Source organism: Convolutriloba macropyga, chromosome 4, assembly GCF_964194025.1.
Source record: "Convolutriloba macropyga chromosome 4, txConMacr16.3, whole genome shotgun sequence".
Classification (NCBI taxonomy): domain Eukaryota; kingdom Metazoa; phylum Xenacoelomorpha; order Acoela; family Convolutidae; genus Convolutriloba; species Convolutriloba macropyga.
The window spans coordinates 56,670,990-56,937,215 of NC_134471.1; the positions used below are offsets into that span (position 1 = coordinate 56,670,990).

Genomic DNA, 266,226 nt, shown 5'->3' on the forward strand with positions numbered 1-266,226 from the left:
ATGTTTTTTGACAAATTGAAATATTTTAAGGGCTCTGTTATTGGATTTACCCCGCGGCGAGATTCTCATTGCTTGCATCCAAGAATATTGTTCCAACTGATTACTTTAAATTAGTCGCAGAAAAATTGTATTTTAAAAGCTCACTTTCTAACGTTTACAGCGATCGGTCGAATAGCCAGACTCCTTGGTTTAATTTCGGCTGAAAATTGAACGAACCAGATTAAAAAGAGTCAATTTGGGTAGAATATTGTTGCAATTTGGAATTCATGATCTCGGAACAGTCCTTGAATTTTAGTAGCTCTGCTCGTTCTATGAGATTCAGTACTCAGCTGAGAAGCAAAAGTCAATAAACGGCAATAGTCAATAAATTTTGTATTTTGTGGAATGGAGTGATAAAACTCTGTGCCCAGTTTTGACAATTCATTTACCAATTTCAACGATAGATTATAGTTACGCAAATTTTGGAAACAAATTATATTGTAGAAAGGCAAGCTTGTCATAAGCGTTCATGTATAAAGGCTACATTTTTCCACAACTTTGAAAATCGTGTGGACAGTAATATGTGTAATCTTAAAACTAATGAATGTCATCTTAATCCTCAATGTACTCGTAATCCGCAACTAGTATCGAGAAGAAAAATTCTGAATTTAGTCAACAATTGGGCTTTCATCCCGGTTTTATTAACTTTTTCTTTTTGAATTGGAAAAAGTTATAAGTTGGAAACTGGTGATTTATGGCGTGAAATCAGTGATGAATAATTGTCGCAAGATTTCATGCTATTTCCTGAAACACGCTTTATAAAAATTGAGTATATATATATATATATGTCCAATTCTGAAGACAATTTGAACAAAGTTAGCTTAGTGAAACTCGTTTCCACACACGAGTGGAGACTCTTATCTTAAAACATTGTTGGTGAAAATGCCTTACAAAATGGAGTATTCCGAACATAAGCCACGTAATGTGCAATCTTCTATCGATCTTGATTTAATGCTTAACGAAGTGGCCGTTAACTTAATTAATTTTGAGGCGCATAAACTGGCTTCTGAAATAATACATATTCAAATACTAATTTTTCAGCAGGTAATCTGGTTGCTGATTTTTTGAGTTTATTTATGCTGAAGGTCTCGGCAGTCATCCCGATTGAGCAAAGATAACTTATGCTCAGTTTATGGCTTTTGACATAGAAAATTTTCAGGCTCTCTGGCTGCAAAATTTCATAACAAGTAAATAGAACTGTTTCATTTCCGCTGTGAAAAAGGTTTTATAAATTCTTGAGCATGCATAAACAATTTAAAACGAGTTTTTTCCTACAGCCTTCTAACTATCGTTCTTATACCCTTCTAAGAGTTGGAAGTAGCTGGTACCATTTTATTTATTATAAACATGTAAAAAAATTAATTATTGACGGTTTCTCCAGTATACTCTAAAGACTAAAAGAAAAACCATTATGGTCACTTTTTTTGCGCTTAAGTTTGTGGCATTTTACTAGCGGTAAAAGTTTAATTGTTTCATCTTGTAGGACGAATCATCATCGTCTAAGTAATTTTTAGAGTTGTATCAGAGCATTATCTCAAAATCTATTTCATTGCAATAACCGTTGATTTTGAGTGCTCCTTTGGCTTTAAGTTGAGCAGTTTAAGCAAAGTTATGTACAGAATAATTTCCAATATCTGCTTCAAGGATGGTAATATTGAATATTTTCAGTGCTGTTCAGTGCCGTTAGCATTTCAGAGCCTGCACAGTGAATCGAAAATTGTGACGCCTTGATAAGACATGCATGATCTTAGCATCTCTTGTAAAACTTGAAGCATATTGCCAAGAACTTTTAACAACAACATAAGGTTAAACCATAATATCGTGACAAAAATTTCTGTAGTAACTCTTTATAGGGCTTTTCCTTTCCGTTTGACTTATGTCAGTGGATTTACCCCGCGGCGCGATTCTCATTGCTTGCATCTAAGAATATTGTTCCAGCTGTTTACTTTAAATTAGTCGCAAAAAAATTTTAAAAGCTCACTTTCTATTTTTTACAGCAATCTGTCGAATAGCCAGACTCCTTGGTTTAATTTCGGCTGAAAATTGAACGAACCAGATTAAAAAGTGTCAATTTGGGTAGAATATTGTTGCAATTTGGGATTCATGATCTCGGAACAGTCCTTGAATTTTAGTAGCTCTGCTCGTTCTATGAGATTCAGTACTCAGCTGAGAAGCAAAAGTCAATAAACGGCAATAGTCAATAAATTTTGTGTTTTGTGGAATGGAGTGATAAAACTCTGTGCCCAGTTTTGACAATTCATTTACCATTTTCAACGATAGATTATATTTACGCAAATTTTGGAAACAAATTATATTGTAGAAAAGGCAAGCTTGTCATAAGCGTTCATGTATAAAGGCTACATTTTTCCACTACTTTGAAAATCGTGTGGACAGTAATATGTGTAATCTTAAAACTAATGAATATCATCTTAATCCTCAATGTACTCGTAATCCGCAACTAGTATCGAGAAGAAAAATTCTGAATTTAGTCAACAATTGGGCTTTCATTCCGGTTTTATTAACTTTTTCTTTTTGATTTGGAAAAAGTTATTTATAAATTGGAAACTGGTGGCTTATGGCGTAGAAATCATTGATGAATGATTGTCGCAAGATTTAAGCAAAGTTATGTACAGAATTATTTCCAATATCTTCAAGGATGGTAATATTGAATATTTTCAGTGCTGTTTAGTGCCGTTAGCATTTCGGAGCCTGCACAGTGAATCGAAAATTGAGACGCCTTGATAAGACATGCATGATCTTAGCATCTCTTGTAAAACTTGAAGCATATTGCCAAGAACGTTTAACGCCAACATAAGGTTAAACCAAGATATCTTGGCACCAATGAAAAATTTCTGTAGTAAACCTTTATAGCGCTTTTCCTTTCCGTTTTACTTATGTCATTTTAAAAATCCGAAGAATACAGTTCCTTTCCATGATCTTTAGAAAGTGCGAGTAAACAAGATTAGTAATAATTTCAAACCGTATATCCCTGAATATGGTTAATTGATATGAGATGAGCATGGAAATTATATGCTTCTGTATATAGGGACTAGAAAAATAATTCGTTTGCCACGGCGCGTTATCATGCTTGTTCAAGTCAGTCTAGTCTTACTATGTCTTCCATTCGAAAAAACTTAAGATCAATTTGTTCGCATTGTGATCTGCTGGAAGCTCATTTTGATTCATATGTTGAGATTTTGTAAAGGTGGTATTGTAAAGGTTTTTTTAGCTGAAGTCTTGACCTGAACATTTGACTTTTGGTTTCGAAAAATGACGTCTGTTTTAGAACGTTGACTTATGTTTTCGAACAATGACTTTGAAAGTAGCTTAGCTTGTAACTGAATAGTAATTAGGATTTGATGTAAGATTCGAGGTGAAAAAGTCTTCTTTAGATGTTTTTACCTCATATTTGTGATCCCATACAACCTAACTCCCCACCCCCCATTTGGCCACCATCCCAACCCCCCCCCCGACATACCCCTACCCTTGGACTTTAACAAAAGTTTAGTTTGTAATGAATAGTAATTAGGAACTGCTGATAATAATTAAGCCAAACAGGTCATTTTGAAAATTTTTATTCCTATAAAAATAAATTCTACTTATCTAAACTATATGCAGACCTCCGCTACCTGCCCCCACCTAAATACCAGCGCCCCCTCCCATCGCCTTAACCCCCCCCCCCCCATCTACCCCCTCACCTACCCCAGCAACAACCTCTCCCACCTACCCCCGCACCTACCGAACCCTCAAACTTAAAATTGTTTCTGCTTTTTCTAAAGCACTGTTTTAATGGGCGACTTTTTTTGTTTATTTTTCTGGAGTCTTTTTTTTGTTGTTCTGATTTCGGTAAGTCGAGGTTCGATTATAATGCACGATGCGTGGAGTCATTTCCGTTTTTCTAACGCCAATCTTTAGCCGAAGTCGTGACTTGAACTTTTGACTTTTGTTTTTGAACATTGGCTTCGCGATTAGAACGTTTACTCCTGGTTACGAGCAATGACCATCGGAAGTAGCCAATTTTTTACTGAATTTTAAATAAGAGTTGATGGTAATATGCAGTGTGCGAAAAGAATTTGAGAATTTTGATCCCATTTAAGTTCCTCCAACCTATTTAACCTACATACCTCTCCCAACTAGCGCCCTCACACGTACTTCCACACCTACCACCCCCACACAAACATCTACACTCAACACGCACACACACAAACAAACACACACACGAACACAGACACACAAACAGAGACATACGCACACACACACACTCACGCACACATGCTCACGCACACACACTAACACACAAATGCGCGCACACGCACACTCACACACATACGCTTATGCACACACACACACTCTCACACAAACGCGCGCGCACACACACACATACACACGCGCACTCACACACTCACACCCTCACGCACACGTGCGCGCTCACACACAGACGCACGTTCACGCACATACACTCACACACACAAATAAACGCGCGCACACATACAGACACTAACGCACACACACGCGCGTGCGCACACCCACACACACGCACACTTTTGGTTTCAACATTGGCTTCTGTTTTAGAACATTGGCTTATGTTTTCGAACAACGGATTTTAAAAGTACCTTAGCTTGTAATTGAATAGTAATTAGGAACTGATGTAATATTCGAGGTGAAAAAGTCTTCTTCAGATGTTTTGACCCCATATAAATGATGCCATGCAACCTAACACCCACCCCCAGTTAGCAGCCATCCCCAAATCCCCCGACATACCCCTACCCTTGGACTTTAACGGTAGTTTAGTTTGTAAAGTATAGTAATTAGGTACTGCCGATAATAATTAAGCCAAAGAGGTCATTTTGAAACCTTTTTAATCCTATAAAATCAAATTCTACTTATCTAAACTACAGACCTCCGCTACATACGCCCACCTAACTTCCAGCTCCCCTCCCCCACCTTAGTGCCTTAGCTACCCCCCTCATCTAATCCAACCTACCCCAGCAACAACCCCACAACCTCTCCCACGTACCCCCGCACCTACCGACACCCCACACTTAAAGTTGTTTCTGCTTTTTGTAAAGCACTGTGTTCATAGGCTAGTTTTTTGTTTTCTTTCTGGAGTCTTTGTTGATGTTCTGATTTCGGTAAGTTGAGGTTAGGTTATAATGCACGACGCGTCGAGTCATTTCTGTTATTCTAACGCCAATCTTTAGCCGAAGTATTGACTTGAACTTCTGACTTTTGTTTTTGAACATTGGCTTCTCGATTAGAACGTTGACTCCTGGTTACGAGCAATGAACATCGGAAGTAGCCTATTTTGTAATGAATGTTAATTAAGAGATGATGGTAATATGCAATGTGCGAAAAGAATTTTGAGATTTTTTGATCCCATATAAGTTTCTCCAACCTATTTAACCTACATCTACCTGTAACACACACACCCACACAGAGAGAGAGAGAGAGAGACATGCACACACAGAGACACACACATACGCACACACACACACACACACACACACACACATACACACACACACACACACGCACTCATTCTCACACGCGCACACCCACATTGCACACACATACGCACACACACACACGCACGCTCACGCTAAAGCACACACCACACTCACACATACTCTCAATCACACACTCACGCATGCACAAACACTCACACGCACACACACTCACTCAGACACACACACACACATACGCACACACGCACGCACACACACGCGCTTGCGCACACCCACACACACGCACACTTTTGGTTTCAACATTGGCTTCTGTTTTAGAACGTTGACTTATGTTTTCGAACAATGACGTTGAAAGGAGCTCAGCTTGTAACTGAATAGTAATTAGGATCTGATGTAAGATTCGAGGTGAAAAAGTCTTCTTTAGATGTTTTTACCTCATATTAGTGATCGCATACAACCTAACTCCCCACCCCCCATTTGGCCACCATCCCAACCCCCCCCCCCGACATACCCCTACCCGTGGACTTTAACAAAAGGTTAGTTTGTAAAGTATAGTAATTAGGAACTGCTGATAATAAGCCAAACAGGTCATTTTGAAAATTTTTATTCCTTAAAAAATAAATTCTACTTATCTAAACTATATGCAGACCTCCGCTACCTGCCCCCACCTAAATACCAGCGCCCACTCCCTTCACCTTAACCCCCCCCTCATCTAACCCCTCAGCTACCCCAGCAACAACGTCTCCCACCTACCCCCGCACCTACCCAACCCCCAAACTTAAAATTGTTTCTGCTTTTTCTAAAGCACTGTTTTAATGTGGGACTTTTTTTGTTTATTTTTCTGGAGTCTTTTTTTGTTGTTCTGATTTCGGTAAGTCGAGGTTCGATTATGATGCACGACGCTTCGAGTCATTTCCGTTATTCTAACGCCAATCTTTAGCCGAAGTCGTGACTAGAACTTTTGACTTTTGTTTTTGAACATTGGCTTCGTTGACTCCTGGTTACGAGCAATGACCATCGGAAGTAGCCAATTCTGTAATGATTATTAAATAAGAGCTGATGGTAATATGCAGTGTGCAAAAAGATTTTTGATCCCATTTAAGTTCCTCCAACCTATATAACCTACATACCTCCCCCAACTAGCGCCCTCACACGTACTTCCACACCTACCACCCCCACACAAACATCTACACTCAACACGCACACACACACACAAACAAACACACACACACACACACAGAGACACAAACATACGCACACACACACACACACACATGCTCATGCACACATACTAACACACAAACGCGCGCACACGCACACACACACGCTTATGCACATACACACTCTCACACACATTTACTCTCACACAAACGCGCGCGCGCACACACACACACACACACCCTTACACACTCGCACCCGTGCGCGCTCACACACAAACGCACGCTCACGCACATACACTCACACACATACAAACAAACGCGCGCGCGCACACACACACACGCGTGCGCACACCCACACACGCCAGACTTTTGGTTTCAACATTGGCTTCTGTTTTAGAACGTTGACTTATGTTTTCGAACAATGGATTGTAAAACTACCTTAGCTTGTAACTGAATAGTAATTAGGAACTGATGTAATATTCGAGGTGAAAGTCTTCTTCAGATGTTTTGACCCCCATATAAGTGATCCCATGCAACCTAACACCCCACCAATTAGCCACCATCCTCAAATCCCCCGACATACCCCTACCCTTGGACTTTACCAGTAGTTTAGTTTGTAATGTATAGTAATTAGGTACTGCCGATAATAATTAAGCCAAAGTGGTCATTTTGAAACCTTTCAATCCTATAATAGTAAATTCTACTTATCTAAACTACAGACCTCAGCTACATACCCCCACCTAACTACCAGCGCCCCTCCCCTCACATTAGTCCCCCAGCTACCCCCTCACCTATTCCAACCTACCCCAGCAACAACCCCACAACCTCTCCCACGTACCCCCGCACCTACCGACACCCCACACTTAAAGTTGTTTCTGCTTTTTGTAAAGCAGTGTGTTCAAATACGCGCACACACACACACGCACTCACGCACACACACGTAAACACGCTCACACACGCACAGAGACACATCCCCTCACACTCTCAAACGCACACACACACGCACAAACATGCAAATACGCACTCACGCTCACACACTCACAAGCACACACGTGCTCACACAGACACATTTATACACACATACGCACACACACAAACGCAAACACACACAGTCATATATATATATATATATATATATATATATATATATATATATATATATTATATATATATATATATATATATATATATATATATATACTCACTCACACACACACGCAAACACACGCTCACGCACACACGCCCACGCACACACACATATATACTCACACACACACTAACACGCATACGCACACACACCCTCACGCACACACACATACACGCACACACACCACAGACACACATACGCACACACTCGAAAACACTCACGCACACACACGCGCTCACACAGACACACGCACACACACCCGCTCACACACACACACGCAAATACGCACACACACACACACGTTCTAACGCACTCACTCTCACACACACAAGCACACACAAACACATCTATACACACACTTTTTACACACACGCACAGACAAAATCACACACCCACACACGCACACTCCCCCCACCACACACACACACACACACACACACACATCAGCCCCCTCCCCAATCAACCCCGCCCGCGCCTACCTACTCAAATATCTCGCTAAAAATTCGTTTTCTCACTATTTTGAATTTTTGGTTTCTTTTATCATATTTCTGAACAGGTTAGGTTAGATCAAAGTGTTTATTGCACGGCCATCCAATACATTTCCAGCATTGTTTTTTGTTGGGTGTTTTCACTCATCTTTCATTGCCTTCGATCTTTCAAAACGGGGTAAATAGTTAAAGCCTAGTGAGCATTAAGTTTCATTTGGGTCCCAAAGCAAAATTTGGTGGTCTTAAGAGTGCTTAGATTAGTGCAGCTGCTGGGAAGCGTTAATTCGAGGCAAACGGAGCAATTTTCGGGTATTTTGAGCCCAAAATGGTGCAATCGGAGCCCAAAATGATGTAAAAATGGTTCTTTGGGCATATTTGATCCAAAAACTCTAATTTTTTGAGTTTTTCCAGTCTCAGGAGCCGGAAACCTCCTCTAGTATTAGATTTCCGAATAGAATTCTGCATAGTTTAGCGAAAATTAAAATGTTTTCATCATATTAATCTGAAGAATTTCAGTAATTTTTTAATAAGTTTTGCAATTTCAAATGTTTTTTTTAAAATTTTCTTTCATTTATTCTTGTCTCAGTGACGAAGTTCCTCTATTGTCTGCTTGGTATGCTGGCTAAGTTTTTGATAGCACAAATTTTATTTCGTTTTTCGGTAAAATTGGATTTTTGTTTTCAAAAGTTCTGACTTTTTATCTTTGCCATATTCTTAGTTTATCGAATTTCATGAGCAAATTCAGTTTTTGTTAAGGATTGAAATTATGCTGATAAATAGCCTCTGAAGACAATAAAATAGTTCTGAAATAACTAATATCAGTAATTCTAACAAAAATTCATTATTATTCGCAATTTTAACGGTTTTTGAAATTTTTGTTCATTTTTTAGTTTTATCAATCGTTACAGGCCATTAAAGTTTTTTTAGGTCCTGCAGATGGGTAACTGGACATGTTCCAGGGCAAAAAATGGTTCTGAGATTTTACTATTGCGAAATTAAATTGCTGGGGTAATAAAAAGTAATGACAGAAAATGTATTGTGTTTTTGAATCTGAGGATGTAGTTTGTTATGCTATTACAACTATATCGACCTCTGAATGATTAGGTGCGATTTTTGGGAGACATCAAACCATTGTTCAAAAAGTAGTTGCTCACTGAAATGCATAGAGTTAATTAAAGAGTTTTGCTCGATTTTTGAGTCGTTTCCTGTGTTCAACCAACTATGTTTTTATTTAGCTGAAGTACTGACTTGAACATTCGACTTTTGTTCTTGAACATTTATTTCTGTTTTAGAACTTTGACTTCTGTTTTAGTGCAATTAACTTTAAAAATAGCTTAGTTTGCAATGCATATTAAAGAGGAACTGATGGTCATAAATTGTGTTTTTCTTCTCAATGTTTGTTTCTTTTTCGATCTTTTTTCAAATTTCTGAAACACGTAGGGTTAGATAAGCGTTTTTATTCCACGACTTTTTGATTTGTTTCCGGTATTCTACCGGCTATGTTTTTAAAAAAATTTTCCACACATTTTTCAATGACTTTAATCATATAAAACGGGATAAACAGGAAAGTCCCAGTGGGGATTAGGTTTCATTAGAGGCCCAAGGCTAGCTTTATTAGGCCTGCAAGTGCCTAGAGTGGTGAAACCGCTAAGAAGGCTTTAAATGAAAGCTAAAAGAGGATTTTAAGAATTTTTTTAGCACAAATTTGTGCACTTTTTTGTGTTTTTTTGTCAATTTTTTTAAACTCATTATTTTTGAGTTTTTCCAGCTGCAGAGGTCCAAAAGACTCTTATAGGGTCAAACAGTAGGAACCTGCGTAGTTTAGTGGCAATGAAATTTTTTTTGAAGAATTTAATCGCAAGAATTTTGGAAGTTTTCGAAACAATTTTGCAATTTTTATCAAGTTTGTTTTTGAAAATATTTGTTTTTCGTTCTCTTCCTCTTGTCTTTGTGGTGAGGTAACCTCCTCCTGGGTTTGCTGCATATTTGCTAGGGACAGTGAAATGATGTTTAAAATTTTAATATCACGAATTATTTACAATCTTTTGATGAAATTTGAATTTTGTTTTTTAAATTTTTCGTTATGTTCCTAATTTATCGATCTTTATGAGCCATTGCAACTTTTTCAGGTCCTGTAGATGGATTATTGGACAAACTTTGGGGAAAAAGGGATTTGAAATTTTAAAATTGCGAAATTAAGAAACTTTCTTTAGTTTTTGCAATTTTCATTTTCTTAGGTTTTTGTTTTTCTCAATTTTTGCTATCTTTATTGGCCATTAATCCTCTTTCAAGAATTTCGCTTTTGTTAATGCGCATATTTCAATGGATTAACTTTGGACTTCAGGATAAAATCTTTAAGAGTTTTAGCAATGATTAAATTTCTGTTTAGTTTGTTTGCTTTTAGCTTCTCAAATTTTGACTTTTTTAAATGGTGTTGTTCAACTGATCTGCTGGTCAGGCGCAATAGTTTCGTTTTCTTCTTTTTCTTTCAATACTTTGGATTTTATTGCAGGACTTGTTCTGCTATGTTTTCTGTCTTTCTTTTTATATTTTTAATCTGTATTGTTATCTTTTCTTTAGTCTGATCCGCTTTCAGAGACAACGACTGATTTTCAAGAGTTTATTTTGCTGTGTATTGTTCTATAAGCTTGTATGCTTGTTAAATGATAGCTTACAAAGGTGTGGTTTATACCCGCATTTACGATCAAAGTTAAGTGTGGCACGATGAAACTCATGTATGATAGTGAATGAAAAGGTTTGGCATTGAAAGTCATGAAAAATCAAAGTTAGAGATATGACTTTTACAGCGATTATGAATATGAACTCAATAAAATGAAACTAAATAACAAAGGGAAGGATTGGGGGGCTAAATGGTTACGGACCGTTTACACTCCAGCAAGCAACAACAAAACTTAGCAAATAAGTTTATCAGAAAAGAACAAAATAATTGACATCAGAAATTCAAATTTACTGCTTCAAAAGTTTCCGCTTGAAAGAGTTTTATGCATCGGTTTGACATGATTGAAGGAGTATTCATTCCTTCTCCGCGGCCAACCAAGAAGAAGAATCATCGTCAGCTTCAAACACTTTACCCAATCTCACTGCGGGACGTTGCACTATGCCAGTGCTGGTCTTGATGTCGAAGCTTCTTGCCACTCTATCTCTACTCACATGTGCTTTGACGATCTGACCAATGGGCCAAATTCCTGGGATGTAAAACCTTTGTAGAGCCAAACAACATCGTCTTCCTTGAGCTCAGCGTTGGCTGGCTGCCATTTTGTCCGTCTGTTAAGTTTCGGTACAAACTCTTTGAGAAGACGAGACCAATAATGGTCCAACAGGGACTGTGACTCCTTGAAGTCTCTAATTGAAAGTCTCTAATTGAAATCTCTCCTCGTCGATCAAAGTGCTCCCAACATGTGTCAGTGGGCGTGAATTAAGAATTCCTTCTGCCTCCGCTACGACTGTATGGAAGACTGAAATGTTTAGTCGGCGGCTTCAGAGGACAACAAGTAGGCTTCGTTTTTCCGACTGGATAAGTCGTTCCCAAACCACTCCGAAGTGCGGTGCCAGAGGTGGGTTGAACGTCCACTGGATGTTCTGTTGCGCCAGCTGGAGACGCATGTAGTTGTTGTCTGGTTTGTAGTTTTCCGGAAAATTGAGTTTCATTGCCTGGTTAGCTCCAACAAAGTTTTTTCCGTTTTCCGAAACAATGACATCAGGGTATCCTTATCTGGATACAAAACGTCGAATATCCATTAGTAGACAGTCAAAAGAGAGGTCCTCACAAACTTCCAAGTGTACTGCTCGTGTGACCAAGCATGTAAACATGCAGACATAATTGAGTTCTGTCTGGGTTCTGGATTTTTCAATGTGAAAAGGACCGAACATGTCTACTCCAGTATTCACAAATGGGTAGAGTTTGGAGTGCTCCGGAAAGCGAAAATTTGGTAGAGGAGCCATCTTTGGTCTGACATTGTCTGGTCGCCAGCGTCTGCAGATGAAGCAGTACTTCCCTAAAGTTCTTAGAGCTCTGCGGATTCAAACTATCATGAACGGTGCTTGGATAAGTGCACGAACATGTTCAAATCAATGATGCCCGCAGTCGTGATGTGCTTTCTCGATAAGCATGGCAACTCTGCACATGCTGTGGAGTATCAGCGGATGTTTGCTCTGAAAAGGCAATCCAGATTTCTGAATTCGTCCCTCAACCCTAAGGAGTCCGTAGCTATCCAGAAAGGGTGTATATGGTAACATTTTGTCCTTTTTGTCTAGGGGTAGTCCAGTTTGAAGTCGAGAAACTGTGTCCTTGAAGTGTGTGGACTGAGATATCCTCAAGAGAAAGTGACGAGCCTTGTTTTCGTCAGCCGCGAAGTCGTCCAGGTTGCAAGGTACGTCGCGTTTGATCGACCTCATCAGTACGCGTACTGCTCGAAAGACTGTCCTAATTGTGCCAAGGAGTTTAGGCCAGTTTGAAAATCTGTTCGGATCTACCAACGGTTTTTCACTGGTCTTGTCATCAACTTGAGTGGCGTATGTTTGAGCTGTTTTGTCACCGGAGAATGTCCGCTCGCTCTCAGGTTTGATCAAGAAAGAAGGTGCTGCTATCCACAATTTTTGAAGATCGCATGGAGCCAGACCTCTGGTACCATGATCAGCTGGGTTCATTTTTCCTGGTACGTGTCGCCAGTCGTTTTTGTTTGAGTTCTCAGCAATTTTGTTGAGCCTATTTGCGATGTACATCTACTGTCGATCCTTTGATTTGATCCAGCTGAGTACTGCTGTGCTGTCGGTCCAAAATTTTTTGCTCTTGACATCTATTGTCATCTCGATCTCACAGAAGCCTGCTAGTTCTGCTCCCAATGTAGCTGCTTCGAGCTCCAACTTGGGAATGTTCAACTGTTTGATTGGTGCCACCTTGGATTTGCTGATGACAGTAGTAATAGGGTGGATGTATTAATGTATTAAGATAGTAATGTATTAAGATTAGGAATAGAATCTCCATGTATTAAGATTAGGTATAGTCGCCCTGTATTAAGAATTGGGTATAGCCGCCATGTATTAAGATTGGGCAGAGCCGCCATGTATTAAGATTAGCCATAGCCGCCGACATGTATTAACATTAGTTATAGCCGCCGACATGTATTAGGATTAGTGATAGCCGCCGACATGTATTAAGATTAGTTATAGCCGCCGACATGTATTAAAATTAGTTATAGCTGCGGATATGTATTAAGATTACGTATATTCGCCATGTATTAAGATTAGTTATAGCTGCAATGTATTAGGATTATTCATATCCGCTGACATGTATTAAGATTAGGTATAGGATCAGGGGTGTTTTTCAAAAAATTGTTGAGATTTTTGTACAGTTTTACGCTTTTTTTTCAATAACTTCTAAATACTCTCTTCTGATTGGTTAAAAATGACAATTTTTAAAAAAAAAAGAATCAAAATAGTATAAAATTACAGACACAGCATAAATTAAATAGAGAATACTAAAGAATTGTGCTATAGTAAAAGGATTTAAGTTATATGTTGAGTGGTGCTGTATGAATACCGTCAGCTAGAACTACTCATTTGGGATAGAAATAGGACAGTCCTTTCTTTGTCTGCTCATACGTAGCAACATAATGGTTTATTGTTCTGAACCCTCTATTTGTTGAAGTAAGATTGATAGTTTCATCCATCACACGTCGATATTTCTCCATCGGTCCATCTCCAGTCTCCTCCAGATTTCTTTTGTTCAGGCCTTTCCTACTGAATTTGTAATTGTCTGACTTAGCATCGTAGCAACAATAGGTTTTACTGCAGAGACAAATCATTTCGGTGCATCTGAATTCTTCCTTGAAAAGACCTGGTTCCCGTTTATCATGCTTCTTATGCTTAGAACAACATGTTCTAGGGAAAAAGTTGTGTGAAGCATCTGCTCTGAAGGAGTCATCACAGTCCTTTTCTCGCAAAGTCTCCCATTCTTCCTTTTTAGCAGGTCGAATACAATCATACAAGTTCTCGTGCGCTAGCGCTAAATAAAGAGAATCTGTATCCATCTCTAACTCTTCGAATTTATCCACATCGCAAAATCTGTCAAAGAAGTTATAGTAGAGCTCCAACATATGTAATTTAGCGTATTGAAGTATAAAAAACCCAACTATTATAGGTTCTCGATGCTCAATTTTGGATTTTGCAAGCTCAATTTCATAAATTTCTTTTGACACATTGTTCAGACGCTTAAACATTTTCCCATTGATTGCTTTGTGCGTCTTCTCATCATTCAGGTATTTGTTCTCTGTGTCTCTACTTCTGTCCATAATTTGATATCCATAAGAGCTGTTACCCAACAGTTTCATTATCTCAGCCACAACGCTAGAGTCAGGATTTTCATCACCCGCTCTTCTAGCATCTACCACCGACTGAACAAAGTTGTTGAGGCTTTTTTTGGGTGTGTATTGTACAAATCTATATATTTTTGTGCATTTCAGACCAAGACTGAGATAAAAGTTGAGTAAAGGAGTAATGATTGTCCCATTTTCCAACTTGAAGCTCGAAATCAACATTCGTTGAGGTTGTTTGAGCAGGTTGTTTTCAATTGCATACTCTCTCTTATAATCTCCAATATCGGCTCGACTGACATTAAAGTTCTTAAAAATAGGAGGGAAATTAGAGACCTTGTACTTTAATCCGTCTTCGAGATCGCACTGTACATATCCAAACATTTTCCCATCTCTTGTTTTCGCTAACAGAGACTCTTGCTTCATAGGTAGTTTAAAGGGAAAGTTCTTCCTCACGTGATTTTTGACATTTTCCTCTTCTTTAACTCTTTCCCACCATTTACACTCCCAGACTTCAACAATATTGTATCCTTTGTTTCTCAAATAATCTCTTCTCAGTTCATCATGTTCTCTTTTCCTGGTTCCTCTCTGCATTTCCTCCTCCGAGAGGCTTGCTCGAGATTCTTGGCATGGACAAAAATGGAAATAACAACTCATGCCTTCGAATACTGTGTCACAATGAGCACAAAAACCGTCCACGCTAAAACAGTCAATCTTTTTCTGTTTCCCGGTTGTATAATAGCTTTCAATTATGCATTCTGGGCGTTGTGATTGGAGATAAGACAAGACCATATTCTCAAATTTTCGATATTTATTGGTTCGAGCTTTGAATTTTTGAGAATTTGCGTCGATCTCCCATCGTATGTAAAGCCCTGTTGGCATTTCTTGACACATTGAAAAGGGATAGAGTTGACTAGCATCAATAACCACGGTAGATTTACATAAATTGTCTGAATTCCTGATGTAGGTTTGATCAACTACTGCCTTTCTTATGAACACAATAGAAGGTCCACCAGTCATGTTCTCGCGTATTTTATCATGTAAATCCTTGTCAGTTTCAGCAAATGGGAAAAATTTGTGATTTGTTGACTTGTGAAGACAAATGTTTGCTAAATTGTGAAGTGTACATCCGAGTTTTAACATGTCGATTCCGTTGTTGTGATAAACTTCCATCATTTTTTGCATTGCTTCCAGTGTTGGAACAACATCCTTGTTGTTGTACCACTTGACAAAATCTCTAAATGTAGTCATTTGCTCTTCCTCCCAAATCACTTTCAAGTAATTGTAGTTATTGATTCCAGATGGGGGAACTTCTTTCAGTCTCAATTTTCAGAGCTTCTTGTTGAGATAGTCCACTGTTCTGCAACTTATTAAAATCAGTGAATTCTTTCTCCAAAGGGTTGTGATCTTTCAGCTTACTGAAGAAACATTCATAGGGGGGTAGAAAAGGTGCGTCAAGTTTATTTAGAGAATCGAACCATTCATATGGGAAGAAACATTTAGTCTCGCTGGTCTTGTAAACTTTGAGGAATGAATTGAGAGATGTAGCTCCTCCAAGGAGACTTAGAATGTCAAGGAAGAAGGAAACAAAATGATTTTGCTTTTTCATAACTGGAGGTTGGATATCCCGTTCATGAATGATATAAGGTAGAAGATAGGTTTTGGTGAGATTCAAGTCGTACTTTCCACTGTTGAATCCAAATACAGGTAATGTGTTGATATAACGCTCAAAGTGTTGTTGCAAGTCCAAAAGTTGATTTTTCTGCATTTGTAGGAACTGAGTAGACATATCAGCTTCCTCCTCCTCCTCAATACATTCGTCTTCGAAATCAAATGCAGGAGTTGTGCAACCTTTCCTTTCGTTCAATTTTTCAAAGATGGCTTTAACTCGGCTATTGATTATCTCTTGAATTGATGCAAGTTTTTTTTGCATTTCGGTTTTACTCTTGTTAGCTAACTCCTCAAGAGCTTCGACAAAAGAACCAATCAGGTTCTTAGGGTCTTTGTCCCATAGAGACACAGTTATTCAATCAAGTTGGAGGAAATGGAGACAGATATTGGTTCATGTTTTCCAATCCAAGTAGTTGTATTTGCATCTTTTAGCTCTTCAGTAGGAGCGCAGATAGATTCAAAGTCAAAAATAGCCAAGTTTTTGAACAGTTTTTGATCATCGTTGTAGGAAATTCCGAATGCGTCGAGTTTATCAAACAAAGTTTCTCGCAGAGCATACACAATCTTTGGGTAAAAATGCTGTACTCTGTCTTTGCAGGATTTTAAATGACGGTTGAAATGACCTGCATGCTTCATAAATGTATCGCAACTGGGATAACGGAATCGTTTAAAGAATGTGTTAATATCATCCACGTATCATATATGGTTGTTGTATCGCAGTAAATTATTGTTCTTTTCATACATTTCAACACTTCTTCTCGCAAGTTCTCCGACAAATTCTCCTTCCTCTATATCAATATCATAAATAAAGATGTTTTGCTTTATCGCATTTTCAACACACACGAGGTGATCGATTGATACTCCTCTAAAATTGATTGCATCATGTCCAGATTCATGAAGAAAAGCACTAAACAAATTTGCTGCATCCGTTTCCAACTCAGATGATCCGTACAAGTGAACAGCTATAGCTCTGAACAGGCAAAGATAATCTTTGTAAGTTTCGCCGTAACCATTCGATAGAAGACAATTCACATCTGGTCGTCTAAGTAACTGTTCAGGAAGAACAGCATCGATACATCCCATTGGAATGTTTTTTAGGAGAGCGCAGAATATTGTTACGTTAGTAGTCAAAGCAAATCGCCACTTTGTATTTTCCCTCTCCTGTGCACACGTCTCCACTAGATCCATTTTCTCTACTCTGTCTTGAAGAGAGGCCAAGTCTCCTTTTGAGCAGAGCAAATGAGATTTTTCAAAAAAAGTGTTGTTCTCATGCGCATAAAAGTACCGATACTCGTCTGTGTCCACATTGCGCAAGATAAATCCAAGAGCCAGATTCACTTTGGCAGCACAATTTAATTTTTCAAAAACTTCTTTTAATTTCTCGTTGATCTCATTGGGATCGAGCTTGGACAACTTGAAGTTAAACACTCGATGTCTCCCATTCTCCATTTCCGTATCGTCAAAAAAGTGCTGACAAGCACTAAGTTCCTGCTGTAATTGCTCGTTGTATTGGTCTAGCTCCTCTGATTCTAGGACTTCTTTGAGCTTTTCACGCGATTTGGTCCCAATTTTTGTCGAAGTTCCATGCTTTCTCCTCTTGTGTTGTTGAACAGAATAAAAGCTTGGGAACTCTTCCAAGCACACAATACACACAGTACTGAGCTTAACATCTTTTGGGGCATGATGCTTGGCAAGGTGATAATTCAAGTCTTCCTTCTTCTTTGTAAAAAAAGTTAGGACATTTGGGACATGATAAAGTCCCACTATCACAAGATGTTTTGTGTCTGGCCAAGTTATATTTAGCAACCATTTTTTTCACACTTTGTGCACTTCACTGGGAGTTTTCTATCGAAAGCAGGCATTGTTATGTTAGTTCAAGATGAATTTATGAAAAATTCAGGTAAATTGCGGAGCAACTGAATCTGAAAAAACAGAAAGTATAATGATTTAAAGCTGCTATGTAACTTTGAGGTACTCGATGATGACTCATCACTTCCATATATGGAAATGACGTCATTTCGATTTTTAGATTCAGGCGTCATGTCAGAACATTCTAGAAGATTGACATGTTTCCAATTGCGACACTTCTGCATATAATGAACTAACTTTCAGTTTAAATGTATAAATTCATTCCGTGGCGAAAAATTCGAACTTAACATCTTTTTCTCATTTTCCTCTCATTCTTATTTGTTAAACTTTACTTGAATTTTCCCATACAGAAAATTTCATCAAAAAAATTACAACAAGGAAACTATTCTTTAAAAAATCAAGATTGTTACAGTATTTTGAATAGATGCAGTCCAAAATTGTGTATCTCAAATATTGATAAATTTTACTGTCTGAGATCAAATTTAGTTTTATTGAAAATAGAAACTAGCGCATAAATGTGCTTTCAACACAACAAGAGACAGATCAAGAAAAACTTTCCATCTATTATTGAAGAACAAGTTTACGTTGTTCAACTTAATGTTGTTGTAATAGAACCTCCCACCCAATCAGACTTCAGCTTTAGAAATCTAATTCTCAAGATAAACGATTTCATTTTATGCATTGCTTTTTCTATTTTAATTTTCTTTTATATTAACAAGGTTTTACTTGATACCGTATTCATTTGTGAAAAATGTTGATCAAAAATCACTTACAACTTATGGAAAACAATTTACAAAAGAAGGGAAGGAATCATTGATGCTTACAGAGTAGACGAAATTGATGTTGACTCTTATTTCTTTTACAATTTCTTGGACGTTTTTACTCAAAACAACAGAATCGTCCGATTTAGTAAAGGATCTGAATATGCAACCTTTTCTGTAAAAAATTCGATTATGATGACTACATAACAAAACAATCTTTTGATTTATCGTCAGAACTCAACAAGCATGAAATGCTTTTCATATTGAATTCTGTCCCAGAGATAATGGAACAGTACAGAAATTTGTCTCAATCTAATTATTTCCCAATTCCTGAACCGGTAACAATTACTTCATCTCTAAAGAGTGCGCTGTTCTTTCATTATTACAAGGACTACAATGCAGAGGAAGTAAGAGTCCGATTTGGAATGCGACTCCCCAACATTTATATACAAAAATTTAGTTCCAAATTTGGAACGTTTTCCGAGATCAATTTGAGATTCAACGAGATGGAGAGAATTTATCAAAGCTTGACTTTTTTGGTCAATTACGTCATCTCATTTCCTCTAACTTATCCATCTTTGGCTGTTAACTAGGGTAACACGTGTAAAAGTTACCTTTTTTGGTGTTTATTCAGTATTGAGCTTACTTGTTTCGGATAGTAATGTTAGATTTTCTATAAGTTGATTCCTTCTTTGGTAACTTTACAATTAATACATTTCCTTTTCTGGAAAATAACGTCACTTTTTCTACTAAACATTACCCTTTTTGGAAACTTTGTTCTCATTGGTTGGAGTTTAGTATAAATAGAGCTGAAAAATTCACCCAGCATCAATTGCTTTCTCTTCTCTAAAAACAACATCACCTCTGTCTCAACTACCTTTGACTCTAGTCTCACCACATTGAGAAATGGAATTTACAGTGCAGAACAACAGCCTTCTCTACTCAGTTTCTTTCACAGAGGAGTAGCTCTTTCACTGCTCGGATCAGCATCAGAGACTTGTCGAATGGGCTCTACGAGTCCGTTGTAACCCTACCTATCACAGTATGGTACATTATTGAGCACCAGCGACAACAGTTTGACACATATCATCAGGGGCAGGTTCCAATCACGGAGAATCAGCTTGGAACTCACGCAATGGGCCACGAAGTTGCTGTGATCAGTGGGCATCACTATCCTCACGTTAACGGAACAGATTTTCCCGACAACTACGTTGCTGGAAGCATTCAGTACACATTTCCGTGGGAGGAAGGACAGATTCCAAACAACTGGTTTAATTCACCAGAGACAAGTCAAGTATCCAGTCCAGAGCCGCAAAGCAGCCTTCTCCAGATAGTGAGCAATGCTGGCAGCAGCCAACAAAGCGATTTGAGTGTCGATAATAGCACCACGTGGTCATTTAACGATCTGGAAAACTTCGATCCAGCTCAGTATTATGGTTCGCCTGATATGTCGACTACACCGTCAATGACAACCCCCTCCATAGAGGACGGAACAGCTCACAACTCCATTGTGCTGACAGATGATGCTCCCGTAACTCCCATCAGTGTTCGACCTACAGAGCCTCCAGCAATTGTTGAAAGAGTCCGTCCATTTGGCAATGAAATTCAAAACTTGCCAGATCACGTTGTGAGAACTCTTTTTGAATAAATTTGATATTGTAAGTTTTATACTTGAATTCTTTGTGATGTTTTTATGCTTTTGTTTGAATTCATTTCTTTCTAAGTTGAACTTTCTCTTTACTCCAAACACTATGCAGGCTATGTTGAAGCAAAAACACAGCAACTTTTGTCAAAATTTTTTAATTACTTTGATTAAAATTCTGCTTCTTAACAAAAAAGTCGATTTAAAATTTGATTTTTAGGAAAAAAACTGAAATAGTTTTTCGATTTTTAATAAAAATTTTTGTTTTGAAAATTGATATTTGTTGAAAGAAAACAAGTTTGAATGTTGTCATTTTAAAACTAAAAGAAAATTTCTTTTTTTTTGCGCAAAATCATATCGTAAAATGAAGAAAAATGAATAATTTTCTGCGTTTTTAATTGACAGTTTTTGAACAATTTTTCGACATTTAGGAAAATTTTTTATATCCAAAACTCGATATTTAAGAGAAATTGTTGAAAAATTTTTCGATTTTAAAGAGAAAACATTGAAAATTTTTTCGATTTTTAACAAAAAAGTTGTTTGAATTTTCGATTTTGTAGAAAAATTTTTGTAAAATTGATTTTTATCAATACATTCTTTCAAATTATAAACACAGATAAACAACACAAACAAGAAATTATATACTTTGTTTTCTAATTTCAAGAAACAAAAGATGATTATCAATTATAACACGTCCATCTAACAAACAATCAACAATCTTTACAAGTTCACTCTCATACTTTGAATTTCTAAGGGAATGCACCCTATCTAGAAAAGATGATCCAAGGGTTTGAGTGCTCGCATTTCTTTGCTCAGCGCGTAGTAGGTGACGCTTGATTTTCTTTCTGCTCAATCGTTTTGTGGAGATACTGGGTTTCCACGTACTTATTCTCCAAGTTGTGCTCCACCGCTCTGGTTAACTGAGCAAAGACCAGTCCTGACTCTTCTATAATGGAACCGAAGAACTGGTGTTTATGGAGTGTGTACAAGCAATCAACTGTTTCATAAACATAAGACAAATTTTCTACTGTCTCTAATATCTCTTTCACTGAGGATGAAATGAGAATAATGTGGTAGCGACAAGTCTTTAATGGACAAAAACTGTCATTATGAGTAGCAACGGAGTATTTTTTCGTGAGTAGATAAGGTTTATATTCCTTAACTGATACAGAAAGGAATAATGTCTTGTCATTATAATCTCTGTAAAATTGAGGTAAAACCTGACACATTATTGCTGCCATTTCTATATCGGGATAACAGAATAGAACCTATATATGGAAACAAAAAGTACGGTAACGTAATTTTCTATATTTAGAGGTTGCAATTTCTGTTTCCATAAAAAGCTAAAAAATCATTTTCATAATGATGCAGTTCAAGAAACAGAAGACTAAAAGAATTCGTTGTTATACTTGTTCAAAGTTTTTCAAGCACTATTTTTCTTTAATGCAACACAGACGAGCTAAACACCAGGATCCGTTTGAAATTCTAGTTAAAAAATTAGCGAACCTCAAGATTTCCGAATAGGTTACCCTATAAGGAAATAACGTCATTTAGCATACCTTTTATGGGTATACATCACGTCATTACCATTAAAGGAAATTTTAAGTTATTGAGGCGAATTGCGTACAAATACAAATCATTTATTTTCTTTTTCACTCTCAGCTCAAGTTGTTGAAATGTCTCTCTCTAAAGTATCAACTTTTCTTTCGAGTGCTCCTTCAATGTACACTCAATCCTCACCAAAACCATGGATTGATTCGGTTCCTTTTTCTATGGACTTTGGATCCAATTCAAAAACATTTGAGAGATTTACTATGTCCCAGATTTCAAGAAATGGGCAAATTTATACTGAACCAACCTTCCAAGTCTTTAGAAAAGACAATTCTGGGACTTTTGAAAAGTACCAGTAACTGCGAATTGGAGACTATGAGTTTAAGAAATTCTGCTTCCTCAAGGAGGATCTTTTCAATGGAGAACTGGAGATGAGAGAAAACCAACCTCAATTCGACAAAAAAATAGGCATGGAACACGTGTTGGAACACTGTCACAAAGTGAGAGAGATTAGCATTGGACGAAACCGCAGACTCTATGTTGTTTTCCTCCAATACATCAAGGACAACCCAGCTTCAACTTATGTACAAATTCGACTTTTTTGTAGAAAGGAGAACAACGAGTTCAAACAAGTGACTTATGTCAGCTACACTCTGGATGAATTCAAGGAGTTGATACAAAATCTGAAGGACTATTCTAATATTCAACAATGTACATTTCAATAAATGTGTAATTTTATACTGTATTTGTCTTTTTAATTCATATTATTTGAATCATTTTTCTTTTTTTTTTTTCAAACTGAAAATGAGTTGGAATATTGGTTCCTCCAGAAATACTTTTTTGAGTCTAAGAAATAAATCAAAAGTATTCCACTTTAGACTTCACTACGAGCTAAAAAAAGTCTCCTTATACAGTTTTTGAAGCTCTAAATTTTCCCAAAGTTGATAAACTTGACAGTGAGTCCAATTTTTCAGAACTAAAGTGGGTTATTCATAACGGATTACGATGCACTGCTTTAATATATCAATCTGATAAACACGAAATTTCCATTTCACAACATCGTTGGAACGGAGTTCAATAGAGTTCCTTTGACAAAGATTGAACTAAAAAAGAGGAATAGAAAAAATTATTGGAACATCTTCCTGACCTTATTTCTTATGTAGAGATTTTCAAAAAGACTAGTATCACTTTAGTTAAATAAAGAAAAAAATTGATGGATATTGTCACACTTCTAAACAATTTTAATTGTTACAGTAATATTTTTTCAATGTTTCGCAACAACGAAAAACGAAAAAACTGTTTCCTAGCTGCATGTAAAATTTGGGATCAAAACATTAATTTGGAGGAAATTGACCAAATTTTCACCCACTGAGGACTTATTGGTTACGGTAATTCAATTCTGGACTTTTTCCTAGCAAGATCGAAAGTTTTTCGTTTACATGCAATTTTACACAATTCTGGAGCGGTTAAAGCAACTACAAACCAAGGACCGGGTTATTGTTACATGTTACCTCAATTTCCGAGCTCTTGTTTCTTGGGTCACATTACTGGTCTGTTATTTTGTGTCTTTATAAAAATTTGTCATCCACGTATTTTCAAAACGCTACACTATCGATCATTTTTTGAAAAATCATCCCAGAAGAAAGAATGCCTCTCGTTGTACTAGATATTGAATGCTTAGAAGGAAAAATTGTCAAAGAGTTGGGAATCTTTAAGGACCGAATTGTACTTGGATACAGTTTTCTCCCACTTAAAGACTACAAGCCGACTTTTCAAGCAAAATGGAGTACAAAAAATATGCACGGTATAAATTGGAACCATGGTGAGCTCGATTATTCTGAGCTGGCTTTTATTATACATCAACATTGCTCACCAACAACAGAGTACTTTGCTAAAGGACTTGAAAAATGCAAAATTTTATCACCCTACTTGTGTAAAGATGTGGAAAATCTTGATGATCTTGGTTGTCGGAAGGCTTCCAAACTATTAGAAAATGATGATGCTGAATGGAATTGCAGCAACTACCCCTATCGACACAAGAAGGCTCTTCATTGTGCAGAAAAGAAGGCTTACGTTTGTGGGATATGGACTTTAAATTTTTTTGATATTTAATGTTTGTATTTGTGATTATAATTTATCATTTTCATTTGTAATTTTTTTTCCTCTGAAATTAGTTTAAGAGAATGAGTTAGTCAAAAAATATCAAAAAATACTGTGTTCCCATACTTTATTATTCTTTCATAGTCTTGCTCCGAACTTTGGTACTTTTTTCAATTTTGATGCTTTTTCTCACTGATTCCTTTGACGGAACAATATTTAGGTTGTGTGTTATGTTTAGTTCAGTTATCTTTTTATTAATTTTTGGCTTTTTTTTGTTGATTACGTTTCAATTCAGTTGCACAATTCCTTTATCCCTAGGGAAGAAGATAGCGTATAAATGACTGATCACACTGATAAGGGGCTTCATTTAGGTAATTTTGTCTTTGATGACAATAATCAAGAATGTCCGTCAATCTTGGAAATGTTTTGGACAGACGTGTAACCGGTCTTTAGTAGTTTTTTGTCCCAGTTTTTTGTCATACTATTAATTTTAGCTTGTTGTATCGTAAGAATTACATTAGCTGAGACTTGTGAGGAGACAACAGTTTGGATTGCCAGTTTGTCGAGTACAGTTGGATATATTTTACCTTCCCCAAAATTATGAACAAAATATTTTCCACGAAAGAACGAGTTTTTATTTCATTGGTTGGACCAAGTGGAGCTGGGAAATCCCATCTCATCCATGATTAGTTAGTTTTTGGAACTTTTCAACCAGAATTTGACAAAATTTACTATTTTTATCAACACTATCAATCTCTTTACGGACCTTTGTCAAAAAGTATAAAAAACATTGAGTTCGTTCAAGGTGTTGATTTTGAGTTGAAACAAAATTTACCTAATAATGGAACAAAGTATTTACTTATTTTTGATGACTCTTGTGAAGAAATTTCTAGTTCGAAAGAATTTGTGAAAATAGCTACTGCTGCTAGACATAAAGGTTTAAGTACAGTGTACATAAAGCACAATCTCTTTCATCAAAGCCGACTAGGAAAGGATATTGAACTACAGAACACCCATATTGTTTTATTCAAATCACCCAGAGACGTCTTACAAATAAACACGCTCAGTCAACAGTTGGGATTGGGATCTCAAATAAAAGACTAGTATACCACAGCAACTTCAGTTCCCTATGGTCATTTACTTATTGACTTGACTCCAAAAACAGCCGACTCTCTAAGATAGTGTACTAACAGTGGTTCAACACCATCTTTTTTTTTCTACCTCAAAGCAGGCAACAGATTACATTTTTGAACGATGAGCACACAACATCTCTCTACTCTGATCGCGTTCCAGAAATATTCCCAGAGCATCAAAATGACTTTTCTCAAAAATTGTCCCAAAGACATCATCCAGTTTCTAAACGAGTGCATAGTAAACCTTCTAAGAGGAGAGCTAAGAGAAATTCAAAAACAAGAAGTTTTAAAGTTCAGAGAAGAAATTCATCTTCTTATTTTAAAAAGAACAAGTCTCAGTAAAAGAAGAGAGATCCTGAGTTCCAAAAAAGGGATCAGTCTTATATCAATTTTAACTCCGTCAATCATTAATCGTCTCTCTTGAAATGGATCAGTTTTTTCTGATTCCTCAACAACTTTATGATCAGAAAATCAGGTTATCACTTCAAAGATTGGACAAATATAACAAAAAACAGGATTCGGTTCCAAAAAATTTGGAAACTGTTTATAGAAAAGTTAGCGCTAAAACGAAGTCTTCCAGCAACCAATCACTTATCAATGAAATTTTAAATTCACCTCGCATTAAGCTATCCCTATCTGACTCCATTTTGTTAGACGGAAGAGATACAAACGTGGCATTTGTCAATTTCGTATACGCTTTGAAGAGGAAAAACGTCGAATGTCCCGATATTTATTACACAATTCTTGACGCAATTGGCTTAATTCCACATAAAATTATAAACAAAGATGCCAAAAGCAAAGAACGAGGAAGCTGGATCCCTTTCCAAATCTGAAAAAGCTAAGCTACAGAGGTTGTACAGGGAAGGAAAAGCCGCATATAGATCAGTTCAAAACCTTCAGAAAGCCAGCGGGCTCTCAAAGTAGAATGTTACTGATTTTTTATACAGAAAGTATTCTTATACTAAATTTAGACAAGCAATTGGACATTTCGAAAGATTACCTGCTTATGCAAAACGTATCAATGAGATTTGGTGTCTTGATTTGGCTTTTATGGATAAATTGTCTGAATTTAATAACGGTGTGAAATACTTATTGATATGTGTTGACGTCTTTTCTCGCCTGGTCCGTGTTCAATCAATGAAGTCAAAATATGCCCCTGATGCTGTAGCTGCCTTTAAAAAAATGTTAAGGAAGAACACTAAACCTGATAGAGTTTGGGTTGACCAAGGTACTGAGTTCGGGAGAGAATTCAAAAAATTTTGCAAGAGTAGAGACATCAAAATCTACTCTACAAGAAGTGAAACTAAAGCTGCTATAGCAGGAAGAGCAATTAGATCTTTAAAAAACACTTTAAAAAACATCATTTATCGCTACATGGAGGAAAACGGTGATAAATACGTTCACAAAATGTATAGTTTTGTTAACACTATGAACACAAGAAACACAAGAACACGAGTTAACAGATCTATAGGTAAATCCCCCAAAAACATTAAAAATTCAGATTTTTTGTCAGTTTTTTACAAAAACCCTATTTTCGAGTACAAAAAACCACGCTTCAAAATTGGAGACAAAGTTCGAATCTCCAAGTACGATGTCCCATTTAGAAAAGGTTACAAGTCTCAATTCACAAGTGAAATTTTTCAAAATGTTAAAATTGCGACTTTAAAACTACCAACCTATAACCTTCACAAACCTTATGCAAAACGTACCAATGAGATTTGGTGTCTTGATTTGGCTTTTATGGATAAATTGTCTGAATTTAATAACGGTGTGAAATACTTATTGATATGTGTTGACGTCTTTTCTCGCCTGGTCCGTGTTCAATCAATGAAGTCAAAATATGCCCCTGATGCTGTAGCTGCCTTTAAAAAAATGTTAAGGAAGAACACTAAACCTGATAGAGTTTGGGTTGACCAAGGTACTGAGTTCGGGAGAGAATTCAAAAAATTTTGCAAGAGTAGAGACATCAAAATCTACTCTACAAGAAGTGAAACTAAAGCTGCTATAGCAGGAAGAGCAATTAGATCTTTAAAAAACACTTTAAAAAACATCATTTACCGCTACATGGAGGAAAACGGTGATAAATACGTTCACAAAATGGATAGTTTTGTTAACACTATGAACACAAGAAACACAAGAACACGAGTTAACAGATCTATAGGTAAATCCCCCAAAAACATTAAAAATTCAGATTTTTTGTCAGTTTTTTACAAAAACCCTATTTTCGAGTACAAAAAACCACGCTTCAAAATTGGAGACAAAGTTCGAATCTCCAAGTACGATGTCCCATTTAGAAAAGGTTACAAGTCTCAATTCACAAGTGAAATTTTTCAAAATGTTAAAATTGCGACTTTAAAACTACCAACCTATAACCTTCACGGAGAACAAGGTGATGAAATTTTAGGCAAATTTTATGAACAAGAGCTTGCAAAGTGTATCATTTAGAGATGAATTCTTTTACTGTAGAGTTGGTTTTGAATGCTTCCTTTGATTGTTACCCAAATAATACATTAGGTTCTTTTACAAACTTTCTTCTGGAACAAATAAATCTCGAAGGAGAATGGGAGGTTGCAATTACAGAACTATCTTATCCTTCCTTGTACCAAAACATCACGGAAGGAAAATTTTTCTATCTAGACGAAGCAACTCCGAATACAAAACCATCAGACTATTACACACTTGATCCAGGTCTATATCGTTCGATCTCTGATATTGTAAACGAAATGAACAAAAAAGTTCGGGAACGAGAAAAGTATGAAAAAACACCCATCAGCTTACACGTTAACAAAATTACACAGCGAATTTGTTTGAGTCTTCCCCATGAGAATTCTTTTCTTGTTATATTTAGTGCTGATCTTTGCCATATCTTTGGATGTGAAGAGGCTGTTTATGGGATGGGGGTTTTCATGAGCGGTGCTGGTCCACACTTTCCCAAGTTCCCTTATGACATTGTACGAATACATACCTTGATGATATATAGTGATATTGTTGGATACAACATTGTAGGTGATACAAAAGCTGCTCTTTTACGATGTATTCTTTTTATATCAAAGGTCAAGAATGGAGACATCATCTCAACTGGGCAATACATGATTTATCAAAATTTTACGAACCTACAATTTAAAAAGATTCTGAAAAATTCATTCCACAGTATAAAATTAGAGCTCCGAGACTCTTATGGTACCTTTCAACTCTGTTGGAGTAACTAGAGCAGTACTAATGTTTAGAAAAACTTCTGAAAATCTTTTTTAGAATTCAGACTGTAAAAAATGGTTGCTGATAGTGATTTACCCTATTTTCGCGGATATGACAGACAAAGGGGTAGGGGATTTGGAGCTTTAGCGCAAACAATTGGGAGGACTGCAATTCCGTTTTTGAGACGATATGTTGTCCCAGCAGCAAAAAGAGTGGGAGCTGATTTAATTGAAATGGCTGCTCCTGAAATTGGAAATGTTTTGACTGGGAAGAAAAAACTCAAATCTGTTGCTGCTGATGTTGGAAAGAAAATTTTACGTAAACAGCTAGGTGCAGGAAAAACAAGGAAGCGTCGCATTATTTGTAGATCACCTCCGAAAATCAGTCGACGTCGTCGAACAAGAAAAGATATATTTGCTAATCTAAAATGAACTCTAGATCAACAAACGATTCCAATTTTCGATATGGACACTTTACAAACTCTTGCTTGGAGATTTTCGACAAAATTCTTGTTTTGGAAGCAATTGAGTCTTCTCATGTTCAAGAATTTTATCCTAGTACTTCACTGGATGAAAGCAGCATTGAATTTGAATTTGAAACAGATAGAAGCATCTATCTTGATATGAGAGATATCCACCTTCAAATCGATGTTGGACTACAAAAGGGAAGATTGTTTGAAGACTTTATGAAAAAAGATGAGCAAGGAAAACCAGATATGGATATGTCTTTCACAGATGACGATTTACGTTATCTAACTCACGGCAACAATATTTTACACTCACTCTTCTCCAACTGTGAAGTGTATCTGACCAATCAACAAGTGTACAACTCAAATGGTCTCTATGGACACAAGGCTTTAATTTCCAATGAATTTATTGCTTCAACGAAAAATAATGAAGGTATTTTTACTTGTCATGGATACGAATTTGAAAAAGAACCTAGTGATTATGAGAAGAGCCCGTTTATAGACCGAGAGGAAGAACTTCTGCTGAAAAATGGAAGCACTTACTACGGTAAATTAGTTATTGACTTGTTCCAATGTGAAAAATTACTGCTTCCAAATACAAAAGTAAGATTGAAATTGATTCGTGCAAAACCTAATTTTTACATGATTTCCTACAATCCTCACGTTTCCCTTAAGGTTCTTGACTGTTCCTTATTTACACGACGCGTGGTTGTTAACGAAGTGTATCACCAGACTATCAAATACCACTTAACTCATCAACCTGCTTGTTACAACTTTATGGAAACCATTGCACGTACATTTATTATTCCCTCAGGACAGAACCAGTTTATTCAGGAAAATGTTTTTAACAATGCTCCAATCAGAAGAGTAACTATTGCGATGAACACCAATTCGGCATTCACGGGACATTTTCAAGAAAACCCTTTCCATTATCAGAAATTTGGTTTGCGAGAACTTAGATTTGTTCGCGGAGGTAGAGCTATAGTATCACTTGATACAACTAATGACTATAGAGCATACGTAACAACAATGAAAGCAATGAATTTTAACGATGAAATTCCTGCGTTACCACATCATCAGTTTCAGAACCACTATATACTAGTATTCGATCTCAATTCACTTCAAGGTGCTGGCGAAAATATTCATTATCCTGAACTCAGCGGTGAAAGTATTCGATTGGAGATGTTTTTTGATTGTTCGCTAAGAAACGTGACAGAAATCATTGTTCTGGGAGAAAGGATGTCCACTGTTAAAATTGATCAGTTTGGGACTGTTGCTAAAAATGTCTAATAATTTTTCATCATTTTTTTGATTTCATGTACTTTGTTGGAACATTTGTAGGCTTAACCTCTCTATCTAGCTGTTGTTCTCTACATCAATTGTTAATTAACTAATGGATGTGAACTGGGGTAGACTAACTTCAAATATATATATATATATATATATATATATTTATATTCCTTTGCTAAATTTCCTTGGACTTTTTATAATTATTGTTTTGTTTCATCCCAGCACCCAGGACGAAACGGTTGACAAAATCACAAAATCCAAAGATTGTTGCTTCTCTCAACAGAACGAAAGTTTTCAACTTGATTGCTGTGTCAGGAATCCTGGTACAAACGGAGGAGATAAAGAAAAGAAGACTTATTTGTCATGGATAACACCTCACTTCCTGACATTATTGAACGTATTCCAGAGCTTAAATTCCGGTATATTGGATCCTTTCCAGCAGATTTTGTCTCAAATTTGCCCAAATTTACATTTGCAATCATCAACACTTCCCCAAGCAGTGAGTTTGGTGAACATTGGATAATGATTGGTCGCCTCAATAGGAACTATTACTATACGGATTCTCTAGCACGATCAGTCACACATTACAAATTTTTGAATAAAAAGTATCAGAAAACAATACACAGACCACTCCAGAAAATGGAAAACTTGTGTGGGTTCTACACTATTTATGCTGCTTTTCATCTATTTAAATTTTTACAAACAAACTTGAACAATGTTAATGATGTGCATGTACTAAATTTTATTACTATTTATATGTAAATTTGATTACTGGGTATACACTAAGCTGGTGCCCAATAAAGTCGACATTAGTTTTTAACAATTGTACCTTTTACTCAGTTAGCTACGCAAGTTTTTCCTCTTTGTCGACTTTATTGACCCACTCGGCTAAATGTACCTCGGTTTTCACTTGATTTGATAACAATTTATACCTATTTAATGTAAGTGTTGGAGTGATTTTGTAGATAATTTATACTGTGTCTGTTAATTACAACTTTTCCAATTCAATTGTTTTTAAAAAATGTCATTTTTAACCAATCAGAAGAGAGTATTTAGAATTTATTGAAAAAACAGCGTAAAACTGTACAAAAATCTCAACAATTTTTCGAAAAATACACCTGATCCTATACCTATTCTTAATACATGTCAGCGGATATGAATAATCTTGAATAATAAATTGCAGCTATGACTGATCTTAATACATGACCAATATACATAATCTTAATACGTATCCGCGGCTATAACTAATTTTAATACATGTCGGCGGCTTTAACTAATCTTAATACATGTCGACGGCTATAACTAATCTTAATACTTTTCGGCGATTATAGCTAATCTTAATACATGTCTGCGGCTATACCCAATCTTAACACATGGCGGCTATACCCAATCTTAATACATGGAGATTATATTCCTAATCTTAATACATGCACCCTATACCCTGTCCTAATACATGTAGGCGCCCCTAGGTTCTATCCCTAATATTAATACATTAGGGACGACCCTAAGCGGTCAAAGCCGCTATAACCAATCTTGATACATGGGGTCGTCACCCCCCCCCCCCCGGGACTGTCGTCCACCCTAGTACTACTGATGACGTAGCGGCTAGGTATTGAGCCGTCAGCGGAGATTGTCCTCAGGTATACCACTGCTGATACTGCTGAAAGTGAAGCGTCTGTGAAGGTGTGCAACTCGTGAGTCCCATCGACGTTGGGAACTAGACATCTGGGGATTTGAATTGAAAGCATATTCTGGAAGTCTTCCATCCATTGCTGAATTTCGTGGTAATATTCCTCTGATAGTAGCTGGTCCCAATTGTGTCCTTGTTTGATGACTTTTTGAAAGATGCATCTCAGTCGAATTGCAAAAGGCGAGATTATCCCAATGGGATCAAACAAAGAAGCAGTCATTGAGAGAAGCTTTCTCTGTGTGATATTCTCTTTTTCATAGCTCAGTTTGGGTTTCGCAAAAAGAATATGATCGGATTGAGGGTTCCATGTTTGACCAATTATCCTTTGCAACTTTAGAACTCCAGTTCTGTCTTCCTCGGGAATCTTTTCCAGCACAGCAGGGATTTTGATGAGAAACTTGGTGAGGTTGAATCCCCCTGTTTTGAGAACATGTTTCAGCTCAGTCGCTGTATTTGCTGCCTCTTCCTCTGTTGAGAATGAATGAAGTCATCCATGTAGAATTGTTTTGTGATTGAGTCAAATGTTTTTGGATGTTCTTGTCTGTTATCGTTGGCGCACTTTTGCAGAACAAAAATTGCGCAGGCAGGAGAACAAGTTGCTCCAAAAAAAGAGTGGTTGGTATTTGGATGTCCTCTCCTCGTCATTGTTGCTGCACAAAAAACAGAGCATCTTGGTCTTCTTCTCTGATTCCAACTTGCATGAACATAGCCTCTATGTCTGCTCTTACTGCAACCTCGTACTGACGAAACCATAGAAGCAGTCCATGTAGATTGCACAAAAGGTCCGGTCCCGTTAGCAGTGCATCGTTCAAAGAAACCCCTTTGTATTTTGAGGCTGCATTTGTCACTCGTCTTACCTTGTCTGGTTTTTGCTTGTTGATGACGGGATGATGCGGTAGATACCAAACGTTCTTTGCATCCTGGTTCGTAACAGATGCTATGTATCCCTTATCCATATCATCAAAGATAGTGGTCATATATCTCTGTTTCAGTTGGTTGTCTCTCTCTAATCGCTTCTGCAGGGCGTGCCACTGAACCCTTGCCATGAAGTAGTTGTTGGGCTATGTGAAGTTTTCTCGCCGAGGGAGTCCAATCTCATATCTTTCTCCGTTGTGATGTTTGGTCTCTGCCAAAGTCTTTTGTGCCTTCTGGTCCTCTTCATTGTGTCCCTTTGTAGAACCCTGACTAAAGTGGACACCTTCAGAGGTCCAAAAAAGATGTAGAAGGTTTTCGTCCGGGTCGTCACTACCTCGCTTGAGATGGTTGAAAGGAGTGATGTTGTGGTTGCTGCTTCCTTTATTGTTTGGTTGAAAGTACTCTTGTGGCACAGGGCCTGTCAAAGTCCATCCTAACAATGTGTTGACTCCTGTAGGGAGTTCCTGGTTTGCCGGTAGTGAAGTGTATTGGAACAGCAGCCAGAAAAGCATCAGCTCCTATGAGTATTCCAATTTCGTTGTCAAAAATTTGTGGGAAATTGATTTCTGCTAGATGATCATAGTCTCTACAAAGTCTATTCAACATTTCTGCGGGGACAGTTGGCATCTGGAACTGCTCGATAGAGGTTGCGTACACAAGTAGACTTGTCACCGGTTTTGAGCTGCGAAGTGATTCAAATCCAACCATGACATCAGCTTTTTTTCACAGTGTGCTCCCCATGTAGCGAAGCTAGAGGTAGTCCTATACCTTTGGGGACTCGATTTCGAAGAGCATCAGCAATGTTTTTTGTGATCTGCGTATTATCACTTCCACTGTCCAAAAGTGCATAAGTCTCTGTGTTGAAGTCTTTGTAGAAGAGCATGACTGGTATTGTCTGTAGTTGAATAGAAGCTCTGACCCACGTGGGTTCCCGATTTCTGCTGCAAGTGTGGTTTTGCACCCATGGAAGTTTTGATGAATCGTCATTCAGCTCATTTCTGGTCACTGATTGAAAGTGGGTGTTACTTGTTTCATTAGATTGCTGAGGATTGCTGTGCTGCTGATTGGCAGTTTGATGCGAGCTGTTAATTCCATAGCTTGGATTACGGGGGTTGAAATTATTTTGATTGTATCCCCTTCTGTTGTTGGTATTTGGCGTGTTACTGATTGTTGACGAAAGCTGAGGCGTTGTATGGCTGAAGTTTCTACCGTAGTTTGAGTACACTGGGTTGTTCCTGGATTGAAATCCCCCTTTACTCGTTGCTTGGAAATCACTTCTCTGCGAAGTCCTGAAGTCGTCTCGATGGAGAGTTGAATGATGAAACCCATTGCATCTGTTTACAAGACATCGAATTTTTGATTTACAGAATCCACTCTCATGTCTCCTCAAGCAATTGACACACAAGTTGTGATGCCTCACCAATTGCTGACGGTCAGCTACAGATTTGCTCAGGTACTCTTTGCTGCGACCAAGGTTGTGATCCCCAGAGCATAGTTGACATTTTAAGCTGGCTTGAAAAATTATGTTGAAGTGTTTCTGGCCTTGGGAAAGCCGTTCAACCCGGCCTTTTTTGTGGTCTTTGTGGCGAGACATCCTCGCAAGCCTCTGCATATGTGCTTATACAATCTCCAAAGTCAGCCAAATTGGGTTGCTCTCTTCTCATGCTCCTTACATGTTGATTCCAGCGAATCGTCATTGGCGTTGTCAACTTTTCCTTGGCAACTTTAACTACCGCAGAAGCTCTAGGTCCGATTCAAAATGGTGAAGTCCAAAGGTCTGTACCAAACGTCTGAGGGGGGACGCAAAACTTACAAAACTGCTGGGATCATCCATTCTGGTCTTAGGCCATTGTTCAAGTTGTGTGAGGTACGCACTCACAGCATGCTGCGGCTTTCCAAACTTTCTGATAAGTTCCTGAAGTGCCTCCTCATAGAAGTCTCCGTTGTAAGAGCAACCACAGATGAAGTCTTTTGCTTTGTGAGTTACCGAGTTTTGCAATTATGTCATTTTCTGAACAGTTGAAAGAGCTGGATTGTCGTGAATGGTTGACTTGAAAAAGCTGTAACATTGATGCCACATCAAAGGATCGCCTGAGAAATTGTCAAGACTAATCTTTGGTAGTCTGAACGCATTCATCATCACTTGATGATTGGTCCACTCAGCATTGTGGGGTCGTTGTGGGAACTCTTGCTCAGAAAACTGCTGTGGCATGAAATTTAAGTGACGATTAATCTCTTCGTTGGGAGCGTTCATCATTTTGTTTGTCTCTGGGAATGATTCATCCATTTGAATACCGAACAAATGACGTGCCTGTTGCTGATCACGTGGTTAGATTTTGTCTGCAAACGGTTGAGTGAAATTGTCAGGCATTGCTTGAGGTTGAAATCCAGGTGTTGTACCGGAATTCCAGTACACAGTGTCTGATGGTTGACCGCTTGAAATATTGAGGGTAGCCAAACCTTGATTTGGAACATTCACATCAAAGATGGGGCAATTTTGAACCTGTTTCGCATCTTCACTGAGGCTGCGAAGCTCCTGTTTTTCACTTTGCTCTTTTGGCTTCTGCTGCTGTGCGTTGTATTTTGCTACACTTGCTCTCTCTTTTTGAAGATCACGATGACTGTTTTTGGACGGTACACCATAATGGTCATCAGAACTGAACACCTCATCACAGCTCTCAGCGTTTTCACCTCTGGTTCCTGAAACAACAACCTTTCCCCGTAGTTTGTTGGGTTCTTCCGAGGAGGTGTCGGAAGAGATGAACTTTTGATGGTTTGACCCATGAAGCAATCTGATTTTTTGTTTGATTCTCAACCATTTGCAATTTCTCCGTGCAGATTCTTCAACAGTGTCGAACTCTTCTTGTGTCAACTGTTGTTCTATGAGTTCGTTACACATGCGATCAAGCTCCGCTTTTTGCAGTCGAAGTTCGTGAACGAGCTCATGGAGGTCTGCTGCTGCTTCTGTTTGTTGCATTTTTTCGTCGAGTAGGGCTTGTGCTGCTTCCCCCTGAATGACTTCGAACTTCAAGAATTGCATGAGTTGAGCCTTGGAGGTTGACTTTGTTTTGGTTTTGCTTGACATGGCTTTGGCTTGTCTCATTGGTTAATGGTTACTTTATAATGGTTAATAGTTTATGGTTGCACGATGAACTTCACATAAAAAAAATTTATTGCACTATGAGTGTTATGAGTCACTGCACTTGTAGTTAGCAGTTAAAATGTTGTTAGAACGCTTACTAATCGTTTTTTTGTATCTAAAACAACTTGAATGCTAATTATGTTGTTGTTGTGGACAGCTAACAATGGTTTGGTTGTCTTATGTTTTACTAAATCTTGCTTGAATGCTGTTTATTAAAGTATTTTATGTACGCTTTGCGTTGTGGGGAGGGTTTCGTCTAATCACGGTCGCCGAGAAACACCCTAACCTGGGGAGTATAGTGTTTTACCTTTTAGAAAATTTTGCCTAGAAACAAAAACTTTTGCACTTGCGTGTCAGCAGGTGCAAAACTGTAAATCAGAATCAGCTAGAATATCTCTTTGAATGTAAGAAGGGCTTAATCAAACCCTGAATTTTTTAATGCTTTTTCGCTAGACTTAGGGTCAGAGAGTTTTAGCTGAACTAGAAGGTGCTATAATCTAAGAGAGATCACGCTTTGCTACCTATGTATATGTTCGACTATCCCCGTCGCAAGCCTATGCGTTGGTTCAAAAGAGAACCCGCAGCCTCACCCGTTCAGGCCCCAATCAATCTTATCAGCAAATGTGGTACCTCTAGCCGCCTGGACTAGAGAACTGCATTGAGCGGATTGCATCATGAATTTCAGAGTGCAATGAACGATGCAGGGGGAAGTTCATCGAACTGTTACTTACTTAGAATGCCTGACAGCCTATAAATTTGAAGTGTTAAAATTATCAGATGGAAAAATCTACAGCACGTTTAATTCAGCTAGGTGGTGGGATTTTTTAAAGTTTTAGTGAAAAACTACAAGGCAGAAATTTTAAGTTGTCTCAGTATTGTGAGTCGATGGTTCGGTTTTAAAACCTAGGATGCGCCAAACTTTGATATCTTTTCTTTAGTCTGATCCGCTTTCAGAGACAACGACTGATTTTCTAGAGTTTATTTTGCTGTGTATTCTTCTATAAGCTTGTATGCTTGTTAAATAATTGCTTACAAAGGTGTGGTTTATACCCGCATTTACGATCAAAGTTAAGTGTGGCACAATGAAACTCATGTATGATAATGAATGAAAAAGTTTGGCATTGAAAGTCATGAAAAATCAAAGTTAGAGATATGACTTTTACAGCGATTATGAATATGAACTCAATAAATTTGAACTAAATAACAAGGGGAAGGATTGGGGGGCTGAACGGTTACGGACCGTTTACATGTATGTTGTGTAAATACTTTTCATTTTTGCAGAATTTTTCTGCCACAAAAGTAGTTGTGCTGCTGAAACAACTTGGAACTGAAAGAAAAGTGAGCAACTTATGACTCTATAGTTTGCAGAACTTGAGTTGAGTGACTTGCTATCAATTAAAATATGTTTTAAATGAGTTCAATTTTCTTTTTTCAGGCGATCATGATTTGCCTCAACAAATTTTACATCGAGTTCTAAATATCTGGGGCAACATTTACAAGGAGACAACATAAATGGGACTTTTGGCTAAACTAGCATCTAGCTAGTATTCATTCGAACCTCTTATGATAATCAGTCTGCAATTCAAGCATATGCTGAGTAGCTTTTATTGAAATATCAATAGCGTGTTGGTTAACCGCAGTAAAAGGCAGATAGCTGAATAATTATTTCATAATTTTTTTGATCTTTTGGTTGCAACAGTAATATGGTCGTATTTCTGAGGTTGTTGACTAATTATTTTGCAAAACAACATCATAGAGACTAAGCTTATCCGACGGTCAACTTACCTCGCTAGTTTTAATTAATTATATAGATTGTTTGATATTTTATTGCTTTGTTTGGTAGACTACACTTTGTGAACAAAGATCTGAAATATGACCCCCAGGACTTTTTTCAAGCGGTTCTTTAGAAAACAGACCAATACTCAAAATGCCTGTTGTAAAAAATAACATATGCTATTTTTATTAACTGATTATATAACAATTAGTTAATTAATTAGCTTTGATGCTGCTTCTCATTTGAACAGTCGAAGAGGTAATAAAAAATAATGAACAGTTTAAACAGAAAATGTAATGTGTTTATGAATGTGAGGAGATAATTCGATTATTATTACCACTATCATAACCTCCGAAAGACTAATTGCGATTTATGGGAGACATCAAAGTATTTGTTCAAAGAGTAGTTGCTCGCAACAATGGCTAAACTTATTATTTTTGCGCCTGCATGCAAAGTGTTGATCAAATGCGCTTAATCTAGAAGTGAATTTACTTCTGGAAATATTAAACGCAGAAACTGGTCAGAACTTTTTCGGTAACACGACACATGTTTCGATCATAACTTGTCGCCTCACAAGAAATTGTTCTTTTCATTTTTCTGAAAAAATGCTAGTTCAAAACGGCATCGTTTTGTTTGTTGTGGCAACTACCCTTGGTAAGTTTATGTTTCCTCTCTTTGAGCACCTTCTTTTTACATCCATCCACTGATAAATTTCTAAAGCTCAATAAAGCATTAAATCGCAAAAATTACTCAAATTTATCTCAATTTTACACAGCTTGTGAATTAGAAAACATAGCAGGACAAGTCTTGACGTACCATTCAAAGAACTTCCATTGACTAAACAAAAACTAGACCTAGATCGGACTGATAAAGAATTGAGAAAACCGTTTCTGAAAAAAAATCAGATAAAAAAATTAAAAAATAAAAGCAAAATTAATCTCAAAATGCCTCATGTGAACAAAACATCACTAGGGAGAAACTGAAATTTGGTTCAAACAAAAAACGAGGCCTAGAATGACCTACTAAAAGATATGGAAAACTATTTAGAAAGAATGAAAATGATCCAAAAAATTGAAAAACAGCAAAAATCAAAGTGAAATTGCCGCAGTGCACAAAAAACCGCTAGCGAGAAAGCAAATTATTGTTCAAACACCGTTTTCGTACTCCACTTTAACAATTAGAGACAAAAAAATTTTCACGCCGCAAAACAACTCGCTTTTTTCGCTCCACTTCCTGTTTCGGCGTGACCAAAATATCTTTTCGACCTAAAAAATCAACAAAAAACATAGCAGGACAACTCCAGACGTACGGTTCAAAGAATTTTCATTGACTAAATAGAAAAATAGACCTAGAACGGACTATGAACGAATTGGGAAAATCATTTCCAAAAAAAATCTGATCAAAATAAAAAAAAACAGAAAATCAAAGTTAAAATGCCGCATGTGAACAAAAAAATCACTAACGAGAAAAGGAAAATTTGGTTCATACAAAAAACTTAGCCGTAGAATGAACTATGAATAGATTGGGAAAACCATTAAGAAAAAAATTCAATCCAAAAAATTGAAAAAAAACATGCACAAAAAATCAAGAGCCAGAAAGCGAGTTTTTGTTCAAACACCGTTTTCTCACTCTACTTTAAAATTAGAGTGAAAAAACGTCACGCCGCAACACCACTCGCTTTTTTGCTCCACTTCCTGTTTCGGTGTGACCAAAATCACTACTCCAAATTGACTTGAAAAATCATGAAAATGTGTAAACAGATCTTTAAAAAAGGACAGAACACCAATACAATTCAAAAAAAGGAGCGCTATAATAGCCAGCTGAGAAGCTGAGGCGGCTATTAAAAAAGAATTTAAGAAAAAATCGCGAGTATCATAAAAATTGTTCAAAAGCCTTTTTCTTTCCTTGAAATCAGTTTCTTAAAATTTTCACGTCACAAAGTCACTCAAACTTTTGCTTCAGTTCCTGTTAGGGCGAGACAAAATCCCCACTCAAATGCTCAAAATGCCGCATGTGAAGAAAAAACCACTAGCGAGAAATGCAAATTTGGTTTAAACAGAAAACTAGGCTTAGAATGAACTATGAATGTATTGCGAAAACCAGTTAGAAACAAAATCCGATCCAAAAAAAACAACAGTAAACATCCAAGTTAAATTGCCGCATAAAAACAAAAAACCGCTAGCGAGAACGATTTTCTGATCAAACACCGTTTTCTGACTCCACTTTAAAACTAGAGCGAAAAATTTCACGCCACAAAACCACTTTATTTTTTTGCTCCACTTTGCATGACCAAAGTTACTTCTCCATTCTACTTCAAAGATCATGAAAATGTGAACAGATCTTAAAAACAATAAAAAACATAGCCGGAAGAATTCGGGAAACGACTCGAAGTGGAAATCCACTTAAACGCCATCCAACAGAACGTGCTCCCCGTAAATTATGTTTTTCTTGTAAGAAAACCATAAAACAAATAATTAAAAACAAGAAAATCAAATCTGTTAAACTATGATAAGCAACTTGGACTGAAAAACTGGAAGAATTTGATATTTTTTAATAGAAGCACATAAATCCAAACAAAAATTCTTTTCAGCCAATAGGGCATCCAGTCCTCGCAAATCAATAGGCAAGTCATAATAGGCTGGGAAAGTTGTCTCGAAAATAGAAAAAAACTGCAAAAAAATTAGGAAAAGTAGTTTCAATTTTCGCCAATGTCAAATTTCTCAACAAAAAAAATTCTTCATATCAACAAAACTGTAACCACTTGTTATCTAAAATTTGCTCAGGTTATAGGGGTCTTTTCAATACCCATTTGAGGCAGTAAAACAAAACAAAACAATCGTCAAAAATCGCCCTGAGCACAAAAATGATTAAAATACATTAAAAACCTTCGAATTAGCATAAAATTGTTAAGAATTTCCAGAAACCTTCGAAACACAACCAAAACCACAAAACCATAACTAAACCTCTTAACCAAAAAATTGAAAAAACTGCTTTGAAATGCCGGACGTGAACAAAAGATTTCCCTCGCTTACAGAATTTTTTTTCACACCTCAATTTCTCGTCTCCAGAAAACAGCGATATGAACAAAAAATCACTCTCCTTTCGCTCCATTCCTCATTTTGTTCAGAAACAAACAGTCTCAATCCGAATTTTTTCACGTGTTTTATTACCTGTTTGAAAATTCACTCCAATAAAATTGATTTAAAAAGGACTTCTCCAATACACCTTTTCTAGTCGGAAAAAAAAGACAGCGCCCCAATACAATTCAAATTCTTTGAATTGTAATAAGAAAGCTAGTTGGCTTTTATATTCATGATATTCGCTCGCATTGCATATTTCTTAGTGAGAAAACAAAAAGCCAATTAGCAGTTATAGATAAGACGGCTCCATAGGTTTCGGTTTCTTCATTGGATCTCAAGTAATTAATGCAGAAACTGGAGAATTCCAACTCTGGCTATTGAATTTGTTGTCACTGTTGTCGACAAAAGCCGTAAATTGTACATGTTGTGCCGTAAGGTGTTTCCCTATAACGGAATTTTTTAGTGCGATCTTTAACTGTTTTTAAAATTAGAGTGAAAAAACGTCACGCCGCAACACCACTCGCTTTTTTGCTCCACTTCCTGTTTCGGTGTGACCAAAATCACTACTCCAAATTGACTTGAAAAATCATGAAAATGTGTAAACAGATCTTTAAAAAAGGACAGAACACCAATACAATTCAAAAAAAGGAGCGCTATAATAGCCAGCTGAGAAGCTGAGGCGGCTATTAAAAAAGAATTTAAGAAAAAATCGCGAGTATCATAAAAATTTTTCAAAAGCCTTTTTCTTTCCTTGAAATCAGTTTCTTAAAATTTTCACGTCACAAAGTCACTCAAACTTTTGCTTCAGTTCCTGTTAGGGCGAGACAAAATCCCCACTCAAATGCTCAAAATGCCGCATGTGAAGAAAAAACCACTAGCGAGAAATGCAAATTTGGTTTAAACAGAAAACTAGGCTTAGAATGAACTATGAATGTATTGCGAAAACCAGTTAGAAACAAAATCCGATCCAAAAAAACAACAGTAAACATCCAAGTTAAATTGCCGCATAAAAACAAAAAACCGCTAGCGAGAACGATTTTCTGATCAAACACCGTTTTCTCACTCCACTTTAAAACTAGAGCGAAAAATTTCACGCCACAAAACCACTTTATTTTTTTGCTCCACTTTGCATGACCAAAGTTACTTCTCCATTCTACTTCAAAGATCATGAAAATGTGAACAGATCTTAAAAACAATAAAAAACATAGCCGGAAGAATTCGGGAAACGACTCGAAGTGGAAATCCACTTAAACGCCATCCAACAGAACGTGCTCCCCGTAAATTATGTTTTTCTTGTAAGAAAACCATAAAACAAATAATTAAAAACAAGAAAATCAAATCTGTTAAACTATGATAAGCAACTTGGACTGAAAAACTGGAAGAATTTGATATTTTTTAATAGAAGCACATAAATCCAAACAAAAATTCTTTTCAGCCAATAGGGCATCCAGTCCTCGCAAATCAATAGGCAAGTCATAATAGGCTGGGAAAGTTGTCTCGAAAACAGAAAAAAACTGCAAAAAAATTAGGAAAAGTAGTTTCAATTTTCGCCAATGTCAAATTTCTCAACAAAAAAAATCTTCATATCCACAAAACTGTATCCACTTGTTATCTGAAATTTGCTCAGGTTATAGGGGTCTTTTCAATACCCATTTGAGGCAGTAAAACAAAACAAAACAATCGTCAAAAAATCGCCCTGAGCACAAAAATGAGCAAAATACATTAAAAACCTTCGAATTAGCATAAAATTGTTAAGAATTTCCAGAAACCTTTGAAACACAACCAAAACCACAAAATCATAACTAAACCTCTTAACCAAAAAATTGAAAAAACTGCTTTGAAATGCCGGACGTGAACAAAAGATTCCCTCGCTTACAGAATTTTTTTCACACCTCAATTTCTCGTCTCCAGAAAACAGCGATATGAACAAAAAATCACTCTCCTTTCGCTCCATTCCTCATTTTGTTCAGAAACAAACAGTCTCAATCCGAATTTTTTCACGTGTTTTATTACTTGTTTGAAAATTCACTCCAATAAAATTGATTTAAAAAGGACTTCTCCAATACACCTTTTCTAGTCGGAAAAAAAAGACAGCGCCCCAATACAATTCAAATTCTTTGAATTGTAATAAGAAAGCTAGTTGGCTTTCATATTCATGAAATTCGCTCGCATTGCATATTTCTTAGTGAGAAAACAAAAGGCAAATTAGCAGTTATAGATAAGACGGCTCCATGCAGAAACTGGAGAATTCCAACTCTGGCTATTGAATTTGTTGTCACTGTTGTCGACAAAAGCCGTAAATTGTACATGTTGTGCCGTAAGGTGTTTCCCTATAACGGAATTTTTTAGTGCGATCTTTAACTGTTTGCTGAAAATCATAGAATCAAATTAGATCTTTTGTATGATTATTAATTAAAAAATCTACATAGATCACTGTATAACGTTATGTTTGGTTAGAATCAAGCATCCAATATCTTTTGGACCTTTTTTCAAATTCTGCAATAGCAGCAGCAGCAGTAAACTGTAAATCAAGCCCGAAAATTTATCTTCGTGACAGTTATTTGAGACAAGAGAAACTGTCTGGAAAACTAAAAAAAAACTCTTCCCAAGTAAAAAAGTAAAGAAAAATTATTGGCGTTTTGTTTGCGACATTCCCAGATCGTTTTGAAAATTAGGATGAAAAGTAACGCAAAAAATTGTTGTAAATGAAATTAGGTTAGAGGAATTTTTTACCAATAGTTGTGTAGATCTTCAGCCCCAAAGATTAACAATTCTAATTGACCAAAATTTTTCAAAAAGAAGTTTACTTTGTTTTTATTCTCAAAGTTTCCCTTTAAAATTGTTTTTTCCCTATCTCTTTTTTCTGCTGGTTAAAAACTATTGCACAACCCATTTCTTCTATTAACCAGAAAATGGAGATTTCAGGCAATTTAGAGCTCTAAAAAAACAGAAATCCACATTGAAAATTTAAAACTTAAATCAGAAAAAAATATTGTTTTCTAAACTCTAGACTTGTTTTTGCAAACAAATATTTGAATTTCTTCGTGACTAAAAGTTTCTGTATTTTTTGAGTTTATTTGAAAAACTGGTACTTAAAATGGACATCAAACCAAACAGTATCATTATTGAAAAGCCAAGTCGAATTTTCCTTCTGTCTTTTTTATTTGTACTCAAATTTCTTATTGCCAGAGCTGATCGTTTCAACTAATCTACTTAAACATAATACCTTGTAAAAAATTTTGAGAGTTAGATACTTTATGGATGGGCAGATTGAAAAGTTCAAAAGAACTGTTTATAAATTTTTTGAAAAATGGAAGAAAATGTTCTTTTTTTTCAATTTTTCACTTTCCTGTACATTGAAATTGTGCTCTTCTAACTGATCTTTACCAGTATTTGAGTGTTTCTTTTACAAAAACCAAACAGTTTATTGATTGTAAAACTCTTTGTAGGTTTGTGATTGTGTGTGTCGCCGCCTATTTGAGAGTATGTGTGTGCGTGTGTTTAGTGGGTGTGTGTGTGTGTGTGTAAGAGCGCGAGAAGTAGAAAGAAAGGAATTGAGAGGGTTAGGTCCGCTAGAGGATAGACGCAAATATTGCCGAGTGCAAAAACTGTCGGAACTCATAAAAAATTAGGAAAACTCTATATTTGCTATTATTTGCGGCAAAGAGTTTAATACTGGAATTTTTGTGTTTTTGAAGCTCTTTGATTACACGTTTACAAAATTTGAGAAAATTAAGTGTCCTGCTAAGCTCTTGAAACGTCCTGAGCGACAAAATTTTTCAAAAAACTTCAAAATTTCATTTCAAATTTATTCTCCTTCTTGAAATTACTGATACACCTGCCTCAAGAAGTCCATACTAAGTATTGCAGGAAAAAACAAACAAGACTTGAAAGAACGTTAACGAAACTTCCGTAATGATCAGATGCAAAAACGAGAAGTTTAAACATAATAGACGCAAAAAATTACTCGCTACAAATTGCGGTTCTAAATATTTCCTATAAAGAAACTGTGTGCATTTGAAATAGGTGATAACACTTTTGCCAGATTGAATAGAAAAATAAGTGTCAGTTTATGCTCACAAAAAATACAGATGGATAAAGTATTCAGAAAAACTTCATAAAGTTCATTTCAAATGTAGTGCCAGTTACCCATACAATTGCCTCAAAATTCCATGCCTAGTTTTCCAGAAAAACCAAATCGGAACTCAAATGAACGTTAACGAACCTTAATTAAAAATTCGATGCCAAGAGTAAAAATTTAAAAGCGCTTTTTTGTGGTTTTGTTGTTTTTTTATGTGTTTGCGTGAGGGCCTATGTGAGTGAGTGTATGTAGGTTTGTAACGTGTGTGGTTTCTCCTTGTGTGTGTAAGATTGAGAGAGAGAAAGAAAGTGAGAGCAAGAGAGAGAGAGAGAGAGAGAGAGAGAGAGCGAGCGAGCGAGCGAGAGATAGAGAGAGAGAGAGAGAGAAGAGAGTAAGAAATTAAGGCTAGTGTGTGAGTGGAGTATGACGGTGCTTTTTCCTTTATAAGTTGGACATAATTAGAAGCACAGTGCAAATACCGCCAGAAATTTTGACAAAGTTTGAAAAGTTTTTTATAATTTGCCACAAAATGTGGCTTTAAAAAGTCAAAACCAAAACTGAGAGTTGAATAAAAAGTTTTCGAAAACTTATATAGTTTTCTATAAAAAACAAAGAAGAACTGAATGAAGAGCGACGAAACTTTTGACCATTTCCCAAAAATTGTAATTCACTTATCTGTCTCGAATGTGTTGAATGCTTTCCGTAATTGTCTGTGCTAAATGACAACATATTTTTTGATGTAATCAGTAGAGTATATTTCTCCATATAATTTGCTTTCAATTTATCCAAAGGTACTTTGACAGAATTTAAAATTTGTTGTTGCAACCTTATGATGTATGTTGGAAAGTTCTCTGCTACGCACAGAGTCGCACGAGCCGTCCCCCTGTAATTACAGAGAGCAAAGAAGGTGTTTTGGTTAAATACAGTTGTAGGTTACATTAGTCCGATTCTTTCGCAACAAATTATCAACTTAGCTCTACTCTTATCTGTTTTGACATGGATACTGTATCAGCAGTCATTAGTGATAGAGGATGAAGGAATTTGACTTGAGGGCGTTATTTAACTGAGACAAGAGGATGCCGAGGAATTTAATGTTGTTATAAGGTTTGTTTTTTTACATACCTCGCTTCCTGGTCTTTGGGCAATTGACAAACATTTAGTAAAGATCAGATGCCTAAAAAAAATTAAAGAAAATTTTTGTTGTCGAGATGTTTGTGTTTCTGTGTTTGTCTAATTGCTTGTGTGGTTGTATGGATGTGTGTGTAACGTATGGGGTATGTGTGTGTAAGAGATTGAGAGAGAGAGAGAGAGAGAAAAGACAGCGAGAGAGTTAGTGTGTGAGTGGAGTGTGGTTGTTTTATGAGTTGGACATATGAAGATGAGACATCTCTAAGATTTTTAAAATCATAATAATGCCATAATGCTCATGAAATATCAAAGTTGACATTTTTTTCAAAAACTTCAAAAGTTTACGCTTTTACGGAATGTATTATTCCAGAAAATTTTGGTTCGTTCAAACGAACTGTATTTTGGATTAAAATGGTAAATATCAACCCCAAACTTGCGAATGCTTCATTTAAGAGTCTGATATTTAACTGAGGTTATATAATCGACTTTAAGGTCGTTTTTTTTGCTAAAGGATTTTGAGTTTGTCTGAATGTCTAGCTTTTGGCTCTTCGATTTCTTTTTCTCTGCGTTTTTTTAAATATTTTAGTATATTTTGACCGCTTCTTTTTCACCTTTCCTTCTTTAGTTTTTTGCAACCAATTAAAGATTTTTTGAGCTCACCTAATATTTATGTTCAGGCAATGACTCAAAAGCGTAAGACGTCAAAAATGTTATGTCTTTATCAGGTACTACATTTTTCACTCATAACGGTTTATGCTGATAAACAGAAATAGCGGCTATAGCTTAGGACTATGATACAACCGGTAATTGTGTTTATGAGCATAAAAATGTTATGAGCAAAAAAGTAGCGTTTGATTAAGACCATTCTTCTGACTATCAAAGAATTAAGCAATTTTGCAAGGTTTTGTAACCTGGGTCAAGGTTTTTGAGTGAATTTTTCACCGAAGTCGCCACAAAAAGATGTAAGAAATACGCATTTCACCGCGTTTCTTACAAAAATTCACCGCCAAACCTCGACCCGGGAAAGTTTAGCTGTTGTATTGGCTTTTTCAGATATTTTCTAGAGGATTTTTTCACAAACTGATCAGCTTGTCGGTAAAGTGATAAATTGGTAGGAATAAATTTGGATTATTGAAAAAAGATCGAGTCCCTTCATTTCGGATGAGGTCCAATAAATTGATTCTGTTTCAGCGCCTGTAGTTTGGGCGAATGAATGCACATCTACGATTGAGTTGAGTTCCGGACGTCCGAACTCGTCGACTGTGATATATAGAGTTTCCGATGATTCAGGATTACCAGTCAAGGTTGGTGACCAGTTCTTGCCATTTTTGTAACATTCCACCCACAGAAAAAAGGAATGTTCGGTAAAGTTCCGTAAAGTTTTTCAAATTTTTTGAAAACCAAACCCCAGTTCACTGTAAATTACTGCGCCGTATTAAATTATCTAACAGGCCTAGACACTTAGTTTGGAAAACAGATGAAAATAACCCTGAGGGCACAAAAACACCCCACGTCAATCTTAATAGGAAATTTGGGGATCAATAGAATAATTCCATTACGGTAGCAAACCCCCACAATTTAGGGAAAATGAGTACATGCGAAGTTTATGACATGCAGAAATTTGTCCACAGCGAATAAAACGGAAATGCAACCTAAATCAATTTAAGACTGATCTGTTCCGCTATCGCACATTATTTATATGTGCCTGAACAGTATAGATTAATTTGATTTACTTCGTATATATAATTATGATAGACTTTTAGAAAAAAAAATACAAAGTGGAGTATTGAAAAAAACACTTGCATAGCAATAGCGGACTTCAACTTTTCTGCATCTGCAACGATCGGTAAACATGACAGGAAAACTTGTTTCAGCCGTCTTTTTCGGAGCTACAGGAGGCTTCGTAAAGGATTTTTTATTTTTTCATTTTAATTTCTTGAAAAATAATGAAAATATGGCTGTCAGTCTGTTTTACCAGGTACGGAGTACTCTTACCAGTACTCTTTACCAGATACGGAGACTTTTTTGTACTCGACTAAACATTAAGTTTTAGGTGTGCTTAATTTTCGGCTATATGGATGGGGGCGGTCAGTGGAAAAATCGCACAATAACGCAATTAAAACAATAAAGTATTTCATATAATCGGGTTATATGAACTTTTATATCGAAACTATTTTCCACTAACTCATTAAGGTTCAAGCAGAAATTCGTCATATTTCAGTCGCACCCTGAAACATTGACACGTGAAATAAGGTTTATTAAAAAACGAAAAAGCAAAAAATCGAGTAGTAAAAAAGTAGTTTCCCAATATGATTAAAATTTAGATGTCCCATAAAAACAACGGGGCTATATAAATGGGGCTATCGAAAGTCAACTTATTGATGAAAAAATTGTTAACACTCAATAAGTACTACATAAAATTGAATAGTGGAAAATTTCTGAGTAAAGGCTTTTTGACACTATCTCCCTTGCTGCTACTGAACGGTGGTGTGAAAAATAATAGTCTAATCAACTACTGCTCGATGTAATTTCCGCATCTGTTGTAATTAAAACATTGCCACCTTTTCCGCCTTATCAATTTTTTTTACCAAAATGCGTGGACCTCTGGGTTTATTAACATCTCGAAAGTCAACACAGCCATTTGTTGATTTAAATGTTTGCACATTAAAACTCTTCTAAAGTTCTCACGAGCTCCCGATCAAGTTCATAAAGCTCTTCTAAAGAGTTTTACATCATTATAAGCTGATGAGGAAAAAAGTGATTCACTGTTTGTCTAACGATAGTTTAAACAGGCTCGTTGAAACTTTGAGAGAAAAGATTCATGATTTCGATAGCTTACTCAAAATTTGAAAGCGTGTTTCAAAAAAGGTCTCATTGTTTATTTCAAAAAAAATGTTTGTTTTATGTAGAACAAGCAAACATGCTAGTTTGATTGTTTGTAAATATAGTAGTACAGTTTTACATCAATTTGCTGACATTTTAGATAACCATGGAAGTGATAATTCAGGAGTGATTTTGGTTTGCAGAAAAAGTTTGGTAAAAATATTTGGTAAAGCCTGGCAAATAATGCAAGCAATCTTTAGAGTTCTTATAATTAAAATGTAATTTAATCAATATATAATCAGTAATTTATGTATATCAGGTAAAGTTTGAAAGTTAACTTGAAAGATGAGCTAGGATAAAATATTTTTACTTTTGTTGTAGTGCGTTTTCAGTGGAATAGTAAAAAAATAATGAAAAGTAGCATTAAAACTATCTGAAAATCAATCTGTAAAAAACATTGAAAGAGGGGTTTTTCCGTAGAATTAAAGTGTTATGAATTAACTTCAAGATTTGTGATTGATAGCAAGGATAATTTACTTGTTCGAACTTTTGCTCAGACTAAATTAATCCGCAGAGAAACAAGAGCCGTTTGACGGAAAGTTTGGTCGAGAGAAACTCAAGTGTTACAATAGCAGGCATCTGAAGTTTCGCGACCACCATCAAATCATTAAACTCTACTTCCTCAACCCAATTGGCTTCAAATTGTAATCGGTGACTCCTTGAAGATTTTCATTTGCATTGAACAAAGCAGACAACTTTTTTAGTGATCCAAAAGTGTTTAGTTCCCCTCTCTATAAAAAAGAAAAAGGAAAAATAATTGAGAAAACTTTTTCGTTATTTTTGTACAGGACCTTTACCAGAGTTATAATCATCCTATAAAACCGCACTAAACTGCAAGAAAATTCAAATTGGTTATTGTCAGTTTCAAAAACTTTACGGTTGCAAATATTTAACAAAGAAAAAGAGTAGGAAGCCCTATTTATTCATGATTTGTACTTTCAGTGAGTGCGGTCATCAAGAGAATTGTTGAAATTTGGTAAAAAAAGTAATGATTACTGCCCCTTAATGGAAGGCAACGTAGTCTCTACAGTATACTGAACGAGTATCCATTGCCTCAAGGGAATGAGAACCAGTATGAAAGAATTCGCTTAAGTATAGTTGAGCAACAAGCATAGAATTTAAAGAGTCCTGAATTTAGCGAATAAAGTGAACCACGGAATTTCGGTTAATTTGAGCAAATATGTGAAAAGTTTTTGGTTTTTAAAAACACAATCTGCATGCCGAATCTTGCACTTAAAACGTCGGTCGAAATGTTCTAAGTGAAACAGCACGTTTCTTATTTCCGTTGAAAACTGATAAGGCTGAGGACTCATTACCACAGGAAAAACGCTCAGACTTACAAGACCGAGGAGTAGCAGTTTGTCACTCAAGTTTGTGTGAGAGAGAAAGCTCAAGGGGAGCATTAAGTTCTCAATGGGAAATGTAATGAGTTTTCGGTTGAAGAACATAATTTCTTAGTTGTAGTAAGTGAAACTGCAGTGTTATTCAAAATTTGTTGAAGTGACAATAAGTTGCTGGCCGTTAATTGTTATACTGGGAGGCAGAAATTATTAGAGTTGGGTTAATTGAGCTAAGGAGCCAATTGAAAGAGTTTGGAGCACTTGCGGATAGACTGATTGAATTGGTTTGACTAAGAGTGATGAATTTATTAGTTTAAAAATTTCTCTTGAATTGTTGAAATTACTCAGTTATAACATTCTGGCGCCCATTTTTCTCGTTTCTTCTTTTGCAATTATTGATTAACACTTCGTGTGTTATCCAGAGTGCTTTTTTAATGGTCGAGAAAGTAGCTTTTATGGGACTAAACAGACCACTCCTTAAACGTACATGAACCACCAGACAAAGCATTCGGAATTTTGTTAGAGTTTTGGGCGCGACCCAGTTCCCAGCTAGGAGCCTTCTAACGGAGAAATACAAAGTTCTCCATCTGTTTTGAATTGACTGTTAGGACGAAAGAATATAAATCCAGTTCAATTTTTCGACGGACTATCCATAAGCTTGCCTGGTTTCAAGTTCGTTGACAAGTTTTTCCCTTATTTCAGCATCAAGTTCATTAAATTTCAGGGTCTCTTTTCTTTTAGTTTCAAAGACTTTTCTTTAAAATTACGCGTAGGACACTAAGAGCATATATTTATAGCAAAGTGCTGAGCAGTAGCCATTGTCTTTTTGCTGCAAGTGTTTGTGATGCTCTTTATGAATGAAACACTCACATATTTCAGTCGAACAAGCAAATAAAGCAAATATGTATTATTCGCAAAATTTGCTCTCAATTTTGCTCTATCTAGTTTTTAATCACTCTTGTGGCTGTGTTAAGTTTGTATGACATAATTGTTTTTCTCTCAGTTTCCTAGTAGAAGGATAGAAGTAAAAAAAAACGACTGATATGCAACGCAATTACAAACTAGAGATCATTGAAGTTCAGCGCCGTTTTTTAAGTTCAAATATGTATGTTTGCTCCATCGGAAGCATTCCAAAAATGAAAGCCTAAAAAGTATATATATAAGCAGGAGAAAAGTCTACAGGAAAAGATCGGGAAAACTCTGATTCAAAGTTGAAAACTTGAACTTGATTTTTTCAATGTTGTTTCCATTGGTGGGCGGGCATTGCCTCTGTATTTCATTGTTTCTTAAAAATCTACGTTCATGTTTTAAAATCTAAAAACAGTTGAGATATTGATTGAGATATTGATATTGGGGTCCGCAAACGGAATAGACAGAGTAATGTTACTCGAATTTTCCTGATGAGAAGTTTTTGGGGGGAGGTAATTAGGCTTATCTAAAATCAGTTGAGTTTCGTAGCAGTAAGGATCATAATTGAGAACAGATCTTCAAACTAAATTTTCGGATAGATAATATCGAAAAAAGAAAAACTGCAAATTTTGGAAACTTTTTCCGGGAATTTCAATATGGCTACTGTTTTAATCTGTTTAGGTTTAAAAAAATTCAATTCTTCTTTGGGAAAAAACCCACTATTAAAGTTTCTCGTGTTTCACGGTGCAAATCATTGTGGGAAAAGGACGTTCAATAATTGGCTCAAATTTACGATAAAATGTTTAGACTTAAATATATTTGTCGGGCTCAATCTCAGTGTTCTCTGTAAAAATCTTCCAAAAGGTAATAGCACGTAAACGATTCGTGTGTCTGAGTTGTTTGCTTCGTGTCATCTATTACGCCTTTTGAAAAATTAGTCAAGTACGCAGTAGTACGCGAGAACATTTTAATGTGTTGGCTAGGAATTGTCCAGATCGGATGAAAAATTGAATACAATGTCTGCTGGTATAAAATTGTATAAGTTTAAATATAAAAGAAGAACTATATCTTTTTGGTGTGAATTAAAAGTTGGCCTTCATAATAATAATAAGTTGTTTCCTGGTGTCTTTAGAGAATAAATAGAGCACTTACACACTTGATCAATACATATAAAATGAGCGCCATAAAATTGCCATTAGACCGTAAGATCCGTTTTCAGGCGTCACATAGTCCGAAGAAAAATTTCTTGATATCCATTTCAAAATCTATTCAGTGGAGATCGAAAGCAAAGTAATAGCAAGAAAAAACACCGAAGGTTAGTTCTAAAACGATCTCAAATTAGCCAGATTTTTAGCCAGATGAATAAAGTTTCTAATTTAAGCCATAAATTAACCTAGTGAGTTGTTCAATCAGTGAAAAGTAGTTCTCCCGTTATTGTGAGCAATATTTTTCAACTGTGGAGGGCTCGAATTTTTTAGTTTTGTTACAAAATTAGAATCCACTCTGAGAAAAAGTTTAAGAGTTTTCGGATTTTGTTTGGTAGACTGTTTTCGGAAAAAATGAATTAAGGGGACAACTTTAATTCGTTTTTCGCATGAGCACAGTTTTGAAATGTCATTTTGTGTAATGAGGTGATCTGTGTCCACGATACAATTGCCAGGTCTTATTCATTTAGTCATCAGATTGAAAACTTCGTAAAGTTAAAGCTCCTGGTTGGAAAGAACTTTGTAATTCTCTCTGATGAGAGAAATTGATTCAAACTTTCGATTAAGAAAGATTACTCTCAGTATTCTATTAACTTTTGCATCTTTTTTCTGCATCGTATATATATGGGCAGTCCCATAGATTAGAATCCCGTATTAAACCACTGGTTTAACGTAAGTGCTGATTATCTTGATAAATTGGCTGTGATTTAAAATGTTTCTCAAATTATAGAAAAGTCTGCAAAATTGTACCAATTTCTTTTCTACGCGTTTTGAGTGTTCTCTATAATCTAGTTTTTTGTCAATAGTTATGCCCAAGTAACTTAAAGAATTTAGATTTCTAAGTGGCTTTTCATCCACCGTAAAGACATCACTTCTGTCGTGCTTAGTCTTGAAGGTTATGGTCCAACTTTTATCAGTGTTCAGTGTAAATTTGTCCAAAATTATCAAGTTTTCTGTTTGGGATAAGATCTTTTGATGTTCGTGACGAGCATATGTTTTATTTGATATAGTTTAAACTGCAGTATCATTGGTATTGAAAATTAAAATCGAGTATGCGCTTTTCAATTTCAAATTATTTATGAAAACAATTAAAAGAAGTAGGCCTGTTATAGATTCTTGTGGTACCCAGTATTTGGTTTGTGTCATTTGCGACTTCCTTTGTCCAGAATGTACCAATTGTTTCCTATTTTTCAAATATGATCTCAAAGTGGTATTTACATGACCTCAATCCATTCATTTTTCACTTTTTACGCAGGATTTTTCTGTCAATAATGTCAAAACTTTACCTAAATGTAAAAACGTACAATTAGTTTGCTCCGTACTAGAAGGTTTGATATTGCTGCATGCTTTTCTATTATTTTATGATTAGATTGTTTCATTTTTAATTTTGCCATTAGTTTAACTTTTTTACGTTAATCTGTTGACTTTTTTTTGGCCTCAACTGTTTTCGTTCTCTTAAATTCTCCGAACATTCTATTTCTTTGTGCAGTTTCCTTTCTCAATTAATTATCAACCCATCTGAGATGGTTTTCATTTTTCTACCACTTTCTTGGGTAGATATCTGTTCAAAACTGATGATAGTAATTTTTCAAGCTCCTAAAGCTTGTTATCAATTGTCTTGAATTGCTCACCACTTTCCAGTTTGGTATTTTATGACTCAGAGCGGAAACTTTTTTTCAATTAGGAAGATATTTTTAAGTTTTTGCCAATTTCTTGAAGTGATGTATTCAAAATTTCTTTCCGTCTGTGTCACCGTCTGAAAACCATGAAACACAGAATAATGACGAGAGATATACATAAGTTATGTTTGAAAAGCTATAGTCACAAGAGTTTTTAAAACTTTTAATTCCGCTGTAAAATTGCTAAGAAAGATGTCTATGTTTGATTTTCAGCGTTCAGTTTCTCGCGTAATCAAATTTTTGTCAATTTTTTTCATACAACTACTTTTCATAATTTCCTTCAACGTCGCTCGCTTTTGATTGTTCTCTAAAAAATCTATTTTAAAGTCAACAATGACGATATTGAAAGAAGATTGCAGTTCTTTTAAAAAACTGTCAACATAACTTTCAGTTTTTGTATGAGTTTCAGTGTTAACTGTGTTTGGAGGCATATACATGCAAGTTACAAAAGTGACCTTCTCGAGGGAGCCAAATTTTCGTCAGACAGATTTCCGACAGTTTCTCATCTAAGATTTCTAGCAACACTTGTAGTTCATTGAAATTTTTGGTTAGAGAACGAATGTTTTGAAGCCTGATTTGGAAACCGTTTGATATGTTTTTGGATAAAAGTTAAACCTTTAACTAATTAACTAACTAGCTACGCAGGCCGCCAGACAATGTCAAAAGTGTACAAATGATTTAAAAATAAGAAAGAAAGAAAAAAAAAACGCAAAACAAAAGCAAAAGTCAGACTTTCATCAGATTAATAGTCGAAAATCACAGGACCAGAAAAGCAATGAGCACAAGTTTTGTTTCACCTTAACCCTGTCTTTTCAAAAACTTGACTACTTGGGGCAGTTACAAGCAGACTTAAGGACAGAGAACTTTGCTAACCAAAGAGTATAACCAGCTGGTGGTTTTCTGTAGCGTCAGGTGCAATACTAATACTAATATTTAGAATCCTAACAAAATAATTTTTCTTCCGGTTGAACATTATAGGAAATTTTGAGTTATGGTAACAGAAAGCACATTTCAACATGAATCAAGAACGAGTAATAGGTTTCAGTTTTCGTTTTCAAAATCTTAATTTATTTGTCTACCATTTTTGTCGTTTGGCAGCGGGAGATCTGATGTCTACATCATCGTCTCTAACATTAAGTTTTTTAATGGTTGTGACCTTGTTTAAGTCTAAGTCTTTTATTTCTTTCAGCCGAAAAAATTGAGGTTTTGGTTTGTTGTTTGCATTGATAACGGAACAATTCCCTTGTGTGTTGTTGTAATTAGGTTGCGTTTTGTAGCCTCTGCTTTGATTTGAGTCTCACACTTAGTGAGTGGCTCCTTTATGTAGATAAGGTTTCCATTGATTGAGTGTTTCTTGTTTCGTAAGTCTAGCCTTTTCTTAAAATTTTTTTTATTTTGGTCTGCAAAATAGTTGAACTTGCAAATGACAGTAGGCATATTGTTGTACTTCAGGTGACCCGCTACAAAATGACAAGCTTTGATTCTGGGTCTCTCCAGGTACCTTCCGAGAAGTTTATCAAAAAATTTTAATGTTTCGAGGGTAAAATCCTGTACATTTCGAGTATCAAATGGGGGTTAACGATTTAAACGTTATCTTTTGTTGGGAACCGTTCCTGTGCTCTGAGGTTATCGTTCAACTTTTTCTGGTTTTTTGTTAGCCCTTCAATTTTTTGGTGTTGTTTAACAATAGTTTTACGAAGCCTAAATACTTCCGTTTGTAGCTGTTGTTCTTGTGATGTTTGTGAGTTGTTTTTACTCACCATAGCATTGGCCACATCTTCAGCGTCGGTTTTTTCCATTGTCCAGTGAAAAATTTACAGAAAAAAAAGAAGTTCATTTCATTTGTTTTTGATCAGTAAAAGAATTTCAGTAGTTGTTAAAGATTCAGTTCCAATAAGTTGATGCGTAAAACGGCCTGCGTATTTTCGTTTTATAGACGTGGAAACATCAAAGAAAGAAATAGAGCTACCGTTCTGTATGAATGCTTCGGTGCTTCTCAGATATCTTTGGTCTCATAGTAGGATTGTAATAGGGTGTTACGGTAAACAAATTTTTGACCTTCATTCATCAAGAGCTTCAAAACTTCAATTTTAGATGACTTCCTCAAGCAATTCAACAATACATTACCACGTGAATTGAACTAATAAATCATAATTTCACCTGATTTTGTCACAAACACTTGTTTCCTTTTGAGCTTGAGTTCTTCTTAAGCATTAAGAATTTAAGTCTTTAAAGCGTTTAAAGAGGTCTAATTAACAAAAACAAGCGCGGCCACATTTAAAAGTCCGCCAAACCATAGGATAAGCGTAAAATATGCGAAGCAGTAAGCACCCAAAGCATTCAATTTCTCAAAAATTCGTTCATAACCTAAAAAGGGAAAACTTAAAGGGAAATTGAAAGCCGGGCTCCTACTAGATACCATCATCCCCCCACTTGTTATTCAAGTTGATTAACTTGTATAACTAGGTTGATTAACCTAACCAAGGGACCCGGTAGAGCTAATCTTGTGGGGTAACTGTATGCTCAAGATTCTGCATTTTTTGGGATGACTTCAGGGGAAGTCAATCTCTCTCTAGTTCTCATCCGACAACTCGGCTTTGGACTTACCTTGCCCACTAAAGTACTAAGTCTTACTTCGCGCGTTAAAACTTGCCGCACTTTTGCTGGGGGATAGATGCAACACTATCTTTACAACATTTACGCTGTTTTAACTTGATTTTTGAGCTTTTAGCCACAAAAAATATTACGGCAACAGATAAAGACAAAGAATACAAACAAAGAATGCAAATAAAAACAGCGTCGAGACCAAAGCAAAGAACAGTTAGACAACATCATATCATAAACATGCCAGAAAATCTAGTACGTCTTCGAGAGTCGCCTGGAGCCCACAAAGGAGCAGCAACAAAACGCTACAATGAAACAGACGGCATAATGAAAAAACCTTTTACACTTCTCAAAGAAAACGACCTTATCCGACTACAGCAGATAGTTGAGACAGAGGAGTAAGATTACCCGATATGCCAAAACATCGATTAGGTACATCGGCTTGTTCAGCGAAAGACGACACTTGTCACAAGAGAGCTCATTTGCAGCCGATTTCGAAAAATATGCAGAAGCACCACGATTTCGAGAAATAAGCAGAACATCAATCTGCCGAAGCTCGACTTGCCCAGTTTTTCCGAAAACTGCTTAGACTGGATCTCGTTTTTCGATCGCTTGAAGGGAGCAGTAATAGATAACGATCAATTGGCAAGCAGTTTGAGATTACAGTACCTGAAGTCATCAGTGAAAGGAGAAGCTTCGAAGATGCGAACTTTAATTACCGACGACAACTTTGATGTTGCAATGGAAATTTTTCAAAACCGATATGACAACAAAAAATTAATATGGCGAACCCTCATCCATGAAATTGTCTCCAATCGACCACTTTCAAATTAAAACACGCTGGAATTACGAAAACTTGTCGACACAACGGAGGAGCGCAGACTTTCTCTCTCTTCGGATCATGAGACAACCAGGTGAGCATCAGGACCCCTTTTTTATCTACTTGATTGCAGATAAACTGCCCACCGGAACACAAAAGTTCAGGAAATTTTCTTCAAAGGGGAAAAAACTACCGACCTATCAGGAACTAAAGAATTTCCTGGAGGAGCGTGTTCAAGCCTTGAAGGCAGCAGCACCAAGCAACAGTTCATCAAATACCAAAAAACAATTGCACTCGCAACAAAATCATGCACAGAGACAACTTCACATTCATGTCATGATAACCAATCAGCAATGCAAATGTTGTGAAGAGGAACACCGAATTTTCAAATGTGGGAATTTCAAAGGTTTAGGTGTCAATGGGCAAGCCCAGCTGACCGAAATCAAAGGACTTTGTTTCAATTGTCTACAACCAGGACACCAAGCAGAAAACCGCGAAGCTTTTTCATGCCACCAATGTGGATGACAGCATCACACTTTGTTGCATCGAGAAGATGCGCATCAAGTCAGCAATCAAATGAAAAAATTGTTTGAAAACAGCCGCAAAGCCAGCGCAGGGGAACGGGAAAATGTTACATCTGGAGCTTCAAGCAGTAATAAAGAACCAATAACAATTGATCAAAAGATAACAGCAGCCCTCACCCATGAAGACAAGACACAGGAAAATTTTCTGCAAAAACCAATTGTTCCTGTTAAAGTCCAAGGAGTAATCGTATACCTGCGAGCAATTCTGGACTCTGCATCTCAGGTTAATCTTCTAGCTGAAGTTGCAGTAGAAAGACTTCAGCTAAAGATAGAGATGCACAATACTCATGTTTTTGGATTCGGAGCAAATGATATCTCAGCTAGTCGCGCATTTGTTGATCTTTGCCTTCAACCAAAAACAAAGCACCAATTATCATTGACGCGTCAGTTTTGACAAAAAAGACAAACGATTTTCCTTCAAGGTACATCAACACAGACAATTGGGAGACAGTAAAAGAAATACAGTTGGCTGATCCCGACTTTAACAAGCCCGACCAAGTGATCTCATCATTGGAGCTGGACACTGCAAAGACTTGATAGTTGGGACCAATCGACTGAAAGAACCAAACATCTTCGTTACTTATCAACTCTCAGTATTCGATTGGTTAGGAATCGGACGCAAAAATGTGCAAACTTTCAATTCATCCAGTTTGCAGACCTGCTTTGTGTCGTCATTTGAAGACAATTTGAAGCATTTTTGAGAAATCGAGGTAGTGCCTTCAACTAAACATCTGACCGACAAAAAAAGATGTGAAGAACACTTCAAGTCAGCCACACGAATAAACCATGTAGAAAGATTCATCATAGAACTGCCGTTTAAGAGAGAAAATGGAGAACTGGGGATTCACAGCATGACGCTCGACGAAGACTTATAAGTCTATTTCGTAGACTTCAAAAATAACCTGATCTGTACAGAAGACACAACGAGTTCATCCAGGAGTTCATTAAGATAGGACACAGGGAAGAAGCACCCGCAAAAGAAATGCTACTACCAACAGAGGACAACTATTATCTCAGCCATCACTGAGTGTTCAAAGACTCAAGTACAATTACGAAGCTTCATGTCGTCTTTGATGGTTCAGCGAAGACTACCAGTGGATTTTTTTTGAATGATTGACTGCTGTTGGGATCCAAGATGCAGAAAGATGCTGAAATGTACAGACAAATGCAACTGCGTTCCATTCTGTTCGTCCATTACAGGTTTTAGCGGAAGATGTTACGGACAAAAATGTACAGCTAGGAGTCATGACAGACATTTACGTCGACTTGTTGACGGGATCACTCGATCTGGAAAAGGCAATGAAACTGCAGGAGTCAATCATTGCAGTTCTTTCAGAGGCAGGGTCTGACTTTCGCAAATGGACTTCAAGTAACCCAGAACTTGTTGAAAGATTACCTGCAAATTTTCAAGAAACTACCGACGAGATGACAATTAAAAGCGAAGACTAGAGTAAAAAAACTTTAGGCGATAAGTGGAACCCAAATCCAGACCACTTCAGTTTCATAGCAAAACTGGACAAAAAGACACCATCTACAAAACGCGAAATACTGTCCGAAGTCACCCGGCTCTCTGATTCTTTGGGTTGGCAATCGCCTACAACAATACAGTTCAAGTCTTTTGTACAACTGCTTTGGATGGACCGACATAGATGGGAACAAAACTTTGTCGAAAGGCGTTCAGCAACATTACAGCCAACTCAGAGATCAACTGAGGGAATTAGAAATTATTACACTGCCCAGAAACTTAGTCTCAATATCACCAGCATCTTCGGACAATGAACTTCACGTCTTCTGTGATGCATTAACTACAGCCTACGCCGCAGTTGTGTATAAACGACAATCTTTCGCCGGATCGGATAACACAAGGATGTTGACTGCAAAAACTATTGTTGCACCAATAAGGAGCTTGTGCGTTCTCCGATTGAAATTTTGCACTTCTTGGAGCCAATTTGGTGGAAGCGGTATCATCATCTTTGAGCAATCAACGTTTCCCGACACCAAAGATGTGCGCTTGGACAGATTCAACCGTAACACTTGCTTGGCTGCAAGACTATCCAAGAAAGTGGAAGACATTCGTTGCCAACCGTGTTGCAAAAATTCAAAACATCATTTCATCCAGCAATTCCAATTTTGTGCCGACGGAGGAAAATTCTGCTGATTGCGCATCACGAGGGATCTCAGCCGCAAAACTAGCCAAACAAAGCCTTTGGTGAAATGGGCCCCACTGGCTAGAATAAAACCGATGATTATTGGCCAAAGGCGGAATCAATTCAGAAAGATCGGCCAGCAGTAAATACTGAAGTGCAAAAAGAAACACTGAAGCAAATGACAATTGTTGTTACTCAGGAGAACAACTCAATAGTTCAGCTACTTCGGCGAATATCCTCATTTGGGAAACTGGTTCGAATTTTTTATATTATGTCAAAAAATTCAACCGGAGGGCTAAACAACAAAGCCAGAAGACTTTTGCCAGCAGAACAGATCCAACAAAATCTGATTTCAAATGCTACTCAAAGAAGAGGAGCCTATCATCAAAACGATGTCAACAAAAAATGTCGGAAGCTGCAACAGCAAATGAATTTCAATCATTTCGTCAGCTCAGCTCTTCAGATATTTATCATGGACGTATTGCCATATATAGTCTGATTCAAAAGTTGTGCTTGCAAGAGTTTGATGCCATTGTTAGTCAATCATCTTCATCAATGACAGATGGGAGAGGTAACAACAGTTCGGACAATGTATTGTCATAAACCCATTGGTTACGTTGAGCTAGATAAATTTGGTGAGGTTGAAGTTAGTAAGGTTAAGGTAGGTAAAGTTGGTAAGGTTGAGGCAGGTAAGGCTTGTAAGGTTGAGGTAGGCAAAATTGTTAAGATTGAGGTAGGTAAGCTTGGTACTGCTCAATTAGATAATTTAGATAAACCAACAAGTTCCAACGGATTGGAGCAACATGTAGGTACGAATGCACAAAAATTAAACAACAGTGCCACAAAACGACAAAGAAAGCTCTAACCAAAAAGAGGAAGACTTTCCAAACATTCTCCGTTATGCGACAAAGACAATAAAGTTGTTCGCGTGGGCGGACGACTAGCAAATTCGCCATACACCTTTGACAAGAATTTTCCTATCGTGGCTCCCAAAGATTCGCCAATCACAGTGCTTCTGATTCGGGAAGCTCATGCAAAGGAACTTACATTGAGGTCAACAGTTAAGATTATTTTATCTTCGACAAACAACTTGGATAACTGGAGGACTATCAGCTGTTAAAAAAATTGTTTACAACTGCAAGCCCTGCATTTGCCAAGACACCAGGATTCTTCAACCACAAATGTGAGATCCGCCAACAGAATCTGTGTTCTTTCATCATTTACTTTCACTCACACTGGTTTGGACTACTGTGGACCTTTCAGCACAAAAGACAGCAGCGGAAAATAGAAGAAGACCAACGTTGGCCTTTTTGTATGTTTCAACACAAAGGCCGTTTATATGGAAACAGAAACAACGGTGACTAAATAGGACAGTCTGGACGCCAGAAAACGATTTACAGCACGACGTGGACTGTCCAAAAATTTTATAGTGACAACTCAAGGAAAATAATTGGAACTCAGGGAGCAATTGAGTTTCAGAAATTATTAATGGACAGAGAATTCAAGGAACTGGTTGATGCCTTCATTACGGGGCCAGTAGCGAAACTGGTTGACAATTAGTCCACTGAAACGTCACTGAGGTCTCTTTGAAGCCGCAATAAATTCAATGAAGATCCAATAAAATAAATTTTTACAGGACTGTGGGACAACAAAGATATCTTGTGAGAACTTCACACTCTTGATCACTCAATGGCGGGCCATTCTCAATCGTCGCCCGCTGAAAGCTCCTCCAGCGATGACAATGACCCCTCAGCACTAACACTTGCTCAATTTTTCATTGGACCGGCTCTAACAGCTTTGCCGGAGCCATCTCAAGAAGACAACCGGACACTGAACAGAGGGTTCAAAAGCATCAACAACATTGTCAGACAGTTTTGCAAAAAAATGGTCTCTTTACTACTTGACAACACTAAAGGCCAAAATGGCACGATAACAAGCAACAGTACGCCGTCAATGACATTGTTCTCATCAATGAAGACATTACGCCTCCAATGTTGTGGCCACTGGCAAGGATTACAGAAATTTTCGGCGGAAATGACAAGATAGTGCGAGTCTTCCAAGTTAGAACTCAAACAGGACTCTACTTACGTCCAGTAAGCCAACTTCTTCCATTGGAGAAGGAAAAACCAGAATCTCAGTCACCCAAATGGAAGACAGCGGATGACTCAATGGATGAGGATTGAAAAGTCAGCAGCACAACCAACTTCAATACAACAAGACCAGAATATAAGCGTTCCCTAGACAATGAACAATCAATATTCAAGTCATAAACATTAGCGACCAATAACTTGAAAACTTTCACGCTAATTGTTAATCATTCACCCTCATGAAGGCAATGACAATGATGATCACAATGATGATGATGATGATCCTGATGATAATGGCCATGAGGATGATGTTGATGACGACGACAAAGGCGATGATGATGACTACGACGATGACGACTACGACGACGACGGTGACATCAAGGCAAGCAACAATGAATTTTCAGAAAACATTTTCCTCATCAAAATGTTTTCTGTAAAATGTCTTGTGTCAAATGGTCTCATCAAGGCAAGCAACAAACAACATCAAGGCAAGCAACAATGAATTTTCAGAAAACATTTTCCTCATCAAAATGTTTTCTGTAAAATGTCTTGTGTCAAATGGTCTCAAGTGACTTCAATATTTCTTTTCATTTGAACTCGTTCAAGGAGGCCGGGTAATGTTGCGGTAAACAACCTTTTGACCTTCATATTTCAGGAGCTTCAAAATTTCAATTCTAGATGTCTTCTTCAACAAATGCAACAATAGATTATCACGTGATTTGAACTATGAAATCATAATTTCATCTGATTTTATCACAAACACTTGTTTCCTTTTGAGCTTGAATACTCCTTAAGCATAAAGCATTTAATTCTTTAAAGCGTTTAAAGCAAGTGCAACTAACAAAAATAAGTGTTGCAACATATGAAATTTAGTATGGACAGTATGGAATCTTATAAGATCCTTACGGAATCAAACAAACCTTAACCGGGTTGTTGAATTCTCCTTTACAAAATTGTAAATTTATAGCATACATTTGTAGCATAAAATTATCATTGATAGATCAGCCTTCTGTTTTTATTGAAATTGGGACGAGGAAAGCACCTGTATTTTCTATAAAAATTGCTTCATTTCCTTATACATTAATTCACACAAAAAATTGTGTGATTTTTCATCACACGAGAAAAAATTGTTTGATTTCACACGAGAGATTTTTAGTGTGTACTGTAGTTCTCAACAATGTTCACTTGTGCGTTTTTGTATTAGGTGATTGACTACGAGTGCCTCGATCGCTCTCGACAGAACGTTATTTCATGTCCGGGAAATATATTGTTGTCTGGAGAGTTCAGCATCGACGACCTTGTTTATGTAGCCGGGTTGCTGCCTGGACAGTTCGTCGACTGGGTTCCCAAAGTTGTCGAAGTGCAGGGTGAAGGAAACAAAACTGGTTGTCCAGGATTTGCATACGTTTGTACACGTAATGATGAGCTTTTTACTTTGCTTTCACTTCTCTTTTCTGTCTCAACCCCAGTTTTTTGTATTCCCAAAATAGAATTTATATGTCGTTAGATAGCACTTTACTATGAGTAGTATAGCATATTGCCATATGAATGGGGGGGTCCGGATCCCCCCTACAAGAACTAAAGTCGACCAAAATCCTGATTTCTTTCGAAATGAAACTTTGTTCAAGTTTCAGCAGTCCCGTGTAGACTCTTGGTGCCATACCAACTGCTGAAACTTGAAGCAATTTCCATTTCTAAAGAAATCAGGATTTTAGTCGACTTGAGTTTTTGTAGGGGGTGCCCGGGTCGAGGTATCACCGCCATTCAACGCAAAATTATGTAAGATACGCGGTGAATGCGGAAAATTTTGTAAGATAAGCAATGAGTGCGGTGAAATTACAAAAATCACAAAAAACATTTATAGCCTGATAGCGTTGAAATTACTCAATTTTACCGCTGAATTTAGCGGTAAAATTACATAATTTTACCGCTTTGAAAACAATTGTCCAGATTATGTAAGATAAGCGGTGAATGCGATGAAATTACATATATTCGGCGCTCAGAAAAAAAGTGTTAAAATTGTGTGGGAACAGCAGTGAATGCGGTGAAATTACATAAATTCACTGCTGAATTTAGAGGTGAAATTGCATATTCTCACCGCTTAGAAAGACCGCAATGAAATTACAAAAATTCACCGCTTGACTTAGTGGTGAAATAAGACAAATTCACCGCCTAGAAAACGTTTCGAATTGTCTTTTTGTTGAACGAAGTTAAGATACATTTATTAAAAGAGGCACGGAAATTTTACCCACCAATAATCATACATCTTTTTGAAACCTTTTTAAGCGGTGAATTTAGGTAATTTCACCACTAGATTAAGTGGTGAACTTACATAATTTCACCGCATTCACCGCATTTCACCGCTTATCGTACAAAAATTTTATGCTTATGTTTTACATAAGGGAAAGTGAATTTTATTTAATTTCAGAACAAATACGCAAGACTTTAGTAAGAAGTGGTGCAGTGGAAGAATAAGTGGCTGATATGCAGGAGGTGAGTGGTTCGAATCCGTCAAGGACGGAAACTTGCAGTAAGCGGTGAAATTTGGTGAATTTTTGTATGTCCACCGCTTACTCTAGCGGTGAACTTACATAATTTCAGCGTCTTCACCGCATTTTACTGCAAAATTATGTATGAAATTTGCGGTGAAAAAACCAACTTTTTACCGCTTATCTTACATATATTTCCGATTTTTTATCGACCCGGGCGGGGTCCGGACCCCCCACCTACAAGCAAAGGCAACTTGCGCTTGTTGAAGTGGTTACTGTAAACAGGAAAAAACTCTTCTGAGCTGGTTAGTCTCCCCGACTATATGACTTCAGTGGTAATAGGAAAATTTTCCCGTTACAAATATTAAAGGCTTCAAAACTTCAAAAAATTTCAGAATTTTCAAAACTTTTTTTCAGTTTTTTGAAATCCTAAAGTGGTCTGAAATGAATTTTGCGCTATAAAAGAGCTCTCAAAAGTGATATTTTTTTGACTTGGAGATTTTCTTAGAAAAATTTGCTATTTTTTGCAAACACTACATTCTCTCTCTGTATAAAAGATAGACATCAATACATAATATTAATAAAATTTTTACATATCTTATCAACATATACAAAGAGATGTCAGTGATTGGATTGGCATACGAATACATGCGAGCCGGGATTTTTGAACACTTTCATTGTGTGAATCCACCCCTCTTCCACTGCTGGAACGTCCTGGCTGATCTCAAGACACCTCAAGATGAGCAGTTGGAGGTGACTCTTCTTCAGGCCCAGGTTCCAGAGAAGATACCACGTCTTGTGTGCCATTGACTCACGCCAGTTCATGGCCAGGGCGTCAAATGTCACACTTTGAGCCTGAGTCCTGAACATCACATCTTTTTCCACTTCAGGAACATGGTAGTAGTCTGCCTTCATCCGGAACTGGTCATCTAGGACTGCATTATCACTGCAGATTATGCCATCTATGACCCATGCCTGTCTCAACCCCAAGTTTTTTGTATCTCCAAAATAGAACTTCGATGTCGTTATATAGCACTTTACTATGAGTAGTATAGCAATTTGCCATATGCTTGGAGGAGGGGGGGGGGGGCGGATTCCCCCCTACAAGAACCCAAGTCGTCCAAAATCCTGATCTCTTTCGAAATGAAAATTTTTTTAAGTTTCAGCAGTCCCGTGTAGACTCTTGGTGAAACTTGAGGAAATTTACATTTCGAAAGAAATCAGAACTTTAGTCGACATGGGTTCTTGTAGAGGGTGGGGTCTGGACCCACCCTACAAGCAAAGACGACTTGCGCTTGTTGAAATAGTTACTGTAGAGATGAGAAAACAATTCTGGTCTGGCCAGACTCCCCGACTATATGACTTTAGTGGTAATAGGAAAAATTTCGCGTTAAAAATATTAAAGCCCACAAACTTCAAAAAAATTCAAAATTTTCAAAAACTTTTTCGATTTTTTTTCAGGTTTTCGAAATCCTAAAATGGTCTGAAATGGATTTTGCGCTATTAAAGTGCAATCAAAAGTGATTTTATGCTGACTTCAGTTTTTCCACCTAGCCATTATGAGGTCAAAACATTAAAATTTCAAATTTTCACAAAAAAATCAAAATTTTTTGCAGTCCTAAATTGGCCTGAAATAAATTTTTGCGCTATAAAAGAGCTCTTAAAAGTGATATTTTGTTGATTTGAAGATTTTCTTAAATAAGGTCGGTATTTTTTTGGAAAGACCAAATTCTCTCTCTGTATAAAAGAAAGACATCAATACATAATATTAATAAATTATTTAAATATCACATCAACGTATACAAAGAGTTATCAGTGAGTGGATTGGCATACGAATGTATGCGAACCAGAGTTTGTGAACACTATCATTGTGTGCTTCAGGTGGCTAGATCCTTGCGGTTCTCTAGCCATCGTCATCGGTGAGCCGTGACCGCTTTGTGAATTCGCTCCTCTTCCACTGCTGGAACGTCCTGGCCGATCTCAAGACACCTCAAGATGAGCAGTTGGAGGTGACTCTTCTTCAAGCCCAGGTTCCAGAGAAGATACCACGTCTTGTGTGCCATTGACTCACGCCAGTTCATGGCCAGGGCGTCAAATGTCACACTTTGAGCCTGAGTCCTGAACATCACATCTTTTTCCACTTCAGGAACATGGTAGTAGTCTGCCTTCATCCGGAACTGGTCATCTAGGACTGCATTATCACTGCAGATTATGCCATCTATGACCCATGCCTGTCTCAACCCCAAGTTTTTTGTATCTCCAAAATAGAACTTCGATGTCGTTATATAGCACTTTACTATGAGTAGTATAGCAATTTGCCATATGCTTGGAGGAGGGGGGGGGGCGGATTCCCCCCTACAAGAACCCAAGTCGTCCAAAATCCTGATCTCTTTCGAAATGAAATTTTTTTTTAAGTTTCAGCAGTCCCGTGTAGACTCTTGGTGAAACTTGAGGAAATTTACATTTCGAAAGAAATCAGAACTTTAGTCGACATGGGTTCTTGTAGAGGGTGGGGTCTGGACCCACCCTACAAGCAAAGACGACTTGCGCTTGTTGAAATAGTTACTGTAGAGATGAGAAAACAATTCTGGTCTGGCCAGACTCCCCGACTATATGACTTTAGTGGTAATAGGAAAAATTTCGCGTTAAAAATATTAAAGCCCACAAACTTCAAAAAAATTCAAAATTTTCAAAAACTTTTTCGATTTTTTTTCAGGTTTTCGAAATCCTAAAATGGTCTGAAATGGATTTTGCGCTATTAAAGTGCAATCAAAAGTGATTTTATGCTGACTTCAGTTTTTCCACCTAGCCATTATGAGGTCAAAACATTAAAATTTCAAATTTTCACAAAAAAATCAAAATTTTTTGCAGTCCTAAATTGGCCTGAAATAAATTTTTGCGCTATAAAAGAGCTCTTAAAAGTGATATTTTGTTGATTTGAAGATTTTCTTAAATAAGGTCGGTATTTTTTTGGAAAGACCAAATTCTCTCTCTGTATAAAAGATAGACATCAATACATAATATTAATAAATTATTTAAATATCACATCAACGTATACAAAGAGTTATCAGTGAGTGGATTGGCATACGAATGTATGCGAACCAGAGTTTGTGAACACTATCATTGTGTGCTTCAGGTGGCTAGATCCTTGCGGTTCTCTAGCCATCGTCATCGGTGAGCCGTGACCGCTTTGTGAATTCGCTCCTCTTCCACTGCTGGAACGTCCTGGCCGATCTCAAGACACCTCACGATGAGCAGTTGGAGGTTACTCTTCTTCAGGTCCAGGTTCCAGAGGAGGTGCCACGTCTGTGTTCTGTGCCATTTCCCTGTGCCAGTTTATCATCAGGGCGTCAAATGTCACACTTCGAGCCTGAGTCCTGCACATCACATCTTGTACCACTTCAGGAACATGGTAGTAGTCTGCCTTCATCTGGAACGGATCATCTAGAACTGCATTATTCTTGCAGATGATGCCACCTATGAACCATGCCTGTTCTTTTGCACATCACTAGATCTGGCTTTCTAGTGATCTGCTGCAGGGGGTTATACTGTCTACGGAAGTCGCCTTCTTGAAGAACGCTGTCTGTAAAAGGGCTGCCGCTGCTGGGTCATCATCTCTCATGAGTCTTGTCAATTTGGCTTCTTGCATCAGTGGTACACTCTTCTGCAGCTCGGGTATCCCCAGTCCTCCGTCATCCACGTTTGCATAAAACATTTCCTTTGGGAGTGTCTTTGGGCCATCTTAAGAACTCCTGATGACCCTGTCAACGCCACCCAGGACCTGCTGCCTTGTCTCTGCAATGACTACCTGGTGGTACACACTGGGGATGCAGTAGGTCTTGAGTATCCAGATTCGTTGATGTGGTTTCAGTGGGGCTCTTCTAAGGTCATCTAGCTTCTTCTTCAGCTCCTTGATGGTGTTTGTCTCAGTGCCATGTGCCCCTGTTTCAATGCCCAGGTACTTGTAGAATGACTCTGCTTTCATCAATGGGAGTCCTCCTGCCCTGCTGCTGAACTCTGTGTTTGGGTTTATCAATATCTGTCTGTCCCTTGGCACTGTGGCTACATCTAGGTTTGCACACTTCTGAGAGAGACCACATTTTTCCAGCCCTGTCTCCAGTCTGTTAATTGAGTCTTGAAGCCCTGTCTGCGTCCGAGCTAGTAACACAACATCGTCGGCAAAGTCAAAGTGATTCAACTTCTCTGCGCCACTCTGGATTCCAGTCGTCTGGGGTAGTGTCTTCCGAACGCTGTTAATCACAAGGTTGAAGAGGATAGGGGAGATAGGATCTCCATGTCTGACCCCTTTGGCCGGCTTAACCAGACGTCTTGCCTCATCGATCTCCAGTTTTGTGCCCTGTCTTTTGCATCCCTTCATGATGCATCTGAGGATCTTGTGGTCCATGCCTGCTTCTAGTGCTGCTTTTACCAGGGCCTTGAGGGTCAAACTGTCAAAGGCCTTCTTCACATCTATGGAGGCAAGTTTGAGACCCTGTCTCTGTGTCTTTGCCTCACTGATGATGCCCTGCAGCAGAGATTTGGTTGCTGTCCCGTCTACCCTCTTGGAGCCCTTCTGTCTGATGTTGTTGTCGAGGTCCTCGAGTCGCGCAGCTAAACACTTGTGGAACACCCTGGCTAGCACACTTGCCACTGTGATGGGTCTGAAGTCCATTGGTTCCTGAGACCCTGCCACCTTGGCGATGAATACTTTCCTTCCAACCAGGAGCCACTCGGGTAGATGTTCAGCAAGCAGCCAGAGGTTGAAGTGGGAGACCAACTTCTTGAAGGGGATGCCAGTCATCGTCTTCCTGCTCACCCTGCCCGGTCCAGAGGCTGTCTGCTCCATGGTCTGCACACACTTTGTCACTTCTTCGATAGTGATTGGAGTGACCCAACCCTTACCGCTGATTGTGCTCAGATCGACTGTCTCTGCTTCCGTCTCGAGGAGCTGCTGCCTGGCATCAAGGAACACTGTCTTGTAGGTGATGGGATTGTGCTGGCTAAACTTTTCTTTTGACCCATTTGTTATTGATGCTGCTGCTTTTGCCTGGTCTCTTCTGTATAGAGCCTGCAGTCTTGCATACTGTTGTCTTCCTTGCCCTTCTTGGAACGTCTAGGATGTTTGTGAGCCCTCTGTCCACCATTTTTCTCTGGTTCTTGTGCAAGCTTGTAGCCACATCTGACGCTCTCTCACGACGTATTGGGTGAGTTTGTCCTCTGTCATCTTGTGCAATTCATCTGGAGGAGGAAGTGCCAGCATCTCTAGCTCAATGCCTGTCTCAAAGCAGTGTATTGGCCTGCCTTCTTGCACAGTGGTTTTCTCCCTGTGGTACCTGCGTAAGTGCCACAAGCTGCTGGTTCTTTCTCAAGCCCTTGAATGCCTCAGCGGATCAATGTGAGAACAGTCCGGCTGGTTGCTCATTCTGTTGCTTCTGTTATGCGGGATCTAGGCCCATCATCGCGTCTCCGACCAGAGCTATCTCCAAAGGGTCCACTTTGCATCTTTGCATTGAATCTCCCTGTTTTCTGGGCCTGCATCTGGTAGTATTCGTCTTGGTACTTGATTCGTGTGTGTATTGAGAGACCAGTCTGTTCCTTGAAAGGCCCAGCACCACAGATTGAGCTTCACCATTTGGGGGCTGTTTCATGGCCACTTACGGGTTCGGGGGGATACCTGCCAGCATGTGCACTCTGTGATGCCTTCGTCTGTGATGCCCCTGTCTTGAGACTTCTGGTCTTGTGCTGCTTCAGACCAAGCTCATTCCTGAACGGACCCTGTCCGCAGATGTCGCAGGTCCGATTCGAGGCCACGTCTCCACAACTACTGGAGTTTACATCGTCTTGTCCGCCTCAGGCCAGATTTTTCCTGGTTCTGGTTGTCATTGTTTGGACTACTGTACCGGGGTACAGACTTTGGCTTTATACAAAGTGGGTGGCGAACTTTTAGGGTGGTCAGCACACTTCACCGGTCAGCCTTTCTTTTGGTATGACACCTAAACAATGGTTTTTAGTGGTTTGCCGTCCACAGACAGTCTTTTTTTGGTAGCACTCCGAAACCGTGGTTTGCCGTCCACAGACAGCCTTTTTTGGTAGGACTCGGAAAGCGGGGTTCCAAGTGGTGGTTTGCCTTCAATGGACAGCCTTCACTTTGGTATGACTACGAAACCGTGGTTTGTTGAGTGGTTTTCCCTCCAGTGGGCAAGTTTTTAGGGTTTGTACCTAAAGAGGACTAATGATGTTGTGGTTAGCTCAGCCACAAGGGGCAGTTTCCAGAAAGACTTCGTGGAGGTTGCACACAGTTAATTTGTTAACTTGTCGATTAACGTCAATGATTAGAAACAATTTGTTAACTTGAGTATTTTCATACATACACAGCAATTTTTGTTCATTTATTTATTTCTCTTTTGAGAATCAGCATGACAGCCATTGCGACCATAGATTTGAAGACTATTCATGAAATTTATGATCAAACAAAAGTTGACTATCCGGAATACAGTTAAAGGTTTGTATATTTTTGGCAACATGTCTTTATTTGGATCCAGACGTTAACTTGGAAACTGCTCTCAAGCTAAGATTATATGGTGGCCTAATAAGTATAGACAACTCTTCGTTAGACATTATTCTTAAGTTTTATAATTTCCTTCGATTACATGCAATCCCTCAAGGCGCCTCAAGGTTTATTGCAGAACAAAACAAGAATGCCCCTGATTATTCATAAGTTTTGCCTTGCCCAATCAAAAACAATTGTATTGGTCATCTGACTGGTCTAACGTTTTGCTTGTTTGTGAAAACCTTTGAAAAGAATTTGTTTAATTTGCTGAAATGTTGAATTCCGAAGTTGTTGGCTTAGAATTTGAAGGTTTTCGTTACAAAAATACCGGTTTTATATATAAGTATTATCAATTTGCTCAAACACCTATTCCGACACAACCTTCTTTCTACCACCAATGCCATATATTTCATTTTTTGCTATTGAGAGGAAATCTCATCGGTGGGTTAATAGGTTCTTACACGGTTTATCTTGGAGCACTGGCAGTTGTCCTTACTGGTTTGTATCCCAAATTCTTATCGCAATTGACCTCGGTTTTCCATCCGGAAATTTCAACACAAAAGGAAAAGAGAAATTCTAATCACTGCGAACCCTATTGCAGAATGAAGTTTTACATTTGGACACTATTAGTACCCCAAAGTTGAAGAAATTTCTAATCCGATAAGTTGAAAATGTGCTTTGCACTCTTTTAATTTAACCGAGAAACAAAAGAAAAAACATTGTGCTGAAAAAAAAGCACAATTGCACTTCTATTGGCTAACACTGCCCACCAATTAACCATCGAGTGGAGAAGGTATTGTTTTCAGTTCTCCAAGTGAATTTATCTCCAAGTTTGACAGTATGCAGTTGCATAACGAATGACAATCAGCTCGTTTTATCCTTCATCTAAGAAGAGAGAAGAGAATCACGAGGGCAACACATTCTGAGGAAACAGCAAATTTTTTGCAACATAACCGAGGTTGAGACGATTAAAAAAAATCGTTCACTGCTCGAATATCATGAAATGTACCATGTCTTAACAAGAAAAAAAGAAAAGACTGAAGCAAACCCCTTTACCTTTTCACAAGTCATCAGCAACGGTTGAAATTATCCTGAACGACGAAAGCCTTCGTAATGAAATCAAACAGGTAGTCAGCAAAATAGACGTGGAGTCAATTCTCTACTACGCAAACGAGAGTGAGATGCAATTGAACTACAAAATGACTTACAAGAAGGAACGGAAAGATTTTAGATATACTACCTATGAGTTTTTTTGGTTGATAGACTTACTCAAAGATGAGCTAACTTAAAAATTGAAGATTTAATTCATTTTTGATGAAAACTTCCTTTCAAATGAGCCATAAAGAAGATAAGATAAATTCTGCTGGTGGAGTAGGTTTGAAAGACTTAGTTTTTGATCAGGAAAATCACGAGCCACGGTTCTGGAAACTTTGTAAATCTAGAGTACCACGATCGGAAGTACAGTATTTTACTCAATTTGTAAGTGTACTTTTTCTTATTGGGATTTCTTTGATTAAAGTTTTTTTTCATCCTGATTTCAAAGAGTCAACAATTTGTTTTTCGTTATTTTCTTGCACAGTAATTGAGTCATAAAGTCAAATAAGTCATAAAGAAGATAAGATAGGTTCAGCTGGTGGAGTAGGTTTGGATGACTTAGTTTTTGAAGAAGAAAATCATGAGCGACGGTCCTGGCAATTTTGTAACTCTAGAGCAGCACGATCAGAAGCTCTCTATTTTACTCAAATTGTTAGTGTACTGTTTCTTATTGGAGTTTCTTTGATCAAACATTTTTCATCTTGATTGTCAAGAGTCAACATTTTGTTTTGGTTATCATTGCTTTCATGAACAGTTGTTTACGGGCTTCCTATTCCAAACAAGTTAATTTCAACAAGCGATGGAATATTCATGGCTTCTTGTACGCCACCTTGCTCTGGTAATAATGAGCTAAATATCCAAATGTTACTGAGAAACGAATTTTAACCAAAATTTAAATCTTTTTAAAACTTCTATCAACTTGAGCAATCAAAATTTAGTTGTATAGATCGTAACTTGAACATTTTTATCACAAAGTTTTCTAGATTTGATTTTACTGTTTGATGTTTGCTTGTTTTCGACGATTCTTGTAAAAATTTTTCAATTACAAAGAATTTTATGAGCTTTTAACCGCTGGACGTCATAGAGTTTTAGCGTCATTATACGTTAAGCATAAATTCTTTCAACAGAGAAATTAGCCAAGAACAATTGGTCTGAAAAAACCCACATAATTTTGTTCAAATAACCTAGAGACATACAGCAGATCACCTATATTGGCAAACAGTTAGTAACACAAGTTATAAAAAAAAACTACGAACCGCCAAATTCTTTTTAAAGGAAAACTACGAACTGGCATCAAAATTACCTTTTGGACACTCATTTAGTTGGTTCCATAAACTTCAGACTTCGTGCGTTATTGTTCAATTATTGTACAAACAGGTCAAAATTTTTTGACTTACCCTCCTCTAAAGCCGTTACAGTAAAATGACAGATGAGAGAGAAAGAGTTATATATGCTAAATCAAATGCTTGAGCTGTCTGAGAGTAATTTCAGAAAATTCTTCAAAGAAGCACCAAATTGTTTATATTTCTTTGTGTGTTTGCTCAATGTAATCAATGTCAATGTTTCAGTCAACAAGCGAGTATTTAAAAATCGGTAGGATTCAGCGATTATTATCAAAGAAAACAAGTCTGAAGAAAAAGCGATACATTTTGGCGAGAAAAAGAGAACTGATCAGGGCACTAGGATTCTCGTGCTATCTTTACTTAATATTCAAACAATGCATCCAGAAGAATTTTTTTTCGGTCCTCAAGAGGATGTTCTTATCCAAAAAATTGACCAAAAACGGAATTGTTGATAAACCCATGTATCAACAAAAAACTACCAAGTTATCACTCCTACAAAGGTCTAAACCAACACTTGAGCAGAGCAGTGAAAAAAACTACAAGATGTTGACATAGGCAGTTATAGAATGATCAGGAGAGCAAGGTGTACCGGAGATAGAAAAAGTGATCCAAATGACGTAACATCAGAATCATTTGTTAGTGATGACATTGAAATCGAGACAGTGAAAAGAAGAAAAGATTCAGCGTTTGACTCAATAATGCTAGAACTGAAACTAACGGATGAAAAAAAAACTAGAAGATTGCCATTTATTCTGAAAAACTTTGATGCCGATTTTGATTCTATTAGTGCAGAGAATAATGTTCTCAATATTGGAGATGAAGCTCAGCGAGTGTGTGTTTCCTGTCAAGCTGTCAAGTTTTTTGTACATTTTACAACAACCTAACAAAAAATTGACGTGGAAGTTTATTCCAAAATATTGAGTGAACTTGATATAGCAGCCCACTTTGTTTGCAGTAATCATGAAGAAAAACTCTCGATTAGTTTTACAGCGAAGAAGATTAATAGCAACATTCGAAAACAAAAAAAACAGCAGTAGCTCCAACAACAAAAACAACCAAGAGGAACATCTGAGACAAAAAAAGCAAAAACAATTTGATGACAGCAAAAAAAGACAGACAAAGACACGAGTAGAAAAACTGGGAATTCTATAGATGATGTGAAGACATTCGACAGTCTCTAATAGACTAAAACAATTGAGTAAGTTATCAATGGAAAAAGTAAAAATGTAATTGGACACAAAGCCATCCTTCACCAAACATTGCTCTTTTCGCCTCAGAATCTCAAGTCTTAAAGTAATTGTTAACGACTTAAAAAAAGATCTCCTGGTCCGTAGATCTGGCATTTGTAGATGAACCTTCGAAATACAACTGTGGTATAAAGTACCTTCCTGTTTCAGTTGACTGTCTGTCAAGATATCTCAGGGTTGAGCCACTGAAAACAAAATATTCTACAGAAACCTCCGAGGTTTTCGAAAGATGATCAAACATAAGCGACCTAAAAAATTTGGGTTCTTTATGGCACGAAGCTCCTCGGTGCTTTCAAAGCACTCTGCAATAAAAGCGTACTTCACTTATAAAATACGCTCAGTGAGAAAAAGTCTGCTTTTGCTGAAAGAAATTTACGTGCACTCAAGAATATAATATACAGATAATTAGTAGAAAAGTGAACTGATTTGTATCTGGATAAATTGTTTTAATTTGTTAAAACCTATCAATTCTAGAGTTAATCAAACAATCAAATAAATTGCTCCAAACAACGTCAGAAAAAATACGTTCCGCGGCTTGTTTCGTTAATTGCAAATACAAGATTTTCTCAAAAACCAAGATTTTTTGTTGGTGATCTTGTACAAATACTGAAGAAAGAGCTTTCTGAAATGGTTACAAACATCCGTTTACAGACGAGATCTTTGAAATGTCGTCTATCACAACATGGAATATTCTAACATGTTTTTTCTCCATACCAATAACAAAATTATTCAGGCTAAATTCTAACAACCCCAATTTTCCAACTAGGCTCTCCTTTGCAAAATGGCAAGTAAAGGTTTTTGAAGATGAATTTACCGTACATGTAATCTCCTCCATTTTGGTAAAGACCTTCGATCAAAATACATTGGCTTCAATCAGGAATTTTTTAAATGATGAAATACGACTGTCGGGAAACTTGAGAGTAACCTTAAATGATAATATTGTTTCAACTAAAGTAGAACACATCACAAACGGGATTCTAATTTCTTACATTTTAAGCTGTTTAGATGATCACCAACGGAACCTGAAGCAATTGTCATATTGCGTCCATACAACGGTGAGCGATTAGGTTTTATGCCAAGAAGTTTTGATACTTTGCAACAAATGTAAGCTACCACTACAAGAACTGTTGGTTTACCAAAACTTTCATTCGGAGAAAAAAAAAGTTGCGGTGAATTTGAAATTGTCTTTCTAAATTATGTGTGAATTGCATTTCCACGCGCTGAATTTCCAAGTGTTATTGGTTTCAAGGGCGTCCTTGATGGGCGAGGAACATACACTGGGTACAAAATGGACACAATTGCAAACAAACTGATGCAAAAAGGTGATTCCAAGGCTTTTATTGCTGAGTTTCCAGCAGATCTTACCGCTGTGAAACATTTGACGTCCATTTGTACAAAAATGTTTGAGTATCAATACGTTGGCGACGCAAAAGTGCCTTTGTTTCGAGTCATTGATTCAAAACAACAGTTAAAAAACGGTAGCGTCTGCGCGCTTGAACGCACACATAGAATAGTTTTTTGTAACTTGGACTTCAAAAAACTTCTTTCAAATACGATTCGGGAAATTTATATAGAACAACGCACCAAAACAGTTCAATTAGTCTTTTTTTCAGGGACCGATAAAGTCATTCTGACTTTACAGTTCAAACAGTTTTGATGAGTAAAAGCAATGGAATCATAATACACCAATCAAGCATCTGCATTGCTTTACTCTCGGTGCGCTACAGGCAAAGAGGTAGCGACTTTGAAGCTTTAGCAGGTGATATTGCAAGAATCGCTCTACCTCTTGCAAGAAGATTTTTTGTATAGGAAGAAAATTGTGTGGGAAAAAAATTTCTGTTACAGAGCGTTAATTGACGCTGTCAGTATAAAAAATTACCAAAGCAAGCGCTAAAAACACTATTTTATATAAAGTCAAAAAGCAAACAGGAGGCTCATTGGCAATGCGAATGAGACAAAAAAAACGAGTGAATTGCAGACGTTCTTAACGTTCAGGTTCAAAAGCAAGAAAAGGCAGCAAAAAAATATGTAGTCGTTTCCAAACACAAACAGCCAAAACAGTTGGTTTGATTTCTATGCAATAGCCAAAGATGTTGGGTAAATTGCTATCAACAGAGGCAACACATAGTTCCTTGGCTTAACTAAAAATCAACGCATATTGTAATTTGATGGAAGCCTTTGTCAAAAAGTCGGACTTTACAGTCCTAACGGACCCTTGCTTGAGTTTAGGATGCTGGAGACAGAAATAATTTAATTCACCTGCAATAGTTTTTTCCTATAAATCAAATGCAAGATAGTTTAGGCTTCTGAAGCTGACTTGAAGTAGGATGCTGGAGCTGCAGATGTAACCAAAACAGACAGTCCTTACTTCTGTAATAATGTGTTATTTACACTCTTTTCTTACTGTACAGTATCAACCAACGGATTGAAAGTTTCAAATGCAAAAGGAAATTATTGCTCACAAAAAATTAATTGAAACCAAGTTTTCTCACGACCAAGATCCATGGCTACTTGCTTGGCTTGCCAAGATTATTCGATTAATCTATGAGGATAATCCTAGAGAAATGTCAACAGCTGAAGTTAGCAGACGAAGAGCTCTAGTAGGCAATCTGCCGAATGCCATTGCCATCTGCCGGACGCCATTGCAATCTGCCGAATGCCATCTGCCGAAAATTTGCAGTATAATTGTTCACATGCGATTGACACTTTTGGAATAGAGTCACTCTGACGATCAATAGATGGTTGTGTTATAATTTCTCACACTGCTGGAAAATCAAACAAACTAAAAAATATAGAAGCTAATTTGTATGTGAAAAACATAACGATGGAAACAATAGCTAAAGCGTTTCTGGTTTCCACTGGTTTGAGTATTTGGAAAAATAAATTTGTATTTAGCAGAGAGTCTATTCGACGTCCTGCCAGTTGTCTTAACAGAAATAAAAGTTTTCTTTGGAAGCTAACAACTCAATCCTTTTCATTTTTGTTGTTCTATTCTGCAGCAGATTTTTAGTTATCGAAATGGACTCACCGTTGCTTACAGCCCCATTTAAACAACTGACGTAAAACACTTGTACTTCAATACAATGTCAGGTTTAGCCTATATTGCAATTGACATGGAATATGTTTGTCTGAATATGCTAACCGTTTTTTATGATGTTTGATCTCACCAGCACTCAGCAAGTTTCTCATGATTTCATTCACCCTGAACTTACCAAATGCTGTATTTCCATTGAATTAAATTTTTCAGCCGCTTTGCCCAGTAGTGTCAAAATTTTTATAATTGGTGAAAAAGCAAACACAAATTTTTATCGATTCTGATCGAAGAGTTTCGAAAAAACATATGCACACAAACTGATGGGTGCAAACGAAATATACAACCTCGTTCAAGGATGTACGCTTTTAAGGTGCATGGGTGTCTTCGCAGCTGACAACTTCCCTGTTAGTGTATCTCACAACAGCTGCATTATAGTCAATGTATCAGCTTCTCAATCAATTGAAACACTATAAACACTTATTTGTCGAAAACATGAGAATTACGTTTTTGCAAATCTCTTAAGACAAAATCTAACCTCAAGAACATTTTCACAATAGACTTGTTTCCTCTGCTGGTAATCTTCAAACTGTGTATGAATTGTTTAGAAACCAGCCAATTGAAAAACCAAACTCATTATTGTGTGACTAATTTTGCATTTATGTTGCTCATTACCTTCTTCGTAAAAATAATTGTAATGAGGAGTGATGTTGATTTGATACGTTTTAAGCTTAATATAACGCATTAATACCATTAACATGATTTAATGAAAAAATTTGTTTTTTCAAAACTTTTTTTCTTCAAAAACTTAGAGTGCACACAAAACATCATTGTCAATATCTAATTACCCGTGGCCACTCACAAAAATATCGATTATTTGGCAAAAAAGCACCAGAATGAGGGCCATGCGAAATGTTTCCAAACTTCTTTAGAGTTTCAAATGATAACCAGTCAGTTTGTGATTGCTTGTTTGTTTCTTTGATGTTTTCCCAGCTTTATCCAGAGTTTTGTAAGCAACAGTTACGTTTTGGCGGTGATTTTTGCTCAGGTACGCGCTTCTGAATGGCTGTTGTTTCTTCTTTTTGTCGGCTGTTCTGAATCGTTGTGTTCTTCAGCTAGTTCGAGTTTTCTAAATTTTTCCCAGTTGTCTCCACTGTGGTCCCGTTTAAAAAAAAGTTTCGAAGGTTGTGTGCAAACATGGAACTGCATTACTCTTGTTCCGTCTCAAAATTTTCACAGAATAATCAGACTTATCAATCAACACATCATAATGCATAGAGGGTAACACTTCACAATAGTCGTTTTCAAAATGCATGAATAAAGTGTAACTTCTAGCAAACATTGAAGATGGTTTCTTCTGAGACGAAAAACCTTTTGAAATTTTTTAGAATATGTAGAGGACCGCTCATACATAGTTTCAACCAATTTGCCAAAACGAGACTTTTATTCAGATATTTCGTGCCATTTGTCTTCTTGCTTCATCTTTTGTTTTCATGCGGGAGTTGCTATATCTTTGATATCAGTATCATTAGAATTGTTAGAGGTGGATCAAATATTTGGAGATTTTTTGGTCAGTTTTTAGAACTCTTCAAACGTTACTGTTATTGTTTGTTAAATTCATAGTCATGTTCAGATTTTTTGAATAATTTTTTAGCTTCCAATTTTTTCAAAAACTTTAATTGTTACTCTGGCCAAATGTTTTTCTTTTTTGGAATCGTCGAATTGAGCGTCTCCAAACTCGGCGTCTTTCCCAATGGCATTTTAAAATTCTTTGCCCAACCTATTTTGTCAAACTGATTCCAATTAAACATGAAAAACCAATGAATTTCTATGGAAACAAAATTTGAACACACAAACGTGTGAGCTAAAAAAAATGATTTCTTCAGCTGATAAAAATAATCTGTAAAATAGAATGCTTAGCTACATTGTAGTTGCATGTTCAGCTACATATTTAGCTAACAGAAACATTGAGAGCAAACTAACTCCCATGTGTCAGACACATGTATCTTTATAGGATTTGTAACAAACAACGAGATTGATTTGAACACACACGTTGGACACTTAATTGTTGAAAAGACGCATATTTTTCGCAGATCCCTTGGGACAATATCTAACTTCTTATAAACATTTGCACAATGGACTTGTTTCCTCTGCTGGTAATATTAAAACTGTGATTTGATACGTTTTGCGCTCAATATGATGCTCTAACACTACTATCATGATTTTATGTCAAAGGTGTTGTTTTAAAAATTTTTTTTCTTCAAAAACTTAGCGTGCACACACAAAACATCATTGTCAATATCTAATATCCATTAGTCTTACAAAAGATCCATTATTTGACAAAAAACCACCAGAATGAGGGTCATGCAAAAAGTTTGTTTGCTTTGTAAGCAACAGTTACGTTTTTGCGGTGAGTTTTGCTCCGGGCTATGGCATTGCTCAACTTTGGTAAGCGCTTTTGAATGGTGGTTGCTTCTCTTTTTCTCAATTGTGATGAACCGTTGTATTCCATAGCTAATTCGAGTGTTTCAATAATTACCCCAGTTGTCTCCACTGTAGTCTCGTTTGAAAGAAAAACGTTTGGAAGGTTGTGTACAATCAAGAAACTGCATAAGTTTATTTCGCTTCAATGTTTCCACAGAAACATCTCACACGTCAAACAACACATGAGAATGGTAACACTGCCTTATAGCCCTTTTCAAATTGCATGAAAACAGCGTAATTTCTAGCAAACAATGAAGATGGTTTCTCTTGAGACGAAAAACCTAAATTTCTTTTAAAATTGTTTAAAATAAGTAGATGAGCGCTCATACATAGTTTGCACCATTTTGCCAAAGCAAGTCTTTTATTCAGACTTCGTCTTTTCGCTTCAAATTTTGTTTCTTTTCTAGCGGTGCTTTAGCTTTGATATCAGTATCATTAGAATTGTTAGCGGTGGATTGAAACTTTGGAGATTTTTTTGCCGGTTTTTCAAACTCTTCAAGCGCTAGTGTTATTCGTTGTTAAATCATAGTCATGGTCAATTTTTTTGAGTAGTTTTATAGCTTCCAGTTTTTTCAAGAAACTAAATCGTTGCTCTGACCAAATGTTTTTCACTTTTGGAATCGTCGAAATGAGCGTCTTCGAACTCGGCATCTTTTTCAGCTGTAAAATTTTTTGTTCAATTTATTGTTTCAAACTGTTTTCAATTGAACATGAAAAACCAAGGAATTTCTCTGGAAACCAAATTTGAACACACACACACACACTAAAAATAGAGTTTTTCAACTGATAAAAGCAATCTGTAAAATAAAAGCTTTAGTTGCATTGTAGCTGCATGTTCAGCTACATTTTTAGCTAACAGAAACATTAATAGCAAATTGCCATGTGTCAGACACATGAATCCTGATAGTTTTTCCAACAAACAAAGAGATTTATTTTAACACAAACACACAAAGGCGTGAGCTAAAACAGAATTCTTCATCTGATAGGAATAATGAGTAACGTATAGGATTTACTTGCATGGTAGCTGTATTTTTAGCTAGCAGAAACAGTTAATGTAAACTGTCATGTGTCAAACACATGTACTTCTATAGTATTTCCATTAAACAACGAGATTATCAGTATGTTCCGTTTTACATTCTGGCTTCAAAAAAAAACGCCTGAAACCCATGTTTTTACTTTTGTTGAATAGATAAAACTTTACGTATAATTGTTTGTGTTCATGGGAGTGTCAGTAGATTATATTTGGGAGAGGAACTGATAAATGAAACTGTTATACTTTCTTGAAGTTCTTTAACAGTATAGTTACAAAAGTAATTCAACAACTGCGCTTCCATGCAAATAGGAAAACCGCAATTTTGCTAGAAGTTTGCACACTCAACTATTTTTTTCTCAAATTTCGCAAACCAAATAAATTTAAGAAAAAATTATACTTGTTGTTTTAATTTTCAACCTTTGTTTAAAAAATCGAAAACTAAAAAAAATTGTCTTATGATGTCTTCACAGAAGATTTCAATTCTTGAGGACGAACACTGGTGTATCAAACACACCATGAGAACTTCCTTTATAGTAGTTTTCCAGCAAAAGTGGTACAGCGAGAAAAGTGAATGAAACACACACAACAATTGCCTGCTCCCGAAAATATTTCTCGACTTCATGGCCCAGTACCTACAAAAGAATTTTGATTTCTCAATTGTTTCAGCTATAAAAAACTCATTTTGAGATCACAAAACTGGGTGAATTTGGTTTTGTCGCATACCTAAGCGTCTATACAAAGCAGAATGATAAGTAATTTCAACTGAAACTATGGTAAGTGCCTATTTATCAAACAACAAGTACAGTTTGAAAGCTGTACACTATAAAATTTGCGCAAGTCAAATGCTAATTTTATTCTGAGATTTAAAAAAATAGTTGTCTTACTCGTGCTTAGTTATTTCTTTTTCTCATTTGTTTTCAATCTTTCAAGTTGATAACATCTTCAGGCGATAAAAAAAATAAATTTCAATATTTGTTCTTACAGCATTGGACAATTTTATTGCTTTTCTCAAATCTGTTCCGATTTTTTAAAAAAATTTTCTGTCATATTGACTCTACAAACATTATGTGACTTCTTTCAACCATACGTTCCTTGAATGTCTTCTAACCTTAACCAATTTTGCATGATGTTCATTTGTTAAGTTTATCACGAGTCTAAGAACGCATGCAAGATCAAACGAGTAATTTTCCTCAACATGACAAAACGATGTCCCCACTTTTCAACACAACTCTGCAATCGACGGTCTCTTAATAAGCATCTGCTATAAATGATAAGAACATCCATAACAAATTTTCGGATATAACAAGGTTTTGCTGTTTTCGTTGCCTACGCTGCGCAAGCATTCCCATCTTTCTCACCGGCAGCCGTTTTTGAAAGTGTTTTACACTTGTCGTGTAGGTTTTCAAACACAAGTAGACTATGCGAAAAATTACGGCACCTGAAGATGAGGTTGCATCTGAATACACAAATGCGACACAAAAAAGTGGAAAAATTGGATGGTAAACAGTTGTGAGAATTACGCTTGTGTTTTAATTCTGTTACAATGACACCCTCTTCTGGTTCAAAAAAATTTGCACAATGAACATTTTCACTGTTTACTTATTCTCCTGAGGTAACTCTGTTATTTCCAGGCGATCAATAATTCGGCCCATTGTTGTGTGTTTCAACCTTCAATTTCTTATTTATCTCTTCGCCAACTGAATCATCTTTGATAAAGAGACCAAGCTCCAACATGAAACTGTGAGCACTGAATTTAGACCCCGCTACAAATAATTTTGATATAAAAACCATTTACTTTGATCAATCATTTAAAATTTCTTAATGAGTATCCTGTAATGCAATTAATCGATATCGAAAAAGGTTGTGTGGATAAATGCACTTGAACAGACGCAAAAGAGGTTCAATCACAAAATTAGACAAAAACACCAAATTTTCGTATATAGGTTGTTGTTAAATTTTAAAACTAAGGTTCAGCAAATCGAATTTCACTTGGTTTATCAACGGCAGAGAAAGAAGTACTTAAACGATAAAATCTATCTTCAATTTGTAGTTTTCAACTAGAGGCGCAAAAATCTAGTTCAGAAATACCTCTGTTCTAAAGATATACTTATAAAGTTAAGAAAAAGTTTGAAAAATCAAGTCATTGATGTATGATTTTGGTAGAAATATAAAAATTACTCTGTTCAAACAGTTAAAACTAGTTTTTCTCCTAAAAATTAGGTTTCGATAAAATATTGTTTAAACGCTTAAAATTAGTTTTCCATATGTAAAAATTTAATTGAACAATGAAATTCTCCTTTATTAATCAGTTTAAAATGTTTTGTCAAATTGGTTAAGCAAATAAAAAAACAACGTAAAACCTCTAACAGAATATCAGCTTACCAGTGATATCTTATATCTCCGGAAGTCAAAGTACAGTAATTTGTTTGAATCGTCTTGAATGTGAAAAAAATCAATGATGGTAAGTCTCTTTTCCATAGGTAGAAATTCACTGAAAGTAACAATTCATTTTCACATTTAAATTAGAAGAATCATCTGTTTTTTTGCTCACTATGTAGAGCAAAAAAATTCAGCCAAAAAAATCCAAATTTATATAGATGAGAATATCACAGTTTTCAATCAGTTGGAGAAACTTTAGTCAAAAAAAAATTTGTAGTAGATTTTCAGACTTAAAAATATGAAATATATTTGTTGGGTAAATTTATAACTGCAGTTTGCTATTTCCTCATCCAATTGAGATTTAAAAATTGCTCAAAATGGACAAGTATTGGTGAAAGGTTTACGACTGTCATAATTTCATCTCCAAAAATGAAAGTCAATTGAAATTAAATTTCTGTTTTTCTTGTTCCGATAGAAGAAGTACTTCTTCTATCAGTCATCGAGTTGGTAAACTATTCGACAATTGACTTCCAATGTACTTTTGTTTTTGGTCATTTAGTAGAAATATGTGTTTTAACGTTAAAAATCAAACATCATGTGCAATAATTCAGTTGAAGTGCAAAATATTTACTTCGCAATAAGTGATTCAGAACTAGCAATTGAGAACTATAGTAGAAAAACTTTTCAGACGGTTAACAGTCAAATTTCATTTGCGGGAAATCAGTAGAATTGCAATTTGGTCCATCAAAAATAATTAAAAAGCCTCTGTTCCACTGATTGCTGTAAAAAAAAAGATTTTAGCAATTAGAAGTCTGTTTTTTAATGTAAGAATTGGGCATAAGTGAAGTGGTTTCAATTTTTATTCAATTCGATAACTTTTGTAATAATGATGATGTTCTAGTAAAAGGTTTTAACAACTACCCACAATAACAAGGTTTTAAAACTACACTAACAACAAGGTTTTAAACGATTATATTTTGCAATTTTTTATACAAGAATTCAGTAGAACTACAAACTCCCCTTATTTTTGAGTCAATATAAGTGTTTTTTTAGACGGAAATGAAGCAGGAAAACGTTCTCTGAACAGGAAAAGCAATCATTTTCTAATATGTAAATTTTGTAGAAATCATCTAATAGAAATGGTTGATAAACAACAAACAAATACCTATAATGTAAAATTTCAATAGAAACATACTTTTTTTGTATTTCGGAGTCACTCAGAAAACTTTAATTTGGTTGTTCATAGATTAAAAACAATTGTCTCTGTATAAGCAAGAAATACAAAAACCGTCAAAATCTCTCTTTCCCCACAAACAAAAATATATAACCAATCAAAAAGAAACCAAAAAAATCTCTGAACAAAAAAATTCATTTTGTAGATGTAAGAATTATTAAGAATATACAGTCTTTCAGTAGAGTTGGAGATATAGCACAAAAGTTCTTACATAGTACGAATTCATTTTGCGTATGTATTAAATCAGCAAAACTGCAAAATTATCTTCTTTTTGCTTTGAAGGACAAAGGGTTAAGTTTTAAACAGTTGGAAGTTTATTTTTTTTATGTAGGACCTGAATAAAAATCTTTTTTTTTCTTTTTATCAGTCAAATAAACTTTTGCTTAAAATTATAGCTCAAAAAATTTTGCAAAAAATAAAAATCAACTTTTGCATGTAGGATTTCGTTGGAGCTACGAACTTATCTCTTGCTAAAACGCTTACCAAGTTTTTTGTTCCCATGTACATATGATAGAAAAAGGTTCCTCACACAATAGAAAGTTGAATTCTATATGTGGCTACGATTTCAGAGAAATTGCACATTATTTCTGCTAAAACAATAAAAATACCTTTCTCATTTGATATGGTAAAAATTAAAAAGACGCTAAATAAACTCATTTTCAGCTGTTGAAAATCAATATAGTTTCTCACTTCGCAATAAGATTTGTCGCTTCTCAATCAATTATGATAACATTTTTTAAAAAAGCTCAAGTAGGGGAAACAATTTTCACCGAAAAAAGCTTTTTTAATGTGCAGAAGGTCAGTACTGGTGAAAATTCTCAATGCGCAATCAGTTTCTACAAACAATGTGTTAAGGATCACAATAGGTTAAGCGCTTAAACGGTAGAAAATATTTTTTATATGTGAAGAATCAGTAACAGTGCATGATTCTGTTTGCGTAATATTTTACAAAAACTTTTTCGTTCTAATGAGACCAAGAAAGAAAAAGCTTTTAACTAGTGAGAAATAAGTTTTATAAGCAAATTTTAGTACAAGTGTAAAACTTTCATTTTTCAATCAGTTAGGAATGCCTTTGCTTTAATATTCATATAGTGGAAAAAAGTTTTTAGTTGAAGGAAAGTTAAGTTTTCTCTGCAGTTCAGAAGTGCAAAAATTGCTTCCTCATTGAATTATCAAAAACTTTTTTGTTTTAATGGTCTTCGGATAGAAAAAGGTTTCTAATCGCTAAAAAGCTTATACTTATATAAAGAAATGCAGATTAATTGTAAAATTCTCATTTTTTAATCAGTTACGGGTAACTTTTTTCTGGTGATCGAATGGCAGAAAAATGTTTTCAATTAGTGAAAAATCAAACTTTTTTTGCCGAAATTCAATAGAAGCAATATATTCTCACTTCTTCAGCAGTTACGGTCAACCTTTATCCTGATGGCTCTATAATATTAAAAGGTTTTTAATTGGTAACAAACTTGTTTTCAAATGTAGAAGTTCTGGAAAGGTAAAAGTCTAAATCCACAATTAGTTAGGTATATAATAGAGGAAAAATGTTTTCCATAGTGAAAAGTCAACTTCTATATGCAGAATTGCAGTCAAGAAATGATATTGTTACTCTTTAACTAACCACGGATAAATTTTGTTTTGATAGTCATTTAGTAGAAAAAATTTTTAATTGGAGAGAAGCCAATTTTTAGAAGCGGAAATTAAGTATACTATAAAAATCTCGCTCCTCAATTAGTTATGGTTAATTTCTGTTCATATAATAGAAAAAAAGTTTTTTGGCTAAAAGTCATTTTTTTATCTGTAGAAGTGTAAAAGTTCCACTAATTAACCAGCTATGAATAAATTTGTTTTGAGTGTCATATAGGAGAAAGGTTTTTTAATTTTTGAAAAGTCAGTTTTAATATGCAGAATTTCTTTTACAGTGTAAACTTCACACTCCTGAATCAATTGTGATTATCTTCTGTTTTCATTTTAGTATAGTAGAAAGAGATTTTAGAAAGAGAAGTGCTAAAGAGTCAGTTTTTTATGTAGCAAAACCATAGAAGAGTAAAAATCTAATTTTTCAGTCAGTAATTGGTTTTTTTCATTTTGATGGCCTAAGCAAAAAAATGTTTCCAATTAATGAAAAATTGAAAACTTAATTTCTTTATGCAGAAGATCAGTAGAAAAGAAAATTTGTCACTTGTCAATCGGTTGTGGTTTAATTTTCTCTTGATGGCCATTCGTAGAGAAAAGTTTTTAATTTGTAAAAGACATGTTCATATGCAGAGCTTTAGAAGTGTAAAAATCTGATCCCTTATTTAGGCAAAGATAAATTTCGTTTTGATGGTCTTATGGCAGAAAATCATTTTCAGTTAGAAAGTCCTTTTTTGCAGAAATACAGTTGAATTGTTACATTCTCACTACTCAAGTGGTGTTCTTAACAGTACTCAAACGGTTCTCAAACAGTGCTCAAAAATTATCTTAAATGGTAAAAGACTATTTTTTTGAAGATCTTCAGTAGATGTCTGAAATTTTCATTCTTGAATTAGTAAATGTTACCTTTTTTCGATAGTGTAAAAGCAGAAAATTTTTTAAAAATAATGAAAAGTCAATTTATATATGCAGAAGTTCAATAGAAGTAATAAACTCTGTTTTCTCATTCAGATATCTTTAACTTCTGTTTTGACGGTCATATTCAAGAAAAAGGTTTTTGTTTTGTAAAAAGTCTATTTTCAGTAGAAGTGTAAAAGCCTGATTCTTCAATTTGCTAAAGAGAAGTTTTTTTCGATGGTCTATTAGTGGAGGAAGGTTTTCAATTAGTAAAAGTCAAAAACTATATGCGGAATTTCTGTAGAAGTGTAAAACTCTCACTTCTTAATCAGTTGTGGTTAACTTTCGTCTGGATAGTCTTTTGTAGGAAAAGTTTTTTTTTGTAAAAGGTCAAATCCTATATGTTAAATTTCAGTACAAGTGTAAAAATCCCATTCTTCAATTAGTTAAAAATAACTTTTGTTTTGATGTTCCAAGAGCGCAGAATTGTTAGTAATAAGTGTATTTTTATTTGCAGAAGTTCAATAGAAGTGTTGAAACTCTCACTTATCAATCAGTTAATGTTAATTTTTGTCTTGATGGTCATATAGTATAATAAAGTTTTTATTCTCATATACAAAATTAGTAGAAGAACAAACGTTTCTTTTCACAGCCAGTCAGCCAGTCATAAGTAAATTTTTTGTTTAATGTTTATAGAACGAATTTCGCACTGTTTTTCACCACTCGTATCAGGTCACCATTCAACTCTTCCTCCACTCGTCTCATTTGACCTTCCGCTCTCTCTTTGCTTGGTCGCTTTCTGTTTCTCAACGGGTCCCACACGATAGCCCAGTCAGTCGTTCGATCACCCAGCCGCTTGTTGACTTTATTTTCTCTCTCACGCCAACTAAACTAATGGTTTTCCATGGCTCTCTACATCATAAGTGGTTGTTTCCGCCTGTGCTAACTATAATATTACTCACCGTTTGCTCCAGCGATATGCCCACCATCTCTCCATACCACGTTGGTTGGTTGCTTGCTTGCTCTTTTTCTCTAAATCGGCCCCACATTCTAATGATACCAGTTGATCAATCACTCGCTCCCCCACTTAATTTTTCTTTCACCTAATCGATTTCACTCGTTTTTTCACGTTGTTTATCTCCACGCACTCGTCTCAACTCTACATCTCTCTTTCTTCTTGTTTGCTCGTTTTGGTCTCTTAATCAGTATCACACTCTTTAGCTCGACTAATTGCTCAGCGAATCGCTTCACTCACTTCCTTGACTACTATCTACACTCTTTCTCTAACTATTTATCATCTATTCGTCCCAACGCACCTCCCTTTCCCTTCTGCCCTTGTTTGCTGGCGTTTTGACGCTGAATCTTCCCACATACAGAAACTCTCTCGGTTGCTCGTTCAATTGCTCTCAAGCACTTTAACGCTTGCCCCCTATCGTTCTCTTCAGCTGTTTGCATCGCGCAGCCGTCTCAACATTTCTTTCTCTTCTTCTCCCCCTCGCTCTTTGTCGATCAACTGGTGCCACATACTAGCTCCGCCGATTGCTCGATCAATCGTTTTAACTCTTTTGCTCTGTTTTTTGTCTTTGGTTCGTTAGTACGGTTTTCCTTCAGCCCTACTCATCTGAGTTCACACTGCACTCACTCTACCTATCCCATGCTCCCTTGGTTACTCCTCGCCTAGGTCTTACTCAGTTCCGGCAGTCTACATTATTCTAGTTACTTCGTCTTTCCCCTCTGACTTACATTTCTGCTCGTTCTCGATATGTCCGCTTCTCTTTGTCTCCTTCCATTACTTTCACTTTGTGACATGCCTTTTTAGGAAATTTGCTCAAAAACTAAATTCTCCCGGCACCCCACAATATTTGTTGCTCTTACAGAAAACTGTTCAATGGTGCACGCATGAGAAATTTGGGGCCAATGGATATGGGATCTGCTTCAACTGAAAAAATTGATATTAAACTTGACCATCTGCTGGACTTTGTCGCTATTGTTGTAAAGATTTTCAGTGATAGCAGTCCTTTTATAAATGCTGCAGCTGGAAAAAGTAATAGCGGAAGAGTTCCGATTAAATTGAAGAAATTGAAGCCAGATAAGTTAGTGTTTTCTTCATTTCTATTCTGACAGAGTTTCAATTGCTAATCTATTTACGTTAATTAAACAGAAAAATTCCTCATAAAGTTTGCTGAGGCTTGGGAAAATTGTTTAACAAATTTTTTTCCTGGTTTGCCGACCGTTGTTGGTAATAGTTTCTTAGTGCGATGTACTTTTTATAAAAGATTTCGTTTAATGGCTAATTCTGGTATACATTTGTAATCAGTGTTGACGAAAAGCAAATCAAACTGTTAGTCCTTTAGTTTGTGGGCTAACCCGCTAACTTTTAATGTTCAAATTTTGGTTGATGCCCGTCTTTTCTTGATAGCCCGCCTAAAAAGAGATTTAAGGATTAATTTTTTGAGCAAAAATAGCTTTATGTAACGTTGTTGAAGTGAAAAATAGACTCAGGATATACACATGCGGCAGGATTTATTAAAATTTCTTTGCTACAAATGTTTTCATGCATAAATATTCACGGGAAAACACTTTTGTCTCCCTGTAGTCTGCCCGGGAAGACACTTTCGTACCCCATGTAGTGTGCCCAGAAAGACACTTATGCCCCCTGTATTGTTCACGGGAAGACACTTATGTCACCCCTGTAGTGATCACGGGAAGACATTTATGTCCCCCCTGTAGTTTGACCTGACCAAAACAAGATCAAAGTACCCTGGCGCAGACATATGACGAATCAACTTTCAAATCAAAAGCAGTGGTAGTTATATGCTTCAAGCAGAAGGCGGCAAACCAGTCACGCAAGTGGAGGGAAAATCGTTTCCTAAGATTAGTTTCATGCATGGCAGGGGGTTAAAAGGAGAAAAAACTTAAAGTGTCCCACCCCGTAGTTTGCCCAGAAATACACTTGTGTCCCCCCGTAGTGTTCATGGGAAGACTTTCATGCCTCCCGCGTAGTTTGCCCAGGAAGGCACAACACTACTTCTGTCAGCTTGAGAAAAAATCTGACAAAAGATTACGGATGTAGGGAAATAGTTTGTCTCTACGGATTTATAGATCGTTCCAATGAGTTAGGAATCCAAGTAAAAGTGATTAGGGCAAACAAAAAGTTGATAAAATCCGTTTGAGAAGCCACTTTAGGTTGTCGATGGTATTGCTGTTGATAAAAAGCAGATGCTGAATTTCCTTTGTTTTCTTTTGACTTCAATTTTTTTCTCTAGCTTAATCTTGGCGCCAACAGAAGTTTACCAAAATTTCACAGTTTGCAAAAAAAAAAACAAAAATGCGTTTGGATTTATTTACTGCTTGTCTCATAGTTGACACAAAGCTCACTAAACTAAGTAGGACTTGAGATAATTTTGAACAAAGTAGCGTAGTTATAAAAAAAGCGGGTATACCACTGTAGTAATTACCAGTTTTAATCTTCTAAACAATAATATTAAGCTGCTCCGACGCATGAAAAAATTTCAGACTATACAGGATAAATTTTCCTAGCCATTTTCTTTCTATGATCTCAATAAAATCACAATGAAGACAAAGTGCACATAAGTGAACTTAAAATGTTCTGGAAATGCCATAATTCAGAACTGATTTAAATTTTTCTGATCAAATGTGCTGTTTCAGCGCTGAAACGCTACGAAATTTCAATACGGACATTTTCAAAGTTTATTTAAGGTTGCAAATGAAACTTAAATAAAATTAGAAGTTTCCAACGAATTGATTTTTTTCCTCACCGGTAATTGTTACAAAATTTCTTTTACTGGATATTCTTGAGAATTGAATACAAAGCTTATGCATGAGTAGTTTCTCATTGTTAATTAGTTGTTTTTTAAAATAAAAAACAACCAATTGACAACATAAAACTGCTTTTACCTTTGTTATGTATTAAACTCTGAAGAATCCCCAGTCAAAAAAATGTTGTGATTTTTTTCGACAACCTACTTTTTGTGCGAGAAACTAATTGGTGAGAGATCATTTAGAACTTAAATACCAGTGAGGAAAAAATCAACTCAATGGAAACTTCTAATTTTGAAACGTTTTCTTTCGAATTCGAAATAAACTTTTATAAAGTCCGTACTGAAATCTCGTAGCGTTTCAGCGCTGAAACAGCACATTTGATAAGAGAAAGTTAAAACAGTTCTGAAGCGTGGCATTTCCAGAACATTTTAAGTTTATTTATGTTTATTTTGTCTTCATTATGGTTATATTGAGATCACAGAATTCGCCCAGGCAATTTTATCCCCAAAAATTTCCGAACGCATTTATATTTATTTTTCTCAAACTGTGTTTTTTTAGTATAAATCATTTGGCGTCAAAAGTGCGCTAAATTTTGATGTCAATGAAAAACAAAAGATACTCAACATATGATTTTTTCAACAACAACATCATCGACAGCCTAAAGTGGCTTCTGAAAAGGATTTTTTTCACCTCTTAATTGCCCTAATCACTTTTAATCGGATTTCTAATACATTTTAGAGGAACACTCTACAATCCGTAGAGAAAAAATTTTTCCTTGCATCAGTAAACTTTTGTCAGATTTGTTTTAAAACTGACAGATTTCATGCTATCTTATGGCTAGACGGGAGTAAAGAACTCCCTTTTGATTCCATAATGTTGCAACTTTTTATAAATCTATTCAAAAACTATGTCTCCTTCAATTTCTCTCTCAATTTATTGTTTTTTTTCACTTTTTTGCATAGTTTTTTGGCAAAAAACGATTCATTCCGAAACTAACCGAGAATTGAGAATGATTCAATGAAGAGTGATTTTTCCCTGAAATTCAAAGAAGAGACCTAATTCGATTTTTGTGTTGATTCGTTTTTCACTGGAGATCATTCTTTGAACTAATCGTTGGGCACTGGCCCTGGGCATCTTTTTTGCCTGTTTTTATGTCGTTTTTGCTAGTGATTGGTTGTAAGCAAGAGCTTTCTTCTAAATTGGGCAAGTGGTGCCAGAACTAGCACTTTTCTTTAATCTTTTCATTTATTCAATTAAATTTTTGTAGTCTTCACTTTTATCTACTGACTCAATTGTCAACGTTTTTAAACTTTTGTGGACCAATGCTTACAGCGGAAAAACTTCATTTTTTGTTTCTGAATTTCGGTCATGCCTGCTATTATTTCATATCTTGATGTTTTGACTTGGTCATTGTTTATTTTATAATTAATTTTGGCAAACTTTTGGTTCTTGTTCTAAGTTTTTTTCAAAATTTGTCATCTCTTCTGAACAACGCTCTCTTTTCACTTTCAAAAAAAACTTTTCACTCATTGGAAAGATTTCATACTTCAAGCGAAATTTTAAAGGCTTGATATTTCTTCTAATTTGATATATTAATTTTTCGCATAAGATGTTTTTGTTTTTATTTTCCTTTGGAGACTTCATTGGTGCCATAGATTCTTGTTTACAAAGTCAAAGTGATTTTTCCGTTTATCCTTTTCGTTTCATCTAGATTTAAAAAACGGCTTCATGGTTGGCTGAGGTTTTTTCAATTCAAAGATGTTTCTCTCCATACCACAAGTTTGATGTGTACTGAATAGCTTTCTTATTATATAGTGATAGTTCTTTTCTCTTTCTCGAGGAATCTCTAGGAAGTGGTATTGGTTAGCAACCTGAGGCTTGCGCTTCATTGATGCTGACGTGAACACAGTGCTTGCTCGATATTGCAATTAAAATGCTCGCTAAGGTTTCTAAAACTTTTAATGCTTGACTCGCTAACAATTCAAAAGCTTGAAGATATTTAAGTGTGGAGCGAATACTTCTAAGCTCATTTACGTTTTGTTATTTGCAAACTTTCCTTGTGAGTGGAAGATCAAAAAATAAGGTGGCAAGGAAGTTTTGAAGTGAAAAGAAAACAAAAAAATTCAGCATCTGGTTCTTATCAACAGTAATACCTTCAATCGCCTAAGTTGGTTTTTGAGACGGCTTTTATTTACTTCTTAGTTGCCCTTGTCCTTTTTATTCCGATTTGACACATACTAGACGAGCTAACTACAATCTGTCAAGAAATTTCCTGTATCCATTTTGATTCCATAATGATGAGCATCTTTCTAAATCTATGCAAAATCTTCGTCTCTTTTAATTTTTTGGGTCTGTAAGACCATCCTTCTGTCAATAGACAACAGGTAGAAATTGGCAAGAACTAACTACAAGAGCCACTTTTACACAGGGCCCAACCGAAGACAACTTAGGCTTCCTTCTTTCAAGGGAGCTGTTCAATGCTGACACATACTAGACGAGCTAACTACAATCTGTCAAGAAATTTCCTGTATCCATTTTGATTCCATAATGATGAGCATCTTTCTAAATCTATGCAAAATCTTCGTCTCTCTTAATTTTTCTCTCAATTTATTGGTTTTCACTCTCCCCAAACAACTCTGTGATTGTCACCGAAGTTTTGTTCTGCTTTTTTCCATTTTCGCCATACCTTAGAAACAACGGAAACAGGCATTTTGCTGTTACAAAAATTTAAAAACTGTGCATAGTGAGTCATTAGATTAAAATGCAGACAACAGAAAACTTAATTGAACAAAAAACAACATTAGAGAGAGTAGCACCTCGCCTTTGGCCGGAACCTAGGGTATCTAGTCATCAAACCTATAGAATAACCAGTTGCAAGCCATGTAAACCAGAGAACTGGTGCTAAAACCATCTGGGGTCCGGCTTTTTGAGGAGTTGAGTCCCGCGAGCCTCATGTCTCTTTAACAATATGTCAGGAAGTAGCAGGGCATGCGTTGTCTGGACCAGACATGTAGTGAAGCCTTTCTTTTTTTGAGCTCTACGATCAGAGTTACAACACTACTCAGTAAAGTTATATCTGCGACTATCACTACACCGTTCTTGTCTGGACCTTACATTGTGTTCCAGTACTCATCGACTTTTGGTCATACAGTAAAGCAGTCATCCTAATCTCCCTCACAGTTAACCCTGGTTTCGTTGCCTGTTATCGAGGAGGTCCAAGTTCATTAGAGTTTACAAGGAACTTTAATTGGAGCCCAGCCAAATCGTTAATAAATGGTCAAACATCATCTACTAGAGTGGAGTTCTTTTTCATTACTTTATTTTTTTTGGGTCTGTAAGACCATCCTTCAGTCAATAGACAACAGGTAGAAATTGGCAAGAACTAACTACAAGAGCCACTTTTATACAGGGCCCAACCGAAGACAACTTAGGCTTCCTTCTTTCAAGGGAGCTGTTCAATGCTCTGCCCCAACACCCTCATCTCAGGTTCTTGCCTGTGATGATAAGAATCGGACCATCAAGGAACATATTTTTGACATTGTGTCTTTAATTCTTCGTGACTTATGAGATCGATCGAGGACTCTGCCGCTCAGTTACACAAAAGTCTATCCAGGATGGCCCACAAGGAGGTTATGACGACACGAGGAGTTTACGGGATGGGCCACGAGGAGGAGAAGGTTACTTTAATGGACGCTTTTTTTCCAATTTAGGATAAATCTTTTGCTTAAGAGGCGTAAACCAACTAAATGTCATCATTAGTCTAAAACCAACCATGAGGACCTTTTTCATCGAAACAGGCAAACAAGATGCTCAGGGTTAGTGAAACCAACAATTTGCTTGGGGAATGATTTTATTCGAAAAAAAGCCAATACAAAAATCGAATTAGTTTTCATCTTTGAATTCCATGAAATTTTTCGGTTTTCATTGAACCAATTTTGATTGCGTGTCAGATATGAAATGAATGATTGTTTGAATCATGACTTCCTGGCTTGGAACTAGTTGTTCTATAGGTCCGATGGCTAAATATGTAAGGCTCCGACCGAAGGGGAGGTGCACCCCTCTCAAATCTTTTTCATTATTTAATTAAGTTTTCTGTTTTCTTCAGTTTAATCTAATTACTCAATCTTCGCTGTTATTCTAACAGCAAAATGCTTGTTTGCGTTGTTTCCGAGGTTCTGTCGTGCCTGCTATGGTTTTGTAACCTTCTGTTTTGACTTGTCATTGTATGCTGTATTACTAAATTTGATTCTTGGCCTAAGTTTTTTTTTCAAAAACTGACATTTCGTCTGAATTACGCTTCCTTTTCACTTTTGAAAATTTGTAGCTTTCAATACTCGAAGCGAATTTTTGGGGGCTTGATATTTTTTTCTAATTTAATTTAATACTTTCTCACGTAAGATTTGTTCTTATTTTCATACGGAGAGTTGGTTGGTGCAATAGATTTTTGTTTATAAAGTCAAATTTTTTTTTTTGCAATTTACGGCTTGACATCATTTTGATTTGAAACACGACTTCTTTGTTGCCTGAGGTTTTTTAATTCAAAGATGTTTTTTAATTAAAGATGTTTTTTTCCATGCCACTTTTTGTTTGTCACTGGTTTCTCCGTTGGCCTCATTTTGATGGAAAGTTTACTGGATACTCTTAACATAATAATAGTTTTTTGTTATGATTATTCTTTGAATTTCCTATTTGAACTTTTTGATGAGAAGTTAACACTAATGCCTTAGTTTTTCACTTGGAACAAGGATGTTTTTCACATTTACTGAACGTTTTTTGCCGCAAAATTGCAGAATAGACATTATTCTTTTTGTGTAGACTCAATATTCTTGCAGTGGATAATCTTTTTAAAGGTTCAAAAGTAATTTTATGCCCTTCTGTCCACTCACTTACTTGTATTTTACTGCAGCATTTGGGGCAATAGTTCCAAAAATAGTCTTTGTTCGATGCATTTAATTTCTTAAATTGTTTTCTGCTGAATTTTTGGGCATACACTTTAACCACGTTTAATGATAACAATACTTATATATTCTAGGTTACATTGGCCAATAAAATGATATTTCTCACGTTTTGAATTTCAGGCGTTGAAAGAGATTTTGATGTGATCTTCACGGACACCCCCACCACCCCAATCGACGGCCTGACGAATATCACAATAAATGACACTGTATACGAATCCATATTCGGGTATGAACACACATCAATGTACTCACAATCAACATCAACAATTTGGTTTGACTAAAATTACTTAAGCTCGTAGGTAGATGGAGTCGATATTGCCGTGACAGTAAAGTTAAAATTTAGGTAACTTTTGGGAGTCCAATTTTCAATTTTGCATATACGAACTGATAAGTTCACGGGGAAGCGTTGAGGTTAGGAGAAGGAGAGTAAAGGCAAGACCAAACACTAGAAAAAAAATATTGAAAGAATGAAAGAAAAACAAGAATTTACTTCTTTGACTAGTAAGCTATGAAACAATAACAAATAAAATAATAAGATCTGCATAACATCATTAAAGGTTATAAGAAACGGGGTTTTGATACACACTAACCCTGCCCTGAGCGATACTTTAAGCATGGCAGTTGTGGTTTCAATAGGACAAAAAAACAAAAAAGAGAAACAAACAAACTGGTCATTAGGGAACTGAAAATTGTTCTTCGATTGTTTTTTGATCATATCTAAGAAATGATAAATTATTTTTCTGCCGCAACGAACACTTTTCAAAGGCAGAAACTTAGCAAAATACTTAAAAACGTTCTACAAAAATACCAAGTTCAGTAGGAGAGAAGAACAAATGTGCAAACAAGATACAATGATTTGAATAACTGACAAAACGTGACCAATTTTCTACATATAAAACTTAAAGGACTTCAAGGTAAAGTGTAAAGTCTGATATTGATTGAAAAATTAATTTTCTAGATTTACTTGAACCTTGCAATTAAACTTGTTATACATGAGTTCAAATTTTTACTACAACAAGACTTATTTAATGTCATAATTCAGTTCGTTTTTATACACTCTAATCTGCTAAAAAAAATTCACATGAATTTTTGTCACTTCTATAATCACTCAATTTTTATTTTCAGTTTTGGTGAAAACTTCGATCGATCATATCTGCTGTTTTTGATTAGCAAGTCGCTTGACCATTCTCCTGTATTTTGCGCTTGAGGACATTTCACTGAATTTATTCGTGTGAATTTTCGCTTCAAGAAAAAGATCTCAAGGCAAAATACGCTCCCAAGTCCACAAGAAGCTTCTGAAAGAGACCATGGAGCGCCGCACATAGTTCACTTGAGTTGGCAGTGAACATAGAAATGTGCGTGAGTACCCAAGATCCAACTCATGCTCACAGTAAAACACTAATCTCGATTAGCGTGAACGTTCTTCACTTTGAAACCAATTGTAACCTCTCAAATTGGCAATCGGAAAGATCCCAAAATCATCTACCTGCACCCCGCAAACTCATTGCCAGAATTGTGTTTAGTTGTGGTCAACTGGCTACAAAGAAAGTTGCATTGCATCAGGGAAACAGTTAAATAACTTTAAGTTGTCCAATCATATCTGTTTGTGATACATATGGATACCTAAATATATATCGAAACCTTTATGTGTACTAAATTATTTACCCTCTATATCTATAATTATATCATGTGTTTTATAAACTAAAAGTTATGACTTCTATTTATTCACCTATATTAATATTCCCGTTAGTCTACTAAATTATTTCATATTTTGTTCATATCAGTTTATTATTAGTAATCATAATCTCAGTTAGTCAATCTGAATTCAAGTTACTCTGCAAACGCTCTTCATAATCCTAAGTTAATCTTAGCAGTGGATCCGCGTAGCGTTTCCAATAAACATAATTCACGATACACAAGTAGTTGTGTATTTGGCCAGCACTTGCTACTCAATTCTTAAGACAAAGCATTCGCACCGCGAATCCTAAACTGTTCAGTAATAAAAGATATAACATGGCGCAGTCAGCGACAAAGGACAGCGGCAAATCCCCACTTGGAATTCAACCCTTTTGGGAAAAGACGACATTAGAACCCCCAATTCGCTGGGAGTTTTGGAGAATACAATTGAAACTCGCAATCCTCGCTAGAGAGGGAATTGAAGTGGACCTTCTCTTGGTAGACCCTCCAGAACATGTTCTCTTACCTCCTGAACCAGCATATGAGGATGCAGTGGACAACCCGACGGCACAATCAGAACGAGATCGACGTACCCGCAATGAGCAGGCAAAAACAACGTGGAAAAACCAATGTCAACGTGTCATGACAGTCAGCGTACTTTGTGGTGACAAACCATGGAAGTTATGTGATCGAAAAGCATCCTCTCTGATGTATTTGAGCTTAGGCATGGAAGGGCGTCGTGTATTCAACTCAAAAAATTCAACCATCAACCTCGAAACAATCTCAACGAAGGATCTTTGGGACGTTCTATATACAACCTTCATTCGGATCCATAATATAACCTTCGATAGATACCTCTTCCTCACACGAAAACAACAAAAGGGAGAACCTATTGAGAAGTTCTATGGACATCTCAAAGAACTTTAGGAAAACTGTGATCTAGGAGATAAAGGGGACACTATCATCCGGGATGTCTTTATCGCGAATATGCAAAATGAAGACATTCAGAAGGAACTTCTTAAAGAAACAGTAGACCCGGAAAAAGCATTGGCAATAGCAATTAATATTGAGATGGGTACACTCAACCAACTAAAAATGAACGCAAGCAAAACCGAGTCACAGTCAACGGTTAACCAAGTACAACGGACACGTATCGCGAATGCTACCCCTTTCTCCAATATGAATACAACCGCACGGAAAAAGCCTACAACCTGTCATTTCTGTGGATCTAATTGGACCTCCGACCACCGTAAAAAATGTCCCGCTCGGGGAAAAAGATGCAATAACTGTGGTATTGAGAACGACTTCGCAAAGGTTTGTCGCAAACCTAAAGATCCCAATTCGTACCCAAAACCTAGACCGCGGGTCAATAACGTAGAAAAAGACGATCAAAATGAAGATGTCAATCAAATTTCGGCCAATTTTGATCCCGATTTGGAGTCAAACTATTCTTCAGATGAAGATAACTGTGTAGCAGTATTATCTTTAACAGATTCCGCAACTTCGGTGGACGCAACCAATCTTCCTATAACTCTCGGCAATACACCAAGAAAGGTTTTGGTGGATTCGGGCAGCGTATGTACAATAATAAATGAATCCTTGGCGAACTCAATCATTTCCCATGACCCAAAATCAAAGTGGATACGCGAAGCGAATCCCAAACAATTGAAAACATTTTCAAATTAACCTATTCAAACGGTGGGCATCCTCCAAATTTCCATTCAAAGCAGCAATTGGTACGCGAATCCAATCGAAATTCAAGTAGTGGCGGACGGACATCGTTCTCTATTGGGTAGAGATTTGTTTCCAGCTCTTGGACTTTCAATACATCAATCAAGTAATCAAGTAACAATCAATCAGGTAGATCAAGAATATTGCCCAATCAAAAAACAGATTGCTATTGATTACCCCGACTTAATCTCCAGAATTGGTAAGTGCAAAGTACATACAGTTCGTTCAAAATTCCACAAACATTATACCCCATCACATCAAAAAGGCCGCCGTGTTCCTTTAAATTTATTAGACAAAGTATCCGCTGAACTAAAGAAACTTTCTGAACAAGGACACATTGAAAAATTACAAGAATGTTCGGATAAAAACTTCATTTCTCCCATTGTAATTACGGTCAAAAAGGACAAATCTGTAAAATTAGCTCTTGATTCGAAAATATTAAACAAAGCGATCCACAAAAACAAGTATCAAATGCCAAACATAGATAGTCTCATCGATTCAATTTCACAACATATTAATAACTCAAATCTGGGAGATAATGTCTATTTTCAACAATCGATCTAAAATATGCCTATAGCCAATTAAAGCTGCATCCAGATACTGCACGTCATTGTAATTTTAATATCATTTGCGGCGAAGCAACGGGTACGTATCGTTTTAAAACGGGATTTTATGGCCTTACAGATATGCCGGCCGAGTTTCAAAAGGCAATGGATTATACATTGGTTGGGCTGACTAACACATACTGTTTTCTGGATGACATAATCGTAGTTAGCAAAGGCACCCAGGAATCGCACCTCAAATACGTATACAAATCTCTCCAAAAACTTGAAGCAGATAACCTTAGAATTAATTTAAGCAAATGCCACTTCGCAAAACATCAAATAAATTGGCTTGGCTTTACATTCTCACAAAGTGGTGTTAAACCTATCGAATCTAAAACAGCGGCAATTGCGGAAATTAAAGCCCCAAAAACATTGAAACAATTACGGTCATTTTTAGGTAGCGTTCATCATCTAAGCAAATTTATACCTAATCTTGCCAAAATATGCCACCCTCTTTGACCTTTACTAAAGAAAAACGAAAAATTTATTTGGAATGAGAATCATCAATTACATTTTGAACATATCAAAACTGTTATTGCAAACGCTACGGAAAACACTCATTTTAATCCAACACTGGAAACGCGCATCAAATGTGATGCATCCCGCCAAGGTTTAGGCGCTGCACTCGAACAATTAGATTGCGAAGGGTGGAAAACAATAGCTTTTGCATCTCGTTTTCTTAATAGCAATGAGGAACGTTATAGTGTAAATGAACTCGAATTACTTGGGATGGTTTGGGCCATTGAATATTTTAAATATTATCTATTTGGGAAAACTTTCACGGTTTTAACAGATCACAAAGCGCTTCTTTCAGTCTTAAAATCACACCGCTCTAATAAATCTTACAACAGTAGATTAACACGATGGATTGACCGTTTGTTACCATTTGATTTTAACATTGAACATATTCCTGGTACCCGAATGGGCTTGGTTGATTATATTTCGCGAAAACCAAATCAGAACGCTTAAAGTGTCAATCAATACGATGAGGAATTTATGGTAGCAACAATTTCCCGTATCCGCGACGCGATTACATCTTTATTTAGTAACGCAAATAAAATTCCTTTCCAAAAGCGGCACATAACTAGTAATTATAAGCAACAAGTACACCCGACGCGAGTCTACTCTTGCAAACCTGCTAAAATTAGCGCGCATAATTCAAATGCCTCAATTAGTCCATTCATTCCTCGAGCACAAGTAAACAATTACAATTCTGAATTCATTTCTAACTTTAATTGCCGTGCAAATCAATTGCTTCAATCTGATACCACACTCGCATCGCGAATCCAGTCGCAAATTTCTAATTGCCATTTGATAGCTAGCTCCACACAGCAAGTACTTCATATCAACATGTCAGCAAAAGAGGCACCACAAAACAATCCATCAACTTCACCACACACCCCAAGAGTGACATTTCGCACCCAATCCACCCCCATCTCATCTACCAGAGCCGGACCCAGCAACACCCAAGCATCATCATCACCCGAGGAATATGACATCGAGCTCTCTCGGGAAGAGGTATTTGAAAACAACCTCAACCAGCTCTTCACTAAATCTTTCCTGGCGGTACTCACGAGCAAAGACGCGGTGTTGAAAGAGATCCGCGATTGTGTAATGCAGGATGACGAGGCCCGCTGAAAAAAAGAAGCGAGCACATACATCCACTCCTTTTGGAAGGATCTACACGTGAAATCTGGGTGTCTGTGTGGACCAACGCGTGGCCATTCCGAACTCTATTAAGGAGGCGGTGCTCGAATTCATCCACATGACGCACCCGGGTAGTTGAGGGATGATATCTCTCTCCCAATATGCATGGTGGCCCTACATGCATAGGGAAATTTTAGCAAAAACATCCGATTGCGTCCCGTGTACGGATATTGGTAAGAATCTGAAACCTATTATACCAAAATCTAAATGGCGCCCACACAAAGCTTGTCAAGAACCAAACGAAGAAATACAGATTGATTTTGGGGGTCCGATAATTAATGATAAAGACAAAGACATTTATTTCTTAACATGTATTGACCGTTATTCAAAATATCCAACTGTTAGAATATTCGAAAATGCTAATGGGGTAAACGTAGTAAAATTTCTTCGTGATTATGCATATACTCATGAAATCCCGCGAACAATACGCTTAGACCAAGCAACTTGTCTTGTAGGTAAACAAGTTACAAACTATTGTAACGAAAATAATATCGACATTCGCGACGCTCCGGTCGGTGATCATAGAGCTATTGGATTGGTGGAGCGAATGATCCAAACAATTAAAAGACGTTTAGCTTGCATGAAAGCCGAAAATAAAGATACATTTTCCACAGCTAAAGCAATAAAACAAATAGTCTCTGATCTACGATTAACTAAGCAGAAAACAACAAAGATAACACCTTTTGAAGCTCATTTCGGTCGCCCTGCAAATACTCCTTTACGGAATATTAGCACACTTCCATCAAGTCAAAATCTAACTTATGAAAAAATTGTTAATCACTATTTAGATGCTGAGACAGTTTCTGCGGAGGATTTGCTGGACGAAAATGGATGGATCAGTGCCAACAGAAGTGACATTGAGATAGAGCAGAAGATGTGCCAGGCCTCCTTAGACGCAGGACAACGCTATCGGGAGTCCGACATTAAAGAGTCCCGTTTTGTAACTCATCCGCAGATCACAGACCCTATCCCCAGGACAGAACAGTCCCTTAATGTCAAACTGGCTCGAAAATTACCACAAAAGAAACGAGCAAAAAGACAACTGGCGGGTCTCTACGAAGTGCTAAAGCCTGGATCCTTCGTCACCAAGTTGTCACCAACAACGACGATAATCAATGAGCCTGGCAGAACCCCAGTGAAAGTCCGAGATAGTGATCTCACAAAATTTGGGACTAAAGCAGAAAGATCCACCAACTTGTGGGTATATGCCCAGCGACGCCCTGCCCCTTACGAAAAAACCACAGAATTTAAGATCGCGAAGCATAGTAACGATCTTAAGAAACAGAAGAGGGGCGAAATCAAAATCAGACATCGCCAACGTGATACTACATCAGTAGTATCATCTGTGAATTCGAACGTATCGCGTGCACTAACGGTCCGCAAGCCGAATAAACCACAATTCAAAAGACGCCTTAATGTCCCCACAGCTGATATCCAAGAAGACGTATCAACTCAAAACCAGCCCCTCATTTCAATTGTACCGGCCCCACCTACACCTGCATCACAAGTACCCTCCGCACAGACACAGGACGACCAAAGAAAAGGCCGCAAGCGCAATCGACCCCAATTCTATGGCTTCACAGATGCCGACATTTCTCCTACAAGTTCTCTGGCTTCAACAAGTTCTGCTCAACCAAAGAAGCGCAAGAATAAAAAAGAGAAGAAACGACCAAAACAGTCAGATTCGGTGGTAGCCCTCATCCAAACGGCGGAACAATCTAGAATCCCGTCACCTCCCCGACCCGACTTACAATTGGGACAAGTTTCACCACCGGACCCCAGAGTTCGATATTTTGAATATGAGCAAGAACGAGAAATGTCGGTTTGGGATGCCGAAAATGAAATTTAAATCCAAAAACTTAGCAAAACTGTTTTAAACTACATTCATTTATTTAGTCTTGTTCCCGCTCTGCTGATCCAAATCTAATGTTAATTTTACTTTTAATTCATTACAGTTCATCCTCATTTGTCAGCCTTTAATTTCTTTCAGTATTCGCCCTGCGAATCCATTCATTTCTGTGTGTGCATTTAAATTATTCAGTACAATGTATTCACTTCACATGCTTAAATTATGACGCGTATTCGCCTTAAATTTACACAATTATTTAACAATAGTAGTACTTCTACATTTTGAGTTAAGTTATGTTCATCTCATTCAATTCCATGCTTTGTGTTGATACTAGAAAATTGTAAATACATTAAAATTTTTTTTTGTCACGAGGGAAATGTGATACATATGGATACCTAAATATATATCGAAACCTTTATGTGTACTAAATTATTTACCCTCTATATCTATAATTATATCATGTGTTTTATAAACTAAAAGTTATGACTTCTATTTATTCACCTATATTAATATTCCCGTTAGTCTACTAAATTATTTCATATTTTGTTCATATCAGTTTATTATTAGTAATCATAATCTCAGTTAGTCAATCTGAATTCAAGTTACTCTGCAAACGCTCTTCATAATCCTAAGTTAATCTTAGCAGTGGATCCGCGTCGCGTTTCCAATAAACATAATTCACGATACACAAGTAGTTGTGTATTTGGCCAGCACTTGCTACTCAATTCTTAAGACAAAGCATTCGCACCGCGAATCCTAAACTGTTCAGTAATAAAAGATATAACACTGTCACCGAGTAAATTGAAATGAATAAATTATATCATTAGATAGAGAATTTTTGTGCGTTTTATATCAAAACTTTCGCTTAGATTTTCAATTCTAAATGCAACATACGTATTATTTCTGAGAAATACCAAGGCCGATTTCCCACTAAGAATAACTTCCAAAATGGCTCAAAACTGATCGCTTAGCCTAATAAAATTCGGTTTTTTGAACGGATTAGTTTAAATCGGTGACCTAGACTCAGACCTGCTAAAAAGATCAAGCTATATTTGCCTTCAAGTATAAACGATGCTTTTGCCTTAATGCGTTGTTGAATACAGTTTGCTAAAACGTTGCTTTATACGATTATGAATTGAAACTTCGAAAGTCTGATTTTATCAGCTTTATGTTGGTGCCGATCTCAATCTACGAAAAACAATATTTAGCCTAATTGTTGTGATAAACTTTAAAAAAGACAGTCTTGGCTGTCGCGATCTCATGAATCGCTGGTCCTAAATTCAGTTTACTCCTCCGCTACCAATCAAATCCCTCCAACTGGATTATCCAATCAGAGCTCAGAATCATCAGGAACCAATACCAATGCAGAATCCGCAACCAACAACCTGATGAGCCCATCGAACAACTTCCCTCCTCTTCAGACAAGTCATTCGCAGTATTTTAATTCACATCATTCGGGTATTCAAAGTAAATTACACGGTGGGAGAACAAGCGATCATCATAAACATCATCACAGACCATCATTAGCATTGGATTCGAACGACAATTACCTGCATATGAATGGAGGCCCGAACGGAATGGGACCCTCACCCCTGGTCGTGAATCATAACTTGGGAGGTGGCCTGAACAATAGTAATAGCAGCTCTACAACTTCGGGAATCCGTACTAGTTCAACTACCAACCTGCAACAGATGCACAGCTCTACGCCTGAGAAGCAAAAAACTTGACAAGCGAACGATGACTGGGCCACGAATACAATGTGATTGGCTCCTCAATGGTCTACAACTGAGCAACAATCAGGGATAAACCAACATAAAAAAACTGTAAGAACTATCCAAACTAAAACTTTGTTACTTGAAATCTTGATGCTCTACATTTATATTCGAGACCGGCAAATCTAAGCCCCAAATCCCATTTCCTATCCTATTTAACAAATTTTTTCGAAATTCCTCGGTCACCAAAAACCCACCCCTTAGAATTTTTTTTTGAAAAAATACGATTTTGACAGATTTTGGTCAAAATCCAGAGATAACCAAATTGCGGTGTTTTTTTTGCTGTTCTTGACATAAAAGCGAAGCAAACAAAAGTTTGAAAAAATTGACCAATTGTGAGAAAATTTCTTAGAAATTTATAGAAAAAGGTTATTAATCCGGGATGCAATAATTGCATAAAATTGCCAATTTAAAAAAAAGAACAGTTTGGTCAAGTTTTTAAAACTTCACAAAAAATCTGGTAACTGATTTTTTTTACAAATAAGCGCTTTTTTTGGTAACTCGTGAAAATCGTGCATTTAACATCAAGGTTCGGAGTTTGAGCAAAGCTCAAATCAATTATGTTGTGAAAAACATTATATGGTTTTTATATTAGCTGCCAGTTCACTGCATCACGCCATAAAAACTTTGACTCAAGCGTTACAAGACCATTATAAAGAAGGAATTTACGCATTACCGGGTCTGAGTTTTAATCCTAACGCCTTGAAAGTCCAAAAAACCGCGCAATTTCAATTGAGTCACTTCTTTCGTGATAAAAAGAGGCTAGTTATATGGCATGATGTGATGAACAATTCATTGTCCCGTCGTCGCAGTAACAACAATAAGCGTTTAACACCTTCGCGGCTTATTGCAGTGCTCGAAAAACATCAGGAGCGCATAGAAGCTATAGTGTATTGGCCCAGAGAGGGAACTCCTGATAATTACGATCAGCTCAAGCGTAGTACTCTAGTTACCATCCATTTAGTGAAAGACATTGTTTCTAGACGTAAACAGAAAGATCCTAGTTTACTTAAAGAGTACAGAGCGTTACATCAGAAGCCTGCGCTTGAGTTGAAAACATTCACGATTGTCTTAGCACATAAGTGCCACCTCCGGTCCTTAATAACACGCTCCCGACCGAAAAAACTTTCAAAGCGCCGCCGTAAAACGCTCCGCACCCGTCATGCGTTCGAAGAGGCGGAACTCACACAAGCCTTTGATAACCTGAATGTCACTTAGTCTTGCGTTGTTGTGGGAGTCTACCTGCTGACTGGCGGTGTGACTTAATTAACTCACGAGTTACGGGTTAGTTTGTGGTTTGTTCTCTCCGATAGCGCTTTACTACACGTTTCGCTCTCCCCATTCTTTGAGTTATTCACTACCGTCCGTTTTCCGCAGGTTATCTGGTTTCATTTTCCCGTTTCCGTCCCTTTTGTTTCCGTGTCGCCGTGTTTCTCTCTATCCCCCGTTTATATCTTGTATGATGTAGTATGTTGAGTTTTGCTGTAGTAAATTTACTTTCTGCTAGTATGCTGGTTGGTTGTTTAGTCTCGTTCCTCGCTAGGGTGTGACTTAAGTTCATTCTGGAGTTACGGCTGGTTTGTTTCGTGACTTTCACCACACTTGTTTGCTAGCAATTTGTTGTAGCTTTATTAATTTTGGTAGTATACACTTTTGTTGTCTGGATATGGTGAATTGCTAGGGTGTGACTTAAGTTTGTTCTGGAGTTACAGCTAGTAAATTTCCTGACCTTTTCGACCTTTGGTTATACTACTTCGTTGCCGTAAATCATTCTAATGTTTTGATGTTTTGGTGCCGTAGATAAAGTCCCATAATTTTTTGTGCTAGTTTACCTGGCAGTAGCTTCTCTCCCTCTTTCTAGGGTGTGACTTAAGTTTATTCTGGAGTTACGGCTAGTTTGTTTGGTTGAATTTGTTGCTGTGGTCTGCTAGCATTGATCTTTCGCTTCCTCGCTTGTGGCTTACCGTCTCCCTCCCGTGCTATCCTGGTTTTCCATTCCGTCGAGCGCTACCCGCTCGACGTTTCTTTCTTGTCCGTATCGTTTTCCCGTTTCGTCGCGCGCCGTCCGCCCGACGTTTCCGTCCGCCCGTGCCATTTTCCCGCTTTGTTGCTCGCTGTTCGCCCGACGCTGCCGTTCGTCCGTCCGCTTTCCCTTTGCGTCGTGCGTTACTCGTTCGGCGTCTCTTCCCATCCGTCCCGTCTCCCGTTCTGTCCCGTGTTGCCCTTTCTGCGCTCGCCGTTCTTTCTTTCTTTCGCCGGGTTCTTTGCTGTTTGGTGGCTTGCTAGGCAAACCGTCACACTAGGGTTCGGTATAACCCATTTGTGTTGTGCTGTTGAATGTCTGTGTACTTTATAATAGTACTAAATTAAACTTGTGGTTCCTGTTTTGATAAGATCATGACAACATTGCAGGACGAATGCAACAAAATTTATAGTGCGAGGGCAAAATTAGAGGCGGAACTTAATAACATCTATGGTGAAATTAACAATGCTGTTGATAAGCAAGACAGGAAAGTTGAGATCGAACGTCTGATTGTGAAGTGCACGGATGCTCTTACTAGAGTAGTTGATGAGAATGAAGAGCTCTTTGATCTGGCACAAAAGACTGAAGATCCAGATGCTGCCTGTAAGAACCTTGAAAAATGGTTAGAGACTGTAACAAAGAAAACTGATGAGTTCATTGCTGCTGCTCGAGGGTATTTCAATTCGGTCCATGACAAAGAGACAGCAGAGCTGTATGCCTCTCAACAATCAAGATCAGGTTCACATATAACTTCCTCAAAAAAATCAAGTCAGCGTCAACGAGACTTAGAATTATCAAAACTCAAAAGGCAGGAACTGGAGAAACAACATGAGGCAAAGCTTCGCATTGCTAGACAGCATCTTGAAATTGAAGAACAAACGAATTTGCGGGACTTGGAAATTGAGCAGCTCGAGGAGGATCATCGCAAGGAAGTAGCTGTTGCAGCTCTTGAGGACATTGAGTTGATGACAAAATCATCAGCAGACGCGTCAGGTACAGGCAAAATGAGTGGGCTCTTTGCGGAAAGAAGTTCAGTCAAGAGCAAGAAACTTGTTCAAGATTGGATCAATTCGTCACCGGCGGGGAACATGGCTGATGTTGCAAACGAACCGAGTTTGCACTTTTCTGTTTCAATCGCCCAATCCAACCAAGCAAATGTCCAACGACCTTCTTCAGCTCAACTTCCAAACTCACACTTCAATCTCAATGCGCATGGTCAAGTTGAGGCCAACATCAACCTCCCTGTCCATGAGCCACAAGAACCAAGTAGTAGAACAAATGTAAGTAGTAGTAACCAATGATGCACATGTTGCAAACATCATGCAAGAGCAGCGACAGCCACATTATACGCCTCCATCACCACCAATAAACTTTGGTATGCCAACTCAACTAAACGCCCCAAACACAGCCCGACAACTGTCTCAAGCAACAATGCACTTCGATGTTTTACAGATAGATCATCAATTCCCTCGCAGGTCGAGCATGCCGGGACAGTTGAATTTAGCCATCCCTCCGCATCTGCTTTCAACAACTTTAAATGCACTCGCTAATGCTCCGCTAACACCTAATCCGCCACAAGCACACATGAATGTACCAGCCCCCCCCATCCCCCGTTTTAAACCCCGTACCACCGCATTTCCCGTCAATCCCACCAGCATTCCGCTTTCCTCCTTCGCCGCCACAAGCACTCCCACTACACGCCACTAACCCGTGGCGAATAAAATCAATCTGTTACCCCATTCTCCGTCTGCACCATTCATTCCCTCCGCAAACGTTTTTGTACCTCAATTACTTCATACACCCTCCCCACAAAAAAGTTTTCAGCCCCAAAATTTTGTCCCCATAACCCACGCACCTCCTGCTCCTCCAGATCCAAATGTCTGGCGTTTTCCGGCAGCAGTCCCATCTAATGCAGTACCACTTCCACTTGTACGAACATCTGCAAACTTGTACACCGTACAACCGGCCCCGTTCATCAACCCTCATATATCTACACCGCTCCTCTGATGTACAAGCAGCAGCAGGCGCTCAAAATTACGTAACATCAGACTTCATGCAAGCGAATCCATTTAGTTCTTCCACAGGTATCGCCCCCACCTTTGTCAATCCGATCATTCCGCCAACGTATGGAGCTACCGTTCCCAACCCGTTGTGTTGGGGTGGCCCGCCGCATCCAACACCTTCGGCTCCTTCTTTGGACTCTGCGGATTTGATAAAGCAGTTGGCGGAGGCAATTACTGGTAAGAAGAACGATCCACTGCCCGAGTGGAAGTTGTCACAGTACAATGGTGATCCACTGCAGTGGCACGAATGGTTCGGACAATATAAAAGCTCCATAGACGCACAGTCCTTGACTGATGATGTCAAGTTAACATACTTAAAAACTATTGTAACTGCTAAAGCTAAAACTGCCATTGCTGAGTTCGCATACTGCGGTGTAATGTATAAGGACGCACTTAAGACACTCGAACGTAAATTTGGCCAAACCCAGGCAGTAGTCAATGCACAATTAGACAAACTCAGCCCTTTTCCTCCACTAAAAATGCACAATAGTGATAACATCATAAACTATTCTGCAACAATTTCAAGTCTTGTTGGGGTCTTTAAATCACTTTCATATGACTCGGACCTTAAGAGCGCCTCACTTCTTAACACGGCTGTGCAAAAGTTGCCGCCCAATATAAAAGAGTCTTGGTCACTCTTCACAGTGAAAACATATTGGGTTAAGCCAACAATCCTTGACTTCAACGATTGGTTGAAGGAGAAGGCCGAGGCACACGATTTAATGAAACAAACTTCATCGAAGGCAAGAATTGAGGATAACACCAAGTCAGTTGTAGAGACCAAAGTAGCCTCAAAAACATTCGCCGCTAACACACAAACTAAGGGCACTCAAAGACCAGCCTCAACATCGGCAACGCCTCCAACCCCTCGCTGCATTGTGTGTAAAAGTAACCACCGCATCTGGAAGTGTAGGGTATTTAAAGAAAAGTCTCCCACTCAGCGAGCAAAGGTTGTGGCGGAAGCAAAATTGTGTTTTTCATGTTTGAGAGAAAAGCATATGTTCAGGCAAAGCCCAAACCCCAGGAAAAGCAGGAATGACGGTTGCAACAGCTCGCATAATACTCTTCACCATGGAGATGAGAGGGTTTATCCATCAAAATCCCCTTCAAACAACAATAATAGTAATTCTAATGCTAGCGCAAATCGAAGTAAACTCTCTAGTGTCCAGTAAGACCACTATCTATCATCGAGTACGACCACTACTTTGTCGTCTGTGACTAATGTGAAAGGCCTCCTTCAGGTGACTGAATTACAGTTGAAGAGCTCTTCTGGTAAAGATACCACGGCTTTAGTTTTGTGCGATACCGCTTGCAGTAACTCTTGGGTGTCCAATGATCTTGCAAATAGACTTGGTTTACACGGTACAGCATTGAAACTAACAATCAAGGGTATAAATACCGAGGAGGTTGTAGACACTAAGTTAGTTGAACTAATTGTAACACCACGCGACAACCAAGCATTTGAACCATTTAAAGTCAGCCCCTACGTAAAGGAAAACTTGAATGTAGGCGCCGATGTTATCAACATTAAAGCACTTCAAGAAACATACCCGCACCTAGCAGTTCTAGACCCAATTACATATTGCTATGGAAACATCGAGATGATACTTGGACAGGATGTCTATCATGCCATCCGACCGTTAGAGTACTTCGCTGCCGATGAGAAGTGCTCGCCCTTCGCTGTGCACTTACCCATAGGCTGGGTTCTAAGCGGCCCTTTTCTGTCGTCTTCAGGTTTAGTCTCGACTTGTTTTAAAGCAAATATGGAGCAAGATTTTGAAATCGCTAGTCAGGTAAAATCTTGGTACGACATGGAGTCGTACGGCGCACTTAAGCAAGTAGACCCACGATCCGCCTCGGATGCACGTGCGCATGATATTCTTGAAAACACCACCGTGCATAATGGAAAAGGTACGATGTAGGAATGCTATGGTCTGAAGATAACATCGAACCGCCCAAGAATTATTTCTCAGCGCTTGTACAATTAAAATCTTTGGAAAAGTGGCTTACAAAAGACCAGACTTTAAGGGAAAAGTACTCGAATAGCATAAAAGAGGACTTAGACAAGGGCTACGTAGTAAGGGTCAAAGATGCTCATAAGGTGGAAAGTCGCTCGGAACGATAGCAGTACCTACCACACCATCCGGTTGTTAACCCGAACAAGCCGGGCAAGGTCCGCAGGGTACTAAACGGAGCAGCTAAATTCCACGGCGCATCTCTTAAAAAGTCATTACTCACCGGACCTGACTTAATGCTAAACCTAATCTATGTACTCCTACGGTTCAGACAACATCCATTTGCCGTATCTCTCGACATCGAGGGAATGTTCCTCCAAGTTGGAGTGTTACAATGTGATCAGCCATCATTGCGCTTTTTGTGGTGGGAGGACCCCACATCAAATGTTGTGGTACACCAGTATACACGCCACATCTTTGGGGCAAAAAATTCGCCCACCTGCGCCAACTACGCACTTCAACGCACGGCAAGTGATAATGCTAAGCAGTATCCAGAAGCTGCGAAAGCCGTCCTTGAGAACTTCTACATGGACGATTACTTAGACTCAGTGGAATCCCCCGAGAGGGCCCTCATTAGGTCGAAGGAATTGGTACATCTTCTCCATCTCGGTGGGTTCAAGCTTACTAAGTTTGTGAGCAATGTACCAGATCTGGCTGACCGAATTGATGGGTCCGCTCAATCCACTGAACCGAAGGTCATCGTTTCATCCAAGGAGGAATCAATGCACGTGCTTGGGCTTAAGTGAGATCACAACAACGATACTCTGGTTGTGAGTAGGGGTACTAACAGCACCATCACGAAAAGTTTAACACAGCGCTTGGTCTTGAGTCTTGTGTCAAAGGTCTTCGAACCAATTGGTCTTGTCGCACCGTTTACTGTTGGTGCTCGTTTAATATTGAAGGACATTTGGCGTGTCAATGGACAATGTTGGGATGACGAGTTACCTAAAGACACAGTTGACAGATTCCTTACATGGTTTGTTGAACTGCCACGGTTAGCTGAGGTCACTATACCGAGAAGTTACTTTTCAGGACCATTCCAACATCTTGAACTCCACATGTTTGGTGACAGCTCGCAAGACGTATTCAGTGCAGTAGGTTTTCTTAGGGCTCAAGTAACTTGCACCTCCGGGGAGATTATAACAGAGCTAGCGTTTGTCTCGGGCAAGGCCTGTGTTGCACCTATGAAGATAATGACAGTTCCTAAGTTGGAATTACAAGCCGCTCTCCTCGCTGCCCGTTTAAAAAGCGAAATCTGTTGAGCAATTACGGTTTTTGTGGACAAAGTCTTTATGTGGACAGATAGTACCATCGTCTTGCAGTGGATAAACTCAACAAACAAACAACCCATCTTCATTGCAAATCGTGTTAGTGAAATCCTGGAGAACACCAGCGTTGACCAATGGAATCACGTCGCCACTTGTGATAATCCGGCAGATGCTGGCACGCGTGGTATGTCCGCTGAAGTTTTGCAATCAAGTAGCTGGGTGAGGGGTCTTGACTTCTTGAGAACTACGCAATTCCCTTTTGTACCAAATACTGACTGCGTTAAAACATCAAACTCGGCGTTGTAACTAAGGAACAAGATGATGACTCCATCTCATCTCTAGCCGAATCCGTAACCAAGCCCCCTAAGGAACAAAGCATTAATCTAATCCCGTTTGATAAGTTCAGTTCTTATCAAAAATTATTTCGTGTCACCGAATATGTGCTCCGACTTTTACCATCTCATGAAAATTACCGTACCGTAGACGGCAGCATAGCCGACCTTGTTGAGCTTGACGAAGCCGAACGTCATCTCCAGAACTTGATTCAGGGAGAGTCCTTTAATACTGAAAGAAAGGATCTTCTTGACAACAAACCCGTTAAGAAGAGCAGCCGCATTGCTCAGTTTACTCCGTTTATTGGGCCTCATGGTCTCATCCGTTCTTCTGATCGACTCCGACGGCTAGGGGAAATTGACTTTGACACTAAGCATCCTATCGTGCTGGATGCGCGTCATACTTTTGTTAAACTGTTTCTGCGGCATACTCATTTGAAGAACCATCATCAGGGCATCGATTAGATGAAGTCAAAGGTACAGGAACGTTATGCTATCCTTAAACTACGTTCCACACTGCGTTGCGTCAAATCAAACTGCGTCTTGTGTAGAAAGCTCCGTGCAGCAACCATCAACCGATCATGGCAGACATCCCAAAGGAGAGACTCGCATACCAGTCTCCTCCTTTTACCAACGCCGGGGTTGATTACTTCGGCCAATTCTACGTCACTGTTCGTCGGACTACCGAGAAGAGGTGGGGATTTCTCTTCACTTGTCTCACTACTCGTGCTGTCCATGTTGAAGTTGTCCCGTTCGTGGACACTAGTTCCTGTGTAATGGGAGTGGAGCGGTTCGTTTCCCGTCGGGGTACTCCTGCTATGATTTGGTCGAATAATGGTACGAACTTCATTGGAGCGGAGAAAGTGCTCCGTGAATGTGTGGAAAAATGGAATACGCTTAACATTGCCAATGAACTTGCACATAAGGGCATTAAGTGGAGGTTCAATCCACCCAGTGCGCCACACCAAGGTGGCATCTGGGAGAGGTTAGTTCGTAGTTTTAAAAGAGTACTGTACACTATCCTCGGTACGCGTCGCCTCACAGATGAGGTGTTGAACACTAATTTCTGTCTGGTCGAATACGCACTAAACTCACGTCCCTTAGCGCCCGTAAGCGCCGACCCATCCGACTTAGACGCAATAACACCGAACCATTTTCTACTCGGTAACCAAGCAACCGGAAATCCGTCTATCGTTGGCTTCGACGAGTTCGATCATCGTAAGCGGTACGCCCGTGCACAGTCCTACGCCAATGCAATTTGGGCACGTTGGCTTAAGGAGTATGTACCTGCGCTGAACCGTAGATCTAAGTGGCATACGCCTGCCGAGCAGCATCTCAAGGTTGGTGATTTGGTTTGGATCGTTGAAGAAAGCAACCCTAGGGGTTACTATCCAACTGCTCGGATTGAAGAACTCCGTTACGGCTCCGACAGCGTCGCCCGCTCCGCCGTCGTACGAACGTCGTCCGGATCGCTCGCCGCCCATTCGTTAAGCTTATACCAATCGTCCCAACATCTTCCGGGCCGGAGGATTTTACCGAGTAAATTGAAATGAATAAATTATATCATTAGATAGAGAATTTTTGTGCGTATTATATCAAAACTTTCGCTTAGATTATCCGTTCTAAATGCAACATACGTATTATTTCTGAGAAATACCAAGGCCGATTTCCCACTAAAAATAACTTCCAAAATGGCTCGAAACTGATCGCTTAGCATAACAGATTCGGTTTTTTGAACGGATTAGTTTAATTTGCTGACCTAGACTAAGACCTGATAAAAAAGATCAAGCTATATTTGCCTTCAAGTAAACGATGCCTTTGCCTTAATACGTTGTTGAATACAGTTGTTTTTCTTGCTAAAACGTTGCTTTATACGATTATGAATTGAAACTTCGAAAGTCTGATTTTAGCAGCTTTAATATCGCCAAAGTATGTAGAAAAGTCGACAAAGAAGTCTGAGCTTATAAATTTTAAACAGAAAAACAGTGTAGTACAGTAAGTTTACTGAAACAATAAAATCTAGCCAAAAATTCGGTCAATCTGGTCCAAAAGTTGTCTGATAATAAAATTAATGATTCGCAATACAGCAGCTTTGATGGCAACCTGGAAGCTGTAATTAAAGATAGCGTAGCAAAATTTAACATTTGGATATGTCGATCACAATCGGACACGTATTAGACACACTAAACCGGTAGTGTTGGTAGCAATTTCGACAAGTCATTTCGGAGAAATCTTTAAAACTGATATGACTTAACGACGCGAATCAACCTAAATTACGAACTTTCTCTAACAAATCGATCATTACTAAAAGTACTAAAAAGTAAACATGCACCTCGGTTTTTAGAAATGGATACCACGTTTTTAATTAGAATTCGCAGTTGTGTCAGATAGCCTCAAATGTTTGATTTGACAGATTTTGTTATGAAAAACTGGGTCTTGCCGGCACATAACTATTTTCTTCCTGAATTACAAATTTTCTTTAACGAACCGATAATCACTTGAAAGAGAACATGCACCTCGTCTTCTTCCGCTATCTCTCCACATTTTCTTCTTCCTCGTCAACAGGTAATATGGTCAACAACATGACAACACAGTTTCATGTTTCCTGGTGAATTACAGTTTCACAACACAAATCAAAGTTGTGATAGGTTGGCCGAAATCTTGTTTTTCGACGGAATTTCTCTGAAAATTGTATTTTACCGGCAATCATTTCTTTTCTTCGTCGTCAACAGCAATATGGCCAACAATATTGCATCACAGGTGAATCAAAGTATTGCAACACCATTCAAAGTTGTGTTAGATGGGATCAATTGGTTGATTGATCGGGACTTCTTTTTTAAAAAAAAAATGGGCCTTGCCGTCATAAATTGACCTTTTTCTTCTTTCTCATCAACAAGTAATATGGTCAACAATATTGCAACGCAATGTCCAATTAACTTGTGTTGGTAAAAAACTCTCATAACATGCAACGGTCACTCGAAAACTCATCTACCATGTTCTAGCTTCAGGAAAAAAACCAACCCTAGAATTCAAAAAAGACCAATCCCGATCAATTTTCAAGTAAAAATTGTAACTGAAATAAAACAAAAATGACTGATGTAAGTTTTTTTGAACAATTGTTAAATGGGGATTGTCAGACGAACACCAGCTTGCCGCTCGATTCCATTTCAGAAGAGATAAGCAATCTTATGTTTGAAAACTTTGCCTAATTTTTTAGTACAAATTTAAGTATTGCGTACAGTAAATTAAACCTTCGCCTGACAAAACTATACAAGGTCTTCCGGTTGATAGATTGATCTAAGGAAAAGGATCAGAAGAAGAAATTGGTTTGTCTTAAACCTTTTTATCACAAGAATCATTGAGTTAACAACCTACCGAAATATCATGTTGTCAAAACTGAATTGAATAGGCTGGGTTACCATTTTTCTCAAACTGTGGATTTGGCCTTTAATGAAACAGTCATACTCTCCCTTGGGCAGCCAAAAGACTGTAAAAGCGTCGCTGCTTCCTCGGTTCTGTATTACATATATTTGTTTAAAACTAATTTAGCTTAAAATTTCATTTCTCTCTCTCTCTCTCTGTTACGATAGTCTTTTAAGAAAAAATTACCTCGACAGAAATACTTTGTCATCACATCCTCAAATATAAAAAGATGTATACATTTTTCGCTATAAAGCAAATCGCTTTACTCGTTCTAAAAATGATGCGTCCTTTCCGGGGGTCTTGATGGGGCATTAGAACAGTTAACAGTAATTGTCTGCTGGACAAACATTGCATTTTCTTCTCAATTCTTAAATTTACGTGAGGAACGATCGCGTCTATAAATGAACTATGGTTTTCTAATGATGGTTTCGTTAGTTGAATAATTCCAGAATTCTATGTACGGGCAGCAAAATACAGTATTTAGTGATCACAGAGCAGTAATTTCAATCCGTAAGAAACATTGTTCCACAAAATTGTATGACAGCTACCTTTCATGATACGCTGATTGCCTTTTATTTTTTCAATTTTCAATCAAAGATTTGCCGCAAAAGAACTCAGGTGACTTTAGCTTTCTGTTTTTCAGCACACTCAAAAATTATAAATTACGTTGGAGAGTTAGTTGTTTCAAAGTTAGAACCGATTTTACAACCGCTAATCCAATAAACTAGACTAAAAGAATTGCGCAGCTCATTTATATTAACTGTAAAATAAATGGATACACATATGTCACCTATCGTTTTAAAACTCGTTTTTATGGCCTTACAGACATACTGTCAGAATTTCAACGTTGTATAAATTGATTGGATTGAAAAATACGTCCTTTTCTGGATATTACATCGATCTAAAGAAAAGGCTCAGAAAACGAGCGTTTGAACTACCGGTTTGGTTGCCATAAAGGTTTAGTTGACCATCAGCCGTGGCATTAAGTTGCCATCCAACGGAGATTTTTCCTCCAAAAACACAAACAATGTGAACTAATTATACACTCAGTTATACCACCCAAAGCACTGGAACAGCTTCGTTTGTTCATTTGCGCTATTCCCTACAAACTTACCTCTAATTGGCCTCCTCTTCGCTGTCTTTTAAAAATGTCAGAAAATTTCACATGGACAAAAATACTTGATTAACCTTTTCTCGCAAATGAAAAATGCGTATCGATTGCAGCAGAAAACTGTCACTATAAACCAGACTTCAATACTTTAAATAAATCCGATGCCTTTGTTTCTCGCTTGTAGATTTTGTGTTAGAAACGTTACATCGTCAATAAACTACTGTCTCCTAGTCTTGTAGGTACGGTAGGCTCAGTTTCATATTTCAAAAACTCTATGTATGGATAGCAACTCACAGTATTTAGTTATTTCAGAGAATGTTTTCAGCTATCCCCATCTGAAGGCTGAAAAATTTTTTACCCTATGACTAGGAGTTAACCTTTGCAAATACAGATCAGCTTTCTACAAATGCAAATTCACCAACGTTAGTCTCAAAGGAATTCGACATTTTTTCTCTGGATGATGCATTGATCTAAAGTAAAGTCTCAAAAAATCTGAACTATCGGTTTGATTGTCTCCTGGACATACATCCTTCAAATCTCCCGGACATATTTCTTCATTTTTATTGTAGGTCATTTCTTGTATGCATATTTTTCTGTTTTGTTACAATTATTGGCTCACATTTTCTGTGTACGTTTTTCAGCTTGTGAGATTATTGCTCTTTTTTACACTTCGTGATAGGTCGTTCAATTGATGGTGTCAGTCATCGTTCCGAATTAGTTCCCAAGGCAAAGTGTTTTGCGACAGGCACAATCAATTAGTAAATTTTGAAACGCGTTTGCACTCCGCAAAAACCTGAAATCAACTTCATTGGGCTACGACAACACTCACTATCATTTAAAAATCGGAAAAACAATTTAGTCATACAGCAATTCTTAGTGCTCCATAAGTACTTAGTTTTCAACCTGTTTAGTTTTTTGAACTGCTCTTACGTATTAATAGATTAACCCTTCAAATCTCTACTATAAAAACCAACAGTTGATCTAAAATTGTAACCAAGAGTGTGGATCTAGTACAGCATGAAGCATGAAGCATGTGAGAGCAAACCCTGCAACGATTGAAGTAACGGTCAATCCCATCAGAGTGATAATTTTCAGGAGCCCGTAAAACAATTTAATGGACGGTTTGCATAGTACGCTGCTTCTAAAACCCTTTGCTGTTGGTGTTCATAGTATAGGCAACATATCGGTCTTATTTGTTGAAGGGAATCAGCATCGATGTCTCATTGTGTTATTGGTTTTGCAGCGCTAATAGTGTTCCGTTTTGGTTGTTTACTCTAGCAAAAAAAATCTCCGTACAACTTTGATCTTCATTTAAATGTGTTTTTTCCGATCAGAAAAAATTTGCCTAGAGCTAATGAATAATTTTCTTGGGTCGTTAATGGGGGGTCCTGTGCAACCCAACTCAATTTTGTGGAAAAAAATTGGTTTGCACTGCACGTCTGGCAAATGGCACTTTTTCGTCTGTTCGGTATAGCCAATACAATGCACATATTTTGGTCATTTTGGTTTGCCCGGCCCACATTTCGGTCTGTTCGTTCAGGCCACTACCCACATTTCGGCCTATTTGGTCTGGCCAATGCCCACAATTTGGTATCTGGTCTGACCAATACGCCCGTTTCGATCGTTTTGCTCTAGTCAACACCCACGATTTAGTCTGTTTGGTCAGGCCACTACCCACAGTCCGATTTGTTTGGACTGGTCAATACTCACATTCAAGGCATAGAGGTCCAGCCCAAAGAAGAGCCTGTCCTCTACAAATTCTACAGGTGAGCTCTGAATATTGACCGTTATTCGAAATAATAGCCAATCATTGTTAAAAAAGACCTACTTTCAGATGATCAGACTACTCCAACAAACTAATTTATGATGAGGGCATTGTTTTTTAAACTGACGTTTCTTTTCACTACCTTTTGAAATCTCATTGTTTGTCATTCTGAAAAAAATGAATTAATAAATTATAATTTCTTTTGGTTGTTTCTGCGTATTTAAGTGGGTCTGACCGAGGTTATGTTTCTTCTGGCCAATATTCAGTGCAAGAGTCTGGCGTAGAGTCAGGCCAATGGTATGGACAAACTGTGTTCAGTTTGATCAATGGTGGCTAAAATCTCTTTGATCTGACCAAGTGTCGCCAAAATCTGCTGGGCCCGATCAATATTTGTTTGGTATTGTTGGTTTGGAGTCCCACTGTGAGCAACCCAAGACGCAATGACCAATACTTGTCTTGGGTTGCGGACGTCATCATGGGTGCTTTCTTTACTGGTGGTTCTTCATTTTTTGACACATTTGCATATGATTCTTTACCAACGATTCAAGAATAACTGATTTTCTTTTTAAGCTCACAGCAATAAAAGAAAATAAAACTGCTTTTACATCGCCAGATCTATCTGTTGCCGAACTGGACCGAGTTGCCGATAGCAGTTGCACATGGTAGCCAATGTTTCCTCAAAAGTTATTTATGAGTTCTTTTTTTTAAGTTTTCAATTTTTGCATTATCTTTTTTTTTGTTCTTCTAAGCCAAACTTACACTTATAACAAAATGCTTTTGTCTATATGAGTTTTTGATACCATTCCTATTTTATTTGGCTTTTCAATTGAATCGTGAATACTAATACTTTAGCCTTTCTGGTGAACACTAATGCTCAGAAAAAATAATAATTGAGGATTGCAAGAAGTAGGGCTGACAGTTTGCGGCCTATGGAGCTCATGGTAACAGTGGAATGCGAGAGCCTGCGCTTTATATAAAATTTGAATGCCTTTGTGGCTTGTTTTTGTTGTTCTATGAAGAATTTCTTTTCATTATTTCGAAAACTAGTTCTATGTCAATTCTAGATTTTCATACAAAAGTTTCTCAGAGCTGTAAGACTGCCTACCGCTCACTCCACGTTCGCGACAGCAAGCCCTTGCGCTAAGCCTCGCAATCTTCTTGGCTTCTCTTATTTTCCTGTGGATATCTTTGCAGGGGTTAACATTGTCTTCTTTCGCTACTGTTCTCAGAGGAAATGCAGAGGGCAGCTAGAGCATCGTTTTTGGTTCCCTTCATCTTCTCAAAAGGGTTTCTGTAAAGAGGACCGAACCCAATCTGTATTTGATGCTCCAAGTGTGCGTGAAAACTGCTCTTGAAAGTTTCAGAGTCCTCTTTGCATTCTACTTACCATTTAGATCATGAAAAGCATTCAATTCAGAGCCTTTCTAGTTTTCAATAGGTACCACATGGAGCTTAAATTTGGAATTACCGGCCCCTCTTCAGAATTCTCTTCTATTTGGTTAGCACATACAAATTTTAATCAGTACCACACACCAAAATTAAAGCTAAGCTTTCTTTTAATAAATTGCATATAGTATTTATAATGAGTGAAGGGTAGGAAGTTCATACTTCATTGAACAAAAATGTCCGTATCTTGCTGCTATCAAGCACTTGTGCCCACTCAGCATTGGGGATAATTGTTAACAAATGTTTCATATTCTTTCGTTGTTTGTTTACATATTTTGAGTTATTTCATCAACTTTGACGATTTGCTGGACCTTGGATCAAAAAATTGTAGATAAGATTCAACGGCGTCAGAAATCAGCAAGACTTTTCGGTCATAAAAACAAAACTCGAAAGACAACATACAATGTTAGGTTACCTAAAAATGAACTTTGTTCATGTAAGTTATTGAATTAGTCTCGTTCTAAGTGATTCCGTTTGTCGAGCGAGTAGATGACGACTTAAGGAGATTACTTCTGTTATAAGCCTTTAGGCTGTGCAACAATTATTTTAGTCCCAATTTGAGTATATTTGCCAGCCTACAGACCCCTCATCTTGTATGGCAATTCTTTTGAAGAGCATCATCAAGCAGAAAGAGTTTATGCAGCTTGGAAAAAATTTAAATCTTTATAAAGAAATCTAGTTTTCCGACTCAAAATGTGACCACAGATTCTTCTTGCTTCTTGGTCTTGCATAACGTGACTTTTTCCACTGCCTGCGCTCTTGGTTAAATTTATTTGACAGAAAACGTCGAAGTATCCCCAGAAGCTTCTAGTGTCCGCAAGCGGTTCCCTGTCCAAAGAAAAAGCAAGGAGAATAGAATTGTTGAATGGAACAATCCCGTGTTGCATAGGCTTCTTCTTTTTATCCTGATATTGAACCTCTCGGTGCTTTATTAAGGGCGTTGCCAGTTTTGAAGAGCCAGTATTTGTGTCTGGAAAAATGTTTTTAGTGTCACTTGGCTGCCTTTAAAATTTTTTGATTTCAAGTGACCTTTTTCGGGGGCTAGTCCAAATACTTTGGAACTAATGGGGAATTCCAGATAACCACTACAGGGTGCTTGCACCATGAAACTTCTGCAGCCGGGAAAAGCTCAGTTGAGTATTTTTAAATACGTTTAGAAGATTAAAGTTGTCGTGTTCTGACTTAAAAAGAAACAACGATTGCTTCAATTACTGGACCGAAATATTGATTGGCAAATTAATTGCCTTCCGAGGACATACTTTCAATACCTCAATCCTCTGGGCGAAAAAGGACTGGAGCCTTCCACTGATGGTTGCACAACTGCCACACTCCGTTGCACAATATATTGTGCGTGAGTGTGATGAGAGGAACTCTTAGTCTTCTGCTTTTTGTTAGCTGCCTTTCCCTCGTTCGAATTTGTAATATCCTGACTTGTCACTTTGTTGGTTTTTGGGAATTGTGCTGTATAATCGATCATTGACACATTAATCCAAATTTGTTGCTCCGGCAGTAAAATGGCTTTTAGTTGTACTTTGGATAGAAACACTAGGCCCTGGCTTAGGACATATCCAGGGTCAGTCCAAAGGGCTTGCGCAAAGAAATAGCCACTCCTGCCATCAGTAGAACTTTAAATTGTCTTTTGCGCGTTTTCTCCCAATGAATCAGATTTAGATGATTGCCAAACAAGGACCTTCTTTCCATAAACAGTCAATAATTGTGGTGAAATTTTTGGTTTTTGTTTTGCATTTGAAAAACTGCGCTATCAGTTTAGTTTCCATAACTCTCGGTGACATCAGCGGAAGATGAATCACGTCCTTCTCAGTTGCAGTCCCAATTGATGTTTGCATCCTGCGCTATATTTTGTCTTTTGAGTTGGTGTGGGATTACGTTGATACGTTGAATTTCTGGAAAGGTTACAAAAACTCCCAACGTCCGAACAGATGAAGCAAAAAACACCAAGATGTGCGGGATGGAGACCTCTCTTGCTTTTGGCCGATCGACGTAAACAAACTGACCAAGTTCAAAAAGAATCAGCATTTATAAGACCAATTTTTGCAAGAGATTAGTATCCGCGTTGCATAGGCTTCTGCTTGTTATCCTGATATTGCACCTCTCGGTGCTTTCCTAAGGACGGTGCCAGTTTTCAAGAGCCAGTATTTGTTTCTGAAAAAGTGATTTAAGTGTCAGTTGGCTGCATTAGAAGTTTTTTTGGTTTCAAGTGACCTTTTTCGGCGGCTAGTCCAAATACTTCAGAATTGATTGGAATTCTAGATAACCATTACAGGTTGCTTGCACCATAAATATTCTGCAGCCAGGATAAAAGCCCATTTGACTTGTTTCCTAGTTACGTTTAGAAGATGAAAGTTTTTGTGTTCTGACTTGAAAAGAAACGAAGACTGCTTCAAATAATGGACCAAAGTCCTGATCGGCAAATTAATTGCCTTTTGAGAACATAGTTTAAATAAGTCAACGCTCTGGTCCAAAAAGACTGCAATCTTCTAATGATCGATTTAGAGCAAACAACGCAATGTTGCAGCAGTAGAGTTAGTCCGGATCGCGGCATTTGACTAATCCTGATAGATCCAGATCTTCAATGAAAACCTTCCCTGGAGAGGCTACAAAGTGTAATTTTTAAAACTTGTTACCAGTTGCGGTCTTCGCGCTGCTCGAAAGTTGCACAACTGCCACCGCTCGATGCACATGATAATTCGCGTAAGTGTGATAGGAGGAACTATTAGTCTTCTGCTTTTTGTTTAGCCTCTTTTCCCTAGTTCGAAGTTGTAATATCCCGACATGTCGCATTGTTGGTTTTTGGAAATTGTGCTGTATAATCAATAATTGACACATTGTTCTGAATTTGTTGCACCGATAATAACATTGCTTCTTTCTATGAACTGTCAAAAATCTTGGTGAAGTTGATGGTTTTTGTTTTTCATTTCAAAAAGTGCGCCATCAGTTTAGTATCCATTACTCTGCAAATATGAATTACGTCCTTTTTAGTTGCCGTTCAAATTTTTGGTTGCATCCTGCGCTATATTTTTCCTGTGAGCTGTTGTGGGATTACGTGGATACGTTGACTTTCTGGAAAAAGTACAAACACTCCCACCAAGCGGAAAGATTTAGCCAAGAACACCGTGGTGTGTGGGACGGAGACCCCTTTTGCTTTTGGCCGGTCGACCGCAAAGAAAAAACCAAGTTCGGAAAGAATCAGCAATTATAAGAGTATTTTTGCAAGATCATAGCATCCACAATGGTTGTTTTAGCAGGACAATATGTAGGGCCGAGAAAAAATGACACAGCAAAATTATTCCGAAAATGAAAACACCCTATTTATTGTTTACAAATCAGGTGTTCACTAGTAGGATTGGTAGTGTTTACGATTTGTAGGTTAGTTGGACATGGTCAGTTTCATAAAACTAACTCCAGCTTTCAGTTTTTCTTATCTACAGTGTGATAAATTTGCATTCAAATTTTTCGTATGAGTTTTGTTTTTGAAACTAAAAATCATTAGGCGAAACATTAAGCCTTTTTGAGTCTCAATGATTTGACAGGTCGTCGACAGCCGCAGTTTGTCATTGAATGTTTTATTCAAATTGCCTGCAACGGTCGTTTTTTAATCTGCAATCGCTTTGATTAGAGTTTTTTGTTCAAATTCTAGTTTTTGAGCAACTTGTCCGGTGTCGTTGTCAATTGCTGGCTTGGTGTCAGAGCTGGATGCTTTTCAGAAAATGTGCAGAAAGTCCATTTTGCATAACGTAACCAGCGTGATCAACGTCCAACATGTTGCGTTTATGCTCTCCAACCCGCCTGTGAATCCTGCGTTTACTCTGCTGCAATCCAGCGTCTTCGTTGTTGCTATTTGGCAATTTGTTCGCACCGGAACATTGAGTTCGTTGTCTTTCTGCAATTTGTGCTGATCTACGCAGAAGCTGACCATCGGTTTTGATTGTGCATTGAAGTGTTTCAATCCGTTATAAAGCAGGATCTAGTTTTTCTTGTTCTTCTTAGTTTCTTGGTTCTTCTAGTTTTGTATTTCGTTTCGTTTATTTTTTAAAATAATATAGTGCAAGTATATGTGACGTATAATGTTTGTTTGTGTTGAGCTGCGCCTAGGGTCTCACGAGCAACAAAGTACGCCTCCTGAAACTTTTCGTCTATGAGTTGAGTACACTTATGCAATGCCTGATCTGCATTGTGTTTGGAGAAAAGATAGTCAATTAGGTAGATTACTCCGATTTCAGGCACCAGTGAGAAGGGAGATTCCATTGTTGATGTGAGGAAAGTTTTGTTTTAAACCAATTCTGTTGATGTAATCTGAGCATTACTTGCTCAGCACTTCTGCCAAAACCCATTATGATGCTCCACTGGTCCGTTTTTCCTGCGGTTTTTGTGGAGAAGTCAATAATCTCTCTGTATTCGAAATGATGCACATTTCAGTCGTGTGTTAGCTGAAGAAATTGAAACCCTAGTCTGCGTAGAACGTATCGGGGTCTCAGAATCGCAAAACGCCAATTTTCAAATAACAACTTAGCCGGATTTGCTAATGTTATTGTTGCCACAACAACGGTAACCACTTTTGGGCAACTTCTGGAACAGCGTTCCAAGTGGTCTTCTTTGCCTATTTTATCATCAGTTGGTTCCAAATACTCTATAACGCCATTTTTGCCATTTCTGGATCAATTTTTGTCGCTGAGACTTTGAGAACCCTTTTAGCGCTTTCTCCCGGCTCATTGTGTTTACCCCCCAAATGTACTGCAATTGTAATGCTTGTCATTTATTTGTATTTTGGCTCTTTAATGAATTGTTGAAATAGTCATTTCTTATCTCTGTTTAGTCTTCACTTTATACCTGCTAAATTTGAAGTCCTTTGAGGCGAAACTCTCTACTGGATGATATGCCATGAACAAAAGAAATTCATCGGGTTCCCGTAAACTGGCTACTGCTTTTTTGATATTAATTGCCAACGGACGCAATTTTGTTGCTGTTTCCTTCTCGTCCATTGGGGTCTGTGTTGCCGTATTTTTGTAGCCGTGCCCCTGAGACATCTGAAAGCTGAACTCCTGTAAGACTGCCATCTTTGTGTACGTCATCCCGTCAACATTTTGGTAGAAAGAACTAATGCAAATTTGTATGAGCAAACAGGATTATGAAGGGTGGGGGCCGGAGAATGCAAAACAAAACTACATCCTTGTTTAGTGTACTTTCAGCGCTTCCCTCCTCAAAGTTTTGTTGTTCATTTCTATTCGCCTGATGACACTACTACGAAAAGCTAGTATTTTCTCTCTAACACTCTCTCACTCTCTAGTTAGGATAAAAAAGCAGTAATGCTCTAATTAGTAGCAGCCGTGTCACGAACAAAAAGTCGTCCGTAATTTGATTGGCCTTAGATTGGTGCGGCAGTTTTTTTTTAGGTGTCAAACGAACGCTGAAAAAAATCATTCTAGTAGAAATGGGGATGTTTTCTACTAAAGTCTTGCATGTGTTTGGCTATGACTGCTAAGTGTTTGACGAAGCGCCTGTAGTTGCTATAAAAGCCAACAAACATTGTAATTCCTGTTTTATTGGTTGGGTCGTGCACTTCGATAAAACGTTCATTTTTTTAATTTGGGCCGCTTTAATGTGGTTTCCCAGGTACGACTCTAATCTTTGTATTAGTTTGCACTTCGAGTGCTTCAATTTTATTTCCACCGAGTTTAGTTGTTGTGTCACTTTGAGGTGTTGGAGATGCGCTTCGGGGCCCTTACAGTAAATGCGGATCATCAAGAAAAATAGCGACGAAATAATAAATTTTTTTTCGAACAGTTGAAGTATCAGGCGTTGAAAAAAATCTGGTACAAAACTCAATCTTAACGAGATGTCGCTTGAAGTAATAGCGACCCTCGTCTGGTCTTGAGATGGCTTATGTTGGTCTCGCATTCTCAGTGAGGGGTACCTGCCTTAAGCCGGCTGCAAGTTTCCACGAGGTCTAAATTTGAGTCCCATCCAAGCAATCCAATATCTGATCCACGATTGCAAAGTAAACGTGACCTTTTCGATAACCACATTGAGTGCGGACATCTAAGGAAAAATGAAATGCCATTTTTTCCGAATAGGACCACTGCATGACGGCTGGATAACCAGTTGCACTTGTCCGAATCCAGCATGCATTGTACTTGCTTCGCAAGCTTTGCCGAGGTCATTTGTAGGTCTGGTATCTTGATTTTTTCGTTGTCAGCTTCAATAATGTGCACAACTTGTTTGGTCAGAGTCAACTCAATGCCGTCCTTTGCAAAGTAACTCAAAATGTCGGGACTCAATGTCGACTCTGTTTGCGGGCTGCCCCTTCTTTGTTCTCAAGTAGTGCCAAGGTCATTTCGTATACGTTACAGTCGAACTGAGAATTTGCATTAGCTGTACTCAGCACTTTAAAGGCTCTCTATCAAATTTAATTTAGGTTTTTGAAAGCGATTTGATCGAGAAAGATCGTCAGCGGTACGTCGGAAATGGCGCACGTTCTTAGAGTAAAATCGAATATGGTCTCCAGTTCAATCTAAGGAAGTTTAAGTCCATCTCTTTAGTTCTCAGTGCCATAGTTTGGTATTGCTTAATTTGAATTTTTGTGTACAGTACTGTATTGAACTGATGAGATCACGGATTGCCGTAGTAACATGCATGGGTTCTCTTGTCACTATTTCTGGCAAGGGGCGGGATCAGCTTTTCTTCAGCATGCTATACTGTTCCTTCACAATTCTGAGGTGGTATTGGGTACTGTTCACCTTTCTCCGTCGATGACGGTGTCCGTCTCCTAATGACGGTGTCCACAACAGTTGTTTCTTCTGATTCAACAAAATTTTGTCTCCGGTCTTGATAGAACTCGTTCAAATCTTTTGAACCGGCCGCTTGATTGAACCGGCCGCTCCTCGTTCAAATCTTTTTTTTCTGGAAATACTCTATTTTCGAGAGCAAAGCCCCCTCTTGTGGCCCGTGCAGCTGTCTATGTTTTGCTTTAATCTCTTGATTTTTCTCTTTGTTGCGTGAAATTTGCCATTCTCAATTTGCCAACAGCCATTCCCTACATGAATCTCTTCTTCCTCTTGGAGGCTTATGGCACAGGCCATAATTGATTCGCATCTAGATCACTACTGTTTCAGAAAACTGTGCCCTTGATGGTGACTTATTGCACGCTGACACTACGGCGATCTGGTACGCTACATTCAGCTTTCGAATGTTTTTCTGGCAGTGGCTGCTCTCCCAGGTCATCATTCACCAGATTTTCGATGAAATTCTCTTTTGGGATGCGCCGCTACTGCTGCTTTGGCCAGTTTGCTTATAAACAATCTGTTCAGTATCCCTGTTCTCGAAACTCTTGAAATCTGCCTGCGGCCTCCTAAAATTCCGGTAGTCTTCATTCCGATTCTCAGCTCATTGAGTCGAATCTGGATTTTTGGCGCTGAGTTTCCTGCTTCCTGATGCAATAATTGCACATGGAAATTAAGGTAATGTCAATTACATATCCAGTCAAGATTTTGGCAGAATTCCTCTTGACTGCACATCTGTCGACAGAACTGAAGAGCTGCAACGGGAGTTTGCTGGGGAAATATTTTTGAGGGCGTGCCTCTGATTGCACTGCAAGGTTTCCTATCGTTCACTCGACCACTCGAACAGGTTCCAGAGGGCAACAAGCCCTTCTCCTAAACATCGTCCTTCTCTTGGGATCTCTTGGATTCTTGTGTTTCACTTCGGCAAGGCCCAAACTAACAACTAACGACTAACGGCAAGTTTTTCAGTTGCTACTCTTTCAGACAAAATGTAGAGCTGCAGCTATGCTTTAAGTTCAACTAATAAGAAGCATTGACATAAGTACTGCATGGAGCCTGAACATAGGACTCATTTTTCAAGTAAACTATTTTTCAATAAATTGCACGATTGTGTTGCTTTTGAAATAATGGGATGAAATTGTTACTTCTTTAAAAGTGGAAATATATTTGCTTTATGCTCCTTGCACGCGCCGGAAACCGATCTGCCTTTCTGATATTTGTTACCCGAATCTTCCTAATACGCTTCCTTTTCAATACTTGCTGATATATATTTTGTTTGCTTTATCAACTTTGAAGCTTTGCTGGACCTTGGATCAACTACTGATGGAAAATAATCAACGGCGCTAGAGTTCGGCATTGTTTTTGGATTTTTAGAACTTAAATACATTAAAGGCATTAGCATCGAACTTAATGATCTACTTTTCTCATGTATACTTTTGATTGAACTTTGTTGTAACTTATTTTCCTAACGAAGCAAATAGAGCTTAAGTCAGGCTTATTTTTTCCTATAGACATTTACAGCTATGCAAAAATTATTTTAATCCTATTTTCTGCCTGCTTTTTAATCCTAGAGGAACAAACTGGTTGATACCAACCGACAAGTTTTTTCCTCACCATTTACTCACTAGTGTATTATCTGGAGTTCTTTATCTACATTAGTAATGAAACTTACTTTGATTTGGGGTCAGTTAGGATAAATTTACATGAACCTTGAAAAAAAAGTTGAGTTAGACTTAAGGTAAAAATAGATCAATTCTCGATTTTGGCTAAGATACTTAAGACCTAAAACTTAAGGTAAAATGGAGGTACAGTTAAATGTGCGTTTTTGGGTCAATTAATTGAGGGCAGATATAATAAGGCATATGCGCAAGGTACGTATTTTTTTAAATCAATTCTGCAATTGCGTATTGTCCTCTATCAAAATTAAACCAGGTATAGCCATTACAGGGACAAATTAAAAGTTGATCGCTTCTCGAAAGCGCATGTTTTTTCATTACTGTGCTTCATATATTCTCATATTCTTTCGCATAGTCTAATGCTCATTCCTCCGTATAACTTCAATTTCGTTCAAAAATTTTGGTCCAAACCCGCGTGGCAGAGTAAGAAGTTATTTGGCAAATAAGTAGCTAAATCAGCAACAGCGTCCTTAAAAAACGAAACACTGCAAGAGAAAAAGTCCTGAAACAATAAACGGAAGGGGACACAAATAAATTGGAAAAAAACTTAGAAAACTGTCTAACGATGAAAAAATTGTAAAAAAACAGTTCAAATCAAGGTCAAATCGCTACACGGGAACAAAAACAAACCACTAGCGAGAAAACAACTTTTTGCCCAAATACCGTTTTCTCACTTTTCTGAAGTTAGAGTAAAAGCTCATCACGACGCAAAACCACTGACTTTTTTATCCGTTTTCTGATTTGGAGTAACTGGAAAATTACTTCAAAAATCATGAAAGTCTTTGAACAGATCTCAAAAAAAGAGACAGTGCCCCAATACAATTCAAACTGTTTGAAATTTAAAAAAAGAGCCAGAATACTCTGTAATCGATTTTGAAGTGAAAGATAACTTAACCAATCATCAACTGATAGAAATACAAACATTTTTTTCCAATGAAGTTGAAACAAACGGAGGCAACAACTTATCAGGGAAAAGCAAACTATGGAATTGTTTTGTGGTAACTCTCTTGGAATAGCATTCTTTCAAAATTATCTGGGAAAGTTTTTTTATATAAGACATTAAGAAGAATTATGACCAGTGATTCAACAAATGATAGGGAAAGATAACCAACGGTAAAACTCTGTTATTTTTGTAGTTTTTGCTGAAAATTGCGAAATGTTTGAATATGTTCTCAACACAGTTTACAAAACAATCACTCTAGATTCATTTTGACCACACGATACCCAAATGCTCTGGAAAATTCAGCAAGAAGTAGAAACAACAAAAAATGCCGAGTTGATCAATCTATTATTTGACAATATGTGTTATCTAATGTTCAATTGATTTGACTTAGTAATCCCACCAAGGGTACTTAACAACTTAACAAGACAAAAGTATTCTAACAGGCAAAAACCGAAGAATTAGGCAAAAAAACATTACAAAAAATTTAAGCGGAAGGTTTTTCCAATTCAGCATGCGTTCTTCGAATAAAATGATCTTCAAATGATGATAACGAAATTAAATGGCCATTAAGACCTACAAAAAACAGTTTCCAACAAAAAACCCAGTAACTAAAAAAAATGAAGGAATACAAAACAGCTAAAAAAGCCTCTCAAACGACAAAAATTCCAAACATAGCTCATTATTGCATATAAAAACTCTAATATGTGATTAAGATTATTAAAAACCTTCTTCAGCCTTCAGTTGATTGTTTATAGGATTTAGAAAACATACCTGAAAAATTAAAGTATAAACTAAAAAATCGCTTCAAAAATCTGCAAGCGACAAATTTTTTACACCTATTTTTCTCGCTCTCTCTCTCAAAACGGGAAATGAACAGAAAATTACTCTTTCTTCTCAGTGCTTTTCAGTTCGTTTTGCATTTTGACATAAATGGTTAGTTGTCACGTGCGGCATTGAGTTTTAATCTTGTTTTTAATACACGAAAAATACGCTCCGCCAATACTTCTCTTCGAGTCGTAAAAAACCATGAAACCAAAACTAGAACTGATAAATGTCTCTTTAAGATGCGGAATTTTGGAAGGCACAAATTGACTATAAATACAACGGTGTCAGGATAAAATACCCCATGCCAATATACCCAAAGTTAATAAATACCCACAATATGCCGAAATTTTTATCCTAATGTTGAAACAACCAGAGCGATTATTTAGCTTATTTCGCTAGTCCATTTAGTCATGCCCCATTAGCCCGTGAGATTTGCTTTGTGACCACCACAACCAACCATGGGATTAAATTATCATTTTAAATATGAGACATCATGCTTTCAATACCGGGATTAAATTAGGTGTCATGGCATTGAGCTTTGGGTATATTTTTATATAGCCAAGTAAAACAACCTGCAATACATATTTTCATAGTAAATTTAGGTAAATGAAACAACCGTTTTCAGGTATCAATTTTTTCATTTTAAATGGAATGGATCGCAATGGATTACAGAGAGACATTATGATTTTACTGATGTCCGCAAAACAGCAGAGATGTCAGTGAATCTAGTCCCAGGAGTGGTCAACAGCATCACTGTCAGAACAATCAATCAGTGTAGAAGTCCAGTGGGTAACATCCATTACACACTTGTTCCAGGTTGAAATTTATTTTTTTTCTTCAAATAAATCAAACAATCGAAATCCTCGAAACTTGACAATTTTTTTCAAACATGCAATGAAAAGCTTTATACCGCCTTTTTTAAAACCCAATATGTTTTTAATTAATTAATTTATTTAATCTATTTATTTTCAAGAGAGATACAAATGTGCTATCAATAAAAAGTCCCTGCAAAACTGAATGCATTGTTTAAAATGTCCTCTAGACCCTGAACTATATACGTTTCAGATCAGAATTATTTATCCCCCAAACCTCCTGGCCCCAGCTTAGTGGTCAAATTTTATGTGGTAATTTTTGCGCTCCGAGACGCACATGCTGATGTTAGATAGTAACCAGCCATATAAATCAGAACAAATGCGTAAAAAGTCAGACAAAATCTTAGGTGTTTGCAATTAACGAGCAGTCAGCGGCTGAATTGGCATTTTTAGGCGTTTTCCATTTTTGTTTTCATTTTTCATTTCCACAACCTCAGTGAGTTGGATTCTTTTTACGGAAACCGTGTTTTTCTACGCAATCTATTCATGTCTGTCTTTTCGATATTTGATGGCAATTGAAGTCAATTTTGGTTGCAACGATGTGGAAAAAGAGCAAAGTGCAAGTAAGAACTAGGATGCATATTTTCGTCGAAATACTTTAAAAGCGGCACAGAAAATTTTGTTCGAAAAAATCAATTTTGGGAGCACAATTTAAGCACTTAAAGCCAACAAAACTGTCAGTCAACAAAATTTTCTTGATTTTAATTCCATTATTGCTAACAAAATATGATAAATATGTTCTAATGCCACATGATTGGTAAAGTTGAATCCTTCGGTGGCAGCTAATTTATGTTATAGTTTTCATTTATTTGTTTTTGTTTATAAAGTATTCCAGTTTCACATTTTCTTTGATTTTTTGTTTGCATAAGCCAGCTCTTCAACTAGCCAACCAAATCTAGTCAATTTTGAATTATTTGACATCAGCAGTTGCGACTTCAACAGAAAATTTTACCACGAAATTGGAGTTAACGATATATGGCGCTCCTTCCTCATGTCGTTTCACGGAGTGTCAATAATGGCAGATTTTGTCCTTATTTTCTTAGCTGTGATATAAGCCCATCTGATGAACCATCCTTTAGTCACATTCTTAACTTAATTTTAATCTTCAATTTAACCAGCTTAATCTGAAATTTTAACTAATCATATATTGTTAACAATTGTGGGGGCTGAGCTCACAACCAAAATAAATAGCGCTTCAAGGTCATTTCAAGCATTAAAGCTAGAAAGCATGACAAGCGAAATTTAATGCTACATTCTACTGAAGCCATACGGAATTGTTCAGTTCTTCGACATTTATATTCAGTAACTATTAATAGTACGCAATCGTCATACAAGAAATTAAACTGAAACACAAACTCGAACTACTCTAAAATTGCCACGTGTTCTAGTGTTCACAATCACACGAAATTAGCTCAAACGGAGTAAGAGATACTCAACTTGGATTCGATGAGTTTTGCGATTTTCATACTAGTTCAGAGAGTGCGGGGCACCCACCGTATACAGTATCCCGAACCCCCAACTCAATATATTCAGAGAATCATACATCAAAGTAATCTACAACCAATGAGAGAAGCTAATTTGACATGTTTTCTGCAGTATAAATAGAGCTTGAAAAACTACCAAGAATCAGTTGAATTTTGCACTTTTGGTTATAGTAAACTGACATACAGTGCGTCTTGCAGCAAACTTTCCTGAGCGGTAAAACACCTGTTATCGTATCCTGTTTCTATAGATCATATTAGTGGTTGTACAGTTTTAACTTAACTTTGACTTGATGAAAAGAGAATTAACTTCGATATTCTCAAAATTTTCTTTCTCAGGAACATTCAGAGAACATTCAGAGATGGCATTGAGCTTTGGGTATATTTATATGTAGCCAAGTAAAACAACCTGCAATACATATTTTCATAGTAAATTTAGGTAAATGAAACAACCGTTTTCAGGTATCAATTTTTTCATTTTAAATGGAATGGATCGCAATGGATTACAGAGAGACATTATGATTTTACTGATGTCCGCAAAACAGCAGAGATGTCAGTGAATCTAGTCCCAGGAGTGGTCAACAGCATCACTGTCAGAACAATCAATCAGTGTAAAAGTCCAGTGGGTAACATCCATTACACACTTGTTCCAGGTTGAAATTTATTTTTTTTCTTCAAATAAATCAAATAATCGAAATCCTCGAAACTTGACAATTTTTTTCAAACATGCAATGAAAAGCTTTATACCGCCTTTTTTAAAACCCAATATGTTTTTAATTAATTAATTTATTTAATCTATTTATTTTCAAGAGAGATACAAATGTGCTATCAATAAAAAGTCCCTGCAAAACAGAGTCCATTGTTTAAAATGTCCTCTAGACCCTGAACTATATACGTTTCAGATCAGAATTATTTATCCCCCAAACCTCCTGGCCCCAGTTTAGTGGTCAAATTTTATGTGGTAATTTTTGCGCTCCGAGACGCACATGCTGATGTTAGATAGTAACCAGCCATATAAATCAGAACAAATGCGTAAAAAGTCAGACAAAATCTTAGGTGTTTGCAATTAACGAGCAGTCAGCGGCTGAATTGGCATTTTTAGGCGTTTTCCATTTTTGTTTTCATTTTTCATTTCCACAACCTCAGTGAGTTGGATTCTTTTTACGGAAACCGTGTTTTTCTACGCAATCTATTCATGTCTGTCTTTTCGATATTTGATGGCAATTGAAGTCAATTTTGGTTGCAACGATGTGGAAAAAGAGCAAAGTGCAAGTAAGAACTAGGATGCATATTTTCGTCGAAATACTTTAAAAGCGGCACAGAAAATTTTGTTCGAAAAAATCAATTTTGGGAGCACAATTTAAGCACTTAAAGCCAACAAAACTGTCAGTCAACAAAATTTTCTTGATTTTAATTCCATTATTGCTAACAAAATATGATAAATATGTTCTAATGCCACATGATTGGTAAAGTTGAATCCTTCGGTGGCAGCTAATTTATGTTATAGTTTTCATTTATTTGTTTTTGTTTATAAAGTATTCCAGTTTCACATTTTCTTTGATTTTTTGTTTGCATAAGCCAGCTCTTCAACTAGCCAACCAAATCTAGTCAATTTTGAATTATTTGACATCAGCAGTTGCGACTTCAACAGAAAATTTTACCACGAAATTGGAGTTAACGATATATGGCGCTCCTTCCTCATTTCGTTTCACGGAGTGTCAATAATGGCAGATTTTGTCCTTATTTTCTTAGCTGTGATATAAGCCCATCTGATGAACCATCCTTTAGTCACATTCTTAACTTAATTTTAATCTTCAATTTAACCCGCTTAATCTGAAATTTTAACTAATCATATATTGTTAACAATTGTGGGGGCTGAGCTCACAACCAAAATAAATAGCGCTTCAAGGTCATTTCAAGCATTAAAGCTAGAAAGCATGACAAGCGAAATTTAATGCTACATTCTACTGAAGCCATACGGAATTGTTCAGTTCTTCGACATTTATATTCAGTAACTATTAATAGTACGCAATCGTCATACAAGAAATTAAACTGAAACACAAACTCGAACTACTCTAAAATTGCCACGTGTTCTAGTGTTCACAATCACACGAAATTAGCTCAAACGGAGTAAGAGATACTCAACTTGGATTCGATGAGTTTTGCGATTTTCATACTAGTTCAGAGAGTGCGGGGCACCCACCGTATACAGTATCCCGAAACCCTAACTCAATATATTCAGAGAATCATACATCAAAGTAATCTACAACCAATGAGAGAAGCTATTTTGACATGTTTTCTGCAGTATAAATAGAGCTTGAAAAACTACCAAAAATCAGTTGAATTTTGCACTTTTGGTTATAGTAAACTGACATACAGTGCGTATTGCAGCAAACTTTCCTGAGCGGTAAAACACCTGTTATCGTATCTTGTTTCTATAGATCATATTAGTGGTTGTACAGTTTTAACTTAACTTTGACTTGATGAAAAGAGAATTAACTTCGATATTCTCAAAATTTTCTTTCTCAGGAACAAAGTTCCCAAGTAAGAGAAACTCTGTGCAAAGCGCATAATTACTTGCTCTTGCTGGCTCTAACGAAGCCTAGCACACTTTGATAATGGTGGTTGTTGAAGCCAATTGAGAAACTAAATATTGGTTAATGAAATATGGGAATATTAAAAATTGAGTTATATTCTGAGGTCTCCTTTGTGACGGAGAGTAGCTAAAACATTGAAATTTGGTCTATAGTTAGCCCAAGGCATAGCGACCAACTTTTATTGAGCCGATTTTGCCATTTCGAGTCATAAGTTGAGTTATTAACAAAAACTCAAGCAAAATTTGATTGTTTCAATTTGAATTATATTGTTATTCAGCAAAGCTGAGCTATTAGTTATCAGGACGTAACAGCAAAAAGTAATGCAACTGTAATCTGCAGTATAAGGGATAATACAGATCAGAAAAATTCACTGCAAAAACCTGATATCCGGACAGATTTGAAACCGCTGAAACGAACTGGGCGGTGTAAAGTTTTCCCTGACTTTGATAGGAGAGCAGCCGTTACATTTGTTCCGCCGACCGGCACAGTGGAAGGCAAAGTGCTGTCCAAACTGATGAAGGGAGTGCCGAAGGCACCCCCCGAAGAGCGTCAAACAAATCAACAGAAAAAGGCCAGTGAGGCAAACAGAAGAGTGCAATTCTATAAAGAAATTGAAGTGCGAACCCTGCTCAATGTAAACCAACAAAGCAAAAACAAATAGCAACCAGGCAATTCTAGCGCAATCAGCAGAGAGGAGCTTCAATCAGCCAACAGATACGACAAGGAGCTTCACTACTTAGTGGAAGAAGGTAGCATTAAGCGTAGGCTTGGCTACAAAATAATTGAAGATTCAGATCGACCCAACAAACTAAAGGTCCTCTACCAGCAGACTGTTAACCCTCTAGAGGAAGAAATACTTAAGTAACTGCAGCGTCAAAACAATTTTGTGCCCTGCCATGCTAATTTCGTTGAAGAACATCTGAAAGAAGCAAGGAAGTGCATAGCTAATTTGAACTCTCATTGGCCTTCATATATAAGCAAAGGCAATCAACCAGCAATGAATGCAGAGCAAAGCAACGCAAAATATGCATGGAACGACCACGAGGGCAACAAAACTACCCAACGGGCAATCCAGTTGCTCAAACAGTGCAAAATGGGGCAACAGTAAGTGGCCAAGAGACAGAGAATGTTTCGGAAACATCTTCTGCAAAGCAAAGACGTGAGGAAAGGATGAAGAAATTCAATATCAATTTCAAAAACCAAGCATCAACTATTTGAGGAAGAGCGTGAGCTAGAGCGCAAAGTGAGGAGAACAGCATTAGAGAATGATGATGCACGTTCCCAAACAAATTGTGCGCGAGACAAGTCACCGTTCAACTGGACCCCAAAGAAGAGAGATGTCTCAGACTGGGCCAGTAGAATTGACAACATTCTAACACCAGGCCGATCAACAGCTGGCTTCGAAGTAACCCCTGAAGTGAACAGGCATAGTCACTTCTCACAATATCGCAGTTCACGAGACCGTTATTCAAGTGTTGAAGATCGGAACGTTTCCCCAGAGCTGGTCTACTACGATACAACGGTGGGTACGCAGGTAGCCGTAGCCTACCAAAGCTGAAGTTGAACAACTTCGATGGAAACCCCCTCTAATGGCCGGAGTGGTCTAGTGTGTTACTTGCTACAGTGAATCAACGCCCAGTACCAGACTCAGAGAAGATGAGCCACCTGAAGGCTCTACTGACAGGCAAGGCAAGGTCAACGATCTCTGGAAAGGGCTATTCTGGACAGTTCTCCGGTGCTGCATGGAGCATTCTTCAGAGGATGTTTGGAAGGCCTCATGTGATCATTGATGCACAGCTGGAGACTCTTCGCAAAGCAAGTCAGGTGAATTCTCATGACTCAACAGGTCTGATCAGTTTCTCAGTTATTGTTTTGAACTTTTTGAACGTGCTCAAAGAGTACAAGCAGATTGGTGATCTGCAATCAAACTCGACACTGTGTATGGCAGTAGATAAACTGCCTCACGTTCTCAAAGAGAATTGGTGGTTCTATGCTGACGATAAAGATGAAGATTGGCCCGATTTGATTATGTTTGAAAGGTGGTTATCTAGGATAGCTTTTGTGAATGAAGGGTTTCGAGCTTTCAAGGGAGAGCGAAGATAAGAAGACCGAAGAAGCATAAATAGAGACAAACGGTTCTCGAAAACATCGAACTTCAGTGCAAGTTCGAACGTGAAAGAAACGAAGCAAATGCAAAGTCATCTCTCTCCGCTAGCTGATGGCACTCATAAAATATGGAATTATCCACTATTTAGGAACATGAGTGTGAATGATCGGTACGAAGCAGTGAGGAAAGAACGCTTATATTACTGATGTCTAAGCAACGGAAATGCAATCAACAATTGTAAAGTCAATGCGTGCGGTATCAATGGATGCATCAAGAAGCACGACCGATTGCTACACTCAGAATACTAAACAGACGAGGGCAATCACGCAGTCAACGTAAGCGCAAGCAACAATCAGCCAGAACGACAAAGTTACAAGCTTTCTTTAGATAGTTCCGGTCTCAATATAGAGCGGTGACAATAAGCTGAACACATATGCTTTCCTCAACAGTGGATCAACGGTTTCACTCATCGATCAAAATGTTCAAGAGAGGTTACGAGTCCAAGGCACCGATGTGACGCTCAACAAAGCTGACATACACGGAACAGAGGACCTGCAGACAGAGTAGGTTCCTCTTAAAATAAAGGGACTACATTCAATGGTGCATTCAATCGAAGCGTTTGCACACCCGTCAATCTCCTTGGGTAAAACAAACTACAACTGCAACAAGCTGAAGCAATGCTTAATCACTTGAGTGTTCTACCCAACAAAAGCTTCAACCTGATGGAAGTTAGCATCATCCTTTGCAAATTGCTTATGAGCTACAACGCCCGATGCACTACAAAATAGGAACACGAAGTGAAATTTTTGCCGTTTTAACAGAGCTAGGATGGGTAGTCAGTGGATCCATGACGGGCAAGAGACGACAAAACGTTTGTCAATTGGCCTTCACAGAAGATTTGAAAGTGACTGAGAATATCCAAACCTGGTGGGACATAAAAACCTGTGTTTCCAAAAATTGATTTCGTCAGTCAGTCAAAAAAGGAACTGCAGGCAGAGAAAATGCTAGGGAGTACGACAAAGTTTACAGAAGAGCGATAAGAATTGGGAATGCTGTGGACTGAACCAGAGAAGAACCTACCGAACAACTACAGCTCACCCTTGGGTCAGCTTTACTCACTCTCTACCTGAAGACTTTGTATCAACAGTCAATAGATAGAGGTGTAGAAAAAAGGGATTCGTTAAGTGATTGGACGAGACCAAAGTGAAAGGCAACTTCGGTAAAGAATGGTATTTGCCACACCATCCAGTGCTAAACCCAAACAAACCTTGCAAATTAAGACGTGTTTGCAATCTGAACAAAATTTCAAAGAAGTATACCTAAATGATAAGCTTTTAGCAGGATCTGATCTGCTACACGGGTTGATAGGAACAATATTCAGATTCCCTGAAAGACCAATAGCCCTGACAACTGACATCGAATCGATGTTCCTACAAGTACAAGTTCCCGAACAGGATAGAACTTGCTTGAGTTTCTTATGGCGTCCAAGGGCTATTGAACCTGTTCAGATATACGAATATCAGCGTCATGTATTTGGAGCTAAGAGTTCTCCAACTTGTGCAAACTATGATCTCTAGCAAGTGGTACTGGACAACGAAAAAAAGTGTTCTACTGCAGCAAAGGCGATAGAAAACAACGTCTACATGGACGATTTCATCAAATCGGTAGAAAACCCTGACGAAGCCATTGAAGTCTTCAATCAACTACAACCTAATCTCTCACAGCATGAATTTGAACTGATGAAGTGGATAAGCAACAACGATGCACTTACCGAAGCAAACGCAGAAGACTTGAAATCAATCAGCAACACGAAGCAAGTCGAAGTAGAACCCAATGCGAAGGGATCCTCGGTGCTAGGACTACAATGGACTGTTACTGTTGATAATTGTCAAGTGTGCAGAGGTACAAACACGGAAGTTGGATCACCTCTAACTCAGGGGAAGAAATTATCACTGGTATCTTCAGTATTCAACCCGGTCGGATTGTTTGCTCCGTTCAGTGTTTACATGAGACGACTCCTGAAAGGCATCTGGAGTAAGAGGGGACAACATTGGTTTAGCGAAGTGGAGCCCGGTGATGTAGCTGAAAAAAGCATCGATAGAAGATACTTCAATAGAGAGATGGATAAAACCGAACTTCATGTGTTTGCTGACGCATCTGACGACGCGTTGTGTGCAGTGGCCTATCTACGTTCACAACCAAGGAAATACTCAGCTGATCTGGCATTTGTCATTGGCATTTGTCATTGGAGTGACACCTATGAGGCATCTTTCAATACCCCAAATGGAAATGCAAGCCGCAGTCTTGGCAGTGAGGTTGAAGGAACAGATAGTCAAGGAACACGAATTGATGATAAAGAGTTGCAGTTTTTGGTGAAATTCAACTACAGTATTGTAGTGGATACAATGTTCCCATCGGAAGCAACAAGGGTTTGCGGCCAACAGAGTGGCTGAGATACTGGATACAACTGATGTTTCACAGTGGAAACACGTGAGCGGTATCAACAACCCAGCGGACATTGGTACCAGAGCAATCAATATTGTGGAACCTGAGAGAAATGAGTGGCCTACTGGCCAAGCCTGGTTGAAGCGACCAGAGAGTGAATGACCAGAGCAAGTTATTCTAATCTTTGTATCAGATGAAGAGAATATACCCTCATCAGTCTTCATGATACAGGCTGAAGAAAAGAAAGCTGTTATTCAGTGGGAACAATTCATTAATTTTAGCAGACTACTGAATACAGTGGCTTACGTACAGCGATCATTGAGCAAATGGAAACCAGCAACACTCTTAGTCAGCATCGAGGAAAGAGAAAAAGCAAAAGCAATCATCTTCAAGTTACTACAGCAAGATCAGTTTGGTGAAGGAAATTCCAAAAGGCAGCAAAAACCTACAATTCTCACCCTTCCTACATGATGAAGGACTTATTTGCGCCAAATGCAGAATAGGCAAATGTCAATTGGACTTCAATGCAAAGCATCCAATATTGCAACATTGGAAACATCATGCGGTTGAATTATTCTTGCGAAACGAGCACAAGGACAATCAACACGAGGGAACTGAGCATGTAACGAAAATTGTTCAACAGAAGGTGTAAATCTTAGGCATAAGGAACGCCATAAGATCAATCAGGAACAAATGTGTTACCTGCAGAAAAGGCAGAGCACAAACGATAGCACCAGTAATTGCAGATCTACCCGAAGAGCGCTAGATGCTTCAACGGCCTTTACAAATGTTGGAGTTGACTACTTTGGCCCTTTCATTCTGAAGATTAGGAGTAGAGACGAAAAGCGATGGTGTTGTCCTTTTACAAGTCTAACAATGAGAGCGGTGCATATAGAAGTTCTACCAAAGTTGGACTCAGATAGTTGTCTCAATGCAACCATGCAATTTATGGCGTGAAGAGGCAAACCACGTACAATTATCAGCAACAACGGGACAAACTTTGTTGTAGCTGAACAAAGATATGAAGAGTATGTTGCGGCATGGAACAAAGAAGGGATCGAAGAACATCTGATTCATCGAGGAATCCGATGGAAACTCAACCCACCCGCAGCATCGCACTGTGGAGGAGTAGGAGAGCGGTTGGTCAGAAATTGCAGGAAAGCCAGGTATGTGGTGTTGGGCAACAGATCAGCCATAGAGGACGTTCTTTCAACTACGATGTGCGTGGTTGAGAAGACATTGAACGCAAGCCCGTTGACTCCAGTCAGTTCTGAAGTTAACGACTTAGAAGGAATGAACCCCAATCAATTATTTCTTGGCAACAGGAACGTTTGTTTACCCTATCTACCATGTGCGGAAAAGTTCTCCATCATAGGAAACACTTTCCACAAACTCAAGCTTATGAAAATCTCATATGGGACAGATTTCGTAAAGAATATCTGCCAACTCTGATTAATCGGCAAAAATGGCAATCTACTGCGAACGAAACCCTTAAATAAGGTGATCTTGATTGGTTGATCAATAACAGCGATGAGCGTGGATAATATACTCTAGGTTGCGTAACGGAGAGCATCGATGGGTCTGACGGTGTGATTCGATCAGCGATAGTTCAAACAAACGACGGATTTAACAAGAGAACAGTAGTGACGCTCGCCCCAGTACTACCTGGAAAAGGTGTTTTCGCGATGGAGAACACGGCCGGCAATATGGCGGCTGAGCTTACAACCAAATTGAATAGCGCTTCAATGTCATTTCAAACATTAGAACTAGAAAGCATGACAAGCAAAATTTAATGCTACATATTACTGAAGCCATAAGGATTTGTTCAATTTCTTCAACATTTATTTTCGGTAACTATTATTAGTACGCAATCGTCATACATGAAGTAAAACTGAAACTCAAACTCAAACTACTCTTTTATTGCCACGTAATCAAGTGTTCACAATCACACGAAATTAGCTCAAAAGGAGTAAGAGATACCGAACTTGGTAAGAAAGATTCGATGAATTTTGCGATTTTCATAACAATTCAGGTAGTGCGGGGCACTGTATTTAGTATCCTGAACCCCAAATCAAAATGTTACAACATAGTAATCTATTTCCAATCAGAGAGGCTAATTTGACACGTAGAGCAGTATAAATAGAGCTTGAAAAACTACCAAAAACCAGTTGACATTTGCAATTTTGGTTATTTTAAACTAATATACAGTGCGTAATGCAGCACATTTTCTTGAACCGTAAATTACTTGTTATTGTGTCTTGTTTCTGTAGACCATATTAGTGGTTGTGCTGTTTTAACTTAACTTTGACTTGTTGAAAAGAAAATTAACGTTGAAATTCTCAAAATTTTCGTTCTGAGGAACAAAGTTCCTAAGTAAGAGAAACTGTGCAAAGCACATAGTTAGTTGCTCTTACTGGCTTTGACGAAGCCTAGCATAGTTTGATACTGGTGAATGTTGAAGCCAATTCAGAAACTAAAAGAAGGTTACCGATTTGTCTGAATATTAAAAATTGAGTTGTATTCTGAGGTCTCCCTTGTGAAGGAGAGTAGCCAGAATATTGAAGTTTGGTCTATTTTTAGCCAAGGGCATAGCGACTAACTTGTTTGGAGCCAACTTTGCAATTTCGAATTATAATTTGAGTTATAAACAAAAACTCAAGTAAATTTTGATTGTTTCAAGTTGAATCAATTTTATATTCTGAGAGAAACAAGTTTGTTATTCAGCAAAACTGAGCAATTAGTTATCAGGAGTAATCGAGCAACAAGTAATGCAACGTTAATCTACAGTATAGTGGATGATACAGTTCAGAAATGTTAACTGCAAAAACTTAATATCCGGACAGATTTGAAACCGCTGAAACGAACTGGGCGGTGTAAAGTTTTCCTTGACTTTGATAGGAGAGCAGCCATTACAACAATTGTTCTGTGATTTCATTTAGTTGCTAACCAATGTTTTTACTCTGCTGTTGTCACCCTTTTTGACTCCATTCTCTTTAACTTAATCTTTTGCCCCGCAAGTTTTGAAATTTTTTGTAGACTTATAATCAATAATTTCCATCCGCACAATGAAATGACACATTTTGACGAGGTTGACATGTAAAAACGTTATTTGGCAACGCAAATTACATAAAAAAGCATTTAAAATGGTCAGTAACCTGTGGTACTGCTAAGATATATTCGTCAGCCCACCTTTTTTATTGAAAAAACGACGGCGGTCTTCCTCTACAATAAGTATAACCGTATCCACACACTTTTTGAACAAAAGCAGGAAACAAACAAGCTACATACCCAAATGGTCGCTTCTACGAAAAACAAATTCCCCACTCAATTGTCAAAACAGAACATGAAGGAGCTCCGCACTTCATGAGAGATAAAGCATGCATGGGAAACACGTTGCCTTTAGAAAAACGACATTGTCTGTCTTTTTGATGACAAAAGCTGGATCACAACCGATCAAAAATTATTTATCTGTTTTCTCTCTAACTGTTGGAACCAAAGGCCATCATTTTTTATATAGATTGAACCCTCACATTCCCATAGATGAACTGTTTACCCGAGAACTGTTGTAAATTATGGATATTACATATATAGTTCTCTGAATTTTATATTCAAACTCTACATAATCTTGTGTAAAAAGCAGCAAATAAAGGAAAATTAATTTTGAATTTTGATATTCTCCTGTTAAATTATAAAGCACGCAAAAATTCTGGACACAGCAGAATCCACTATCAAAAATATGTAAATCCAAAGTTTCACCAGGAGTGGACGCTTGCAAATGCTAACGTATCTTAATTAAGCGCCCTGATTTCCTTTAAAGACAAGTCTTTTTAGCGTATCGTTTTGAATAATCAAGCCATATTGGCGTGCATTGACTAGTTTTTTTAACTTTTTTACAGGACGTGGTTTCTTGTTCAAGCAGATATAGCATTTTTTGTTTCAGTAAAAAATTTTGTCAAAATTCTACCGCGATAACCCAGAGATGTACGAGTTGAATTTCTTTTTGAGGTTTTTGTTTGTATAATGCGAGTGGTTTTCGAGCAAGTATTGTAGGAAAAATTTTGATTTGCGGTCAAAATCTCATTCATCATTTTGTTTGAGTGTAACCCAAATTATGATTTGAGGCTGAATGAAATCAGATGTTTTATGTATAGTTCACAAATTGTTAAAATTTTGAACTCGAATAAGGTTTCAAAGATGGAGTCAAAATGTAGATCAACTTTACACAGGTCTCAAACAACTTCCGGAACTTTTGTCAATTTTGCAATAAAAAGAGACCTTCATTCGCGATTTGTTCATAACGAGTTTGCTAAACACAAAAATTTAATGCAAAACTTTCCTTGCCTCTATTGGTTCCCACCAATTATTAGCAAAATTTGACCCGGAGTGAAAGTTAATTGCACCTAGTTAGTTAACCATGCAATATCGTTGGAATAGCATTTTTGTCAAAAATTTCTGGGAAAGCAATGTATATAAGAGTTTGTAGATAAGAGTATTGTGTATAAGAGTAATTTATATAAGAGTATTATGTTCAACAAATTATAGGGAAAGATAACCAACAATACATCTCGAAAAAGGAGAAAAACCCGAGTAAAAGAAATGAATTTGAGTAGAAATTCAAAAAAAAGTTGTTACGAAACAACTACTTTTGATTCATAGAACTACTACACGACACCCAAATGCTCAGCAAAACAGTTAAAAGTTCAGGAAGAAGTAGAAACAACTAAATTGCAGAACTGATCAAACTATTTTATGAAATTATGTTATCAAGCCGTTAATTGATTTGACATGGTAAGAATAACCCCATCAATGGTCCTAAATACTGAACTGAACATAACACTCATATTCTGAAGGGCAGAAAAAACAGAAAAATTGGGCAAAAAAACAAAATTCTACAGAATATTTTTTTGATTCAGCCTATTTTTTTCAACTGAAATGATCTTCAAATGATAACAAAGAAATTAAAATGCCATGAAAACCGACCGAATTCATTTTGAAAATATGTTTGTTTAAAAGCTGAGCAACCCTTAATTTTCTATTAAAAAACTAGACAGTTTTCTTCAAGTTTCTTGAAAAATTCGTTGGACCAGCTTGTAATTAGTATGCTTTGATTTGATGTGTTCTTTTGTGTAACTAAATCTTAAGAAAGCAAAACAAGCAATAATCAACTTATTGCGATTCAATTTTTAATTGATCCGAAAATAATTTTGATAATTTGGCTTGAAAAGTCAGTAGTAGCAGTATTAGAAACACCAGTATTTTAACGGGCAGACTTGTCCCCACCCCGGCACATTGCCCGCAAGGTCTTTTTTAGGCGCTCTTTCGGAATCTTGTAAAAATTGTCAAATTTTTTTTGGTTGTTGAGAACTTGCAGCTTTCTTGTGAATTTAGTGTTGTGAGAGTGATAGAACTTGTAAAATGTTTGGCAAAATGTTGGCGATGTAAGTCAATGAAGAATGTTGTGATTTTTTAAAAATTCATTTTAAAACGGTTCGTTTTCTAGTCTAATGAGACTAATGAAAGATTGGAAAAGCAAAAGTGACTAACCTGATGGAAAACTGAGTTAAAGGTAGGTAAGAATACACAGATAAAGCAGTTTTTATTTAACCAATTTTTGTTATAATTAAGGAAATTATGTAGTTTTTGCGAGTCTTTGACCTCACAAGTTGTGTTAATTTTATGGGTTTGATTGCCCTTATGTTTGAAATTAGCACGTACGTGAGTAGAAAATTTATTGGAAGCTCGTTGAATTTCAAACGTTCAAAAGAGTTTCACCTAAAATTGTGAACCGACAATAGCGCATGAGAGTGAATGGAGGACAAAATGACGTGAAAATTGATTAAACCATTGAAAAAAAATTGAGGTACAATTTTCTGAAACTTAGTTTAAAAGGAGTGTTTTATGTGTTCAGTACCGTGTCGGGAAATGCATGTTATGGGGGCCAAAAAAATTTGCGTGATTTTAAGGGCAAAAATGGGATTTAATGGAGCGTTTAAGTTGTATTTTTGGAGTCATTTTGCTCCAAAAACATACCAAATTTGGAAAAAAACCCCGCAAAAGTTGATGTTATCCGAAGGTGAAGTTAAAGAAATTTGTTTTTTGCACCAATAGGCAGGTTTATAAATTTTAAAATATGTAAGATTATGTTAGGTGAAATACTGTTGAGGAATTGGGTGTATATTAAGTGCTATTTCGAGATAATTTTCGCATATATTTTTCTGTTTTTCAATAATTAAGTTCAAAATTGTGCAACATTTGTTGATTACCGAGGCGAGAAGGTAGAATAAAATAGTTCTCGCTAGTTCAGTTGGTGTTGACAAAGAAGATTTTTTAGGTAAAATTTATGTCACCGAAATAATATTGAGTAATTGGGTGTTGTTTATATGTTAGTTTTTGTTCATTTTTTGTCAATCAAAATTTTTTTTTTGTTTTTTGTTAAATAAGAAAAAAAGTTTGTTTCTGGGGGCAGGTATGAAATAATTCTTCCAGTTGACACACAATATACAAGAATTTTTGTCAAATAACAACTTGGTGAAGAGAATAAAAGTGACCATTTGGATGTTGAATATAATTTTTTTGTGTGTTTCTTAGTTGAAAATATCAATACTTCGAGGATCAAAAATAATAAAAACAAAGGCCGCTAAAATTGACGCTGCTAAATTTGACAGCGCTTTGTGAACAATGTCGTTTTGATTATTTGTGCTGAAATTGAGGGAGAAAAGTATCTGGTAATCAGACTAATAACATGTGTCTGACAGTTTGCCAGGAGTTTTCAGAGTTTTGTTTTTATTTTCATCCCTTTGAATTCTTCATGTATGATTTCACTCCATGGTAGACAAAACTCGTTGGGGGGTAACCATTAGACTCGGATAGTTTTGAATTTGAGTTTTTTTTAACAAACCTGTGTAATCGACAAATCAAATTTGAAGTGAGAAAATTTGCTCATAAATAATTTTACTGTTTTCGCATTTTCTTTTCAAATGTAACCATTTAGAATGTATCTTTTTTCCTCGACGGAAACAAAGTTTCGACTGAAAAAAAATCCCTTCAATATAATAATGACCTTTTACCACGAAATCTCGTGGTCTACCAGAGCGATTGTTGTTGCATCAGCGAAAACATACAATACAACGGGAACATATATTACTCTATGGCAATTCAGAAAAGACTCCAAGAAATTTTGTTTTAACCAAAGCATAACTCTCTCGGCTGCTGAAGCCGATGTTGTTGGCCAGCAAACAAAAACGATTTAAGATCTATCGTCTCGAGGAACGGCAAAAACGTAAACGAAGTTAACAAATTGCTGGTTACGTGATTCCAAAGGAACACCCAAGTTCGAAGGCAGAAGATCAAAAAACCACAAGTGAAAATGACAAAAAACAGCTACCAAAAAGGTGGAGTCAATGTCGGAGCGCACGCCGGAGTATTTTTTTCAGTTTGCCGAAGAATACCGTTATTTCATATGTCAAAATGACCTTATCCTTGACCTCAAAGTAAAAAAGAACTATGACCACAGATTTCATATGAACGATGGTTTTTGTAAAGTACCTAGATTTCATCAAATTATTGCCTCCAACGATCAAATTCCTGATTCCTGCAAGTCTACGTCATCCATACGATAAGCCATGTCTCTTCACAGGTTTCAAACTAAAACAACGGAGATGATTTTTCTTTGGTGAAAAACTAAACAGAATTGATGAGGTTGTGAACTACAATCAACAACACCAACTGAGCTTTTCAAACTCTAAGCTTTTCAAACCAGTGAAGTACAGACTAAAATTATTTTTTTTTGCATGCTCGCATGGTTGCTAGTTTTTGTAGAAATTTTAATTTTGGTCTGTACGGTGAGCGTTCAAAAAAACTTGATATTTTAAACAGCGGCCATGGTTGTATACATTTTTACATTAAATTGAGTTTGATCAATTCTTGCATGAAGTTGAAATCACTGGTTAAATAATAGTTGTCGTCTTTGATGTCTCTGCGGAAACAAATGGTCAATAAAGTTGAACTAAAAAAGGTTATGGCTCATCCTTAGCTACCCGTAGCAAATCATTATTGTTCATATTTAGAGGTTGTTTGCAACCAAAAATCACAACGCAAACTAAAGGCAGAGTTTTTAGTTTTGATTTTGAATTGGCTCAAATTTGAGTACCTGAGATATTGCTTAGCAATTTTGTACCAGACGGCAATGCAATAATTGGCAATTTCGCATCAAGATTCCAAGGGGATCTGCCCAAACAAACTTTGTTTCCGTGAATTCTAATAAAAGCATCCAATTACTTCCCTCACTCTGGGCTGTTGATGCATCAACTGTGACACATCCTTCTGTTCTCTTGTTAGCTTTGGAAAACTCTCTGCTACAAAAACTATATTTCGAAGGCACAAATTTTCCGAGAAATAGAGAATTTCATAAGTATCTTTCGGTAGGTCAAGTGGTAATTGAAATCATAGTGACCCTTCGTTTCAATTTAACGTAAAATTTTGAGTTTCTTTCGACAAAAAAACAAAAACACAAGAAATGAATGGAAGAATCAAGCAGAGCTGTACCATGCCCATTTCTGTCAAGAATATCCAAGGCTTCTAGACTATTGAAGTGATTGCGATGGCTAAAAGTTTTTGAAAACCGATGTTCTGTCCGCTCTCGTTGCGATAACTTTCAAAAAAGGATCAGTAATCGAAGTCTTTATAAAAAAACTAATAAGAATTCAAGACTTAATTTCTTGAGATCAGCAATGTGTCGGTACAAAGTCGATATAGCAAGGAAAATCCTGTTTCGGCCCAGGAAATTCTGTATTTCACAACGTATAAAAATCAATGTACAAGACTAAACGTATAAGACTCAACACTATATAAGACACAACACTCATAACGTGCGGAAGATTTACATCAGACCACTAGCAAACTAGCAAGGTTGTCGGCCAAACGTAATTGATGCTCTTTTCAAGGTCGGAATAGGTCAAAAATGGTATTAATTTGACCTCTGGATTACATCGATATCAAAAAAAAGAGATTTGGTCCCACCGGGGCTCGAAGCGCAACCTCTAGATTAAGTGCCCTAGGTCCTAACCATTAGGCTATATCCCAGTTGGAACAATCTGTTCGAACGCACAATTAATATGCTCTTTCATTTACGCTTACACGCAATTGCGTCAGCAACATCTTCAGGCCCCAAAACTGATGATTCGAAAACTGGTATCAAATTAACAATAGGACGAATCAATGAGCCTGATTTTGTTTGAATTTGAGCGGACCGTGCAATGCCGTCGTTACCATAACTTAGACTTAAAATAAGAGCCAGTGGATAATAGCCTCTTGGGTTGTCGCTATCGATTATCCAAACTAGGTCACCGGTTTTCAAGATTTCATCTGACGGAGTATTCCATTTGCAGCGACGATTCAATTGGGGAAGGTATTCTTTTAACAATCGTTTCCAAATGACATTTGCGTAAGCTTGCGCTCTGGCGTATCGCTTTCGGTGATTGAAGTCATCGACAGGGGTGATTGAAGGAAGGCAAGTACTGCGATTCCCCAAAAGAAAATGGTTTGACATTAATGCATCTAAATCGTTGGCATCGGAACTTACGGAAGTCAATGGGCGGTTTTTTAGTGACTGTTCCACCAGACAGAAAGTAGTAAGGAGTATTTCGTCTGTAAGGCGACGATTGCCAAGGATTGCGTAAAATGTTCGCTTGAAACTCCGCACTAGCCTTTTCCAAACACCTCCGTGGTGCGGTGCAGCAGGTGGATTAAACTTCCACTTGACTCCCTTTTGTGCCAGCTCCAAAACAATTTTCTGTTTGTCCAATTTAGGAAACATAGCAACAGTTCTTTCTCTGCACCAAAAAAGTTAGTCCCGTTGTCGGAACAAATGACCAACGGCAATCCACGACGAGCAATGAAGCGTTCAATACCCATAACGCACGAATTTGTATCCATCGAATGTGCAATCTCAACATGAACGGCTCTGGTCGTGAGACAGGTGAGCAGGAAACCCCACCTTTTCTCAGAGGAGCGACGGCTCGTGACGTGAAACGGACCAAAGTAGTCAAGACCGACATTCGTAAAGGGCGGACACTGGAAGGCAAGACGTTCGGACGGAAGATCAGCCATCATAGGTTGAACAGGCTTAGTGCTTCGTTTTCTGCAAAGGACACAATTAAAACGAATCGAACGGAGGATAGAACGAAGCTTCAGAACAGCATACTGCTGTTGGAAAAGAGCGCGAAGATAATCGTTACCTTCATGATGATTTTTGAGGTGCATATGGCGTAAGAAAACGTACACCAGTGGGTATCGACTGTCGAGGATTACGGGGTGCTTCAAATTGAACTCGAGCTCGGTGAAGCGCCTAATTCGGCCACTGGAACGGAGCAGGCCACTGGGCCCGACAAACGGCGAATAAGCGGCAACAGAGCTTCTTTTACTGATTTTCTTTGAACTGCGGAGTTGCATAAGCTCAATCGGGAAAGACTCTGCTTGTGCAAGAAGCTGCAGTTTCTTTTCTGCTGCGGTAATTTCCTCAGGATCTACTATTGTTCCATCTAAAGATCTGTAGGTGGCGTGCCGTGGAAGAATACGTAGGACATACGCAACGATTCGAAGAAGTTCGGGTTACGAACTGTATTTGCGCAGATGAATGCTGAAATCAGAATTTAAAGAGTTGGACTGTAGGGTTGAACAGTTGTCCAAAGGGTTGGGATCAGCTGCTTGACGCTTCAACTTGATGTTTGACACCACTTCGGTGCCCTGGCAAAACGGAAAGTCAGATGTACGAAGAAAATCAGGACCACGTAACCAAGCGCTGTTCTGCAACGCCTCCGAGGACAACCCCCACGTGCCGGCGTCGGCCGGGTTGTTCTGCGTTGCCATGTGATGCCATTGATCTACTGTTGTTCCCTCTAGAATCTCGGAGACACGATTCGCGACAAATATAGGCCGTTTCTCTAGGGAATTCAACCATTGAAGGACTGTGGTACTGTCTTTCCGCATAAACGTGCATTGAATCTGAATGGTGAGTGCCTCGCATATCTCTTCTCTGAGGCGGGATGCCAGCAAAGCCGCTTGGAGTTCGAATTGAGGAAAAGTGAGCATTTTCATCGGAGCTACTCGTGCCGTTCCAATGGCGAAGACTAGTTCTGTTCTTTTTCCGTGGTCTGAAGAATTCACGAGATCACGCAAAAACGCAACTGTGCTGAACACCTCCTGTGAACTGTCACCAAAGACATGTAATTCCAAGTGCTCGAACGAACCGGAGAAGTAGCTCCTAGGTATCATCATTAGCTCAAGTTTTGGTAATTCTGAGCTCCAGGACTCGAAACGCGCAATCATTTCCTTTGGGAGTACATCATCCCAGCTCTGACCGTGAAGTCGCCAGACATCTTTGAGGAGGAGCCGCGCTTTCACAGTAAAAGGGGAAACAAGACCAATTGGATCAATTATTTTTGACACAAGACTCAATACCAGCCTTTGTGTAACAGCTTTCGAGGCATCACATGTTGTTCCGCGGCTTACAACTAGTGTGTCATTTACATGATCCCACTTCAAACCTAAAACGTGGGATGATGACTCTTCTTTTGAGGCGCCTATTTCTTTTGGAGCCTGTTCAACTGTTTTGTCCTCCAGCTCTTCGAGGAGGCCAGGGACATTGCTGATGAACTTAGTCAGCTCGAAACCTCCCCTATTCAGTAGTTGGATCAAATCGCGCGATATTTTTTGTACTATGCTGGGTGACTTCATTGAGTCAAGGTTATCATCCATGTAAAATTTCTGGCTAACGGCTTGCGCCGCCTCGGGAAAATCTGAATTATTGTCTCTCGCGGTACGCAATAACGCATAATTAGCGCAAGTTGGTGAATCTTTTGCGCCGAATATGTGTCTTGTGTACTGGTGTACCTCAATGTTCCTTGAGGGATCTTCCCGCCAAAGGAAACGCAAAACCGATTGTTCCGCTGGCAAAACACCTACTTGTAAGAACATACCTTCAATATCAGCGGAAACAGCGAATTGATGCTGACGAAAGTGCATCAGAGTGTGGATTAGTCTCTGCAACAGATCTGGACCGGTGAGTAATACACTGTTCAAAGATATACCCTGAAACTTTGAAGCACCATTCAACATCCTACGAACTTTTTCCGGCTTGTTAGGGTTTACAACCGGGTGATGAGGTAGGTACCATTCTCTTCCGGCGCAGTGCTTGTCGTCTCGGCTTTCCACTTTGATAACATATCCTTTATCGAGATCGTCTTGAATTGTCTGTGCATAACGCTTGTACAAAACGGGATCTTTACTTAATCTCTTTTCCAATGATTTGAACTGCACCATTGCTGACAAAAAATTGTTTGGAAGTTTTACTTCGTCTGAAGACCAAAGCATGCCAGCATGATATCGGCCCTCCTTGTGTACAGTGGATTGTTCGAGGATCTCAGTTGCTCGATGGTCAGAGGCTGAACGGTGATCAACCTGCTTGACAGCCCCATATGACTCCATACCAGTCATACCAGGTTTTTATTTGGGATGCTAACTCGGAATCTCGTTTAGCTAATGCATTGAAACAAGTAGAAATCAGCCCAGATGAAGATGGCAACGGACCGCTTAAAATCCATCCCAACGGTAAGCGAACGGCAACGGGTGAGGATTTTGATTCGGTTTCAAAATACTCAATCGGGAGGATGGCGTGGTAAGCGTCTTGGCCTAGTATCATCTCGACGTTTGCGTAGTCATACGTCTTGTTCGGTAACACGCCTAAGTGAGGATATTTTTCTTGAATGGCAGTATTATCAATAATGTCGGAACCCACTCGTAAATTTGTTTTTACATAAGGGAGTAGATCAAACGGAGAGCAAGTGTTTTCGCCTATTGGTTGGACAGTAACCTTTACAGATTCCGTTGTTATAGTTTCTTGAGTATTTATGCCATTCACGGTCAGCTTTATTGGGGTACCCTTCAATTGAAGACGACCAGCGGGCTCACTGGATATCCAAGAATGACTACAAGCTGTGTCACAGAGAACAAGAGCTCTAGTGCGTACATCTGAGGGACTTAAAAGATCGACTTCAAGAACCTGAAGAAGCCCTTTTACATCAGTTATCGAAGTGAGTCCCAAGGAACTAGCCGTTTTCATAGACTTTGCATTTTCAACTGTTTTTGATGACGTTTTTGTGGAGTTTACTCTAGTCAGCGTGGCAACGTTGCTTTTCTTCTCAGTGCTTACGGGAAAAACGCGTTCTGCCCCGTGAAGTAATGTGTTATGAGTGCTTCGACAGCCCTCAATAGTGCATTTTCTTTGACGTGGACATGTTCGGAATGAGTGCTTGCCGTTCAAGCGCGAGAAACAAAGTTGGTCTTCTGCAGCAATCTTAGCACGCTGCGTAGGGCTCTTTTCCTTGAAAGATTGACATCGCCAAATGGGATGTTGACTTTTGCAAAGGGCGCAGTTCAATTGATCATTTTTTGCACTCTGGGAAGCTTTACTGGAGACATGTTGTTTTGCATTTGCATTAGCAGTAAAGACTTTTGAGGAGACTTTTGTTTTTGTTGCACTTATGTTACCATTATCCTCGTTTTTTTCCTTGAAAGAGATTGCTTTCATGCGCTCATGAGCTTCTACATTCTCTTTCAGCCAATCGTTAAAATCTAACATGGTTGGCCTCAACCACTCTTTCTTCACGGTGTGCATCGACCACGATTCTTTTAAATTAGGTGGAAGCTTTTGAACTGCCTGGTTTAAGAGGGACGAGCTACGAAGATCTGTGTCATATGACAATGACTTGAATACGCCAACGAGACTTGAGGCTACTGTAGCAAAGCTGATTATACTGTCCGAGTTGTGCATTTTTACCGGTGGATAGCTTGACAATTTATCAAGATGCGCAGTTACCACTGCCTGTGGCTGTCCGAACTTACGCTCAAGCGTTTTCAATGCATCTCGGTACTTTGACCCACAATAAGCAAATTCCGCAATTGCAGCCTTTGCTTTCCCTGTTACCATTTTTTTAGGTACGTTAGCTTAACGTCATCACTAAATGTCTGCGAATCAATCGCACCACTAAATTGGCCGTACCATTCGTGCCATTGAAGGGGGTCGCCGTTGTATTGGGAAAGTTTCCACTCGAGTAGGGGATCTCTCTTGCTGAAGCTAAGTAACTCGTCAAGATCTTTTACTGTTACTTGCTGAGATGCTGCAGAGTGCGGCAAACAAGGACGTTGCATGGGTAGTGGATTTCGAGAGTAAGGCAGCGAGGATGAAACGGGTGGATATCCCGGTAGGAGTGGTGTTGTTTGCAAGGCCTGGTTATCTACTATTGCACTGGAAATTGGATTATGGTAGTACGTTGTACCATCTACGGTGCTTACTGAAACAGGTACGCTTGCCGTGACATTAACATTGGGCCTCTGCGGAGCGATCGGGAGAGCATTTGACTTGGTGTTAATTGGAACATTAGCGAGGGTCCATGTATTCAAGTTAGGCCTGTAGTGACTGTATGGTATTGATGAAGCATGGTGGTGTAGTGGGCTTGCCGAAGCTGAAGGCAAATTTGCTTCTAATTGCGCTGCCAAGTGGTTGAGTTGAGCGTCGGCCGGGAAAGCATTATCTTGATTATGTTGAGGGGTGTATGCTGCTGTCAAAAAGTTATGAGCTGGAAATGAAGTTTGTAAATTTCCGGTGTTTTGTGGCTGTTTCACGTATGCATTGCCTTTCAGAGACGAGCTAGGTTGACTTGTTTGAAAAAACAAACCACGGTAGTAAGCGGAATCGTGATCAGCCAGAGACTGCCAGAACTGCAGTGTATTGTTCGGCAGGTATTCGTTTTGATTGTTTACTTCGGAGATCGGATTATTGAGTTCAGGCTCTTCGCTGCCCTGATTGATTTGCTGGATAAGATCATCTTTTCCAATCAGATCTGACGGTTGAGAAATCAATTGTGGTAAATGCTGTTGGTTTTGATCGTTCATTTCTGATCGATGGTTCTCAAAAATATGATTCTCGACAGTTTTACCCTGTTCTTGGGCAATAGAGTTACTGTTTTGTCCGTCTGCTGCCGCGGAAGAAATAGCTTGATCGAAACAAGCACTGGATTTTTTCTGTTTGCACGTCAAGATGGCTGTTTTTTGGCTACCAACTGACTCAACCCAATCTTTGACGCGATTTTCGCTCTTTGTTGAGTAGATACTGCCATGTTTTGAGGAACTATTAGTGGCGGTCTCTAAAAGCAAAGATTCATCGTCCATTAAGTTGATTTCCTGCATTTTAGCTTCAACGAGACGTTTTCGATTTTCCTCATGCATTTTCTCGAGGTCTATTTGACGTTTCTTATAAAACAATTCTATCTCATGCCTTCTCTCAGCCATTTCACGTTCTCTCTCTGCCATCTCAATTTCATACTCTCTTCCAGCTATTCGAGCAGCCGCTTTGTTTTCTTCCTCCACTTCTTCTCGTCTAATTTTTGCTAATATAAAGTCTTTCCTGTGAGCGGTTGAAGCATTCGAAGAGGTACTAGCAGACAAGGATTTGTGGGATCTTTGAGAGCTCTTTTTTTGAATTTTCGTTGCCCTGAATAGAGTCTTTATAGTCTCGTGCATTTTCCATATACTCATCGTGTCTTTTATTCACAACTACCAGCCAATCTTCTAATTCTGACTGCAGTTTCTCTGCTTGTTCAGTCTTAGCTGCAAGGCCTATCAGGTTATCATATTTTGCTATACAAGTTTCGAGTAGGTCTTTGGTAGCCAAACTTTCTACTCTCACTCGCCTCGCTTTTTCGTGGATAGCGTCGTCAATGCTTTCGTAAAGTTTGCACAACTCTTTCTCAATTTTGGCCCTTGCATCATACACCTTAGAAACTTTGCTTATAAAGGCATATGACATATTGGGAGAAAGAATACAACAATAGAGTAACTTACAGATTTGGTGTACAAACAGAAAGGAAAGATGAAACAATATTTAGTCTGCAAAATTGGGATTTTAGGACAACAATTTAGGAGATAGAACAAATTGGGAGATAGAACAAATTAGATAGAACAAAGTGATCAATAAGTGGACAATTCTTGTGACATGGGAAATAGAAGGTGGGGCGTAACTCGAGGAACGGGAGATTGGGAGGGGATAATGACCGAGTCTCAATTACTATAGTTTCTATAACCCCTGTAGTTTAAACTGGGGACACAGAACACATAATCTTTTGAGACTCAGAGAGCAAAACCCCAAAGCGTAATAGTAATATAATATTCGCGCGCAAGATGAGGACCGGAACCGGTCACGCAGCGAGCGAGCGACGAAATGGGAAAAACGGTGGAGCGGCGGATGCGATAAATGAAAACCTTGACAAAGTGAGTGGTGCCAATCGAAGGACACTACAATAACCACGCAACGAAAGCAGGACACGACGGAGCGACTGAGTCCTACAACTAACATGCTCTATAACCCCTGTAGTTAAACTGAGGTCACCGAGCTGGAAAGAAATAGGACTCAGTGGAGACTCGAAGTTAACGCCGCTTCAGCGGCGAGTTTCTTATTCTTTTTGGCTCTACGGCGTCATTTATTGAGTTTGCTATGACGAGTTTTCTTAAGCAAACGGCGAAGTGATTTCTGATGCGTTAAAATTAATGTTAAAGATTTAAGTTCCAAATGAACTTTCTGGTGCAATTGATAGTACTCTTTTACTAATTTTGGATCTTTCTGTTTCCGCTTTGACACTAGGTCAATCAGTACATGGATAGTCAAAACGTATGTTTGCTTAAGAAAACTGAGGTCCCGGAGAAAACCAAAGATATTTGGTGCTCCATTTCGTGGGCAATAAACTATAGCTTTCAAACGAGTTTGGTAACTTTCTAGCACTTTAGAAAGTTCGAAAACGCTAGTGCTCGAAAATTATTCGTTCGGTGAGAAGTCAACAAATTGTTTATAGCGTCGTGCCAGATTATGACATCCGTTTTGTGCCGGAAGACGTTATCCAACTGATATTGTACCGTTTTTCTTTCGTTAACAGCAAAAGGATTCAAGCTTAATCCCGTAAGTGAAAATACAGTGCTTTTATACCGATTTTGGGTGCCTTTTGGTAGATTATGATGGCGTGGAACAACGAACTAGCACCCAAAATGAATAACATAAGCTCACATCAACGTGTATTTACCGTATCGGGACAAAAAACTACAAACCTTTCTTGTTTTTTGATGTTTTTTGAGATTTTTTCTCAAGAATCGTTAAAATCGACAATTTTCAAAAATTTGGTCAAAATTCAAATTTTTTGTTGAATACCTGTATTATACTGTTACCCCAACTACACTGAATGATAATTTTCCAGTTTATCAAAAGTTTGACCAAATTTTTGATTTTTCAAATTTTCGACCTAAAAATAGCAAAAAAATTCGATAAATTTATCGAATTTTTTTGAAAGCTCCTACACCTTCATTACGTTCGACCAATATCAAATTATCAGTTACGAGTGAGCTTAATTTTTTTCGAATATAACCAGTTTTTGCTAAGTTTTACGTGTTTTTTCGTCAATTTTTGGTCACATTCGCCTTTTCTGGTGAAATCCGTCTTTTTCTAACCCAAATTGTCTCGGTCTTACAGTTTTTTGTGATGCTCGGTTGCACTGCCCTGAAGAACACGTCAGGATGTTCCAGTCACCCAATTTGCATGTAAAAATGATGACTGAAACCACCTCTCTCACTTTTTGGGCTGGGAAGCCGACTCTTCACAAGTGTTCACAAGTCCAGTTGTTGTTGTGCTCCCTGATTTTTTCTCTCGGTGGACCAGAATGTCCGCTCTTGTTGCGATAACTTTCAAAAAGGATCAATAATCGAAGTCTTTATAAAAAAAACTAATAAGAATTCAAGACTTAATTTCTTCAGTTCAGCAATGTATCGGTACAAAGTCGATATAGCAAGCAAAATCCTGTTTCGGCACAGGAAGTTTTGTATTTCACAACGTATAAGAATCAATGTATAAGACTAAACGTATAAGACTCAACACTATATAATACTCAACACTCAAAACGTGCGTAAGATATACATCAGACAACTAGCAAGGTTGTCGGCCAAACGTAATTGATGCTCTTTTCAAGGTCGGAATAGGTCAAAAATGTTATTAATTTGACCTCTGGATTACATCTATATCAAAAAAGAGATTTGGTCCCACCGGGGTTCGAACCGCAACCTCTAGATTAAGTGCCCTAGGTCCTAACCATTAGGCTATATCCCAGTTGGAACAATCTGTGCGAACGCACAAGTAATATGCTCTTTCATTTACGCTTACACGCGATTGCGTCAGCAACAGTGTTCCAACAAAAATTAAACCATTTCTATATAAAAAAAACTTTGGCTAAGATTACATTTCTCATTGTGAAAAGGTTAGTGCGGTTAATTCCTTGGTATGTTTGCTTTGTCGCCAATGCATTTATTATACGTCGCACTGAGAAAATATCCTCATGGCGCCAACTTCTTTTTGCAGTTGTAGCTAGAGAAGTTTATGACAATTTTTCTGTATAGCAACTTAAATTGAACTGTTGAACTCAGTCACAGGGGTTCTTTCCTCGTCGTCAGTTCCTAACTCATTTGTTAACCGGTTGAAAAAGAAAACAAATATTTCTGTTGCACAAAATCATTTTTGCCCTCTGGATGATTTTTACAATCTTGAGTAGAACAATTCAAAGATATCAGAGGACACTCAAGTGAAATCACATCAATTTTAGATCATTCCAGAAACTCTGACAGAAAACTGTCTTTCACCTTTCCCTTAGCAAGATATTTTGCATTTGAAATTCTCAAGCGAACGCTTTGAATAATTTGCATAAAATGTGGATAATTTTCTCTGTCCCAACCCAATCAAAGTCTTACAAAGTTATAGTCAACCAACCAAAAGACTGCTTTCGTTGAGTTGATACCTCACTATAAATTGTTGGCTGTAAAAGAGTTAAGGATATCCTCGGCACAACTATCAAATGCTTTACATTGAATTTTTCTTATCTGTTGGAAAATCTTTCAACTCCTAACACTCCAGAATTTAAAAATTGATGGTTGAACAGCTGCTATAAACAAGCTAATTTTAATTTTTGAAAAATGATCAATGAAGCGATTTTTGCGTTTCCACGGAAGCATATAAGAGTAACAAGCCAATAGTACCACCGTAGGGCCTCAATTTCAGCGCCAAATAAAATAAACCCCTAAATTTCAGAAAAAAATTTCACTTGTAGCCAGAAAAATTTTTCAACATACACTTTTATTTGAATTTTTTTGATGAACGGATAAACATTTTTTGTAAATTTTCTGCAAACAGTTGTAGCCAGAAAACAATTTGATTTACACTATTGTTTGGGTTTCTTGATGAAACGGATAGACCTTTTTTGTGAATTTTGTTCAAACTTTTTATGCATACAATTGGTTTTTCGAGAAGCATACCTCCTTCTCACTAGATCGGTTGAGCAACAAAATTACTGGAAACATTAGAGTTTTTTTTCCTGGCGCCTAGAAAACAATTTATTACCAACAGCCAAAATTGGACTTGATCAAAAGGACATGTGTTAAAACTTGATCATACATAAGCAAAACCCTTTGAAACCAATTCTTATTAAAAAAGCAAAAAAAGGGAAAATTCCCAAAAAACGCTATTATTTGTGCTTGAGTGTATCCTCATTTCTAGCTTATGCAGTACAATAGTAGTGACCACACACACAAACACACAAACCCACACACCACACACAGACACAAACCCACAACACAAACATGTACACGCATAACATTAAAAATACGTTATATTGTTTAGTACAGTTGAGATTGAAGTATTACATGTATTCGAGTAGTTTTCAGGCGCAACAGGTAGCGTAAAAGAACTGAGTACACATTGTTTTGACGCTTATTGAAAAGGACAGTGTAAGAAACATTGTTTGCAGTATATGTTGAAGTAAATTCGTCCTATGCTAAATAGCAACTTTTTGCGAGAACGCATGTTAACACAAAGATATAGTTAAGCAACGAATCTTTAAAATCTATTCGATCTACATAGCATGCCTGATAACCATGCTGTTTGGTATTTAAACAACATGCATTATTCATCACTCTACTTAAGAAAGTAATAAAATTAGGCGTTGTCACGCAACACAGCAAGCACGAAAAGACTGGAAACGTTGAAATGAACACTATTCTGAGGTTAAAATAAAACATAGGAATTGGTGTGTATTATATTTTTGTGTTACAGTTTCTTACTCTTTTATAACGCAAACGGAACGAAATGATTGTACAGGCCTTAGAATAAATTTATCACCGAATAATTATTTTATTGTTTTTGATTTAAGCCATCATTTGCTTCACTTCTTATTTTTTTAAGCAGAACTGTTAAAAGAATTAAACAACTTCTTTTTGTTTGATTATTGTACAATGTTTTGCTACTACAAAAAGTTTTTTGAGCCTTATGTCTCCTCTAGCCATCATTCTAAAGGTTGAATCAATGCTCAACAAGATTGACAGCAGAACAATTGCTTATGAGACGCACAGAAAACAAACCTGTGATATATGTACGGCAATATTATCAGTTAGATGATTGTGCCACAGTAATTCACATGCCTTTGCCTAAGGTCAATTTCGATATTGACAAATCTTTTCAATTGAGAAAGTTCTCAAGAAAGAAGCTCAATACATGCTGGATTTTGTGACGTCTTATGTCAGAGAGTTTACATTTGATCCGGACACACTGGACACGATGGTACGGAAACTTTGTTACGGTTATGACGTGAAAAAATTTTATAAGAAAATCTAGAAGGCTACTAGAGACGTGTTGATCTGGTCAAAAGCGTTTGTAAAAGAAAACAGATATTGAGAGCCCAGAAGTTTTATGTGAACCACCAACAGCTGCCAACGTCGATGATACATTAACCTGTACACCTGAAAACAAACCATTTGATGATTTGAGACGCTAGAGGCCTCCAACTATCAGCAATTGTTTTGCATAAAGGAAATGAAAAATCGATCTGAAGTATGGAAGTTGCCTCAAATACAATGCTTTTCTCATTATGTATGTTGTGTGTTGATATTCTTTTACAAAGCTCACTTTCTGGAAGCAGAGTACTCCGTAATTTAAATTCCAGATCACTAAGATTTTTCAATTATCAAATTCTGTTTAAAATGAACTTCAATTTTTTCGTGGTTTCCGTCGAGGAAAACAAACACACTTTAAGTGGCAACAACACGCTGTAAGCAAACTTTAGGAAATGCAGCTAAAATTGAATCGAAAATAAAAAGCAATACCACAAAAACATTTCCGGAGCGTTATTCCTCACTATTATATTTCATGTACATTTTGTAATTTTATATCTATTATTTTATACTCTTATAATTCATTCTACATTCTTTGCTCAAGAATCACTAATTTTTGCATAATTTCGACCTATTTCATTAACAAAGACAAAACGGTAGGTAAATAATATGACTAAAAACATTTAATATACACCCGATTCCTCAACAGTATTTAGTCTTTCACATTTTTTGAAATCTATGAAACTGCTTTTTGGCGGTGAAAAAAAATTTTTCTGCGGTCTTTACCATCAGAAAATGCCAATTTTTGTATTTATTACCAAATTTTGTGAGGTTTTTGCGGAAAATGACCTCAAAAATACACCCATAACGCTCTATTAAATTTTGCCTCGCCATTAACATCACAAACATTGAATTGGCCCGTATAGTACGCGTTTCTCGAGAGAGAACTGATCACATAAAACCAATTTATAAAGCAATTTTTAGACATTTATTTTAATTTTTCTTTAATTTTTCCTTCAGTTTTTACATAATCTTATCATCCACTCAATCTCAAGTAATCTTTTCAGGTCAAATTTTTAAGCGAAAATTCCTTCGAAGTTTATTACTTTTTATTACTTCTCAGTTACTTGTTAAATTTTTATTACTTCTCAGTTACTTGTTAAATCAAACATATGGGCAATCAATCCCATAAAACTAAAACCACTTGTGCGGTCTCAGACTCAAAACAATATCTTACATTGTATCAAAACTGATCAAATAAAAGGATTTTTTCTACTTTTACCTCATTATTCCATCAGGTTAGTCACTTTTGCTTTTTCAGCGCTTCATTCATCTCAGAAAAAGGATTCAAAATTTTGTAAAATATCTCAAATATTTGATTTTATTCAACTCTAAACTTTGATTTATTCACCTCACCAATTTTTTGCCAAAAATTTTACAACACCAAATTCACAAAAAAATAAGAGACTTCGCCACTCACAAAAAAATTGTAAAGATTCTTTACAAGTTTTTGAAAGGAAACCTGAAAAAAGACCTTTCGGGATTGTAATGATGAGTCAGTTCCCCTTTTAAAATACAAGCCTTTCTACTAATACTAAAGTCAATATATTAAAAATAAGTCAAGGATTAAGTATAAAAATAGAGTCAAATTAGCAAAGGAAACAACATTTTTTATTTCAAGAACCTTTTAGGAGAATGCAACAGTAAAATTGAGCTTCTTTGGAGTTAACAAAGTTTTTGTCAGCAGTTTTCAGGTGTGTTAAACCAGTTAATTTTAACGATACGGAGTAAAATTTTTTTTTCAGTTTTGATGAGAAAAATTTTGCATATTAAACAATATACCGACAATTTTAGCCAAAAAACAGATGAGACGGTTCAGCAAAACTCTTTCCAGGGCAAACTTTTTAAAATTTTTCTTGCTTACCTTTTTGAAAGTTTTTAAAAGTTTTAAGTCTAAATTGGCGAAAAAATTTCACAAAATAACTGAAGTTGTGAACAGCAACAACAGCGAAAACCAGTCAAATTTTCACAAAACTTTGAACCTCGATAAGTCTGGTGAAAAAGTGAAATTCAAAAATGAGCTTTTTAGTTATATATTCTACGCTGGGCGGGCTTTCTAATGATATGTCACACAACCCTTTACGGTGAATATAGCGATTGGCCAAAATTGACTGAACAAAAAAAAACCCGTTTGAGTATATAGTTCCTCCCTCTGTAATGTGGGTAGGAGCAAAAAAAGAGCTAAAATTTTTTTGAGCACATCTAGTATTCTATTTTTCATCTAGTATTTCTGAAGTTTTTTTTTTCAAAGTTTGGGCGGAATATACTTTGTCGTATTTTTTAATATTTTTTTGCAACCACTTTTGGACTCCGTTTATGACATTTTGAATTGCCACTGTGAATTTGAAGTTTTGTGTTTTTTTTTCACTGAGGTATTTTGTACCAACCCGGACTTGAGTCGCAGAGCTTTTCAGCGCTGAACCGGAATATTTCAAGAGTAAAAACTTAATTCAGTTCTGAAACATTGTATCTCCAGAACATTTTAAGTTTCTTTATTTGCAGTTTTTGTTCATTATGACTAAATTGAGGTCATAGAGTTCGCCCAGGCTAAACCTATCCTGCATAGTCTGAAAATTACTCATACCCCAAATATAAGTCTGGGCAGAGTAATGTCATACTTTTGTAGCGTTTAACTAGTAAATAATATAGTAGTATACACACTATTTATATTTAAGCTGGTTTGTAGGCAATTACAACAAAGACCATTTCGCTGAGTGGTTACGACTTGCTACGAAAATTAAATGTTACAAGTACCCATGCGGAGGTTCGAGTCGCATATGAATCAAACCTTGTTGGCGGGAGTTAAGCTGAACATATTAATTTTCATTAAGTAAATTTTACTCAAAAATCAGACTAGCCAGTGTAAATAGTGACATGAACAGAGTAATGGCCACCCTAAAAAACAGAATGTCTTTAGACTGATTCAGCGCTGATTTGCTCTGCCACCAACCTCCGGGAAAGCCATCTTAGGTTATTTGTTTTTCTTTGCAGGTGCTGCAGCAATTATGTCGGCTGACGTGCTATTTACAAATGATGTGGTTCTTTGCGTGATTTGGGAAATTCTACACTCGAACTTTATGGAAATCAAGCTGATTCAAGAAGGAAATGTTGTCTCTGACCACTCAAAATCGGTAATCATATATGAGCAAACAACAATTAATGTTGTTAAATCCTCCGCCCAGCGAATTTTTATTGGTGAATAAATTGCCCTCTAATTGAATGAAAGTTTTGCTGGTATATCATCCGACGTTTCTGGCAGCAATATAAAAAATACACGTGATTTTATTTGAAAGCTCAAGAGAATCGGAAGGAGCAAGAACGCTAAAATTTTCTACTACAAAAAATCGGAGACAAATCATTATCCTTTACATAACTGAAATAGTGATCCACGTTATAATCGAGTGATCCATGCGTACAACTAGTTTACATAAAAAACCGGATTTTTCAACAATCAGATGGTTGAAAAAAACGGAACTAACCATCAGATGGGGAAAGTATTTTCTCCCTTTTGCTAACTCCGGTGTAATCCGAGGCTACCTCATGATCATTACGGACTCGTTGAAAAGTCAAATCTTTCACTCAAAATAGAATTGAAAAAGACTTGCAGGGTTAATTTCTAAGAAAAAAATCTTATTTTCAATCTTTTATGAGCTCAAGTCTTGAATATGTAGTCTTGAACAACACGTTGGCATTTGTGATCGAATTTTACATTGGATGCTGTTCATGGTTCATAACATAAAGAGAATTTTAAGCACTTGAAGGGCGCATGATGACATCGTAGAAGTAGAGCATAGAGGCAGAGATGTAGACAAAGCAGTCCTGAGATGCAATTTCAGACCCCTTTTTCGAGCCAATTAAAACAATACTTCAAAAACATTCTGCGACTGACGGAAGAATTCAAAGTTCTGAGTTTTTCTTTTGTTTCCAATCTTGGAAATTCCAACTCATGCTTTAGTTTTTTCATGATTTTGTCCCACGCATTACATTATTTATTCGTTGAACTGTGAGTGCAAAAATCGTAATTTTTCTTTAAAAAACTTTAAAGATAAGTTTTTCTTGGCATAGGTTTTGATGAAGTGAGTAGAATTGGAAGTGTTTAAGGTTTCTGCTTCTGCTGCTGGAGTAACATGCCTTGACCTTGGGTCCAATGTCAACACATCATTGGATGCTTTTGTTGAGGTGTACGCCTTCTCAAATCACACATACCAGGATGGCAACTTCATTGAAAATGAAAACGTGGCACCTAACATCACAGTCGACTTCACAAGCAAGATTTTAATCGCACATGATATATCACACAATAACATTAAAACTAAGCCTCTGCGGAGATGAAAATCTACTTAAAAAGGGGCTCAGGGATCGGTTTTAAATAACATTTAGCTCATTTAAAAGATGACTCAAAGGTCCGTTTAAACAGTGATTCATATACAATCTTTTATTTAAAAAAAAAAGAAAGCGCAATTATGCAAAAAAAATTATGAGAAAAGCATTTGCATGATACTTCTCCAAAACTTTCAAAAATGGGGTATAATTTAATTTTGTTGCAGGTTCCAAAATTATGCAAGCAATTAAAATATGCCAGTTGAATCATGGTGGCACAAACTATCATTATTCCTGCAATATAAATTTCTATTCAAAAAGTCTTTATAAACATTTCAGTGCAAAACAATGAAGCTCAAACTCAAAATACCTGACAATTTAACATACCTGACTGTAATTCGAAAACACTTGCGAGTGAACTGAAAATCACTCAATTTTACAAAATTTAAATTTTATAATGTTCCTGTGTTTTTATTTTCTATGGTAAGTTTTTTTCCCCTGAAATTTTTCCGCTGATAAAGAGTACAAAATCCTGATATTTTGTTTCAACGCAGAGTCACAGTAGTGCGAGTTTTTTGCTTTACACGTGATAGATGTTTCGTCGCCTACATGGAATTTTAATCTGAAGGGTTTGACGACAAATATTTTAATCGGGACTTATTTTGCCATTTTTCACTGTCAGAAGCAGAGTGTATGACTCTTTGAAATCTTGTTTGTTTTGTCATAGAAACTTTGTGCACTCTGAGAGCATCAATGTAGCGTATAATCTCAGGAGTGAAGGCAGGTTGGAGCAACCTCCTACAATTCAGGTCGATATTTCGCAATTGTCGTTCGAAGATTTTCTGTTTCCTCTTCTGTACAAGTTTTTGAGAGTGTGAAGTTTAAATCTGTCTACCGAAATCTGCATGAAAGGACTAATGTTTTGTTGAATATGGGTTTTGTTGAATTTTTGTTAGGTGCTAAATATGTCTATCAAAATAGTCGCATTCTATGAGAAGCCAAAGTTAGGTACAAATAGCAACCCCTTTATAGTTGTTACGACCCACGTGAGAGCGAGAGGAGCTAAACGCACAGCTAACTGGTTTTTCGTACAGTCAATTAATATACTCATCATAGAGAGAAATTATATAATTTTTCTTAAAAAACTTTATAGAAATATAGTTTTCTCCGAAGAGCTATCGAGAATTAAATTTTTACGAAGATTTGAATCACTTCCGTGGCTTTGGTTCACTTTTTCCGCATTGGTGCCCAAATTTTCTGCATATTTTGCTAAAATCTTGTTCAAATTGCTATTTATAGAGTTTTTTGTTTTACCTATAAAGACCAAAGCGTTGTTGAACTGTTTGCTTATTTTTTAGCAAAATTTTCTCAAAATTCAGTTGTTTTTCATCAAAAACGTCACCAAATACAACACTCTAGTCAACTTTTCTTTCAGAATTTGTCAATAGTGCAAACCGAAAACTTGTTGACTCGTACTACTTACACTCTTCAGAAGGCTATTTTACGCTGGTTTCAGAGGAGTGTTAAGGAATGAATAATTTCTCAAAGAAAATAAATTGTACCTTTTTTTGTCAACTTAACTAATTAACATTATTCACTAACATTTGAGATAGTAAATTGCTTTCAATTGACAGTTTTCAATAGCAGAATTAGTTGTGGTCAAATCGTGACTTTTCGATGGAATTTGGATTGTGCGGGCGCTGTCTCTTTTAAAATAATTTCCAGATGTTTGTTTGTGTCAGGTTGCTTACTGGCCAAAATAATCTCAAATGACGGCCTTTTTAATGAGATTTTTTATTAAGGGCAAAAGAAACTCAACGAATATATATATATATATATATATATATATATATATATATATATCTTTTTAAGTGAAATGCTAATGGTTTTAATCTCTACAACACTGTTTGTTTAATAATTGTATGTGAATCTTTGATGGCTACCTGGATTCAAATCTTTTTACGAATATTTGATTCACTTCCGGGGCTTTGGCTCACTTTTTCCGCATTTGTGCCCAAATTTTCTGCATAACTTGTTAAAATCTTGTTCAAATTGCTGTTTATAGAGTTTTTTGTTTTACCTATAAAGACCAAAGCGTTGTTGAACTGTTTGCTTATTTTTTAGCAATATTTTCTCAAAATTCAGTTGTTATTCATCAAAAACGTTACCAAATACAACACTCTAGTCAACTTTTCCTTCAGAATTTGTCAATAGTGCAAACCGAAAACTTGTTGACTCAAACTACTTATACTCTTCAGAAGGCTATTTTACGCTGGTTTCAGAGGAGTGTTAAGGAATGAATAATTTCTCAAAAAAAATGAATTGTACCCTTTTTTGTCAACTTAACTAATTAACATTATTCACTAACATTTGAGACAGTAAATTGCTTTCAATTGACAATTTTCAATAGCAGAATTAGTTATGGTCAAATCGTGACTTTTACAATGGAATTTGGATTGTGCGGGCGCTGTCTCTTTTAAAATAATTTCCAGATGTTTGTTTGTGTCAGGTTGATTACTGGCCAAAATAATCTCAAATGACGGCCTTTTTAATGAGATTTTTTATTAAGGGCAAAAGAAACTCAACGAATATATATATATATATATATATATATATAAATATATATATATATGTATATATATATATATATATATATATATATATATATATATATATATCTTTTTTTAAGTGAAATGCTAATGGTTTTTATCTCTACAACACTGTTTGTTTAATAATTGTATGTGAATCTTTGATGGCTACCTGGATTCAAATCTTTTTACGAATATTTGATTCACTTCCGGGGCTTTGGTTCACTTTTTCCGCATTTGTGCCCAAATTTTCTGCATAATTTGCTAAAATCTTGTTCAAATTGCTATTTATAGAGTTTTTTGTTTTACCTATAAAGACCAAAGCGTTGTTGAACTGTTTGCTTTTTTTAGCAAAATTTTCTCAAAATTCAGTTGTTTTTCATCAAAAACGTCACCAAATACAACACTCTAGTCAACTTTTCTTTCAGAATTTGTCAATAGTGCAAACCGAAAACTTGTTAACTCAAACTACTTATACTCTTCAGAAGGCTATTTTACGCTGGTTTCAGAGGAGTGTTAAGGAATGAATAATTTCTCAAAAAAAATTGTACCCTTTTTTGTCAACTTAACTAATTAACATTATTCACTAACATTTGAGACAGTAAATTGCTTTCAATGGACAGTTTTCAATAGCAGAATTAGTTATGGTCAAATCGTGACGTTTACAATGGAATTTGGATTGTGCGGGCGCTGTCTCTTTTAAAATAATTTCCACATGTTTGTTTGTGTCAGGTTGCTTACTGACCAAAATAATCTCAAGTGACGGCCTGTTTACGGAGGTTTTTTATTGAGGGCTAAAGAAACTCAACGAATATTTATATATATATATATATATATATATATATATATATATATATATTTATTTACGTATATATATATATATATATATATATATATATATATATATATATATATATTAAGTGAAATGCTAATGGTTTTTATCGCTACAAAAGTGTTTGTTTAATAATTGTATGTGAATCTTTGATGGCTACTTGGATTTTATTTGTGTCTATTTCTGGTCCTATGGCTCAGTCTAACTAAAGTCTGACACTTTAAACTCGTTTTTAAGGATTTTCAATTTTTTTTATGAAAATCTTTCTTAATTTAAAGTGTATGGTGTTATGTCAAAACTTTTTGTTTTAAAGAAAATGGAGAATTGTGTTCTGCCACTTTTTTAAATCTCATTTCTGAAGTCTTTTAGATTATTCCCTGCACATGCGCGAGGCATTTGTTTTTGAGTGAAAAAATTTTAGTCATCAATTTAAATTTATCTTTTATGAAACTGTTCTTTGACTCTGTTATGTGAGTTTCCATACATTTTTTGTATTTTATGTATATAACACTTTTTTGGTGTTTTTGTAGTGTTGTCACAGTATCATAAGAATTTGAGGTTACATATGACATTTTAGGCAACGAAAGAGGGCTTCACTGAACATATATAATGCTTTTAGTGAATAGTTTATGGTTTTCACGGCTTCGACACCATTTTCATACAAATTTAAATGATATTTTTTTACAGCATTTGTCTTTTTTTGTAGTCGTATGATATACTCTGAAGAAGAGACTCAATGATTTTCCTTTTGAGGTATCTACTTAATTGTCTGAATTGGTAGCTAATGATTCTTGCCCTAAAATTTCTTGCCGTAAAAATTATGCTCTTTTGTTATTTTTTATTATACTGCTTATACTGCACAAAATTATACTGCTTAGTTTAGATTGTGACTAGTTTTTTTGTTACAAAAGAATAGAGGTTGTGGTTTGGTCATAATTCCTGTTATCTGATTTTGTTGTGTTTTGTCTCGCTTTCTTGTAAGTGTCGAGTCTCTTCAGCCCGCTAATGTTGCACTGTTCAATTTGTTTAGGGGCTTGCATCTCACGCAATTTTTTCAATCCAGAAACCAATTTTTTTGAAAAATACCCGAACTTGGTGGTGTATGGTGGTTGTGATGGTGGTGGTGATGAAGGTGGTTGTGGTGGTGATTGCGGTTTTGGGGTTTTGTTGGTGGTTGTGGTGGTGGTGATTGGAGTTGTTGTTGTGGTGGTGCTTTTGCTGGTGGTGAAGGTGTTAGAGGTTGTGTTGGTGGTGGTTGTGGTGGTGTTGAAGGTGGTGGTGGTCATCGTCACGGTGGTAGTCAATGTTGTGGCGGTGGTTATGGTGATGGTGATGGTTCACCACCACCACCGCCGCCGCCGCCGCCGCCGCCGCCGCCGCCGCCGCCGCCACCACCACCACCACCACCACCACCACCACCACCACCACCACCACCACCACCACCACCACCACCACCACCACCACCACCACCACCACCACCACCACCACCACCACCACCACCACCACCACCACCACCACCACCACCACCACCACCACCACCACCACCACCACCACCACCACCACCACCACCACCACCACCACCACCACCACCACCACCACCACCACCACCCCCACCACCACCACCACCACCACCGCCGCCACCACCACCACCAACACCACCACCAACACCACCACCACCACCACCACCACCACCACCACCACCACCACCACCACCACCACCACCACAACCACAAGCACCACCTTCACCGCCACCACCACTACCATCACCACAACCACAAGCACCACCTTCACCGCCACCACCACCATAAATAACACGCTCATTCGAACAATCAAAAGATAATGTTCAATAGAGGTAGTAAAAACGCATTTCAAGAGCTCAATATTGCAGAAATTTGGAATAATCTGACGACTAGTTTTAGCTAACATCTCTGTGTTTGGAACCTTTGAATGCAATGATGACAGACAATGTTTGCTGCATGTAGAAATCCAGAACAATTTGTCAAGGATTGAATCGAGTGCATATTTTGTCTTAAGGGTAAGTCTTGCAAAAAGATTTTGCTCCGTAACTCTTTTAATACTTATATGATTGCCGTCCAAATCAAAAAATTTCGCTTTCCCTATGTTTTTGGGGCCCATTAGTCTATGTAAACTAATTGCCCATTTTTCCATGGCTAATATAGACTGACGGTATAAGAGCAGCCATTAATAATTAAATATGCCATAATAAAGCTATAAAATTACAAAGAGTTTTTAGATAACATATTTTGTTTCAAGTATCTTTTAGCGTTTGGTTATTATTTAGTTTATTTTTTTTCGAAAAAAAACTATTGCGATTCTATACAATGACAGGACCAAAACACATAAAACTAAATGTAGTCATTCTTAGATTACTTCATGCTCAAATTTGCTGGTTGGTGAGTTTCGGCACAACTTCAAAGATATATGCAACAATGGATCTACGCAGAATACTCATGAATGTTCTGTGACACAAAACCGTTTGAACGAAAAGAATTATGATGTTCAAGTTGGCATTTTTGATGGTGTGGCGGAGTTTCTTCAACTGAACTTGACTTCAGGGGAGGAATGTGATGGATATGATGACAAATCAAGTTAGCTTCCAAGTTGTCTCGTGTATTTGTCAGGCACTAAAAAAGTTGATAAAATTTTATGGATAAAGTTAGGGTTTTTGTTAGGGCAGTGAAGTCTTAACTTTTATGGTAAAGTTTAAGTTAAGTTAGCTTAAATTGAAGCAACTCATGGAAAGGCAGATTTACATGAGCAGTTACGCTGAGTTAGGTTTTTCTTTGAAGTAAAATTACATCAACTTTGATTCTTATCATATTTATAAAAATCCAATTTTTGCTCTAGATGCTGGATTAATTGTTCGTGATAATTTGCTAAGATTGCACTAATATTTTAAAAATACACAATTTGATTCCAGCAATCATCCAGCATCTTTGGAACCAATTGTACAAATACGTTTTCTAAATTGTTTGCGGGAGAGCGCTATTGGACCACTATTGGCACGTTCTCCTGTGTTTCGTCCAAACTAGGTTGTAGACATAGCAGTGTAATATAGCCTGGATAAGTTTGCTTACGTTTGAATTCTTAAGCAAACTTCACACATCGTTCAACAAATAACTAAGTGAAAACTCGATGTCCATATTTTAAAAAAAAAACACACCATAACAGAATGAAAATGGAATTAGATAAAACCTGAACTAAACAAATTAACCTGTATTTCATCATATTAAAGGTGAAAAGCACTTTTTCGGTTATATTCAATTCTTTCAAACAACATAAAGCAACGTGTAAGCATTACTACGATCAAGACCACAAGTGTTTAAACGGCAAAGTCGTTTTGATGCTCTTTTGACATGTTTTTTTTTTAATCTGATGTCATTGAGGTAACAATTTGCTCATAATCGGTCAGCAATTCTTCACCTAAACTAAAAATATTAAGCCGAAAACCACCTTAATCAGTACAAATCGTGGTTATATCTACTTAAAATTAGGTTATACGAACTTTTTCTGGTTTAATACAAAAATTGGTACAATGTTTGTGCGTGTTTAAAGACCCGATTCGGATTGGCTAATATTTTTTCATTTAATTCGTAATACTTTAGATAAAATATGAGACTCATAAACAGGTCGATGAAGACAAGCAACAAGGCCTAAGTTCAAAAATACGCTTCTAATTTTGAAAACAACGAAAAAATTTTGGACTAAAAACAGTACGTCTCAACTGAGTTTAATAAAAAGATTAATTTATACCTCATAGGAGGCAATTGAGACCCGTCATTATTCGTAATATGCCAGACGGCTACAAGAAGAACGGCAAAAACGAAAAAAAACTATTTAGATTGAATAAGAAAGCAGCACCAAGAAAACCATAAGTTATTCATAAAGAACATTAAATATCTTCAATTGTGCATTTGTTTACGCCAATGGGGCCAACGCATTATTTGATAATGTGGAAAGGAAACAAAAAAGAACAGCAATTGGAAAAAGTCCAAAAACAACACTTTTCTCATGAAAATAACTTTTGCCGAGGCCAAGAAAGCATTAGTTGAAACTAAAACCAATGTAAAGAGTGGAGCCTGTTCACTGGATTGAGGATGAAACTTCATTGGTCGTTTGAGAGACCAAGCTAAGAAATTGATAGAATTAAAACAAAAGTCACAAAGCTCAAAAATCCACTGACTTCTTAAACATTTTTTAAATAGCAAACAAATTCTGAGCTTTCAACTTAGAACAAAAACAGGTTAATTTGCAACTGCTTCAGAAGTCAGTTGTGCTATTCATTAGTGAGAGCAAATAAAAACACAAAATACCAACATAACTCAAAATTTCTGAAACAATTTGTCGAAATCAGAGTGTTGAAGCCTTTAAAACTATAAAACCCATGAAAAACCAATATTTAGTTAAATTTGACAAGTACGGATTTTTGATTAATTTTCTTTGGATTTTTTTTGCAAAATTTCCATATTAATTTAAGTTGCGTTGCGAAAAAACAACGAAAGAACCACAAATATTGACAAGTAAGGAAAACTGACAAAATATTTAAAACAAATTTCTTAAATCTAAATAAATTGGCCAAAACAAAATTAACAGCAAGAATTTTGTTTGGAGCATCATAAGTTGATGAGGTCTGTCAATAACGAGACTAAGTGACTTGTTGACGACAATGAGGAAATTTGGTAAGTACAACAAAATTTTCTATAAAATAATTATTGAAAGTCTTTAAAAGGCATAGCTCGAAATTGAAAAACCGAATAGAATCTTTTAAACTTCCATAGAAGCACTTTCAATGTCAAGTGATTTTTCTTTGATATGATTTCTTGAAAAAAGAAAAATAACAACCTCAAAGTTTTTTTGAAATTTTGTAGTAAGAAAGCCAAGAAGCCATTACTTAAAAATAAAACCAACCACAATAAAGACTATAAATTACTATAGAGTGTATAATTTATCTTGCTTATATTAATTTTGCCCTTTTTATACTGAGACGCAGCTACATGCGGGAATAAATAACATAAAAAATGGCGAACTTCAAATTTTTGCAGAAAATTACTTTGAAAACTATATTCAAAGTGATAACAGGCATTAGATAACACTAGAAGGCCTAATATAGATCCATCGAGAGCTTATAATAAACGCAATCAGATCTTTGGTAAACAGAATGATGCCATGATGCTGCAAAAAAATGAAAAATGAAGGCAGCACAAAAAATTCACTTAAAAACTACAAAAGCACATGTTCAAAGCCTTTTGAAAATTTATCTGAAGTTTTATCTGAAGACATGATTTATAAATATTTATCAAAAGTGGACCTCATTTTGTTGTATAAAAGCTCTGTAGTTAATCGGACTCTGATTTGAAATCAAATTTCTAGTAACATTTTCAGAAAAAGACTGCGCCCAAATGTAATCCGAACAGTTATTAATTGTGAGAGTCCAAGATGTGACCAAACCTAGCCCTGAGTTTGCTGCTTGTCGAGCAAAAAGAATTAATTATTTCATATGTTTGCAAAATATTTCAATTAAAAAAATTATTTCAATAAACTAAAATTAGATGATGCGTTTTATAAAAAAATATTGAGTTAATTTTTCGAATAAGGCCGGCAAAAATTTATTTGCAAAAGACTTCTACAGAAGGCAAGTGTTTGACTATCTTTTTTGAAGTTTTCTTAGATTGTTACAGCAGATGTTAGGAATATACTTCTTGAATATTTAAACAAAAAGGGAAAAAGTGTATTTGGAGCCATTTTTGATAAAAAATTAATCTCACATTCAAACAAATTAGCAAAAGTTTCAAGCAAAAGACTCGGATTCATCCAGTCGGCAAATCTCTTAAAATTAAAAACAATATCAACCTTAAAATTAAAAACAATATCATTGCTATTAACAATTTTAACATATTTTAGCAAAATGCAAAAAATTTCGGTTGAAAGGACGAAAAATTTCAATAAACAGAACGGAAGTTCGTCTACTATTCACAAAACTTTAAACCTCGATAAGTGCTGGTAAAAACAAAAATTAGTTTTTTTTTATTCCACACTCTACGCTGGACAGGTTTTCTAATAATACCAGTCTCAACTCTTTACAATAAATGTATCTATCGGCCTAATTTGGTTGAACAAAAAAAACCCATTTGAGTATATAGTTCCTCCCCCCACAAGTGGGTCGGAACAAAAAGATAAAAAAGAAAACTGGCTGTTTTTGCAAACAAAATGATTTTTAACTGCTCATTATATAAAATACACTTATCAGAAAACTGACATAAACTTTTTTTCATTTCTGTGGTAGTAAAATACTGATATTCTCGATCACCGTTTTATTGCACTCCATAAACCAGTTTCAAGACCCGTCTCATCTTATTTACATTAGAAAGACTGCCGAAGAAATTTTGACAAAGGATGACATCATTTTTGATCAACCGATTGATTAGCTTTTTTTTGCATAGGAACATGAGCCATTGGCGCAAAAAAACCAACTAGAAAAAATCAATAATCTTGAAGTTAATGAAAACTCTGAAAAGTCTCAAAACTGAAATTTTTGACAATTTCAGACTTCGTATTTGTCCATCCCCTCAATTTAAGAAGGAAATCTCCAAACAGCCTTACGTTTTGGCACAAGATAGTGGTAATGTAAGCTATTCAATGACCCAATGCGCATAATTTCGTCATAACTATGCCCGGGTCGAGGTTTGGTCAAAAAACATGATTAGCGGTGAATAGCAGTGAAAAAAAAACATTTTTCACCGCAAAGCACCCGCATCTTTTAGCGTTGAATGCGTTCATAGCGGTGAATTTTCGTGAGATAAGCGCTGAATTTAGCGGTGAATTTGTATAAGATTTGCGATTTTAGCGGTGAAATTTTTTTTCACCGCTTGGTGGTAGCACTGAAAAATTGTTTCACCGCATTCTGCTCGTAGCGGTGAAATTATTTTTTCACCGCATAAGCTGTCAAAAACAAATTTTCAACGCTACCAGCAGAATGCGGCAAAGAAAATTTTAAGCGCTACCACGAAGCGGTGAAAAAAAATTTTAGCGCTACCGTCAGAATGCGGTGAAAAAAAATTTTTTCAGAGCTCCAAACAAATGCGGTGAGAAAACGCTGATTGTACGAAATTTCACCGCAACGTATTTTTACATTACCTGAACCAGAACCAAAGCTGGTTTTTGGCAATGACAATCAGACAGCTGCAGACATATTTTGTGATAGCCGAGATATGTGGCGTGATAGCCGAGAGGTAAGGTGTGTGATTCACACGCCAATGATTGAGAGATCAATCCCCTCCCTCCGTGAAGCTGTCTGTGTGAGGATGAGGATTTACTTAACGATAGCTTCAGGTTGACCATAGGCTGACCAATGTTGGCTGCAATGATGGTACCACGCGAAAGTTTCAGCTGCAAAAAAAGTGGCCATAGTCACCAAAAAAAGAGCAATGCTGCTCATAAAGGAGCAGTCTGAAATGTGGGGAATAATAAGAAAAAGGGCATCTGAGAACAGGCCGCTGTGACCTAATGCTGTTCCGCTGCGATTGCGCAGGAACCAAAATTAATTATTATTATTATTATTATTATTATTATTATTATTATTATTATTATTATTATTATTATTATTATTATTATTATTATTATTAATTTTATGTGTTAATATTTTAGTTTGTTTTTTAATGACCCAACCATTTTGCTTATTCAACATTCTTGCATGTTTTTAAAAAAACTGTTCCAATGACGAAATTTTGTAAAATTAGCGGTGAATTTTTGTAAGTATTGCAATTTTTAGCGGTAAATTTTTTTTCACCACATAAGCGGTGAAAAAAAATTCACCGCTTGAAAGTTTTTTATTCACCGCATTGATCGCATTGAGCGCGAATCTTACACTTTTTACTCAACTTCACCGCAAATCTCACATCTTTTATCGATTTTTAGCGGTGACACCTCGACCCGGGTGTGTGGGTATAAGCATTTCGAAAATTATATGTTATTTCGAACATTCTGTACTAAATAATTAATAAGTTACATATGCGATATCATAGTTAACATTGAGGCAAAGATATTTTTGACACATTTATATGTTTGAAATGTTTAGTTGACACTCAATCAACAAGAATTAATTTTTCACATCCATTCAACCAACCAATAAAATTTTGTAGATGGTATGTTTTCTAAAGTTTGTATTAAACGAATTGCTAGCATAGCATACATAGTGATGTTTTAGCTGAAACCATCAGGAACTGTTATGAGAAGCAGTTGGCTCTCAAATTAAATCGGCAAAATTATTTAGTTTAGTGGTTGACCTATTATATAATGAATGTAATCAATAGGTAAGCAAACGGGATGTCAGTGAAGGGAAGGTAAATCTACAATGTCACAATATTGCAAGCAGGAAAAGAACTGAAGTTTAATTTTAAAATTGAAAAAAAAATAATAAACAGTTTTTGTGATGGTTGTGGCCTGTAATGAGAGATCTGGTTCCAGCTCATTCTAATAATACAAATTGTTCTGTTTCAGACTCAAACAGGTGTTCACTGTCTGTGGTCCTCGTGGTGCTTTCCGCTCTCATTATCACCTCTACCTCGGAATAAGCACAAAATATACTACGATCTGGCATTTGATAACGCAGTCAAAGTTGACTCACATCCAAATTCATAAATACAACACTTCATCGCTTCTGTAATTTTTTGTAAATAATCAAATACAATTTGATAACACTCGTTTCTACTTTTATAGGAGACCCTGGTTGAGAGGTCGAGCTATGAAAAAAAAACGTGGTTGACCAATTTTAGGAATCAAGATTTTTGTGCCGACTTTAACTGTCGGGATTGACTATGAATTGACCAATAAACCAAAGAAGGGGGTCAATCAGTTTTCGACAAACAGTTTAGTGTAAAACTGGCCCAAGAAACGAAAACGATGGCGCTGTTTACTCTCACCGCTAAGGTCAGAGCAGTACACAAAAATGACGCTCGTTGGTGGAACAGGGTAGGCGACGTTAGAACGTGGTGGAAAAAAAACCGGACGCAGGGGCTCCTCTACTGTTTAACAAAAAGTTTCTGGAGTTAATGGAATGGTTATAAAAATTTTAATGACTCAAGTTTTAGCAGTTTTTTGATAAAATTTAAATTTCTTCAAGTTTTCAGAAAATTATTATCATTTTCCAAGTTTATGGATCTTTATGATCCACTGAAACTGTTTAAAGCTTGAAATGGGGATACTGCATTGTCTGAGACAATGAAAAGGTGGTGGAGATAATAAAATCAGTAGTTTGAGCATGATTTTGCTGAATTTTGAACATTTTGGTCATTATCTGAGTCTAACGATCATTACTGGCCAAGGAAATTTCACTGGCCAAGTCTTGCACACGGGCTTTATGACAGACCTCCAGAGATTTTTTCTGCTGCGAATCTCATCATGGAAAATATTCCTAGCTCTCTTTCTTTTTCTCTTTCTCTCTCTCTCTCTCTCTGCTGGTTAGGGTTTCTTTCCTTCGCTTTCTCGTTTCATCTCTCACAATCTATCTCAAATGACGATTGTAGCTTTCATATTAATCTCGTTGGACTTTTTTGTGCTTTTTCGCTTCACCAATTTTTGCTTAGACACATTTTACTTTTCGTCCTCAGAAACGAGATAGGAGGTAGCACCCAGTGAGTTTTAAGTTCTCTTAGAGTCTTTTAGCTCATTTGACTTTAAGATTGTGCGAATCACAGAGACTGTTTCGGAGATTTTTACTTATGTTGTGCAGGGCGCTTCTTAGAAAATGATGCCTCCCCCACCCCCACTGTTGCCCCCCCCCACCGCTGCGGTGGACCCTTCTTATAAACTCAGTAAAACTGTAATCCGTATCTGTTTCAATTCAACAACGTGTAAGTATACATACAACGCATAACAACGTGTAAGCATAATCGTACAAAGTAACCAGTGATTTTAGACGGCAAGACTTTTTTGATGTTCATTTAGCTGGTTTTGTCTGACGTTATTGACGTCAAAATCGGTTCGTATTAGTTCGACAATTGTTTAGAAAACATAAAAATATTGAGCCAAAAACCACCTTAATCGGTACATATCGTGGTTATATTTACTTAAAATCAGGTTATTTGAACTTTTTTGTAATTTTCTACGTATATTAGAACGTATTTAAATCTTATTTGGAACGATTCATATGCCTTTTTGTTATTTAGAAATACTCAATTCTGATTGGCTGAAACTCGTTCTTTTATTTACTACGTAACATCCTCCGGCCCGGAAGAAGATGTTTGGAAAACTGGTACAAGTTTTAAAAGCGGACGGACGAGTGAACCGGTCGACGTACGTAAAACGGCAGAGCGCGCGACGCTATCAGAGCGGTAACGGAGTTCCACAATCCGAGCGGTTGGGTAGTAACCTCTAGGGTTGGTTTCCTCAACTACCAAACTAAGTCACCGGTCTTAAGGTGTTGCTCGGCAGGTGTCTGCTACTTAGAGCGTCGGTTCAGCGTCGGTACATACTCTCTGATCCAATGGAACCAGATCGCATTAGCGTACGATTGCGCACGAGCGTAACGTCTGCGATGGTCAAACTCATTATTGCCGACAACAGACGGAATACCGGTAGAGTGTTCCCCTAAAAGAAAGTGGTTTGGCGTTATAGCGTTCAAATCGCACGGATCAGCGCTTACGGGTGTTAAAGAACGCGAATTGAGGGCATTCTCCACGAGACAAAAGGTAGTATACAGTACCTCAGCCGTGAGGCGACGCGTGCCAAGAATAGTATACAACACGCGCTTGAAACTGCGTACCAACCTCTACCAGATGCCACCTTGATGTGGTGCGCTGGGTGGATTGAACCTCCACTTTATACCTTTGTGAGCGAGCTCAGCTGCAATGTTGACAACAATCCACTTTTCAGTACTTTCTTGGAGTTCTTTCTCCGCTCCAATAAAGTTAGTGCCATTGTCAGACCAAATCATGGCAGGTGTACCCCTTCGTGACACAAACCGCTCAACTCCCATAACACAAGAACTGGTGTCCATGGAGGTAACTATCTTGACATGGACAGCGCAAGTAGTGAGACAGGTGAAGATGAAGACCCACCTTTTCTCAGTAGTACGGCGGACAGTAACATAGAATGGCCCAAAGTAGTCAATGCCAGTGTTCGTGAAGGGAGGCGACTGGTAAGCAAGTCTCTCTTTAGGTAAGTTGGACATGGTTGGTTGCATAGTTACAGCTTGGAATGCTCGGCATCTCCGGCAGTGTGCTTTGATGGAACGTAAAGACGATCTTAGTTTCAGTACTGTATTGTGTCCCTGCACAATTGATCTTAGGTATTCAACGCCTTGATGAAATTGCTTTAGGTGGGTATGTTCAAGGAACAGTTTTACAAACGGGTGACGTGCATCTAAGATGATTGGTTACTTTACGTTAAACCCAACATCCATTAACCGCTTGATGTGGCCCGAGGAACGGATTAGCCCATTTGGACTAATAAACGGTGAATGTGGAGCAATTCGGCTACTCCGTTTAACGAATTTATTGTCAAGAAGATATTTTCGGCTTCGTCAAGCTCAGTAGGGTCGGTAATGCTACCATCGTTTTCGGCAAAAGCCGGAGAACGTATGCGACAATGCGCAAATACTTTTGATAAGAACTAAACTTATCAAACGGAAATAATGAAGAAGCTGGAGTTATCTGTTTTTTGACAGATGTAGTCAGAAATACAGTGTCTTCTGTAGTGACTGCTTGGTTGACGCCAAGTTTGATGTTTTCAATGACGTCTTTGTTCGGTACAAACGGGAAACGTGAATTAGTTACGAAATGTGGACCTTTGACCCAACCGCTTAGTCGCAAAATCTCAGCGGACATTCCACGCGTGCCAGCGCCAGCTGGATTATCTTTAGTTGCGACGTGGTTCCATTGGTCAACGCTGGTATACTCCAATATTTCACAAACTCGGTTTGCAACAAAGATTGGTTGCTTTTCATTAGAGTTAATCCATTGGAGAACGGTCGTGCTGTCTGTCCACATGAATACTTGGTTAACAGTTACTGTAAGTGCTTGTGTATTTTCCCTTTTCAGTCTAGCGGCAAGTAGAGTTGCTTGTAACTCGAGTTTTCGGACAGTCATCACTTTCATTGGCGCCACTTGCGCTTTTCCCAAAACAAACGCAATCTGTTTTTTCTTCGCCCGTGGGAGTTTTTACTCGGGCTCGCAGGAATGCGACCGCACTGAAAATATCCTGGGAACTGTCACCGAACATATGCAACTCTATATTATCAAAGGGTCCACTAAGTAAATCCGGGGAATTTTGATGTTATCAAGCTTTGGTAAGTCCGCACTCCAAACCAAAAATCTTTGAACCATGTCTTGTGGAAGTTCGTCGTCCCATTGTTGTCCAGTGACACGCCAGATATCTTTTATGAGCAGTCGAGCACCGACAGTAAACGGTGCGACAAGACCAATGGGGTCAAAGACTTTCAAGACAAGACTTAGAACCCAGCGCTTTTACTCACAAAAAAGTCTCATTAGTGTGATCCAACTTTAGCCCTAGCACATGCGATGAATGCTCCTGACATGACACAATAACCGTGGGCTCAGTAGTTTGAGGAGAACCATCAATCAGGTCAGCCAGATTTGGCACATTGCTTACAAACTTTGTAAATTTAAACCCAACGAGATGGAAAAGATGTACCAATTCCTTCGATCTATAGATGGCTTTCTCAGGAGACTCCATTGAGTCAAGGTAATCGTCAATGAAGACGTTTTCAAGGACTGCTTTTGCAGCTTCGGTATAAAACTTGGCATTGTCTCTCGCTGTGCGTTGTAATGCATAGTTGGCGCAGGTGGGCGAGTCTTTAGCCCCGAATATTTGGCGCGTATATTGATATACTGCAACGTTAGTTGTGGATTCCTCCCGCCACAGAAAGCGAAGTGATGGTAGATCTGATGGTAATACACCAACCTATAGAAACATTCCCTCGATGTCGGCAGAGACGGCATATGGATGTTGTCGGAAGCGAAGAAGTACGTATATAAGGTTTTGGAGCAGATCAGGGCCAGTGAGCAAAGATTTATTCAGAGAGGCACCATGAAATTTTGCTGCTCCATTGAGCACCCTTCGCACATTACCCGGTTTGTTCGGGTTTAAAACCGGATGGTGGGGTAAGTACCACTCTTTATCGGACCGGCTCTCAACCTTCTGAGCGTCCGCAACCTCAATTACATACCCCTTTTTTAGGTCTTCCTTGATGGTACTAGTATACTTCTCTCTAAGGTCTTCATCCTTGGCCAATCGTTTTTCGAGAGATTTTAGTTGCACAAGGGAGGAGAAGTAATTACTTGGGAGCTTGGTCTTGTCTGCTGCCCACAGCATTCCGACATCGTATCTCAGGTCATTGTGTACGGTGGTATTCTCAAGGATTTCGTGAGCCCTTGCGTCTGCTGCAGGTCGTGGATCGACCTGCTTGTTTGCCCCGAATGATTCAATGTCGTACCATGACTTTACTTTACTCGCTAACTCATTGTCATGTTCGATATTCACTTTAAAGCCGTTGAGGTAAAGTACGAACTTGATGGTAACGGACCGCTTAAGACCCAACCTATGAGTAAGCGTACGGAAACGGTTGAACGCTTCTCATCGGCAGAGAAGTATTCTAACGGGCGAATGGCATGATAGACATCTTGTCCGAATATCATCTCAATGTCTTTATAGGAATACGTCACGGGATCAAGGACTGCTAGGTGTGGGTAAGTCTCTTGCAGGGCCTGTACATTAATCATATCAGAGCCGACGTTCAGACACTCTTTAGGGAAAGGGTTGATGGTAAATGGTTCGAAATCCTGGTGTTCTCTTGGTTTCACAGTAACTTCAACAACCCTAGTATCAACTACTTCCTCGGTATTAATGCCCTTGACAGTTAGCTTTAGTGCTTTACCGTGCAAACCGAGTCTATCTGCGAGACTACTGGCTAACCGAGAGTTACTGCAGGCGGTATCACACAAAACTAAAGGACGAATTGAAAATGGTATCCAAACAGGACGAATTGAACAAATGCAATTCCGTTGCCTGAAGAAGCCCCTTAACATCAGTAACATATAACATCGTTGTGGTCTTATTAGACGGCTGTTGACTAGTAGTTGCTTTACTTTGACCTATGTTGCCAGAAGGCTGAATGGTATTAGGATATGTTGACTGTTTTGTTGGGAAAACCCTATCTGTTCCATGCAATAGTGTGTTATGCGAACTATTGCACCCCTCTGCTCGGCCCTTTCTCAGTTGAGGGCACTGGCGGAATGTGTGCTTATCGCGTAAGCACGAAAAGCAAAGTTTATTTTCCGCCACCAACTTAGCTCTCTGGGTTGGAGTCTTTTCTTTGAAAACTCGACACTCCCATAGCCGGTGGTTACCTTTGTATACAATACAGCGAGAGTAAGTGTTTGTCGAAGAAGATGGCATTTGCTTCTTTGTTTCCCTTTGTTGTGAGTTTGATGCAAACACTTTTGAGGCTCTTTTGGTCTTGGTTACTGAAGTGCTGTAATCTTCAGGATTTGCCTTGGTTGCGCTTTGTTTCATAAGATCGTGGGCCTCAGCTTTTTCTTTAAGTCAATCGTTAAAGTCAAGGAGGGGAGGCTTTACCCAGTGCTTCTTAACCGTAAAGAGCAACCATGACTCTTTCATGTTTGAAGGTAACTTCTGTACCGCTTGGTTAAATAGGGAAGTGCTTTTCAAGTCTGCATCATATGATAGTGACCTGAAAACCACAACGAGGCTGGATACGGCCGCCGAATAGGTAATGATGTTGTCGCTATTGTGCATTTTAAGAGGAGGAAAGTTGCTTAGTTTATCTAAGTGTGCACTTACGACTGCCTGTGGCTGGCCAAATTTACGTTCTAAAGTCCTTAGTGCATCCTTGTACATTAAACCACAGTAAGCAAACTCGGCGATTGCAATCTTTGCTTTACCGGTGACGAGTTTTTTTTAAGGTAAGTCAATTTAACGTCATCAGTGAGCGACTGCGAGTTAATCGCGCTTTTGAATTGACCATACCACTCATGCCACTTTAATGGGTCGCCATTAAACTCTGCAAGTTTCCATTCAGGCAAAGGGTCGTTTTTCTTACTTGTTATTGCATCAGCTAATTCCCTAATTAATGACGGATTTTCCGGTATTGGAGGGGCAGGTGCAAACACCTGCGGACCACTCCAACTCAACGGAGTGGGCCCAAAATAGGAGTATGTTGGCTGAAAAACCGGAGTGGCTAGACCGGGTACAACATTACTAGTAGTTGCGATTGGGTTTTCCTGCTGTGCACCTGATGGTGATTGCATATCAATCAAAAGGGGGTGAATTCGAATACATTTGTTGTGGAATATTAGTGCTTGAGGGTTTGCGATTTGGTTGTGTACATTTGGAGGCAGACTATTCACGGTGGTGAGGTCTTGGTTGACTATTGACAGTCTGTGCTGTGGAAACCGCCAATGACTCATATTTGACACAAAGTTTTGACCAAGAAGGATATTGGGCATTTTTGAGAAAGGAGGAGCAACAGAACGTACAACTTTGTGTACTCAGTTATTACTATTCTGAAAATTGTTGTTGACGAGAGGCTGGTTAATCAAAGGGGCGTGTGGGATGGGAGCAGTGAGGTTAGGTGCGAAGATTGGGTTCGGAATGGGAAAGTCATTAGGACGAGCGGGTTCGGAGTTGTGTTGTTGAGTATTTGGGTTTGGTGGGGCGCTTGGGTGCAAGGGAACGTTTATTACGGGGGCTGGATGATTTGTTGTCGGAAAAGGAGGAAGAGTGGCGTTTGGTGCTCGGGGGACACAATTAATTTGTTGTCGGGAGCATATGCGCTGGGCCGAATTGTTTTTGGGCAGACCTGATGTTTCAGGTCCCCTGGATTGTGAAATTTGAAGTTGTGCATTGGGAAATACTTCGGATGTATTATTTTGGTTTCTTTGCGGTGCGAACGGCTGTGGTGGACTGGGCTGTTGAATGGGTGGTGAAGAAGCCTCTGGGCCGTGTACAGAAGGCGGCTGACTATCGGCGGATCCTTGGTTAATTATGCTTGCAAGCGCCATGCCTTGTTGGCCTGTTTGATCCATTTGCGCCCTTAGTTGCGCCTGATACAACGCTTGTTTGTTAGCAGCAGCCAAAAAATTTTCAGGTTAAATATAAAAAGGATCGAGTTGCTGCAAGGTCTCACTGCTTAAAATGTAGTTGCCTCGACAATTTTTTGGAATGGATTGCCTTGAAGTTTCAGTGTTGTGATCTTCCACTGCTTCGCCGTTATTGTGGCTAGGGCATTCTGGAGGGTCTTTTGTAACCTCTGGTTCACTAGTTTTCTCCTCATTGTTAAAACTTAAAGCAAGTGAGGTATTCATCCAGTCCTGGACAGCCTTTTCACTTCTCATTGAGCTCCTAGCACTTGCAATTGTTTCAGAATGGCTAGCTTTAGCAACGGGGTCCAGCAATTCAAATTCGTGCAGAGTTGCCTCTGCCAACCGCTTCCTGTTGTTTTCCTACAGTGCAACTAATTCCATTTGCTTTTTTTTTCGTTTAGCAAGGCGAATGGCTGCCTCAATCTGTTTTTCAATTTCTTCGCGCTTCATTTTAGCAATTACGTAATCATGTTTACGCTGACTAGATGTTTTTGACGAGGCCGTAATTGAAGGAAGTCTAGAAGGAATGGAAGCCCTTGGTTCCTGGAACTCACTCACTTTATCATCAGCAGAGTTGATGTATTTTCGTGCTGAAGTGAGTATTTTGTTCTTAGTTGTCATTGCCTTCAAGTAAGACTCTAATGAAGGAACAAGTGCACTTGGATCCTCCGTTTTTCCAGCAAATGCAATCAGGTCCTCATTTTTGTCTACAACAGTCGTAAAAGCTTCGTTGCATTTTGTTACTAGGCGTTCACTTTCACTCGACTACTTTGATTATTTATACAATGAAAAATATCTTCATGTATAGCATGCAATTCAGCCTCACGCTTTGACCTGGCAGCGTACAACTTATTGACTTTTTGATCAAGACTATTAGACATCTCAATGTTGTTATTTCCAAAAACCAGCAAAACTAACACTGCACACGGTTATCTATTATATGCACACCCCAAATAAACCAAATCCACGCAAAACAAAGCCATCGCAGAAGACACCAAACACAGCACACTGTAGACGGTCTGTAAAACAAACCGCCCAAAGAGCAGAAAAGGTCGTCGAGCACACAGTGCCCAACAAAAACAGAAGTGGAGCGCTGAACGCTATGCGCTCAACGCGGAGGGAGACAAGGGACACACGGGAAGTCGAGCGTCCAACGAGCGACGAAACGGAAACGTTACGAACGGGAAGTCGAGTGAGCAACGCATAACGCAACGGAAACGGGACAAACGAGAAGTCGAGCGAGCAGTGCCCGATGGAACGGGAGCGGGAGGTGCGGGAAGTCGAGCGAAAAACGCGCAACGCAACGAAGCGGGACGTTGGGGAAGAACGGGCGCGGGAAATGAGGTCGCAAAGACCTATGTTAACAGACCACAGCAAAAACTCAACCAAACAACCTAGCCGTAACTCCAGAACAAACTTAAGTCACAACCTAGGTAAAAGGAGAGAAGCTACTGCAAGAAAATCTAGCATAGTTCATTATGGAGCTTAATATAACAAATTAATTTACGGCAATGCAGTAGTACTCTAAAAGAAAGAGAAAGAAAAAGTCGAGAAATTTACTAGCCGTAACTCCAGAATGAACTCAAGTCACTTCCTAGCAAAACCCAAACCACAACAAACAATCAGCAAACTAACGTTATTAAACAAACTACAGCAAAATTGAATAAACTACAATAGTGTATTTGTAGATTAAGACAGTTGAAAAAGTCAAGATACAATCCAGCCGTAACTCGAGAATAAACTTAAGTCACACCCTAGAAGGCAAAGAGACCATACCAACTAGTAACCATACAGGTACACACAAACATATAGCAGCAAAATCAATATACTACAACAGGAGGGCTAATGAATTAGTAAATTTGAAAAGTCAAAGAACAATCCAGCCGTAACTCGAGAATAAACTCAAGTCACAACCTAGAAAGCTATAAGACCTAAACATCAAACCAGCATACCAGCATACTCAACATACTACAGCAAAAACAAACAACCTACTTCATCACATATGGCACACTACATCTAAATCAGGAAAAGCAGCGAAAGAAAACGAAAAGCGAAGTTTTGGGAGAGCGACGTTATTGAACTTTGGAACATGGAGAACTGAAAATTTAGAGGATGTGGACGAAACCGTACATAAACGAGCGACGAGAAAAATTATAGGGATGCGATCATTTTTTTTCTGTAGGCCGGAGGTTGTGAAAGTTTTCACAATTTTCTGTGTTTATTGAGTTTCACTCAATTTACAAACCTTCTGGCTGGAAAATTGATTTTTTGACAAATTTTTCAGAATTTTATGCATTTTTCCATTTTTTTTCAAATTTTGGTCAATTTTTTAAAAATTCTTGATCACGGAACGGTAATCAAGTAAATTGGGCGGTTTTAAACTCAAAAATACGGTTTATCAATATTCGTTATTGATAATCTATGTTTTTGAATTGCATCAAATTGACCAAAAATTTGCGTCAAATTGACCAAAAATTCGAACAATTTAGCATAATATTCTATCAATTTTCTCTATATCAGAATTTATTTTTGATATACGAACCGACTGTATCAATTTTTTCGAAATTTTTGGTAAATCTACCAAAAATTTTCAAAATTGGTGTTTTTTCTTCTCAAAAATTGTTTTCCTTACCAATGTTTTCTACAAAGATTAGTTTACTTCTACTATACCAATGTCAAAAAAATTCACGAATTGGGTTTCTTGCTGTCGAAATTTTTTATATGAATTTTGAATTTACTGCAAAAAATTGTTTGGTTGTGTCTTACAGTTTTAGCCATCTAAGAGCCATGAACAGCTTTGTGTTGTCAAACAAAGCAATTGGAATTTGGTGGACTGTTCCTAGCTTCAGTTGTTCAATAGTACCAATCAGAGGTTTTGCCTTATCAACTGCCTGCTCAAATATTTTCACAGGGTTTCTCTCGATATTTGACTTTTCTGCCTCGTCTGTTGTTTGCCAGTATTTGGTCGCTTGAATCCGCTTGATTTCACGCAGCATTCGGTCAGTTGTAAGACACCTATTGTAATTGGAACCTTGAGATACCATATTGCTAAACTTTTGGACATCTGGGTTGTGGTAAAACATGGCCGGGTAATTATTAATGGCAGCTTTAACAGTTCTACTTCTAATTTCCAGAGGTAAAGACTGTAGAATTTCTTCATCGTAAATTGGAACAATGTAAACCTACTTTAGCACGGTACGGATTCCAGGGGTCTTGCCAAGATTTGGGTTTTCGATGTCGCTTCAAATATGTAATTGTCCGATTCAATTGAACCGTACTGTTCTGAATTTTGCTGCACAAATTACAGAAAATGGGAGACCAGCTTAACAAACTCTTTTCTTTTTAATAAGTTTATCACAAAATTTAGGCTAAAGCGTGTTCGTAATTCTTACCCATGTCGCGGAACCATATAAACTAAGTAAAACTGTAGTCCGTATCTGTTTCAATTCAACAACGTGTGAGTATACATTAAAAGCATAACAACGTGTAAGCATAATCGAAAAAAGTAACCAGTGATTTTAGACGGCAAGACTTTTTTTTGATGTTCATTTAGCATTTTTTGCCTGACGTTATTGACGTCAAAATCGGTTCGTATTCGTTCGACAATTGTTTAGAAAACCTAAAAATATTAAGCCAAAAACCAATTTAATCGGTACATATCGTGGTTATATTTACTTAAAATTAGGTTAATTGAACTTTTTTGGAACTTTCTACTTATATTAGAACGTATTTAAATCTTATTTGGAACTTTTTAAATGCCTATTTGTTATTTAGAAATACTCAATTCTGATTGGCTGGAATTCGTTCCCCCTGCACATTGTTCATGCAGTAAGGGCCCCGTACAGCCAAAGATCCCCCTCCCACCATTACACCCAACCCCCACTGTTGCCTCCCCCACCCCCACTGTTGCCCCCCCCCCACCGCTGCGGTGCACCTTTCTGTTCACCTCATGACCATTCATTTAAGCTAACGCCAGCCTCACTAAACCGTGGCTAGCTACTGACAGAGCCAACCACTCGCCGGTCGTTTGAGATCAATTCGCTCGACGTTAATCGGTTATGTTTTAACTTTTGCAATGTAGATTTTGCTGGCTTAGGGAGTTCTACGATTTTTTCCTTATGATCGAACAATTTATCCGTTATTTGCTTTCCATCAACATTTTTCAAGCAATGAGCAATGTTTTTGGCTGACAGATCCAGATTTTTGAGATGCACCAAGTTAAGTTATTAAAAGTTTATCGGAGGTTCTGATATTGCTTCAAGAGGCTTGAAGAAGTTCTTAGCTTACCGCCAACGCAGTGTGTATTTATCCCCTACTTCTTTTTAAAAGCGCTTTTTGTATGTTAGTCGGATGTTTCATTGTCATCAGAACAGAACACAAAACCTTAACATAAATATAAAATTAGCAGTTTTGCTTAATCTTAATATTTGTGACCATCGCGCTGCTTTTCCTTATTTTTGCCGGATTTTTTCATTTTTTTCGCGATCGTATACAATTTTTAGCTTTCGGTAAATGCATCAATGAAATTAATATTGGGATCCGCATATTTGTTCGTCAAAGTTTATAGAGAGTTCTTGAAGAAAAAGTTTATTTAGATTGCTTTTACGGACCAACGATTGCTAGTTTCTATTGAAACATAAGAAACTGACGACATTATGTTTTATTGAAGTTTTGATTTTTTGGTTGCAATTGTTTTATGGCAACCTTTGTAAGTTTATTGATTAATTCGTATGCTTAAATTAGCAATAGAGTCGAAATTTTCTATGATCAAACTGTCTTGTTAATTATATTTTGTATCGTAAACTGTTTGATATTTCACTGCTTTGTTTGGTCGAATGGATTTTGTTGACGATCTAAGAAATGACCCCAAGAAATTTTCACGCGGCTCTTTAGAAAACAAAGCAAAATCCAAATAACTGCTGTAAAAAATACTCAAATTTACTTTTTATAATTGATTATATAACCATTAATTAATTAAATAATTAGCTTTGAAGTGACTAATCTACTTCTCATTTGAACAGCCGAAGAAGTAATCTAAAATTATGAACAATTAATAGCGATAGTAATAGCATTCAAAGCAACCTCGAAAGAAGAAAATGTAATTAATTGTAATAATAAATGTAAAGACGACAAAGTAATATTCGAAATTAGTTGTTCGCAAAAATGGCTCAATATATATTCTTCGCACTTACCTGTAATTTTTTTGACGAAATGGGCTGCTAATTGTGCTTGCTGAAATGATAAAGAAACAGTCGGATCTTTCTCAGTAAAAAAGGGATTTGTTTAAACTAAAAGTACTGTGTCACCTCAAAATATTTTATTTGTCTTCTCAAATTTGATCAAATGTCTGTGCAAAAGACACTCCTGCTTGTGGTCGTGACAATTTTGCAGGGTAAGTTTTCAAAGTTTCTTTGTTTATCCTTAATCATAACTAAATCATAACGTCCACAGACCAAAATTTTCAAAAAGAAAGCTAGCAAAATAACATCTTCACGTCACAAAGTATACCTTGCATTACTTGCGAAAAACAAAGAAATTAGCATTTTTGTCAAATAATGGGTTCTAAATTACACTCAATCTATTGTAAAGAATCTGTTCAACTTCAAAAAAGGTAATCTGCTCAACCAGACAGCTAGCAATCCGTTCATGCGTACAAGTTCAGCAGATTAGTAGTTTTACGCAAAGACGTCTCTTTGAAAATTAGATTTGCCTGAATCATCGAACACGAATTCTTTTGTGCTTAGAACTCAATATCTTATATCTTCGTAAAAGTAAACTTCTGGATCCCTCCGGGGGTTCTAAATTATCCTCCGGGAATCTAGTATGCAGTGACAAACTAAATATCTTGTCGATTAACCCAGGATTTTCTCTAAATCGAATTCAAGTTTCCGCAAAATATTTTGTACTACTGATGCTCAAATTTATCAAAAAAGTTTGATACAAAAATAATAGTAAAAAAGTAACTGCAGCAGCTCTATTTGATCTATCCAAGCCAAACGAATCATCACATGAAGATATCTAGATTTAAGTTCGAACTTGAATCAGAATAGATATAAATATTTAAAAAAAATCCTAAAGAAACAGTTTTAGGAGTTCTTTCATCTTTCATCTATAAAAATCATGATCTGCGTCTCATTTGGTCCTTAAGAACAGTCCAATAAAATGAAGACATCCTTGCACTATGTTCAGACAGAGAGATTCCTCAGCACAAAAAAGATCCTGAGTTAAAACTGAGAAATGCAGTTGCTTTTTACGATCCAAAGTTAACACCCACAAAAAAATGAGTTTGTTTTTTTTAAAGAGCATGAAAAATTTTGATTTTCGACGCACGAAATCAGAATATCCACTCCATCAGTGAAGAGAAAATCCTAGATGTTTACATTGTAAAAGAACTTAAATATCGAATGCAATTGAATGGCTTGTTTTTCATTATTATGGTAATCAGCCAAAACGCAATTTTCGAGAATTCTTTGATAACAGTCGAACAAAGTACACCTTCTATACGCAAAAATATAAAAATGTGGTTGCAAATTGGCAGTGGAATAAAATACCTTGTTAAGAACCCAATCGGTTAAATATTTTCTGTTGCAAAGGTTTGGCTCGAAACAATTCATGTATTGTTCTCTAAGCTAAGATTCTCGAAGAAGCTTTTTCGTATCGCTTTAGAGAACCATTTTTGAATTAATCAAGTAAATTTGTCTGCACGTGACTTTTTTTGTCTGAAATTTGATTAATTATTCAGTCATATAATGTGATTCATTCAAATTTCGTTTAGGTTGACACCCAACTTCATTTCGAAAAAGAAATGTTTCTCTGCTCACATTTCGCTGGTTATAAAACATATATTTTTACTTAAGTAATAGGCTGTCTGCTATCATGGTGTTTGCTATTAGATAGCTGTTTGCTATCTGTTTTTTATCATGGTGGTAATTTGTATACAATGTAAAGTGTAGACAGGGCTTTTAAATGGTCATTACTTTGAAACCATCTAGACTACCAAATGTCTGCATATACTATGTCAGAATACTACTACTGGGCTTTTAGAGTTGGTACTCAAAGCAATCAGTGACAATTTTTAGTGCTGTTTTTCATTCAACCTCGCGAGGCGCAGGAAATTTCTGTGCAAAATTTTTTTGATGCTGTTCAGGTTTTTAGAGGGTTACAATTTAGAACTCCCTCGTTTCAAACGCTCATTATTGTCTTGTGTGATGAATCACTCGTTTTGTTCGTGTGAAACCAGCCAGCATCTTGTGTGGTTTCACACGATGAAATTTTTCTCAAGAGATGAATCATCAAAAGGTTTTTTGCGCTTAGGTGAATGAAGAAAACAACCAGATTTAATTGCGTTAAAATTTATCAAAAGAGAACAGGTTACAGAGAGCAAAACACAAAAACACAAAGGAAACAGGGAGTATCGAGGACCGGTAATGTTCGACCGTAAATAAAGCTACACCAGGCTCAAAAATTCGAACCTTTTTCTCACATCATTAGGGATAAAAGTATTTTTTTTCTTCAATTTTTTTTGCCCATTTCAGATTTGCTTCGAGAGTAGTTTTAGAGCTCCGGTTGGTAGCAAAACAGCAAAAAAATCAATCAGCTGCAAAAAATCGGTTGATAGAGACGACTACATTTAAAGTTTGTAAAATTTCTGGGACATACCCAACTGTTGACAAAACCATGTAATCGATTCCCCATTATTTTATAAGTAACTACTTGCAAAACGAAGTTAAGAAACCTGTTTTTCTTAAAACCTACCAAAACTCACACTGTTGGAGTAATGACATTTGTTTCTCTTTGTGGCAACAAAGTAAACTACCCGGGCCGAGGTGTCAACGCTAAAAAACGCAAACTTATGTAAGATTAGCGTTGAATGCGTTGAATTTTTGTAAGATCTACACCTGAGCGTAGATCTTACATAAATTCAACGCATTCAACGCTAATCTTACATAATTTTGCGTTGAATTTTGGCGTAGATCTTACATATTTAGCGTTGAACTTTAGCGTTGATCTTACATAAATTCAACGCATTCAACGCTAATCTTACATAATTTTGCGTTGAATTTTGGCGTAGATCTTACATATTTAGCGTTGAATTTTAGCGTTGATCTTACATAAATTAAACGCATTCAATGTTAATCTTTCATATTTTTGCGTTGAACTTTGGCGTACATCTTACATATTTAGCGTTGAATTTTAGCGTTGGTCTTACATAAATTCAACGCATTCAACGCTAATCTTACATAAATTTGCGTTGAATTTTGGCGTAGATTTTTCATATTTAGCGATGAATTTTAGCGTAGATCTTACATATTTAGCGTTGAATTTAGCGTTGATCTTACATAAATTAAACGCATTCAATGTTAATCTTTCATATTTTTGCGTTGAACTTTGGCGTACATCTTACATATTTAGCGTTGAATTTTAGCGTTGGTCTTACATAAATTCAACGCATTCAACGCTAATCTTACATAAATTTGCGTTGAATTTTGGCGTAGATTTTTCATATTTAGCGATGAATTTTAGCGTAGATCTTACATATTTAGCGTTGAATTTAGCGTTGATCTTACGTAAATTCAACGCATTCAACGCTAATCTTTCCATTCCATTTCAGACCACTTTACGATTTCAAAAGTTTTTCAAGTTTTTTTTTCAAAAAGTCAATTTTTTCACTGTTTCGGTCCCTATACTTCACAGGTGAGAAACATGAGGTCAGAAAAAAATCATTTTTAACTGCTCCCTTACAGTGCAAAATCCAGTTCAGATCATGATACGATTTCAAATTTTTCAAGTTTTTTTTCGAAAAATTAATTTTTTTTACACTTTCGACCCTCTATACTGCACATGTGAGAAAAGTGAGTTCAGCAAAAAATCACTTTTTAGTGCTCTTTTATAGTGCAAAATCCTTTGCAGACCATTTTACGATTTCAGAACTTTTTCAAGTTTTTTTTTCAAACTGCAAAGGTGAGAAACATGAGGTCAGAAAAAAATCATTTTTAGTGCTTTTTTATAGTGCAAAATCCAATGCAGACCATGTTACGATTTCAAATTTTTCAAGTTTTTTTTCGAAAAATTAATTTTTTTTACACTTTCGACCCTCTATACTGCACATGTGAGAAAAGTGAGTTCAGCAAAAAATCACTTTTTAGTGCTCTTTTATAGTGCAAAATCCTTTGCAGACCATTTTACGATTTCAGAACTTTTTCAAGTTTTTTTTTCAAACTGCAAAGGTGAGAAACATGAGGTCAGAAAAAAATCATTTTTAGTGCTTTTTTATAGTGCAAAATCCAATGCAGACCATGTTACGATTTCAAATTTTTCAAGTTTTTTTTTGAAAAATTATTTTTTTTACTGTTTCGACCCCTATACTGCACAAGTGAGAAAAATGAAGTCAGCAAAAAATAACCTTTGAGTGCTCTCTTTTGGTGCAAAAACCATTTCAGACCATTTTAGGAATTCATTTTTTTTCAAAACTTTTAAAAAATATAAATTTTCCCCAGTACGCCTCACATGGTAAATACGTTGAATAAGCTAAGTTAAATACTAGGCAAAATCAACGCAAAATATGTAAGATCTACGCTAATTTCAACGCAAAATATGTAAGATCTACGCTTTATAAGAATTGCGGCTCTTAAGGAAACCAAGGTACTGTGGCACAATGGTAGAAGAGGCGACAAGCAAACAGGAGGTCAGCAGATCGAGTCCCATACGCAACTTGAGGTTAATAGTTCAAGTTGACGCTTTCATTTTTTGTAAGATCAACGCTAAATTCAACGCTAATTATGTAAGATCTACGCTAAATTCAACGCTAAATACGTAAGATCTACGCTATATTCAACGCTAAATATGTAAGATCAGCTGCAACTAGCGTTGACAAGTCGGAAAATTCACAGCAATTTTCTTACATAATTTAGCGTTGAATGCGTTGAATTTTTGTCTTCAAATTCAACGCATTCAACGCAAAATTATGTAAGAAAACTGCGGTGAATTTTCCGACTTGTCAACGCTAGTTGCCGCTGATCTTACATAATTTTGGCCAAATTTCTCGGCCCGGGTAATGTGGATATAGCATATCAACATTGACGGGAGACAAATACAATCTGAAATTTTGCATTAGAGCTAACGATCAACTTTGCCAAAATATGCAGTTGTGCGGAATCAACTTGAAAAATTGATTGAGTTTTTTTTAAATCAAATGCGTTCCCGTACCATATCCACAGAGACTATCAGGCCTGATTCAGAAAAAAATCAGGAAAGGTCCCAGGCCTGATTCAGAGTCTAATCATGGCAAAAACAAAGCTGCTAAGAGAACACTCCAGAGTTGAACTCTGAGGTTTCAATTGAGAGAGAAAAATTAAGATTTGAGGGCCTCTGCCCAGAGAAATTCCAAGTCTTGGGCCTCTCTGCTAAAAGAAGGTCCAATTTTTGGGTCACTCTGTGAAGAGTACAACCATAACTTGGTGACCTCTTGGCAGACAAGACGCAACACTTGGGACTTCTCTTGGCAGAAAGGATACAAGACAGATGGTTAGAATGGTGCATTTTTGTAGGTTCTTGGGCACTTTAAACATAAGTTTGAGTACACTTATGTACAAATAAAGCACCAATTACGATTATGAATGCTATTAAAACTATGTTTGTGGCTCCTGGTAAGGTATCCTCACCTTTTCAAGGCCTAAGAGGTCATCCAAAATACAATTGCAGTACTCATTCTTGAAGAAGAAATGAAGAGCTATAACTTACAAAAAATAATACCAATCATTACATACATACATAAAACCACATCTCAAAGCAAAAAATAAATTGAATTGGATTTTAAGGATATAGAGGAACTTGGATTTGTAGTAAGGCTCGATATGAACAACTCCTTGGCTAGCTTGAAGAACAATTGTTTAAAAAATTTTGCTGAAATCTTAATGTAACAAAAATCTCAAAAATGACCTTTTACCGAAACTAGAACAGAACTAATTGAACCGAACGCAAATGAATTAGATTGATCATTTCTTTACTTTTATACTAACTGTGGGCTTGTTTTCAGAGATCTAATTTCAACCTCTGTAAGTTGTAAAGACTATTTATTGCGTAAGAAATCCACAAGATATTTTGATCCAGATAGTCCGTAAACGTTTTTTTTGCACGTCAGTTTGAAGCTTATTACACAAGTTTGAAGCTAATTGAATAAAGTAAGCATTACCTTTTATCTGAGCGTAATTTTTTCAAGTTTGATTCTTGCGATGGCTTTTCAGAGCTGAACGCTTTTCTTCTTGATTATACCATTAACTGCAAAAGATATCAATATTGAGAGATTCAGTTACATGAAAAGCTGTGAAAACAAATTGTGGTTCTCTCTATATTAGGAACCAAATGAAACTCAACTCAAAAATTGCGAACCATTGCAATTTAAATTAAGACTCAGACAGAAGAATATTCGACAAAAAATTTTTGCTGAAATCTTAAATTTTTGCTGAAATCAAAAATAAATTTTTACCGAAACTAGAACAGAATTAATTGAAACCAACGCAAAACAATTACATTAATCTTTTCTGTACCTTCTTACCAACTGGTGGCTTGTATTTAATTTAGGGATCTAAGCTCCAGCTGTTTTGGTGGTAAACACTGTTTGTTTTGTAAAAACCTCCATAAGGTTATTTAATGCACTTATCCCGCAAAAGTTTTTTTGAACTTCAGTTTGAAGCTACTATATTTGAGAGGTAATAAGTAAACACTGCCTTTAATCTGAGCATATATTTCTCAATTTTGATTCTTGCGATGGTTTTTCAGAACTGAACGTTTTTCTTCTTGATTAATTCCATTTACTGCAAAAGATATCAATATTGAGCGCTTTAGTTACATAAGAAGCTGTGAAAACAAATGTCGTTTTCTCTATATTAGGAACCAAATGTAACTCAATCAACAATTCTAATCCATTGATGCAGTGTAAATTAAGACTCAAACCCGAAGATTTTTGACAAAAATTTTTGCTGAAATCTTAATGCGACCAAAGTCTCAAAAAAAATTTCTCTACAGAAACTAGAACAGAATTAATTCAACCTACTGCAAATGAATTATTTAATCTTTTCTTTACTTTCTTACTAAATCTGGGCTTGTTTTTAAAGCTCTAATCTCAACCTCTGTAAGTGTTATAGACTGTTTATTGTGTAGGAAATCCACAAGGTATTTTGATCCAGTTGAACCGCAAAAGTTTTTTTTTGCACGTCAGTTTGAAGCTTATTACATGAGTTTGAAGCTAATTGAATAAAGTAAGCATTACCTTTCATTTGAGCGTAATTTTCTCAAGTTTGATTCCTGCAATGGTTTTTCAGAGCTGAACGCTTTTCTTCTGGATTATACCAATAACTGAAAAAGATATCAATATTGAGAGATTCAGTTACATGAAAAGCTGTGAAAACAAAATGTGGTTCTCTCTATATTAGGAACCAAATGAAACTCAACTCAAAAATTGCGAACCACTGATGCAATTTAATTTAAGGCTCAGACACGAGAATATTCGACAAATTTTTGCTGAAATCTTAATGCGAAAAAGTCTCAAAAATAAATTTTTACCGAAACTAGAACAGAATTAATTGAACCCAACGCAATTTAATTACATTAATCTTTTCTGTATCTTCTTACCAACTGTGGGCTTGTATTTAATTTGGCAATCTAAGCTCCAGCTGTTTTACTGGTAAAGACTGTTTGTTTTGTAAAAACCTCCATAATGTAATTTAATGCACTTATCCAGCAAAGGTTTTTTTTGAACTTCAGTTTGAAGCTAATATATTTGAGAGGTAATAAGTAAACACTGCCTTTAATCTGAGCATATTTTTCTCAATTCTGATTCTTGCGATGGCTTTTCAGAACTGAACGTTTTTCTTCTTTATTAATACCATTTACTGCAAAAGATATCAATATTGAGCGCTTTAGTTACATAAGAAGCTGTGAAAGTCGTTTTCTCTATATTAGGAACCAATTGTACCTCAATTAACAATCTAATCCATTGATGCAGTGTAAATTAAGACTCAAACCCGAAGATTTTTGACAAAAAATTTTGCTGAAATCTTAATGCGACCAAAGTCTCAAAAAAAATTTCTTTACAGAAACTAGAACAGAGTTAATTCAACCGACTGCAAATGAATTACATTAATCTTTTCTTTACTTTCTGACTAAATGTGGGCTTGTTTTTAAAGCTCTAATCTCAACCTCTGTAAGTGTTATAGACTGTATATTGTGTAGGAAATCCACAAGGTCTTTTGATCCAGTTAATCCGCAAACGTTTTTTTTGCACGTCAGTTTGAAGCTTATTACATGAGTTTGAAGCTAATTGAATAAAGTAAGCATTATCTTTCATCTGAGCGTAATTTTCTCAATTTTGGTTTTTGCGACGGCTTTTCAGAGCAGAACGTTTTTCTTCTTGATTAATACTATTAACTGCAAAATATATCAATAATGAGAGGTTCAGTTACGAAAATAGCTGCGAAAACAATTTGTGGTTCTCTCTATATTAGGAAACAAAAAAAGGAGAAACTTAGCTCAAAAATCCCGAACCATTGATGCAATTTAAATTAAAACAAAAACACGAGAATGTGCGACGAAAATCTTTGCTGAAAGCATAATGCGACAAAAGTGTCAAGAAAAACTTTTACAGACTGCAAATGAATTACATTAGTCTTTTCTGTATTTTCTTACCAACTGTGGGCTTATAATAAGAGTTTAATTTCCAGCTGTTTTAATGGTAAAGACTGTTTAATGAGTAAAAAGCTCTAAAAAGTGATTTAAGGCAATTATTCCGCAAACCTTTTTTTGAACTTCAGTTTGAAGCTATTTTTTTTGAAACGTAATATGTAAGCATTGCTTTTTATCTGAGCATATATTTCTCAATTTTGATTCTTGCGATGGCTTTTCAGAGCAGAACGTTTTTCTTCTCAATTAATATCATTAAATGCAAAAGATATCAATATTGAGAGATTCAGTTACATGAAAAGCTGTGAAAACAAAATGTGGTTCTCCCTATATTAGGAACAAAATGAAACTCATCTCAAAAATTTCGAACCATTGATGCAATTGAAATTAAGACTCAGACACGAAAACATTCGACAAAAAATTTTGCTGAAATCTTAATGCGACAAAAATCTCAAAAAAAACTTTTACCGAAACTAGAACAGAATTAATTGAACCCAACGCAAATTAATTACATTAATTTTTTCTGCACCTTCTTACCAAATGTGGGCTTGTATTTAATTTAGGGATCTAAGCTGCAGCTGTTTTAGTGGTAAAGACAGTTTGTTTTGTAAAAACCTCCATAAGGTAATTTGATGCAGTTATCCGGCAAACGTTTTTTTTGAACTTCAGTTTGAAGCTAATATTTTTTTGAGAGGTAATAAGTAAACACTGCCTTTAACCTGAGCATGTTTTTCTCAATTTTGATTCTTGCGATGGCGTTTCAGAACTGCACGTTTTCCTTCTTGATTAATTCCATTAACTGCAAAAGATATCAATATTGAGCGCTTCAGTTACATATGAAGCTGTGAAAACAAAATGTGGTTCTCTCTATATTAGGAACCAATTGTAACATAGCTAAAACTCTGATTCATGGATGCAGTGTAAATTAAGACTCAGAAACGAAGATATGCGACAAAAATCTTTGATGAAATCTTAATGCGGCAAAAGTCTCAAAATAAAATTTTTAACGAAATTAGAACAGAATTAATTGAAACGACCGCAAATCAATTACATTATCATTTCTGTACCTTCCTACCAACTGTGGGCTTGTATTTAATTTAGGGATCTAAGCTCCAGCTGTTTTAGTGGTAAAGACTGTTTGTTTTGTAAAAACCTCCATAAGGTAATTTGATGCACTTATCCCGCAAACGTTTTTTTCGAACTTCAGTTTGAAAAGCTAATATATTTGAGAGGTAATAAGTAAACAATGCCTTTAATCTGAGCATGTACTTCTCAATTTTGATTCTTGCGATGGTTTTTCAGAACTGAACGTTTTTCTTCTTGATTAATTCCATTAACTGCAAAAGATATCTATATTGAGCGCTTTAGTTACATAAGAAGCTGTGAAAACAAAATGTGGTTTTCTCTATATTAGGATCGAATTGTAACTCAATTAACAGTTCTAATCCTTTGATGCAGTGTAAATTAAGACTCAAACCCGAAGATTTTTGACAAAAAATTTTGCTGAAATCTTAATGCGACCAAAGTCTCAAAAAAAATTTCTTTACAGAAACTAGAACAGAGTTAATTCAACCGACTGCAAATGAATTACATTAATCTTTTCTTTACTTTCTGACTAAATGTGGGCTTGTTTTTAAAGCTCTAATCTCAACCTCTGTAAGTGTTATAGACTGTATATTGTGTAGGAAATCCACAAGGTCTTTTGATCCAGTTAATCCGCAAACGTTTTTTTTGCACGTCAGTTTGAAGCTTATTACATGAGTTTGAAGCTAATTGAATAAAGTAAGCATTATCTTTCATCTGAGCGTAATTTTCTCAATTTTGGTTTTTGCGACGGTTTTTCAGAGCAGAACGTTTTTCTTCTTGATTAATACTATTAACTGCAAAATATATCAATAATGAGAGGTTCAGTTACGAAAATAGCTGCGAAAACAATTTGTGGTTCTCTCTATATTAGGAAACAAAAAAAGGAGAAACTTAGCTCAAAAATCCCGAACCATTGATGCAATTTAAATTAAAACAAAAACACGAGAATGTGCGACGAAAATCTTTGCTGAAAGCATAATGCGACAAAAGTGTCAAGAAAAACTTTTACAGACTGCAAATGAATTACATTAGTCTTTTCTGTATTTTCTTACCAACTGTGGGCTTATAATTAGAGTTTAATTTCCAGCTGTTTTAATGGTAAAGACTGTTTAATGAGTAAAAAGCTCTAAAAAGTGATTTAAGGCAATTATTCCGCAAACCTTTTTTTGAACTTCAGTTTGAAGCTAATATATTTGAGAGGTAATAAGTAAACACTGCCTTTAATCTGAGCATATTTTTCTCAATTCTGATTCTTGCGATGGCTTTTCAGAACTGAACGTTTTTCTTCTTTATTAATACCATTTACTGCAAAAGATATCAATATTGAGCGCTTTAGTTACATAAGAAGCTGTGAAAGTCGTTTTCTCTATATTAGGAACCAATTGTACCTCAATTAACAATCTAATCCATTGATGCAGTGTAAATTAAGACTCAGACCCGAACATTTTCGACAAAAATTTTTGCTGAAATCTGAATGCGACAAAAGTCTCAAAAAAAATTTTTTTAAAGAAAAAAGATCAAAATTAATTCAACCGACTGCAATTGAATTACATTAATCTTTTCTTTACTTTCTTACGAACTGTGGCCTTTTTTTAGAGATCTAATCTCAACCTCTGTAAGTGGTAAAGACTGTTTATTGTGTAAGAAATCCACAAGGTATTTTGATCGAGTTACTCCGCAAACGTTTTTTTTTGCACGTCAGTTTGAAGCTAATTGAGTAAAGTGAGCATTACCTTTTTTCTGAGCATAAATTTCTCAAGTTTGATTCTTGCGATGGCTTTTCAGTGCTAAACGTTTTTCTTCTTGATTATACCATTAACTGCAAAAGATATCAATATTGAGTGATTCAGTTACATAAAAAGTTGTGAAAATATAATGTGTGTTAGTAACTAAATAAATCTAAGCGAGAATATTAACCAATCAGAATCGAGTATTTAAATTACGTATAGAATTGCGTCTAATATACACAAAAAGTTCCGGAATAATTCGTATAACCTAATTTTACGTAAATAATACCATGATATGTATCGAATAAGGCGGTTTTAGGCTTAATATTTTTAGGTTTTCTAGACGGTTGTTGATCGATTATGAACTGATTCTGACGTCAATGACATCAGACAAAAAACCAGTAAAAGAGCATCAAAAACCTTGCCGTCTAAACTCTCACTTGTTGCTATGTGCGGATTATAGCTATGTTCGCCAATACTTATACGTTGCTTCATGATGATTTATAGTCGATTTTGATCGTTTGCTACACAATACGAAAAGATTGAATTGAAACTCCAAAACGGTAGACTGTTTTACTGCTCAGCTACATTTTGGTGCCGCTCCCTATTCGAGCCACCTTTAGTTTAAGACGAAACTTTTGAGGTAGAGATTCTTGTTAGTTTAAAGACGCATTTTGAATTCGACAACTTCAGAATTGAGCTGAGAGTTACTTCTGTCAAATGTGTGACAGGGAGCGACAAGGACAGCTTACTTTCCATGCCAACTGGGCGGGCAAATCACTCTGTCTCCAGTTTAATAACATCACTTTGAGTAGCAAAGCAAGGAGTGAAGTGACACAGCATGTTCCAAAGAAAAACCCAAGACGCTTCCCATCTGCGTCCCACAAGGAGAATGTGCAACAGGTATTTTCAAGGAACAACAGATGAGAAAAGCTATAATGATGACGTTTCTTGCACCTCACAAGATATAAAATAACTATGGAGGATGCAATGGTTCAATGTGAATAACCAGCCAATCCAGGGACTGAGAGGGACTTCTACAGGCAAACAAATTTTTTAAAAAACTGTAAGAACAGTTAGTTTTATAGCAGTAAATTGATGAAAAAAAAATTTAGATGGCAAAACCCAACCCTGTGTTTTTTCAGTTCGGTTCGAACAAATAGAAGAACACAATTATTTCGTGAGATAGATTAACTTAATCGGTCAACATTAAACCCCCCCCCCGCAAACATAATTTTTGGGACAAAAAACATCGATTTTGAAAATTTTTGGTCGAATTGTCGAAAATTTCTAAAAAGTGATCAAGTCGGTTCGTATATCAAAAAATTACCTCTGATATAGAGAAAATCGAGAAAACATTATGTTAAATTGTTCAATTTTTGAAATTGTTGGTCAATTTTGATGCAATTCTAAAAACTTTAGAAAATCAATAACCAATGTTGACAGCCGTATTTTCGAGCTTAAATACGTCCGGTTTACTGAATTACAGTTCCGGAATCAAGAGTTTGCAGAAAAAATTCACCAAGATTTGAAAAATTGGACAAGAGCATAAAATTTTTGACAAGGTTGTCAAAAATAAATTTTCCAACAGGAATGTTCGTTAATTGAGTGAAACTCATTAAACAGAAAAAGTTGTGAAAATTTTCACTTTTCACAACCTCCGGCCTACAAAAAATTATCGAATTCCTATAATTTTTTTCGTCGCTCGTTTATGTACCGTTTTTTGTCCGCGTTCTTTTCGTTCTTTAACTTTACAATTCTCCGTTTTCCGCTTTTTTTTCAATAACGTCGCTCTCCCAAAACTTCGCTTTTCGTTTTCTTCGCTACTTTTCCCATTTTCGATGTAGTATGTTATATGTGATGAAGTATGTTGTTGTTTTTGTTGCAGTATGTTGATTAAGCTAGTATGCTGGTTAGTTGATTGGGTCTTGTTGCTTTCTAGGGTGTGACTTAAGTTTGTTCTAGAGTTACGGCTAGTTTGTTTCTGGACTTCTCCAATTTACTAATTTACTAGCACCTCTGTTGTATTATATTGATTTTTGCTGCTGTTTATTTGCGTGTAACTGTATGATTGTTTGTTGGTTTAGGTTTTTGCCTTCTAGGGTGTGACTTAAGTTTATTCTGGAGTTACGGCTAGATTGTTTCTTATCTTTTCCAGCTTTCATTGACTACAAAAGCACTGCATATTACTTAACTTTTGCTGTAGTCTGTTTAATATTGTTGTTATGCTGATTGGCTGTTTAGGTTGGAATATTGCTAGGGTGTGACTTAAGTTTATTCTAGAGTTACGGCTAATAAGTTTCTTGCTCTTTTCATCCATTTGGTATACTACTGCTTTGCCGTAAATTAGTTCGTTATTTGTATATATTAAGCCCCTTAATGACTTGTGCTAGCTTGTTTCTTGAAGTAGCATCTCTCCTTCTTCCTAGGGTGTGACTTAAGTTTGTTCTGGAGTTACGGCTAGTTTGTTTGGTTGAGTTTGTTGCTGTGGTCTGCTAGCATAGTGGTTCACGACCTCCCCGTTCGCTGCGTAACCGTCTCCCGCCCGTTCCGACCCGCCTTTCCGTTTCGTTGCGCGCTACTCGCTCAACGCCTCCGTTCGGTCCGTCTCGTTTCCCGTTTCTTCGTGCGTCGCTCGTTCAGCGTCTCCGTCCCGTCCGTTGCGTCGCCCGTTTACTACCCGCGTTTTCGCCAGTTCCGTTCCGTTCCCTGTTGCGTTGCGCGCCGTTCGCCCGTCCTTCCCGCCCCGTCCGCCGCTTCCTTTCCCGTTTCGTCGTGCTTCGTCCACCCAGTCCTCTTTCCCCGGTTGCCTGTGTTCCTGTTTAGTCCCTCCTTGCTTTCAAGCACGTTAGACGCACTCTATAATTTCTTACTCACTTTCGCCGAGTAATTCAATACTCGGTAACTTTTTTTCTGCTCTTCGACGTCTTGATTATCAAGTCGTCGTCATTTGGGTTCGGTATAACCCTCATTCCACGTGTATGGTTGAAAGTTACTCTACATTGATAAATTAGCCATTTCAATATCATGGCCGAACAGCAAAAAAAATTGAAAAAGCTCTTTAATGCAAGATCTAATCTAGAATCTGAGTTATGTAACATCCATAAGGATTTCACAGATGCCATAGATCGTCAAGACAGGAAGGTTAAAGTTGAACGCTTGGTTTCTAAGTTGAAGGATGTCTTCAGTAAACTGGTGCAGAAGAATGAAGAACTATTTGACTTAGCCAGTAAAGCGGAGAACCCAGATTCATTTTACCCTGTCCTTGAGCAATGGTTGGATGATAAAACCAAGAACAATGATAAATTCTTGCTTGTGGCTAGAAGCTATATTGACTCAGTTGCTGACCGAGACACCGTATGCGAGGGCGTTAATCCTCAAGGCCAATCTAAGAGAAGTTCACGCAGAACAACATCATCAATGTCTAGCCAGCGTAAACATGAATTTCTCATTGGAAAAATAAAACGCGAAGAGGTCGAGAAACAAGAACAAGCTGCCATGCGCCTCGCTAAACAAAAACACGAAATTGCCATGAGAAAAAAGGAGCTTGAAATACAAAAGGAACAGATGGCACTTCAAGAATTGGAGGAAGACCACCGCCAGCGTGTTGCAGCAGCTAAATTAGATGAGGCTGATTTAATGGATAATCATTCATTGTTTAGTCGCCACTCAAGTGAACTGAATTTGTTTAAAGATAGGGGATCAGATAGAAGTCAGGGACTTGTTCAGGATTGGGTAAATTCGTTTCCAGCAGGTAATTCAAGTGAGTTAAACTTTTCTCCTCCTGGTTCAGCAACCGCCGACCCTCCTGTTAAAGATACTTCCCCTAGTAATCCTCCAGAAAACCCAAGTAATGTTGCCGATAACTTACATCATCTTGAAATGCTTTCTCAGTACACACGGCCAGGAGTTTTAATTTCTGTTGCCCAGCAGGAAGCTTTGTATCGGGAATATCTCCAGGCTCAACTGCAGCAATCACTCATTGATCAAAGGGCACATAGTCCCTCAGGCAGTGGTGAAGTGAACCAAGTACCAGTCGACGTACAAAATGTCGCACTCCCACCACCTCAACCACCTATGCAACCTCCCTGGCCAACGACACCCGTTATGGCACCAACGAACTCCATTTTTTTACCTGATTTTTCAGCAAACCCACATGTAAATCAGTTCTTGGGTCCAAAAAGCTCCAGTGTACCTTGTGAATTACATATGTCGAAGCCTCACAATCCGCAACAACAGAATCCACCTCAAAGTAACATTACACACCAAACACAAATCCCTATTGCCCATTCCCCGCATAAGGTCCCTCCACCTCTAAACCCAATCGTGAACCCGCCTCCCGTGTTCCCATCTCAACATCTATTTATTCCTCATCCTCCCGTGATTCCGTCGCCCTCTCTGGCGAGCACAGCAACATACTTACCCGTCCCCAACATTCCACAACAAAACATTGTCTATTCACCTCAAGCCCGCCTGTTACCATGCCCTACCGCACCCAAACTTCCCCTTAACCGTAACCCCGATTTAAATTTGTGGCGTTTTCCTCAGAATACTCCCTCAAATTTGAACCAGGCGAAAAATAATGCAACCGTCTTCAACAACGTTCAACCGAACCTACCCCCAAGAAATGCTGACCCCACCGTTATCCATCCCATCTTGCAATTGAATGCACAACAAAATCTTAATAGCAGCCACGCAGCAACCTGTAGCATCCCTGTTAACCCCTTTAGTACAACTACTAACATAGCGCCACCTTTTGTCACACCCGTTATACAGCCCACATATGGGCATACTGCCCCGATACCATTGTGTTGGGGTGGCCCACCGCATCCCACGCCTCCAGCGCCAGCATCTGAAAATGCAAGCTTGATTAAGGCATTCACTGACGCCTTAACTAGCAAGAGGAATGACCCACTACCCGAATGGAAGTTGTCCCAATACAATGGGGATCCTCTACAGTGGCACGAATGGTATGGTCAATTTAAAAGCGCAATTGACTCTCAGTCCTTAACTGATGATGTAAAATTGACATACCTTAAGACCCTCGTAACAGGGAAAGCTAAAACAGCTATAGCTGAGTTCGCCTACTGCGGCGCAATGTACAAAGACGCACTGAGGACCTTAGAACGTAAATTTGGCCAACCACAGGCGGTCGTAAGTGCACATTTGGACAAACTCAACAGCTTTCCACCATTGAAAATGCACAATAGCGATAACATCATTAACTACTCGGGGTGCATTTCAAGTCTTGTCGGGGTATTTAAATCGCTGTCATACGATTCGGATTTAAAGAGTGCTGCCCTTCTCAACACCGCCGTACAGAAGCTACCACCCAATATGAAGGAGTCATGGTCACTCTTCACGGTAAAAAAGCATTGGGTGAAGCCTACTCTTCTTGATTTCAACGATTGGTTAAAAGAGAAGGCCGAAGCGCACGATTTAATGAAGAATACCGCAACTAAAGCAAGGACTGAGGATACCAACAACTCAGTAACAAGATCAAAAGTTGCTTCAAAGGCATTTGCTGCAAATACGCAACAGAAGAGTAACCCTAAGCCGCACCAGAGATCTCCGTCAACATCAATCTCTAGTTGCATTGTATGCAAAGGCAGCCACCGGTTGTGGGAATGCCGTGTCTTTAAGGAAAAGACCCCCACGCAGAGAGCCAAGGTCGTGGCTGAGGCAAAGCTCTGTTTCTCTTGTTTGCGTGATAAACACATGTTTAGGCAATGCCCAAGTCCCCGTAAATGTAGGAAAGATGGTTGCAACAGCTCCCATAACACCTTACTTCATGGAGCTGAAAGGGTTTTTCCAGCTAAACCCTCAACAAACAAGAACATCGATACTTCGAAGTCGAACGCAGGTACAAGTAGGCCATCTACGGGTCAAGAGCAACCAAGCAAAACAACCACTTTGTCTTCCGTGACGAATGTTAAAGGCCTCCTTCAGGTCACGGAACTGAAACTTACTAATTCTTCTGGCACTAGTACTACGGCGTTGGTTTTATGCGATACCGCTTGCAGTAACTCTTGGGTGTCCGATAGTCTTGCAGCTAGACTCGGTTTACAGGGTACCGCATTAAAACTGACCGTCAAGGGTATAAACACGGAAGAACTCATAGACACAAAGGTGGTTCAATTGACTGTAACACCTCATAAAGACCAAGACTTCGAAGCATTCACTGTGCGTCCCTACGTGAGGGAAACATTAAACGTAGGTTCCGACATCATTGACGTCAAGTCCATGCAAGAAACTTATCCACATTTGGCAGTTCTAGATCCAGTAAGATATAGCTATGGAGAAATTGAGATGATACTTGGACAGGATGTCTACCATGCTATCCGCCCGTTAGAGTATTTTTCAGCCGACGAAAAATGCTCACCGTTCGCTGTCCGCTTACCCATAGGTTGGGTTTTAAGTGGCCCACTCCCGTCAAGTTCAAGTTTAGTCTCGACGTGTTTCAAAGCCAATATTGATCAGGATTTCGAATTAGCTTGTCAGGTTAAATCTTGGTATGATATGGAATCGTACGGCGCGTTCAAGCAAGTTGACCCACGATCTGCAGCGGATGCTCGCCCGCAGGAAATACTTGAAACAAGAACTTTTCATAACGGCCAAAGATACGATGTCGGTATGTTATGGGCTGATGACAACATCCAGCTCCCGAATAACTACTTTTCATCACTGGTACAGCTCAAGTCTCTCGAAAAGCGGCTCTCGAGAGATACGCCATTGAAAGAAAATTATTCTAATACCATCCGTGATGACTTGGAAAAAGGTTACTTGATTACAGTCCCTGATGCTCACAAGGTTGAGCAGCGGTCGAATAAAGAGTGGTACCTACCACATCATCTTGTAATCAATCCGAACAAACCGGGGAAAGTGCGTAGGGTATTAAATGGTGCAGCAAAGTTCCACGGTATTCTTTGAATAAATCTTTGCTCACTGGCCCCGACCTGCTCCAAAACCTAATCCAAGTACTACTTAGGTTCCGTCAACATCAATTCACCGTGTCCGCAGATATTGAGGGTATGTTCCTCCAAGTGGGTGTCCCTGACTGTGACCAGCCATCACTGCGTTTTTTGTGGCGGGAGGACCCCACAACAAATGTTGTAGTGTATCAATACACGCGCCATATATTCGGGGCTAAAGACTCGCCCACATGCGCTAACTATGCACTGCAACGCACGGCCCGAGACAATGTTATTCAGTACCCGGAAGCAACCAAAGCCGTCCTAGAAAACTTCTACATGGACGATTACTTGGATTCGGTGGAGTCACCTGAGAGGGCTCTCAAAAGATCGAAGGAGTTGGTGCAACTTCTCCATTTAGGTGGGTTCAAGCTTACTAAGTTTGTAAGCAATGTACCAAATCTGGCTGATCGAATTGATGGGTCACCTCAGTCCACCGAACCAAAAGTAATTGCCTCATCTAAGGAGGAATCTTCGCACGTGCTTGGGTTGAAATGGGATCACAACAATAATACTCTAGTTGTGAGTCGGGGTACCTCCAGTACAGTAACTAAGTCTTTAACAGAACGCTTGGTATTGAGCCTAGTGTCTAAGGTATTCGACCCCATCGGCCTAGTGGCACCATTCACCGTTGGTGCCCGATTGTTACTAAAGGACATCTGGCGTGCCAGCGGGCAACACTGGGATGAAGAATTACCAAAGGGCACTGCTGAAAGGTTCCTCGAATGGAGTGTAGAACTACCCAAGCTTGCCGCAATCACTATACCAAGGAGCTACTTTTCCGGAAACTTTGAACACTTGGAACTACACATGTTTGGCGATAGTTTACAAGAAGTTTTCAGTGCCGTTGCATTTCTCCGAGCTCGAGTAACTACTTCGAGTGGGCCCCAAACGGAGCTTGCGTTTGTCCTGGGTAAAGCTCGCGTAGCACCTATAAAGGTCATGACTGTTCCAAAGCTGGAATTACAGGCAGCGCTACTGGCCGCTCGATTGAAACAAGATATCTGTCGAGCTCTCACAGTAAAAGTCAACAGGGTTTTCATGTGGACCGACAGCACTACTGTCTTGCAATGGCTTAACTCTGCAACAAAGCACCCAATATTTATTGCAAATCGTGTTTGCGAAATCTTAGAATACACTAGCGTTGACGAATGGAACCACGTTGCCTCAAGCGATAATCCGGCAGATGCCGGCACTCGTGGTATGTCTGCTGAGATTTTGCAATCAAGTAGCTGGGTGAGAGGTCCAGATTTCCTAAGAACCAAGCAATTCCCGTTCGAACCAAGCACTGAAGTAGTTAATAACATCAAACTTGGTATAGTAACTAAGGAAACTGACGAAACCAATACATCATTGGCCGCATCCGTAACCAAGTCAACTAAGGAACCGCCACCGCAGCTAATTCCCTTCGATAAGTACAGTTCTTATCAGAAGTTGCTACGGATAACAGCGTACGCACTCCGCATGTTACCTTCTCACCAATGTTACCGTACTGCCGATGGTAGCATCCTAGACCCCACGGAGCTTGACGAAGCCGAGCGTCATCTCCAGTATCTTGTGCAAGGGGAGTCATTCAATGCAGAGAGAAAAGATCTTCTCGAAAATAAACCCGTTAAACGGAGTAGCCGTATTGCCCCGTTTTCTCCCTTTATTGGGCCAAATCGTCTAATCCGATCGGCAGGCCGCATCAAGCGGTTGGTCGAAGTTGACTTTGATGTAAAATATCCTGTCGTTCTGGACGCAAGCCATGTATTTGGATAGTTGTTCCTCAGGCGCACGCACGTCAAACATCATCATCAAGGTATTGATTACCTGCGGGCAAAAGTACAAGAACGTTATACTATCCTTAAATTACGTTCCTCACTACGTTCCATTAAATCTAACTGCCTTACGTGCAGGATGTTCCGCGCTGCTACTATTCAACCCATAATGGCTGACCTCCCAGTAGAAAGAATTGCATACCAGTCTCCTCCCTTCACGAACACCGGGGTTGACTACTTCGGCCCGTTTTACGTTACTGTACGTAGGACTACCGAGAAGAGGTGGGGTTTCCTCTTCACATGCTTAACTACTCGTGCCGTTCATGTCGAAATCGTTCCTTCCATGGACGCCAGTTCGTGTGTAATGGGAGTGGAGCGGTTCGTCTCCCGTCGGGGTACACCAGCCATTATTTGGTCAGACAATGGCACTAACTTTATTGGCGCGGAAAAAGAACTACGCGAGAACATCGAAAAGTGGAACACCATCAACATCGCTGTAGAACTTGCCCACAAAGGCATCAAGTGGAGGTTCAACCCGCCCAGTGCGCCACACCAAGGTGGCATCTGGGAGAGGCTAGTACGTAGTTTCAAGCGCGTACTTTACACAATCCTTGGAACACGTCGCCTCACAGATGAGGTTTTAAGTACCACTTTTTGTCTGGTCGAACATGCACTTAATTCACGTCCGTTAACGCCCGTAAGCGCCGACCCGTCCGACTTAGGCGTATTAACACCTAATCACTTTCTCCTCGGTAACCAAGCACGTAGTCTCCCGTCCATCATTGGCGTAGATGAGTTTGATCACCGTAAACGTTACGCCCGCGCGCAGTCTTACGCTAACGCTATTTGGTCTCGTTGGATCAAAGAATACGTACCGGCGCTGAACCGACGTTCCAAGTGGCAGACGCCTGCCGAGCATCACCTTAAGACCGGTGATTTGGTTTGGGTAGTTGAAGAGACCAACCCAAGGGGTTACTACCCCACTGCTCGGATCACTGAACTTCGTTACGGTTCCGACAGCGTCGCACGCTCCGCCGTATTGCGCACGTCCTCCGGATCGCTCGTTCGCCCGCTTGTAAAATTAGTACCAATTCTCACAGCATCTTCTTCTGGGCCGGAGGATGTTAGTAACTAAATAAATCTAAGCGGGAATATTAAACAATCAGAATTGAGTTTTTAAATTACGTATAGAATTGCGTCTAATATACACAAAAAGTTCCGGAAAAGTTCGTATAACCTAATTTTACGTAAATAATACCATGATATGTATCGAATAAGGCGGTTTTAGGCTTAATATTTTTAGGTTTTCTAGACTATTGTTGATCGATTATGAACTGATTCTGACGTCAATGACATCAGACAAAAAACCAGTAAAAGAGCATCAAAAGCCTTGCCGTCTAAACTCTCACTTGTTGCTATGTGCGGATTATAGCTATGTTCGCCAATACTTATACGTTGCTTCATGATGATTTATAGTCGATTTTGATCGTTTGCTACACAATACGAAAAGATTGAATTGAAACTCCAAAACGTTAGACTGTTTTACTGCTCAGCTACAATGTGGTTCTCGCTATATGACGAACCAAATGAAACTCATCTCAAAAATCCCGAACCATTGATTCAATTCAAATTAAGACTCAGACACGAGAATATGCGACAAAAATCTTTGCTGATTTCATAATTCGACAAAAGTCTCAAAAAAACTTTTAAAGACTGCATATGAACTACATTAATTTTTCAGCACTTTCTTACCAACTGTGGGTTTGTAATTAGGGGTCTAATCTCCGGCTGTTTTAGCGGTAAAGACTGTTTATTGTGTGTGGAATTCGATAAGGTAGTTTGATGAAGATAATCTGCGACGTTTTTTTTTAATTCAGTTTGAATCTAGTATTTTTTGACACGTAATGTGTAAGCGTAGCTTTTTATCTGAGCTTATATTTCACAATTTTTATTCTTGCGATGGCTCTTCAGAGCAGATTGTTTTTCTTCCTGCTTAATACCATTAACTGCAAAAGATATCAATATTGCGAGATTCAGTTACATAAAAAGCTGTGAAAACAAAATGTGGTTCTCTCTATATAAGGAAGCAAATGAAACTCAGCTCAAAATTCCCGAACCATTGAAGCAAATAAATTAAGACTCAGACACGAGAATATGAAACAAAAATTTTTGCTGAAATCATAATGCGACAAAAGTCTCAAAAAAAACTTTTACAGACTGCAAATGAATTAAATAATCTATTCTGTATTTTCTTAACTACTGTGGGCTTGTAATTAGTGTTTTAATCTCCAGCTCTTTTAGTGGTAAAGACTGTTTATTGTGTAAAAAACTCCATAACGTAATTTAGTGCAGTCAGTCTGCAAACGTTTTTTTGAACTTCAGTTTAAAGCTAATATTTTTTGAGACGTAATATGTAAGCAAAGCTTTTTATCTGAGCTTATAATTCTCAATTTTGATTCTTGCGATGGCTTTTCAGAGCAGAACGTTTTTTTTTCTTGATTATACCATTAACTGCAGAAGCTATCATTATTGAGAGATACAGTTACATAAAAAGCTGTGAAAAAAAATGTGGCTCTCTCTATATTAGGAAGCAAATGACACTCAGCTCGAAAACCCCCAACCATTGATGCAAATTAAATTAAGTCAAAGACACAAAAATATGAGACAAAAATCTATCCAGAAATCATAATGCGAAAAAAATGTGATTCTCTCTATATGAGGAACCAAAGGAAACTCAGTTCAAAAATCCCGAACCATTGATGCAATTTAAATTAAGACTCAGACACCAGAATATGCGACAAAGATCTTTGCTGAAATCATATTGCGACAAATTTTTTACACAATGTAGAACAGAAATAATTCAACCGACTGCAAATGAATTACATTAACCTTTTCTTTACTTTCTTACTAACTGTGGGCTCGTTTTTAGAGATCAAATCTCAACCTCTGTAAGTGGTAAAGTCTGTTTATTGTGTAAGAAATCCACAAGGTATTTTGATCCAGTTAGTCCGCAAACGTTTTTTTTTGCACGTCAGTTTGAAGCTTATTACCTAATTGAGTAAAGTAAGCATTACCTTTTATCTGAGCATAAATTTCTCAATATTGATTTTTGCGATGGCTTTTCAGAGCAGAATGTTTTTCTTATTGCTTAATATCATTAACTGCAAAAGATATCAATATTGCAAGATTCAGTTATATAAAAAGCTGTGAAAACAAAATTTGGTTCTGTCTATATGAGGAAGCAAATGAAACTCAGCTCAAAAATCCCGAACCGTTGATGCAATTTAAATTAAGACTCAGACACGAGAATATGAAACAAAAAATTTTGCTGAAATCATAATGTGACAAAAGTCTCGAAAAAAACTTTTTAGAGACTGCAAATGAATTACATTGATCTTTTCTGTATTTTCTTACCAACTGTGGGCTTGTAATTAGGGGTTTAATTTCCAATTGTTTATTGGTAAAGACTGTTTAATGAGTAAAAAAACTCTAAAAGTTGATTTAATGCAATTAATCCGCAAACGTTTTTTTTGAACTTCAGTTTGAAGCTAATATTTTTTGAGAGGTAATATGTAAGCATAGCTTTTTATCTGAGCTTATATTTCTCATTTTGATTCTTGCGATGGCTTTTCAGAGCAGAACGTTTTTCTTCTTGATTAATACTTTTAACCGCAAAAAACATCAATATTGAGCGGCTCATTTACATAAAAAGCTGTGAAAACAAAATTTGGCTCTCTCTATATTGGGTAGCAAATGACACTCAGCTCAAAAATCCCGAACCATGGATGAAATTTAAATTAAGTCAAAGACACGAAAATATGAGACAAAAATCTTTGCAAAAATCATAATGCGACAAAAGTCCCAAAAGAACTTTTACAGACTGCAAATGAATTACATTAATCTTTTCTGTATTTTCTTACCAACTCTGAGCTTGTAATTAAGGGTTTAATCTCCAGCTCTTTTAGTGGTAAACACTGTTTATTGTGTAAAAAACTCCATAAGGTAATTTAATGCAAGTAGTCCGCAAGTGTTTTTTTGAACTTCAGGTTGAAGCTATTATTTTTTGACACGTAATCTGTGAGCATAGCTTTTTATCTGAGCTTATATTTCTCAATTTTGGTTCTTGCGATGGCTTTTCAGCGCAGATTGTTTTTCTTCTTGATTAATACTATTAACTGCAAAAGATATCAATATTGAGAGATTCAGTTACATAAAAAGCTCTGAAAATAAAATGTGGCTCTCTCTATATTGGGAAGCAAATGACAGTCAGCTCAAAAACCCCCAACCATTGATGCAATTTAAATTAAGTCAAAGACACGAAAATATGAAACAAAAATCTTTGCAAAAATCATAATGCGACAAAAGTCCCAAAAGAACTTTTACAGACTGCAAATGAATTACATTAATCTTTTCTGTATTTTCTTACCAATTGTGGGCTTGTAATTAGAGTTTTATTGCCAGCTGTTCAATGGTAAAGACTTTTTAATGAGTAAAGACTCTAAAAGGTGATTTAATGCAATTAATCGGCAAACGTTTTTTGTGAACTTCAGTTTGAAGCTAATTTTTTTGAGACTTAAAATGTAAGCATTGCTTTTTGTCTGAACATATATTTCTGAATTTTGGTTCCTGCAATGGCTTTTCAGAGCGAAACGTTTTTCTTCTAGATTAATGTCATTAACTGCATAAGATATCAATATTGAGAGGTTCAGTTACGAAAATAGCTGCGAAAACAATATCTGGTTCTCTCTATATTAGGAAACAAAAGAAACTCAGCTCAAAAATTTGAACAATTGAGGCAATTTAAATTAAAACAAAAGCACGAGAATATGCGAAAAAAATCTTTGCTGAAAGCATAATGCGACAAAAGTCTCAAAAAAAAATTTTTACAGACTGCAAATGAGACACTTTTACAGACTGCAGTCTTTTCTGTATTTTCTTACCAACTCTGGGCTTGTAATTAGGGTTAATTTCCAGCTGTTTTAGTGGTAAAAACTGTTTATTGTGTAAAAAACACCATAAGGTAATTTAATGCAGTCAGTCTGCAAGCATTTTTCTGAACTTCAGCTTGAAGCTAGTATTTTTTGACACGTAATGTGTAAGCATAGCTTTTTATCTGAGCTGATATTTCGCCATTTTGATTCTTGCGATGGCTTTTCAGAGCAAAACGTTTTTCTGCTTGATTATTACTATTAACTGCAAAAGATATCAACATTGAGAGGTTCAGTTACATAAAAAGCTGTGAAAAAAAATGTGGCTCTCTCTATATTAGGAAGCAAATGACGCTCAGCTGAAAAATGCCGAACCATTGATGCAATTTAAATTAAGACAAAGACACGAGAATATGAGACAAAAATCTATACTGAAATCATAATGCGACAAAAATCCCAAAAAATTTTTTACAGACTGCAAAAGAATTACATTGATCTTTTCTGTATTTTCTTACCAAGTGTGGGCTTGTAATTAGGGCTTTAATTTCCAGCTGTTTATTGGTAAAGACTGTTTAATGAGTAAAAAACTCTAAAAGGTAATTTAATGCAATTAATCCGCAAACGTTTTTTTTGAACTTCAGTTTGAATTTTTTTTTGAGACCTAAAATGTAAGCATTGCTTTTTATCTGAGCATATATTTCTCAATTTTGATTCTTGCGACGGCTTTTCAGACCAGAACGTTTTTCTTCTTGATTAATACTATTAACTGCAAAATATATCAATATTGAGAGGTTCAGTTACGAAAATAGCTGCGAAAACAATATGTGGTTCTCTCTATATTAGGAAACAAAAGAAACTCAGCTCAAAATTTTGAACCATTGAGGCAATTTAAATTAAAACAAAAACACGAGAATATGCGACAAAAATCTTTGCTGAAAGCATAATGCGACATAAGTCTCAAAAAAAAACTTTTACAGACTGCAAATGAATTAAATTAGTCTTTTCAGTATTTTTTTACCAACTGTGGGCTTATAATTAGGGTTTAATTTCCAGCTGTTTTAGTGGTAAAGACTGTTTAATGAGTAAAAAGCTCTAAAAGGTGATTTAAGGCAATTAATCCGCAAATGTTTTTTTTGAACTTCAGTTTGAAGCTAATTTTTTTTGAAACGTAATATGTAAGCATTATTTTTATCTGAGCATATATTTCTGAATTTTGGTTCTTGCAACGGCTCTTCAGAGCGATACGTTTTTCTTCTTGATTAATGTCATTAACTGCATAAGATATCAAAATTGAGAGATTCAGTTACGAAAATAGCTGCGAAACCAATATGTGGTTCACTCTATATTAGGAAACAAAAGAAACTCAGCTCAAAAATCCTGAACCATTGAGGCAATTTAAATTAAAACAAAAACACGAGAATATGCGACAAAAATCTTTGCTGAACTCATAATGCGACAAAGGTCTCAAAAAAAATTTTACAGACTGCAAATGAATTACATTAGTCTTCTTTGTATTTTCTTACCAACGGTGGGCTTGTAATTAGGGTTTAATTTTCAGCTTTTTTAGTGGTAAAGACTGTTTATTGAGTAAAAAACTCTAACAGGTGATTTAATGCAATTAATCCGGACACGTTTTTTTGAACTTCACATTGAAGCTAATTTTTTTTGAAACGTAATATGTAAGCATTGCTTTTTACATGAGAATATGTTTCTGAATTTTGGTTCTTGCAATGGCTTTTCAGAGCGGAACGCTTTTCTTCTTGATTAATGTCATTAACTGCATAAGATATCAAAATTGAGAGATTCAGTTACGAAAATAGCTGCGAAAACAATATGTGGTTCTCTCTATATTAGAAAACAAAAGAAACTCAGCTCAAAAATCCCGAACCATTGAGGCAATTTAAATTAAAACAAAACACGAGAATATGCGACAAAAACCTTTGCTGAAAGCATAATGCGACAAAAGTCTCAAGAAAAACTTTTACAGACTGCAAATGAGTTACATTAGTCTTTTCTGTATTTTCTTACCAACTGTGGGCTTGTAATTAGGGTTTAATCTCCAGCTGTTTTAGTGGTAAAGACTGTTTATTGAGTAAAAAACTCTATCAGATGATTTTATGCAATTAGTCCGCAATGGTTTCTTTTTGAACTTCAGTTTGAAGCTAAGATTTTTTCAGACGTAATATGTAAGCATTGCTTTTTATCTGATCATATATTTCTCAATTTTGATTCTTGTGACGGCTTTTCAAAGCAGAACGTTTTTTTCTCGATTAATATCATTAACTGCAAAAGATATCAATATTGAGAGATTCAGTTACAGAAATAGCTGCGAAAACATTAGGTGGTTCTCTCTATATTAGGAAACAAATGAAACTCAGCACAAAATTCTCCAACCTTTGATACACAAAATAGAAAGGATCAAAGAAGAGTGTATGCGACAAAAGTCCTTGCTGATTTACTGACGGTGACAATGTTTCGAAAAGAACTTTTTAAAGACACTAGAACAGAATTAATTGAACCGACCGCAAACGAATTAAATTAATCTTTTCGTTACCTTTTTGTCAACTACATAAAAAGCTGTGAAAACAAAATGTGGTTTTCTCTATATAAGGAAGCAACTGAAACTCAGCTCAAAAATCCCGAACCATTTATGCAATTTAAATTAAAACAAAAAAACGAGAATGTGCGACAGAAATCTTTGCTGAAAGCATAATGCGACAAAAGTGTCAAGAAAAACTTTTACAGACTGCAAATGAATTACATTAGTCTTTTCTGTATTTTCTTACCAACTGTGGGCTTATAATTAGAGTTTAATTTCCAGCTGTTTTAATGGTAAAGACTGTTTAATGAGTAAAAAGCTCTAAAAGGTGATTTAAGGCAATTATTCCGCAAACCTTTTTTTGAACTTCAGTTTGAAGCTATTTTTTTTGAAACGTAATATGTAAGCATTGCTCTTTGTCTGAACAAATATTTCTGAATTTTGGTTTTTGCAATGGCTTTTCAGAGCGAAACGTTTTTTTTTTCTAGATTAATGTCATTAACTGCAAAAGATTTCAATATTGAGAGATTCATTTACAGAAATAACTGCGAAAACAATAAGTGGTTCTCTCTATATTAGGAAACAAATGAAATTCAGCACAAAATTCTCCAACCTTTGATACACAAAATAGAAGGGATCAGAGAAGAGTGTATGCGACAAAAATCCTTGTTGATTTACTGAAGGTGACAATGTTTCGAAAAGAACTTTTTAAAGACACTAGAACAGAATTAATTGAACCGACCGCAAACGAATTAAATTAATCTTTTCGTTACCTTTTTGTCAACTACATAAAAAGCTGTGAAAACAAAATGTGGTTTTCTCTATATAAGGAAGCAACTGAAACTCAGCTCAAAAATCCCGAACCATTTATGCAATTTAAATTAAAACAAAAACACGAGAATGTGCGACGAAAATCTTTGCTGAAAGCATAATGCGACAAAAGTGTCAAGAAAAACTTTTACAGACTGCAAATGAATTACATTGGTCTTTTCTGTATTTTCTTACCAACTGTGGGCTTATAATTAGAGTTTAATTTCCAGCTGTTTTAATGGTAAAGACTGTTTAATGAGTAAAAAGCTCTAAAAAGTGATTTAAGGCAATTATTCCGCAAACCTTTTTTTGAACTTCAGTTTGAAGCTATTTTTTTTGAAACGTAATATGTAAGCATTGCTCTTTGTTTGAACAAATATTTCTGAATTTTGGTTTTTGCAATGGCTTTTCAGAGCGAAACGTTTTTCTTCTAGGTTAATGTCATTAACTGCATAAGATATCAAAATTAAGAGATTCAGTTACGAAAAAAGCTGCGAAAACAATTTGTGGTTCTCTCTATTTTAGCAAACAAAAATAGGAGAAACTTAGCTCAAAAATCCCGAACCATTGATGCAATTTAAACTAAAACAAAAACACGAGAATATGGGACAAAAATCTTTGCTGAAATCATAATGCGACAAAAGTCTCAAAAAAAATTTACAGACTGCAAATGAATTACATTAGTCTTTTCTGTATTTTCTTACCAACTCTGGGCTTATAATTAGGGTTTAATTTCCAGCTGTTTTAGTGGTAAATACTGTTTAATGAGTAAAAAGCTCTAAAAGAGATTTAATGCAATTAATCCGCAAACGTTTTTTTGAACTTCAGTTTGAAGCTAAATTTTTTTGAAAGTAATATGTAAGCCTTGCTCTTTGTCTGAACAAATATTTCTGAATTTTGGTTTTTGCAATGGCTTTTCAGAGCGAAACGTTTTTCTTCTAGATTAATGTCATTAACTGCATAAGATATCAAAATTGAGAGATTCAGTTACGAAAACAGCTGCGAAAACAATATGTGGTTCTCTCTATATTAGGAAACAAAAGAAACTCAGCTCAAAAATCCCGAACCATTCAGGCAATTTAAATTAAAACAAAAACACAAGAATATGCGACAAAAATCTTTGCTGAACTCATAATGCGACAAAGGTCTCAAAAAAACTTTTACAGACTGCAAATGAATTACATTAGTCTTCTTTGTATTTTCTTACCAACTGTGGGCTTATAATTAGGGTTTAATTTCCAGCTGTTTTAGTGGTAAAGACCGTTTAATGAGTAAGAATCTCTAAAAGGTGATTTAAGGCAATTAATCCGCAAACCTTTTTTTTGAACTTCAGTTTGAAGCTAATTTTTTTTGAAACGTAATATGTAAGCATTGCTTTTGTCTTAACATATATTTCTGAATTTTGGTTCTTGCAATGGCTTTTCAGAGCGAAACGTTTTTCTTCTAGATTAATGTCATTAACTGCATAAGATATCAAAATTGAGAGGTTCAGTTACGAAAATAGCTGCGAAAACAATATGTGGTTTTCTCTATATTAGGAAACAAAAGAAAAAAGAAACTTAGCTCAAAAATCCCGAACCATTAATGCAATTTATATTAAAACAAAAACACGAGAATGAGGGACAAAAATCTTTGCTGAAATCATAATGGGACAAAAGTCCCAAAAAAATCTTTTACAGACTGCAAATGAATTACATTAGTCTTTTTTGTATTTTCTTACCAACTGTGGGCTTGTAATTAGGGTTTAATCTCCAGCTGTTTTAGTGGTAAAGACTGTTTATTGAGTAAACTTTATCAGATGATTTTATGCAATTAGTCCGCAAACGTTTCTTTTTGAACTTCAGTTTGAAGCTAATATTTTTTCAGACGTAATATGTAAGCTTTGCTTTTTATCTGAGCATATATTTCTCAATTTTGATTCTTGCAATGGCTTTTCAGAGCAGAACGTTTTTCTTCTCGATTAATATCATTAACTGCAAAAGATATCAATATTGAGAGATTCAGTTACAGAAATAACTGCGAAAACAATAAGTGGTTCTCTCTATATTAGGAAACAAATGAAATTCAGCACAAAATTCTCCAACCTTTGATACACAAAATAGAAGGGATCAGAGAAGAGTGTATGCGACAAAAGTCCTTGTTGATTTACTGAAGGTGACAATGTTTCGAAAAGAACTTTTTAAAGACACTAGAACAGAATTAATTGAACCGACCGCAAACGAATTAAATTAATCTTTTCGTTACCTTTTTGTCAACTACATAAAAAGCTGTGAAAACAAAATGTGGTTCTCTGTATATAAGGAAGCAACTGAAACTCAGCTCAAAAATCCCGAACCATTTATGCAATTTAAATTGAGACTCAGTCATGAGAATATTCGACAATAAACTTTGCTGAAGACTTAATGCGACAAAGTTCTCATCGACAAAATTAATTTATTATGATATTATTCTCATATTAATCTTTTCTGTACTTTCTTACCAACTGTGGGCTTGTATTAAATTTCGGGATCTAATCTCCAGCTATTTTAAGGGTAAAAGGTGTTTATTGTGTAGAAAAAGATTTTGATTCTTGAGATGGTTTTTTAGAATTGAACGTTTTTCTTCTTGATTAATACTATTAACTGCAAAAGTTTGTAATATTGAGAGATTCAGTTACATAAAAAGCTGTGAAAAAAGTTGATCTCTCTATATTTGGAACCAAAAGAAACTCAGCTCAAAAATCCCAAACCATTGATGCAATTTCAATGAAGACTCAGACACGACGATATGGACAAAAATCTTTGCTGAATTCTTTTTGCGACAAAGGTCTCAAAACTAAATTTTTACCGAAACCAGAACAGATTTAATTGAATCGACCGCAAATTAATCATATTAATCTTTTCTGTACTTTCTTACCAACTGTGGGCTTGTATTTAATTTCGGGATCTAATCTCCAGCTATTTTAAGGGTAAAAGCTGTTTATTGTGTAGAAAAAAATCCATAAGATAATTTGATTGTTGAACGTTTTTGTTGAATTTTTGTTTGAAGCTAATGTTTTTTGAGACGTAATAAGTAAACATTGCCTTGTGTCTGAGAATTAATTTCTCAATTTTGATTCTTGAGATGACTTTTCATAGCAGAACGTTTTTCTTCTTGATTAATACCATTAACTGCAAAAGATTGTAATATTGAGAGATTCAGTTACATAAAAAGCTGTGAAAAAAAAGTTGTTCTCTCTATATTTTGAACTAAAAGAAACTCAACTCAAAAATCCCAAACCAATGATGCAATTTCAATAAAGAATCAGACACAACGATATTGGCAAAAATCTTTGCTGAATTCTTTTTGCGACAAAGGTCTCAAAACTAAATTTTTACCGGAACAGAATTATTTAAACCGACCGCAAATTAATTTCACTAATAATTTTTGTACATTCCTTCCGACTGTGCGCTTCATTTTAGGGATATATTCTCCGGCTGTTTATATGGTAAAGACTGTTTTTGGTGTGAAAAACTCCATAAGGTTATTTTTTGCAGTTAGTCCGCAAACGTTTTTTTTGAAATTCAGTTTGAAGCAAAAATTTTTTTGAGACGTAATATGTAAGCATTGCTTTTTATCTGAGCATAAATTTCTCAGTTTTAATTTTTGCATTGGCTTTTCAGAGCTCAACTTTTTTCTTCCTGATTAATACCATTAAATGCAAATGATATCAAGACTGAGAGATTCAGATAAATGAAAAGCTGTGATAATAAAAAGCGGATCTCAATAAACTAGGATCCTCACATCATTAGAGATAAAAGTATTTTTTCATAAAACTTTTTGCTCATTTGAAATTTGCTTTTTGAGAAGTTTTAGAGCTCCGGTTGATAGCATAAATGCAAAAAAAATCAATCAGCTGCAAGAATCGGTTTATAGAAACAACTACATTAAAAGTTTCTAAATGTTTCTGGGACATATCCAGCTGTTGATAAAACCATGTAACCAAATGCCCATATTTTTTGATAAGTAACTACTTGCAAAATGAAGTTTACAAACCTGTTTTTCATAAAACCTACCAACACTCAAACTGTTGGAGTAATGATACTTGTTTCTTTTTGAGGCAACAAAGTAAACTAATCTGGAGATAGCATGGCAACATTGACGGTAGACAAATACAATCTGAAATTTTGAATTAGAGCTAACAATCAATTTTGCCAAAAATGCAGTTTAGCGGAATTAACCTGAAAAACTGATTAAGATTTTTCTTTAATCAAGCGCGTTCCCGTACCATATTCGCCGAGACTATCAGGCCTGATTCAGAAAAAAATCTGGAAAAGTCCCAGGCCTGACTCAGAGTCTGATCATGTCAAATACAGAGGTGCTAAGAGAACACTCCAGAGTTGATCTCTGAGGTTTCTATTGACAGAGAAAAATCAAGGCTGGGGGGTCTGCCCAGAGAAATCCAAGTCTTAGGTCTCTTTGCTAAAAGATTGTCCTAGTCTTGGGTCACTCTGTGAAGGATACATTTAAGACTTGGTGACCTCTTGGCAGACACGACGCAAAACCTGGGACTTCTCTTGGCAGAAAGGAGCTAAGACTTTATTTTTCTTGACAGTGGGTTAAAATGGTGCTTTTTTCTAGGTTTTTGGGCACTTCAAACATAATTTGAGTACCTTGATGTACAAATAAAGCAGCAATTACAATTATGAATGCGATTAAAACTGTGTTCGTGGCTCTTGGTAAGGTATCTTCACCTTATCAGCGCCTAAGGGATCCTCAAAAATACAAATGCAGTACTCGTTTTTGAAGAAGAAATGAAGAGCTGTAGCTAAAAAAATCATTACAACAATACCAAACATTACAAAAATACATAAAACCACATCTCAAAGCAAAAAAAAATTTGAATTGGATTGTAAGTATTTAGAGGAAACAAATATATTAGGAAACAAAAGAAACTCAGCTCAAAATTATCACACCGTTTATGAACAAAAATCAGAGACTCAGAGAAGAGGATATGCGACAAAAATTCTTGCCGAATTCTTGAAGGTAACAAAGTTTCAAAAATAACTTTCAACAGACACTAGATGAGAATTAATTGCACCGAATGCAAATTGATTTAAGTTATTTTTTTTGTTAAAAAATTATCAACTGTGGGCTTGTTTTTTGGGATCCATTCCTCACCTGTGTAAGTGGTAAAGACTGTTTGATGTGTAAAACAGTCCATAAGGTAATTTGAAGCAGTTAGTCCGCAAACGCTTTTTTGAACTTCAGTTTGAAGCTCATTTTTTTAGACGTAATATGTAAGTATCGGTTTTATTTGAGAATGAACTTCTCAGTTTTTGATTCTTGCAATGTATTTTCACAGCTGAGCGTTTTTCTCCTTGATTAAAAACCTTAACTGCAAGTGATATCAATAATGAGAGGTTAAGTTATATAAAAAGCTGCGAAAATAAAGTGATGGTTCTATTTATGTTAAGATACAAATGAAAATCAGCTCAAACTGCAACAACCATTGATACACAAAAAACGAAGACTCAGAGAAGAGGATATGCGACAAAAATCTTTGCTGAATTACTGAAGGTTACAAAAGTTTTAAAATTACTTTTTCGGAAACCGGAAAACAATTAATTGAACCGAACGCAAAACAATTACACAAATCTTTTCCTTACTTTGTGATAATCTTTTTGGCATTTTTGGGATCTAACCATCAGTTTTTTAGGTGGCACCGACAGTTTTATTTGTGAAACAGACAAAATTTTATTTGATCTATTTAACCCGCAAACGTTTCGTTTTTCTTGTGCACTTCAACTTAAAGCTAATCTTTTTTTGAGACATAACTTAAGCATGGGTCTTATTTGGAAGTAAAACATTCAATTTTTACTTCTATTACGGGGATATTTTGTAAATCAGTGAACGTGAAGAGAAGAAACCGACTCTAAGACTTGGCACAGAAACCCAAGAATTGGATTTTCTCTGCCCAGAGAAGCCCTAAGCGTTGGGGTGAAATTCACAAATTTCCCCTGCAAATGATTTTTTTCGACATAAAACGTGTAATGCCACGTGAGTGCCAAATTTGTACGAGAGTTGTCCTCATTAAATGAAAAACTTCGGATGTCCATGATGTCAACCCTAACTCTGCTCAGAGAAACCCAAGACTTGGGTTCTGCGCTGCCCAGAAAAACCATCATTGGCCTCTCTCTGTCCAGAGAGGTCTCAAGTATTGGCTCCGCTACCCAAGTCCTGGCCTCTCTGCCAAGACTTGGCCTGTGGAAAATCTCTGAATCAGGCCTGATGGGCTCTGGGGGTTCGGTACGGGTTATATCGAAAAACAACGGGTTGTTTTGAGGTTAAACTGCATTTTCGAAGACTAAACAGAAACGCAGCAAAAGTGAAAATTTTTGCAGCACAGCTCTCTATATTTTTTTGAAAGTAAGAGGATCAACCAATAATTTTGAAAAGAAACTTAGTCATCTCTGTTGACTGAAACAAATTGAATATGAAAAGCAACAGAATTTTTGTCAAAATTTTATATATATATATATATATATATATATATATATATATATATATATATACCAGCCAAATTAATAAAAAACTTCTTTTTGTGGTTAGAAGCAATTCTTTGTTTCAGTATCCTTGGTTTGGTCAAACAATTGCACTCTACTGGTTCTTCACTCGGAGATTTTGAACTCGTCAACTATACTCTTGACTGCTTCTGACTCATCTGGATTAGGGACACCTGTTCAGGTATTATATATAAACGTTTTCCCGCTATCGCATTCAAAACAACATGTTGTGGGCTTTTAAAGCAGTCGTCACAAATAGTTTTGTGAGCGGATAATTGTTCGTTTCTAGAGTCCAACCGCCCTCAAAGTCTCGAAACCGCCCTCGAAACCGCCCCTTTTTCATTTTGACTTGCGAAAACTATCCCACATTACTTCACACCTATCATATCATTTTCCTTGCAATGGAAACCGTTCCTGATCAGTTCTGGTTTTCCAGTAATCATACAAAGACCATTTATGATTTCGTTGTTATCATACATTATCATATAAAATCTCCATGTAATCATAAATGGTTTCCTGCTACTCCTGGTAATCTTACAAGGATCATATTTGGTATCCCGGTAATCATAAAAATCATATGTAACTTCCTATTTTTCATACAATGACCCTACCAAGAAATAGCATATGACTTGTATCGATGACAAGCTAATTTTATGAGGTATTAGCCGAGGGAAAGGGTCTCAATATTTTCTCGTCTCACAAATTTTCCGCAACAGATAACACGTTTTTGTTAGGTGACTATAATTTTGATCTACTAACAAAGTACGACAAAAAACTTTTTTTACTCGTTACAATTTACAGGTACCGATAACACTGTGCTCACCTATAAAAGAGAACTCTATAATTGATCTCTGTTTCGTAACAAAAACCAGTAAACCAGTTGGGGAGCAATTCTAGCAAATTTGCAACTGATCATAATCTGGTTTGCACCCGTAGGTTGTTGGCAGAGCAAATCAGCGCTGAATCAGTCTAGAGACATTTTATTTTTCAGGATGGCCAGTAGTCTGTTCACGTCACAATTTAGACTGGCGACCCTTGATTTTTGAGTAAAACTTACTGCATGAAAAATAATACGTTCAGTTTATCTCTCGCTAACAATGTTTGCCTTATATCCGACTCGAACTCACGCGTGGGTACTTGTAACATTTATTTTGCGTAGCACGAATTAACCACTGCGCTAAATGCTCTCTGTTGTAATTGGCTACACACTATCTTATATGTAAATAGTGTTTATACTACAATAGTTACTATTGTAATTATCTGTTATAATCTATAATGTATAAAATTATTCTGCTCAGACTTAGTTTTGGACTGTGAGTAATTTGCAGACTATACAGGATAAGTTTATTCTGGGCGAACTCTATGATCTCAATATAATAATAATGAAGAAAAATGCACATAAAGAAACTTAAGATATTCTGGAGATGCAAAGCTTCAGAACTAAAATAAGCTTTTACGCCTGAAAAGTGCACTCATTTTTGCTTATTCAAGAGTCCCAAGTCCGCTTATTCAAAGCACCTTTTCGTCAGAGACCTGTCGCCAAAAAGCAAACAAGGAGAAAAAAATTGAGACTATATTTGAGATCGACAGCATTTTTTTAGTAAAGATAAAATACTGGAAAAGGAAAACTCAAACCGATACAGATTGAAAAGGTTTGTCACTGGAACTTTGGAAATCAAAGTCGTGACACAAGAAACAAATACCTCATGTTGTTCCAACTTTTTGCATTTAACTAAACATAAAATTGGGCAACACATGCCTTAGCAGGAAATAATAAAAAAAGTTTGATGGTCGAAATCAAAATAAAACTTCGTTTTTTTAATTAAAATTGGTAGAAGAAATACAAAACTAAGAGAAACAAAACTAAGCGAAACTAAAATAGAAGAGCAACAAATTGTCTTTTAGGGCTTTAAATAAAGAGTTTATTCATATTCGTTCTTTTAAACGATAAAAAAACAGCGGAAAAAACGTAAAATGTTCTCATTTTGGTTTTCATTGTATGATAATATGAAAGACTAATGAAAATCTTGAGGGTAAAGAGTACATCAGAACCCCTGATTCTCTAATTATTTTGAACTGGACCGAGTAAATCAGGTACACTGCGCCAGTACTACCCATTTAAAATGGTTCCGACCCACTTTATTGGGGGGAGGAACTATATACTCAGATGGTTTCTTTGTTCAGTTCAAATCAGCTGCTCGATGTAATCACCGTAGATGGCTGTGAGTGATATGGTAAGGAAAGTCGTCCAGCGTAGATTAAAAAACTAAAAAGGTTTTTTTGAACTTCGTTTTTTTACAGGGTGTTATTGAGATTTTAATTTTTGTAAACATTCGGCCAAATTACAATGCCACATTGCAGGGTAAATTTTGTCTCAATTTTTGTCAATTTTGCAAAAAAAATGTCAAAATTAACGGTAGTTTTAACTTTGGAGACGGAGGAAGTTTGCTGATTTGTTCGATCTGAGTTTTTGGCTGGAATTTAAGATAATTTTTTCCGACTTTTTCCGACGTTTTGTCAAAAATTGGGCCATATACGATTTTCCACCCTACTTTATTTATATTTGCTAGAAGTACACACCTAAAAACTATAATATTCTTCGTAAGCTCAAAAAAGAGCTAGTTTTACTCCCATTTGCTTTAAGAATCTTCTGGAATTAAAATAATTTTCAACATTTTTTTACTTCGCAACCGTTTGAACAATTAAGCGTTTTTAGACGTGCAGCAGCATCAGGACTGATATTGACCCTACGTGGATTTATACAATAATTTTTTTGTTTAAAGTTTTATGGGGATCGGCTTTCTTCAAAATATTTTAATATATTTTAAAGTTTTTTTAAGAAATTCAAAAAAAAGCTCAATTTATGATAAATACTATTTACAAAATATGAGGCTCTACAATTAAACATAATGGTTTCAGAGTAAGGCTCAAGGTTTTCATGGCTTTGACAAAAATTTGACTTCTTAATTTTTGCTTTCATTTGTTATACTTTTCGTCTTTTCGTATTCCAGTGTTTTAGTCTCGAAAATTGAAGATCCAATTGGTTTGGGTGTACGAGAGGCCTGGACTACGAGGCTTTAGTTGTTATCTAACGTCTCCTATTACTTTGATTATATTTGTATTAAGAAAATGTCGGTGATGTTCCGAAATTTTGCACTATTTAATCTTCTTTCTCTCAACTTCTGGCGTAGTCTCAGTAAAGACAATCCAAACCGCATTTCCTGTGAGTTGTAATTTATTGCATGTAACGGTTTTATATTTAAATAAAGGTCTTTCGGTTTTGGCACTTCGGTATTGCGAAAAAAAATTTCTTTTTTTGAGCAAAATACGTATTTTATAGGTTCATTTTGAGACTTTATAGGTCAGCGTGAAACTCAACCTCAATAATGTGACGTCTCAACTGTTTGGTTGAGTCGAACAATTATTTTCTGTTGATTATAAGTTTTGAAACAGGGCTTGACCATTTAATTTCATAAGAAATTTTCAAGTTTACATTACTGTTCAGGATCGGTTTCATTTTGTTGTCCTTTCTATGTAGTCCATGTATAGGGAACACCCGTAGCTGTTCTGATGAGATGCAAATGATGATTTACAGATCTTGCAGAAAGCACTTTTTAATTATAAAGACTTCAACACTGTGGTGTTGTAGAATTGTTTGTAAAATTTTGGCTTCTGCTTGTATTTGTTGTTATATTGTAGACTAGCGACAGGTGCAGTTGGCTTCCTGAGGTGTTGCAAGGTAATCCATCTAATTTTGTTGAAATCTAATGTCTGTTATGTTGAAATCTAATGTCTGTTATGATTCGCCATTTTTTAAAAAACGTTTGGTTGATTTGTAGCTATTCTCTGTAAAGACAGGTCTGTTTCCAGTGAGCTATATTTCAACCTTTATATTTGTTGTAGTTTCAATCAACTGTTTCTCGAATTTTTAACTAAAAGATTTCATAAATTAAATGTTTGTCAATTTAATTTTTTTGTATATTTCATAGGATTTCGGTTTAATTTAAAGCAGTAAGGCGAAATCCCATTTGCTATGAAAAAACGTACTCGAAAGTTTTTAATGTTCTTAGTGACACGTTCAACGTTTATTTAAACTTTTCAATTTTGCCGATATATCTCTTTTTGTTGTATTACGTAGATATGTGATGGTTTCAAAGAAACATCACGAAACATCAAGAAATTGAGAAGTTTTCTTTACTAAAGTTTCAAAGAACAAAAGAAGAACTTACCTGACGAACTTTGTTACTATGTCGATAAGTAATGGCCGCAAAACTAATTCAATTCTAATTTTGTTTTGGCGCTATCCTTATCTCATTGACCTATCAATTAGATGTCAAAAGTACATTCTCTCACCAACAGAAACCCGATTCTAATATCCACTGGCCTCCAACTAATGAACTCGATTGCATCTAGGCCATATATGATTCTCATGAAATTTTGATTAAAAAAATGATCTCCGAGATTCGGAACTAAGATCTGTTCACATTTCAATCATGTAAAATGTTTTTAGCTAATCTAAATTTTTTACAATTTTTACATTTTTTACAATCTTACATTTTTGCATAGATAACTTCTTAAATACGAGCTAAACTTTGTATATTTTCAGTTCCAACTTTAATTTTAAATTCAACTCACTGAGTTCTTTTGGCCCGTGTTATCGACCACGACGATGGTGTCCAGACCAGCTACCGAAGTGTCCACACAAGCACAGTGTGATTAACATCACAACCGGGCACATACCTGATGTGAAGTGTTACAAAGCGCATGTAAAGCTGATAGCAGGATCACAGCCAATGTTCTGCAATGCCAGAAAAATTCTTCTAACTGTTCATGACAAGGTCAAAGAGAAGCTGGAAGAGATGGTCAGAGAGGGCATCCTAGAACCGGTACAACCAGCAGGAATCACTAATGCATCTACAATGGTGTGGCAGAGAAAGAAGAGCGGATAACTAAGACCTTGCATGGACTTGAAAGTGCATATAAATGGCAAGGTCATGGATGAGGACTACTCAATACCAGACATGGAGACGATCTTCCACAACCTACATCGAACCTCATAAATTGGCAAAATTTACCTTTCAGATACCTACTATCAAATTGTACTGGAAGAAGAGCCAAAATATATATGCACAATCAACACATCTCAGGGACTGTTCAAGATGTGCCGACTACCTCAGGGTTTGAAAAACTCTTCTTCAATCTTCCAGAATTGCATCGGATCGGCACTCAAAGGAAACAAAGGTGTTGTGATCTTTCAAGAAGATGTGTTGGTGTATGGGACTACCAAGGAGCAGTTCGACAAGAGAATGCTTCCAGTCAAGAGTCAAACACGTGAGATAAATTTTTACTTTTAATAACAAAAAATCTTATTTAAGCCAGTCGATAGAATTGATTTTTTAGGATACTCCGTTTCACAGGAGGGAATAACACCAGATCCCAAACACGTTGAAAAAAAAAACGCAAAATCATCGACTAACAACCAACAACTCGATTCGGTTGTTGGGCTAGCAAATTTTTACGGAACATTGACTCCTAATTTTGCAATGAAAATGCTACCCTTAAATAACGCGAGAAAAAGAAATTTCTCATGAGGGCGAAACGCAACAAAAAGCCTTTGAAGACGTAAAAAATGAATTATGTGCTATTCCACATGTACAGCAATATAGTTTACAAAAAGAAGCAGCAGTTACTACTGTGATGCCCCTGAAAAAACCATTTGCGGGGTTCTTTCGCAAGAAGGACATCCAGTTAGATTTGTATCGAGAACGCTGACTTCAGCGGAGCAAAACTACTTAAACATATAGCGGGAATCACTGGCAATTGTGTTTGTGGTCACAAGACTGAAGCAAATCCTTCTTGGAAGACAAATTACGCTACAAACGGACCACAAACCACTCAATTATCTTTTTGCACCAGACGATGATATCCCGAAGACAGCTTCAGCTAGAATCACAAGATGCGCAATAGCTCTAATGGGCTTCGACTGTGAGTTGTAGTACACATCAGGAGAGCAGATACCCCACGCAGATGCTTTGAGCATAATGGACTTTGAGGAAGACGAATTCGACAACGACCTGGTGTTCTCCGGATTCAATAACATCTACTTCGCTCGGAGTTATGTGTTGACCAAAGCAGAAATCAAAACCTCCAATAAATATGGACTGGAGTTATGTTAAGCATCTAGGCATTATATTAGTAATTTTTGAGGAGGGTTCTAGCTGATCAGATGTCAGAAGTATATTCTCTCACCCAAAGAAACCCGATTCTAACATCCACCAACCTCCAACTAATGAACTCGTTTGCATCTAGGCCATAATTGATTTTCTTGAAATGTTGACGAAAATAGAATATCACCTTCGGGATTATATCTTAGTCAAATCTTTGCAAGATTCAGATTACCAAAAACTTAAGTATCTGATAATGGTCGTGAATTTGTAAGTGGTGACCTTAAACAGTGGTGTGAATCACTGGGAATTAAGAAAATGGAATCAACCGTCTATCATCCAAGAGCAAATGGACTAGCTAAAAGAGCAGTTCAGACATTGAAGCGGGCACTTCAAGCATAGAATCCCAGTTTTAATTAGTCACTTGGAGCCTTCCTGCAAAGGGCACAGATGAAACATCGCAACATTTTAAAGACTAGGAGCAAAACTCTAGTTGAACTCCTGTTGGGACGCAGAGTTAGACTACCAGCAATAGCAGATTTCGATTTGTGCTACCTTCATAATCAGGAAGGGCTTGAACAAATCTTTCATAAAGCCCAAAAAGTCAACACAGACGAATCTAGTGAGCGACAATCAAATTGCGAGAATAGACGAGGACGATGTGAAAACTGAACCAGCAGTGGAGGAGACCATATCTGAATCAGAACGACAACTTCAGAACCTAGATGTGAGACCTTCATATCAAGATGAATATACTGCAGCCAGAGGTGCTGCGGAGCACCAACAACCAGAACCATCAGACCCTTCACGAACATCAAGAAATAGAAAACAGCCCGACCGATTTGAAGAACCTATACCCACATACTTGCTTAAAAAGGGAGGAAGGATGTGATGATTTTCAAAGAAACATCAAGAAACTTAGAAGTTTTGTTGATTAAAGTTTCAAAGAACAAAAGAAGAATTTAGCTGACGAACTATGTTGCTATGTCAATAAGTAATTGCCACAAAACTAACTCAATTCAAATTTTGTTTTTTCGCTATCATTATATTATTGATCTTTGTCATTTAATCAGATGTCAGAAGTATATTCTCTCACCCAAAGAAACCCGATTCTAACATCCACCAACCTCCAACTAATGAACTCGTTTGCATCTAGGCCATAATTGATTTTCTTGAAATGTTGACGAAAATAGAATATCACCTTCGGGATTCAGAACTTAGATCTGTTCACATGTCAATCATGTAAAATAGTTTCAGCTTATTTAAATTTTCTTTGCATTTTTTTGCATAGATAACTACTATAAAAACGAGCTAAATTTTGTATATTTTAAGTTCCAATTTTTGTTTAATTTTCAAGCTGTTGAAATCTTTTGACCCGGGCTATTGACCACGACACTGGATAATGAAAAGTCTCAATTGCTTCCTCTGGAAATAAAAAAGAACATCTTAACAAATGAAATTATTATCTAATGATTTTTAAAATTTTTGAAATTAATTGTTTTCGAAAGTAGAAACGTATTTCTGAGCTTCGGCCCCTTTTGCATTTTTTGTCGACCTGTTAAACAGTCGCATTAACAACAGGTCCCATGTCTTTTCTAATGAAGTATGAGTTAGTTTGTTCTGTTTAAGTTTTATCTGATGCCAGATTCAATTTGTTTTTAGTATTTTTCAAAAATAAACATCGTTTTTTGGTCAAAATTAATGTTTGTTATTTGATTTTCTATGATTGTTTTTTTTATTAGTCCTATTAACTACAAGTTTCATCGGCCACTAACGTGGCATTATTTTATTCCATTAGTGGTTTATTGAACGATATGCATGTTATTGAAAGTTCTCTCTCTTTTTCCTCATTTGATAGCCAATCAAGTCAAGAATGTGGATGATTGGGATCGGAAAATAATGTGCTGCCAGCGCACATTATCGAGCCTCCTTCATCATTTTTGATTTGAGAATAATGAATCTAGTGTTTTCTGACGGCTGTTACCCATGTACGTTGAACATATTTGGAAGAAAAATTTGACGACTGCTATCACAATGTCTTTGATCTGTGACAACTTTTTTCCAACAGGTAAAGCAATATGTGTGCCTTGACCTTGAGACACAAACGACTGTCATCACTTGTCCAGGTACTGTGACCCTTTCTGGATCTTTCAACCCTCAAGACACTGTCTATATAACTGGACTGCAGCCCGGTCAGGGTATCAATTTCCGCATTCAACAACTGGAGACTCAGGGCGTGCGAAATGAGACTGATTGTGCCAGACCGTCCCTTTGTTCGGGTAACTATCTTCAAACTTTATTCACTACGCTGCTCCTTTTAGCGAGCTCGCAAATTATTTCTTCGAGCAATTTTTTTCTAAGGTTCTTCTAAGGTTTTTTTCTAAGGAACAACAAAGCTCTACGAACAATTTTTCATGAGGTGTTGTTCTCAGACATTTTTGTTTAGTTTTCCTGTAAAAACCGTACTAACTTTTACTAACAAGCACAAATTTTAGTGGGAGTTCTACCAAAAAATTTGTCCCAATCAAAAGTTATGTTTGCGGTAACTCTGCTTTATCCATACTTTAATTAATAAGAGTTTGCAAAATATTATTTATTATAACATGCAATATTTTGAAAAAATACAATACTTTGGTCGTCAAGACTCGTGATTACCAATTTGATTTCATGGACCCCTGTAAGAAATGCGGACTGCGAGCAGTGAAATCGTACTAATTAAGAGAATCCTAGATATTAATTTCAGATAATGAATTCATCCTGAATTCAATCAAGGCATTTTGAATTCAATCAAGGCATTTTTATTTTGAGAGATGTTCCAAGTAGAATGTCTGTTTTTCAAACTCTCCACAGGAAACTTGCTAGATGTTGCAATTATTTTTACTAAGTTTATCGAATACTGCCAGACCAATTTTTACGATAAAGTACATTTTTTGAACAAACGCTTGTCGTCTTTTTTTCCGGTCGATAAGACTCGCGCTACTACAAAATTGGGACGAACCATTCGGCCCATTTCACCCATCGTTTTCCAATGTTTTTTAAAAATATGAAATTCGGTTACGACAGAAATGTTTGGAAATTGCTTTATTTTTTCTCCCTCATAATTCATATTTTGAAACTAGGATTTTTAACAGTTTGCGGTATTCAATTTTCTCACCCTACGTTCCTTAGTATCCACAAAAAACCAATTAATTATTGTTCGTTTAAGTAGCCACAACACCAAAAAAGCTTTGAAAACAACATTGTGGAGCTTTGAAAACAACGTGAGCGAACATTTCAAGAAAATTGAAACTACTTTTGCATAGTTATACAAACTACATTATGGATTGCTTTTTTATAACATTACACATTTGATTATTTAAGATAAATATATTTCAGAGAAAAACCACAAGCACATAAATTTAGAATTTTTCTATATTATAACTTATAGCTTCAATATAACATAACTTTTTAAAAAATTCCTTTGTGTTATTTTGATGAAGCAGCTACAACAATATTAAAAATTTTCAGATCCAACTCAGAAAGAGAAATTTAAAAAAAACTGGCGAATCTCATCGCCTGTTTGAACTCAACTTCCCACAAAACTACCTTTTTTAAAGTTCTTAGAGGCCGTGATTGGTAAATTTTGAAAAGCGGAGAGTAATCTGTGAAATTTTCCACAGTTAATATAAAAACATTTAAATAAATATTCGAAATTTATTCTTCGGACTTGGCTAGCATTTAAAACTAGCTTTGAATATAGATTAGTGCCAATTCAGCAAAATTGATGCCAAAATGATAAATTCGGTTTGCCAGAAACGTGCTCGATTTTCAACAGTGAATATAAAAACAATTAACTGATTATTCAAAATTTAATTTTTGGGCTTGGGTAGCATTTAAAACTAACTTTGAAGACAGATTAGTGCCATTTTAGCAAAATTGATGCCAAAATGATAAATACGGTTTGCCAAAAACATGCTCACATGCTCCAAACTGAACAGGATTAAACTGTCGCTTTCGACAAAAAAAAACAAAAAGTGTGTTTAATGGCAAAATTTGCGACCTTGTTCCACAAAATAAGCCATTTTGAGAAGTTTTTGTGAAACTAATTGATTTACTTTTAGTAAGGTTGCTGGTATGTATTTTTATCAAATGTTATAAATTGTAAAATTCAAATGGTAGAGCAAGCAATACTTTACTTGTTCTAATCTATCGGCTCACCTTCTCCAATATTTCATGTCGACATGAATAAGATTGTTTCAAAAAAATTCAATGAGGCCCGTAATATTAAATCTGATAATGCGAGTATGAGAAGTATCAAAACTATTTGCACTCACTCGAACGTAAAAATTGCTTTCAAAACATTTTATAATGGTAGATAAAGTTTTAATATATGAAAAATCCGTGATTCGAAATTGTAGTTCATATCTATTGAGTTGCTCAATGTACCCTGGATGACCTTGCAACAGCAATAACGGCAACCCCAATTGTCCAGAGTCTGGCCGCACTATGCAACTGATTTCTATTACAAAATTTGTCTATTAAATTCATTTTAGCTAAACCAACTGAAATGAAAATTGAAAACTTGCGTTCTCCGTTCTCTCGCACATTCCAGCTCTTTTTGTTTTCCTGATTTTCTTTTTTGGAGTAGAAAAGGTATCAACTACAATAGACACGCTTTGATGTTAATCTTAAACGATATGTGTTATTAACGGATGAGTCATCTTAAAATTTTATTTCTTCTGCTAATAACGAAGCCTCATTTTATGTAAATGTTATCACGCAGATTTGGCTTCAAATTTTTACTAAATAGCGCAATAACAATAGTTCATAGATAGCCGTTAAATTTGGTATATCAATTTTATATCAAAGCACGAAGTATATCCACTCAATGCGTCAGTGCTTGCCCTGGAACAGAATATCGTGCAAATCCCAATACCATAAGCGGCCAAAAAAACTTTGAAAAAATTTTAGTCTCTAGGGGTCATTTTGTTGAGGGATCGGAGAAATCATGAAACCATCAACATTAATGCATCTGTTCGATAAATCTCATTGTGTGCCTCTTAACAAAAATGTGCAATGCCTGCGCACACTTCGTGTTGACGCCCCGTGTAGGTCATTTTTCATGTCTTACGTATCAAATTTTCAACGCTGCAGGATTATCTCTTGCAAGCCGTTAGCAGTTCGAAAACATTTCCTGACAATTTTCTTGAGGTAACTTGATAAGACCTTGACAATTCTTAACATATAGAACACTTTGTTTGTAAGCAACCTGGAGTGAGGTGGTGGAACCGGGAATCTAGACAAAAATTTGCCATCAATAGCCAGTCAAAAATTAGCTAGGACTCGAAATAGTGAGAATTTGCGCGAGGCAGTGCGTTTATGTTTTGACTTTGTAACGATATGCGACTATGACTCAACAATGCGACGATTCAATGAAACGCGATCAATTGCTAGCTATTCAATTCCCAATGCAGGCCCTAAGCTCTTAGACGATCTGCTGTACTGTAAAACATATCTTTAATTTTTTTGTTATCCCTTTATAATAAGAACTACACGTACAACACACTGCAATCGTTTTCTAGAAGTTTAAGCCGGGGTAGCTCCGCCCATTCAAATTTGCTCAATATATCTGATGAATATATCTAAAATGTTTTTGGGAGGGAGGAGTAGCACCTTTTGCAATTTGGTACTTTGAAAAGTGGCCAAAATATAATTTTGCTAGCATAATCTCAACACAATTAATTTTATTGGTCCATTCTAGCTTGCTTTCTCTTCTGATTGGGTAAATAGCTAACTCCTTAAACCAATTTTGATTGCTTATTTGGATTTGAGGGTTTGTTTTCAAAACAGTTGCGTTAATTTCAAACCAATTTTGCGTTAATTTCACAATAATGGCAACCTTTTTTAACCATAAAGTGCGTGCCTAAAAAATATGTGTCAAGTGGCTTAATACTTGTTTCAATCAATGCTCACTAACACTAATGTGTCAATTCATGAGTTACAGAAAACTCGATTCAGATAGAAGCAAGTATGATAAAAGTAAACGTTAATCTGTTGATTCCCTATTTAATGTTTACTTGACATGAAAATCACATAGTTGCCTAATATATTTTTGCTTTCATTCGGCTAATTAGAAAGTAGAGCTTGGTATTGCGATCCATGTTCACCTCAGATATTAGCCATAAGTAGAGTCCTGAGTTGACCCTTCTTGGCAATCATGCCCAAGATCCACATATGTTTCCATACCCGCCAATCAAAATTTTTGTTGCACGATCTTACCATGGTTGCCAAGTTTTTCCATACAATTTTTTTCGCGTTTCAGAGACTCCATGAATGGGTTGGCATAAACGTACAAAGTAATAAGGATGCAGAACAATTTATTGAGGAAATGCCAGAAGCACTTGATTCACGCTATTTTGGCCGTAGTTTGAAATTTCGTATGGTCAGGTATATGGTTACCGAGTTTTCTTGGTCACCATATATGGCAAGGATATAGTTGCCAAGATTTACTTATGGTGGTCAACCCTGGGTTCCACAAGTCACTCGCGGCCTCCTCTACTTAACCCAAAAGGGTCTGATTAGAGCGTATCGAGCCACAAACGCCAAACTAAATTTGAATCAAAGCTATAGAAGATGATATGAGAACTAAAACAACGAATGATTTGGGTTTTTAAAAGCGTGATGAGGAACTGTGTCCTCAGGTGAAAAACAACAAAATATTGATTGTGCCACTGACATTTTTGTCTCTGTGCAGCCCCATAAGTAAACGGAATACTAGCCCAAAAAAATTAATAGGGGGAAACAGTCTATGTAGACAATATACAAACATTTTGAACTCAACTTTATTTCTGATAAGAAAATAAGTTAACAAAAGTTTACTAAAGCAAACAAAATCTTAATAAATTTTTTGTTGACTAAAGAGCATTTGCATAGTTCTTATTTTAAATTGTTCCAGCATTTTTTGAAATCATGCACCAGAAAATTGTTTCGAAAAAATTAATTATTAGAATTTTTTAACTTTTCCAGTTCTCACAGCAAATTTTTCTGCACAAGCCGCACTGAGGAGCAGAATTGATGTGAAGGAATAATTAACAGTACCTACAGTACCTTATAATTTTATAAGGTACTGATAACAATTGTGGTAACTTCCACATCAATTCTATTCCTCAGTGCGGCCTGCGCAGAAAATTTTGCTGTGAGTACTGAATAAATTAAAGAAACGTAAAAATGATTTACTCTAAATATTTTAGACCTGCAGAATTTCAAAAAATTCCAGAAAAAAATGAAAATAAAAACAATGCTAATGCTCAAAAATTGAGAGAGAAATAAAAAAAACCAACTGTTTTTGTAAACTTGTATATTTTGTATGCTTTTTAAACTTTCCAATTTGCTCATAAAGAAGATTTAATTTCCTGAACAGTTTTTATATGTATACGTATACATACAAAAGATGCTTCACCTAATATAGGTTTTTCTAAAATCATACTTACCTTGAGATGAAGTAGGTATATTGCAATTTAAACTTATTAATTGCTCCCAAACGAAGTTTGTATCAATTACATTAGTCCTGTCGGTCTTTTTTAATGCAATTTTTCATTTGACCAATTTTCTGTGTGACCCATTTGACTTTAAGTGCTCATAGAGCCTTTCAGCTGACTAGTCTCCAATTATGCGATCCACAGAAACTGTTTTGGCGACTTATACTTATGGTGGGAGGGGCGGTTCTTAGCGGTTGAAAAACCCCTCACCCCCACCTACTGTTAACCCCCCTCCCCCCACTGTTGCCCCCACTGTTGCTCCCTTCCTACTGTTGCCCCCAGGGGCAGCCCCCCCCCCCCCCTCGGTGGCTAACTACTGACGAATCAAACAGCTCGCCGGTCGTTTGAGAGTAATTCGCCCGACCTTAGTCGGTTATGTTTAATATCTAGATGAAAAATGCCTGAGGATACTCATAATCGCCCGAGTAAATGGGAAATAGATCCCATCATGATTTTATTTGCGTCCACTACTCTGTTTTTGTAATTTTGTTGAGCCTCGGTTCAGCTAATTGGTCGTGGCCAATGCAAAAGGCCAAATTTTTGGACAAGGGCAGGTCCCATGTCATGCCATTGTTAGAGTATGATAGCTAAGATCTCCATTCTTTGAGATTCTCGTATTTCATATGAAAGAATTGAATATTAGGCAATGATCTTTAACTTCCATAGAAAAGCGTTTTATAGGAAAAATTAGTTATTTTTATTATAAAGAATTGTGTAAGGTTTGACCTCAACTGTGATGCCGGACCGTGTATAATTACTCAATGTTGTCTGTTTCCCTGCAGCGCTGACGCTACTCTTCCAATTTCAAATTACAAATTCAGCATAACTTGGTGTTTTCAAGTTCTTGTTGCATCTTTTCCGTTTGTGTCCCCCCAGGACGTTATGCTCCCCCAGATACAGCACACTAAAAAATGTTAGAAATTTTAATTTTAAAGTTAGAGTAAAATTTAAGGTTTTTTTTTAAGGTAGTGAGGCCTTAACTTTTCAGGTAAAGTTAGGGTTAGTTAAGGTGAGTTAGGGAAAGACAAATCTACCTTAACAGTAAAGGTGAGTTAGAATGTTTTTTTAAGGTAAAATTACCTTAACTTTATTAACTTTATTTAGTGTGAGAGCACATAGAAAATCATTATGTAAAGATATTGCACGTTAGGGGGGGGGGGGATAACACGCATCCCCAAAATCACAAGAAGAACAATACAAACTCTCAGCAAATAAAATATACCGCATTTTAAAATCTGAAGTGTTCTCAAAATAACTTCAGGCAAACGTTACTAAAATTGGGAGTCGTTGAGTTATGACACTTTATAAAAGCGTATTCGAAAACTTTGAAAAGCCAGAAGTTCGCAGTATAGTACAATTTACAATGCTAGATGTTCTTTTAAGTAGTCCGAAAAAGCTATAAGAATTTGGTATTATGAATCATAGATCGTTATGATGTGAGAAAATTTTTAAAATAACAAATCGACGACAATTTTGATTTCTTTTTCAGATGTTGGAGATTTGGAAGAGGTGAGCATAACTGAAACTACAACATCTTCAGAAGACGGATTGATTAATGTCACAATAATTCACGCAGCATTCGACTTCATTTCAGGGTGTGATCTATTAACCTCTCTTATTCACACACACACACACACATATATATTAAATTTATACAATTTTTAGAGATATAGCCGTGTGAAAATGCTGCGAAAATGAAAACTTTAGCACTCATTTTATTCTCGGGTAAATGAGAAACTGATAAAATTTTAAGAACAGCTTCCCCTTTTACCCCTTTCCCCTTTCGTCTCTATTTGAAAATTATATAGTTTGGACAAAGTTGACCTAACAAAAAATCGTTGGAATGTGATTCTTACGACTGAAAAAATTCTCTATTTAAATTGATGTTTTAAATACGGTTAATGATTAAATATAAACAATAATTAAGCAGATTTTAATTGTTTAGGGCGTTGAAACGCGTATTTGAAATGTGAAAAAAGGGAGAAAGGTAGATGATATCGCTGAAGCTCAACTTTTGCTGAAAAAAATATTAAATCACAAAGGTCTCATCAACAATAGATTCATTTTCCATGGGTTTTTTAGTGGTTATTCAGTATTATTTCTCAGCAAGAGATATTCTTCGGCCAAAATATGGGTGACAGATAAGAAAAGCTTGTAAAAATGTTTTAGCCCCCATTTCATTGAAGTTTAGAAAAAAATGTTCACATCAATATTATCAATGATAACAATAATCACAAAAACAAAAAAAATACAAATAAAACTCAATAAGAGTAATAAAACAATTAGTATTAAAAACAACAAATTGTGATAAATAATGTTGATGAACATAAACAAGCATTTCATCAAAATTTTGCCACTTAATTCTCATCAATTTTTTTGTTTCTCTAAAAGTTTTTTCATGTAAATTTTCGTCATTGGAACAGATCTCAACAGTGGCATTTTTGAAATTTAAAAAAATAGATAAAAACTAATTTGCCCCAGTGAACCGGTAACCGTGTTGATAAACCAGAGTAGAAATTGCTTCGGCTGCCTAACTAAGTTGTTTGATGGCCCTCAGACTTCTAATGGAGGGCTGTGGTGTCCCCACGCTGCTCTCGTTGGCTGTTGGCAACTCAAGTTGAAAAATTAAGCTGATTAAAGTAATCCAATAAAATCAAATGAGTAAACAAGAAACGAATAAAAAAATACTGAAGGAAGCTGTCACTCAATTATTAGAATGGAAGGTTCGCAATTTCATCTTTGTAAACAGATTCACTCAAATAACAGATACTGTCCTCTATGACCAAAAAATCTTTTTTGAGCTACTACTTCAGTTCGATTATTCTTGTTATGATTTCAAATGAACAATCAAATGAACAAAATGCCTTAATTTACATTGCTGAAATCTTTTAAAGCTATTCAACTAAAACAAAAGCACTATCAGACTTCTGATGCTACCAATTAATTATTTCCTTAATCCCTCAAACCAAGATAATGGCATTTTTGAAGGTTAACTGCCGCCCCATTTGTATTTCTGCGATAATTTCCCTACAATTTACAACGAAGAAATTTGACTGTGGCCTGTATTAAATAACTAATTAGTTTAATCACGCTTGGGTACATAAATGAGAATAACAAATTTTCTTCACATTTGTTCCCACTTCAGAAATTCAACACTGCACCCACTGAAGTCCCTCTTTTTGTTCCACATTTATCCCATTTGCCCATTGAAGTTTCATAGAAAGCGAGCAGACTTTCTAAGAATCTGTTCGCAACCGAGCTCCGAAATGCAAATTGGGTTTCAAATACACTTTACTAACTCTTTTTTTTGTTCCAGACATAACCCATCACAATGTTTCCTTTGTCTCATGCCATTCGCATCAATTTGTGGACCAGCGCTGATTACAAATGAACTTCATTAGTACATTCATTAACACATATTGAGCACTTATCATTTTACAGCAACTGAAAAAAAATCAACAAAATCTAAACACTACTTTTAAACTGTTTACTCAAAATATAATATTGTCCAAGAGATAACGATATAGAACATCACACACACATAAAGAGACCATTCAAAACTGCTTTGGGTACGTCTCAACACCAGATTTGGTAGTTTAACGAACAGACTCTAATTGTTTACCCTATCCATTTCAACAGAACTTCTACTCAACCATTATAATGATAACAACAAACTCAGCTAATTTTGTTCGTCTTACGATTCTAAGAGTATTCCAAAAATAGTACATATGGAAATTTGATGACCATCTTGTTCTCAGTAATAGAAATATCTAAAAAAACGAAATTTCTGTACACAAGAACTGGTACTCACTGAGCCCTTCGAGAAAAATCTACATTACAACATTTTGATTACAACATTTTGATTACAACATTTTGATAATCCAACTTGTCATGTTACGATTAATAGGACAAAAGAAACTCATTAAACTAAATATTTTACTCTATGTGTCAGTGATTGAACACAAGAACCTTTAAAAAACGTAAAAATTCAGAGGCTTGGTTGCTACCTGAGGCTTGGTTCCTCCCGGAAGCTTGATGAGCTGCAATGGTTTTGTCGCAATACGGCACAAAATGTGTAGCATGGCGAAGAAAATCTTTTTGCCAGAAGCTTTTCTTCACAATGTCACAAAATTTGTTCCCAGTTGTGACCAACCCCTGCCACGCATCCACCCCCGGGAGAAAATATAACTAACTGAAAATATACGTGAATGACCCGATTGTCTGAACCCACACAAATTGACCTGATTGACGTGATTGTCTCAACCCTCACTCACATCCTAGCAAACTTTCAGTACCCAGTGAAATGTTCAATGTTTCCTTCTCTTAATTTCGCGGACAATTTAACGCTTAGAAACTCGATTCTTTACCTCAGAAAAGTCATTCTTTAAACATGCTTCGTTTTTTTCAATTTAGTTGGCTCTAAGAAGGAACATCGCGCAATTTGAAACTGTTAAGTACGTGTTATCACAAGCTCTGCCTAGCATTTGGAGGTTTTCTTGCAATTCAGTTCCCTTAAACTTGTTGACAGCCCCTCTGCTCTTCTTGCTTGTCACAACTGTTGGACTTAGTTTAACAATTAGATGCTCCGTGCTCTCCTTGATAGCACTTGCTTTCTTTCGTTCTTTATTTCCAAGCCTCTCGAATTCCTTCATTGATATGCAGTCATCGGAATTGCCTGTCTAATTGACCCTTCTCTTGTTTGTCCGGGTTTTACGAGCACCTCATTTGTGTTCCAAGACACAACACAACCAAAATTCTTTGATATCATCACGATCTGCTCTTGCTCGGTACCGTGATTTCATTTGATGATCGGACTTCTGCGTTTCTCACGCTTTCTAGATTTAGAGCCCCATTATTTTCTGTCTGGGCCAGAAATTTCTGGCTCGTCTGATCTACCTGCAATTGAACCAAACATATAATAGACTTATTGTGGTCCATGAAAGTTAAGTTACCAACCCACTGAACGTGTCACATATGTTCGCTATTCAAACTTTTTTCCAATTTTTCAACCTTGTACACTTTTGCCTAACAACTGCAGAAAGACCAGGACAACCATCAATTGCCTCAGACTATCGTTCATCATTTTCCAAGAATTAGTCTCTGATGCTTTTAGCAGCACCGCTTCTAGTATCACACACATATGGGTCTTTTTCACGGAAAACGTCAAACATCCCAATTCAATTTTTTCCCACTCCCTCTTCTATGAGGACCACCAAAGAGGATCTGTTACAATCGGTCTTAATCTCATTCCTATCAATTTGTCCGACCACTGGAGACAACAACTCAGGTGCCCGAAAACGAAAGGCCTTGCTTGCTATCTCCTGAGAACATCCAACAGACTCAATGAGCCCATGGAGAAACTAAACGACCTCGTCTTCATCATCGGAATCTTCACATTCAAAGTCATTCAAGAAGCGGTCGTCATTTTCTTTATTAGTCGCCAATCGGCGGTCCAAATATTACACAAAAAATTCAGTAGTAATTGTTTTCTCCAAATTTGGTAGAAATTTTTCCATGCTGGTCTCCTGCAATCTTAATTTGCTCACGTGACCCGGTCTCTCTGTCGTCGATCTTTCCCCCAGAGATAACATTGCTTGCTCTGCATCCTTGCCCCCTCAATTTTTTTCCACAGTGGATTTACTAATTAATTTTTTCGCTCAAAGTTGCTCCAGCTCCCATTCGTTTTCAACCAATCAATTGGGAGCACAACACCTTCTTGCCTTGCCTTCTCATCAACCCTATATTTCATGCCTACTTTCTCTTCTCCATTTATCTCTCCTAACATAATCGACCTCAACTGCCCTGCTTTCTCATCACTCAAAATTAGTAACTGTACGACTTTGCTGATGAGTCTGCATCTCAACGTATTGAGTACGACAAACTGCATTCACTGACTTAACTGCCACATTATTCGCCTGAGTTTTTATATACACTTTCACTTATCTTCCCACTTACATTTTTTTTCTGTTTATCAGATGGATTTACTAACCCATTAGATCGCCTACTGCTGTCTCGAACTCTTTAAAAGTCCGTTTCATTTAGTGAGGACAACCGTTCGCCAAAGAAACGGAAGTACTCTTCTATAGTATTTGCCGTCCGGCCGATTCTGATCTCCAAGTTCTGGTTGGGAAATAACACACACTGCTTCTAATGCTCAGCCTCTCAAAAAGCATAGAATCAACCCAATTGTCTGCTCCTCACTCAATTGAAAAATGTCTATGACCTTTAATTATTACGTTTTTCATCTCTGGTAATTTGGGAATATCTCTGACGCAAAAACCCTTTAAATGGAAACGAATTCCAACCCATACTCCCCAAATATCACTAAGTTTTTATTGTACTTGCTCTTCCGTTCTGCACTCACCTAATGCTACTAATTGCCTTCTACGCCTTAGATGAATTATCTACTAATCACTCTTGCTTCACTGACTCTTTTCCAGTGGGACCTATTCGTTTGCTGTTGTTGAACGATTACTACAGACAGTCTCCCAGCTCTCTCCTTCAGACGTAAACACATAAACTCGCGCTTCTCCACTTTGGAAGAAAACCAAAACCTTTGAAAACTACTCCCTCTCTCCATCGCTCTCGTTGTCGCTGTTGGTCTCTCTACTATGGTTGTCTTACACTCGAAAGTGTCACATGCCAAGTGCCATATTACCAACCTTTTTGTTCTAAACTGTCAATAATCTGAACTGTTCTTCTCCCCTCAGGAAATTCAACTTCCAGCACTGACAGGCTTATTCTCATTTGGTCTCACTCAGCTTTTCTCTGTGGTATACCTATATTTAACTGATTTTTTGCTTATCTCTCTCTCTATCTCTCGCTGGCTTGTCCCACAATACTCGTGATCTTGGCCAAGGTCAGTCGAATCACTCCAATCGCCGCCACTTCATCACGAAGTCTCTCAAGCCTATCAAGGAGTTCCACTGTAGTGTTTGTACTAGGCTTATGTTGGCTAGCTGAAAACCGACTAGCACCGAAAACTCTAACAAAATGGCAGATGGTTTATGGCTCTCATATTTCTTTTGAAAAGCTCTGATGTCCAGTGTTCTTGTTGGCTGTTGAAAGCTCAATTTGCAATATTGAATTGATACGTGTAATCAAATAACATAAAATGAGCAAACAAAAAGCTTAAAATGTTTTTGAAAGAAACGAGACCTCAAATATTAGAGAACACGGTTCACAATTTCATCTTTTTTACCAAATTCACTCAATTTATAGATACTGTCTCTATCACCACAAAATCTCTTTACCAGAGTTCTCAAATAAGCCGCCTAATCTAATCGAAATTTTCGGGTGTTCTGTTTTTGTTAAGTTATTTCCACCCTTTGAAGAACGTTTTAGCTTCCACAACTTTACTATAGGTCAATTTCTTAGCTGCGGCTCTTTTATGATGTTGTTGTTGCTAATGCTTTGAATTAACTCCTTAGTAAGTTATCAAGTAACAATTTACAATAATGGACAAGAAATTGTCCGCATTTGCAAAAATGAACTACTACAAACGTTTCTTACGTAAAATTTGATATGACCTCAAATGAACAAACAAATGGCCTTAGCGACTTCTGTTTACTTTGCTGACTTCTATTAAAGCTATCTATCTAAAACAAATGCAGTATCAAACTTCTGACGCTACCCATTAATTCCCTCAAGCTTTCAACTCAAGATGTTGGCTTTTTTTAACAGTTTACCTTGTACCCCATTTGTATTTCTACGATAAATTCTCTAAAAAATACAACGGAGAAACTTGCACGTGGCAAGTACTAACTCCCTACTAAGTTTGATCACGATGGAGTAAATAACTGAGAATAACAAAATTTTCTTTAATCTTGGTCCCCCTCAGAAATTCAACATTGCACGCGCTCAAGTCCCTCTTTTTTGTTTCACATATATCCCCATTTGCCAATTGACGTTACATTGCCAGCCAACAGACTGACTAAGAATTTGTTCGTAATCGATTTTCGAATTGCTTGTTCTATCTTTTGCAATTGTGACACTTTGTGACCAAAGTCCGATTTTCCTAAATCTACAGGCAGATTCTAGCCAAAAACTTTAACTTTTGAAAAATTGATCTCCAATAAATGATATGCTCCTCGAATTTCAAAAAAAGAAACATTATTTTTGTACGAGAATAACCGAAAAATTTTGAGATCAAAAAATAAAAATAAGCCAGTTTCCGATTTTGCCTGCATAACTACTGGACCTCACGTGCTTGCGTTTCATCGACTGCGAAAAATACACTTTTCACTTCCTTGCTAGGCACATAAAATAACACAATATACATTGTATAATATTTTTTCAGTTTTAGTACATAACAATCTTAGACCATTCCCTTCAGTGAGGTCCGGAAATGTTTATCACTTTATAACTCTGCCCCATTGTTTTTTAAACCTAATATACAAAATATTTTGAACTGAAAGTTACATTGAGTCTTCAATCCACGTTTTTCTTCAATTTAGATATGAGCTGCTTTCCTATCTCTGGGACGGCAGTGGGTGGATTGAATACAACTCATCCTCCTTCACTGGAAGTGACAAAACCCGAGAGTTCTCGCTCTATCTTACCCCAGGAGTTGTCAACAGAATCGACTTCAAAGCTGTTACATACTGCCGCCGCCGTAAACTGGTGGCGCAAGAATATTTTGTTCCAGGTATCGTTTTATGTGTCGCACTTCTTTTGTACTTCTCTATCATCGCACCCTCTTTTCCTATAAATGGTACATATTAATAATAATTCTTTTTGAGAACATATTTGTGGTAATTCTATACTTGTATAATCAAGTTCATTCTATAAATTAAAACTTTGGTTTAATATTGACTTGAAACCTAATAAGCTTTCCCATGAAACCTAATAAGCTTTCAACCTAATAAGGTTGAGGTCCCAACCGGAAGTGACCTCTGATCAGACCAAGTCCAACGCACACGGTGTGTTCCCAGACCAAAATTACAGGGTCTGGGATTTGGTTCGAGGGCAACAATAGTATGATCAGAGGTCACATTGGTCTGAGTTGGTCTGATCAGAGGCGGATTCAAGCGCACATTAGTCTGATCAGAGAAGATTTTGAGTGCAATTGGGTCTGATCAGAGACAATTTCGAGCGATTTTTTCTTTTGATTTTTTGTTTTCTAACCTAAAAATGTTGGCTCTGTCAAGAGGCAACAAAAAGTAGCATTCTGATCAGAGGCTCATCTAGAGTCTGATGGCTCTGATCAGAACCAGGGGTGTCCAGCTGATACAAAATGCAGGTCACTTTAAGAGGAAATTTTGATTAACTGTAGATTACGACGTTTTTTTATGGAAAGTTGTCCAAGTTCATCCATTAAGTCTGAAATATGCACTAATGGTATTTTAAATAAAAATTTTCTCAGAAATTGGATTTTCTTTTTATTATCAATAGTTTCATTATAGCTTTTTCTTTAGATGAATTTAATACTGCAAACGACAACTTTTATGAAATGAATATATTGTAGCAAAATTAAGGAAATTCGTTCGTAATGAAAACCGTTCTCTGATCAGACTATTTCGGGCGCAATTGAGTCTGATCAGAGGTCATTTAGAGCGCACAATAGTCTGATCAGAAGTGATTTTGAGCGCACAATCGTCTGGACGATGGTCTGGGTATGGTCTGGCCCATGGTCGCGCAATCTGTTGGACAATGGTCTGATTTCCGTCTGATCAGAGGTCATTTCCGTCTTGCAAGGTCTGATCAGAGACAGTAACGAGCGCACTTCGAGCGCACACGGTATTTCGAGTGCACTTTGGTCTGATCAGAAGATAATTTTGTCTGGGATGGTCTGATCAGAGGTTACTATCGTCTGGAACGATCTGATCAGAGGTAACCTCCTGATGGCAGCTCAACCTGTGTTTCTTTTAACAAAACCACTCATTTGTACGTTACAATCTTTTCTACAGCTCTCCAAGAGAGATTGAAAGACTGATGACATCAAGGAAAAATTTGGCATTAATCTTGAACCACGCAGCAGTTCAAGATGTTCGCCAGAAATTGAAAGCGTGTCAAGAAACCCCGCTTGAATCAGGCATTTTATCACATTTATCATGCCGCATGCTCTTTGCATTTTAAGTACCCGGGTCCATTTTTTTGGATAAATTTTGTAAGAAATGCGGTGATTTCGGTGAATATTTGTAAGAAATGCGATGATTGCGGTGAACGCGGTGAAAAAAAATTTACCGCATTTCACCGCATTTCTTACAACAATTCACCACAAAATTCACCGAATTTCTTACAAAATTTCACCGCATCAACTTTTGTGGCAAATTAATGTAAGAAATGCGGTGAAAGCGGTGAATGCGGTGAAAAAAGTAATTCACCATATTTCACCGCATTTCTTACAAAAATTCACCGCGAAATTCACCGCATTTCTTACAAAAGTTCACCACATATGATTTCCAAAGCTTAATCAATCTGATTAAATTCAAAAGAAATTTTTCAGATCTTAGTGACAGTTGGATCAGTGGACTAAGCAGTTGAAGGCATGCAGGAGGTCAGAGGTTGGAACCCGTGTGGGCACGATTCTTATTTGTAAGAATACTGAGAATGCGGTGAAAATAAATAATTCGACGCGGTTCACCGCATTTCTTACGAAAATTCACCGCCAAACCTCGACCCGGGTACTTGCCATTAGCATATTGGAGTTCTTGTAAGTTCCAGACCATTGTCCGTCCGTACAAGAGGGCGCACAGAATTTTCCTTGGCCAGACCATTACAGACTTAGCAGACTGAGATAATATCAGATTAGGCAATAATGTTCACGCATTGTGTTCCATACCATCAATCATTTTCAACAACGATCAGAACTCAGAATACAGTACGCTCAAAGTTGAATCAGATCATACCGCTTAGAAGGTAACTTTTTTATGTAAGTAGCTTATGATGTTTAGCTAGATATACAATTAATATTTATTTGGTATAGTTCTCATTTTTAACTCCATCTCAAATGTTTAACCCAAGACCTCCATTCGGAATTTTTCCTTGTAAACCGCCCCCCCCCCCCCAGCTTAGTGGTTGTATGATATTTCCAACAGCCAATCGCACCGGACGCGTCGCGTTTTTTACATAAAGATTAACAATAAGTGCTCTGTATTGACTGGAGAGTGAGTGAATACTGCGCGTTGTTCAACCTTCAGTTAATATTGAATGTGTGCTGTTGGTGGCGTTGCGGCTGGACATCAGAGAATCAAGCTAATCAGCTTGCTTCACTGACGCCAGTGTTGGTGGTGTTTCAAAAAAGACGTGAGTCATACTTCTTTTGGCACGAGTTGCCTGGGCTACTGTATACCCACCGTTGCTTCTTGGCAACACTCGAAATTATCGTGAAATTTACTTCAAAAATCTTCATTCGCTCCCGTGAAAAAGTCATCCGTTTCTTAACCATTGAATTACTTCTCTATAATCAACATTACGACTTGGTGTTCCAAAGTTACAGTCTTCAGCACGTGCCTCCTGGTACACTCCGCGCCCATTTTTGTTCACCAAAAATCAGAAAGCTTGTAGTTGATCTGTTGTTGTTGAAGTCTGTTTTAAGTCGCTCTTCGTCGTCTTGTCATGTTCTTATTTGCTCGGTTGTTTTTTTGGTGTAGAAGAATTGGATATTCTTGCTTCAGCTGCTGATAACTGAGTTGTGTCCTCAATAAAATGCTGATCATGAAGCTATGGACTCGTCCATATCTACAAGTATGTCTTACTTGAATTTGATAATGTCTGCTGTTGAATAATGTGTTTGCTGCTTCTGCTGAAGTAACTCCTTCTGAAGTGATTGCTGTCGTGAAATTTCTGTTAATGTCTTCCGTCGGTGTTGTCTGTATATTGTTGCTGCGTACCGGTTGTCAAGGTGCTGCTTGTAGCGCTATATGAAAAAATTATGCTGGAAAGCTGAATTGTTTTTTTACTGATTGTGTTTGCTTGTGTACAAATATAATTATTGTGAATCAACTTTTGTTTTTGCTGATTGGCAAATATCAAATAATGATTGGTTTGCGGAAGGTTGTTGTTAGTGGGCTGTTCCTTGAAAATTGCTGGTTGCAAAACTGATGCTCCTTGTGTTCCGTTCTTTACCTAAAACTACCAATGCCTTGAACCTTTTGCCTACCTTCTACCTGTTTTCGGCCAAAACAGAGTTCTTTAGAATACGAATTATTTTGTAATACAATTGTACCTCTGTTGTTTGGTTTTACCTAAGCTAAATAGTGTAACTACTTTTTCAAAATACAGTTATCCTGTTGGTTCAAATCTCTGCTGTATTGCAATAAGCTGATTAACTCTACACTTGAATTCCAATACGTACCTAATATCTACTCACAATTTGTCTTGTTTTTAGACGTACCTACCTAATTTTTCCATTTAAAGTATTTCTTTAATGTACGACAGGCGTAAAAATTTTTAGTAGCCTTGTGAGTTACTTGTTCAAATCCCAAAATGTAGCTGAAGCATCCTGCAATTTCCTTCTATTTGCTAGCTTTCTGAAATAAACTTTGAAATATTAATCTTCCAACTTACCCCAAATCCAAAACTTATATCTAATTTGTCTTTCAGATTGTTTTAACTTATTGTTCCCCATTGATTTTTGTTAAACTTTTTGTTGTTTTGTCGTTGATCAAACTAAGTTTAATAGCTGGTTTAAGAAAAAGCCCCTCATGATGTTTTAACCAGGCAAGACCTTAACACATTATCCTTAACTTTAATTAGCTTTTGTACCCTACCTACCGGCCAAATACCCCTATGAATGTTGTTTCTAGTATCTATACCATGTCCCCTACTTCTATCCCGTCTTCTGCCATTTTTGCCCGTGTTGACAGCTATTATTTTAAAAGACGTGTCCAAAATTCGTTAATGATACTGTTGACATTGATCCACAGCTTTCCCTTTCCTCTGTGGTTGCTCCTAATTGTATACCTGTCTAATTGTATCCTCTGTGGTTGCTCCTAATCGGATGGCATACCTGTTGTCAGTCCCGTCAAAAAACGTGCTGGCGTCGGTCTTTCAACATCGCCTATGTCAGAAATGGCTAATGTTAGATCCCTGCTGTTGAGTAGAGAACCGTCAGGATTGAAGAAGCGTCCTTTGCTGATCCCATTGAGGCGTTCCTATGAAAAACCAAAGTGGGGTGCTCCTGTTGGTATAAATTTCCACGCAATCTTTTTCGACTCTGCGGTTTTCTGTATTTCTTTAGTTGTGAAGCTGCTTTCACCGAAAGTCTTTGCTTTACTGGTGAAACATAAAGCGTTGTCGCTTTGAATTTTTTTGGCACTCCTTGTCAGATTCTTTAAAATATCATAATTCATGATTCCTTTTGCAAGTGCTGGTTTATTTCGATATGAAGGGCTCGTATCGTCAGACAGGTGAACAAGCTACAGTAAGCTCTCAAGGCCATGTCAATCTAGATTTCAAAGGGTCCAAAAAATCTGCTCTGGTTTTCCGGAAGATCTCAGGTCTGACTGAGAATCGGTAATTGGAAGATCTGACATCTGAGGCTGGCTGTTGAGTTGTTTCTGTCGTCTGCATTCGTAGCATCTGTTTGAGATCTTCTTCATTGCAGTTTTGCATTGAAAAACAATAGTACAACTGAATGAAGTGTGTTTGTTGTTGAACTCCAACATGACGACAAAAAAACAAAAAATTTTCTTCTTGCAGTCTAAGAGTATTGGTGTCTTGGTTGCTGTTGAAACTTTTGGGTTGGCTTGTCTGTTTTTGGAGCGAATGATAACATCTCGGTATATTGAAGGTGACAAAAGATTCAATCTACTCCTTCTTTGAGTTGGCATGTTGTGTGGTAGTTGACTGACATCCTCATCCAACAATTGTTGCTGAGATAAACGGAAGATAAACTTTTCCTCCTGTATGATCTGCTGGTCCGGTGTTCTCGCTGTGTTTTGGAGGTTCTTTATTTTGGTGATGTAGGCTCAACCACTGGCTAAACCTGTTGGCATCAATGATGTCCTGGTCAGTTGACTGTCGATTTTAATTTTGCTCGTCTGCTATCCAGTTGTCGCTAGAAGATAAAAGAAACTGTGGTCCCTGTAACCAAAGATATCTTTCTGCCATCTGTGTTACTGTAAGTCCCCTCATTTCCCGATCTGCTGGGCTGACGTAGTTCCCCTGATTAGTGCGTGTGAGATGCCTTATTTTGACTATTTGTTTTCCGATGTACATCATGTGTTTCATTTTGAAGTTCTTTGTCCAACTGTGAACGTTCGTGCTGTCACTCCATAGAAAGGTTTTTGTCAAACATGAAATCCGTTTAATTCTCGATTGTGTTCTTCAATCTTGCTGCATAAAGTGCTGCTTGCACTTTTGGTCAAGGAATTGTTGTTTGTTGCAAGGGTACCACTCTTGTTTTTCCCATCAGAAAGCAAATTGTTGTTTCTTAGTTCTTGGTTCTCTTGATGTATGCTACTACTGCTGTTGCTTCCGATGATTCGTTGCAGAAAACGCGACTTCCCACCGTCTCCACTAATGGCTTTGTGCAATTCGCGTTCATTCGAGTCTTGGCACGAATAAGAAAAGGAGATATGAATCCGAAAGGATTGTAGAAACTTGATAAAATAGGCAGAAACTTGCATTGTGTCCATGTTCTCCTGTCTGAGTTCATTTTGTCTTTCATTCTGAACCTTACTTTGTGTTCGTCCAAGCTCCAGTGAACTCCAAGTACTTGTTGAAGAAAAAGTTTAATGAAGAGCTCTGCGACTGGTTTGCATTGATCGTCTTTCGTTTGCTGACAAAACCCATAGCTGATGCAGCACATTTTTGTCAGATTGAGTTTACTTTTCTTCACTGTATCCTTGACAACCTTGGCTGTAGTGAAAGTTTGAGCATTTGGTTGATATTCGATGTCGTTATTGGCTCTCCGTTGCAAAACATAATTTGCGCAAACCGTTGAGTCTCTAGATTCAAAAGTATGTTCCTTTGTGTTCGTACACCTCTAACTCTGGGCTGTTAGGTATGAGTCGCAGACAGCCTCTGTCCTGTTGTCGTACTCCAATTTGCTTAAATATCGCTTCGATGTTCCCTTGGATGGCAATGGCTCCCTGTAGAAAAAGTATCAAATTTCCAAGAGATAGGAATTCCCGAGGAGGTCAGTTCCAGCTAATAGTTTGTCAATGAGGGTTGTTCCTCTTTGTTGTGCTTTGGCATTGCAGACTATCCGTGTCTTGTCGGTTTTGTTTTGGCTGCCAAGACCAGACCATAGTGTGGTATGTTTTATCCTGCATCTTTTTGTTGATGAAAAAAATGTTTTTGCAATATACCTTTTTTCTAGGTCTGTTTGAATGTCCTCAGTGTACAGGTTTTTTCTTTAGTCTGTTGACAAGAAGATTTATATGGGTCAAAACTTGTAACCGGTCGTCTTTTAGACTGCTGTTGCCTTTCCGGAGAGGTCCACTTTCATAACGTCTATCTGTTTGTCTCACGTATGTTGTGGTATGTATCTTAATGGTTAACAACACCTCTGGATCATTCGATTTGCTTTTGGATTCAAACAGTACTGTCTCTGTTTTCCACAAATGATAAACTCTTTCTTTGAGGTCATTGTCTTGTTCGAGGCAATTGCTGCAAAAAAAACAATATGATGCGTTGAACGTTGTGTTTTGCTGTCATCCAATACTCTATGACGTCCCGAAATAGTCCAACCAAGTTTGAAAACATTTGCGCTTGGTGCTGACAGTGGTCCTAGTTCCATTTTTTGATGAAATCAGGTTAGGTTGTCTTTTCCAATCAATACTGTGACTTTGAGATTATCCAAATTGCCCTATTGACATGTATAAGATGGTCATACTTTCTGGCAATTGCTCCGGGGTGCTCCAAAACCTTGCCGAATTGATATTTTCCTCAAAATAAATCTGTTTGAGGTCGTAGCGTTCGTGGTCTTCCAAGTTTTAAATTTCCGTTTGAAGTTGTGTGGCATGTTGTTATGTCTGTTCCACTGGCTCCTCCCAAGACAATTTGTTGACGTGTTTCTTTCTGAAGGCATAGCTCATCAGTTGTGTTCGACAGAAGTATTGTCAAGCTACTTCCTGTGTCGATGAACGCGTATGCCCGCACTTTATTCTTCTGGTTACGTAAAATATTTGGCATGACAGTTGGCATGATAACTGGCTGCAGTTTTGTTTTTTTGTGGTTTGTCTTTGCTGTTGACTACTGCAAATGAGTTGCCATTTCCTCCCGAGTTGTTCAGTTGGTAATTTGATTTAACAAATGATGTCAGTGTTCGTCACTGTCTACTGTTTGCACTGTGTAGAATAATATTGTGTCGTTATTTGCATCCTCGCTCCCAGCTATTAGAGTTTGAAGGACAGTTGTTGAATCGATGATTTGCTCCCAAACAGTTTCTACAAAGGTTGAACTGATAAACCGTTTGCTGTCTTTCTTCTTCTCTCTCTTCTTAAACCATTGCGCAATGGAATAACTGATGGTTTCCATCATTGAAGACAAGGCAAAAGCTGTTTTTTGCTACTGCTTCGTCTTGTTGCTTGAATCAGATGTGTTGCGCTCCGCTGATTGTATTGGTTTTTGTTGCTAAAATTGTTCATGCTTTTGGATGGTTATTGTTGCCGCTGTTGTTCCCTGTTCGGATGTGTTGGTTGTTGATAAAACTGACAGATTCCGTTTGAGTGTAATTTTTGTTGATATGTGTCAACATCACATCATCGTCCTTGATGCGTTGAGTGTTCATGTGCTTCGGGTATTTCTTTAATTCATTGGTTGGAGTCTGCAAGTGTGAGCTGTTGGAAGCGTTTTCGCAAAACAAACTGCTTCCATTTGAATTCTTCGCTGTAAGGCAGTTCCTCGGCACCATGCTTCAAGATTGTCGTGCTGTTGAAATTGACAGCGAAATTCAGTTCTTGCAGTGTGGTTGTAATGGTGTTTATGAAAAAAAAGAAATATACAATTGTTCAAGAAAGAGATAATTTTGGTTGCCTGTAGTTAATGGGTTTCTCCACCAAGTTGGTGATGATGACGTTTGGGTTCCCAAAACGCTGTCTCAAATCGTTTATTGCATCTTTGTACAGCAGGTTCCCATTGCAGGCAAATTTTCGATTGCTGTTTTGCCTTTTCTAATCAAAAGTCCCTGCAGATAGCTGATCTTCTCTCCATCAATGAGATGATTGTCTCTATTCATGAAACTGAAACGGCTGTACCAATCGGCCCATTTGCTCGGGTCACCGTTGAATTTTTGATGATCCATCTGTGGAAGAGCTTCAACTTAAGGCGTGTATAATGGAACTGGTTGTGGAAACGTTGCTGACAATAGCTGTGGTTGTACTGTTGGTTGTGAGTTGTACTGTTGGTTGTACTGTTGGATGTGATTGAAGGTTTGTGTGTCCCCATTTCAGTTACTCTGCGAACTGTACAGGCTGCTTGAGTAAGCTAGTCTTTGAGACAAAAAGCCGTTGAGGTTGTCACGTTGATCAGAATAGCTGGTTTGTGGTTGTTTGTTGTGTGAGTTTCCGTTAATTGATGTTTGCGGTTGTCTAATTGCTCTTATGTCGACGTTTTTGTTGGTTGTTGAGTTATCGGCTGTCGAATTGGCTGCTAGAGTTGTTTCATTGTTGTCTTGTGTATTAAATTAATTTGTTGAGGTATTCTTTTGCGAAGGGTAACTCTAAATTTTTTTCATGTTGCCGATGTTATTTCACGTGTAAGTTTGCCGATGCACTCCTCATGTTGATCTTTGTCAAGCTGTAAAATCAACTCGCAACTTGTTCTCTCGAATTCAAAAAGCGTTTCCGCTGCCTTTTTATGATCATTTTTTGCTGCATTTATGTTGCCATGTTCAGTCAAGTTGCTCATGGTTTGCAGGTTTTTTTGCATTTTTCTCCCCCATCAGCTTGATTTTGGCTTTCGAAACGGGTGGTTGCATAGCTCTGTTCGGCATCGCTGTCAGGCAGACTGTATTCTGTTTGTGTTTTCTGTTGTTGAAATGTTGACGGCGCTGGGGTGTTTCATTTTCCGCTTGGTGTGTTCATGGTCTTTGGAGTTGATTCGTTGTCTTTGTCGTTGCCTTTAGCCATGACTTTGCCCTTGCCTTTGCTTTGAGGTTGCGCGTTTGAGCTTGATTAAGGGGGTCACCCGAAAAACATGTTAGGTCTTCCGCATTCATTTATTTTTGAATGTGGTGTTGGTTGTGCTGCGGCCCGACGTCAGAAATTCAAGCTAATCAGCTGGCTTCACTGACGCCAATGTTGTTGGTGTTTCAAAAAAGACGTGAGTCATACTTCTTTTAGCACGATTGGCCTGAGCTATTTTTTACCCACCGTTGCTCCTTGGCAACAGTTGAAACTTTCATGAGATTTGATTGACAAATCTTTTTTGCTACCATGAAAAAATTAGACAATTCCTAACCATTGACTTACATTTCTATAATCAACATTATGACCTGGTGTTTCAATTTTACAGTTTTTAGTTCGTGCTTCCTGGTACAAATAATAAAAGGAGTTTGAGTGAGAAACGATTAGGCGCTCGAAACCGCTTCTGTTCAGACTCGTGTGTGCTCAAATGCACCTCGGATCAAACCATCAGAAACCGTAATTACCTCTGATCAGATAAATTGCAGACCATTGTTCAGATTTTTGTTCGCTTGAAGACTTTTCTTAACCATGAAATACCAGTGCACGATGAGCTCGTTTAATCTCGTAGATGGTCTGACCAGAGGTCTGATAACTTCCAAAGATGGTCTGATGAGAAAATTTTATGATCTCATCGAGCCCTCGACTTGGGATAACTACGAGGTACACAAACTGCTTTAATTAATTCATACCGACTTTTTCTCGAACATTTGATTTCTGATTTTGCACAAATTACCAGCATTTACTGGTACCAAACTTTTGTGCGTAATTGCTCGTTTTTCTTACCAGATTTCATTTTTCCTAGTTAACACATTGTGCGTGTAAAACATACCTTCGGTGATCAAAAACCGGTGCCCTATATGGAATTTTCAGTAAGTATTCTTAACTTTTAAACAGGTAGTTAAAAACTGAAACTTGCTTTCCACCGCAAAAAAAAGGTTTGTCGAAAACGCCATCCATTAAGTTTTGATTAATTAGGTTTCACATAATTTGTGACCGCAATTCACGGTTTTACAAACTGGAAGCAATTATCAATTTGAAAAGAAGCCGCATTCTCGTCTGAGTAAATAGGCAAAGAAAGCCTCACAAATTAGGTAGTTTCGATGAAATATCACCGAATAATTGACCAAATCAGACAAAACATGATAAGAAAAACAGAAGCAAACAAAGAAACATAAATAAAACGGCTGACTTATTGCACAATTGTCCACCATTTTAATTTTGAATGCTAATGAAAATATTTTATTTATATCTGCGCCTCTTTAGGACTCCGAGCATGAAACAATAAAAGTGCATGGAACACAGCAATATCATTTATAAAAGCCGCCGATTGCTCTTATAGGTGAAGAGGCGCGAAATATTACAAAATTTTTAAAATGGCACCAAATATAACTGCTTAAAACGAGAAGCATAATACTGTAAACTCAAAAGCTTAAGATAAGACATTCGAGAACAAAAAGGAACATAAGTTGTGCAGCAGACTAGTTGCAGTATAATCACCCATTTAAGTAATCAATTTCGATGAAAGTGTCATAGTCATATCTGCATTCTGTTTAGTAAACAAACAGAACATGGAAAATTATGTATAATTTGGTGCGCTCATCGTAATTAGGTTAATTTTGAATTTGAAAGCCTTTTTGTAAATTGTCGAAGTGTGGAAATCACCGTCCTTATTGATATAAAATTATATAATGGAAAGTTAAATCTATTATTTCTCTTTTTGCAAAAAACTTTTGCAGTAATTTATTGATAAGCCTTTTTTTAATTGTCTTATATTTGCCTCCTTACAAAATAGAAAAAAAATTTGGTGAAATGCCCTTAGAGCCGAAAGTAATTACTTGATCACATTTGATCAATCATTTTTTCATTTTAAGGCTTTTAATGCTTTGGGGAAATCACTTTCACAAAATCTAAGCGCTTTCCACCTAGAACGGTTTTTTTCGGAGCCGGTAGACGCTCGTAATACACTTACTGTTTATTATTAGAATTTTATAATTTTTTTTAATTATAATATAGTTACTTAGTATTAGTTATATTATGATGACTGTTACAATACTAATTTCAGTTTTATTTACAACTGCTTTAGTAAATAAAGTGGGTTTATTTTTAACTTCTTGGACTGTACACTTAGAGTATTTTAAAATCTACACTTGCATGTTTGAAGTCAAACATTCGGACTTTTATGTGTATTTCTTTTTCTGTTCTTTCAGGTGGCGCCTATATCAAGTCCGCCGATGTAGTTTTCAAGAACTCTCATACTATATGTGTGATCTGGAATGCTCTCGTCACAAAATTTCTTCAAATGCGGTTGATTCAGAATGGAAATACAGTCGCGGTTCACAGCGAACAGGCAAGGAAAGATTCTTGCTCTTGACGGACTTTCTATGTGAAATCAAAAGACGTTTTTAACGCTTATTTGAGGAAATTGGAAGAGCCAACTTAATGCAAAAATAACTCATCCTCAAGCTGTCTAAATTAACAAAACTTTGCCTAAAGTGTTTCGACTACAGGATAAATTTAGTGAACAGCTTTAACGAGAATAAATAAAACCCAGCGGGACAATAGGTGGATAGTTACAATCCAAACAATCTAATTACCTAATGACTTAAACCCCAGAACTTTTCTGGCAACCTTAAACTTTGAGTCAACAAAGCACACGACCCTATAATTCCAAAAACAAATCTGAAAACATTTTAAAAATTGATCTCCAAAAACTAATTGAATAAAAAGAATGATAGAAAACAACATTTTACGTAACCACTGACACAACACTTCCTTAAAATGCGCATACCGTACAACAATTTTGCGGAACTCAATGAGAGATAAAGTAAAAAAACGAGAAAATGAGAATCTCGCAAAGGCAGAATCGCTTTGAAAACCGAAACAAACAACTGACTACATACGAAAATCTTTAACAACAGCATACCAAACAACATTACAAGTCATAAACCATGTTTTTGTTAAATCTTTTAGGTCAAAAAAGATGGCAAACGAACAAAAGAGAGCACGATTTGCAAATTGACTAAAATATTTTAAAAAAGTACTTAAGTCAACGGAAATATTCGCTGAAAACCACTAAACTGACCGACAATAACTTTAGAGAGACAAAAAAGGTTATCAATGAGGGTATTTAACGCAGTCCTTTGAATTCTGAATGTCTTTATTTAAAATTTTTTTTATCCAAAATTGTGTCCCAAATTTTCAGTTTTAGTTTTGATCATTATAAATTTTAATATAGAATGGAACTCTTGATTTGTCCTCCGCTTGATGCCCAAATAATGTTGGTCACTCTCCAGTAAAAGCCCTCATGTTTCCAAGTTTCGAAACTTAAGACAAATAAAACAATAATTGCATATGATTTGAGTGAGTTTGAAAGAAAGTCACCGAGATTTCTTTGAGTTGCTCTTCAGGGGCCGCAAAAAAGTGGTTGAAGCCCTCATTCTCAAATTGATGGCGTTTTTAGGGGCCTAAAAAGGGAATAGATTGAAGCCATTTTTAGCAAAGTTTGCTCATATTCAGAGCTAACAGGACCGGTTAAGGAGAAAACACATTTTTAGCATTGGAGCAAAAAATTGTTTATTAAAAAAACAGGAGTTATTGTACCCGTTCATCTTTTTTTATTTTTTGCCCCATTAGATTAGGCAGAATCACTTTTATGGGAAGATGGGATATATAAACTATTTCTCGTTCTCATATTGTTTGGCTTCCAAACAGCTCAAATTTTGAAACCTTCAAGCAGTATGAAATTTTTATCGAAACAGACTACTGCAATGGAAACAAACTCACGGAAGCAAAAATTTAACATTTTGTCCAGCGTTTTGAACAATTTGCCGCCTATTGTATTGTCTTTATCTCAAACCCAACCATCAGGTACCAACATTTTTCGTCAAGAGTAAATGGCTTTCAAAAATATCTGGTATTAACGTAATAATATTTAAAGTAAATGCTTAGAACTAATATACTGTCCCTGGGTGCTTGTTATTTTCTATAAAAGTTTTTCAAATTTAGTGCTCAAGTTCTTAACATTTTAAAGAGGCATTCTAATTTACAAACAACTTTAAAATTTTGAACCCATTTTTTTTCTTCAAAATTTTAATTTTTTTGAACACAAATTAAACTGAAAATGTAATGTTCTGGTTGTCAAGTAATCTTTCTTCAAAAACAGATGTTCACTGTTTTGGACAAAATGAGAACGAATTACTCGGAAATTTGTATACAAAATCGGTTTGTCACGGCTTAAAGGTTTATAGGCTATTCTAGCAGTAGAATTGTTATCCCCATCAAAAATTAGTTACCCTTCTCTCTGAGGTAAAAAACTGTGAAGAAAATAACTTTCACGTTTCTCAGGTATTTAAAGTTTCAGAATTGCCAGAAAAGATATCCACAGTTCTTTTTAGTAGATATCAAAGATAGCGTGTCATAAAAAATTATAGGCTTCATTCTTTAAGGTTGAATTGAATAAAGATACTCTATCTTTTATTTTAGATACTCCGCAGATTGAAGAAGACGAAAACTAAAATATTATTTTTTCTTCAATTGATCTTGCTATTATTTGGTATTTGAAAAATTGTACTTTTTCCGCTCAGTTTTCTCTAACCAAATAAACGATCTTTTATCTTGTCTATCTGCCTGTGGGTAACCTTTTCTCACCATTTAATAATTTGTTATCATTGTCTCCGAGGTGAAACTTGCAAAAAAAATTGAGAAAGATCAATTTTTAAATTTTCAGATTAATTGTTATGTGAAACGTCGAATGGATGATACATATGCCGCTAGCCTTGCAGTTATCAAAACATTTGTTTTCTAGAGCTTTTATGAAATTTTTCAAAAAAACCAATTCCATTACTGAGGATAAAATTTTAATTGGCCCAGTCTAATTTGAGTAGCCTGGCACGGAACTGATGATGAAACTAAAGCAAGCTGCACTCTAAATTTTTCTTGTGTGGGATCACACAATTTTTTGAGTTGAATTACACGATTTTTTGTTTGATATTTGCAAGTCGTGTGTTTTCACACGAGAAAATTTAACTAATGTGTTAATTTTTCACACGATTTTACGTGTAATATGAAAAAATGTGTTGAAAGCCAAAAAATTATATTCAATAGTTTTGAACCCCAGGTTTCTCATTGCCGGCCAATATGGTTTCGGAAACGTTTTGTTCAAAATTTATAGTTCGTGCAAAATCCCTCAAACTCAACTACCTAATTGTAATTCAAGATCTAGACTAACTTACCGAGGTTCTTTTAATTGCTTTTTTGATGCTTTGCTGTGAAAAAAAATAATATCAATAATGGCGTGAAGTGGGCAACCTAAACTTTTCGCTAACAAAACCTGTTTTCATTATTCTGTTTCTTACCTGCAAAAGGCGGAAAAAATTTTCTTAGTGTTTTGACATTTTTTCTATGTAGAGGCACAAACACATACGGATAAAAGGAACAAAAAAGTTATTTACGTATTTTCGTTATAATTTTTACGGAAAACCTCCTAAAACTTATGCTTATTAATAATCCGCACTTTGAAAATAAATATGAAAAACAAAAACGTTTTGGATGAGACATTATGCCGAGGACAATTTAATTTGTCATTAATATAGATTGCGTATTTTACTGCGTGTTTTTACCAGTGCGTTATTGGCAACAATCAGTGCGTGATTTTCAACAATAAAGCAAAAAAAATATTGCTATTAATTATACCAGATAGTAAAAGTTGGCGCGAAGAGTCATTTTTGAGGTTTCAATTTCCGCTACTTCTGGAATTTCATGTCTGGACATAGGAGCCAACGTGGACACTTCCGCAGATACGGTACTGGAAGTGGATGCTCTCTTCAGTGAAATTCTCCAAAATGGCGCCGAATTCCAAAAGCGCAATAGTGCACCGTCCAAAAATGTCAACTTTACAAGTACGATTAGTTATTACTAACAGTCAAAAATAACTTCACGCACAGGCTGAAGTTCCAGGCCAAAATGACTCCTAATCAGACGTTATTTACTTTAAAACTTGAGCAAAATATGGCAAGAATGAACCATTTTGAACCGGTTTTATTTTAAAAAAATGGTCAGAGCCCTCGTGTTTAATTTTCCGTCCAAATTTATTATGACCGCGTTGTAAATGCGGGAACAATACTATTTGACCGCTATTATTGAGGACACAGTTGGAGGGTTAATAAAAGTAAATCGGTTTCATTTTATATATGATTATTATTGATTCCAATATGCCACTAGCCCATCATGGTTTCATTTATATTATAAGCGTAGCGAAAAACTGAAAATCAAATCACAACCACCCGCTCATCGGGAAAAAGTTATACAATTCAAGCAAATTTGAATAACTCAAAACAGTGGTAAAAAAGCTCAAAAAAGGGGAAAAATCATGTTTTCACTCTAACACGTTACTTTGAAGAATATATTAACTTTTTTTTGTTATATTTCCCGGCATTGTAACAGCTGGTTTCCCACTAGTGATAGGGAAAACTATACACCGCCCAATTCGTTCCAAAGTCTACGAATCAATCCGGATTTTAAGTTTTACAGCTATCTTTTGTAATTGTATATCCGCTAAATTACTCCCATTATCTTAAAAAATCAAAAATAGGAACCCAATTGTGCTATGGGAGCCCAAAGTTTATGCAGGGTTTCTGTTCTATTAAATCGGCGGTTAAATGACATAAACTTTCCCTGTAACAAATATTTCAATGCTCAATTAGTTTGCAGAAACGATACACAATAACCAATCATAGAAGAATATTATAAAAAAAGACACAGTAACTAGTGATTTAGGGTTCAAGAACATTTAGGGAAACCAGACATAGTATCATATAATTTTATGCTGAAAAAAGGTTACGATTACTGCACCGATACTATTTTCATTAGTTTTTTCACTACTCAATGTAATTATAATTCAATTTATTTTCCTTTTGTTCCACAAAAAACACCTAAAATTTGGACACTTTGCCAGTTTTTGTTTTTTTTTTGTTTCGTCAGGTCTTACTTCTTTAGTTAAGATTGTATATAGCTGGTTAATTTGAAAAATTTCTAAGACACAATTCACCGGGGAAATGCCGAAGCAATAACAAATTTGCTCTCTTCATTCTCATCGGGCGCATTTTTAGCTTCGCTCTGATTTTTTGTGTTTTTGCCCCCACGCAAGCTCAGCTCCAAGAAAGATGTTCAAATCTTTGTTTTTGAAACTCAACATTGAATAATTTCCATCTTTTAACATGCATTTTGTTTGTTGAAGGCTACCTATTTTAATTAATTGCGTTGTCTTTAACAAAAATTGTATTCAACGTTCTTTACAGAGCCACTACTCTTACATATTCATCATCAAAAGTCATCATCAACTAAGAGACTTCTGACCCAATATAACAATTAGCATGTATTCAAAAGTCATTCTAGCTCACCAAAAATATCCAAATCTTTCCCGTACCTAACTCCAAGTGCGTTGCATTACTGGGCCAGTATAAATGTAATTCCTCCATCATTACTGAATCATAGACTGCTTGATGTCTTATTTTACAATGGTCAGACTTGGGCCAAGTGCAAAAAAAAAATTACTTATGTGGATCGATCCTACGATCTCCCTCTCTCTAGACGTTTCTGCTCCTTAGTGTGCCACCATGACTTTGGACGTTTGTCTTTTGCTCCGTTAAAATGCGTTTGAAAGAAGCAAATTCCAAGCGAGAAAGCGAGCAAAGTATATTACGTGGGACACTTGCATTTACAATTTCCCAGTACTGATTTACACTTGGCGTTCGGTACTGGTTTTCACAGCGGAATCAGCTGCGATCAAATTTTTGTACGTTCGTTTTAGTTCGTTTGCTCGAAAATTGAGCGAAGATATACCTGATTAGCCCATAACAGATCAAAACAACATCTGATCACACCAATTGCAGATCGTCGTCAAGACTTTAGATCAACCCAGGAGCACACTTTTTTCCAATCCTTTTCCAGACTTTCGTGCCGGCCAAGAAATATGTCTGGAGAAAAATTGTTGGAAAATTAACAAAAAATTATAAATTTACAATAAAGTTTGTTTTCGCTCATTGTACACACTAAAAAAGATACTTAATTTTCACTAATTCACTTCATCTTCACATTAAAAATTTAGAAATACCTTTGTTTTAGACCAACCTCCATGAAAAGTACAATAAGTTTTTACTATAACAGCGAACGTAAATTTACCTAAACTACTTGACCTTGTCTCAAATTTTGTTAGTATTTCATTTCAAAAAGTAGGGTAAGTTTAGCCTAACTTACCTTAAGCTTACAGAGAAGTTTGAGTACATTAACTGTGAATGTAAAAAGATAAGGTATGTTGATGTAAAATTAATGATCTGGTTAAGGCAGTGCAAGTTTCAATTTTACTGTAAATTTAAGGTAAAGTTGGTGTGTGTTTTTTCGTTTTTTTATAAAGTTGGTGAAAGGAAGATTTTTCGTAACAGTTGAAGTGAATTCTAACTTTTCAGGTAAAGATTATTTGGTGCGTAGACTTTGATAGGACCTTCAAGCATTTGAAAGTACCCCCGTACCTAACTTTCAGAGAAATTCAGTACTGAAGCAGAATGTTTCTCAGAAATATATCAAACTTTATCAAACTTTTGGCCGTTGAAACGGTTTGTTTGTTTGAGGAGAAAAGCTTTCCGCTTAAAGAACATCTCTGTTAATACCTTCAACACGCCAGTCTAATATGATTTATAAACCATT

At 37.0% G+C, this 266,226-nt stretch overlaps 2 protein-coding genes and 1 pseudogene across 2 annotated transcripts; 1 reads left to right on the forward strand and 2 right to left on the reverse strand.

The window, feature by feature from the left end:
- Positions 1–30,759: 30,759 nt before the first annotated feature.
- On the reverse strand, positions 30,760–33,045 carry LOC142338107 (uncharacterized). Its single transcript, XM_075387739.1, has 3 exons — positions 32,745–33,045; positions 31,956–32,467; positions 30,760–30,873 (listed from the first exon to the last, which is right to left on the reverse strand). Exons 1-3 carry the CDS (start codon positions 33,043–33,045, stop codon positions 30,760–30,762), a joined length of 927 nt encoding a protein of 308 aa, XP_075243854.1.
- Positions 33,046–38,328: 5,283 nt separating this feature from the next.
- Positions 38,329–178,324, forward strand: LOC142338546 (uncharacterized). Its single transcript, XM_075388335.1, has 10 exons — positions 38,329–38,484; positions 47,311–47,423; positions 63,582–63,792; positions 96,653–96,758; positions 132,186–132,376; positions 164,859–164,998; positions 165,969–166,134; positions 171,527–171,642; positions 171,994–172,216; positions 178,125–178,324. The coding sequence occupies exons 1-10, from the start codon at positions 38,436–38,438 to the stop codon at positions 178,196–178,198; spliced, it is 1,389 nt and encodes a 462-aa protein (XP_075244450.1). The 5' UTR covers positions 38,329–38,435; the 3' UTR covers positions 178,199–178,324.
- Positions 178,325–188,508: 10,184 nt separating this feature from the next.
- Positions 188,509–189,155, reverse strand: LOC142338108 (small ribosomal subunit protein uS7m-like; annotated as a pseudogene).
- Positions 189,156–266,226: the final 77,071 nt, after the last annotated feature.

Bases quoted from the DNA above. Each gene is read 5' to 3' on its own strand.
- LOC142338546 (XM_075388335.1), top strand. From the start codon at position 38,436: ATGCTAGTTCAAAACGGCATCGTTTTGTTTGTTGTGGCAACTACCCTT. The intron at 63,793-96,652 runs GTAATGATGAGC...TTTGAATTTCAG, and splicing joins ATTTGCATACGTTTGTACAC to GCGTTGAAAGAGATTTTGAT. The intron at 166,135-171,526 runs GCAAGATTTTAA...GACTAGTTTTAG, and splicing joins CATCACAGTCGACTTCACAA to CTAACATCTCTGTGTTTGGA.
- LOC142338107 (XM_075387739.1), bottom strand. From the start codon at position 33,045: ATGGCAAGGGTTCAGTGGCACGCCCTGCAGAAGCGATTAGAGAGAGAC. The intron at 32,468-32,744 runs GTCAGTACGAGG...CATTCTCAACAG, and splicing joins TGGACTGCTTCTATGGTTTC to AGGAAGAGGCAGCAAATACA. The intron at 30,874-31,955 runs GTATACCTGAGG...TGATCGTGCTAG, and splicing joins TTTCAGCAGTATCAGCAGTG to AGAATCCGTATAGTAATAGT.